At 44.7% G+C, this 288358-nt stretch overlaps 1 protein-coding gene across 4 annotated transcripts; it reads right to left on the bottom strand.

The window, feature by feature from the left end:
• Positions 1–64962: 64962 nt before the first annotated feature.
• On the bottom strand, positions 64963–177987 carry LOC147725389 (uncharacterized). 4 transcript variants are annotated; one of them, XR_015309821.1, is made up of 4 exons: positions 105558–105699; positions 100988–101093; positions 68957–69044; positions 65967–66736 (listed from the first exon to the last, which is right to left on the bottom strand). XR_015309821.1 is itself a non-coding variant. In XM_086964518.1 (4 exons), exons 1-4 carry the CDS (start codon positions 177961–177963, stop codon positions 66734–66736), a joined length of 309 nt encoding a protein of 102 aa, XP_086820644.1. In that variant the 5' UTR covers positions 177964–177987; the 3' UTR covers positions 65967–66733. The 4 variants fall into 4 exon arrangements, 2 of the variants coding, with proteins under 2 accessions (XP_086820644.1, XP_086820643.1); XM_086964518.1 differs by lacking the exon at positions 105558–105699 and adding an exon at positions 177852–177987; XM_086964517.1 differs by lacking the exon at positions 105558–105699 and adding an exon at positions 177837–177964.
• Positions 177988–288358: the final 110371 nt, after the last annotated feature.

The following is a 288358-nucleotide window of genomic DNA, read 5'->3' as shown; positions in this document are numbered from 1 at the left end:
TCAAGCCAAAAAGCACCTCTGAGGGAGAGCTACCTTGGAAACTCCAGCACGCAGAACTACTAGCATTGTGCATTCTGTGTGGTGGTGAACAGATCTAACTAAGGCTCTCCCTACTACTGAAACAGAACTTGCACTACATCCAGATGGAGCCGTCATTTGTGATCCGCTAAGCATCTTCGGCTGGGTTTGTCCGCCCTGGCATTCAGAGAGCCGGCCAGGTTTTGAACCACCAGGGAAGTGCCCTGACCTTTCAGCAATGTCCAAAGACACAGGGCCTCTTGACAAAGGGTCCACAACCCCACCCCACCCTGTTTGCTGACGTACCACATGGCAGTGGTGTTGTCCATGAACACCTGCACTAGCCTTGCCTTGATGGAGGGTAGAAAGGCGTTTAATGCCAACTGGATCACCCGGTACTCCAGAAGAATGATGCGGAGTCAGGGTTCTGCTAGAGACCAGAGTCCTCTGATCTCCAACTCCCTCAGATGGCCACCCCATCCCAGGAGTGACACATCTGTCACCACTTTCACATCTGGATAGGGTACAGAGGGGTCTACCTTTGACCAATTGCAGTTTGTTAACCAATACTACAGATCTTTTGCAGTTCCCTCCGAGATCTGGACCACATCGAAGAGAATTCCCTGATGCTGCACCCACTGGAAAGTCACGTCTCTCAGAAGACCTGCATATGCCAGCGGGTGTGTGTCACGAGCAGGATGCAGGATGCAGGAGGCCTCAGAGTTAGACTTACCAATAGAGGCTGAAAATTCAAGAATTACAGATTGAATATCCTAGACTTGCATTTCGGGAGGATAGGCCAGAAACCTCTCCATGTCCAGAACAGCTCCAATGATAGGGAGTGTGTGAGAGGGAGTCAGGTGTGCTGTCGGCACATTGATAGTGAACTTCAGCAAATGCACAAGGTCCACCCTGTTCTGGAGGTGGGAGATAGCAACCTGGTTTGAGCCCGCCTTAAGCAGCCAGTCATCATGATAGGGAAAGACTGGAACCCCTTATCTCCGTCATAAGCTAAAACCACTGCCATCACCTTGGCAACACACCAAAGAGGTCACAACTGGTGTGAGTCTTGATAGCCATTTGTAGAACAGCCATACAGAATTTCTGCGCATCATACTGTTCATTGAGAGAAAACTGAACAGCACCTCTACACAGGTATCAACTAAATCTTTAAGGGCGCTTGTAGAGGGGGATATGTGGTTGACATCCACAATTTGTTGATGAAGATTTGGTATGGTCTTACACAGAGGTTGCTTTACATGCTGCTGTGTTAGTTCTTTGACTGAACTGACAGTGAGTAGAAAAGTAGATTAACAATCACTATTGCCATTGCAGTTATTGTTATTTTGATTTTTAAACTGATGTCCTGTAATTTCTGTGTTTCTTTTTTAGGTTATTCCAAATCATCATATTTGCAGTTTGGTGTAATTTTTCTTTTGAAAGACAGCTTAGGTTTTATAATCAATCAAATCAAATACAACTTTATTCGAGCTTGATTGCACAAGTCATAAAAGTACAAATTCATTTATAATATTACAACACCTAATATAACCAAATATACAGAATTAAAAATGTGGGATTCAATCACGCAGGATTTAACGAACTTATGATTCGTAATAACCCATTTTATAAACCCAATTAAAAATATTAAAATATTATGAATAATATGAATCTCTTAAAATTAGAAACTGTATTATAATGGTGAGTCACCTCTATCATTATTTCTATTTGTTAGCCTGCTACCCTCGGTCTTCCTTCTTCTAATACATGACCATAAAAATGATGCTAGGGAGAAACATACAAACGGGTCACACAAGGTCTTTAAAAAGTACATGGCCACCCTGCATTGTTTAAATATGTGGTACCTCATAATTGGGTAAAGAAATGTTTTCCTTTCTGCTATATAAAACTTGCAGAATAATGTTAAATGGAGGTCTGACTGAGAAGAATGATTATTACATGGGCAAAGTGGCAAATCTGAAAATTTGTGTGTTTTTATCCAGGTACCCTAGCATTAAAGGGATCAGATTCATGCGAAACCGTAAAAGAATAAATCTGTGCTGAGAATTATTAATAGCTTGGCAACTTGGATTCACTCCACGACAGACCCCACTTAACAATTTCTCTCGATCCCCGGCGATCACTCACGGATCGACGCCTTTACCACGCCAGACAGGATTCCCTTGCAATTACGAACCTGTCCAACGGAACCGGAGCCTCGGCCTCCACCAATACTGGTTTTGCCTTGCCTCCTCCCAGATTCATTTCTACCCTGCCGATCCACGCTGGATAACTGCGCTGACTCACATCCAACAGATCTCCCCTGGATCGGACCACTCTGTCCACCAGATTCTCTCCTCTCTATCCCCCCCGACTTCGAACGACCAGCACTGTTTCCACCAACCCAGTCCTGATGATGATCCAAAGTTAAGAGAATCGAAATGCCGTCGACCATGCAGCGCAAACAAAAGCGCGACGATACAATATGGTTCATCTAGAACAAATTAGACCACAACTCAATTGAAACCATATTGTTGCCTTTATTCGCTGTATATATTCTCACACCAGTCACCTTGCGCCGTCCATGCTCTGCACATTGTCACTTGCGTCATCACTGTGTACCTCACTTACACCCTATAAGCACTAAGTACAATTTGGGTTGTCTTTTTTATTTATTTATTTATTTATTTTTACTTACAGTGCTGCTACAACTGTTAATTTGTTTGTGTTTTTTCCGGATAAACATGATGCCTTGTGCACATTCATAACTATGTATAAGTCTCATTTTCCCTCTCTGATAATGTTTTCTACATGACAATTGTATTTGCCTTGAAATTATACCAGTTGGGATATCATATGTTTACTATAGAGAATTATTAATAGACATAAGGTAATAGAAACCTTCCTCCACTCTGGGTGGAACTAAATCATAAGCAATAGAAGAACTTTGAATACAGTTTTTTTCCCTTCGGGCACCCTTTTCTCTCTGAAAAAATAGCTCAGTTAGCCTAGTCTTTGTAATCTTTTTACAATTTTCAGGATCCTGAAACAATTCCCCTAACCCTAATACAGTCAATTGTGTCTCCATGTAAATTAACCAACCAATCTTCTTATAGTGTTCCAATTTATAGCAATCCTTAAGAATGCACTGAGTCAGATCTACAGTAGGCCTCCATCAGATCGAAAGCCACAATAAAAGTGGTGCCAGTCCAATGCAATCAATCAGATACGGTAACCCCAGTTCCAAATTTAAAATGAAATTGGAAAAAGATTGGGGTAGAGATACCCGATCTTTAAAGAAAATGTCTTCCAGTTGCTCAAGGTATTCAAGGCTTACCATCCCCCAGACTCCCACGTCATAAGTTGTGGCAGCCTTGGATTTTTACGGAATGGATCTTTTTAACTGAATCCAGTGGGCTCCCCTCTATCTTCTTCGCAATGTTTTTGATGCCTTGGAGACTCCTTTACTGCCATAAAGTTAGACCAAGAGTAATTTCAGGTATAAAAAGCAATTGACCACCTCAATTTATTTGACGCCAAATTAAAAGTGGGGTCTTTTTCCCCTCTAGCTGCCCCTGCTACTATTATGAAGGACTTGGTTTCATTTACCTTCAAATCTAGGGAAGCCATGAACGTTGTGTAAGCTGTAATTAAAGATTGCGATGCTATTCCCGTTCTGGCCATTAATACTGCATAATCGGCATACCCCAATATCGGGAGGAGACTATGATCAAATGTAGGCACGTCCCGTGGTGTGGCAGAAAGGGCGGCCTCTACCCCGTTTGTATATATCCAGAGAAAAGAAACGGGGCGAGTACACAACCTTGTTTCACTCCCTTTTCTATCTTGAAGGATCTCGTGCACTTCCCATTCCTGCCATATCGTATGCAAGCGGTAGCATTTGCATACATCTGTTGAATAAATCTTATTATCAGTGGATCAATGCCCATCCCCTTCATCATGGAACACAGCCTCTGGTGTAAAACACAATCAAAGGCAGCGGTCAAATCCATAAAGGCCGTATAGATTTTCCCAGTTTTTGCCTTTGTGTATTTTCCTATGGATTGAGAGAGGTTTAGGCATTGATCCTTGCGGAAACCATATTGGGCTTCATAAAAATGCGGTTATTTTCTGCCCATTCTTTTGATCTAGCTAACAGGAGCTGTCCCATAAGCTTGGCAGTAGTGTCAAGAAGAGAGATTGGGCGGTAATTCATTGGGGACCCCCTACGCCCTTTTTGTAAATTGGCACTATTACCCTCTGTTTCCATGATAAAGGTGGTCCCTCTATCTGGATAGAATTAAAGACATTAGATAATAAAGGGACCCACAGATCGTAATTTTCCTGGAAAAGATCGATTGGTATGCCATCGGGCCCTGGAGCCTTTCCCGAGGCACATGATTCCAGCCCCTTTCTAACCTCTTCTGTAGAGAAAATTAACCCCACCTTAATCTTTCCACCTCCTATCTCAATGACTATCATTGAGCTAGGAGGTGGAAAGATTAAGGTGGGACTGAAACAAAGAATGTTTTCAAAGTGTCCCACCCAAGCATATTCATCTACATGTGAATCCAGGGAGGGATCATTGGAATCTTTAAAATAGGGGGTATTCACTATTTTCCAGAATTCCCTGCTGCTACCTGAGATAGATGCAATGTCAAGGTCCTCACACGCCTGTTCCCTTAGTTCCTTCTCTCTTTTTACTCTTGCTTTCTTATATTCAATACGGAGTGCACAAATCTTTATAGAATCTCCAGGGGATATATATATAAAGCCTTTGCAAGAGCTTTTTTTGCTTGGGAGCAGGCAGAATCAAACAACTAATGGTTGGGATGTTAGACAATGTCTTTGTCCGAGTGAGTGCTTCTTTAAATTTCATCATAAGGGCCGTAAACTGAGCTACCAACAGTGCTGGCGGGGGGTTCTCTTCCAGGCACGATATAATTTCATTTTTGATTTGGGCTAAAATTTCAGGGACCAGGTTTAACTTTTGGGCCTGTGAGCATTTCAAATGGTATCCATCTTTCCTAGCCAGGGACTAGTCGCCCATTTTCTGACATTTAATTTAGACAGGATACTTAATTGAATATAAAGGATGGCGTAATCACTGTGGTACAAAAGGGGGTGGTGATGGACGGAGCATCTGAATCAATCAAACACTCACACCCATTCAAAAGATCTGGGTTTAATCCATCACCGTTCTTTAGCCCACTCTGCCACCCCAGTTTAGACATGGCTATATGCAAATTAGTCTGACCCTGTGCCTCATGGGAACAGTCCAGCCCGAACTGCCAAGCCATGTCTTCCCTGGACCGGAAACAAGGTTCCGAGGACCGGTTTCTGGCATTCTAGCCGTCTTCAGCCCGGCTTGCTTGAATCCAGTGGCAAAGGGAGCAAGGGACTCACGTCTGAGCATACCCTGCCACACTTATGGCGGCTAAAAGCGGTACAAAAGGGGGTGGGGATGGACAGAGCATCTGAATCAATCAAACACTCACACCTAGTCAAAAGATCTGGGTTTAATCCATCACCATTCTTTAGCCCACTCTGCCACCCCAGTTCAGACATCACTGTAACAGGAAAACTGAGTACCCCTATGTGCCACTGTTCCTTTTATTGAAGCCGATGAAGGAACAAAAACTCTTGCTTTCCCCTTCTAAAGGTGCTCCCTGTATCTCCTGCTTTTACGTTATTCATTATTTCCAGGTCCCACTTACATAATAATATATTTAGAGATTCGCTAAACTCATTGTGTTGAAAATGACGTCAAGGGTTACCATGATGGTCTTCCAAACCACATATTATAGTCCCATTATATTTACATAGATGAATATTGAAATCCCCCGCCCACATAAAGTTTACACGACTCCCATTTCTAGTCAAATGAAGATTTTCCAACTCCATTACCAGTATGTCCAAACCTGCCTTCATATTACTCCCAAACTCATTGTTATAATAGATAATAAATAACCAAGTATCCCTTTTTGTATTAGTCAATTGAAAAAGTTAAAAATGGCTGTTGGTAAGTCCAACTGGTCTACTTTAATAGGATGTAGTATTCACGATAAGAGTTAATAGCCCCCCCTTTGCCCTCCCAGATGACGACGGAATTGCTGGAGTATTACAGCTCCGAAACCAGGGACAAAAGACTGGTTCCGTAGCCCATGTCTCCTAAAAAAATATAACCTCCAATGACTGCCACAGGGTTTGCCAATACTGAGGTTATTCCTGCTATATTCCAGGATCCCATGGTGTTTCCCCTTTCCTCTACACTAGTCAGCGCAGGTGCAATACTCCCATCCCTCTCCTGACTGCTTGGATTGGGAATTGCTACAAAGCTAGACCTCTCTATAACTAATGGGTTTGGGGATTTCGCCTGTGGTTTTAACACCAGAAGAGCTGAAGTATATTCACTTCCCGATAATACTAATGGTGGATTTAGTCAATCACACGTCTCCAAGTCTGAGAGAGGTGTAAATCTGTTCTGCAACGTAAGCCCTAAACTAGCATTGAAGCCTTCATTGGCTCTCTGGTTCATATCTGCTGGGTGTCTACTACTCCCATAATCCCTATGTAGATTAACACTTTGGTTATAAAAATGATCCAGTGAAAAGGGGATGACCTGCGAAATCCTTGGGGAAAATCTGTGGAGGTTATCTAAGAGAGAGGGTCCCATATACAGATCATTAAAATTAATAACCACAGTCACCAGTAAAATATTTTCTTGTGCCACCCACCCAGTCCACTCTTCTTGCCATTATGATTTTAGTGAAGAGCTGATAACTCCTCATTTGTGAACCCTTGATATTGGCTGTTAGCCAATGAAGACATTTATCCATCAGATGTCTCGTGGATTCACTCTGATTTTTTCGAAGAGGGGGTACGTTCGCCAAGACCAGTACCAGTGGGCTGCTGCTGGTGGGAGATCAAGAAATTAGTGCGACTGGTTACCTGGAGCTCCTATATAAATCTCAGAAGATCCTCTTACTCTCTTAAGCCCTCTTAAATCCTCTTAGGATGATGGTGCCTATCGCAATAAATCCTTTTCACTCTTCTCTTGAGTGTTCTGAGTAGCCCATTTAGATTGGAATTCCCTATTCGTGGCAATGATAGGGGCAAAATATTATCAGACGGTAGAATTGGCATTGATTTACTTATAGATGGTTCAAAACCTTTATTCAGTTGAGTTGAGTAGTTCCCTCTAGGAAATTCCTGAATAGAGTCTCTTGTAGGAGGGGCTCTAGATAATGATAGGGAGTTCTGTGACTCAAGATCCGCCAGTCTACTTTCAATTTGAGACAGTTTCTTTAAAATAGGATCCATTACTGCTGCCAGCCTTTTGGTTAATTCGGTCCAAAAGGGCTCGTCTGAGGGAACTTGGGATAATGAGGGAGTATCCTCTAGGGGAACTACTGTTATAATGTTTGGTTGTGTCGCCCTAGTTTCTAGTCCTTTTGGTGTAGTAGCCCGAGAACTTTTAGATTGTTTTTACTTCCTGTTTATAGTACCCCTTGTTCTAGTGCACCTGGCCGGTGGTTTAGGAGTAAGCTCCTTTAGGGGCATATTTACGAGGGATTTGTCTATTTCCCTCCTTTGTGTGGCCTTGGTAGGTAAAGAAGGAGGCCTAGACTCCTGTTTGTCTGGTGGAAGATCCGATGATGTTAGCGATATTGGGGATGATTGCGTGGCCTGTAAAAGTTCATTGGGTCTTTCAGGAGTTACCCCAGAGGGAAAAGATGTGGCTCCATTGATAGGCGCCTTTCAGTCAACTCTATTTCATGTGTCAGAACACTTGCTGCTCTAATCAGAAAAGAGTCTAAGGTCGCAGTTACCGCTCCTATATTCTTATCCTCCAAGGCCCTTCTTTTCGACATAATTTAGCCAAAATGAAACAGTACTTCACCGTTATGCTGATGTTAGAGGGGGGGCCCAGCCCCTTCCGGGCTCCGATGGGCTTGGACGGGCCCGCACATGGCCCGGGCTTTGCCCAGGCACGTCCCCGCGCGTGTCCCGTGCCGCGGACCGGCATCTTGCCTTTATAGCATGTCCGCACGCTAGTGCCGCTGGATGACGTGGTCCCCCGTGAGTCCTTGACCAGGCCGCATAACAGGCAAGCAGTGGGGAGCCAGGGAACAGCTTGTAAGACTACAAAACGCCACGGGCCGGCACCTTGCCTCTATTGCGCGTCTGTGCGCTAGTGCCACTGGAAGATGTGGTCCCCCGTGAGTCCGTGAGCAGGTCGTATGACAGGCAAACAGTGGGGAGCCAGGGAACAGCTTGTTAGACTAGGTTTTATAAAAATGGAGTATTCACCAGGATGAGGAGTGTATGTATGTCTTTCACAAACGCTTGCATCCCCTTACACAGCTACTGTCTGCATTAATTCTTGTATCGTCAAAATCAATAGTATATAGTTGTGTTCTGTTTTTTACACAACATAAAGCATCCTATGCCATTCTCTCTGTAGAGCAAAGTTAATTATTGCATAATCTAAGCTGAGTTCTTGTACTCTGTGTATTGTAACTATGTAAGCCAAATAAAGAGGAAATAGAGGAAACTATTCTGTTTGAATATATACATCTTTGATAAATAAGAATCTTGCTACACACTGAGAGAACTTTTTTTGATCTTAAATGTGGTCATATTTGACCACAATAAATTCAATCTCTCCCTTGTTTGCTGAAGCCAGAAATTGCACTAAAATTCCCAAGGCTACATTTAGAAGTCCTTCTTGAACTTGTAAATTGAGAAGTAAAAATAACACACACAGTTTTTACACAGATGTAAATCTTTCTCCGCTCATTTCTTGTTTTTTCCAGAAGCAGCATTTCATTATTTATTTTAGCACGTTCTTGAAGAGAAGGTAGTAAACAAACCATGTTTTGTGACTAGGAAAAAATAGAATCCATTGTTTCAGCAGGTTAATAAAGGTTAGGAAATAAGGCACTTAATTTTGTTCCTGTAGCATAGATTAATCTTTACTTCTTTTGAGAGAATGCAAAGGTGAATGTCTCATAATATCTTGGCATACTCCTTATATTCTGTGTTAGTTCTGTCTATGTAAAATTCAACCAAATGTTGATGTTCTCTATAGTTCCCAAAGAATTCTGAGTTTGCTCCTCCAAATGTTTTTTGAACATCAGTTCACTTTTTACAGGTATACGTTGTAATAAGTCTAAAAACAAACACGTTTCCCTACAAAGAGGTCTTGATTAGATGTTCTGAGGGTTTCTTGCATTTCTAAATGAACAATTGCCAACATTAGGAGGCGAGTACGTTACGACCCGTAAAAGCTCAGACCAAAGTTCAGAGCCTTCAGGGCTGCATCGTAATATGCTTGTCGTATACCTTTCCGACCGCTTCATTTTGAGGGAAGCGTTCGGAAAGGAATCCAACCAGTCATTCCAGCTAGCTTCCGACAGGCTCCTTTCATGTCTTCCTTTTGTTTTAGGTCTCTCCTGTATAATTTGCTTTTTTTGTTGCTTCAGTATGTAATGTTTTGTAGGCATTGTGATAAATGTCACCAAATCTTTTTATAAGACATTAAAGCGTTAAGGTTTTAGTAGTAATGACCTCAATAGAAGATGAACATAAGTAATTTTTCGACCTTATATTTAATTATTTTATCAGTATTATATTATAAAATGTACTTGTTTGATGTTTAAGTATGTAGGTCTCTTTCAAGAAGAAATACAGCTCTATTTCTTGCCAACAGTCTCCAGAGTGGCTTTGGTTGGACCTGTTATTTAGCAGTATCGGACAGTGTTGATAGCCCAGTTAGTGTTACAAACCCATGATATCTAGCTTTACTTGTTCGTGCAATTGCTTATGTACTTTTCTATTGTTTTTCATTGTCATGTGACCAGAAGTATATGTTTAGTAGTATTAGGCTGTATTTATACCCCACTTTCTATTATTGACCAATCACATAATGCTTTATTATTGTTTTTTTGTTTTTTTTAAAAGCAATCTTTATTCATTTTCCAATTACAATCCCCACAACCCCCCCACCTTCCTCCCCTCTTTAGACATGTATAATTTATAATACATAACTGTATCACACACACAAAAAAACAATTGGTCTTGTTCATTATATTTTTACAAAAAGTGCAATAAGTTTGCCCTGTCACCAACTAATTAAAGTGACATGTGCAGTATCTTTCCCTTATAATCAAAAACAGCGAAAATGAGTTCTTATTCGTTTTGTTTAACCCCATGGTATACATTCTTACTACCTTTCTTTACAACCCACACCTTTACACCCAAAGTGGGGTTAAGTGCTCTTCCTACATTATTTCCCTTTTTGGATTTGAATCCAAATAAGTAGGGGGGTCCAGATTTTCAAACATCTTCTCCGGATGTTTCTTCCTTTTCGTTTACTAAAAGCCATTTCTATCTAAATATTGCTAACAGCCTGGTGAGCCATTGATGAAACGTTAGTGCATTGGGGTCTAACCAAGCGGAATCAATACACTTTCTTAAAACTGCCATAGCAATAAAAATCAGTTCATGTCCTGTTCTGATTAGATTAGTTTCAACGTTACATCATCAGTCAATATTATTTCAGTTCCAAACACTTCAGCTGCATTTATAAGAGTGTAAACCTCCCCAATAGAACTTACTTTATCTTTTCCCATCAATAATCTTTATTTCGTACTGTTGCAAGAAACACATCTACAGGGCACACGCTGCGCCTTTTTGGCGAGAGGGCAATACAGAGTAGTGGCACATGCAGGATTCACGTCTGGGTCAAGGGGAGTTGCAGTCATGATTGAAAAATGTCCACCTATGCAGATACCACAGACCTGGATAGACCCGCAGGGAACATATGTAGGGGTACGGGGACATTGGAAGAGAAAGGAATACACGTTCATATCAGTATACGCCCCACCCAAACTACAGCCAGCCACGCTCAGGGGGATTTCAGACATACTCCTTAACACGTCTGACACACTCCAAGTCCTGGGAGGGGACTTCAATGACGTAATGGACATGAGGGCGGACAGGACGGGAGACAGGCACAGGCCGACTGGTCCGACTTTGCTGGCCGCCACTATGGGAACAGTAGGCCTGGTGGATACTTGGAGGTGGCTACACCCAGAAGGTAAGGAATACTCCTTTTTTTTCGGGGGCGCATAAAGTGTACTACCGCCATGACTATATCTTTATGGCCAGGCAGACATTGTGCATTACAGACGTGGCAGAATACCAGGCTCGAGGTATCTCGGACCACTCTCCCCTGTTGCTGAAGGTGGGAGGAAAGAAAGTAAACCGACCTGCGGTACTGAGGTTGACGGCTTGGGACCTCAAAAACGCAGACATACTAAGAGGCCTGCGGGCTGACCTGAAGGTCTATGTTGCAGAAAATGAGGGGACGGTGAACTCAAGGGTGACGTTCTGGGAGGCGCTAAAAGTGGTAATGCCAGACAGGGCACATAATCGGTTGGCGAAAGATAAGAAAAAAGTACAAGCAGAGGTATTAGCCTTATTGGCCCAGATTCTGGCATTAGAGCGGGAGCACCTGACCACTAGAGATTTCGGTATTCATCGCCAACTGTCTGACATACGGGTCCGGTATAAACATTTAGTAACGAATGAGGCGAAAGCACAAGCTTCGGCGACCCTACACCGGCTCTACGATGTGGGGGACAAGTCCGGGAGGCTCATGGCATGGCTGAGCAAGAAGGAGACAGATGCACGGTGGGTGGAGAGGGTGAGAGATGGTGGTGGACGCTGGGCCCAAATGGATGACCAGATAGCTATCGCCTTTGCAGACTACTATGGGGTCTTCTATGGGGCAAGGGCGCTGGGGACGAAGGAAGACGCACTGCAATACATGGCGCATATATATCTCCCGGCCCTAGATGACACAGATAGGCAGGACTTGGAGGCGGATATAACAGTGGAGGAACTTAGAGTGGCTCTGACCAAACTCAGGGCAGGTAAGGCGTCCGACCCTAATGGCTTCCCGGCGGAATTTTCCAGAAAATGGCAGTTCATTTGACCCGACCTTTACAGGGCCTGTTTGTGGATGCTGAGTCGGAGGGAACATTCCCATTAGACCTCCGTCAGGCTAAGATAATCCCTATCTTTAAAGAAGGCAAGCCGCCAGATGACTGCTCATCCTATCGTCCCATTTCCCTCCTCAATGTGGAGGCAAGGCTCTACGCAACAATACTGGCCTTCCGCCTTCGGCGGGGGATTACAAGACTGGTTCATTTGGACCAGACGGGTTTCCTCCCTGAGAGGGCAACTAGATATAACCTAAGGAGGGCCCATAATTGGCTAATGGAGGTATGCAACAGGGAGGATCAGCATTGGTTCCTCTCTCTTGATGCCGAGAAGGCATTTAATGCGGTTCACTGGCCCTTCCTGGAGGGGGTACTAGACCGCTTCGGTTTTGGATCCAAATTTAGAAAGATGGTAGGCCAGTTATATACCGATCCCAGGGCGAGAGTCCGGGTCAATGGCAAGTTCTCAAAGGACTTTCCTATATGGCGCGGTACCAGACAGGGTTGCCCCTGTCCCCACTACTGTTCGCCCTCTCAGAACCGGAGACTACTATACCTACACTGTACACCGAATTAGAGCGATATGGGTCTCATGCGGGCTACCAAATCAACTGGCATAAGTCCATCCTGTATGATCCCCACCAACAGGAAGGGGGACCCGTGCTTCCGGAATGCCTGAAAAAGACAACGGAGGGGTTTACCTATCTCAGGGTGTTCCTTACAATTGATAGGATGCTCTCCTTTGAAAGGAACATTCGTCGCATTTTACAAAATTTTACTGATGATGCAGCACAATGGTAATTGCTTCCCCGAACACTCCTCGGTCGGGCGGCAATGTTTAAAATGATTACGCTGCCCAGGTTCTTATATGCATTCCAGAATGAATACTTTCCCTTACAGGGCGGGGTGTTCAAGGGTATTCATGCGGAACTTAGAACCTTCCTATGTATGGGGAAGCACCCTAGAGTGGCGCTCTCGACTATGTAAAGGCACCAATATAATGGGTGGATCTCCCTACCCGATCTAGAGGCCTATTACTGGGCAAAGCACCTGGTAGCCATCAATGAATGGATGGATGCACGCCCCGGCCAACCACCCCACCTTTGCATTAGAAAGACATACTATGGATACGCACACATACTTGCCTTATCTATACGGAGGTAAGGGTAGGACTAGACTGCTGCCTGCAACAAGGCTTACCGTAGGAATATGGATGAGGGGGACGAGAGCGATAGAGTGGGAACGTAAACAAAAACAAAAACAAAAACAAAACAAACCCCACTGTGGAAATGTGCCTGGTTGCAAGAACTTAATAAACTGAATGAATTTCGAGGTTGGGATGATATAGGCTTGTCGACTGTGGGAAAATTGGAAAGCTACAGTCGTTTCCCTCACTGCGCAAGGAATATGGACTCCATCACTCACAATACTTTAAATACATGCAATTCTTACACACATGGAGGGCAGAGGGGGCATTGATAGAGATTCTCCCAGAGTATGCTCCCCTGGAGGGCCGCCTCCTGCAGGAAAGGATAGTCGGCAAGGCAGTGTTGCTTACATATAAAACAATAATGAATAATAGGCCGGATAGACGGGGGAACTTGAGGACTCAGTGGGAGCAAGAAGTGGGTGAGATGAATGAAGTAGACTGGGGCACGGTCCTGATGCATCCCAGGGAGGTAGCGGTTACATCTCGCCTAAGGTTGATCAAATTTAATGTCCTTCATAGGACCTACTTTGATAGAGCATGTCTGCACAAGATTGGGAGAATAACTGACCCGGGCTGTCTGGGGTGTGGCACTGCTATAGGAGATTTCTATCATACTCTATGGTCATGCCCGAATATTCAACTCTTCTGGGATGTCGTCCTGAAAGAGCTGGGGGAGGTGCTAGAGACCACCATACCATTAGATCCCAAACTGACTCTATTGGGAATGACGAACGATGTGGATCTGGCTAGACCTCTGCTGATCTTCCTGGTACTGGCCTTAGTGGTGGCCAAGAGAGATGTGGCTCGAAAGTGGGGGGCACAAGACACACCACAAATAGAAGAGTGTAGGAAGGGGATGGACCTCTACATGGCTGTCGAGAGAGTTACGTATAAGGCGAGGGGGTGCCCCAAGAAATTTGGCAGGGTTTGGGGGAAGTGGAGGAGCTGCCATGGGCTAGATGGAGGATTATGAGGCAGATCTGTGGACGGGTTTGGGCTGAAGACTTAACTGAAACGTTAGACTCTATGGATTGTAAAGTTGATCTGAAGACAGGAAAAGTGGATAAGGGGGCGGGGGATGGGTGTGTGGCTCGACGTTAACATGCTTGATGTTTGTTATCATGATACAAAATGCTAATAAAAAGGTTTAAAAAAATAATAATCTTTATTTCGATTGTAAAAAACCCATAAAAGATTACATACAATATAAAAACAATCATACAAAGTTCATTTAGATCATAACCCGCCCAATCAGACGCAACTTTAAATATTAATCGAAGTCCCAATAAAGATTTTCCTAAGAATTAAAACAATAAATACAACTTTAAATGATAAAATACATAAAACACCCTTCACCAATACCATTTTACCATAATTTCACAGTATTATCAGTACTTAAAAACACAGTTTATAAGGGATATTAGTTCCTACTTAAAATACATTTAAGAACTTTCAACAATATGTACAAGGATCCATACCAGTCAACTAGAGGCATACATCTTGGGTTGTCACTATTGCTTACTTGACATAGGCTTGATTTAAGAAATAACTAGAACTTCAAGCCCCTTCTTCTTCTTAATAAATCTACACAAAAAAGGAATCTACTTACACTAAACACAATAGGTTGTGCAACATCTGTTTGCAATATTCTTTCTGGCTCGTTACAAGATCTGGATCCCAGGAGCTGACAAATGGGTTTAATCCATTTTCTCCTAGCATAAATTCAAGCGGGGCAGAAGAATAGCACGTGTACTTCGTTCTCTTTGGCACCTGTGTTGCATATTTCACAACAACCATTATTTTCCTTTTCTGTGCTATGCACCCATTTGGTAGAATTTGCATTAATTTGCAAAATACCGTAGCGAAATTTTAAATAGAGAGATTTAGAAAGTTCTGGTTGGATTTCGTCCATAAAAGACTCAAATTTACTATTTGGCATTATATTTAGGTACCTTAAAGAGAAGGTGCCCAATTTAGAGTTGTGTGACGAGGAGTCTTGAACAAAGCTACAAAATGTTTGTTTGAGCAATTTTTTTGATCCCAAAGTCAGACCTTCTGGGTCCCAGAAGTGTCTCAAACCCTATTTAGTAAACCAATCCTGTATATGATTTAACCATGCCAACCTTGTACTATTTCTAATTTTAAAAATTTCCTGTAGGCCTTCTCTATAATGGACAAGCTCGTCTTTTGACCACAGGCGGACCCTAAATAATAATGGCCATAAAGCTGCATGCTCATCAGTGCGGTGAATGTGCAAATCCATTACTACTAGTAGTATAGGTGTACGCTTAGGGATGCTTAGTAGCTTCCTGAGAAAAAGATTCTCTTGAACTGCAAAAGTGTTCTTTACTGCCTAGCCCCATAATTCAGCCCCATAGAGGCAAGCAGATTGCACCTTATATTTATATAACTCCAGTCCTGGAGAAACAGCTTTCGATTGGCTACTCTTATGCTTCCTTATTATTGGGACTGAGTTTTGAATTAAAATTGTTTTACTTTTGTCCAGCTGTGGTTTCCATTCTAATTTAGTATCTAGAGTGATACCTAAATAATTAAAATTAGGCACATATTCTATCCTTTCATTGTTGACAGTTACATTTTTTCTAAAAGATTTGTGAGGATTAACTGCCATATATTTATTTTTAGAAGAATTAATCTCCAGGCCCTTAGTATGACAGTATATTTCAAAAGTATTGAGTAGATTTTGCAGACCTTTAGAAGTCTGAGATATCAGGATTGTATCATCAGAAAAACAGGAGTGCAGGTGCAAGTGCCCCCCCCCAACTTGGGAGGATCATGTTTGCAGCCCAAGAGGAATTCAGGGATGTCGTTCACATACAACGAGAACAATGTGGGGGCAAGCACACACCCTTGTCATACACCCCTGTTTACTTGTATACGGCCTGTAAGTTCGCCATTTGGCCCCCATCTAACCCTGGCAGAGTTACTCTTGTGCAGACGTATAATCTGCACCAGGATTTCCCCCGGGACACCCAGATCCCTTAAAGATTTCCAAAGGAGATTTCTGAGGATGAGGTCAAAAGCTGCCTTTAGGTCTACAAAAGCAATGTACAGGTGCGCTTTTTTATTTATACTATACTTCCAAATAATACAAAGAAATCTAAAAACCTGGTCGATTGTGCTAATTTTTTCCCTAAAACCTGCCTGGTACTTGGTTAGGATACTATTTTCCCCAATCCAGGTATTCAGTTTATTTAAAATTTGTCGGGCAAAAACCTTTTGTAGGACATCGATTAATCTGATTGGTCTGTAATGCGCCGGGTTCTGGCGGTCCCCCTTTTTAAAAATGGTTACAATCTCTGTACCCCACCATGTTTCAGGGATCGGTGCACCCGATGCAATGGCATTACACAGGAGGTTGATATAAGGGGGCCTATATCTCTTTCTCATGTCTCCATCGAGTCTTGCCACTGGTTCAAATTTGCAGTTAAAGTCACCCCCAATAATTATCAGAGCTCTCTGATTAATCGTGGATAAAATGTAATCTAGGTGCTCGATGACATCCGCTTCCTTACTAGCAACACTTGGTCTGCTATATACATTCAAAATGTAAACTTCCCTTTTATTTGATCCTAAGAACTTGACTCCCAATACATCTTGACAGAGGGTGTCAATTTGCTTAAAATCAACCCCTAGGTTAATTTTTGTCCAGATAACAAGGCCTTCAGATGGCCTTCCTCTCGCTGGGGTAGTGGCTGGTACACCATAAGTTTTAAAACCTACTTTATTAGGGCTTTCTACAGCCCACGTTTGCTGAAACAACACAATTTCACTCCAACCAATATACTCCTGCCACATTGGGTCATCTAAGTTTTTTCTAATTCCAGCTATATTCCAAGAGGTTAGCTTTATCTTAGGCATGTAGATCCCAATTTATGCTCACGCTTCATATTTTCCAATCGCTCTGGATACTCAATATTATTACCCATATTACTATCTATATTGCAATTTAGTATGACTTTATCACCCTGATTTTCTATTAAATCTTTCTCATCATACATTTTATTTTGAACTGCTTTATACTCTGGGCCCCCACCACATGACCTACAATCAGTCACAATCTCAACATTGTTAGAATTACCAATCAGGGACTCTACATAGATACAAGAGGACACATCTAGGGTCGTATCATCAATGTCCAAGTAGTTGTCAATCTTGAGAATCTAGGTCTGACAAAGCCTGGAATCTGTTAATTTGACTAAGCAATGGAAGTCCCCCATCTCTGATCACTCCATGTTGCCTATAGAAATATCCTAAAGGCTGAGCACTAATCTCCTTATTAGGGGTCAAGTGATCCCTAGGTTCATTAGTTCTCTCACTTCTAATAAGAACCCTAGCGCCCTTGACTTCGTCTCAGGATGCCACTTGCCCCTTTTGTAAACCATGGGTAGCTAATATATGTGACCCTACTGCTAATACACCCACTTTGTCTCTCCCAATATTCCTAGCCACTAATGTATCCATTGTTTTAGCAGTATTCCCATCTTGGGCAGCAGACAAATGATTTCCCCCCGTTGCCCTTGTATCGTCTCTGTCCTCTCCAGTTGGTGATTGGCTCATAATATTAGTGTTTAAGGTGTTAATTACAGACTCAAGCATGCTAATTTTGCCACACAGCATAGTAAAACATTTTTCAGCCAAATCACAAATACATGTTGGTGCTGATCCTAGTCCAGGGTCATTTATTCCTACAGGCAGATCAGTCATGACTTCCTTTGAGTTGGTGTTAGTCATAGGCTCCATTAACGTAGGTGGAGTCAGCTCAGTTTGCGTGCCTACTGAAGTATATTTAACGGTAGGAGAAGCATCAGTATTTTCCTTGCCTTTTGTTTTTTTTGCCCCAATATCCCTCTTTCTTTTATCTGCCCATGGGTTATTCTTATGAGAATCCGCATATTTTACTGTCTTAGACCTAGTAGCTCTATTCTGAACAACTGGAGAGCTCGATGTCACATCAGAAGCTAGGAGTAAGGGAACAGTGCTTGATAAGGCATTTGCGGCAAGATTAGGTGAAAGCTCCTGGCCCCGATCAGCAATCTCCAGTGCAGATGTGGAGGCGCCAGATATTAGATGTCTCTGCAATGTGGTCAGATCTAATGAAAGGCACCGCCCTGTCAGATGGATTTCGTAGGAAAATAAAGATTCTGCCCTTACTAAAAAGGCATCCAGTGTGCCTGCTACACCCTTTCGTTTTTCCATTACTTAGTGTATAAATGTTCTTTGGAAAGAGAAAAAGACAGTACCTTAATTCTTCTTATAGCCCTGGGAGTTCTTAGCAATGGAAGGGAAGAACTGTACTCCTCAGAGGGGTGGCCCAGCCCAGCCTCTTCCGGCCGCTGACGGTCGCAGACGGGCCCGCCCTTGGCCCACGCTGGGGGAGCCCTCAAGCGTTTTTGAAGCGCCTCCTGGCGCTTACTGGGAAGCAGGAAATGAGCGCCACTAGATGATGCTGAGAGTTGTAGTCCCCGTTGCTCGTTTGTGTAGGAAAGCAGCGTGGCAGCAGGAATGACGTTGCAGCCCCCTCGGGAGAGGTTCAGGCAAAGCAGGCAGCAGGAGTAGCGTTGCAGCCCTCTCTGGACTGATTCAGATAAGGCAGAGTGAATTCCGGCAGTGACAGCAGTGCAATTGCGAGGGACTCTTTCAATAATACCAATTTTCTTGAATTTGGATCGTCCACCTCCCTTGCGTAACAAAAAATCTCTAATCTGGAGGAACTAAAATAATCTTGCCAGTCTAGAGTAAAAAAAATGTCAGTTTTTCAAAAGATTGAAACCCCATGGGGGAAAAGAAGCACCCATCCAATTTATACCTGCTCTTTTCCATTTCGTCATGCATGACTGTCCAAAATTCTCTGGGAGATTATGATTGTTGTATAAAGGCATATGGAAAGATAGTCTACAAATACCAAACACTCTCCTGATGGCACTCCATGCTTTAAACACACTAAAAAGGGGTTTAATCCAGACTTTTTTGTAGTTGATGTCATGCAGTTGCCACCACAGGCAGCCCCTGGTCTCTTTTCCCACCATGAGTTAAAAAATAGATGGTACTTTATCTGTCCGTATATCATCCCTGCTGATCTGTAATAACCCTCGGCTATACATTAATATGGATGCCCAGTAGTATAATTTTAAGTTCGGGAGTGCCATCCCTCCCCTGTCCCTCGGCAAAGTAAGAAATGTATAGGCTTGTAACAGTTGTGAGTAAGCCCAAATAAATCTAGAGAATATCTGCTCTACTGCCGTAAACCATGGTGGTGTAAATTCCAGGCAAATTGCCCTAAAAATATATAAAATCTTTGAAAAAAATGCATTTTAATAACATTACACCTTCCTACAATAGATAGATGTAGATTACTAATGCGTTGGAGATCTTTTTAAGTTGTAGCCATAAGGGGTTCCATATTAGCCTTGACCACACTATATAACCAGGACGATATACAAATACCGAAATATGTGGCCTTTTCTACTACCCGTATGTCAATCGTCTTGGCCTTGTCATTCATGAGTTTTATCCTGGTAAAGTGCATAACCTGAGATTTGTCCAAAACGTCTTGCCTCTTCTTCAATAGCTATTATGGCTGTGTCTAGGGCAGCTGTCACCAGAGCAATTTCGTCTGCATAGGCCAAAGTCTTAGTGGCCCAGTTCTGGGACCATATAGCTGGTATTTGAGCACTGTCTTTCGATCTACGAATAAATGAATTGATGTGAACCGCAAAGAAAAGCGGGGAGAAGGGGCAGTCCTGCCCTGTACCCCGGGAGATTGTGAATTCCTTAGATAATATGCCATTAATCATCATGGCCGCTGTTGGATCAAAGTATAATCTCTTGACTGCCTGGATAAAACCATACCCTATTCCAATCCTAGACATAATAGCCCATAAATATTGGCAGGAGACCCTGTCAAAGGCTTTTTCTGCATCCAGCAAAACCAGGGCTATAGGGTCTCCTGCAACATTGGTGATGTCAAACAGCGTGATAACTCTCTGAATATGATTTAGGGTGGATCTCCTGGGAACAAATCCAAGCTGATGCTCAGAAATAACTTTATGTATAATAAGTGCTAGTCTGTTTGCTAACAGTTTCAAATATATTTTTGGGTCGCCATTGGTTAATGTGATAGGGTGATATGAACCCAGTTGTACTGATGGTTTATTTTTTTTCAAATACAATCGAAATTTTTGCACGTGAATATGATCCCGGGAGGCACCCACCATTGCATATATGCACCATTAAGTCAGTGAGAGTGTTTTTCAGCTGATCTGCATAACAACATAAAATTCAGTTGGAATACAGTGTGTTCCTGTCGCTTTCCCTCTTGCCAGACCCTTAATGGTCACTAAAATTTCCTCCAGGTCGCATGGGCAATCTAAACATTCCTGATCCTCTTCCTCAAATGTACTGTGTGGCTTGAGATCTAGATAACTTTCGGTATCGCTCTTTCCAATCCCCTCATTTGCTGTATATAGATTATGATAAAATCACTCAAAGGCCTCTCTTATATGTTCTGGATTCGTAGTCTGGTCAATTACCGGATCATTTATCTCTCAGATTAAATTTAATGAGGTTTGCTGCCTTGTACGAACCGCCAACTGATGGCCAATTTGTTTATCAAGCTAACAAACCACTTCTTTCTGGGTTATAGCTGTACTTACGGCTTTATCTGTAAATACATTAGTAATTTCTGCCTTTGAAATTGCAGCCTGCCTCTGTACACCGTCTAAATCCTTATTTCCTCTAACAGCCCTCAAAAATTCCTCTTCTGCCGCCCCCAGATTATCCTGCAGTGTCTTCATATATTGCTTAACCCGTTTATTATGATTTAGGGAATACCTTAATGTTTCCCTACTGATTCCAGCCTTCATGGCATCCCATACAATTTCAATTGTAGTGCTCCCTAGATTGTCATCCAGAAACCTTGGTATCCACTGCCTCATATATGCACAATATTCCATGTCTGAAAGTAAGGATCTCTCAAATGTCCAGGACCTGGTATTATTGGTGGCCATGTGTATTTCTAGACTACATATTAATGGATTATGGTCCGATAAGACCCATGGTAGTTTTTCTATTTGACATTTTGATTTTATAGAGTTAGAAATAAACACATAATCTAATCAGGCATGAACCAGATGTGGATTGGTAAAATAGTTATATCCTGAAACAGTTAGATTCACAACCTGCCAGTAGTCAACTAACCCAAGAGTCTGACACATATGTTTTTAACTCCGGAAATACCGTTGTTTTCCTACCCACATGAACCCTCCTCCACATACCAATCACTGGGTAGATTAATATTAAAATCATCACAAACAATAGGTGGGAGGGGCCAATGAGTAAGTTCACTTGCGATAGCTTCCAACATGGCAGGATCATCACAGTTGGACAGTATATGGACTGTGCAGAGTGTTAACCTCTGTCCCACATTATATTGAATTTCAGTAATTGCCCAGTGTAGGAAGGTGGATATCTGACTATGGTTACCCCCAAACTTTTTGCCTGGTGTTTAGCTGGTTTTTGACTTAGTTGGCCTGGGATCCTGCTATTCAGGGCCCCAGGCTGATTGCTCTCTCCTTAAAATGGACTCCATGTACCTTAGGTGCATAACACAATTGGAATTGGTTCACCTTATAGGCCCCTGTAACAGTGTACCATAGGTACCCAGGGCATAGGTGTAGCCAAGGCCTGCCAGGGGCTGCAGCATGTATTGTGCCACCCCTGGCCTGGCCTCCATATTTGACACAACTGGCTGATCACTCAGCTGGGGTAAGTTGGTGTAATCACCTCTTACTTAGGTACAGTATGCCTGTGCCTAACCCTAAACTGGACACATATGTTCCTATCAGCCACTCCTATGGAAGGCCTCATCAATCCTAGAGGCAGAGTGCTTGGAAATATGTGAGATGGTGCTCTAGCATGAGCTGAGCCTGTCTGCAGCTGTCGGGAACCACTCCCTAAGCTGTTCCGGGATATTGCCATACCATATACTCTTAAGTGCATTATAATCCTCGCGGTTAAATGCTATCTTTGGTTTGGCTTTATCAAAACATGTCGAGTAAGGTGTCATACGAATTGGAATACTATCCCCTCGCCAGTTCTGGCGACGGGGATAGCATTCCACCCTTCTAGAGGGACACGACATGTGTGTAGCCTTAACCCCGGTTAAAGTTAAACAGAGCCTCAGCATCACAAAATGGATGCTGCCACCACAGACACATGTCTGACCTCCTGCTGCTGGGAGTCCTTCCAGTGAGGAGGGCCTGGACAAAGGGTTTCCTGCCTGGGGAGGTGCGAGCACCACCCCAGACAGGGTTTTGTGTATTGGGTAGGACAGGGCTGAATAGATTGAGACATGCCTGGGGCACACAAGGTGTCCCTGTGCATAAGCCAGCCCAAACCGGTTCTGGGGCTTTCCAGCCCCAGTCCTGGCGAGGAGCTGGACAAAGGAGAGGGGGTGTAACCACCCCCCTTCCTGGTCCCACCCATAGGGGAGGGACCTAGCAGGAGATCCACCCCTCAGATTGGAATAAGAGAGGGAGCAGTGCCATTGCACAGCAGATCATCCCGAAATCAACTTAAACTAAGAAGAAGACTGGACTTCGACATTCTGCTGCACAGAAGACTGAAGAAGAATCTCCCTTGTGGCCAAGGAGTGACCACCCTGTGAACACAGGTACCAACCAGCAACTCGACGTCTGCTTTGCCGCCGCCTCCCGCCGGAGCCCGAGCCCAGAGCCCGACAAGAACCAGATTCCCAGACCTCTCAGAGCCCGATCCACAGTCCCTGCAAAGAAGGGACCCGTGGAGGCACCGAGTGACGTGGGACCGGACCTCTTGAAAGACACCCGAAAAGCTGACTGCGCAGCTTCTGAGGCATCCTCGACGTTGTGCTTTGGGGATTGAGAACCCCCACCACCGAGCAGCCCTTGCACCGAAGATCAGCCCCCCAGCATCTCCACGATCTGCGTGGGGCCCTTTTGCACTGTGCCACTCGACGCGCCATCCCGGCCACTAGCCACGCGGCCAGCGGCCATCTTGGCGACGAACCCGAAGATTTAAACAGCAGGTCTGGTTGCTCCAGACCTACCCAAGCTCCTGTAAAAAGGAGCACCCGCTCTGACCTTGCTGGTCCGAGTGAACAGCATCTTTCAACTTCTGCGTGGCTTACATTTGCCAAGGCCTGTTTGCTCCGATCAGGTCGCCGACACCGCCAACAGCGAGAAGCCTACGTGGGACAGCTCGTGACCGACTCCTGGACGTCCTCGACCCCGGGTATCCACGTGGCTGCAGAAAGAAGCTACCCGACAACGCCTGTTTGCACCCGACATCACCTGGTTCCACTCTGGTTCCACGGCAGTCACTGGCTAGTGACTTTGAACACTGTCCCCTCTGCTTTCAGGTCTTCAACTCTTCAGATCCACCCTTGGATCCACCGGAACTCTTCTCATCGAGCCGCCTGCAGCCTCTTCAGCTCCAAGCACCATCGACCAGCGTGACGAAACCCGACACATCTTCGACCCTGTGCACCCGCTTCCTGTGGGTGAGGTAACTCAGCTCCGCCGGTGCTCCTGCACTGGTACACATCCCAAGGGCCTGTGTTTTAAGTTTCAGCTCCGTAGGTCACTCGGAAGGTTCCTAACTTTCTAACTTTGTGCTTTTTACGCACCATAGACTTTGTATTGAGAAGTGCGTGCACTTTGAACACTGCACCCGAGTCCCGTGGGCCTTTCCCGACTTAGTTAACTCCAGTCTCGAATAGCTCCAGCGATTCCCAAGGCCCTAGGCCTCTTCACTTTCCTTTAGGTATCTCTTATACCACTTATTTAGTATATGGTTTAGGTGGCCCCTAGGGCTCATCCATATTGTGCAACTTTTGTGTATTTTAAACTGTCTTGTGATTTAACGCTTGTGCTTCTGTGCTCATAAAGAGTCCAGGGGATTTTATAGTTAATAAATCAATATATATTTTCAATATATATCTGTGTGGTGTCCCTTTCATTTGGTATTCAAGGGGGTTGTGTATGGTATAACAGCTGGCTTCACATGCCTTTCAGAGTTTAGCCTAAGACTGCTTTGTCCACGTTACCACTAGGATAACTGGTCTACAAGGTTGAATTACAACCATCATCATAAGGGTTGCTTGGCATGATACAAAGTGATCACTAAGAATTAGTGAGCACTATATATCAGGCCAACTTCTCACATTGGTGGCAGCGGTGGGATCTGAGCTTGCTGTTGTTTTACCATTACAATCTTTGAGATTATCATTTGAAAGATCATACAGGTACCTGCTAGGTACATATAAAACAAGACTAGTATACTTAAGTTCTACTGAACTTAGTTGTTGTAGAGTAAAGGGAGTAGCACACCCTAGCTACAACTACTAGATAGGTTTAGTAGGTAAACACCAGTGTAGGTAGATTGCAACACATCCACCCACACTAGAGCAATGTCGGGAACAGAGGGGTCCAGTGGACTTACTCCTGTTGAGAGTGACCCTCCAAGGGCACCATCCCAATTTGCTATTTTTCCCTTTAAGGAATTAAGACAGCTTTGTGTCTTAAGGGGTCTGAAGACAGGGCCTTCCCCTACTACAGACCACCTAAGAGAGCTCTTGGATCAGTCTGAGGCTCTAAAGACCTCTAAAGCAAACCCCACAGGGAATGCTGAAGGAGGCCATCCTTCAGAGGATGACACTGTAGACACCCCTACCCCTATCATCCTAGTAGATGAGGAAGCCTCCACCAGTGGAGCTCCTCAAGTAGATGTAGAGGAAGAGGAAGAAGAAGAGGAGGAGGAGGTGGAAAGCAGTGAGTCAGATGATGACAGAAATAGTCAGGTGCTGGTCAGTAGGCTGAACCAGGCTAACTTAAGTGTGTTTGGGACTGAGGCAAGGCTGACCTTGCCCAGCCACCCAAATGGACTTAACCAGGGGCATAGGAGGAGGAGGCATCACTCAGGTGAATCCAATACCTCCCATGTCTCTAGAGGCTCTCATGGTCACTCCAGAAAGGAGATGACTAGCCCTCAGAGAAGGGAACATGAGGCCAAGATGAGAGAGGCTGAGCTTAGGATCCAGAGGCAAGAGTTAGAGGTTGCCCTGGCTAAGGAGAAACTTGCTAGAGCAAGACAGCCTAGAGAGAGTGGATTAGGATCCACTGGTGGCAGCAATATCCAGAAGGATAAAGACAGGTCCTTTGATACAAGAAACCTGAGTAAGATTGTGCCCCCCTACAAAGCTGGGGATGATATCCACAAATGGATGACTGCACTTGAGAGAGCCTGCATGGTACAGCAGATCCCTCAGGAGCAGTGGGCAGCAATCTTGTGGCTCTCCTTTGAAGGTAGAGGCAGAGACAGACTCCTCACAGTTAGTGATGAGGATTCTAGAAACTACATGGTCCTGAAGAGTGCTCTGATTGATGGGTTAGGCTTAACCACTGAACAGTACAGGTTAATGTTCAGAGATACCCAGAAGACACAGACTCAGGACTGGTCTGAATTTGTTGAGTGTGCCACTAAGGCTCTGGAGGGCTGGCTGCTGGGAAGTAAGGTTACTGACTATACAGGATTGTATAATTTAATTATGAGAGAGCAAATCTTAAGTAATTGTCAAAATCAGCTTCTACATCAGCACCTGGTTGACTCTGATCTGACCTCCCCACAAGAATTGGGTAGGAGGGCAGACAAATGGGTCAGAACCAGGATCAGGCCTAAGAACCAGGGTGGTGACCAAAAGAAAGAGACTACCAAGCCTCAAGAGAAGGGTGGGGATAAAAGTAAGGAAAAGACTTCCCCAGGGCCCCAAAACTCCAAGAATGGGGGTGGGTCCCAAGACACTTCTACATCCCAGAAAAAGCCTTATTGTCATACCTGTAAACAGGTGGGGCATTACAAAACAGATAGCTGTTGTCCCAAGAATGGCAATAAGGAGAATATACCTCCAGGTAAGGCTCCAACACCTCCTGTCACTGTTAGCAGTGGTCCCCCAGGTGGTGGGAGCACCCCCAAGAATTTGGGTGGGTTTACTTTTGGAGGACAGGTGGACTCTGGCCTATCCAGGTCCCCTAACTCAGATACTCTTGTCTATGAGACTGGCATGGGGTTTGCCAATTTCACAGCTTGCCCAAACACTTTGAGCAAGTATAGACAGGAGCCCCTCATCAATGGCTTGAAAGTAGAGGCCTTCAGAGACACAGGGGCTAGCATCACCATGGTGGCTGAATGTCTAGTCCCCTCAAGGCAACTTTTACCTGATGCCAGATATCAGGTGACAAACATTGATGGCATAGAAACCAATCATCCCATGGCAGTAGTCAATCTTAGCTGGGGAGGTGTCACTGGCCCAAAGAGAGTGGCAGTGTCAGCAAACTTGCCTGTAGATTGCCTACTGGGTAATGATTTGGAAATCTCAGCCTGGGCTGAGGTTGAACAGCAAACCCATTCTAGAATGGTAAATCTCCATGGAAAGGTTAGTGGGGCTGTGATGGCTACAGCCCCAATCCAAGATGTCCTTCCTGAAAAGGTTGGGAGGGCTGAGCAAACCTCAGCTCCATCTTTAGATAACCTCCCTCCTGCAAAGAGTAGCAGGGCTGTACTAGTAACAGCCCATACCCAAACTGAGTCTCCTCCTGAAAAGGTTGGTGGGGCTGTGATGGCCACAGCCCAAACTCAAACTGATACATGGGTAGTGAAGCCTGAAATGATGGATCACTCCACCCAAACAGAGAGCATTGAGGAGGAAGAGAAATCTCCCTCCCACCAGACTTTAGGAAAGGATCAGCCTCCTCAGGGAACTGATCTTACCCCTGATGAAGGAACTGTCCCAGAGGTTGTTAGGCCTGGCCTGACAGAGCCTCTGATGGCAGTGGACCCTTCTCAGGAGGGACCCAGTCTGGAGCAGGTAACCTGCCCCTCTCTACCTTGCCTTACTCAGCCCAGGGCTGCAGAGGACAAGAAGGACAGTGAGACCCAAAGGGCCCCCTGTCAAATAAAGCACCCCCATCAACAGATTAGGGGCACCGAAACTAGTAGCCCTAGTGAGGTGAAAACTTTAAAAACTCCTGAGGGATCCCCCTTAAAAGTAGTTAGGGACCTCCCCCAGATGGATATTGTTGGGCACAGCCAAACCTGGGACCAAAAGGCCCCAAACCTGACCTGTCCCTCCAGTAAGCCAAACAGAGGGACCCAGCCTCCAGCTTTAGGTAGCCAGAGGTTGACCCTGAGAGCACAGTGCAACTCAGTCAGAGAAAGAAAGGCACACATGGTGGAGAGTGATTGGAGGAAGCTGAGCCCTACAGAGGAAACTCACTTCAGTACTCCATCCCAACACCAGCCTTTGACTTTGCAAAGACACACCACAGGTAGAGATTCCCTATGGTGGAGACCCTCAGATACCCTTAGGGTGAGGGATTGCTTAGTGGACCATGAGACAGGGGGTTACCAAGCCAGAGCTGGTACTTCCTTATATGGCCACTTAGGCAATATAGGCTTACCTGGTCAAGGATAGCCTTATCTCCTTTCGTTTGGGGGGGGGTTATGTAGGAAGGTGGATATCTGACTATGGTTACCCCCAAACTTTTTGCCTGGTGTTTAGCTGGTTTTTGACTTAGTTGGCCTGGGATCCTGCTATTCAGGGCCCCAGGCTGATTGCTCTCTCCTTAAAATGGACTCCATGTACCTTAGGTGCATAACACAATTGGAATTGGTTCACCTTATAGGCCCCTGTAACAGTGTACCATAGGTACCCAGGGCATAGGTGTAGCCAAGGCCTGCCAGGGGCTGCAGCATGTATTGTGCCACCCCTGGCCTGGCCTCCATATTTGACACAACTGGCTGATCACTCAGCTGGGGTAAGTTGGTGTAATCACCTCTTACTTAGGTACAGTATGCCTGTGCCTAACCCTAAACTGGACACATATGTTCCTATCAGCCACTCCTATGGAAGGCCTCATCAATCCTAGAGGCAGAGTGCTTGGAAATATGTGAGATGGTGCTCTAGCATGAGCTGAGCCTGTCTGCAGCTGTCGGGAACCACTCCCTAAGCTGTTCCGGGATATTGCCATACCATATACTCTTAAGTGCATTATAATCCTCGCGGTTAAATGCTATCTTTGGTTTGGCTTTATCAAAACATGTCGAGTAAGGTGTCATACGAATTGGAATACTATCCCCTCGCCAGTTCTGGCGACGGGGATAGCATTCCACCCTTCTAGAGGGACACGACATGTGTGTAGCCTTAACCCCGGTTAAAGTTAAACAGAGCCTCAGCATCACAAAATGGATGCTGCCACCACAGACACATGTCTGACCTCCTGCTGCTGGGAGTCCTTCCAGTGAGGAGGGCCTGGACAAAGGGTTTCCTGCCTGGGGAGGTGCGAGCACCACCCCAGACAGGGTTTTGTGTATTGGGTAGGACAGGGCTGAATAGATTGAGACATGCCTGGGGCACACAAGGTGTCCCTGTGCATAAGCCAGCCCAAACCGGTTCTGGGGCTTTCCAGCCCCAGTCCTGGCGAGGAGCTGGACAAAGGAGAGGGGGTGTAACCACCCCCCTTCCTGGTCCCACCCATAGGGGAGGGACCTAGCAGGAGATCCACCCCTCAGATTGGAATAAGAGAGGGAGCAGTGCCATTGCACAGCAGATCATCCCGAAATCAACTTAAACTAAGAAGAAGACTGGACTTCGACATTCTGCTGCACAGAAGACTGAAGAAGAATCTCCCTTGTGGCCAAGGAGTGACCACCCTGTGAACACAGGTACCAACCAGCAACTCGACGTCTGCTTTGCCGCCGCCTCCCGCCGGAGCCCGAGCCCAGAGCCCGACAAGAACCAGATTCCCAGACCTCTCAGAGCCCGATCCACAGTCCCTGCAAAGAAGGGACCCGTGGAGGCACCGAGTGACGTGGGACCGGACCTCTTGAAAGACACCCGAAAAGCTGACTGCGCAGCTTCTGAGGCATCCTCGACGTTGTGCTTTGGGGATTGAGAACCCCCACCACCGAGCAGCCCTTGCACCGAAGATCAGCCCCCCAGCATCTCCACGATCTGCGTGGGGCCCTTTTGCACTGTGCCACTCGACGCGCCATCCCGGCCACTAGCCACGCGGCCAGCGGCCATCTTGGCGACGAACCCGAAGATTTAAACAGCAGGTCTGGTTGCTCCAGACCTACCCAAGCTCCTGTAAAAAGGAGCACCCGCTCTGACCTTGCTGGTCCGAGTGAACAGCATCTTTCAACTTCTGCGTGGCTTACATTTGCCAAGGCCTGTTTGCTCCGATCAGGTCGCCGACACCGCCAACAGCGAGAAGCCTACGTGGGACAGCTCGTGACCGACTCCTGGACGTCCTCGACCCCGGGTATCCACGTGGCTGCAGAAAGAAGCTACCCGACAACGCCTGTTTGCACCCGACATCACCTGGTTCCACTCTGGTTCCACGGCAGTCACTGGCTAGTGACTTTGAACACTGTCCCCTCTGCTTTCAGGTCTTCAACTCTTCAGATCCACCCTTGGATCCACCGGAACTCTTCTCATCGAGCCGCCTGCAGCCTCTTCAGCTCCAAGCACCATCGACCAGCGTGACGAAACCCGACACATCTTCGACCCTGTGCACCCGCTTCCTGTGGGTGAGGTAACTCAGCTCCGCCGGTGCTCCTGCACTGGTACACATCCCAAGGGCCTGTGTTTTAAGTTTCAGCTCCGTAGGTCACTCGGAAGGTTCCTAACTTTCTAACTTTGTGCTTTTTACGCACCATAGACTTTGTATTGAGAAGTGCGTGCACTTTGAACACTGCACCCGAGTCCCGTGGGCCTTTCCCGACTTAGTTAACTCCAGTCTCGAATAGCTCCAGCGATTCCCAAGGCCCTAGGCCTCTTCACTTTCCTTTAGGTATCTCTTATACCACTTATTTAGTATATGGTTTAGGTGGCCCCTAGGGCTCATCCATATTGTGCAACTTTTGTGTATTTTAAACTGTCTTGTGATTTAACGCTTGTGCTTCTGTGCTCATAAAGAGTCCAGGGGATTTTATAGTTAATAAATCAATATATATTTTCAATATATATCTGTGTGGTGTCCCTTTCATTTGGTATTCAAGGGGGTTGTGTATGGTATAACAGCTGGCTTCACATGCCTTTCAGAGTTTAGCCTAAGACTGCTTTGTCCACGTTACCACTAGGATAACTGGTCTACAAGGTTGAATTACAACCATCATCATAAGGGTTGCTTGGCATGATACAAAGTGATCACTAAGAATTAGTGAGCACTATATATCAGGCCAACTTCTCACACCCAGCGACCATATTTATCTGACTTTATCGATTAAACAGCAACCCACCTCCTTTAGCCAAAATCACCACCCCCCAAACCCTGGCCCCCTGTGTCGTAGCACTTATCATTCTAAACTCAAGTGTCTTCAACACATGCATCTGTGAACCCTCTATGTGTGTCTCTTGGAGGCATATAATATTAGCATCCATCGATTGTAGCCCAACCACGACTTTCTGCCTTTTTTTCACATCATTCAAGCCGAATATATTAATAGATACAATTTTCAATACCCCATATGACTTTATACCACATACCTACCACAGATGTCCCATACTCATTAGAAATACACATACTTTGTCCACCAGACAACATTACTCTTTTTGTGAAAGATACTTCACTACTGTTTCTACCCTCCAGAAAATCATGTGACTCTGTCATGACCCTGCTTATCACCTGTCTGAAAGCCCACCCACCCCTCCCTCTACTACCCTCCCTCCTTCCACCAATAACTAGACAGCCAGGCTCAACCATGAGCCTGTGTGAGGACGTCTGAATGCTTCCAACTCACTTCCACACTCCATTCCACTGTAGCATGAGCAAAATAAGGCTTGGCAAAAAAGGAAACTCATTCAAACTGTCTTTTGGAATTGGGCCTGGCTAGATCGTAAACAGCCTGTCGAAGTAAAAAGTTACCAAAATAAATCAATACAGCACAGGGTAATAGTTTTTTTTTTGCCTTGATTGAGTCAGCGGGAATATGTGGGCTCTTTGAACTTCTCTGTCCCAATCCCAAGAGGACAATTCAGGAAAAGAATCCTTTAGCATATTTACTATGAACTTCCTTGTATCATTACCCTCAAGATTCTCAGGTACCCCAAGCAGCCTCAGATTGTTACAATGTTGCACATATTCAGAGTCCTCCAGCTTCCACATGACATCTTTAAGGGCCTTATCCTGAGAGATAGATTGTACCTGCAGGGGTTTGACTGTGTTTTCCAGCACTTCTGTGCGTGACTCAACCATATTCATCCATTCCGCAATGTCCAAGCGGATTTTCCCCACTTTCCACACTGACCCTTGCAGATTCTTAAAAGCTAGCCTTGCCTGTCGATTGGCAGTTTTGATTTCATCTTGAAAGGCCCTTAAAGATTACAAAATCAGAGCTAGTGATGGCCCAGTTGAATTCCCTCTCTTAGTATGATCCAGGTCACCACCACCCACGGCCATTGATTGTTTGCCATCTTCACATGGCATCTCTGGGGATGGCATTAAGGTCACTGAATAATCCCACGCCAGCTCTTCCACCAATTCTTGTTCCTCCGGGGTCTTCCATCAAGTCTTTTTCCCTGATTCCCGTTTAGATTTTTTCTTGGCAGTGGTGAATTTTTCCCCTGGGGTACTGTCGCTTGAGGATGAGCCAGCCTCTTTATCGCTACTGATGGGTAGACTGGTATCCGACACTTCTGACTCTTCTGTCAGAGAGAAGAACTTTTTCCCTGGCGCATCAGGGGATTGATAGCCTAGTTCTTTAACCCCTTTTATATTGGCAGTCCGGGGGATAATGTATTGCTTGTTGTGTCTTTTCTGCCATCATTTAGCACATTATTCCCCAGACCTGGCATATCTGTATCAGCCCCCAGTGCCTTTCCATGCTTCATTGGTGCTCTTCCATCCAGACTGACACACGGCATATGCACTGGTTGTTCTACCGTAGCACTCACAGAGTCACTCATCTCAGGAGTCACATTATCCCCTTCGGGGTCCTCTGCCGGAACACTGGATGTTTCCATCTGAGCTGCCCCCAACATTGAAATATTTATAGCGCTATCACCCTTGTAACTGTAAAAAACTGTAAAAAACTAAAAAAAAACGTCATTGGATCCTGGCCTTCTTAAAAACTTCAGGCCAATCTCTCTGCTCCCGGCCCCTGCAAAAATATTGGAGGCACACCTCAACTTTCACCTCTCCACTTTTCTTGAGACCAGTGAGTATCTTGATAACACAAAGCACGGATTCAGAAAGTACCACAGTACCGAATCCGCACTCACTGTTGTAGCAGACAACATCCGACGCAAAGTGGATAGTGGCCAAACTACGATACTGGTCCTATTAGATCTCACAGCCGCTTTCGATACTCTGTCTCCCGCCATTTTAACATCTTGGCTTAGGGAGGTAGGGGTCACTGGACCGGCTTTGAATCTTCTTAACTCCTTTCTCTATGGTAGAGAACAGAGAGTAAAGCTTGGAAATGTCCTCTCCCCTGCCAAGTCATTGCAATGTGGGGTGCCACAGGGGTTGGCCCTCAGTCCGACCCTGTTTAACATCTATGTGGCCCCCCGTGCTAGACTAGTAAGATCGCAGGGGATGGAGATGGTGTCCTACGCCGACGACACCCAGATCATGGTGTCACTGGCTCATTCCTCTGTCCATACATCTGCCATTAGCTTTAGGTCATGCATGCAGCATGTGGCAGAATGGATGATCATCAATTCCCTAAAGCTAAACGGGGACAAGACGGAGGTCTTGGTCTTTGGGAAAGACCAAGATGTTTGGTCGAGCGAGTGGTGGCCTTCATCTCTTGGCATCTGCCCCACTCCCTCCCAATCAGCCAGAAATCTCAGCGTGGTCTTTGACACCTCACTCTCTATGACGCTCCAAGTAAATAGGACCATGGCCACATGCTGGGGTGTTATCAGGATTCTAAATAGGATCCGTAACTATCTTTCCCTCCAGGCTCGCAAGCAGATTGCAGTCGCCCTTGTCGGCTCCAGGCTCGATTATTGCAACTCCCTGTATGTGGAGTCCAACAAGGGCCTTATCCATCAACTGCAAATCGTGCAGAATGCTGCAGCGCGTTTTGTTCTGGCCCTTCCCTTAGCATCTTCAGCCACGACTGCTAGGAGAGATCTTCATTGACTCCCTGTTCAGCATAGAGTCTCTTTTAAGATTCTATGTCTTACATATAGAGCTCTTGCGGCAGGCACGGAGGATGCACTTGGGTCTCTGCTTACCCGCTATATTCCAACCAGATCTCTTCGATCTGCAGGGCTATTTCAACTGGTAGTGCCCCGTACAAGGCTAGCCAGATGGGGAGCGAGAGCTTTTTCTGTTGCCGCTCCCAAGCTCTGGAATTCTCTTCCAATTGAGGTCAAAACCCTACCCTCAATTGATTTGTTCAAAAAGGCCCTTAAGACGTGGTATTTTACCAAAGCCTACCAATGAGAGAATGCTGGTTTTGATTTGCGAGCTGAATTATTTGATTTAGGCGCCTTGACGCCCTTTGGGCAAAGTTTGCGCATGATAAAACCTATTTCATTAATTCATTCATTCACCCTTGTAACTGTAATTTCCCACTTTTTTCTTTTGATTTTTGGTCTTGGTGTCACCTAATGGAGCAAATATGCTTGAGATAGCAGGTTGTGTTTTCCCGATTTCACAATGCAGCTTAGTCTGCCGAATATGTAGTTTCCCTGGAGTTTTATTTTTCTCCAGGTCCGATTTCCCTTGTTTGTCACCCTTGTTAGCCCACATATGCCCTTTTGTAACATCATTTTTAGGATCTGAGCCATCTTGCTGCAATAAGGCAGCAGCGGTGGTTACTCACTGCTTGCCTTTTTCCTGTGCTGCCATTGTAGCCGGCTCTTCCAGTGCTTCTTCTGGGAACGCATTGCTGTTTCCAAGCAACCGCCATGGAACGTGAGTGGGCTCGGTCCCGGCAACCGCGGTCAGAAGCAGCTGCGCCAAAGCCTCCCAGTGATTTTACCAGCGGATGTATGGTGTGTGCCCGGTCCAGACTGAATTCGTTCGGGCCACTCGAGGACACCGCAAGTCCTGTTTATGCCAGCCACTCCTCCACGCATACCAACAGGCACAACACAGGATGACGCGAGGTAAGCGAGGTAAGGAGGCGCGAGGTAAGCGATGGTCTTTAGTCAGATGCCTTCTTGCTGTCAATGCTTTATTTGTTTACTGTACTTCTTATCTATTGGTTTGGATTGTCATGTTACCATAAGTGGTTGCTTCATATGGCTTTCTACTACATGCAATACTTCAGTGGTGCAGTCTAGTTTATTTTCTGATATTTTTGGGGATTTTCGTAGTATTGTGTTACATTTGTAGACCACAATAAACGTTAACCAATCATTGCTCTACTTCCAAAGTTTCTCAATGTTAAGCACTTTCCCACTGGCCAATCATCTACCCCTGAATATATTTGTTTCTCTGGCTGAGTGTTCCTCATTGTTGTAGGTCAGTGCATGTTGTTGGGCACAGATTCATATTTTAAGCACGAAAGCAAGCTAAGAAAGACATTTGGAACCTAAATTTGGCTTAAAAGGACAAGATATTACTTGGATTGGGGAAACAGGTTTGAGATTGAATCAATTAGTACCTCTACTTTCCATTGTTATTGCAAGTGACCATCTGCACTTTATGATTACCCACTGTGGTGGTAATTCTATTGGCCACTTAACGGAAGTTAGAATAGAGATTAAGATGAAAAAGACATTTTCCAAATAATTGAATATGCTTCCAAACACCCATTTTTTCTTCTCCAATATTTGCCAGTACAAAAATGGAAGTTGTCTCCTTTCAAAGATGCATATTTTGAAAAAAACGCGTAGACACGTTAACAAGACATTGTCAGCATTCCTAGGAGATCTTGGAATGTCAGTCACTTTTGTTTGGAAAAAAAATATTCCAATGCCGCACGGTATCGTCCAGATGGTGTCCATTTTACAACCTATGTAAACCACTTTTTCCTATCAAACCTAAGAAATAGCCTTATCCAACATATTTAAGAGTGGTAACATTATAAAACAACCAAAGAGCCACCCTGTATTAAATATGTGATTCAATTGATTTGTGAAGTATTTGGGGAATTCTGAAAGTACTGCAATACTTCCTGGAAAGTACTGTCGGTGATTTTTTTTTTTAAACGGCATAATTCTGTAAAACTAAATTTCTATACCACTACAGAGTTAGGTATAGTTGCTGATTCTTAGCTACAATGTTCTGTTCAGCATCACTAAACACCAAAAGTGGGCTCTAATCAACATAGCTTACTTTTCATTTCAGAACAGCTTTCATTACCCAATCAAAATGTGTTTTTCATCGCCATGCAGCGTGGTTGTGCTGCTGTATACTGCAACAATAGATATTGCTATGATGTTGTGCCTTATAACTTACAAACTATTGAACCTATTGACTTCAAATACTCAAAGGGAACATCTGAACACCATAATCTATATTCCTGGCAAATTGTATTGAAATTGTTTCAGACATATTTGAGTTACATGCAACATAAAAGTCTATGCAATTTGCAAAGATGGAAAATCCTGTTTTGGGACTGACACTCCATAAAACGAGAGTCACATGCACTTAGGATTTCCAGCAGCTTTAGCACGGTTGATAATAAACGTATCTTGAAATCTCAACCTGATTTTGCGTGACTCACGTTGTACGGAGTGACCGTCATAATTTTAGCTGATATATAAATAAATATATATGAATGTATGTATCTACTCATCTTTTCATGCAGATGGAGAAAATGAATGATGATGCTTGCCCTTCTTCATCAACAGCATTGCTGGACCCAGAGCAAGAGATGACTCAGAAGCATCCAAGCAACCTGGACCACAGGCCGAACTGCCAGGCCAGGTCCTCCCTGGACTGCAAACAAGCATCCTCGGACCGTTTTCGGGGTTTCACACCTATTCAGCCAAGATATCTTGAGGACCTGGCTTTGCAGTTAGGGCTGGACTGTTCCAATGGGGCACAGGGTCACGACTGATTTGAATATGGCTTGGTTAAAACTGGAATGGCATGGTGAGCAAAAAAAACGATGGATTTAGGCCCAGATCTCAGTACTGGGGTGAATGTATGACATTGTTCTGCATTCTGTACATCGACTGTTGTTTTTGCATTTGGCATCCCGAGTGGGACAGGTATGCTCAGAAGTGATGCCCGTGCACTCCATGCCTCTGGAATCAAGCTATCTTGGCTGATGAGGGCTGAAAGCCCGAAACCAGTCCTAGAATGCTTGTTTCCAGTCCAGGGAGGACCTGGCTTTGCAGTTCGGGCTGGACTGTTCCCATGGGGCACAGGGCTAAGACTGATTTGCATATGGCTGGGTTCAAACTGGAACGGAATGGTGAGCAAAAAACGATGTATTTAGGCCCAGTACTCTGTACTGGGGTGAATGTATGACATTGTTCCTCATTCTGTCCATTAACTGTTGTTTTTGCATTTGTCACACCGAGTGGGACGGGTAAGCTCAGACGTGAGTCCCGTGCTCTCCTTGCCACTGGAATCAAGCTATCCTGGCTGATGAGGGCTGAAAGCCCGAAACTGGCCTTATGATGCTTGTTTCCAGTCCAGGGAGGACCTGGCTTTGCAGTTCGGCCTTGACTGTTCCCATGGGTCACAAGGTCAAGGCGAATTTGTATATTGCTGAGTTCAAACTGGAATGGCATGGTGAGCAAAAAAACGATGGATTTAGGCCCAGATCTCTGTACTGGGGTGAATGTATGACATTGTTCTGCATTCTGTCCATCAACTGTTGTTTTTGCATTAATATATTATTCTGGCATCACACTAGAAAAGCTAATTCACAAGTATTATACTAGAGGATTAGTGAGACAAACTAAGAAATAGAAAAACTCATTTTATTAAACCCTCTTTTCTCAAAACAGAAGAACAGAGCCGAGTTTGGACTGAAATGACTGCATCACTTTTAGCCCTTACTGTTTCAAGACCAAGGCAATGACTTTGGTACATCCAGAATACTATGGTAAATGCCACATATCACTGTTTTGGTATTGGAATGGTAAAGAACTTTAGGTTTTTTTTGTAATAGCACACTGACCAGCATGCTAACTACGTAATATTCATTGGGTGCTTATTTGAGTTTTCCCCTGAACGTTCTGCACAAACTGCCACTCAAAATATATTTATGTCATCACTTGTCTTTCTTCCAATGAAAGCACTAGCAGAGACATTTTGTTTTAATTAATTTGATTATTGGCATTTTAAAAGGCAAAAAAAAGAAAAAAAGAGCAGTTCAAGGCATCAAGGCATATTAAAAACATACCTCTTCACACAAGATCAATAATTTCTCCTGTTATCTGTGCAGTCTCATATCTCAGGCTGTTTCCTAATACCTTACCAGAAGCTACGCGCGGAGATACCCCTTCGGGGATGATTCAGGCGCGATACAAATACATAAATAAATCAGCATGCACACATAAAGTGCTGAGTCAAAAGCCAACAGCTATAAATGATACATATCCAGTGGAACATTTTAAAGACTAGACCCCAATAGAGCAAATACTTCATACCCAATTAGGTAATCTTGTGGCAGTGTCCCCCTCCGGAATCCCCCGCTCCTTAGTCGGCTCGGTACACTATACTAGGACTCAGGGCCGGACTGGGAACCAGAACGGGCCCTGGCAAAGTGCTCGGCCGGCCCCCCTCCCCCCCCGCCGGGAGGACGGGGGGCGGGGCGGGGTGCGACCGCGCTCTGTGCCAGGGCCGGTTTTCGGCCGTTTTTTTGCTACAGGGCCGTTTTTGCAGCATAGCTGCAAAAACGGCCCTGTAATATAAAACGGCCCCCAGAGGCCCAAAAACGGCCCCCAACCATGCGGCCCACCGGGGGTTTGCCCGGTGCCTGCAACGACCAGTCCGGGCCTGCTAGGACTCACCCCTTCGTGCCTCCGGTGTACTGTCTAATCAGCAGGTGTGATGGTCAAAGGGCTAAAGGCATATAGTAGGGTATTTATATGTGAACTGTAGGTACATCCTCTCCCGTACCCATGGCAGCAGCCTCCCCATCTGGCGTCTCGTGTGCGGGACCCCGAGTCAGGAAAAAGGACCAAAAGTTCTTCGGTCTGTTGTGTGGGGGTAACAATTCGCTATATAAATCCGTTTGAGTGCTGAAATATAGCATTTCCTTAGTCCATTGTGCTAATGTAGGCGTAGGGCCCGCAGCCAGCAGAGGACCACACATCTTCTGGCAAGGAGAAAGGCCATATCTACCAGTCATCTAAGGTCCTTGGGGAGTGGTTTGGAATAACCTAGGATGGCCAGGAGTGGGTCTGGAGTCAATGTCAAATCAGTGATGCGGTTAACCTCAGCATATACCCTGCCCCAAAAAATCGCAATCCCCGGACAGGCCCATGACACATGAAGAAAATCTGGAACCTTGTCCCACATCTCTCACATTGTGGGCTCTCTCGGAGACCATATCTATGTAGTCGTTCCGGCGTATAGTACTCCCTATTCAGGAATTTGAAATGAACTAGTCTGTGGCACCCGTTGAGCGATATTCGTTTAATACTCGAACAACAGTACAGCCACTTATCATCCGTCTCATCCACCCCAAGGTCTCTCTGCCACTCCATTCGCAGTTTAGCGTATTCTATATCCCTTTCCGAAATGGCTATGCGTACAACCTGGAAACCTTTTTAGCGGGTGACTTAGGTTTAATAATGGTAGTTAGGGCCGTAACCTCTAGGGGTTCTGCCATATCCTCTCCCAATAGATCCTTGAGTGCATGGCGCAGCCTATGAAGCGGAAAACGCGGTATCAGAGAGTACGACACTCCCTCCTCTACCACCTCTCCCCAGGCGTGTGTAGTGCCATTAGCGAATAGGTCCCCCATATTGTGTAGTTTTAGCATTCTCAGCACCGCTGTTACCCCCTTTGTCTCGGCAGGGAGTGAGCCAATAGCACCATTCGAGCAGAGCTAATGGGGCAAACAGCAGGTTGCAAGCTTGGGCTTCCAGCATATGATGCCACGCATGCGTGACCGACTTTAACGAGTCTACTATGCCAGTGCGTCAATCTCGGGGCAAAAACAGAAGCGCCGGTAAGGGTGCAGGGTCAGCAACAATGGTTTTGATTTGAATGTGCGGAACCTCTGCAGGCCTGTGAATCCAATTATAAGCATGGGAGCTTTGCGCCACTCTGTAATAAAGTTCCAAGTCTGGGACGCCCAGCCCACCCATCGTGTATGGTCGAGTGAGTATTTTCCAAGCCACCCGTGGCTGCTTGCCCGCCAATGCAAGTCTAATAATCAGTAAATGCAGTTGTTGGAAAAAAGATTTTGACAAGACCATGGGGATATTAGTGAATAGGAAGAGGAAACGTGGCAATACAATCATTTTCATGAGGGAAACCCTCCCCATCAACGACAGCGGTAGGCCAATCCATCTCTCAATGTCATCTTCTAGTTTGGAGATGGCAACTCCGTAGTTTTCCCTCAGTACCATCTCAGAATCTGTATGTAGTCGTAATCCAAGATAGTGAACCGTGTCCGTGGTCCAAAGCAGTTGGTCCACGCGCACTGTGGCAGGCGTGAGTGGGAACATAGTGGACTTGTGCCAGTTGACATTAATGCCAGAGAGGGAGCCGAACCGCACCACCTCCTGCAAAACTGGGGAGAGTTGACTTCGGGCTCCCGAACATATAGCAGGGTATCATCCGCATATGTGGATACAATTAGGTGATAGTTCGGGAACCGTATACCCGCTGCCCGTGATATTCACGTGGTGCACAAGCCAGTGGCTCAGCCGTTAGAGCATAGAGTATAGGAGACAGGGGGCCAGCCTGTCTCGTGCCTCTGCCAATTTGTATAGGGTCAGTAACCAAAGAACCAATCCGGATACGGGCCATTGGGGCAGAATACAACGTTGCTAGTAGTTGGAGGAAGACCGCCCACTCCCATTTGCCCGAGGACTTGCCTCATGAAAGGCCACTCAACCGAGTTAAAGGCCATTTTCATGTCAAGGAAGACCGCCACCGCAGGATCCTCCAGGCTCAGTACTGAGTTGTCTGGTTGTCTGGTTGTCTGGTTGAAGATGAGTCTCCTGCAGGAGTGCAATGTCGACATTGTGTCTAGTAAGGTAGTGCAGTACTTTCCGGACTTTATGATGATCATTAAGACCACGTACATTCCAAGTCAATAGGACCAGAGAGTCTAGGGCCCCCCCCGGTGGCACCGCCCATGTGTCAGTATCAGGGGACTGAGTCATGATAGTGTGTCAAGAGTATGTATAACTGTACTGTGCCTTGCTCTAGCCGTGACATATTGCCACAATAACCCACAAATCAACATTAAACCTCCCCATCAAGTGTATCCCTCTTGTTTGCATCAACGAAACAAGGTGAATAATGTCCGCAAAGGACCAGGGTCCCGCCAATCCAGAACATAGATACAGCATTGTAAACCACATAAAAAACATATATCTATCATTCAAACCCCCTCCAGGTCCCTCCCACGCCTGCCCATCCTTATGTCTTGTGTCCCATCAGTTCTGCTGTTAGAACCCTTCTCCCCAGTAAGATTATCCACCTTCAACCTGTCAATGATCTTATCTATTTTCTCCATAAAGAAGCGCGCCAGGTTATCACAAAGAGCCTGATTTTGCAAGATCTTGATTTGCACACATTCAGGAGTAGCAATGTCCTTCACTATTCTAAAAATGCTTCTGGTATGATTTTTAGAGTTCAGAATATTATCTGCAAAATACTCTGACTGAAGGTCTACCAGTCTTTTTACAGTTTTTCAAGGGAGCGACCTGATCAAGCCTCGACTTGATCTGATCGCAAAAATCTGCATAAATATCTTCCACTTTCTTCCCATTGTTAAAATCTTCTTCAAAAGAGAAATTTGAAGTCTTTCCTTTAATGAGTCCCTTCCAGTCTCTACTCCTGAAATTCCTTGTCCCACTAGTAGCCAACAGTACCTTCCTAGGATTATATGCCTGAAACTTGACCAGATGATGATCGGACCATCCGACCGGCAAAAGATCTACAGCTCCCAAGGCCTGTTCCTTGGTAAAAACCAAATCCAGTATATTCTCCCTCCCCCATGTGTAGCCTCTGTGATCCATTGGTACAAGTTCAGGCTTTCACAGGAGTGGATGAGATTATTGTATCCTGAGTCCAAAATTCCATTTAGCCATAAATTAAAATCACCCAAAATGAACAAATTAAAATGCTTGGCACTCCTTCATTGTAAAACTGGAAAATCAAAAAAATGATTACAATTATTCTAAAGTATAATATAATATAAAGTAGGGGGCATGGCTTGTACAGCCAGCATGGTGGACATTCAGTAATGGAACTCCGCATGGATCCCATGTAATCCAGCCATAATCCAACTAAATAGTTGCAATTGAGGCCAATTAATGTAATGTAACTATGCCACCCCATCAGTTGCGGTGCTGCTGACGCAAGTGGACTGAGGGGGGAGAGGCCGCCCGGTGTGGGGAGCCCGAAGCAGTGGAGGCCTTCTGTGTGTTGGTGGAGGTTGGCAGCTGCTACCAGTACTTGTGGGGCACCCCCTGGACATCTCATCATTGCCGAACGAGAAGGAGGTGCGCAAAAGAGCCTACCGCCACTTACAGGACTACACCATGTGACCTGGGCCCCATGGTCATGGCGCGGTGGCCCTGTTATGCCCTAACGCCCCCTCCTTCTCTAGAAGCTACAGCTGCAAAGGGGGAAAAATCACCCGAGCCTTAGACTATGTGGTTGTGCCTATCCAGGGCTCTCAATTACTGCTGTGCTGTTGGGGGGGCGGGGTCAGCCCTGCTGCCTGACTAACTAGAGGTCTGGAACAACGTGCACTGAGGAGGTACCCCCAGCCTTTTAGTTACTTCATGTGGCGTGAACTGGCAAGGCACCTGGTGAATGGGCTGGCCTGGAATGAAGTGCGGGGAGAGGCGCTGAGGCTGGGACGATATCTACGCAGCCACATCTTCCCCCGGAGCGCTTGAGATGAAGCCTCTGGGGCGGATTACCTGAACCGCTTCTACTTGCTGCTGGGACTGCACGACTGCCTCACCCTCTCTTGATATAAGAAGGCCTGCCATCATGCTTTTTTGCTAAGATGCAGCGCTACTCCCTCCACTGAGGTGCGTCCGGACTTGGTTAGCAAACTGGCTTTCCTTCTTGCTTTCCTTTTCCCCTACATCATAGGGGATCGGCCTGAGAGACTTTCATGCTATCCTGATGGTCTGTGTTGGGCAGTTGACTTGCTGCCTCCGCCCCCCCCCCCTCAGATGCCGCTACGGACTACCTAGTTCATTGCGAGATCAGCTGCTAGTGCTATAGCGTGATCATGGCAAGCAGGCCGTGTCTCCATTCCATGCGACACCTCACGGATTCACCACACCCCCTCCAGGGGTAAAGATAAAGCGACAAGCCTAGCAACTTCCAAGACTCTCAAGGATCAATTTACCACCGGACCTGCAAATGGCCACCGCGAGGGCACTGAGGGTGGAACAAGTGCCCCGACCACTGGCCTAGCCACGATCCTCCAAGAAATTCAAACCTTGCAGGCTGCTGTTGAAACCAAAACTGGTGAGGTGTGCATGGATGTGGCACTGCTCCACCAGGACCCCAGAAATAGTACTGCCCAGATCACAGAGGATGAGTTGAGCATTTCCGAGGTAGAGGATGAGGTCACATCGCACATCAGAGCTGCACCATTGTGCCGAAGATGCTGACAATGGGTCCCAGTGCAACAATGTGCATGTAATAGGCATCTCTGAAGGAACTGAACCTCTGCAAGTTGCGGACTTTCTGGAGACATGGATTAAGTCCTGGATGCCATCAGAACAACTATCCTCCTGGTTTGCAATCAAGAGAACCCATTGAGCTCTGACTTCAAAACCTCCTTTGGGCGCCTCTCCAAGACCAATGATTGCACAAATCCTAAACTTCAGAGACAGAAATGCGATTCTGACGGAGGACTGCTCCCATCCAGAACTTTGTTGTAGGATACCAAAGTCCTCGTCTTTCCTGATTATAGCTGGGAAGTACAGCAACAGCGCCGTTCATACACCAAGGTCAAACAGAAATTTAGAACGTTGGGTCTCCAATACGTTTTGTTATGTTAATTTAATTTTGTACAGAGCACAGCTACCCAACAAGGGGTTCTCAGCGCCAAGCCTGAAGGAGCAGAAAAGAAGAAGAAAAAAGAAAAGTAAAAAAAGGATCAAGTAAAAAACGGATCATCTCCTTTTTCCTGCCAAGCTCTGTGTGATCCATGCCAATAAATCCTACTTTTGTGAGACTCCAGAATCAGAGAAACGTCCTCTTTGTACTCATGTGGAGGTTTCGTCTAGAGAAGTTGGGAATCTGGGGACACCTGGGCACATGCTGCCACAATGAAGATAATTAACCAATTCCCGCAAGAGACGTTTCCCAACCGCTCCACATCAACCTCCAGATCTACTCTAGTGCAGGAACTCTCTCTCTCCTTGTTGCATCACCCTCTGACCTCCAACAGGGCAATTGGAGACTGCTGGTAAAACTCTCCTGGACAGCCTAGAGGCTGCCAAACATATATGATGCTCTACAACATTCAATATATATGGATGTGGGGAAAAAAATAGGATGCTGCTATACTGGCTAGCCTCCCACCACCAGGTGAATACGATTGTGCCAGAGATTATTGACAAACATGCTGCTTCCCTCCAGTCTATCCCTGAGATCCTGCAGGCATTTGCCTGTTACTACCATCACTTATACACTGCCACCTTCACAAGAGATATGGCTTTTTCTGCTCAGTTCCTCAACGACATTCCTCTCTCTGGCCGAGGCTTGGGCCCTGGATGAACCCTCACATAGTCATTATGAAATTGGAGACATAATAGTCGACTGCGTTTGGTCCTTTATTCAGTTTAATACAATTACATATTAGACTTAAAAAGGTGGCTGGATGTTTTAGGAGAGTGGATAACTGAGCCATTAAAAAATAAGCAACATATTAGTGAACTGTGTTTGATCATATCTCTCTTTCTTTTTTTAGTTTTTTTTTTCTTTTTCACTTTTTAGTATGCTGAGGTAATTGGTCAGCTTCCGTCACATTGGTATTTAAATGATTAATCAAATGTGATTGTGAAATTCTAAGATTGCTACGGATTTATCTAATGAAATTGTTGATTGTCTTTAAAAAGTTGACTTACATAGTAAACTACAAAATGGCCGACATAATAGTCAACCGTCTTTTGGTCCTCTTTTGCTTTCTAAATATGCTGAGGAAACTCATCAACTCTTGGTATGAAGTGGATGCTGGGAGCAAACCTAATGTTTTGGAATTTTTTGAAACTGGAGAGTTCCCTCTCTCTTTTGTGTTGAAATCTATGTGGGTGACGGTTCTATTATGTCCACATGTAATTTACAACTATTTGAAGGTGGTCTTCCTTTACCCTTCCTTTATGGGCTTAATGAGAAACCTCCCAGATAGGGGTGGGGGAGCCCTCCTTTGGTATATAGACCACACATTTGCCTTTGGTACATTAGGGGTAAACTTTGCTACTCAGGCACTGAATATTGAGTATTAATAACTGGCCGATATGTAAGGATGAAAATGTCGATATGACTGCATTTAGGGTACACTATCCTCATGTTGTTAAGACAACTGGTGTCAATGACACTGAGATATTCCGAATCAAGTTGAGGATATCTATGGCACAATGATGTGGTTTAACTTATTGTCCAGCGGTATATCTTTCCAAGTAAAGTTGAGTGAAGTGTGTTTTAAAAAAGATGTTTTTTTCGCCTTTTTTGTCTAGAATACTCAATAACAAATGTGATCCTACGCATTTGTTCTCAGATATTATATACAAACTTATGGGAAATATTGAACATGGAAACACATATGGTGTCTCTAGTCTTGACTGAGGACACATATATCTCTGGTAAGCCATGAATGTACTGTGATAATGTGATGATATGGAGGTAAAATTCAATACTTACCTTGTATGACATTACTTAGTATACTGTTGCTCTCTTTTTTTTAGAAAGGACTTGAATATCTGAATATCGTGGACTATTTGCACTTTATTACATTGCAAATAATGCTCTGCGTAAGGAGAAAAGTTTCTTATTTTTTGGTAAGTGATTTTCTTACCTTATTGTGTTTATGGGGTACTATATATAACGATACAAGACCACCAAGATGAGAATGTTATCTAGACGTATTTTACAATATAAATGAGAATAATAGGTAAATTAATAGGTAAATAATGAGGCTTGGAATTAGACTATCCCACTTTTGAGCATCGATTCTCTTTAAGTTTATTTAATTTGAATTGAGATCCGAATTTATGGTGCTTGTCCATAATATTTTTATGAAAAGTTTTGTATAGTTCTCTTCTTTTTCTGTCTCGATAAACTAATTTGTACTTAAGTAAAGTGTTATACATTGTGTTTAATTATATCCTTAGTGTTATTGTGAATATTCATTGTTGTAAAGTGTTTTGTAGAATATCCTGTTGTTTAAAGTAATATGTAAAAGTTGGCATATGCATGTAGTCTAGATGTTTTGTAAGATTTTGTTTTGTATGTTTTCGTAACAGCCCTAAAGAAGTTCCCATGTTGGGAAGAAACACGTTTGCTGTGGCTTCATGTGCTGAAAAAATTTAAAGATTTATTTATTTATTTATTACGTAACTTGTATCGCGCATACTAAACCCGAAGGTGTCAAGGCGCCTATCAACAGATCAAAAGTTTGCAGAGCGCCACTAAGGGTATGCACGTGTGAAAAGGTGAGTCTTTAGAGCCGATCTAAAAGCTTGTAGGGTGGGGCGGGACCTTACTTCCAAAGGGAGAGCGTTCCACAATTTAGGGGCCAAGTTAGAAAAGGCCTTGCCTCCCCATCTTGTTTTTCTGACACGAGGTACAGAAAGAAGAAGTTTCTGAGTGGAACGGAGATTCCTACCAGGGTTATATTGGGATAGGATCGATCCAATGCCTGTGGAGCTAGATTTAGCTAAGGCTTTATAAACCATACACATGGATTTAAAAAGGATCCGATCCTCAACAGGGAGCCAGTGTAGCTGCTTTCGCGCTTCAGTGGCAGAAGCACGTTTAGGTAGGTCAAGCACGAATCTCGCTGCCGCATTCTGGACCACCTGCAAGCGCTGTAGCTGACTCTTGTTCAGTCCTGCATACAGCGCATTGCAATAGTCCAGTCGCGAGCCCAGAAGTGCGAAAGCAAGTTGCCTTCTTGCCTGGGGTGACAGATAGTGCCTAATTTTCCTTAGGATGTGGATAATCCCCCAGCAGGTCGATACAGTCCTGTTGACCTGTTGGCACATGCTAAGGGTGGGGTCCATCATGACTCCCAGATTTTTTGCTGAGGAGGTAGGCTCGGGACATAGGCCCAGCGAGTTCGGCCACCACTCAGCAGACCAGATTTGTTCTTTTCCTCCGAAAACCATCACCTCCGTCTTCTCCCCGTTCAGTTTTAGTGAATTATGGATCATCCACTGTCCGACTGCCTCCATACAGGATCTAAAATTGGCGGCAGTCGACGTAACTGACTGGGAGAGAGAGACTAGGATCTGGGTGTCGTCCGCATAGGAAACTACCTCCATCCCAAAAGATCTAATAAGTCTGGCAAGGGGGGTCACATAGATATTAAAAAGGGTAGGGCTAAGCGCTGACCCTTGGGGGACCCAATAAAAGAAAGAATATATAAGAAAATGTGATGCTCTGTTTTGGGTGGATACTTGTCCACTGTTGAATTGTTTGGAGTTTTTGCTATTCATTGACCTTGGGGCTATTGTCATTTGTTTGGGGGGTGTCTTTCAATGACAAGTTGGTCATTCTCCTATAACTCGTAAATCCTGGATGAACGCTTCTCGGTTGAAAAAAGTAGGAGTAGTTTTATTGGTGGTGGTAACTGGCAAGACCCTTGGCCTTGACGGATTCCCCACGGAACATTATCTGGCACTTCACGATATGTTGACCCCACAACTCATGGCCTTCTATGATGTGGGAAAAGTTAGGTGTCTTCCTGGAGAAAAAGATACTGCCACGATGGTGGTGATCCCCAAAACACAACCTTCATTGACTTCCTGTGCTGACTATCGCCTGCTTGCCCTAATCAATGGAGAAGTTAAGATCTTTGCGGCCATACTGGCTATCCAGTTCAAGCAGGTCCAATCCACTTTGAAACATCTTGATCAGTGTGCTTTTCATGCCAACTCATAGCAGTCAACACTGCCTTTGGCGGCTTCACGTGGTACTGGCCCACCACCATTGTCTATCTCCAGATTTGCCTTTGCTTCTTACAGACTTCGAAAAGGTGTTTGACACTGTGGACTGGGTCTACCTCCAGTTGGTGCCGGCTTTTGGCACGAGTTCAAATTAATAGAGTTCTCTCCCAGGCTTTACCCATTAGCCGAGGGACCAGACACATTTTTTAGCTGCTGCTTTTGCACTCCATCCTGACCTTGTCTGGTCTCTTAACATAGAGCCCCTGATGTGGAAAGCTCCATCCGAGATTAATAAGTGGCAGTCTCTCCCACTATATGTAATGGGACGCATCGCCCTATATCAAATAATGATACTGCCTCGTTTTCTTTACATCTTTCAAAACTTTCTGCTCCTCATACCACATAGAGGGTTCTGGACCCTAGATAGGGCTGAAATCTCCTTTCTCTGGCTCAGTGCTAGGGCTTGCATTTCATTTGCGCATTGCCAATGAGGCCCCTACAATGGGAGGCTGGGAATGGCCAATCTCCACCCGTATCATCTAGCTTCACACCTCCCGGTTTTCCATGATGGTCGGACCCCACATATAATCTAGAGCTGAGCCTTATGGGGTTCCCCCACTCTTATCCATGCTTAGAGGTTCTCCCATCCCCCACTCCATGCCCTCAATAACCAAATTGGCCCTGTAGTCTTGGAGTCTTGGAGGGCAGTTCTACAGCCCAACCGTTGGGATAACAAATTCATACAACTGACACCTCTCTGGCAGTGTACTTGGTTGAATGAGGTGGCCACCTTACAAAGCTTTGGGCACTGCAACTTAATTGGGATCTCCCAGCTTGGAGATGTCTGGTTGGGGACACACATGAGATCATACCAGGAACTTCAAGTCATGTACACCTTGTCTCACACACAATTTTATAAATATCTTCAATTGTGACATGCACTTCCACCACATAAGCCTCACTCCCCGAATTCAGCCCACTGGAATTCAAGGTTTTGATGGGTGATTTGGGCAAAGGTGGGATATCGAAGATTTACCGAACCTTGATAAATAATACACCAGGTAACCCACATCACCTCAACACCCGATGGGAGACATGGTCGGGACATCTTGAGGATGATGATTGGTGTGATGCACTGATGGCACCAATGATGATCACGACATCTTCCAAGCTACGCCTGGTCCAAACATACTACCGGTACTTGGCCTATCTCTCACCTGCTCGGATTCATTGATCTAGATTACTTCCTGAGATCAGGCTATTAACCATAGTTCGTACATTCCGGCCTGCAGTGGTGGAAGGGTTAACCAAGTTACTTTGATGGGAGTTCCCCCTTTCTCCCCTAATACTTCTACTTGGTGTCCTTGAGGGCTCCCGGGGTACAAGGGCTGACTGAGCTTTCTTAGGAACGGCTGTTATGGTCGCTAAATGAGGAATTGCTACCCGATGGAGGTTTCCTTCTCCTTCCACTCTTTCACAATGGCACCGGGGGGTCAATTGTTGTGCGCTGCAGTAGAGACCTGTCTCCGAGGCTGGGCCTGCCCCCTTAAATTCAGCCTAATTTGGGGGAAGACGGCTGGAATGCCAGAAACCGGTCCTCGGAAGCTTGTTTCCAGTCCAGGGAAGACATGGCTTGGCAGTTCGGGCTGGACTGTTCCCATGAGGCACACGGTCAGACTGATTTGCATATAGCCATGTCTGAACTGGGGTGGCAGAGTGGGCTAAAGAACGGTGATGGATTAAACCCAGATCTTTTGACTGGGTGTGAGTGTTTGATTAATTCAGATGCTCCGTCCATCACCACCCCCTTTTGTGCCGTTTTTGCCCGCCATAAGTGTGGCAGGGTATGCTCAGACGTGAGTCCCTTGCTCACTTTGCCACTGGATTCAAGCAAGCCGGGCTGAAGACGGCTGGAATTCCAGAAACCGGTCTGCGGAAGCTTGTTTCTGGTCCAGGGAAGACATGGCCTGGTAGTTCGGGCTGGACTGTTCCCATGAGGAACAGGGTCAGACTGATTTGCATATAGCCATGTCTGAACGAACTGGGGTGGCAGAGTGGGCTAAAGAACGGTGATGGATTAAACCCTGATCTTTTGACTGGGTGTGAGTGTTTGATTGATTCAGATGCTCCGTCCATCACCACCCCCTTTTGTACCGCTTTTGGCTAGCATAAGTGTGGCAGGGTATGCTCAGACGTGAGTCCCTTGCTCACTTTGCCACTGGATTCAAGCAAGCCGGGCTGAAGACGGCTGGAATGCCAGAAACCGGTCCTCGGAAGCTTGTTTCCGGTCCAGGGAAGACATGGCTTGGCAGTTCGGGCTGGACCGTTCCCATGAGGCACAGGGTCAGACTGATTTGCATATAACCATGTCTGAACTGGGGTGGCAGAGTGGGCTAAAGAACGGTGATGGATTAAACCCAGATCTTTTGACTGGGTGTGAGTGTTTGATTGATTCAGATGCTCCGTCCATCACCACCCCCTTTTGTACCATAATTTGGGGGAAGTAGTTGAGTCAATAAATCAATGGTAATGTTGGCGAGGGATGCCATGAGTGTTGCTGTTTTGTAACGATGTACTATCTCAATTGAGTATCAATGCATTGCATTTGCATAAGTGATTGTCTTCTAAAAAGAAAATTGAGTTTTATTGTTCTTCTGTGCACAAAATCAATAAAATATGTTTATCAAAAACAAATGTAAAGTAATTTAAAATATGTATAGGCTAATCTGTTTTAGTATTAAACCTATGTTTACTGATAAAATCCCACCAAAAGGAAAATAGCCCTCACCAGTGTAAACATATAAACAATGAAAAAACACCTGCACAATTACAAACTAAATGGTATTCAAAGAAAGGAAAAGGAGAGTGAAAGAATCATTTTCATTTCTTCCTGAAGGGGCCAATACAATGTAACATTGTTATACAAGGTAGCAGCAAAAAAGACTGGACTAATATTATTCTGCTTGAGCTTTGCTGTTTGGGGATGTCACTAAAATATTGTTTGTTCTTCCTTTTGCTTTTTTCAGTTTTTTGGTCTTTGGTCTGAAGATACAGAGTTTAGAAGCATGGCCCTCAAAACAGGCATGTTCCCTGAAGACTGGAAACGTTCTGAAGTCAAACCCCTCCTCAAGAAGCCATCCGCAGACCCAACAGACCTCAAGAACTACAGGCCCATCTCTTTCCTCTCCTTCACCGCCAAAGTCCTCAAGAAAATCATCAACTCCCAGCCAACACACTTCATAGAAACTAACAACATCCTCGACTCATCTCAATCGAGATTCTGTAGCAACCACAGCACCGAGACCGCCACTGATGACAACCGCACCCTCCTCGATCAAGGCCACACTGCGGCTTTTATTCTGTTAGACCTCCAAGTAGCGCCAACACCGTCTCCCACTGCACACTAGCCACCAGACGCCACGACGCTGGCATACAGGGAAGTGCCACAGACTGGATTCGCTCTTTCGTCTCAGGCAGAACATAAAGAATAAGACTCCTGCCCTTCCTATCCAAACACACAGAGATCCGATGCAGAGTACCTCCCTCAGCCCCATGCAATTCAACATCTACATGGCCCCCCTTGCAGCCACCGTCAGAAAATACGGACTCAGCTTAGTGTCCTATGCCGACGACACCCAGCACATCCCCTCCCTCACCAAGGAACTCAATATCACCAGGAACAGTTACCAGTAAGGAATGAAGGACATCGCATCCTGGATGAGAAGCAGCTGCCTGAAGCTCAACTAGGAGAAAATGGAAGTCCTCATTCTTGGATACACCCCCGCCATGTGGGATGACACCTGGTGACCCGACGCCCTCGAAAACCCTCCCACTTCTATGTACCATGCCTGCAACCTCTGCATCAAACTCCACTCCTCACTCACCATGAACCAACAGATCAACGATGTGTCCTCCACATGGTTCAACACGCTCCGCATAAACCGCAAGACCTTCAAATGGCTCCCTCCTCCCTCGACTCCAGGAAGGCTGTCACTCACGCACTCATCACCAGCAGGCTGAACTACGGAAACGCTCTCTATGCCGGAATCAACAAAATCACTCCTTTGCAAACTCCAGACCATCCAGAATGCTGCAGCCAGACTCCTGAATGAATGAATGAATGAAAAATAACGTATATTGCGCAACTAAAACCCGAAGGCATCAAGGCGCCTATCAAAAAAGTTCAAAAGAGGGCAAAACGTAACTACAGGTAGGCTTTGGCAAATAGCTGAGTCTTCAGGGCCTTTCTAAAGGACTGCATAGTAGGAAGGGACTTAATTTCCACAGGTAAAGCGTTCCACATTTTCGGTGCTAAGCTAGAGAAAGCTCTGCCACCCCATTTAGCTCTGCTGACGCGGGGTACTGATAGCAGTGACTTTTTAGTGGAACGCAGATTTCTGGAGGGGATATAAGGAACCAAAAGGTCTCTTATCCCACCTGACCTATTTCTTGCTAAGGCCCCATAGTTCAGACACATTATTTTAAAGGAAATCCTGTCCTCAATCGGGAGCCAGTGTAGAGATTTCCTTGTAGAAGTGGCTGACGCACGTTTGGGTAGGTCTAACACAAACTTGGCCGCCGCATTCTGGACCATTTGTAGTCGCTGAAGCAACCCCTTGTTGAGTCCTGCATACAGCGCATTACAGTAATCAAGTCGGAAGCCTATAAGTGCAACCACGACTTGCTTTCTAGCCTGCTGAGATAGATAATGCTTAATCTTCCTCAAGATGTAGATTAAGCCCCAGCAGGTGGAGACTGTTCTATTCAATTCAATTAAATTCAATTATCTTTATTCGGTTTCCATTATTACAAAAAAACATAAAAGTTCATAAAAATAGATCAATTACATTTCCATATAAAAACATAATGAATACACTATAAAAAGTTCATGACTTTGAACTTCGAATATTTAAAATACAAATTTTTTACTTTTCCAAAATGTATATGCTTTTTAAAAGAATTTTATCCCCTTGTCATAAATTGGTGCGATGTCTGACACAAAATCTAAAAAAGTGAACTATGGACCTTGTTATAAGTTCATTGTCCAGAAACTGTAGGGCCAAATAGGCCGGTCGACACTGACGCAACTTCAAAGCCTTTAAAATTGGTAGTATCCAACGCCTGCGTGGTATAACATACAATTTACAGAAAAAAAGAACGTGAATGGTTGATTGTAAAGAAATAAAATCACAGGGGCAGGGGGGAAGTTTTACAGACCAGTCATTTTGGGATGGAAAAGTAATCATACGATGGAATATGTTAAACCTAAAACGGGTCAACAGAAATGTAGCATAATAATTTAAATCAAGCTGTAGATATGGTTGGATAGTAGGGGCAACTTGTACGAGTAGACAATGCTGCACAGTTGTTTCCCTTTTTTCAATTAACAAGCGCTTTTGGGACAGGTACAACAAGCATGCGTTTTTTAAGTCTGTTTTTGAAAGTTCTGCTGCTGATGGAGGATCTTCAAAAAATCTTGATAGACCAATGTCGGTGAGGAAAGTTTTAACATAGGCTAGCCATCTTATCTTTCCCATGTTGTCTAGTTTCATACAATCTTGAACGATTGTTCTCGTGAGATGGCATTGTTCTGTTACCCATATCCTTCTCCACAGCATAACTGGTTGGATTTTAATTATATCCGTGATATAGTCCAGTCCAAGTTCAAGATGCCAGCCATATGTTGTGGTGCCTTTTGGGACTGCCAGCAGAAACCTTAAAAAAGAGTTTTCAATTTTTTGAAGCTGTTCTATGTTGGCCATGCCCCAGACCCCGGCGCCGTAGGTTGTGATGCTGAGACACTTTGCATTATAAATTTTGATCAGCACTGCCGGTGGTCTCTTTCCTAGGCGAAGTGAAAAGGCCTTCAATCCGCCAACGGCCCTTGAGAACGCCAGTGTGCGAGAATTCACAGCTTGTCTCCATTTAAAAGCCTTATCTATTAGGATCCCTAGGTATAGATAAGTTTCTGTTCTTTCAATTGGTAAATTGTCCACATAGATTTTCATAGGTTTTTTATGCTTTATGCCCGCGTGCATCACGTAGGTCTTTTTTATATTCGCTTTGAGGTTCAGGCTGGTCATGAACAAACAGTACTTGTTCAGTACCCTTTGGAGCTGGACTGCGGTTCTAGATAGAATTACCGCGTCGTCGGTGTATAATAGGGCTGGTATCTGCCGACGACCGGTGTTCTATTCACCTGCTGACGCATACTGAGGGTAGGGTCGATCAGGACTCCCAGATTTTTAGCTAAGGCAGCAGGTACCGGGCATGCTCCCAATGATGCGGGCCACCAATTCGCTGACCAAATGTCCTCCTTTCCTCCAAACACCAGGATCTCCGTCTTCTCACCATTTAATTTCAGTGAATTGCAGATCATCCATTGAGCGACTGCCTCCATACCATGACCACATCACCCAGCACCTACGTAACCTCTACTGGCTCCCCATCGAAGAAAGAGTTACCTTCAAGCAGCTCACACGCACCTACAAAGCCCTCACAACACCAGACCCCAATACCTAAACAAAAGAATCTCCTTCAACGCCCCCAAGAGAAACCTCCACTCCGCCAACATAGCCCTTGCCGAAATCCCCTGCATCCACAGAGCCAGAACAAGGGCAGATCATTCTCCTACATCGCTGCCAGGACCAGGATCAAACTCCCCCTCAGCACAGGACGGAGCCCTACACTGCAAGCCTTCAGAGTCTGAAAACACCAAGAGTTCAGCATAATTGGTGTAGATGTGAAACATCTCCTTTAGAGTAAGCTGGGCAACACTGTTAGTGACTTTGGCACTGCAACATGTTCCATGTTAGAGTGCTTGCCACTTGGTAAGCAAAGAAATGTTGAGGAGCAATTCAGGAAATGTTATATTACAATGTATGAGAAATGGCTGGCAAGGGTGCATAGAAATGTCCCTTCACCAATCATTGCATTTGAAGCCAATGAAGCCTCATTGTGGTACTCTGCACAAATTCTAAATCCCTTCCGTAAAGGCAAATTTTCTCTTGACTTTCAAAGGTGCTGCTACCTTTTTGACCACTTCAATAACTCCGAGGGCATATGCGCCCAGTGTAACGCAGTTGCAGAACCTGTACCGATATTCACAATCTCCAGGTGCACCAGTATTGGCATGGAAAGCAATGTCGGCCACAGTTAGAAAATTGTGTACTGACTGTTTTGGCGTTGCCCGTTACAAGTGTCAATGTTGAGAGGCCCTTTTCCCAGATAAAAGTTTACATGGTAAGGAAAGAGTGAGTGCCTATGACCAAAGACCCACTGAAGAGGTATTGTATGGTGTACTACAATAAGTTTGATTTATAAAAATTGTATTTGGACCTCATTAACACTGTACGTACACTGCCAATATACCATGCAATATCAGTGGAGAAAGCAATAATAAAAGCAAACATTTACATAAAAACCAGACAAACACTGTTTGTGTTGTTTTTAATTGTACAAAAATGTGTAACCACTGATAACCATAGTTTTTTTAGGTATTGAAATCACTTGAAAAAAACTGGAAAAAAACACCAACATTTATGAGAAGTAGAAACTGAAAACAGGTAAGCCTGAATATGTAATATTAACCGAGAATTCATGAATTATTACAGCAGATCAACTCACCAAAATAAATGTGCATCACATAATAATTAACTAAAATATATCCATTCATAAATAATTATTTTCAAACAATAACTGAAAAACAATCTAACCCTCATTAATATTTTTATTTAATATGGAGTAGCATTTGTTAAAATTTGTGTTGAATCAATTAAAATCATTTTTTAACTAAAGTACGTTTATTATTAAATTAATTTTAAAATAGTGAAATAATTAATATTTAAATAATTAATACATTAAATGTGGAAAATATGTAATTTATTTACCATTAGTTCCTACACTGTGCGATTTTCTTTACCTCCAGCCATTGATTGTAATATATTACAGTACCTGTGATTGGTGTTTTTGGTGTTTCACTTACCCTAAGCTTGGATTGGAGTAAATGTGTGACTGTATTAATACTTTTAGAAGTGCAGTTTGCCAAAAGTAACACTCTTTTGCGGGTGTGTGTTTGTATTAGCTTGTTGAAATGAAGTAACTTGCACCAGTAAAGTTGAATCCAAAAGTATTTATTCAGGATACAGTGAAACAAATCAGCCACCACACGTGCCTCTGCTCCAACCATTCTCCTTCACAACTATCCCAACCTACAATACTACTTATGTACTACTTTATTTACTACAGAAAGCAGTTTGGGACTAGGGCCAGCAATGATTACAAAAAACTGACTGAAACTGCTGATGTTTTGTAAACAAGAGACTGCAACTACTTCCTTAACTCCCCTTAGCAAATCTCAGAGAACGCCACCCTTCACCTTTACAACTGTGATTGGTCTTCTCAGTCATCCAAGCAAGGACGCTTGTACACTTCCTCTGAAGACTATATCCAATGGCTGGATAGTCAGCCCCAAAGAGCTTACATCCACTGTGTCACTCAGCATCAGCCACCCAATTGCCCCACACGATGTCTTTCACTCGTAATGTCGCTAAGCATCAGCATTACCGTCAACAAATCTTGGAATATCTGGCTTACCTGGTGATATATGTGACAGTAATAAAACCCTCATAGAGCTCTGACCTTTTTTTGTCACACACTCAGACATTGTACCAAATGTCCTGAACTAAAGCAAGGCAACGGCGCCCTATATGTCACTGCTGTGTGGCTAAGAGTCAGAAATATTTCTGGTAGTCCCCCAGCTACACAGCCTTTACACATTTGTCAATCTAGCCACCCACCCACTTCTTTCATCTGGTCCCCAGCTACAAGTAAGCTTGCCCATGAAATAAAGATATCCTCACCAGCAGAAAATTCATTCTCGAAAAAGTCTTCCTTCATTCTGAATAACATGTTTGGGCCAAAAAGTCCTTTGTTATTTTCTAAGATTGTCATCCCCAAAGACAAGTGAAGCTCCTCAAAACCTTCATCAGTGCCACCACGTTGAACATTTGCTTTGTTAACCAAATAATATTCTCTTCCCATCTTGCCCAAATAAGTGGATAATTTATTTTCCAGCATCCATCCCCACCCCAATATGAATCACCGCTTCTTTTAAAATTACTCCCTTTTAAAATCTGCTATGGCCACCCTACATCGGTGCCACTGACTTACCAGTCAATAATTGTGTGCCTTTTGCAATTCAACCTTGAATTTACTGCCCTAGCACAAAGTCCACAGTTACATTTGTGGTGATGGCAATCCTTCATTTTCGAAACCTGATCGGAATAATATGTATTTACCAACATCCTCCCAAGAGAACTACCAATGAAGCAGTACTATATTCGAAATGAAATATTTGCAATTCATGCTTGCAACACAGGCCAACTTCTGACAGGCACTTAAGTCACCAGACTTTGTCATGGTCACTCTAGCAGAGGTGTCACTCTCTACCCATCCTTTTCCTATATGCCTCTTCATTTCAGAGCCATAGTTCACTTCCGAATTTACAACAACCTTTTTACTGATCTCCATGCTTTTCATAAAAACATGCAACCACACCCAGAAACAGTGTCCACTTCGGAATTTTCGTCAGACATGTCAGGCGCCTCCTCAACCACATTGCTTCATCCCTATGTCCCTATTTTTATATTATTTCAATGCCCCATCAGTGTGCTCCTATAAGGGTGCTTAGCTACTTTAATCAGATCTTGCACCCTCTCACCATATTCCCTTACCTTGCTGTTGAATCTTTACTCCATATCCACAATTTTTGACAGCACTCTGGCGCTGCAAAATCAATGCATCTTGCTATGCCACATAACTTCCTGCTCATCTCTTATTCCGTCTCTTGTTCCTTATCTTTCACTAATCGTCCCCATTAATTACTCTTCTTTTTCTTGGGAAGCAAGGGTCCATCTATAGACATTCATGCGCCCTCCTCAAAGCACAGGCTGTGGTTAGCCTTCACAAGTCACTATTCTTGGGCCTTTGCTGTGCTATGGGGGCTTACTTTCCATTTCTACCTCACCTAATACAAACGGCGACTGCCTAGTTGTAATGTCTACCTTCATTCTACATAATGCTTCGCCTAGCTGGAGAAATAATCAACGGCCACTGCTCACAGCCTTCTGTTTTTCCTCCTTCTAGCCCTTCTTACCTAGTCATCCCATCTATCAAGCACCCTTGCCTGTGGCACTCAAAGGTATTCATCAGCACATTTCCTCTGGCCCACTCTACTTTCTTGTTTCTTACTATCACATTCCACACTGTAAGTCACCATCACTCTTGCTCCTACTTTCTGGTTCGGCAGCAAGACTTCAGATAATCATCTGCTTATATTGTAATTTTTGTTGTTCTTGAGTTGTGAAATCCACATTTTCAGGTGGATACTTTCCACATTTCCTGAAATACCACACGCTATTGTTTCCTTTGCTGGATAACTTTACTTTCTTGTTGTTCACTCTCCAGCCTGTGTGCAATGTAAACCAAGTCTTTTTGCTTCTGCAGTAAGCCATCAAACTCTTACAGCCCACCAGGTGTGCTTTGCTTTCGCTCAGTGGTTCAGCCTTCTGTGCCAGAACAAATCACACTGAACTTTGATTACTTCATCCTCACTGTTGCATTACTGCCCTTCCACTTTATTTTCTTTCCCTTTCTAACATTGCATTTCAAGATGTGACAAGCTCTGCCTCTTTCTGTTCTGTTCCTATCTGCAAAAATCTGTCCTAACTCGCTCACTCTGTAAGTACTCTGCTCTCAGTTTAAGATAACTACAACCTTTCCACTTGCCCTAACATTCTGCAAAGCCTCTCAACCCAGAGGTCCTACTATCCGAGGTCAGGCATACATTGACAACCTCGTCTTTGTCATACTCTCCACAGGAGCAATTATGTTCACCATATTGATATGGTCATATCTAGTCTTGTATTTGTCCTGATTTGATTTCCATTTACAAGAGGAAGTTTATTCTTGCCTTGCAAAGACTGTGATTTAATTTACTGTAAGGGCTCCTGCCCTTTAAGGAAAAGAAATAAGATGTGTATCCCATGCTGCAGAGCTAATCTCTTACATTTCAGAATCATTTCAGCATATCAGGAATTGTTCTGGCATCTGGCCACTAGCCATTGACCACTGGCACCTTCAAAACTAAACAGCTCTCGTTATTAGCCAAGAAACTATGCCACTCTTCATCACAACTGTCACTGTCATGCATGGTAGGTTCTCTTCTAACACATTCATCCACAATTGAAAGATGCAACAAGCAGTCTGCCACACAATTCTTAGAACCTGGAATGTATGATACACTAACATTGTATTCCAACAACCCTTTGATCTATTTTTTTTTAACTCTAAGAGATATATTCTCACTATTAGTGCAAGTGCAAACTCATGACATAGGACTGTGGTCAGATCTGATCTCAAACGATATACCCCAGAAGAAAAAATTGAAGTGAAGTAAACAGAGTATCGTTCTTCAGCTCTCCTCAATGGATGGCATGCAACCGCTATCACTCTTGCATATCCATCAACAACTTGGGTTAAAACCATTACTAAACCATTAGGACTTGCATCTGTTGACAATACAGTTTTCCAGCATGCATAAAAATGCCAGAGTGTTGGTGATGCTCCAATACTGTACTTCAATGATCCAAAGGCTGAATCACACTCACCGTCTTCTCAAATTTCACCCCATTATTGAAGAGAGACCATATGGGTTGAGATAAACCGGAAAAGTTGGCAATGAAATTAAGGAAAAAAGGGCACATGTTCTTTGTTTTCCTGAGCAGGTGCATCAATAATTCTTTTGGCTAAATATATTTTGGGACTCATTCTTTCACCTGAGATGATATGCTCAACATAAATAACAGATGCTATGAAAAACTTGCACTTTTCCTTCTTGAGAGTGAGCCCTGATTCTTTAGTCTTTTCAAAGTATTACCATGTTCATCTCTATCCTTCCCAAATACCAGGATGTCAACTTGGAAAAACAAAATCGAACCCTTGGAAAAATCACCACCACCTACTTCATTACCCTCTGTAAGCAATGTGTGACATAGGATGTTAGGTCCTTGGATTCAGTGTGAAGTAGAATCTTGTGACAGGATGAGGACAGATCCATTACACTGAGCAGCTTAGCATCATTAATCATTGCCAGATTCTCTGACATGTTGGGCAAGGGTTGTCGATCCATCAAACATGTTTATTTAACCCTCTTATATCAACACACCTTCTTATTTTCTCCCCTCCATCCTTTGGCACCAAAACTATCAGGGACAGCCACTCAGAGGACTAGATTTCCTCAAATACACATCAGTTCAACAACTTCTTAAGTTCTTTTTGTGAGTGGATTGAGCAGCATGTTAGGAACCTTCCCCTCCTTATACATACAGGTTACTCAGGTTTGGCTATGTATACCTTGCCCACTGTCTCACTGTCATGAAACTAGATTTTCATTATAGAATAACCCAGAACATCTATTTTGATGCCACCATAGCCAACAGGGTTTATGCCTGAATGAGTTAATTCAATAATGTATTTACCAAACACATCACTCCAATTCTTGTCATCAATCATTGCATAAGGTGATCCGGAATTAGCTTAAGTCATCTACTTTGATCTCACACTTCAACATCTTTAATGATACACAACAACAACAGGCATCCTCTGTGATGCTCAAAACCATCTTCCTATCATCATCCATGCAACTTACACTCTGCATTTTCACCATTGTGACACACCCCTACAGTGACCTTTTTTTCCACATTTTTAAACGTCCTAAATTTGGCAAACCACCCTGGGCTATTTGAGGGATGAACTTCACTCCCACACCTATAACATCTAAGACACTGTCCCTGAAGAACACTCTTATCATCCTCATCAGTACGTTTGCTATTGTCAATATGCTTTTCAGATGCTTTGACTTCATTTACCAATTCACCCATCCCACCAACACAGAGTTAATGCATTTATGAACAAGAATACTAATTTCTTGTTCATTAATGCATTAACTCTGTGGAAACACGTTATATACTTGTGTTAAACTATATTGCTACGTGTGCTAAGAAGTGATTTTGGTTCTAGAAGGCTGTGGCCTATTTTAAGGAGAGAGGTGGTTCTCCTTACCTTATAGCACCGTCAAATACAGGGTTCTGGTTAATAATGTGTGTTAATTTTCTATGTGGCGCCGTTTACCTTAAACTAGTACCACTGTCCAGTTTATTTGACATGTTCTATGTAAGGTAACTACACTTGTAACTGCCTTTTTTTACGTAATATAGAGCAATTTTTGGTGTTTAGTGGGGTGCCTAGAGCTTTTGGTCCCGGTGTCACTGCACTTGTTGCACCATTAAAATCATGACCCTTTTGTCTGCGAGGTAACTGAACTTGTGACTGCCTGTTTAGTTTTACATTTTTGCAATAATCTGGGGTTAGTGGGGTCCCTAGAGCTTTTGGCCCGTTGTCACTGCACCTGCTGCACTATTCAAATCATGTCCCTTTGTACCATTCAAATCAAGTACCTTTTACCTAAAAGATAACTGCACTTGTGGCTGCCTGTTTAGTAGTAAAATATAGCAAAGCAGGGCTTGAAAAATCCACTCTCCCACTAACTTTGGGGAGCCATATTTAATCAGGATGAGCTATTTTTAGGGCCTACTCGTATGTTCTGGCGAGTTGACAAAAGTTGTGCGCAATAAAGATGCCTTAAAATCTTGTTATCTTGTCACATTTGCTGGGCTTTCAGAGGTCAAAGATAGTTTGTCTTCCAAAATTCACTTTTCTTTCAGTGATTGGAGTTAGAGGATTTTGTAAAGTGAACTGTGTGGCAATTAGGCTGTGCAAAGCATGTGAAATGAACAGCTGTAAGCTTTCAGGCTTTTTTTCTAACACAACACTGAAATAGCTAATAAGTGAACTGTTCAAACGTTTCACATATATTTCACTTGTTATTAAGACACATTTTTGTAATTCTGTGGTGATTTTTTTTTATAGGATCAAAACAAATCAGAACAATAAGAAACTCAATTTCCAAACCTTGTTTATGCGCTATATAGTTTCATGAGTAAAACTACATCAGTGGGAATGTCTTGTGGCCATTTCAATGGAATTTTTCTATCTGTAAGCAACAGTGCACTACCACACCATGCTTTGGTAATATATTTATGAAAAGTGAGTTTTTAAAAATGAACTGGGAAATATTCGGCTCCTGCCCAGATGACAATGCTATTAGTGAACTAAGAGCCAAGCCAAAGATCATGTGTACTATATATGTGGGCTTGATTCTTATTATACAAGGAGCAAACGTTCTGTCTAGTAAATAAAAGAAAATGTAATGCAGAAATAGTGAACTTGCATATTTGAAGGTGTTCTCTTATTTGATAATGAAGAAAAAAGGTGGCTTCATAAGACTAAATATTTGCTTAGAATCACACAGCTTGAGACCAGTTCACGGGTCAAGTACATTACAGTTAGGTCGAGTAGAATATTCAAGTTACTAGAACTGGAGGTCTAGTAATTTTTTAGCCCTGCATAGCTCTTGTAAATTAACTTCATTTTTAATATGCAATGTTTATTAGGTTTAGAATTTGATCATAATGACTGAATAGTTTAAGTTGGAAAAAATCAATCCGATAATGTCTACAAAGGGCAAAGAAAAGTACTGAGCCCTAGGAATAGGAAATGCCACAAAATGTATTCCAGCATACTGTTAGAAGCTGTCTGCCTTTTCCGTGGGAAGAGATCATATCTTGACAGTGAATGGGGCTTAAACAGTGTGAACAGCTTTAGTAGAAGTATCGTAAATGTGTGCAGCCTGGGGAAGTGAACTAAAACAAGTTCCACACAAAAGTGAATGAACACAGTAATTGGTTATGGGAACTGATAAGAGCCCCTTAAAGATTTCACAAGCACAGGGCAATCGCTGTGCAGGCCAAACCTAATTTCTCTATAGTAAATTATGGGTAAAAGGTCAGTATTTTAACATTCGCCTTTTATTAAATTAAATTCACAGCTGTACTGTCCATCGGCCGAATCGTTACTTAGGGTAATAAAAGCTAAGCTTATACCAACGGTTACTTATGGCCTCATAGCATTTCCATCAAAACGTTTCCTTCTAATGAATAAACTTCAGTGCACAGCTAATAGGCGGATTATTATTAGCTTACCACAATACACAGCTCAAGCACAGATACGCCTAGAATCCAGTCCTTTAAAACAAGATTTGGGATTGTGTGTCATCCTTCATTAAATATTACCATCAGGTCATGAATACACAACCAGACACACTTAAGAGGGTTATGAATGGTCAAACTATAGGCCTTCAGCCATGAAGGGTATAAATCTTATTTCAGATTCAAGCATTTGCATCACTTCATATGCGTTCCTGAAAACAACATGTTACTAAAAATAACACTTAAAAAGAAGTGTACCCTGTATAGAGAGAAAGACCGGATACAGTAACATCTGAAAAACACACTGCAGACACTGCAGAACCCAAATCATGTGTTCATGATTTATGGTTCTGCCAATTCATGAGCACAGCGCAGACTGGAAAAGAACACAAACGGACGGTGAAGACCGCAGGTTTTGCATTTATGAAAAGAAACAATAGCACATATGCTTTGCTGCCAGGGGCGGATCCTCCGTGAGAGCAGAGGTGCATTGCCCCTTTAAAAAATATGCGCCCAACCCCTAGAGATGAAAAATAAAATGGTAATTTATTACCATAATATTTTTCATCCGCCTGTCCCGAACCGAGAGTCAGGACAGGGAGGGCTTACTGAGAGCAGCATCAGGGAGGAGGATGGGCTGCCGGGAACTTAATTTCAAAGTTCATGCGCACTTTGAAATCTCTTACCCAGCTGTCTTAATAAAGATCAAGTGCAGGCCTTCAGTGCCCTCAGGAACACCAACCGCAGCCCCTCCCTCCAATCCTGTTGCTGCATTCATGCAGTATGAGAGCAGCACCAGGATTGGTTAAGGTACTTCGCAGGGGCCCCCGCTGTACAACGGACTGCAGGAATAAGACTACAGGAGGAAGACGTGCAGTAAGGAGGAGGAAATGTAGCAGGTAAGAGGATTTTATTTTTTACCCACCACCCATTTGCCCCCTCACCACTCCCCATAGATGCCAGCCGCTACTGTTTGCTGCTGCCCAGTATTTTAGCCAGTTCGTTGTGCCCTACTTAGGCCAATGTTTGAAAAAATGCAATAACCACCTGCAGAAGTGCATTAGCATTTTTACTACGAACAATACCACAGAACTTGCACAATTTGTCAAATTAATAACTATTGTAAATAACAAAATGAAGGCTGAATTGCCACACACAGGTACCATATGATGGAAATTTAACATTTTTACAATTAGTTATTGGTCGGTTTAATCATTTCAAAATATTGTTTTAGAATATTGGTAATATTATGTTATCATAATTAATGAAATACTGTAATTGTTTCCGATTGAAATGTTTATTTTTTATAGAACTGTATTTACTTACTGTAACACTTTTTAAATAACTGAATCAATAAATTATTCATTAATTCACTAATAAGGGACTAAATTGAAGAAGAGGCCTGAAATGTTTGAATTTACTATTGGTCTGCATTGTTGTACACATGCTCATATTATATTAATATACATGCTTGACACTTCGGGATTTAGCTCATCTTATTTTTGCAAATTGGATACACAGAGCTCTAAAGAACGCTAACTCGAAAAAGCAAGCCTTTTCCAGTGCACTGTGCTGTAAATGACGATTTCTGCACGGGTTCCAAGTTACCATCTCTTTCCAAGCACATTTATGTTGGCTCTTTGTTTTACTACATGGAGTTTCCAAAGCAACGCAGCAGGAACACATCCACTTTGCACAGGTCAAATTAGAAGGTTGCCTTTCCAAGTGAGGGCCAATGGCAGCTTTTATCATGCTAAAACCCGATCCCTCATCACTGGGAAGTACAAAGAGACAGCAGTGGTGGCAGTGCCTGGGTGGCCCTCTTTAGGACTGAAGGATGTGTAGTGAATAGCTAACAGAGATGCAAAAAGGCACACCTCGTTAATCTTGGATTACATTTTAGATGCAGTTTCTTCAGAGTTGTCAAACGGCGCCTTTGCAAGATCTTCACAATGAACCCCCTTGCAAGGCCTATTAGCAACGAACTTGCTAAGTAATATTTGTAAAGGAGTTCAACTATAACCTCTTGCCCTAGTGCCATTTTCAAAAAAGCCAGAACTGACTAAAAGTATCAGAAATAAAAAGGCAACACCGAGCACTACTTTTTTTTATTGAAACATAAAAACGTGTGTGCAACTAAGCATGGGCGAATTTTGCGAATCTCGCGTTCGCGAATTTTGCGGATTTGCGAACTCGCAATCCGCAAAATCCGCGAATTCTCGCGAATTTGCGGATTTTTTTTTTTTGTTTGCGCGGGTTTCTACCAGTTCGCGAGGGTTTTGTACACTTTCGCAAATTGCGAACTTACCTGTCGGGTCGCAAGTTTCGCGAACTTGTTGTTTCTACGTGTCCAGCCTGTTTGGGACACTCTTCTTCATCACTGCCACTCTCTGTCACCACTGCCACTCTCTGACTACTCATGCCACCCTCTGGCCCACCCATGCCACCCTCTGTTTCATCACCACACCCTCTGGTTGTCCAGTGTACATTATTTTCGGCAAAGCAAAGCACACCTTCCCTGCCTCAAGTGACCTGAATTAATTTGGGGCTGATTAATGTGTCACAGAATATTTTTTTAGCTGGCACCTGCTTCCTTAGTGCGCCCTGATTAGTGATCTTTTGCACTTGCTAAGTGCTTTCATTGTTGCAAAATTAGTTACAACACCTGCCCTGAACCAACTGACAATAATGAATTAGGGGCTGATTAATGGATTTTAACTTCCAGCCTGGCTCCTGCTTGTCTCCCTTAGCTGTAATTCAGGACCTTTGTGGCATATGTGTAACTATTCTGAGGTTCAGAGCAGGGTCACATAATAGTTGCAACTGGCAACTGAACTCTGGAGGGGCCCCTCAGGAAGCACTACAGGAAATGGCTACTAATGATGAGCCTGAACTTTTGAACCTGGTAAGTAGTTTCAGTTTTGCTAAGATCGTATTTCTGCAATTTAGCACTTATTCGCGGGGCGCGAAGTTGTACTGGGAAGCCGCGAACTCACGCGAACAGTGCGAGCAAAATCCGCTGCTCGCGGATTTGCGGATTTTGCGGGAGATTCGCGAATCTCGCGGATTGCGAATTTCCCCAAAATCCGCAAAATCCGCGAGCGAAACGGATTTTCCGCCCATGCTTATGTGCAACTCAAATACTTTATACATGTAAGGTTCGATCAATGTCGACCTCAAGGAGCGGTCCTGGTCTCGGTCTTCTGAGCGATTATTGCATGTAAATCCAATTCATTGCGGAAGAATTCAAAAGTCAAGGGCAAAGAAAGGAGTTTATTTATTTTCCACAAAATGTATATTACATTCGGCAAAAGGTACCTTCCATTCACGAGCTACTCAAGAATGCAATCAAGTGGGTTAATGCTGATGTTGATGGAAATCCTATGCTAAATATGGGAATTATTCTGGTCTGTTGGACTTGGCCCTTTCTACGGGGTCCTACCCAAACTCTTTGCCCTCGCGCTCCTGTTATCTGAACCCGTTTTTTGCTGACTTTAGGACTCTGCACACATTACCACTGCTAATCTCTGCTAAAGTGCTCCTGCTTTCTCCTTTAAATATGGTGAAATTGGCTTATATACAATTGGAATTCTCCGGAGTAGGGATGCACACCATTTTCTTACAATCGCTCTTCAAACTTGTACAAGTACGTCCACTGTTAGCTTGCCGTTTGGCTTGGTGCCATGCCCTCACGGCACCTGGGTAAATAACATTCTCAAAATAGGGGTGTGTTATCGCCAATGCCAAACGCACAACTGGAGTTGCCTGTTGTAGGCAGTTGTCCAACTACACAAAGTAAATCCATATATTTCGGTGTAATCCAGTTTATGCACTCTTTGGTTAAATTTTTCCAAACATTTACTCTCCACACGTGGAGTGTATTTGCCAATTTTCAAGATTTCAAATGTCAAGGCTGGACCATCCGAACCTCTTGCACAGAACACGAGTGAAGCAATTTCGTCAAGGACAGTGTAGTTTATTACCTAATGCATTTCGGCCCTCTGGTGCCCTTCATCAGGGGTCACTGCAATAACAAATGAAATGACTAGTATTACCATTTACAACATCAAACATAATCAAACAAATACATTAATATACAATTGAGTTTCAAAACTCCATGCCATTAGACAAACTTTTCATGTTTCTTACATAGCCACTGTTATTCATAATACTGGTGGGATTTAATATCTGTCCCGGTATGTTACTTCTCCCATGTCCTGCTATTTGACCTGACTATCTCCAACTCCTAAACTTGCGTGCTCACTCGACCTTGTACTCTGTGGCTTACCCCGGCTCCATTGCGAATCGTCAACTCCCAGACACACCCACTTGTTTCTGCACTTACTTCCTCCATCTCACTCGTTATTTCACTCAGCGCTGTTAACCTACTCCTACCCCACATTGACATCAGGCGTATTTAAGCTGGTCCAAGCTCCCGCAGTGTGGGAGCCCTTGATTGCTTGTTTGTGGGGGCATCGCGCACCTCACCCGGACTTCACAGCCCACAACGCCCAGCTGGCAGGAGCCGCTCTTGTCATCAGGCGCATTTAAGCAGGTCCAGGCTCCCGCAGCCCGGGAGCCCTTGATTGCTTGTTTGTCCAAATGCCACCCACCCCCTGTTACATTCATTCCCCCTTGTCAGGTTTAGAGGAGGAGGGTGGGATTTCTTGTAATCCCAGTCCTGTTGTGCTAGTAAACAATACTCTCCCACAGGACCATTTGTGTGTAGGACTTCATACAGTGAACCCTATGGTGGATGTTGCTGATTTAATCTCTGTCCCCCAACCGCCCCCTGGTTCCTTCCTGAACCCTCCCCCTTCAGTGGAAAGTGGGTGCTTAGGTGCCGATGAAGGCCAAATAGACAATGTATGCCTGAAAATCTTAAATTGGTATGTATCAGGTGTAGACTTAAAGATCGCATCGGAGGGATGGCGAACTTTCATTTTGTCCTATGACATAGTTTTCAGGCAAGAAACTTGGGAGTGCAAGGATATTGTATTTGATGGGTTCATGTGTTTTAGCCTACCTGCCACTCCATCTATCGCAGGTAGAGCTAAAGGGGGTCTGAAGGCCTGGTTTAAAGTGGAAATTACTGGCCTGATAGTTCAGTTATTTCAGGAACAGGAGGAGGCACAGGCTTTTTGTCTTTCTTGGAATGACTCTTCTAAGCTGTACTTGGCAAATTTCTATAACAATAATTTTACATCTAAAGGTGACTTCCAAGGCTTTTTTGTGCTGATTGACATGCTTGTGGAGAGAGAGGCTCGTGCGGATCGCCCCTTTAACTTGTTGGTAGCGGGGGATTTTAACGCAAAATTGGGGCTTCCTACACCCCTTTCCTCAACCACCTTTGATCCAATTTCCCATGAGCTAGACCACAATGAGATGGATGTTAGGTGACAGGTTCTATTTTCCCATTTGCTAGAACGGGTATGGTCAATATGGCTTCCAAATTGACTGACCAGCATATCCCCACCTTAATAGGACGAGGTGCAGAAAGCACCATGGATTACATATTTGTCACCTGGAGCATGCTTTCCCTTATTAAGGAATGTGAGGTTTTTATCCAGCCATATAGCAATCACAGTAGTGTGGTTCCTATATCCCTGATAGGCTCTGCACATTGGAATAATATACACTATAGTTTTGACATAGGACTGAGGTCAGTATGTCTCTATCAAGTATATTAAACTTAATTACTTGTGTGTGCCAGCTAACTCGGAGGTCACTAGAACTTCTCGAATTAACAAGAAGGGATAACTTTCTGACAACAGCTTAAACATGACAACCTTGTTTCCCCTAGAATCGGAACAATCTCAGAATCGTGGAAACAATAGATAACAGTTTCACTCAGTCAATCGTGCATGCTTTGTTTCTACAGAGTTGCACAGAAATAGAGAGACAGGTGTTTCAATAAAAGGGTTAATTGAACAGTCTTATTTCTCATGCAAGAGGTAAGAACTGCTACAATCGTAAGACAGAATATGAAGTGTAATACGTACAGCGTTAGCAGTAAGATAAAATAATACTACAATAACATGGTCTGTAGCTATGACATACATGAAAATACATACATAAATAACACAGGCTAAAATACTCAACTGGTGCTTCTAAAATAATGCTACCCCAGTGTAGCTAACCTAAGTGTAGTACGAGGGAAGAAGTAGGTGCTGTTTAGCTATAGTCTAGTTTAGTTTTGCCAAGAGTTGCCAAAAGTTTCTCTAAGTTCTAGTCTGCTCCATACCTTAGAATGAGAGAGGTTGGAATCTCTTTTCCAGGTCTCGATCTCTAACACCCCGCAAGAGGAGTCTGAAACACTGGAGCTGGATTCTCTGTGAGGAGGAGGACAACATGTGGTCAGTGCGTCAGTTGGGGACTTCACTTCCTTCCCAACTTGCTGTGGCGAGCCGCGTCATGCAAGTAGGTAGCCGAACTGCACCGTGGTTTGCCATGGCAAGTGAAGGTATATTTTTACCTTGAAGGTGTTTAGGAATGCCAGTATTGACGTACAAGTCGTGCATAAGAACGTCATGAATGAACCCCTAAGGAATAGATGTTCATGCATAATAAGTGAGTTCTTGGAAAAATCAATATCCAGGCAAGGGGAAGTCCTAAAGGCTTAAGAGTCTAGTTTTCCAAGAACTCGTGACAAAGATGAACGGATGTAGTTGACCATGCCTGTATTTGGTTAGCATGAGCAATGTCTAAATAAGGGCTGGATTTCTATGCCTAAATAAGGGCAATGTGGATTGTACCTATATAGGGGCATGGAGGATAAGTTACTTACCTGTAATCCTAGTTCTCTTCCAGGGGTATTCTCATCAAAGTTATAAGCACTGAATATTCCCGCCCATGTGCGGGACCCTGGAAACAATATAAAAATATATATGTAAAAAACACATATATCTCGTTCCAAATATATGTAAATACATATATCATTTGCCTCATACCAATGCAGCTCCAAACCAAGGCTAGACAATGTAAACACTTGTATATGTACAGCAATCAGAAAGGAAACAAAAACACATTAGGTCAAATAGTCCTTTAACTTTGTGTTTTAATGAGTAAAAACACCCATAAATTCTGCAAATTGCTCATAAAAGACATTGTCAGCCATAAGCTACATTGAAAAGTGAATAACACAGAAAACTGAAAGTATTTTCAGTTAAAACTGGCACGTGCCTTTAAGGGAGCCATGACCCCAGGCTTCCCATCATGCCTCAGAGGTGACAGTTGGGTCAGTTGTACATTGCATAACCCTGAAGTTAGGGCTAAATTACAAGTCAGAAACGTGCATCTCTCAATTACCTGGGGAGGAGGGCGGGTGTGCTTATGACTTTGATAAGGATACCCCTGGAAGAAAACTAGGATTACAGGTAAGTAACTTATCCTTCTCTTCCACGGGATCCTCATCAATAGTCATAAGCACTGAATAGAATAGCAAGCCCATCAACCACCTGCAGGTAAATGAGAAGTACATGATCAGCTGTTAAACAGATTCCTCAAGGAGGACTGGCCTAACTGGGTATCTGCTCTCGTGTCAGAATCAAGACAGTAATGTCTGGTAAATGTATGGACGAACCTCCAGGTCGCCGCCTTACAAATCTCAGACATGGGCACATTAGTGAGGAAAGCCACAGTCACAGCTTTCCCTCAAGTGGAATGCGCTCTGGGAGAAACCCCCAAGGGCTTCTGCGTAAGCTGGTAAGCAAGTTTAATACATGAAACGATCCATCTTGAGATAGAACGCTTCGAGGCAGCATGACCTGTCCTGATCAATCCATAGTTAACAAAGAGATGATCAGAGTGACGAATAACCTTAGACCTATCTAGATAGAACTTTAAAACTCTTTTCAGGTCTAAAGAATGCAGAGCCCTCTCAGCTGGTGTAGAGGGATTGGGAAAGAAAGTGGGCAGAGAAATGGTCTGATTTACATGAAAATCTGACACCACTTTAGGCAAGAAAGATGGATGTGTCGTAGCATCACTCTATTCAAATGGAACACCGTATAGGGTTCAGAGGAACAGAGAGCTTGAATCTCACTCACTCTGCGAGCCGACGTGATTGCTACCAAAAAAGCTGCTTTCCACGAAAGTTGTTGTAAAGTAGCTTTATGAATGGGTTCAAAAGGTGGACCCATTAGCTTTGATAGCACCAGGTTCAACTCCCAGGGAGGAGAAGGAGGACGTACTGGAGGGTATACTTTCTTTAACCCTTGCAGGGAGTCTTTGACAGATGGTAACTGGAAAAAAGAGGTTTGAGAAGGTGACCGCCTATAGGCTGTTATAGCAGCTAGGTGCACCTTGATGGAATTAAACTTTAAACCTGCTTTAGCCAGATATAACAGGTAAGGAAGCACTGCTTCTTCCAGACATTGAACAGGATTATGATCATTCTGTAAACACCACATATAAAATTGCTTCCACTTGCATGCATAAGAATGTCTTGTGGAGGGCCGCCTTGCCTCTTTTAGGATGAACATGCAGTCCTCTGGCAGCCCTAGATGCCCGTACTGTATGACCTCAGGAGCCATGCTGCCAAGCTCAGTGACGGAAGGTTGGGGTGGTATATCCTCCCGTTCATCTTGGACAATAGGTCCGGCCTGCATGGTAAGGATCATCGTTGTGCACGAGTGTGTTAACTTGCTCACCACCTTCCGGATCAGCGGAAGTGGTGGAAAGGCATACACACATTCCCCTGACCAGTTGATCAAAAGAGCATTCCCTCTCGTCCCTGGCCGGTAGAACCTGGAGGCGAAGTCTTGGCATTTTATGTTTTGGTCGCCCACGAACAGGTCTATGGTGGGACGACCCCAGGATTGGAAAATTTCTTCTACCACTGCATCGTGTAGCACCCAATCCTCCTTGTCGTTGAAATGACGGCTTAGAACGTCCGCCCTCACATTCTGCTCTCCTGGGAGTTGGACTGCTGTGATGGACAACTTGGGAGCCAGAAGCCAATGCCAAATCCGTTGTGCTTCCAGCGACAGAGTTCGTGAGCGCATTACCCCCTGCTTGTTCAAATAGTACATTGTGGTGGTGTTGTCCGTCTGTACTAGAACTGAAACTTTGTGAATCGAGGGAAGGAACGCCTTGAGAGCTAGGTGGACTGCTCTCAACTCCAGCATGGTGATGTGGTAGGTACTTTATTTGTGCGACCACAGCCCTTGCACCTGCAGTTGACCCATGTGTGCTCCCCAACCTAGAAGGGAAGCATCCGTGATCAGAGTCTGCACAGGAGGAGGTTGATGGAACAGAACTCCCACCTGCATATTTTGTCTTTTGGTCCACCATGGAATGGAAGCTCGAGCTGCGTCTGAGAGAATGATGTGATCGTCCCAGCGAGCTGATTGCTGGTCCCACTTGTGCTCCAGATCCTGCTGAAGAGGAGGCATTTGAAGTCTGGCATTCGGGACCAGGAAGATGCATGATGCCATCGACCCTAGCAGGGAGGCAATCCGGCGCACTTTCTGAGCCTTGTTGCGAAGCACCAGCTGACATTTCTGGGTTATCGAAAACTGTCTCTCCTCCGAAGGAAACCCTTTTCCTACTTCGGAGTCTAGCAGAGCTCCTAGGAAGTGAATCTTCTGGGGGGGTTGAGAGACTGATTTTCCGAAGTTGACATGTAGCCCTAGTCGCTGGCAGAGCTGTATGCAAGTCTGGAACTGACTTCTTACGCTGTCTGGGGAGGGACCTTTCAACAGCCAATCGTCGAGGTATGGGTATACGAAGACCCCTCTGCATCGTAGAGCGGCTGCTACCACTGCAACACACTTTGTGAACACCCGGGGAGCCGACTTCAACCCAAATGGCAGGACTTTGAACTGATAGAGGGAGGTCCCCACCCGGAACCGAAGTAATCTCCTGTGGCTGGGGTGTTTTGGAACATGGAAGTAGGCATCTTGGAGGTCCAGCGAGCACATCCAATCTCCTCCCCTGAGATGTGGATATATTTGGTGAAGCGCCAACATGCAAAATTTTTCCTTTTTGATGCACAAATTGAGAGTTCACAAGTCCAGAATAGGTCTGAATTCTGCCTTTTGCCCCTTTTTTCTGACCAGAAAATATCAGGAGTATACCCCTTTTCCCCTTTGAGACACTGGCACTCTCTCGATGGCTGACTTCTCGAGAATAGTGGCCACTTCTTTTTGCAGAAGGTGTAACTGATGATTCGATGTTGCCATCGGGGGAACAGGTGGAGGCTGATGACTGAAACGAAGAAAGTATTCATTCCGAAGTGTAGATAACACCCATCTGTCGTTTGTGATGTTTTGCCACTCTTCCAAATGACCCGCAAGGCTTCCCCCCACTGGAGTGGTCTACGGCGCTGGGGGAAGGAAAGACTCAATGCTTGGACTGAGCTTTGCCGGTGTTGTTGCCCTGGCATTGATTCCCTCCTCCTCTGGAATTGCGCTTTCCTCTATACTGGGTCTTTTGCTGACCCTGCTGGTCTTGACTCTTCTGCCAGTTAGGGGTTTGAACCCGCTGTTTCGAAGAGCCCTTGTTGTAGGAGCGGTATTTCTTTTTGAATTTTTTCTTTTCGAGACCCACCGCCTTGAGAGTATCCAGCTCTGTTTTCATGCGCTGCATCTCTTCATCCGTGCTCGCTCCAAACAGTGAAGTCCCAGAAAACGGCAAGTTCAGGATACGTGCTTGGGCTTCTGGTTTTAAAGCCATTAGGCGCAACCAGGATGATCTCCTTGCCGATATTCCGTGGGCATATCCATGAGCCGACAGGGTCGCCCCATCCGCTGCATCACCTATAATTTGGTTGGAGACCTGACTGCCCTCCAGAAGGATTTCTTCAAAGTCCTTACGGTCTTCCTGAGGGAGTTTGTCCACAAAACGCTGTAGAGAATCCCACAGGGACCTATCGTAACGTCCCAAAAGGGCCTCTGCGTTAGAAACCTTAAGAAAAGACGCCGAAGTACTGCAGACTCGTCTCCCCCACGAATCTTGCGTCTTGATGTCTTTGTCCCGAGGTACAGTAGCAGAAGAGGAAACCACACTGGATTTCCTCGCTGCTGAGATGATTACTGAGTCCGGGGCAGGAACAGCTTGAAGAAACAGAGGGTCCTCTTCTGGAGATTTATATTTCTTTAGGATCCTCGCTGGATCCACTTTGACCGTTGCTGGAGTGAGGAATACCTCCATCACTGGATCTATAATGCCAGGCACTAACGGCAAAAGGGGTTTAGGTGCTGACCTGTGATGCAGCTTTTCAAAAATCACTGAGGTCTTGACCAGCGGAGTTGTTAAGGGAACTCCCAGTTTTATAGCCCCTCTACCCAGTATATCCTGAAAGGAAGATATCCTCGATCGAAGATACCCTTGATGGAGGGGAATCCGTCAGAGTGGGCGTGTTCTCTCCTCCTGCTCCTAGATCTGGATCTACGCCTGGAGGCACGAACTCTATAGCGTGATCTTTCCCTATGGCGAACCGGAGAGCGTGCTCTTCCTTTGGACCTCACCAGAGAGCGAGACCGTTATCTAAGCGTGCAGGTGCTACATCCTTTGGCCCCTGTGGAGGAGGTGAAGGGGAGCGCCTTGATTCTTCACCGCCCGACATGTAAATGATCACATCCGGGCCAGAAGATGATCTTGATGAGGAAGACAGACTCAAAGGAGAAGCAGTGCGACTGTGAGAACCACGATGCTCTGGAGTTCTCTTCCTCTTGGCAGCGTGACCGATGCTCTCTGGAGAGCCCTGGTCCCCTTCCGCAGCTGAAGCTGTTCTTGAGGACCTCTGAGATGTAGGCCCATGACTCGAAGTAGGAGCCGGCCGGCTCGATGTCTCGGTGTGTTGCGCCACCACTGGCTGATGAATCAGAAGAGATTGCGCTGGAGTCCCATGTCTCGACGTCGAACGCCGAGGGGGTGACGTCTATGACTGGACGTCGACGGAGGATGCTGGGTCGCTGAATGCCCTCGACTGGAATGCCTCGACGTCGAGCGTCGAAGGATAGACGCCGACGGAGGATGCCTCGACGTCGACCGTCGATGATGAGAACGCGACGGAGGGTGCCTCGACGTCGACCGTCGATGATGAGACGCGACGGAGGATGCCTCGACGTCGATCGCTGATGACCTGGCGACAACGGAGGGTGCCTCGACCTCGAGCGTTGATGATGGGACGCCGACGGAGAATGCCTCGACGTTGAACGCCGGTGACTAGGCGTCGACAGAGGCTTCGGTGTCGAAGACTGGACCTGAGGCTTCAACGACGGAGGTCTCGACCTCGATCTTCTTTGCTCCAACGTCGACCTCTCCCTCGATGCTGCACGTCGCCCGGCTGACGGCAGCGGAGTTACCTTGACTCTCGACGCTGAAGTCTTCACCGTCGAGGGGAGTTGACTCGTCGTCCTTGTCGGTGGAACCTTCGACGCCGATCCCGATGCCGAAGGAGAGCAAACCGGGACATCTCTCAACGTCGACCGCGCCCTCCGCTTTTTCTGTCTCTTTAGAGACCTAGCTCTCTCAGAAAGCCCATGAATCCTGATTTTTCTCTGTCCTTAAGAGTTCTACTTGACAAGGACAGTTTTCTGGAGAATGAGAGTCAGGAAGACAGAGGATACCCACAGGATGTGTATCAGTCTTAGTCTTCTTCTTCACACAGGAAGAGCAGGGATCAAAAAGCTAAGTCATTTTTGACCAAAAATTAACCTTTTTTGAACCCAAAAAAGGCAGCACTAGCTCGCTAAGGCTAAAAGCCGTCGAGTGAAGACAAAAATTGAAGGAAAACACTAAGTATTTTTGACAGAAAGTCAAAAAAAGGTGGGAGCTGTTTAACCAGGGTCCTGACTGAAAGAGACGGAAAGAACAACTGACCTAACTGTCACCCCTGAGGCATGATGGGAAGCCTGGGGTCATGGCTGCCTTAAAGGTACAGTGCCAATTTTAACTGAAAATACTTTCAGTTTTCTGTGTTATTCACTTTTCAATGCAGCTTATGGCTGACAATGTCTTTTATGAGCAATTTGCAGAATTTATCGGTGTTTTTACTCATTGAAACACAAAGTTCAAGGACTATTTGACCTAATGTGTTTTTGTTTCCTTTCTAATTGCTGTACATATACAAGTGTTTACATTGTCTAGCCTTGGGTTTGGAGCTGCATTGGTGTGAGAAAATTGATATCTTTATTTACATATATTTGGAACAAGATATATGTGTTTTATACATATATATTTTTATATTGTTTCCGGGGTCCCGCACATGGGCGGGAATATTCAGTGCTTATGACTTTGATGAGGATCCCCTGGAAGAGAATTGGGAAATCTATATACGGTATCTAAATCGACACACAACATCACAATCCCATCTCTGCAAGTATAGTGTTACCACATAGGGGTCAGAAACCTAAGCAGCTGGGATTCATGGCGTAGGCTGGGAAGGCGTTCAGTGAACATGAACAGCATAAAGTCCCAGGTAATACCAATTAGTTCTGCCCTGGTGCATAGTTGCAATTTCCTACCATGAGCGCCATCCTGTATCCTACGTAGTTTTGCTATTTTATTAGACAAAGTCAAACATTTATTCGTTAGACCCATTATCCAGCCTTGCCAGCGGGCTCATTCCTGGTTTGATAATGCCTGTAGAGAAGCTAACAATACCTTACGGAGGGCTTTAAAGCAAAATAACACACAAGATGATGGACGGAATGTTGCACAATGGCACTGCGCCACTGGAGTCAAGCTATCCTGGCTGAAGATGGCTGATAGCCAGAAACCTGTCCTAGGATGCTTGATTCCGGTCCAGGGAAGACATGGCTTGGCAGTTCGGTCTGGACTGTTCCCATGAGGCACAGGGTCAAGACTGATTTGCATATGGCCATGTCTACACTGGGGTGGCTTCGTGAGCAAATTAAAGATGAATTAAACCCAGATCTGTGACTGGGGTGAATGTTTTGCCAATGTGCAACAGTTTGTCCCTCACCTTGTGTGTTTTGCTGTTCACCCTATGTGGGTAGGATATGCCCAGACGTGGGTCCCGTGCTCACTGCACTACTGGAGTCAAGCTATCCTGGCTGAAGAAGGCTGATAGCCAGAAACCGGTCCTAGGATGCTTGATTTCGGTCCAGGGAAGACTTGGCTTGGCAGTTTGGTCTGGACTGTTCCCATGAGGCACAGGGTCAAGACTGATTTGCATATGGCCATGTCTGAACTGGGGTAGATTGGTGAGCAAAATAACGATGGATTGAACCCAGATCTGTGACTGGGGGTGAATGTTTTGCCAATGTGCAACATTCCGACCTTCACCTTGTGTGTTTTGCTGTTCACCCTATGTGGGAAGGGTATGCCCAGACGTGAGTCCAGTGCTCACTGTGCCATTGGAGTCAAGCTATACTGCCTGAAGACGGCTGATAGCCAGAAACCGGTCCTAGGATACTTGATTCCGGTCCAGGGAAGATATGGCTTGGCAGTTGGGTCTGGACTGTTCCCATGAGGAACAGGGTCAAGACTGATTTGCATATGGCCATGTCTGTACTGGGGTGGCTTGGTGAGCAAAATAACGATGGATTAAACCCAGATCTGTGACTGGGGGTGAATGTTTTGCCAATGTGCAACATTCCGTCCATCACCTTGTATGTTTTGCTTTAAAGCAAAATCCCAGAGATCAGACAGCGATTAGGGAAAGTAAGAAGCTGTACAAGCCTGCTATAAAATATTAACGTCAGCCTTGAAGTGGGATTCTATAGTGAGAGCCTGTCATTCCAAAGATCCCCAAGCCTTCTTGAAAGCTGTACGGTCAGTTTTATCTTCCACCTTACCAGCTGATAAAGTAATCGTCCATATATCCCCCAAGACATGGGTGTCGCACTATGCTAGTTTTTACTCTGCTGATATGTGCTGCAGAGGCCTCAGTACAGCTGAATTTAACATGTAAAAACCTTGGTATTAATGAAGGAGAAGTTCGGAAAGCAATTGACAATAGTAAAGGTAAGACTGCGGCGGGCCCAGTTGATATCCAATTAGATTTATTTAAGGAAGACCCAGTATTCTGGTCCCCTGTACTCACCACAGTTTTTAATTCAGTCTGTAGCGAAGGAGTGCCAAAGTCTTGCCGTTCATCTGTTATAGTGCCTGTTTTAAAAAAAGGTAACGTGCACAATCCTAAATGTTACTGACTGATATCCCTTCTGGATTCTTCTGTTGAAATAATTGGGAGATTTGTGCTAGACCGCCTATTGGACTGGATCAACGTCAACCACATCTTGGCCACCAGTCAGTATGGTTTCCGGCAGGGGCTAGGCACAATCGAACAGTGCCTTAATGTTTACCTCATCTTGGCTAAATATAAACACGAGAAGGGGCGCCTCTACACTCCTGGCATTTATGTATCTGACCAGCGCGTTCAACTTTGTCTCACTCTCTAAGCTGTGGGACATTTTAGTAAAGGTGGGAGTCGACGTGGGTTTGGTCTCTTTTCTGAGTCTTCTCCACCATGATCTTTCCTCTTGAGTGAGGTATGGTAATGCTGGAGAATGCTCAAAGTTATTTAGCATTAAGCGCGGAGAGCGCCATGGTTGCGTCCTTGCCCCAATCCTATTACTCCTTTATACCAATGAATTGGAGAACACTTTAGTCACAGCTGGGGCTGTTGTCCCGCAAGTTGAGAAAAAGGCTGTGCCAGCGCTACTCTATGCGGACTACGCAGTCCATCTGGCAAGGACTTCAAACAGCCTTCAATAATTGATTGCCAGTTTTATGATCTGGGGCGGGAGCCAAATAATCAAAACACTTTTGTAATGATTTGTGGCCCTAAAAATACCAAATCCTGTAGCCTGAACATAGAGGGCAAAAAGTTGGATAAGGTTAGTTCCTTCCCGTATCTGGGCCTGGAATTCGATGAAGGTTGTACGTACCTGCATAAAAAACAGAATTACACAATGTACGCATGCAGTTGGTACTTCTTTTTCCCTTGCTACATCCATAGGTAAAAAGCCCATAGCCCCAATTTTAGAGATCTATAATCGTAAATGTATACTGATTTTAACATACAGCATTGGCATCTGGGGATGCAGAGACGTACTTGCTATGCAATCAGAGGAGAATAGATTTGGTCGTAGAGTTCTTCCTCGACGCACTTCTCCTTCCACTTGGAGTTAGGTCTTGTTTATGTTCAAGATACAATAAACAAGGTACCTCTAGCCACGTGATGTTCCATCTGGACAAATGAAGAAGATGATCTCAATCGGGCAAGTATCAGAGACTGTCTAAGTTGCACCTGAGGGCTCTCTATCACCTGGCTCCAATATATCAAAACCTGCCTCCTGGAACTTGGTTACACCTCATTGTTTGAGCACCCAGATTCAATTGTAAAGGGATTGTCAGTGTTTTGGACAGCTTCCGTAAGCACAAAGAATTGTCCAGGGAATTACTTGAAGTATCTAAACCTTCCGTTAGGGATTATCGCCTTATACAAGGACCTCCTTCCATTGCCCCATATCTTTTATATGTAAATAATGTCCATGAAAGAAATTTGTTAACAATATTTAGGCTGGGGTCATTCCGCTGGTTGATATGCTTCTCCCTGGGCCAGTATTCTTATGAATCTATTACTACTTGCCCTAGTGATGAACATTCGTGCCAAACCATTTTACATTGTGTATTTTTCTGTCAATGTTGTCGTCCATTTACTAGGACATTTTTAATAAACCTTGTGTGCAGGCACAAATTGTAAAGCAGCGCTGTATTTCCTCCAGCAACTCAATGAACGTGATGTTTTTTTTGCTGTCACAAGTTTTCTGAAGTGCACTTTAGCAAAGAGAAGGAGTATGTTGTTTTAATATCGATGCACTTTATTAATTCCTGTATATATTGTATTTGTATCGCTCCTAAAAACGTTTATTTCTGCTGCTAACTTGTTTATACGAATGTGTTAGAAATGGGATCCCTGTCTGGCCAGGGCTTGCGCCAAAGTCAGTCAGAGACCACCACTCCTAAGTCAGGGCAAGGGAGTTACACGTCAAGATAACCCCAGCTCACCCTCTAGGTAACGTGGCGCGAGCAGCAAGGCTAAACTTGGAGGCGATATGAGTTAAGTATTTGCGCACGCACCCCAGCAACAACACCCAAGGCCCACCACAAAGGAAACTCCACACAAGGTTATGTAAAAATAGCCTTTGTATTACACCAAAACACATTAGATAAAAACACACACTTTACAATGTGCCAGGAGCACGGGCAGAATTTACAGGGGATATTTACAAGACAGGGCCACCTGGACCACTGTCAGGAATCAGCACTTTTAGAAGTAACACTTTTTAGAAATAGCACTTAGAATGTAAAATTACATTAGCACAAAATAGCACACAACCAGTAATCACTGGTAACCAGGACCTCACTGGCACCACCTGTACTAGGGAGAAAACAACCACCTAAGTATCACTATACCTGTAGGGGTGTAAGAACAGAACACATGATGCAATGCATAACATTCATTCAGAGGTGTAAGGAGGAAAACACATGATGCATCAACAATACATTCAGAGGTGCAGAAAATGAACAATTGCGCCAAACTCACGTAAGTCACCACCTGTGACTGTCCCTGGGCCCTCTGGCCTTGTTGGGGCTAGGACGCCCTGTGTCCAATGTCAGGGGGGGCCTAAACGGAGCAGTTGCCCACAAAGTGCTGGGTAACTGGTGCAGGGAAAGTTAGGGCAACGTTGGAGCCTCTCTGGCTCAAGAACCACCACTGTGGCACTGATGAGCCTCTCTGGGCTCTAAAACAACGAACTGGCACCCTAAGCCTCTCGGGGCTCGCAAAGCAGCTGTGGGCGCAAGAACCTCTCTGGGCTCTGAAATGAAGGTGGCACTCCCGGAGCCTCTCTGGGCTCCAAACAACTGGGGCGCCTGAGCCCCTCGTGGGCTCTGAAACCAATAAGGAGGGGCAAGGTGGGAGCGGCCCGCTGACTGCTGGGGCCACTCTACCCCCGGAAACAACTGGTGCCCCCTTGAGCCTCGCTGGGCTCTACACAAACAGGGCGGTGGAGTCCCTCTCAGGGGGACTCGAGGAATAAATATGCCACAGAGCCTTCCAGGCTCAAACACAAAATGCGGCCGTTTTTGGAGCCTCTCAGGCTCTTGGGAAATGCCCCGGACGTCGTGCTCCTGAGAGGTGGGGGGGGCGGACACCGGCAATGTGTCCCGACGTCCCCCTCTCCCCTTTGCAAGCACCCTCACTCACCGGATCTCCTGCAGCGGGCGGCGGCCTCACGAGAGCTCCCGCTCCTCGGGGCCCTCTGCAGACTTCTCCCCCCTCTCTCCAGGTTCTCCCTCGCTTTGGGAGCCGGGGGGGGAACAAGGAAAGACGCCGGCTTCTGCCCTCACCGGAGCTCGGGGTGGCCTCCCGTCCGCTTCCGGTTGCTTCTCTGTCCTGCTCCCGGCCTGCCTGACTTCCGGGTCGCGGCTGCGGGGGCGGGACGTCCGTCGCGCCGCACAAAGATTGGCTGGCCGCCCAACCACTTCCGGGTCGTTGCGGGCAGCGCGGCGGCCCGTCCAGGCACTTTAGGTGGGGTCTCAATTCACGGAGGGGTAGGCTCCCTCGAGTGAAACCACAACTGGCAAATGTCTTAAGATGAGGGCGGCAATGAGCGGGGTGGCACCCGCGCCGCTTGGCACCGACCTCCTTGCCGCGAAAACGCCGGGTGGGCACCGGCTCTCACCAACAAAGCGCTCCCAAGCGCTATATGGATAATAAAGCACTCTCTCAGCGCTAAATGCAAATAAAGCGCTCCCTCAGCGCTACAAGTGAAATCAAGCGCTTCCAGGCGCTATGAGCAAAGGAAAAGCGCTCTCAAGCGCTAGAGGGCACTCAGTTCAGCAACAAAGTCCCTGTGGGCAGGCAGGGGGGCAAAGCTGGGCCCAGAGCCAGCACACTGGGTCTCCAGGCAGGGAGACACTCCAAGTGGCGGTCCTCTGGCCCAGCAACAGCAGCAACAGCCCCCTCAGGATCCTGGAAGAGAACAACTTCTGTGGGGACACAGCCCCATTTTTATACACCTAAATCCTTTGTCTGTAGGTGCAGGGTGGGGGGAAACCAGTCGCAGCTGGTTTGGGAGTACCGTTGATGGCCCAACCACCCCTTTCTTTCACTGGCAGGGCAAGGGTCATCAGTCACACCACTAAGGGGGGCGTGGCTTAGGCGCCGATGAAGCAGGCGGCGTGAGCCGATAGCTCCGCGCCCGATCCCCTGATTAATCCTGCAAAACGGAGTCGCAGTTGGCCTGGGACCGAGGGATCAGTGTCGGAACGAAGGCGGCACAGTTCGCGACCAACATCCTGGCTGGAGGAGGTCGAGCACCGGAGTTATCCTGGTTGAATCGGAGCCGGGACAGTCCGAGACGGAGCACCCAAAATGGCGACGGTCCCTTCCTGGTGACCTTGTGAGGAGCGGACCGGCTTTGAGATCTGCGGCCACCTGAGAGGAGGTGAAGCTGAGGAGGGTCGGCGGCTGCCCGGCGCGGAGTTCTGTGCCCTACAGAGGGTCGCTGTGGGGGACAACCGGTGCCGCCTGGTGGCTGGGGAGATCGGACCTGCGCACCAAGATGGCGGACACCGGGCTGACGATTGAGGAGCAGCAGTGATCCCTGGTTGGAGATCGGAGCTCGTTGGAGGCTCGGGCAGGTTCTGGCTGGCGGCGGCCACTGCCCACGGACAGACCGGAGCCGAGCTGCACTGGCCGCTATTGCGGCGAAGGGCGGACTGTGCCTGCTTCTGGTGGCCCGGGAGTGGACACGTCCCATCACGAACGAGTGTGGGCGACCCCCCGGTGATAGCGTGCACTGAGGAGCTGAGAGGGGCCGCTGGATGTGAGGGGTGCCCCTGGTGCGACTGCGGATTACCCGGAGCTCATCCGGGTTGGACATAGCCGCTACTGGACGATTGGGCTTGCCTGACGGAGCCCGCTCGCGCAGGAGGAGACGGAGAGCCCCGGAAGCATGTCGAGGAACTGAGCGGTGCCCACCCGCGCGTCTGGTAAGACTGACCGGCCGGAGGGCGGGCCGCAGTGCGGGACGTCCTGGACGAGAGCCCTCCTGATAGCTCCTGATAGCTGGGGACTGGAAGTGAGGCCTGGGGCGAGGAGCGCAGGAGTGACACCTTCACGCTGCACGGAGCCTAGGACGGACACAGGCTGCCCGACACTCGCCTCCGAGTACAAGCGGTGTTCAAGCCTACCTTCACTGCGCGGCTGTTGAGTGGTATATCGTTGGGGCAGCGAGTATATCTGGTGCTCTGTGGTGTGGAGGACTGAGAGGCCCTGGAAGCGGGCGGTGCTGCCCAAGGCAATCAGGGGATACTGGACCGTGGAGAGGACAACGGGGCCTTGGAAGGTGAGGCGACATTAGTGGGGTGCCCGGCCTGATCGGGGAGACCCTGGGCAAAGAGCTGCCAGCTGATGGTGGGGAGGGCCCCCGGAAGGGTGTGAGGTGCGGGACCTGGACTGGCTGAGGCGGAGGGGGCCTCCCTTTGGAGCCTCGATTATCGGCTGAGATAGAGTGTGGAGACTTTGGGGCCCAACAGGCGCAGGTGCTTGGGGACCCGGGGCGGACCGGTGGACCAGGACCCAAGTGCGTGCAGGATACTGTTGGTCAAGTGGGTGCCCGTGCGTATGCCTGGCATGCGGGGGGGCCTGGGACTGTAGTGCACGCAGGAGGCTGCTTGGATTATCCTGGGTTCAGCGGAGGTGTTTGTGGAGGACCCAACTGCGCAGCTACAGGCGAGCACGGCCGAACTATAGCGGAGCCCTGCAGACCTCTGAAGCGGAGAGTCACTCCCAAAGGCGCTAACCAGCGGGACGGTGAGGAGTGCGGCCGGAGCGATGAAACCTGGAACGGCGGAGGGAAGCGTGGCACCCGAGACTGTCGTTTCAAAAGGTGCAGAGGCGATGGAGGGCTCAGAAGTGGAAATAAGACTGGGCAAGCGCCTAGATCAGATTCTGGATGCCATTACTGCAACCAAAGACTCCCTCCATAATGATATTGCACAGGTTGCGACGGGGTTGGGCCTCCTGAAGGCAGATCACTCGAAGCTGGTGGACAGGGTGAAGGACGCTGAATCGACGGTGCAAGAACTGAAACCGGCGGTAGTCATGGTGGAACGGAAGCTGGAAGGAGCGCTGCAAAGACTGTCAGCTCTTGAGAAAAGGGCAGAGGATGCAGAAAGTAGGAACAGACGCAATAATGTGCGTGTGGTCGGCCTGCCAGAAAAAATTGAAGGGGCGGACATGATCGCATACCTGGAGAACTGGCTGCGGACACAGGTGGCCCCGGAGGGCCTCTCCCCCTTCTTCACGCTGGAGAGGGCACACAGGGTCCCGGCCAGGCCGCCGACACTGGGGGGTCCTCCTAGGCCGGTGGTGGCTCGCTTACTCCACTATAAGGACAGGGATCTGCTGATCCAGAATGCGCGAACGTTGGGCCCATTTAAAGTGGAGAACAGTTCGGTGACTATCTTCCCAGATTATACCCAAGAGATCCAGAGGGCTAGGGCTTCTTTTCTAGCGATCAAGAAGGAACTCAGGAACGAGGGGATCCAATATTCTTTACTGTTCCCAGCCAAATTGCGGATTATCCTAGATGGCATGACTCAGTTTTTTACGACGCCCGACGAGGCCTGGACCTGGCTGGAGACCTATAGAGCGGGTACTGACCGCAGGCATAAATCTGAGACTGACCGGCCGAAGCCGACTAGGGTGCGGCAATCTCAACGGCTCCGGAAACGGCATAAGACCCAGCAGGCCCAGCTGCTTGCGCAGTTGGCGGCGGATAGACAAGGGGCCCTGGAGGCGACGGCGACCATCACGGGATCGAGAAAGGAGTTGCTAACGGAAGGTTCTGCATCTGAGGACGACAAGAGACAGTCGGGGGCTGAGATTTCGGATGTTGATAGCAACTTGGGGCCGGAGGTGACTCCCCGATCGGCGGACGATTTGTGACTTGGTCGGCCCCCAGAAGGCGAGGCGGGGCAAGACCGCCTATGGCAGGCAACAGACGTCATGGTATCCTTCCAGTGCACAGTACACGGCCCCAGGCCAATGGGGAGGGGATCATGGGGCGGAGGGAAGGGGCGAAGGCTGCCGCTTGTCGGGTCATAACCACCCTCCTATTGCCCCTAAGGCAACCTGCAGTGGCTACTGCAGGGTAGAATTGTTCATTTGATGTGGGAGGTTTGGATGGGGGCAATTGCGCTGTTGCTGGTTCCTGTCCTGGGGGTCGGGGGGTTGGGGGTTTTGAGGGGTGTTTGGAGGGGGGGCATTTTTGTTGCTGGTGTGTGCTGCAGAGCTGGGGTTGAAACACGGAGATTGAAGGGTAGTAATGGGGACGGTGCCTGAGCTGAAGTGCGTCACGTGGAATGTGCGGGGCCTACACACTATGTCCAGACGTCATAAAGTGCATGCATACCTGGTACGCCGGGGAGTCCACATTGCGATGCTCCAAGAGACTCATCTCACTAAGCTGGAATGCGCGGCGCTCCAGAGGCGATGGAGGGGGCAAGCGTTTGGCACAGCGTACTCAGCCTTTGCAAGGGGGGTATTGATTTGGGTACGGGCGGGGGTTCCCTTCCAGGTGACGAGCCAGATGATTGACCCGGAGGGCAGATATGTGGGGGTGGCGGGGAGACTCTATGGTAGGGAAGTGGCGTTCTGCAGTATCTACACCCCGAACACTGATCAATCCCGCTTTTTTGACTCCATTTCGGGCCTACTGGCTCAATATCTGGCAGGGCAGGTCGTATTGGAAGGTGATTTCAATTCTGTCACTGATGTCACCCTGGACAGGTCACACCCCCCACTGGTCACATCCCCGGTGCGCAGAATGGCGAAGCATAGGAGCGAATGGCAGGCTGAATGGGGGCTGATTGATGTGTGGCGGGGACACCACCCTAGGGACAGGGATTACTCCTTCTTTTCGGCTCTTCACGAGTTACATGTCAGGATTGATACGATCCTCTGCGACCACACCACTGCCTCGTTAGTAAAGCACACTGAGTACCTGGCTAGGACGATTTCTGACCACAACCCCCAGCTGCTCTCTCTCCAATGGCAGAGGGTGAGGACGGTGATTCCCAATTGGCGACTGAACCCGGATGCATTGGAAGATCAGGTCTTCAAATCTACGGTCCGTGAGGGGGCAGAATCCTACTTTGAGATCAATAGGGGCACGGCCTCTACTCGGGGGTTGGAATGGGATGCATTCAAGGTGGTCATGAGAGGCCTCTGTATTGGGAAGCATTCTGGAGAAAGGAAGGTGGTGCTGGAAGAGGTCAGGAAAGCGGAGGATGCATTGAGGGAGGTGGAGAAGCAGAGACCAGAGAGGGGAGCATTGCAGGCACGACTACTGGAGGCTAAAGAATTAGTGGCCTCGGTGACCGAGAGGCTCAGATGTTATGACTATAAGCAATACATAGCAAGGGTCCACGCAGAGGGCGACAAGGTGGGCACGCTACTGGCGAGGCTAGCAAACCCAGAGCCACGGGGATGTGCAATACTGAGCGTGCGGTTGGAGTCGGGGGACACTGTCCACTCCCAGGGGGCGATACTCTCTCGTTTTACTGAATATTATGGGACCCTGTACCAGAGCCGATTGGAGTTGGAGGGTGCCGAGCTATCCGATTACCTAGCAGAGGTCACTTGTCCACTGCTTGAGGATGAGGAGGCTAAGACCCTGGGCGATGTGATCAAGCTAGCGGAGGTTAGGGGGGCTATCAAGCACATGGCGCGGAGGAAGACTCCGGGGGTAGATGGCCTCCCGGTTGAATTCTATGCCCAATTTGTGGACATCCTGGCACCACAGTTATTGGAGGTCTACAATGAGGCGCTGAAACTGGGCCGGCTACCTGGCTCGATGAGGGAAGCGCTGGTTGTGCCTCTGTTGAAACCGGGTAAGGATGGTACGGACGTGACCTCTTATAGGCCACTGTCTATGCTGACGGTTGATTATAAAATCTTGAGCCGTATCCTGGCCACCCGACTGCAGCCGCACATGACATCCTTGGTGCACGGCGACCAGGCTGGTTTCATCCCCACTCGGAACACCTCGGCTAATATCCGCCGGCTTGTACGAGTACTGGGTAGTGAGATGGATCCGGGCGACGAGCCTGCGGTACTATCAGTGGATATAGAAAAAGCGTTCGACAGTCTGGAATGGGGCTACTTGGACGAGGTGCTGGGGAGGTTTGGTCTCGGGACGGGGTTCCGGCGCTGGACGAGGGTGTTGTACTCATCGGCCACTGCCAGGGTGCGACTGGGTTCGGTGATCTCCTCTGCGTACCCGGTCCAAAGAGGCACACGGCAGGGATGCTCGCTGTCGCCCCTATTGTTTGCCCTAGCAATAGAGCCATTAGCGATTCGAGCGCGGTCGGGGCTGATACAGGAAGGGATCGTGTGTCGAGGTGAACGACATCATATCTCGCTTTACGTGGACGATCTCTTGCTGTTCCTGGAGGACGCGGAGGGGGCACTGAATAGAGCAGTAGATGCGCTTACGGGGTTTGGAGTCCTATCAGGTCTTAGAGTGAATTGGCGTAAAAGTTGCCTTTTCCCGGTGAGAGCGGGGACGCCGCAACCGCAGTTGCCGGCGGAAGTGATCTGGGAAGACTCCTGTTTCACCTATCTGGGAGTTAGGATCTATCATACGGCTGAGGGGTTGCTGGAAGGGAACTTGAGTCGATGCATGAGAGCCCTGCGGGGCTCGATGGCGTTCTGGGCCACGCTTCCGCTGGCGGCAGTGGGGAGAGTGGCACTGCTTAAAATGGTGGCACTGCCTCGACTATTGTATTATTTCAGGACTCTGCCTATCTGGGTCCCACCTCGGTTCTTCAAGGACCTGCGGACCCTCACCACTGGCTTCATTTGGGGGACTGGGAGAAGGCGAGTAGCGCTGGACACTTTGCAGAGGCCGAAACTCGACGGAGGGATGGCTGTCCCTGATTTCGAACTTTATTATCTGGCGGCACAGCTACAATTCCTTACGCAACAAGTTGCGAGGGAATTTCGGGGTCCTGATCAACACAGAGGCATGGGGGTCCCGAGACATGTCCTCTCTTATATTATAATGGACCAGCGGCTGGACGTTCGGGATCTGACGCTAGAGGAGAAAACGTTGAGGTTATGCTGGAACAGAAGTCGGAAACGGGCGGGGGTGGTACACCCATATGCCCCGGAGATACCCCTGGGCATGTTAACGGCACTACCGCATGGAGGGGATTGGACCCCCCTTTCGGACTGGGAAGAGTTAGGACTCCAGGTGATAGGCGACTTGTACGCTGAAGGGGAACTACTGCCTTTCCAGGTGGTGCAGGACCAGTTCGGGGTGCCAGCGGGGCATTTCCTCTTACACATGGCTGTTACGGCAGCGATTAGGAGGCACTGGGGCGAAGGGCAGGGAGAACCAGCAACCGCACTGGCTTGCCAGTATGTTGTGATGGCTGCGGGGACGGTCAAGGCGATCACGTGTCTCCAGTCGCGCATGCTCCGGGAAGGACATCGAACCTTCCTGCTCTGAAGCAGAAATGGGAGGAAAGTATAGGAAAGCCAATACCGGATGCAACATGGGGCCATCTCCTGCAGAGAGCAGGGAAGGGCTGCAGGAATGCGCGCTTTCAGCAGGTGCATTTCTTTGTGGTCCACAGGGCCTATCTCACTCCGGGTAGGATACGGAGGCATTTCAAAGTGGAAGGGGCGGCTTGCCCCAGGTGTCATCTTCTGGGGGCAGAACTGGATCATATGTTCTGGGATTGTCCGAAATTGGGGTCGTACTGGATAGATGTGGGTGAGCTCCTGAACGAAGTGACAGAGAGACAGGTGACCTTTGATAAAGCCGCCTGCCTACTGCTATGGTTTCCCCACACGAGGAAGACAAAGGTTACCAATAAGTTTATTGACCTGGGGCTCATACTAGCTCAGAGAGAACTGACATGGCGCTGGAAATCAGTTGAGGGCCCCTCTAGTAGACGGTGGGTGGTGGAACTGAGTAAATGGGCCAAGACTGAGAGTATGATCCGGCTCAGACAGGCAACGCGCACGGCGGATGAGAGGGAACTGGAAGTGGCGTGAGCGTGGGAATGTCTGGTGCAAGCGTTGGAGGACTACAGGTCACAGGAGGAGACTGAGGAAGAGTGAAGCGGCAGGTGCATTCCGAGATGGCGCACAGGTGCCTGAGTGTTGTTCCCTTAGCTCCTGCACCAAGATTTACTATTCCGGCAGTAGGCACACACCAGCGGGGGGTTTAGGTTTTGTATTTTTTTTTTTTAGAGATTGGGTGGGAGAGGGTGGGCACGGGGGGGGGGCTCCTAGGGAATTTAGAAGAGGATCATGGGGCGTGCTGACCATGAGCTGCAGTTAGGCAGGCTGACTCCACCCTGTTTCTTAGGAGGGGGGGAGGGGGCTACCCTGCATCGTTATACCTTGGGGCTTCACCAGAGGGGGCGTTTTCGGTTTGGGGTTGGGGGGGGGGGGGCGAATAGTTATTGGAAAAGCAGCGACATATGATGGGCCAGTCATGAGGGACATTGAATGGATGTGCGTATAATTGTTTTGTCACTCAGCGCCTCCCAGGTCGAAAACTTTTGCCGCCCAGCCTCCGGGATGTGGGCTGAATGGCTGGGTGATGCAGGCGGGACGATAGAGGGGTGGGCGGAGTGTGCAAACTGACTGGGAAATACGTAAGCTGTGTAACTTTGATGCTGCAACAAAAATAAAATTTAAAAAAAATAAATAAATAAATAAATCAGTCACACCACTAAGGAGGGGCAAGGTGGGAGCGGCCCGCTGACTGCTGGGGCCACTCTACCCCCGGAAACAACTGGTGCCCCCTTGAGCCTCGCTGGGCTCTACACAAACAGGGCGGTGGAGTCCCTCTCAGGGGGACTCGAGGAATAAATATGCCCCAGAGCCTTCCAGGCTCAAACACAAAATGCGGCCGTTTTTGGAGCCTCTCAGGCTCTTGGGAAATGCCCCGGACGTCGTGCTCCTGAGAGGGGGGGGGCGGACACCGGCAATGTGTCCCGACGTCCCCCTCTCCCCTTTGCAAGCCCCCTCACTCACCGGATCTCCTGCGGCGGGCGGCGGCCTCACGAGAGCTCCCGCTCCTCGGGGCCCTCTGCAGACTTCTCCCCCCTCTCTCCAGGTTCTCCCTCGCTTTGGGAGCCGGGGGGGGGACAAGGAAAGACGCCGGCTTCTGCCCTCACCGGAGCGCGGGGTGGCCTCCCGTCCGCTTCCGGTTGCTTCTCTGTCCTGCCCCCGGCCGGCCTGACTTCCGGGTCGCGGCTGCGGGGGCGGGACGTCCGTCGTGCCGCACAAAGATTGGCTGGCCACCCAACCACTTCCGGGTCGTCGCGGGCAGCGCGGCGGCCCGTCCAGGCACTTTAGGTGGGGTCTCAATTCACGGAGGGGTAGGCTCCCTCGAGTGAAACCACAACTGGCAAATACCTTAAGATGAGGGCGGCAATGAGCGGGGTGGCACCCGCGCCGCTTGGCACCGACCTCCTTGCCGCGAAAACGCCGGGTGGGCACCGGCTCTCACCAACAAAGCGCTCCTAAGCGCTATATGGATAATAAAGCGCTCTCTCAGCGCTAAATGCAAATAAAGCGCTCCCTCAGCGCTACAAGTGAAATCAAGCGCTTCCAGGCCCTATGAGCAAAGGAAAAGCGCTCTCAAGCGCTAGAGGGCACTCAGTTCAGCAACAAAGTCCCTATGGGCAGGCAGGGGGGCAAAGCTGGGCCCAGAGCCAGCACACTGGGTCTCCAGGCAGGGAGCCACTCCAAGTGGCGGTCCTCTGGCCCAGCAACAGCAGCAACAGCCCCCTCAGGATCCTGGAAGAGAACAACTTCTGTGGGGACACAGCCCCATTTTTATACACCTAAATCCTTTGTCTGTAGGTGCAGGGTGGGGGGAAACCAGTCGCAGCTGGTTTGGGAGTACCCTTGATGGCCCAACCACCCCTTTCTTTCACTGGCAGGGCTAGGGTCATCAGTCACACCACAGGGGGCGGAGCCAGCATTGTGTGGGGAAAACCCAGCCCATCCAGGACACAGGTACACTCCTCCCCAGCCATCAGCATGCTAATCTCACACTCACCACCGGGCAGACCCACCCAGCCTTCCTGGAGCCAGGCTCACCAGCCTGCTCCAGCCAATCACACGCCAGGCATATTTTACACTAATATGCCAACTCCTGGAAATGGCATTTCTACATATGACACACTCATGCAACACACACCATTGCGAAGCATTCACTCTCACGAGTTTGCACATATCAGATTCGAACCTGTACACCCCACGCATCAGGAACTACCAGGGACACATACATTCCCCATGCATTCCTATGGGAGGGCAGGCCTATCTCATCACATGCACTCAGAGTGCGCACTCACTTTCCACTGGGACACAGTGAAAGTGTGCAGAACCCAAAAAATCACCATCACCAGGTCACCATTGCAAGCAAAAAGTCTAGGGGTGAACCTGCCATAAGGGCCAAGTCCAACAGAATGATTTTAACATTTCATGTTATTGGATAATAGTTGCTGCTATTCATTAAGTTTCAGTCTATATGCACGTCACCTTAGCTACGGTGAAATTACTACTTTTGTCTGTGGCCGTACTTCTTTTAAGTGGAAAATGCATTTGTAACTTTCTGTGATGTGTTTTATCTTAATGATGTTTGTTATTATGTGTATCTTTTTTGACCTATCTTTGGAAGGTCGAACAAAGTAAGAATTGAATTGACATGCTCACTCCCACTTTTTGCCCATTGGTACGGATGTTCTTGACTGGATGTGCACTGGATCCCTGCCAAACAGGCCCCAGTTCCAGTGCTCTTTCCGTAAAAACTGTATAGGTGTTCAATTGTAACCCAATTGGCAAGCACTTTAACACCCTTGTAAGTCCCTGGTAAATGGAACCCATGGTACCCACGGCACAGGTACTAAAGAGGGTCTCAATAGGCTGCGGTATGCATTATGCCACACAGAGACCCCCACAAACACTGCATGTAGACTGCCACTGCAAAAGGTGTGAAAGGGTGCAAACCCTTATGAAAACATAACATTGCACACTCCCTGTGCGCAATGCCCCAATACATCGCATGCCTTAGCCCTAGGGAGGGTGCATTATAATACATGTAATGGCATATCTGCATGAGCAGGTACGCCCCTGTGATGCCTAATACCATTACTAGAGCCTTGCAAGTGATCAGGCAGTCATGTGAAAGGAATGTATTGGTCACTGGTCATTATGAGTTACCCAGCTACATAATGGCTGCACTGAAAACAATGGTGTTTGGTATCAAACTCCTCTTCTCAGCAAATCTATACTGATGCCAGTATCAGATTTATTGTCACATGCACAAACAAAGCCTTCTCTGGAAAAGGGTGTTCACATTTCCTCCAGCAGGATGGCTAGTGAATTAGCATATCAATGCCAGAGACTCCAAAGCCTCTACCACCTCTGATATACGAACATGGAGCTTCCCCCATGTCACACCCTGCCCTGGGTCGATTTGGCACCATAGCAGGTGGGACATTAGTTAGAACAGGAGTCTTCAAACCGGGGGGTGGACCCCTCTAGGGGGGCTTTAATTGATACTGGGGGGTGTGCCCAGTTCTGGGGAAAAGTAGCATTATGCTTTGTTTTAAGCTTAAAACGAATGATCAATATTAAGCTACTCTGTAATGGGCCATTACAAACATATTTTGTTATTTATATCTGGATGGAGTTTGTGTCAAAAGGGAAGCGACTCCAAATATCCTTCAAACCACCTCACCCCCATTTTGGATAATCACACTGTGGAAACTTTTACAGGTTACTAAGGCCTATCTAACCAGAATGATTAAAATGAGTCTAGACGTATTGAAACATTGGACATTTAACAGAATAATTATAAAATATTCTGGGGGGCCCAATGTTTTTTTTTATACTGGGAGGGCGTGGCATTAAACGTTTGAATACCACTGAGTTAGTCAGAAGGCCTGTTACATTTTTAGGCTAGGCACACCCCGATGGTGGGCCACTTGAAGTGGAAAGTCAACGAAAGGTTTCATCATCTTGGATTTGATGAAACTAAAAGCTCTAGGTCAGGAATATGCCCACTCTCCACAGGAAGTGGTCATATAGAGGGTGTAGCCACCCAGGGGTAAGTCACCCATCGGCTATTACCATACACTCTCTAATACATCCAAACACTCTGTATTTAGGGGTTCCCCTGATGCTAGGAACTTAGATTTGTCTACCTAGGAACTGAAGAAAGACTAAGTAGAGCCGATATTGCAAGAACTGTGGACCTGTTCCGAAACTAGCACCCAATCGTGCCTGTCTGTGCTGTCCCGACAGTTGCAAATACCCGACTCGCCCAGAAGCTGTGCATCCTCTACGGTCTGGGAGGACAGTCCAGCACTTCAAAATCCTCCCAGCATGTACTTTGGGGTGGAGGAGCCACTCCCCTTCAGCTGTTGGCACTGATCGCATTGTCCAGTCCTCTCTTTTGCTGACCACAGGGTCCACCGAGGGAGCAGCTCACCATGGTTCTAGGAGTTCAGTCCCATTTCTCTTGGGAGTTTTGAGACGCTTGACCCACCAAGAGCCTCTCAGCACCAATGGTACTGGAGCATTTACCAAAACCAAGGCTTGTTGAGTGCCCAGCACCAACCCTACTGATGCCAAAGCTGACCTGTCAATGTGGAACTTCAGGATCAGTGAGGCCTGCACCAAGAGTGGCCCTGCTGTCCTGTTTTCTTCCAGCTTACCCAAGTAAAGTGAGGGCCTCCAACGCAAGCGACCCGCCGAACGAAGCAGCTCTGCACCCAAGCCCCAAAGCCTGAGTTCATATCAACCGGTTGTGTCCCCTTGCCTCAGAGACCCTCTAGAGGTGAGCCCCCCTTTGGGTTATGCCCCCCAAGTCCCCACCTACAGCCTTTCTATTACAGGTACCCTTCCATTGACTTTAACTAGTACCGTTCGAGGCTACCAATGCGACAAACACCTCTGCACCTAGACACACTAGGGCTGGTAAAACCAAACTGGTGGTGGATTCTTGGACCTTGGCCCCTAAGCACCTTAAGTCCCAAATAGGCATCGTTCAGAAACGCTTGCAAGTATATGTATGCAGTGTATGTTTCTACCATAGGATAACATTACCGCCTTCGAGGTTCATATTGCAAAATACATTATTTTGCTATATTTTTACTTTACTGTAAAAATCCTACCTCAGAAAATACTTACCAGATTCCGATCTTGGTGATTATATATTATATAAAAATATCTATTTTATTTTTCAAAATTGGTCTCAGATTTCTTCTTGAGTGTGTGTCTCATTTATTGACTCTTTGTGTACAACAAATGCTTAACACTAACCTCTGATAAACATAAGCTGCTTGATAGCACTACCACAAATAGAGCACTTGGGATTATTAATTTAAGTCCTGTGAACCAATAAAGATCATATGTACTTTTTGAATAGTGTGTACTTACATTGGCCATACCACATAAAAAGCCAGCTTCCTACACGATGTCTGTTCCTGGGTCACGTGACTGGGTGTAGTTGGCAGGTGGTGTCATGATTACAAGCCTAGCTAGGTTTTATAAGCAACTAAGAGGTGCACAACACTTTTGCAACACCTGACATTATTAGAAAAAACCCACCTCTATCCCGTGCACCAGCACTGCCTAAAGTATTGAATGTGTATTAAGAAACATTGTATGCAACGTGTATATTAGAAAGCTTTGGTATTGACTAATGTCTGTAATCCTTGTGCTCAAATGTTGATGCTCGTTGCCTAGGGGAAGAAGAACAATTGTTGCTTACCTGTAAACGGTGGTTCTCCAGTATTGGTGTCTTTCATAGATTCACATGCTTGAATATTCCCCCTCGTCGAAGTGGGAGCCCCACGGTAAATAAACTAGCAATAAAACCAATCATATATGTATATAAAAACATAATTACATACATTCTAAAACCATAAATACTCATAAGTACCAAGGTTAGCATTAACACATAGGAATACATTAATAGAAAATGCACTTTCGTAGCATATCCATGTCATTATGCTAGTCCAAACTATAGCCAATCAGGCACAAGCAATGCTCTGGAACCTTCCCCTCAGTGGCTCAGGCCCTCAGATTTTTGTAGCACAAGAGTGACAAAAGAGTCTAGGAGGAGAAGCGAGCCTCTGAGGGGAGGTGGGTGGGTCGCATGTGAATCTATTAAAGACACCAATACTGGAGAACCACCGTTTACAGGTAAGTAACAATTGTTCTTCTCCAGTATTGGGATGTCTTTCATAGATTCACATGCTTGAATAGAATAGTGAGCAGTAATAGCTGGCCACAAGACAAAATAGCAGTACATTAGCATAAACATGCAATGAAAATGATATAATGCTGCCAGACAGATAATAGTAAAAACCATACAGGCGGAGGGAAAGAAAGAGGCTCACCTTATTTCAAAAGATTGCGAAGCACCGCTTGGCCCACTGCGGTATCAGCTTCGTTGATCGTCTCAAGACAGTAGTGCTTTGTGAAAGTATGCCTGCTGGACCACATGGCTGCTCCACATATTTGATGAATCGACACACCAGCAAACAGGCCCGTAGAGGATGACATCACCCTGGTGGAATGAGCTCTCACTGTAGATTGAATAGGCTTGCCGGCCTTCTAATGACAGAATGAGATTGCTGAGGAAATCCAAAGTGCAATAGTTGGCTTGGTATTAGAACACCCTTTGCGCATGCGCCCGTAAGCAACGAACAGTTGATCAGACCTACGAAAGGGCGCTGTCCTGTCGATGTAGAATATAAGGCATCTCTTAAAGTCTAATAAAAGCAAACGTTGCTCCGCCAGAGATTGGGGATTAGCAAAGAAAGACCTTAAGAACACTGGTTCATTGAGGTGAAAATCAGTTGGCACCTTAGGCATGAATGGCGGGTTGGTGCGAAGCACAACACAGTCCGATTTGAACTGAAGGAAAGGAGGCTGAATGGTAAAGGCGTGGATATCACTCACGCGATGCGAGGAGGTCAAGGCGAGAAGTAGGGCAACCTTCCAGGTCAAAAATTTTAAATCTGCTTTGTGGATGGGCTCAAATGGCGCCTTCATCAATTGTGCCAAAACAACATTGAGACGCCAGCCCCTTGAAAAACTGCCAAATGACTCTGGAAGAGTAGAGAGAGGTAGACCCATCCTGCCCAAAATTAGATATTGCCACTAGGAAGACCTTCAAAGTGGAGTGGGAAAGTCCTGATTGAGCCAACTGCAGAAAGCTGAGCAGAAGAAGAGCGCACAGGATGGATGTTGGCAGATGCACACCAGTGACGGAACCTTTTCCACTTTAGCTTGTAAGTCTTTACTGTGGAAGGAGCTCTCGCATTGGCAAGAACGTCTCTACATGCTGGCGAAATGTTCAAATGGGCAAATTCAAGGTGCTCAGGTTCCAGGCCGATAATTTGAGAGAGAAAGGGTCTGGATGGCAGATCTGACCCGTGTCCATTGTGAGGAGATCCGCTCGAGGACGAAAGAGGATTGGTTCGCACTGTGAGAGAAGCAGCAGTTCCGAGAGCCACGCTTGTCAAGGCCATCTGGGAGCGATCAGGAGAATGTGGCACAGCTGTCTCCGCATTTTACACAACACTCAAGGAACCAGCGGGATCGGCGGAAAAGCGTAGGCGAATAGATTGTACCAGTCCATCAAAAGGGCATTCCCGCACGACCCTTGATGGGGAAGCCAACTTGCATAAGACGGGTATTTCCGGTTCACAGGGCTCGCAAAAAATCCATGTTCGGGCGACCCCACAGCCAAAAGATGAAGTCCAGAGTCGGCTGATGCAACTCCCACTCGTGGGTCGAGGACGCAGACCTGCTGAGGGAATCCGCTAGGATGTTGGAGATGCCTGGTAGGTGAACCGCTGTCAGGGTAATTTGGTGGCGGAGTGCCCAGTCCCAGAAGCTCCGTGCCAGCTGAGAGAGGAGCGGTGACTTGGTGGCGCCTTGTTTGTTTACATAGTGCATACTGGTGGTATTGTTGGTTTGAATGAGCACTGATTCTCCTTGAAGCAGAAGACAGAAAGACTTGACCGCAAGGAAAATGGCCATTAGTTCCAGTCTGTTGATGGGCCAGGAACGTTGGGACAGGGTCCACTTGCCCTTTATGGATAGCCACTGAAGATGTGCGCCCCAACCTTCCAGGGAGGCATCCGCGGTAAGGACGAGCTCTGGAGCAATGTTAAGGCAAAGACGTACTGGCAGTGATGTGGGACGGTGGAGCCCACCAGTGGAGAGCGGACCTCATCCGAGCAGTCACCAGGACCAAAACTTTGAAAGAGCCGGTGACCAGACGCCACTGCTTGTCCAGTTCCTCCTGAATTGGGCAACTCTTGAGCCTGCAATTTGGGATCAGGGAGATGCATGAGGACGCCATCCCGAGAAAAGATTTCAATACACGAACTGAAACGGACCCTTTTGAACGGAGGAGAGCCACTAGGCGTAGAATCCACAGCTGACGTTCGTGAGACACGAATGCCTTCGCCAGCGAAGTATTCAGAGTGGCGCCTAGAAAGGTCCTGCAGAGAGCTGGATCAAACGGAGACTTCTCAGTGTTGATGGACAGGCCGAGGGAGTAGAAAAGAGTCTGACAGAATTGAGTGTCCAGAGACACCTGATGACGAGATTGCGAATTGATGAGACAGTTGTCCAGGTAGGGAAAGATTTGAACGCCTTTCAAACGTAGATGTGCCCCCACTGGGGCCAGGACTTTCGTGAAGACGCGAGGGGCATAGCGACGGCCGAAAGGCAGAACCTTGAACTGAAAATCTCTGCGTCCTACCCGGAAGCGCAAGTACTTCCGGTGTCTTGGAAGTATCGGCACATGGAATTAGGCATCCTGGAGATCGATGGTGGTCTGGAAGTCGCCCTCCGAGAGAAGGCAGAGAATTTCCGCGAGCGTGAGCATGTGGAAGGATTGGCACTTCAGGTACTTGTTTAGGGCACTTAAGTCGAGGATTGGACGCCATTCGCCGGGCTTCTTGAGGACTAGGAAAAAACTGGAATAGAATCCAATCCCCTTCTGAGACTTGGGAACCACTTTGATGGCCCCTTTCTGAATCATGAGTCGAATTTGTTGAAAGAGCTCCTTGAGGTGAGCCGGAGGTGGACCAGTTGGAGGAGTGTTTGGAGGAAACTTGACAAACTCCAAAGCATGGCCTTTTGACACACTGTCCAGCACCCAACGGTCCGAAGTGATTGAAGACCAATCGGAAAAGAAAAGGGAGATTCGACCCCCAACTTTGAGCGGGGAAGGCAAGTCATTGCATCTTAGAAGCGGAGCCTCTGTAGGGAGACTTTCCTCTGTACTACTTGGTAGACTGTTGCCGATAGGTCTGCTGTGACTGGGAGGAATATCTCTGATTTCCTTGACCGTAGGAGCGGTACTGGTTGGATCCGCCGCAAAAAGAAGAGGAGGTGCCACGTCCGCGTGCACCACGAAAAGGCTGTTTGCAAAACTGCAAAGTGCCTAGGACACGAGTCACGTGGGTGTTCTTTTCAATGGTTTGAAGAGCGTTGTCCACATGCTGGCCAAAGAGCGATTTGCCGTCATAGGGCATGTCGAGGATTTTCACCTGAACCTCCTGGCGAAAAGAGGTGGAACGAAGCCAGCCCGGATGACGTAAAACAGCTGCCCCCGCAAGCTGGCAAAAACCAGTGCACGCAATGTCCGCAGAGCAGTCGATAATCTCTGATAACGCTCTCTCTCCCTCCTGAAGAATCTTTAGAGCATTTGCTCTAGAGGGCTCAGGAATGAGGTCAATAAAAGAAGACATATCTGACCACATCTGGCGGTCATAGCGACCGAGAATGGCCACAGAATTTGCAGCCCTCACGGTGGTAGAAACCACAGTGGAAGATTTTTAACCAATGGCATCAAGACGACGTCCTTCACGGTCAGGAGGTGCGGTAATAGGAGAAGATGGATTCCTGGAATGGCGCTGTGCGGCCTGAGTGATCACGGAATTGGGTTTAGGCTGTGCCACCAGGCAAGCTGGAGAACCCTGGGCTCGCCCTATATTTCTTCTCCAAACGAGGAAGAAGCGCCGGAATAGAATTTGGCGTCTGCATCAGTTTAACACCCTCATTCCAGATAAAGTCAATTATGGGCACTACAAAGACCTGTTTAAGAGTTTGACTCTTGAAATCCTAAAAAGAACAGTCCTCATCCTTCAGAACCATAGGGAGTTTAAAGCGCATCACCGCTCGTTCCATAAGTAGGTGAAAACCAGCTATATCAACAAGGGGGCATCCCCTGGACCCTAAGGGGGCGCCGCCGGTATCTGGATCTGATAATCGTCCCAATCCGCCATGGTCCCATCATCATCATCAACTTCGCCGTTTTCCCGATCTGGGCGAACGTCATCATCCTCATAACCAGTTGCATGGATCTGCATAGATGGTGCAGATGTTGCCAATGGCGCAGATGGCCCTAGCAGTGCAGTAGAGGAAGGAGTCTCTGTAGTTGCAGGCACCGTAGGCTGAGGAGATCCATGGTGAGACGGTGGAAATCGTCTAATATTGTCCTCCAACATGTATTGGAGATTAGAAATGAGGTAGGGTGGTATTTGTGCTGTGGGAACCTGCATAGAAAGTTCCTCCTCACCGAAGTAATGATCTCCCTGATCGTCCTCATAGTCCTGACATTTTATGACCAGCTCCGAAGGGCTTTGAGCTGCCCGAAATCTATCATCTTCCTTCTCAACCGAACCAGAGTCAGGCTCCGAACCTGTGGCAAAAAGAGTAGATGGAGGCTGAGAGTGACGTGGAATCAGAAGTTGATCCAAAGACACGTCGGCGTTGGAGCAGAGGGTCCACAGCAGGAGTCCCAGAACCGGATGATGAAATTGGCACCAAAGGCAATGATGTGAAAGTAGACATCGACGACAGTAACTCCATCAACGGGACAACCTTCACAGAAGGCGTCGACGAAGATTTTGACGTCGACGAGACTCCCTTTTTTGACGTCCACGAGGAGATCAGAATCGTCGACGAGACAGATTTGAAGCTCACACACACCATTATCGACACTGATGACGTCGATGCAGCCGCCGTCGACGACCCGCTGGCACAAGTCATCGTTACTGTCGTCGTCAGAGAGCTAGAGATGTCAGATCTCATCGTCACACAGACCGTCGACGCTCCCGTCGACGATTTAGCACGTTTTTTAGCGGAAACATGCGCAGAAGGAGCCGTGGACGCCTGAGAGTTAGATCTCAAGGGCGTAGGCATAGCAGGAAGAGGTGGAACCCTTCTGGATTTGAAGCTTCCTCTTCTTTAGGAATGGAGATGGCAGGTCCTGCACACTGCTACGCTCAGAAGTGGCTCTACAGGAGGAGATGCCCTTCCCTGTCCTTAAGGGTCTTGGTTGAGAAAGTCTTGCAAATTTTACATTTGCCTACCTCATGCTCTGGATAGAGGCAGTTAATGCACTTCTTGTGAGGGTCCTCTGAGAAGAGCCGCAATTTCCCGCAAGAAGCACATGGTCGAAACAGAGACTTCTTACTTGAAGACATCCAAAAAACTGTAGAAATCCACAAAGAAATGGAAAAAAAACTGAGCAGATCTCAGGGAGATGCCCTTCACACGACGTGCAGTAGAAAATCTGAGGGCCTGAGCCTCTGAGGAGAAGGTTCTAGAGGGGTGCTTGTGCCAGATTGGCTGTAGTTTGGACTAGCATAATGACATGGATATGCTATGAAAGTGCTTTTTTCTTTTAATGTATTTCTATGTGTTAATGCTAATATTGGTACTTATGAGTATTTATGGTTTTAGAATGTATGTAATTATGATTTTATATATATATATGATTGGTTTTATTGCTATTTTATTTACCGTGGAGCTCCGACTTCGACGACGGGGAATATTCAAGCATGTGAATCTATGAAAGACACCCCAATACTGGAGAATAGTGTTGATGGAATCACGTTATCGGCATTCTGCTTAGTTACATTTTTGAACTTGAGCTAGTTAAGAGCCTGCCGGTGATTCATGGACAAAGTTGCGCAGCTCTGCGTATTTAACAAAGCTCAGCACCGTGTATTTAACAAAGAGTTACGGAGCCAGCGTTTAGGAACATTCAAGTCTGAGTCCGTTTACAGTTGCGGTGCACTCCCGTTGAACGTGAGCACACCTGAGCACACGTAACTGCCGTTTTGGGTGTGGCTCGCTATGAAAGCCACACCTGAATTTCTGGAAAACGCTTTGCCTACAGAACGTGAACTGAAGGAGAATCCTGTTCCCTACCTGACAAATCGAAGAAGTGGCAATCTGGACTTAAAGGGGAAGAAACAATCAGATTTCATTGCAGATGACAACGTGTCTTCAACTTCAGTTTTCTGCACGGCTGGACCTGAAAAGAAAAGAAAAAAAAACTAGATAAGTAACAATCTTTACTGGTGCCCATCACAAGAAAGAGCAGTCTGGATTTACATAAAAAGACATTTGTTTGGACAGTACACTTTTATTTTTTGAGACTTTTGAAATAGTGAAGGTTTTAGCATTTTGTGAGAAAACAAAGTGATTAATTTTTTAATGTATATTTAGGCCTAAGATATTTGAGGCTTTAAGAATTAATCAGAGGTCACAGTAATGTGAAGATTTGTGTTTATGTTTTAACAACCAGTAGGAGAATATCAACGTTTATTCAAGAAAGAAAACCAGTAAGTGTGAAAAGTGAGAAAAGATAAACAATTCCAGAATTTCAGTGAAGGGTGATATTAACAGAAATATTTTATTTTCAGTTTTTTGATATCGCCCTGCTAACTGGTGTATCTATCCAAGAACAACGTATCCACAAGGCTTGCTTGTTCCACTTCTCAACCCATCTGGACATCCCAACGAGACATACTGAGACGTTATGCGAAATCACTACTGCTTGCAGGTAGGCTTTGTTATATCTTGAATTAAGCAATAAAGAGAACCTAATTAGTGCAAGTACTGTAGAGAGATTTAATCGGAAGTTAGATTACTGGGAATTCCCTTGTTGCCTCGCAGGTCGACAGCAAGATCTACATCAACTTCCAGAATCCAGCCCTCCTCCCTATTTTCTATCTTATAGCTTGTTTGAATATATAAGTTACAGGTTATAGAATAGTTATTTGGGAAGTTGGGCCCTTATGTCTCTGCGAAACAGCAATCATGCAATTTTAAAGAAGATAAGGTAAGAGACTACGTCATTGTATAAATCTGACAGGTGAGTTTATTTATTCCTTCAGGACAGCCACAAAATAGAGGGACTAGGAGTGCCTTGATGGGCCATCAACTGGTAATACGAGGAGGGCGGAGCTGGGCACAGCCCACCTGCAACTGAATAGGCTGTTCCCTGCGTTCATATAAAGGGCTTGTCACCACCGCATTATTCATTCAGCCAGCTTGGAGCCAGGGCAGGACTTCAAACAGAATTCCTTAGAAACTTCTCCTACTTCAAAGTGGGCACCATGTATCAACATTGAACCCTCAGACCCACCTCTTCAGTACATGACTTGTGGATACTAAAGAAAAGGGACTGCTGTGCTGCTTTGTTGTCTTGCTTGCTGAGAAGGAAGAGTGGACCTACACCCTTCTTCCAAGGCTGAAGTGACTTCAAGGGTCAATTGTCCTCCTGTTTTGAAGTACCTTACATAACTACCTCCAGAGACCCCCTGCAACTGCCCAGCTGACCAACTGCCTGAAACTGCTTGAGCCCTTCTATCCTCTGCTAGAGTGAGTTCCTGACCTCCAAGTGGTGCCCCTCAGTTCCTGGAACCATGGTTTTGCCTCAGTTGAGCTCCTTTCCAAAGAAAAGGAGAATCCCTCAAGTTTTGGTCTCTTCCGGAATGAGAATGGGCCCTTTCATGCCAAGAACTTGCCACCCGCCAACGAGAAGCTCCGGGGACCCGGGCCCTTAGTGTCACAGCAACCTCCAGTGATGCTCGGTAACATGAGCTCTGCACTTTGCGCTACAACATCAACAGCTTGCGGTGACTGCCAGTGTGAAGCTCCAGCAACGAACATCCACTATGCCCGACAGGATCTTCGCACTACACCGACGCCCATCCGGGACTCCTGGTTTGCTCTTCACGCTTCATCGATGACCATCCAAGCCGTTCTACCTGCCCCACGTGGCCCCTTCTACCGCGAACAGAACTCTTCTTGCTGGACTTTGAGGGTAACACTTTCAGCTGGACTAACCTGATCCCTGTATTCGGCCCACGCTCCATCTTGGTCACCTTGAACTTGTGACTTCCACCCAGTCTCAAACGACCAGCTAACCATGAATGGTGACTTGTGATTTTAGACGCTTTATTTACCTGAATTCTTTCAAATTGATTCTCCAGTACTATTGTGGATGTTTGCTTTGGTGTTAAATAATGTAATAAATATTCCTCTATGTTTGTTAATCGATGTAGGATTTTTCTTGCTTTGTGTTTCGACTTTATAACTGTTTTAAGTGCTGCATGAATATGTTACACATAGCCCCTAAGACAAGCCTGACTGCTTTGTGTCTACCTACAAAGAGGGCTAAGCACAGGTTAATTTGGGGTTTGCTGGTGACTTCACCCTGACCGAAATTGTAATGGCTGCTTGTGTAGGGTTTCACCTCCCCCTCGCCAGTAAGCCATGATGGATCATAGAATGTAACGGGAAGGAAGGATGTCCCAAAGGGTGTAGGTCAATACAAGACTTGACACTTTAAATGTAATACTTTCAAGAGATCCTGCCTCACTGAATGCAAAGTTCCACTAATAGCATAAATATAGAGGTTGTCCGTTAATTTTGGATGTACTTTACTATAAACTGATCCAAGGACAATATACATATGGCCTAGAAGATAAAGCTTGGTGAATAGCTAACCAACGAAGGCTTCTTTGCCAACGGCTGCCAGTCGCAATTGAACCGCCCAATTACCAACTGTGCACTTGTAATACAGTATTATGTGAAGCTGAGCTATCTTTTTATGGTTTTTACTTAAGTGTGGGTGTTTATCACAAGGGTATCTTGTCGCTAACACCATGCTAAACAATAAACTGTGGGGCAAAACAATAATTATTAGGATTATAGAGTAAAGTCAAATGTAATGTCTATGTTTTTGACACTGGCCACAGACAAAGGTTTGTCTCAGAGGTACAGAAGCCAGAACAGAGGTTCTCAGAAAGAAGAGGCTTAGTAAGGTAAAAGTATCTGTATATTCCCAGTTCAGGTTTTTTCTGTTTTCCCTCTTCAGTTTTAGCTACTTAAGATCATTGTAAGTCACTACATGAACTGGAACTGCCTTTTGTGGCATCTTGCGCGATAAGTCTTTAGTGTCTCTAGGAGTGCATGCAAGATGTAGTGCTGCTACATGCAAGCCTACTTAGTTTTACTTACAACTCCAGTTAATTTACTTTCAACAGTGCCCTGTTTGCATTCCACACCTACAAGCTTTTAACTAGTCGCGCTACACAAAGCTCTGCGAAAGGGTAAAAAATCTCCGCAAGCATTGCTTTTTCCGCCCATTCGCAAGGCTTTTTTCCTGTTCGCAAACGCTGTTTATGTGCTCAGGGAGAAATATCTTGCAGACACGCATTTTGAAACCGCGAAAAAGCAAAAAATTCTGCAAAGCCGTGGATCATGGAATTTTTGGCGATTTACAGCCCAGGAATACTTTTAATTTGAAGCTTCCCATTACATTCCCAGTGTTAACTATCACCTAACCTAAAAAGAGGAACAATGTTAATTGTAGATCTCTGGTATTTGCTCATAAGTTCATCCGGCTTTATTCACTTCAAAGAAAGTTTGTAGCCAACCTAGAATTAGCGCAATTATATTCAAAATATGATATAAATATAAATATTAATATAATATGAAAAATATAATGATATGATAAAATATTGACAAAATAAACTATTTCTCTAAGGCATTTATGTTTGTAAACAGAAAAAAACAAAAATGCATCCTATAACCACTGTAAATCTTCACTTGCTACTTTGTGGCAAGGATGCAGAAAAGATGAAGAACTGGTGTGTCCACTATTTTGCACTGTTTGCACTTATATACCATATTTTTGTAATTGCTGTGTAGTGGCCTCTATGCAATGCGATAAAGTAGCAAATGGTGCAAGAAATGGATACTAATTGTGCAGAGAATTTACGGGTCATGCCACCACCCCTTTTCCGGGCATATTTCAGGCTATTTTTTTATAATCAAATCTGTTTTTATTGTTTTAAGATTGCACTCGATAACAGGCATTTCGTACAGGAGTTCGCTTTCATGTAGAACATGTTAATCAATACATGGGCATGTGGCCACATTATTTTAACGTACATTCAAACTTCCCTGCATTGAAAACAAGGAATGCTCACTCAAGAGCTAGCTGTATTGCATTCTGCCAGTTCTGATACAGTCTTTAAATTGCAGTATTAAAGCAGAGTGTCAACCTCCCGGTTACTCTTGTGGTCCAATCCTGAACATTCAGCTTGATCAATGAAACAGATGTTTAACTTACGAAGCAAAGGAACAATAACTATGGCAGCCCATTTTGCGTGGCCACATTTTTGCCATCATTTTGTGTATCTCATCTTATGCATGGCTGGTGGTTATTGTGGAGTATAAGCTTTTCATGCAAGTTTTTGTTGCTTTGTCACATTTTTTAAATTTATTTTTATTAGCTCAATAATGAGTGCTATCAAATATTGTGAAGATATGATTCCATCTGTGTAGTATTTTCTACTCCATTTTGATGTCACTGTTGTATACTAAGGGGAGTGCTGAAGTTGTAAACAATTCTACTCAAAATTAATGATAGCAGCAGTCAGCGAATGTAGAAGAGGATGTGTCTGACATGCAGATCTTTTACCTTGATGGTGTGAGCAGTAGGTGGTGTGGCGTTGCGGCCAGGGCGACTGATGCTGGAATCTGGGGCTCACGGTTCGATCCCCGGCACGGGCGGCAGGTCAGCCCAGCACCATGTGACTCTGGGAATAGCTTGCTTAATCTTCCCGACAGCCCCCAGATGCCTTTGGGTAGCTGTTTGCGCTTTACAAATATTGGATTAATGTTTTACATTCAGCTGCTGAAGTCCAGACTTATTAACCTATGCATGTGTCCTTGCCATTTTCTCACTACATTTTATTTAACATGAACAAAATTAAATATATGTTTTGCATAATAGAATTAAAGCAACAAAATTCGGAATAACACAGTTATTTCACCACTGTATTGAAATTGCATTTATATTGCATAGTAATAAAAAAAATCCTAGTCAACATTACAGAAAGTTTCAATTCTATTAACTCCTTCGCTGCTAGGCATTTCCCCCCCCCCCCACCCCGTGCTAAGCCTTTTTTGGGCTTTTTGGGGTAGTGCGCGCTTAGACCCCTGTAACATTTTGACCACATAAGGTATCCACACCAAATTTGTGTCCTTTTCTTCCAACATCATGGGGATTCCAAAGGTAACCAGGGTTTGTGGATTCCCCTGGAGGGGTCAAAGAAATTAGCTAAAATACAGCAACATTTTTTTTAATGGGCTGCAAATGAAAGAAGCTGGGTTTTTCCCTGCAAATGTAATCAAAAAAGCGTTTGTGAGGCTGAAATCACAATTTTCCAAGCTTTTAGGGAATGACAGACTTTTATCAGAATACCAACATTTTTAACACAGTTTTGGCATTTTCCGGGGACATAACCTATTTTTGCTACTTTTTGTGCTTTCAACCTCCTTCCAGTTAATGGTAAAAATGAGTGTGAAAGCAATAATGGATCCTAGAAAGCTATACATTTCAGAAAGGTAGACAACATTCTGAATTCAGCAAGGGGTCATTTGTGTAGATCCATCAGGTTTCTTTACAGAAACTAACAGTTAAATATTGGAAAAATTAAAAATTAGTTGAAAAAAACAACCTTTTGTGTCAACGTTTTCACCTGTAACTTTTTGTAATTATGACAGCTCTTTGAAAGCAATATACTGTTACATCCGCTGAACTTTCCTGGTTGTGGGAATATATAGGACTTGTAGGTTCACCAAGAACCAGACGAACCCAGAGTCAAAAACTGAGTAGCAATTTGCAATGGCTTTTTGTTATGTACCGGGTATATAGCAATTATTGTGTGAAAATATAGACATGGAAAAATCGGTATGAAAGACACCTATGTATTTCTGGAATGGGAAAAAATTATAGAGTTTAGAAAAAGTACATATTTGCACATTTTCAAAACTGGGAATACTCATACTAGCATGAGAATTATTGGTCATTTTTCAAAATGACTTCTTTTTTACACAATGTCTTTCATTTGGAAGGCAGAAATGCATCAAAAATCAATAGATAATAACAGTTGCTTTACAAATCTAAATTACCCTGAGTCTCCCGATAAACATGGTACCTCACTTGTGTGGGTAGGCATAGTGCCCACGACCGGAAATGGCTCAAAACCCAACATGAACACACCACATTTTCACAAGGAAAATTTACCCTTTTTTTGCGAAGTGTCTAGCTGTCGTTTTTTTAACCCTAGCTCTGCCGGCACCTAGGGAAACCTAGCAAACCTATACATTTCTGAAAAGTAGACACCCAAGGGAATCCAGGATGAGGTGACTTGACTGCCTCCCACCAGGTTCTGTTACACAGACTCCCTTGCAAAGCTAGAAAATTGTCCAAATAAAACTCCCTTTTCCTACATTTCTGTGGTGGAAAGTTCTGGAATTTGCGTGGATCCACAAATTTCTACACACCATGTGTTCCCCAAAGTCTTCAGAGAAAAATGGTACCTCACTTGTGGGGGTCAGCCTAGTGCCCACAGCAGGAAATGGCGCAAAACGCAACGTTGTCACACCTCGATTTCACAGTGAAAAATGACCCTTTTTGGGCAAAGTGCCTAGCTGTAGTTCTTTAACCCTAGCTCTGCCAGGACCTAGGGAAACCAAACAAACCTATACATTTTTCAAAACTAGATACCAAGGGAAATAATGGATGGGGTGACTCGACTACCTCCTACCAGGTTCTGTTACCCAGAATCCCTTGCAAACCTAAACAATTATAAAAAAAACACTTTTTCCCCACGTTTCTGTGGTGGAAAGTACTGGAATCTGCGTGGATACACAACTTTCCACCCACCCCGAGTTCCATAAAGTCTTACAATAAAAATGGTACCTCACTTGTGTGGGTCGGCTTAGTGCCTGCGACAGGAAACAGCGCAAAACGAAACGTGGTCACACCTCAATTTCGCTGTGAAAAACGACCCTTTTTTGGCCAAGTGCCTAGCTGTATTTTTTTTTTAACCCTAGCTCTGCCGGCACCTAGAAAAACCTAGTAAACCTATATAGTTTTTCAAAACTAGACACCCAGAGAAATCCAGAGTGGGGTGACTTGACTGCCTCCCACCAGATTCTGTTACCCAGAATCCCTTGCAAACCTACAATATTGTTTAAAAAACCAGATTTCCCCCACATTTATGTGGTGGAAAGTTCTGGAGTCTGCGTGGATCCACAATTTTCTATGAGGAAAATGGTACCCCACTTGTGTGGGTCGGCCTAGTGACTGCGACAGGAAATGACACAAAAGGCAACGTGGTCACACCTCAATTTCGCAGTGAAAAATGACCCTTTTTGGCAAAGTGCCTAGCTGTAGTTTTTTAACCCTAGCTCTGCCGGCACCTAGGGAAACCTAGCAAACCTATATATTTTTAAAAAGTAGACACCCAGGGGAAACAAGAATGGGGTGACTTCACTGCCTCCCACCAGGTTCTGTTACCCAGAATCCCTTGTGAACCTAAAGAATTGTCCAACAAAACACATTTTCCCCAAATTTCTGTGGTGGAAAGTTCTGGAATCTGCATGGATCTACAAATTTCCACCCACCCCTCATTCCCCAAAGTCTTCAGAGAAAAATGGTACCTCACTTGTGTGGGTCGGCCTAGTGCCTGTGACAGGAAACAGCGCAAAACGCAACGTGGTCATACCTCAATTTCTCAGTGAAAAATGGCCCTTTTTTGGCAAAGTGCCTAGCTGCCGTTTTTTAACCCTAGTTCTGCCGGAACCTAGGGAAACCTAGCAAACCTATATATTTTTAAAAACTAGACACCCAGGGGAATACAGGATGGGGTGACTTGACTGCCTCCCGCCAGGTTCTGTTTCCCAGAATCATTTGCAAACGTTAAAAATGGTTTTAAAAAAAACACATTTTCCCCACATTTCTGTGGCGAAAAGTTCTGGAATCTGTGTCGATCCACAAATTTCCACACAGCCCGAATGCCCCAAAGTGTCAAGAAAAACTGTACCTCACTTGTGTGGGTCGGCCTAGTGCCCGCGACAGGAAATGGTGCAAAACGCAACATGGTCATACCTCAATTCTGCAGTGCAAAATGACCCTTTTTTGGCAAAGTGCCTAGCTGTAGTTTGTGAACCCTAGCTCTGCCGGCACCTAGGGAAACTTACCAAACACACACATTTCTGGAAAGTAGACACCCCGGGTCTTCCAAGAAGGTTTGGCTTGCGTGGATCCCCCAACGTTTCCTTACCCAGAAACCCTTGCAAACCTCAAATTTAGCTGACATTTTTTTTCACACATTTCTATGTGGGAAAGTGTGGCCTCACCGGGCTCACACAAATTTCCTACCACCCAGCGTACCCCCAGGTCTCCCGATAAAAATGGTGCCGCACTTGTTTGGGAGGCCCAAGTACCCGCGACAGGCAAGGGCCCAAAAAATAGTGAGGCAGCCTCAAAATTGCCTATCTCAAAACCACCTAGTGGGGGCGTGGCCAAGCAAGCCACGATGGCGGTCGCGCTCTGCTGAGGCACCGCAGCCGGGCAGGGACAGCACCATCTCAATGGTCCAAGCGGAAAATTGTCATATCTGGCGCATCTGAGGGTGCTTTAATAGACCCGCAAATTGCAGCACCTGCTGAGATTGCCGTGCGGATCCTGCCCCGGGCCCAAAGACAAAATGGTGGCCACCCTCAACTACACCTGACTCAACTGCAGCAACGTACCGGACACAGCGATCTCCCTCACAGGGAGAACCTGGCTACCACCCCGAACCCAGGCAGGACGAGACAGCGACATCCCATCCACCGTCGCCAACCAACACGGACCCCCCGTGTTGCGGAGAGGACCGGGAGCAGCCGGCGACCATATGCAGAGCCTCCACCTCCGAGACATCACCAAGGGGTCGGACACACCTAGCGACCTCGGGGACAGACCTCACAGAATACAGTGGACGGATTCCGGGGCTTGAGTCAAGGAGCCCCCCCTTCACAGCACTTCTCCTGGGGCTCTATTCACACCGAAAGCTGGCTGAATCTAAGATGGCGCCTGCGGGCTGAAAACGCTCACAACCATGAACCGGACTTCCCCAGGTGCTCGGCACGCAGTGTTACAGAAGGTGAGTGACAAGGGATCCCGCCCTCAGTTGACCCTGCACCACCACCACCTCGCTCACCGCGATGATCGGGGCCATTGCCATTGCCATTGCCCGACCCTAATATGATGGCCTTCATGGCAGCTTAGGCACAGCAACCAGGCCACCACCAAGCCGCCACTGCACCCATGAACTCGGCGAGTGGGCACTTCGGTAGCCCCCGCCTCAGGCAATAATTACTGGGCCGCCGCCGTGTTTAGGAGCCAGTGCTCGTCGCCGATGCCGGGGGGCTTCTGGGACTAGCGCTATGATAATTGTTGGCCCCCACATGGGGGGCGGGCGGCGGAATCAGCAGGGATCGACTGCCACATAAGACTCCTACCGCACGTACGCCTGGCGGTACAACAGAACAGGTCCCACTGGGGCGCAGGTGACCTACGGGCACACTACACCCCCTACATCAAACGGTCCACAACTGAGGCGATCGGACCGCAGGGGAACACTGACCCGATCCCACCCCCATTGCTAACAACGCAGGGCAAGGAGGATATTACCCCAACTGACAAAATGGGGAAGCCCAGGGCCACACAACAGACGACGGTCCCAGAAACTGCGCCTGAGAATCAGCCTCGCTAACACACTAACAAAAACGTCCACGACCCACCCAGAGCCAACCATCTCGGACAAACTGGACCAGGTACTGGCGGCTATCGAACTTTCCAGAGCCTCTATGGAGGAACGACTAGGCACCCTCACCACGAATATCAACCTTATCCGAGATGACCATCGGAAACTGGCCCACAAGGTGAAGGAAGGGGAGAAGTCCCTTGCCAACCTACAGCCCGCCATTAGCGCACAGCAGAAAACACTCCGATCAGTCCTGGGATGCCTGACTACTGTGGAGGAACGCATGGACGATTTAGAAGGGCGCTCCTGACGCTGTAATATTTGCATGCTGGGTCTTCCGGAGGGAGTTGAGGGGGCGCACCCTATCAAATATATGGAAGCCTGGGTCAAGTCCTTCTCTCCATCCAAGGACTGAACAGCTTTCTTAACAGAGCGAGCCCACCGGGTACCAGCCAGCAAACCACCGCCCGGAACCGCACCTCACCCGATGCTTGCAAACTTTCTACACTTTCAGGACTGCGATGCGGTACTGCGGGCCACCAGACGCACAGGCCCCCTACAAGTGGAAAACAAACACGTCATGATCTTCCCTGACTACACCAAGGCGGTGCAGAAACAAAGAACGTCCTTCCTAGAGGTGAAGCGCCGACTACGGGAAAATAGCATACAATATTCCTTGCTATTTCCGGCCCGTCTGAAGGTCATCAATGCAGGCACCACACACTTCTTCTCCACCGCCGGGGACGCGTGCAAATGGGCAGACCACCACTGCGCACAGGACCCCGCAGAGAATGCATCGCGAAGGTGCACTCAAAGAGCACCACGCAACAAGAGGCGCACCACGCAACCAACGCAAACACATGTGTGACAGGGGCGGATAGAGACCACAGAGCGCCACATGGTCGACTCCCCGGACTTGGAGCAAATCATACAGGAACTACACAAAGCCCTCCAGGCTGTAACTGCTCTGGGGTCCCCCACCGAGGAGGACATCAAGGGGGTCCCCCACCTCTTCTCTTCAGGAGGCGAAGATGACAGCAATGAGGCCCATTCCACAGCCGACTCTCTCACCTTACCCCAGGTCACTCCACAAACTGCTGGCACCCTGCACTGATAGAAATGAAAGGCCAGAAGTATCCGGCTTAGATGGGCAAATGTGAGCCGGCACGCCTAAACGAAACTTGCCTGCATTCTGCGTCACAATATGCATGGCGCACTACAATTGCAAATGACAAACATTGATCCTTCCAACGCCCCAGCGGAACCCCGCCTCGCAGGCACGAGCTACTACCCCCACGCATTGACTGTTCACTCTCTGGTTCCATGAGAGTTAGTTTGGACGTATCGGCCCTGCCGAAACGCCCCAGGTATTGGGATAGTTTACCCACCCAGCTATATGTTCTATTCACCCGGTTTCCTTCTACCCTTCACCCCGCGGGGACGCATGCACCAGGGAAACCAGCACATCTAGGTGGGTGACATTATCGGCCTTGTTTGAGGACCGTAGGGCTGAGACGCTACTGGCACCCAAGACTTCATTACTCATCGTCACATTACAGGGCACAGGTAGTGTTCATCAGGCTTCCCAATGCAGTGTGTAGACGTTAGTATCCTAACCCTAAACACACATGGTCTCCATACACCATGCAAGAGGTACGCAACTTATGCAGACATCAAATGCCAACAAGCGCAAATTGCATTCCTGCAGGAGACACACCTCACAGCGCCAGAGATCAACAAACTGTGGACCTGATGGCGTGGAACCATATGTGCCTCATCATACTCAGCATTCGCACGGGGCGCACTGATTTGGGTCCGCCCGGGTACCCCATTTCAGGAACTACGGAGAGTAGTGGACAAAGAGGTTTAGGTACACCCTGTAGGAGGGAATACTGGATGGACAGCCCATTCTGTTGGGCAGCATACATTGACGAAATATAAAATTGGTACTATATAATGTGGTCTTAATGTATCCAATAGATAAATGCTATTCTGACAGAAACCCCTTGTAAATACACTCGACCCATGTATATCCAAAACGTGGGCCTGGACTGAACTAACGTTATCTTGGTTTCGTTTCTCAGGGCCTCTTTCATTAGTAAGGAAACCACGTGACATACTGCTGAGGGGAGAGTCTGAAGGGTCGGCCCGGGCTATGAACAGAGCATTGATTCTAACTTAGGAAACTCAAGGTCACATCTGTCTTTCTTCTAGGATGAGCACATTCTTGCAGGCGCCATGCCTGTACTCCCGTGCACCAGAACGTAAGGGAGGCACCTTTACTGACCTACCCCAGAATAGCTTGAGCTGAGTTTCGAATCAATCTATTGTGCCTTATATGGGTCTTCCTGTTGGTTTCTCAATTACTGGTACTTTTCCATGTACAGGGTTTCAATGAGGTATGCCGAAAGTATATATGCACTGTTTTGAATGTGATCCAGCAGTCTCCTCTGCACACTCTTGGTAGTTGTGACGAGAGGGAGGCTCCCCTATATAGGACACTTTTGCAAAATAAACGCTTGAACCTTCTCCATTGCCGGCTGACTTATTCTTGGTAAATAAGGTATATTGGCTATTAGTGAGTATAGCTCTATGGTATATTTTTAGGGTACTTCAGTTGGCGACTCCGCCGGGACTCCGCGATAGGGTTGTCCCCTCCTGTAAACAGGGGAAGAGGGACAGGGAGGGGTTCTGGTCAAGGGGGTGGACTGAAAAAGGATCCTAATTGAGAAACCAGTTTGTGGTAGAAAAGGAAAATTTCACTCTTCGACCCAGTGACCTTCCCAGCTGCTAAATAACCCTTCGCCGGATCCTTCGGGCTTAACCTGGGAACAGCTGACCGTGTTGGTCTATAAAAGACATTGGCGGTGGAGAACGCTCAATCAGACCTGAGTGCACTAGGTGAGTGAATTGTATTGTATGGAACGAGCACTTTTGAGAAGTGACTCAGAAGATCAGTTAACTGCGTATGGAATATAGTGGTTAGTGAACCACAGGGAATCTGGGGGTTGGACGTGGCAGAGGTGTGACTGCACAGGCAGATGCCCCACAGACTTGTTTGGTGATTAGTTGGGACAACATCGGATGCCTTCGTGTTGCACGGTGGGTGCTCACTCGGCCGAATCCTCTTCGGAAAAGCCCCCAGGAGCAACTGGGTAAGCGCGGGGTCTGGGGTTGCGCCCATAACGCCCGGCCCAACCAGCACAGGACTGGGGGATAGTCTGTAAGAGGGTTCATGGTGTGCCTGTCTGATGATCCCAGGGCAGTCTCTGGACTGTCTCTTTTGTGAATTTTTTTGGTGGTCTGGAATCCAGGGTGATCGATTCCCCGAACAGGAGTCGATGGGCTCTGTTCGAGTATGAGACATGTTGTATGGAATTGTAAAGTCATGACCGGAGTACTTTTATCGATCGAAATTTATGCACTTTAAGTATAGTATGTACATTGATTCGTTGTGGGTTGAAAAGTGAAAGAGTATGTGGTGAGTAGACGTGTCTATGAGTGTAACTGCAGCTGGAATGGGATGATTTGTTGAAAACATAAAGATGTCTTGTTTTAGTAAATTATGTTTTGGGTGCTGCCGTCGGAAAAGTGGACGGCTGGAAGAAAGACAGCCCGCTCCTCCGGAAGGTAGTCCTAGTTTTGACATGTACGTTAAACATGGTATTTCTCCCATTTTGCTTAATACACTGTGGAACAAATGTACTAAAGATAATGCAAAATTACAATGGCCTTTAACAGGGTCTTTTGATGAAAGGAAAATTAATTACTTACAGAACAAATTATTTTTGAGAAGGAGCCGTCAGACTATGTTTGACTCCTTAACCTTATGGTTAAAGGAGGCGAAGCGACGGCGAATACGAGAAGAGAAATTGGGAAAGATTAAAGCAGGACAGACTGTAAGCCAAAAGGCCGTGGCATATGAGGAAGAAAAAGTAGAGAAGAATATCGAGCAATTAGATAGGCAGTTCCGATTACAGACAGATAAAAGTTATGTGACCCGAACCAAAGCAGAAGATGAAATAGAGGAACTATTAGAGGCTCGCCCTCCACCGCCATATGCCCCCCAAGGTTTGAACCCAGCGGTCCCAGTGGACAAGACAGGAAGGATGGGAGCAGCGGTCGCTACCGCTCCAGTAGCTGTGCACCCTCCTGCTCCTTTGTCTGCCCCTCCTAACCTCCCTCCTACTACCTCAGATTTAATTACTTTGTTACCTGGGACAGGGGCTGCCTCCCCATTGCCCCCAGTATTTTTAACACCCCCGGTTAGAGGAATGACGGTCACACCTAAGGGGATGACCGATGCCTTTTCAGATGTCACGCCACAACGCCCTATGGGAGGGATGGAAGGTCGACGAGTTTTTACTCAATCATCCTTAGGAGATGAAGAAAGGCGGGCTGTAGTGATTCAGGCGTCCCAATGGATGCGGAATCCAATTTATACTCTAGAGGATATCTGTGGTACTATGAAAGATTTTGAACCAGTTACACAACAACTAGCATTAGAACATATGGCAATAAGATTGATTTCTTTATGGGAACAATGTTTTCATGAGAGGGTAGCCCCTCAGATATTATGCGACATCAAAGATCGAGCTTTTAAATTCAAATTACAGGTCAAAGAGGTGTTTCAGAATGTTGAAACTTTGATACACTATCGGGACCGCATGAATAGGAAATGCGCAGATTTAGGGACACAGTATCCTCTGAGAGAAGTGCATCCTCTTTTCCACCCGAGGTTCCCGAAGTATTGGACTGAGGAGGCCAAGTCACTAGAGCACGTGTGGAGGCACACTTTCAAGAACAATGGATTTATACCCCTTGGAAGCAGAGTGAAGTTCTTACCTTAAAATCTCAGCATCCTGACCCTCAAAAGAATCCTACGGCTTATTATAAAGAGCTCACTGAAGCCGTGAATTCGACCGTTATGACTTTAGCTGACATCGAGATATTTTTCAGTCTTCTGGTCCCAGTAGATATATGGAGACAAGTGCATGATTCAGATCATGCCGCCGAACTTGGAGGGACCTGGGATCAAATTAAGGCATGGGACAAAGCTCGGAAGCCTGGCAACAAGCCTAAAGACAAGATTTTAGCTATACCCACTTGAATTATTACATATATGCAAACCCTTATTCCTCTACGAAAGGTGGAATGGGATAAGTTAACAGCCTGCAACCAAAAGAAGGATGAAAGTGTATCTGACTTCTTTACCCGGTTTGAGAAAGTATTTATCGACTTCAGTGGGCAGGATTTGTCCACAGAAGGTGGCATATGGCTATTTGTAAATAGATTTGTCACTAATTTGTTACCAGAAATAAAAACACGTTTGCAGGCTGCTGAAAGTACTTGGACCACTTCAACACCCTCAGTTATTCTTAGCATGGCTCAGTATTATGAACATCAAGAAAACGAGAGTAAGGATAAATCGGATAAAAAGGTTAAGGAGTTGAAAACTCGGGTGCTGCTGCAACAAGTCAGTAGAGGGCAAAACGGTAGAAGGGGAGGAGGGGGCTCCTTCCCAAGGGGGGCAATGATGAGAGGAGGAGGAGGTAAGGGACCCCCTATAAGAATTGATCAGTGTTCAAATTGCAGACAGGAGGGACACTGGTGAGCCCAGTGTCCATTTTTATTTGGACGGGTGGTTTTAATAGAGGACGAGCAAGAGGAGGTACCGATCGAAGTAGCATGAGACGTGGTGACAGGTCCAGCGATGAGTTAGGAAAGAACTATTTTGATGATTTTCAAGGAAGGCAGTACTAGAATGAGGATTATTGGGAAGACAGCTATGGTGGAAACAATTATGCATGAGACAGCCACGGACAGAGCAGGGGCCATATATCAGTACCAATCGTGGTAAGCCCCGTTTCAAAAACCACTTCCCTTTACTATTGGATATGTTACTGTGGATTCACCATTCTTGCTTACTTCAAGTTGCGGCGCAAATTTGCTAGGATTGGATATATTGAAAAAGTTGCATGCTCGTATTTATTGTTCTCCTGATGGTGTGTATCTAACATTGCAGCCTCCCATTGAACGTATATCTCAATGTTTAGTCAAAAATGCACCTCTCCCTCCTGAGATTGCAGATATACCTCCCACTCTTTGGGCAAAAGGGGACACGGATGTCAGATTGTTGAAAATACCCCCTGTATCTATAACCCTTAAACCAAATGCGCATCTACCTCGTATTCCCCAATATCGAATTTCGCCTGAAGGTGAACAGGCTTTATTACATGTCATTTGTGATTTAATTAAGAAAGGAGTGGTAGAAGAACAGCAGCAAATATGTGCAATAGCCCCATTTTACCGATTTTGAAGAAAGCCCCTTTAGATGGTGACCCTGATTATAAAGATACTTATTGTTTTGTAATTGACCTTAGAAAGGTTAATAAAATAGTTATTCCTCAATATCCTGTGGTTCCGGACATCACTGCCATCTTCACTATGATTCCCCCTACCGCACAGTATTTTTCAGTGATCGATTTAAAAAACGCTTTCTTAAGTATCCCCATACATCCAGACAGCCGTCATATTTTCGGATTCTCATTATCTGGCCGAAGTTTTAGATTTTGTCGTACACCTCAAGGCTATACTGAAAGTCCTAGCATTTATAGCCAGGCTCTAAAATCAGTATTGGATGAATTGGTCCTCCCTCCAGGTAATGTTCTTGTCCAATATGTGGATGATATTCTGGTGGCATCTGATACAGCAGATGGTTGTAAGGAAGCCACTGTTAAACTGTTGCACCACTTGGCTGCCAATGGTAATAAAGTGTCCTTGTCCAAATTTCAGTATTGTCGACAGGAAGTGACTTATCTTGGTCATTTACTGTCGAAAGCGGGGAGACGATTAACTCCTGAACGAATAACTGTTATTACTAACATGTCTGTGCCTCGTACTCAACGTGATGTTCGTGCTTTTCTGGGCATAACCACTTACTGTCGCCAATGGATTCCTAATTTTTCCATTATGGCTAAACCCTTGTTGCATTTGATTACCAAAGATGTGCATGAACCCTTGCCCTGGACGGATGAATGTCAAGATGCTTTGAATTCTTTAAAAACTGCTCTTTGCTCTGCGCCCGTTCTGGGTACTCGGACTACCGAAAGCCTTTTGTACTTTATGTGCATGAAGTGGACGATTGTTCTCTTTCAGTGTTAACCCAGGGTTTTGGCGGAAAACAACGACCCTGGGTGTATTTTTTGGCAGTATTGGATAATGTTGCCAGAGCCCTTCCCAGCTGTTTAAGGGCTACTGCTGCTTTGGCGGTGGCCATTCGACTGTCGAAGGGGATTGTTTTGAATACTGATCTTACAGTGATGGTACCGCACGCTGTGGACATATTATTGAATCGAACAAAAACTCAGCACCTCACGAGTGCACGATTGACTGGTTATGAACTAACTTTATTTGCACCCCACATTAAAATTAAACGATGTGCAACTCTGAATCCAGCCAAGTTACTACCCCTCCCTTCGAGTGACCAAAAGGACAATGTCCATGATTGTATATTTCAGACTGAAGAAGAAACGAAGGGACGTGTAGACCTCACTGACTCCCCTTTATCTGACCCACAAGGGGAGTTGTATGTGGATGGCTCTTGTTTCAAGTTACCAGATGGCATGACAACAGCTGCTTATGCTATAACTACCCTTAGAACAGTAGTAGAGACCGCTTGGGTTTCTCAGCAATCAGCGCAAGCAGCTGAACTAATAGCATTATTAAGAGCATGTGAACAGAGTGAAGGCTTAAGAGTAAACATTTTTACCGACAGCCAATACGCCTTTGGCGTGGCCCATAGTTTCGGGCGGCTGTGGAGGGAACGAGGATTTCTTACCTCCCATGGTCAAAGAATACAACATGACCCGTTGATTGAAAGATTGTTATATGCTTTAACTTTATCAGAAAAGGTAGCTATCATTAAATGTAGTGCCCATAAGAAAATCATCGATACTACAGGAGAGGGAAATACCTTTGCCGATCAAGTAGCGAAGGAAACAGCACAAATTAAAACGTCCACAATGTTCCCCAGTGTAGCAACCCGATGGGTGGCGGAGACCACAGTATTTAATAATTCTATTGAAAGTGTTAGAGAATTGCAGAAAGAAGCTACGCCTGATGAATTATTAAAATGGGAACAGGAAAAAGGGCGGTTAGTTAAGAATGATTGCTGGATTGATTTGACTGACAGACCGAGATGGCTACTGCCTAATGCCCTGGTGTACGCGGTAGTAGTGATGGCCCATGTCACTGCCCACATTGGAGCAAAAGGTATTTATTGGACCCAGTGTGGAATAACTCGAATATCCCCAAGACTGCTGCCCATGTGGTCAAATACTGCATGGTCTGTTTACAGCATAATCCTGGAGGAAGGGAGACAGTTCTTAGTGGAAATTTTGCGCCCCCTTCTTTGCCTTTTGAAGTGCTACAGATGGATTATATTCAATTTGACAGAGTAAACAATCTCAAGCATGTGTTGGTGGTGGTTTGTGCGTTTAGTAAATGGGTTGAAGCATACCCCACCAAAAAGAATACTGCCCTAGCTACTGCAAAAGCCCTATTAAGGAATTTCTGCCCCGGTTTGGTTTGCCCCGAATTATATGGACAGACAATGGGGTACATTTTAATGCAGAACTTGTTAAATATATTTGTAAGGGATTGCAAATCAAACAGAAATTTCATGCAGCACGACATCCACAATCTGCAGGATTGGTTGACAAACACAATGGCATATTGAAATTGAAGATGGCAAAGATACAGGAGAGTACGGGTTTGAGTTGGCCTGATGCGTTGCCCCTAGAATTAATGTCAATACGAGTAACCCCCCATTCTCGGGCTGGGCTGTCACCTTATGAGGTTGTTTTTGGTCGACCAGCCAATGTGTGGGGTGTTCCAAGGCCTAGATCCTTCTGTGATCTTGATTAGCCTATGATGACAGATTATCTGTACGCTTTAACTAAAAACCTGCGTTCTATTCATCATCAGGTGTCAGCAGTACTTCAGCAGCTGCCGGAGGGTCCCGGACATCGCCTGGAATCAGGACAGTGGGTCCTCGTACGAAATTATCAACGGAAATCGAGTCTGGAACCCAGGTGGTGTCGTCCCTATCAGATCCTTTTGTCCACTCGAACAGCAGTAAAAGTGGACGGGAAAAAGCACTGGATACATGTGTCGCATGTAAAGAAGCTACCCTTACCGCTTCCTTCTGATCAGCAGAACCGAGACGGAGTTCTAACACAAGAGGGAGAACGAAGGGTGAGGTTTGTGCCTTTTAGAAACGGGGTCCCTGGCTGGCCAAGGCTCGCACCCAAGTCAGTCAGAAATCACCATTCCCAAGTCAGGGCAAGGGAGTTACACACCAAGATAACCCCTGCTCACCCTCTAGGTAACGTGACGCGAGCAGCAAGGCTAATCTCGGAGGCGATGTGTAAAGCGTTTGCGCGCGCACCCAGCAACAACACCCAAGGCCCACCACAAAGGAAACTCCACACAAGGTGATATAAAAAATAGCCTTTGTAATATAGCAAAACACATTAGATAAAAACACACACTTTACAATGTGCCAACAGGCACGGGCAGAATTTACAGGGGATGATGTACAGGACAGGGCCACATGGACCACTGTCAGGGGTATGCACTTTTAGAACTAGCACTTGTTGTAATTATAACTTTGTAGGAATAATAATACTTGTAGGTATAACACTTAGCACATAGAACCTATAATAACTGTAGCATCAAAATAGTACATGTAGCACACAACCAAAAATTACTGTACCTCCTACGCAACCCTAACCACCTTAGGAAAATTACGCAGGGACATAGGACCTTACTAGCAGGACCTATAGAAGGAAAAACAATCACCTAAGCATCAAACACATAGCAAAGTGAAGGTAGCAAAACACAAGAAGCATAAAAACATTCAGAGGTGTAAGGAGAACAAATGCGCAGGAATCACATTGGCAAGTAAATCATAAAGTGCGCAAGGTGCCCATAGGCACAACACTAGAACTGTTCCTCAGGCCAACTGGCCTCGCAAGGGCTCAAATGCCCTTAGTCCAAAATGTCAGGGCAGGCTGCGCAGGCAGCCAAGAACACAAGCCTAAATGTGGCACCTGCCCACTAAGTGCTGGGCAGCTGAAAATACTGATGGGGCCAACGTTGGAGCCTCGTGGGCTCAAGAACAACAATGGGGCCAAGCACAGCGTGGGAGCCTCAGGGCTCTAACCAACTAACTGGTGTCCTCCCAAGAGCCTTAATGTGGGCTGTGAGCCTCTCTCAGGGCTCAAGACTAAGCATGGGCGGATTTTGCGGATCCACGATCCGCGGATTTTGCGGATTTGCGGATCGTGGATCCGCAAAATCCGTGAATTTTGCGGATTTGCGGATCCGCGGATTTGGGGCGGGGCTTCCATGCGAGTGCACATGCCTCTTGTGTGTTTGAAAGGTCTGAGAAAGATCAGTTCAGCCGATGAAGAGAAAGAAGCCCCTGGTCACAAGAACAGCACGGGTATTGTGCTCGTGAAAGTCAAGGATGCAAAGGCCTCTATCCAGCATCACAGCTGATTTTCCACGGTAGAGTTGGGAAGAAGGCACACCTGTCCAGCCTCGACGACGCTCACGATTGTTTTTGGGCTAATGAATGAGTCACTGAATTTGAGCATCAACTAGTTCGAGCGACCATGTGTGTGTTACTATGCAATCGCCCCGAAGGGCGCAGGGGTCCCTTGAGTGAGCTGTCCATCATAGTGGGTGAATGGCGGGAAGACGGTGCAAACCGCGAGTGTGTGGGCGGGGCCAAACGGGCAGGGCTTCCATGCGAGTTCACACATGTTTCTTGTGTGTATAAAAGGTCAGAGAAAGATCAGTTCAGCAGATGAAGAGAAAGAAGCTCCTGGTCACAGGAACAGCACGGGTATTGCGCTCGTGAAAGTCAAGGATGCAAAAGCCTCTATCCAGCATCACAGCTTTTTTTCCACGGTAGATTTGGGAAGAAGGCACACCTGCCTCGACGACGCTCACGATTGTTTTTGGGCTCACAGGAAGGGCTTGCTGTAAATATTTTACGATGGCGCCGGCAAGCTGCCAGCGCCATCCTAAAATACTTACTAAATTAGCTTCAACAGGAAGCTCTAATAGATAAAATAAAGCAGGTGCGAGCACCTGCTTTATTTTATCTATTAGAGCTTCCTGTTGAAGCTAACTTAGTAACTATTTTAGGATGGCGCTGGCAGCTTGCCGGCGCCATCGTAAAATAGTTACAAGTTGACAGGCCAGCCAGGCTTCAACTTTTGCCCCCGGAATCCGCCGCTCGCGGATTTGTGAATTCGCGGTAAATTCGCGGGAGTTCGCGGATCGCGAATTTACCGAAAATTCGCAAAATCCGCGAGCGGAACGGATTTTGCGCTCACACTTACTCAAGACCAACAATGCCACGGGGTTGGAGCTGAAAAGTAACTGGGCCCTCTGAGCCTCGCTGGCCCTTAATAAACAAAAATGCCCCTTAGAGCCTCGCAGGCTTGAAACTACCAAGGGACGTGCTGAGCCTCTCGGGGCTCTCCCACCAGCAATGCCCCGGGGTTGGTGGAGCGGCCCGCTATCAACCGGGGCCGCTCTGCTTTCAGTTAGGAGGCCCCCGCCCTCTGGCAATCACCGGCTGGATGCGGGACCCTCCTCGGCACATGGAGGCCCCGCGGCTGGTCAGGCGGGCGGCTCCTCGCTCGTGGGCGGCAGGGCTCTCCTTCTTGCAATGGAGCCCCGCCTGCACCTTCCGCCGCCTCTCTTCTTGCTGCCCGGCTGAGTGGCGGGACTTCCGGTCGGGCCGCGCTGTGATTGGCTGGCCGGCCAACCACTTCCGGGTCTTCGCAGGCAGCGCGGCGGCCCGGCGGGGGACAAAGCAGCAGATGCCGGGTGGGCACCAGCTTTCCTAAAGTAATGCCAAGTCGAGGTGGGCACTCGTAGATTAAAGTAAACAACACAGCAAAAGGGGCAATAAGCAGCGTGGGCAGCCGCGCCGAAAATCGGCAATTCACAATCGGGTCAAACGCCGGGTGGGCACCAGCTTAAGCACATGAAGCGCTCCCAGTGCTAGGGAAAAGAGAAAGCGCTTCCAGGCGCTTGTAACGGGAACAGAGCGCTCCCAGCCCTAGAGGGCAATAAAACAGCGCTCCCAAGCGCTATAAGGAGCAACGTCCAGCAAAGTTCTTTTTAGGCAGGCAGGGGGGCAAGGCTGGGCCCAGAGCCAGCTCACTGGGCCTCCAGGCAGGGAGGCAATCCAAGTGGCGGTCCTCCTGGCGCCCAGCAACAGCAGCGGGCCCCCCTCAGATAGGATCCTGGAAGAGAACAGTTTGTGTGGGGACACAGCCCCATTTTTATACCGGTCAATTCTTTGTTCTGGCACAAGGTGAGGGGGCAAACCAGTCGCAGCTGGTTGGTGAGCACTCTTGATGTGCTCAGCCCCTCACTCTATTCACAGGCAGGGCTAGGGTCATTAGACGCACCACAGGGGGCGGAGCCAGCATTGTGCGGGGAAGGCCCAGCCCTATTCAGGACCCAGGTGCACCCTTCCCTCACATGACTCATGCTAATCTCAACACTCACCACCGGAGCCAGGCCCACCAGCCAATCACACGCCAGCACACTCACTGCACACAAACCAATGTCTAGAAGTGGCACTTCCACACTAGACACATCACGCCGCATACATCATTGCGCAGCATTCAATCTCACGAGTTCGCACATACCAAACTTGAGCCTGCACTCCCCACACATCAGGAATTAACATAGACACACACATTCCCCAGGCATTCCTATGGGAGGGCAGGCTAGCCTCACTACACGCATGCACTTTACCCTGGGACACAGGAAAAAAGTGCGCAGAGACCAAAAATCACTAACACAGATCACATATTAAAAGCAAAAAGATTAGGGGTGAACCTGCCAGAAGGGCCAAGTCCAACAGTGCCTTTCTCGGATGCCATTGAAATCGGGCAAGAGGAAGGATTGTTGATGCCGCAAAGAGACAAATCGGCCCCAGTTTCTGAAACTTGTGATAAGGCTGATCCCCCTGAGGTTTCTGAAAAACGTGTTACGCCAAATGTCCCTGCTGCTGTCTTGTTCCATGACCAGGAGCAACCTGGCCATCTTCGATACAATTTATGGCCCCGAAAATCATGCGATACCCCAGTTTCGGATTGTAGGAGACAGGGAAAGACTTGAATTGTAGGGTTGAAGATAAGCTTTTCTGGGATATTGAACGAGACACTGGACTGAACCCGTTGAGAGCTTGGAACCGACGCATTGTTCTGTTCAGAAAGAAAGACTGTGCAATCTAAAGGGCCTAAATTGCAACGGTGAAATTACAGTGAAGATGGTTTCCGTGGATGGATAGCAAGAGCCTGCCTGTGAGGCTCTAAACGGACACAGGGAGAAGAAACCCTCTGGCAGTCGGCTTGCACTTTTTTCCCCCGAGTTTAGTTTGGACTTTTAGTTAGGATGTATCCGTTTGCCCGATTTGCCCTTGATGATGAAAGACCCCTTGCTCCCAGACCATTTCTCGAAAATGTTCCTATGTTTTTCGGTTGGGCTACCAGAGTGAAGGTAGCCTTTGTAATAACCATTGCAGTAATTATGGTAATATTAATGAGCGTGTTTATGTATTTGGAATTCCAATACCCTATGCATAATGTTTTAGGTACCACCACAGCCCCACCTGAGCATTTCTTTTATACCATGCCTCCTCACAAAGAGCGTCATCGAGAAACCTATGTTAAAAATGCATTCATGAAAATGTTGCATGTGTCTCATAGCACTACAAATAAGACAAACTACTGGGTATGTGGCCTTCTGCCATCTGTAATGCATCGCCATGATTTGTTTATTTCTTTGCCATTATCACAATTAGCAAGCTGTAAAGCCTGGTTTCAGTTACTATCTCTCCTGTATTTGCATTACGTAGCTGATCCCAAAAGATACACTGAAAAGGACTATGAAGCTGTTTTAAAGTATATAGAACAACACTAGGGATTTGATGCCCAGGGGAACCAAGGGGAGGGATCTTTAGATCCGGATGCCTGTATGAGTATGTACACCACTTACGAAAATGCTACTTGGTTAAAGGAAGAAATGTTAGATTTTGAACAATTTAATTCCACGCAATATTTTCAGCATTTCCAGGATCGAAATGTGACTGATAAGGGGATACTTAAAGCCTCGTTGTCACGGCAGCAGCTGAACTTCCCTGTGCCTCCTTTAACTGCTCGCGGAACCCGCTTCGCGGGTCCCGCTTCGTGTGGGGTCTGAATTACAGCATCTTTGGTGACGCCCAGTGAGGAGTGACAAACGCTACACCCGTGGTGGTGTTTGTGGGTGTGGACATTGCAGGGCTGCGAGCAAGCGTGGGCGCAGGACTACCAGTCCCAGGAGCGCCCACCTGCCGCATATTGTTACCACCTGGGCCGCTCTCCCTGCAGGCTCCTCCCCACCTGAGAGAACAGAAAAGCCTGCGTACCTGGATCTTCGCTGGGATACTTAGTGCCTCGTTGTCACGGCAGCAGCTGAACTTCCTTGTGCCTCCTTTAACTACTCGCGGGTCCCGCTTCGTGTGGGGTCTGAATTACAGCATCTTTGGTGACGCCCGGTGAGGAGTGACAAACGCTACGCCCGTGGTGGTGTTTGTGGGCGTGGACATTGCAGGGCTGCGAGCAAGCGTGGGCGCAGGACTACCAGTCCCAGGAACGCCCGCCTGCTGCATTTTGTTACCACCTGGGCTGCTCTCCCTGCAGGCTCCTCCCCACCTGAGAGAACAGAAAAGCCTGCATACCTGGATCTTCGCTGGGATACTTAGTGCCGCGTTGTCACGGCAGCAGCTGAACTTCCCTGTGCCTCCTTTAACTGCTTGCGAAACCCGCTTCGCGGGTCCCGCTTCGTGTGGGGTCTGAATTACAGCATCTTTGGTGACGCCCGGTGAGGAGTGACAAACGCTACGCCCGTGGTGGTGTTTGTGGGCGTGGACATTGCAGGGCTGCGAGCAAGCGTGGGCGCAGGACTACCAGTCCCAGGAGCGCCCGCCTGCCGCATATTGCTACCACCTGGGCCGCTCTCCCTGCAGGCTCCTCCCCACCTGAAGTAACAGAAAAGCCTGCGTACCTGGATCTTCGCTGGGATACTTAGTGCCTCGTTTTCATGGCAGCAGCTGAACTTCCCTGTGTCTCCTTTAACTGCTCGCGGAACCCGCTTCGCGGGTCCCGCTTTGTGTGGGGTCTGAATTACAGCATCTTTGGTGACGCCCAGTGAGGAGTGACAAACGCTATGCCCGTGGTGGTGTTTGTGGGCGTGGACATTGCAGGGCTGCGAGCAAGCGTGGGCGCAGGACTACCAGTCCCAGGAGCGCCCGCCTGCCACATATTGTTACCACCTGGGCCACTCTCCCTGCAGGCTCCTCCCTCCCCCACACTGAACTAATAAACACAGTAGACTAGTCCCGCTGCACGGGAGCGACCGGGAGAAGCCCGGGACAAGGGCGGGACCGTCTGTGGCCATCAGGGGCTGTAGGAGGCTGGGCTGGGCCACCCCCCTTATATTTGGCTAGTGGAATAGGGCTACTATTCCTTAACATTGTACATAGCCCTCTTTTTGCTTTATATTGCTGTGAGTCAAGTTACACAGGATTCGCTTTGTTTAATTGGGTTATTGCTATTTGCTAACTTAGACATCACAAGGGTTTTCTATTGAATACGTTTTCTAAATATTCTTTTATATCCATGATGTCCTCTTCTGTTTCGGATCCTTTACCTAACACTATAGGGGTATCTATTTTTGGTTCTCTGGATAAATATTTTGCTAGAGTCAAAAGCGAGGTAGATAGAGAGATCACGCTGGCAGAGAGGCGGGCCGAGCGTCGTTTCTCTATTGAACTCCTCAAAAGACAACCACTTTCTGTTCCACAAAAGGCTGACACATGTTTCTTATCAGACTCAGTTATACATAAAGAATCTGATGCTGATCTATTCAGCACAGATAACATACCACTAATATTTCAAGATACACAATCAGCTTCAGATGACATTATGGTTATTCCTGATTCCAATATCACCGAGTCAATTCAAATATCTAATTCCTTAATTGACCTAAGTACACCTTTACCAAGCGAAGTAGCACCACTTCACAATATAGATGTACCTTCCCCTGTGTTTACACCCTTAGGAACGGACTTACAACTGGTCAATGTACCTGATAAAAAGACTAAAAAACATTCCACTAACGATACCAACAGCGTTTCTCGCTCCCCGCCAAGAAAGAGGAGAAGAAAGGGTGGGCCCAGAAAGGGGGAAAGACTTCTCCCCATGGCTACCAGTAACATGTACTCCCCACACAAGATCATTAAAAAAGGTGGGAAGGAAGATCCAATAGGGCATCCTACTGTTAACTCGAAATTTGCCCCCAACTATATAGGGCCCTTAGAGGATATTGAACGCCTCTTAAAAGCCTTAATACTTCCGTTAACTGAAAGAGTCAAAAGGCTAGGGGAGAAGTTGGATCAGATTCTGTGAAACCAAAGTTCCACAGACTATCAACTACCCAATAACCAAAGTAAAACGCATTCTATAGCTAAACAGCACACTAATAATCCACCTAGGCAACAAACTGCCATATCTATACCCAACAAAATGTCAGTTGCAACAAAACCAAATGACTTAGTGGGTACCAATACTGCTACAATTATTAAAAAAACAAACACAGAAAAACTCCACGCAGGTATATCAAAAAAAGGTTACGTAAAAAACGATCCCCCTAGCAAGGCTACTAACACAACAAGAACCAAAACTAGCAACGTAGCAGATTTGCCCCCAGAATCATCAAATTACGTTATTATTCTTACAGGCGTCCCGGCTATTCCAGATGGTAACACAGAACATAACTCTAGTTTAAAAAATAAAGTCATCCACTGGCTGCGCAAGAATAGACCGCTCCCTATGCATCTCAATGGAGACATAGTTTCAGTGAGACGATGCAAGTGGGTGGGTTTACGACCCAAGGACATCGAAGGGGACGTGATCATAGTTAATTTGAAAGAACACAGACTGGTCACATATATTAGTGACTGGTTCCCTGGGAGATGTGAGGGAGGCATATCAACGCGGAATCGGAGTTACTTCTATCCAGAAGCTCTGATGAAGCCATTAAATAATCGATCAATGCGGTCCACAAACTATCCTCCTATGAAGCGTGGACCTGACGTACCACTTAGGTCAAGTACAATCCGGAACCCGGCTGGCCATAGTTATTATAATGAGAATGACACTCCTTCTTTCCAATATATGCCCACAAATTATCCTCCAATGATGCGTAGACCTGATGTACTACATAGACCAAATTTAATCCCGAACCCGGCTGTTCATAGATACCACAGCCAGAATGATAACCTCTTTTTCCAACCCATGTACCCAAATATATACCGATCATCGTTTGATAACAACAATTTTCATACCAACAACCCCAGGGAATACTGGAACATACCACTATCTAATCTTTTTCATCCCTTCTCTGGCATGGATGATAATGAATGACTTAATGTACCATGGCTGGAAGAGAAATCCTTTTGCGTTCACACGTCTAACAGCCCATTTATAACACAGGCTAGTAATTCTGATCTAGGGAAGGTTAACACAGACATCACGAGTACGGTAATGATTAAGGAATTTACCCAAAATGTGAGAAGTGAAGGTAACAGTAATGATCTTTGTCGAGCTGAACCTGTCAGTATTCTGGAAGAGCTCAGGGTGACTGATAAGTGCTATGAAACCCTTATGGGCAAGGAAACCTTGGGGGAGGTTTTCTCCGAAATCACTACAGATAGTGGGCTATGTACCAGCCAGGGATTAGTTGAAAGCTCCGGGAAAAAATGGTCCATCACATTCTGGAGCATAGCCGGCCTCAGAGCAAAAATGGAAAACCCAGATTGGAAGCTCTTTACTGAAAATTGCGATGTAATTTATCTTCAAGAGACATGGTCTGAGTGTGAATATAATTTGAGTGGTTTTAAAACTGTTTCCATCCCTGCTGTAGGTTCAGTACATGGTCGAGCAAAAGGGGGTCTATGTATGTATATCTCAAACCGTCTAATTTTCAAAAACCTCCAGTTATATTTTCATACCAGCTTCTTTCATATTGTTGGTGTGCACTTTAACAGCTCTGTTTCCATATTAATAGTTAACTTTTATAATAATATTCCTCTCGTCGATATATTGACAGTACTTAAAACTCTGAACAATAAGCTAAATGGTATTATTAACAGTACTAATAGATTGTTCACTGTAATATGGGGTGGGGGCTTTAACTGTTCTTTATATGATAGATCTGGAACAGGAAATTGCGGACTATCCACGGAAAGGGATACTAATACATCTCATTTTGAGCACTCAACTTTGGGAAACGCTTTAAATGAGATTTTCTTTTTCTATGATTTAGGGTTCGCAAATGAATTATGCCATAATAAGACTGTATTCACCCCAACCTTTAATGGTAGAGGATTGATGTCAACTATTGATTTTATCCTTATTTCATCATGCTATCGGGAATGTATTTTCAATTATAATGTTCTAAATGTTCCCCTAAGTCTGTGGTTCCCAAACTGTGCGCCGCGGCGCCCCGGTGCGCCGTAATGAGGTGCCAGGGGCGCCGCGCACACTATCTGTAATTTTGGCCATTACAGGGAGCAGCGCTGCTCCCCTGTGAGAGGCCTCACCCCTGCTGCTGGAGGCGCCTCGCACTCCTCCAGGAGCACGAGCAGCCCCACCCGCCCATTATCATTCAGTATGCCGCTGATTGCCACTTACTGAATGACAATGGGGCAGTCTGGGGGTGTGACACCATGTGGCGGCCTCCTCCTGCCTCAGAGTACAGAAGGGCATTCTGTACGATAAAAAGTAAAATGCCCACGCTGCAACGTTAGAAAACACTTTATTGAAAGAAGCCTGTAATTTAAGTTTAAAAGAACACTGTCCTGTCATTTTAGAACTGAAGTATTTTCAATATTGTATTCAACAAAGCCATGGTTGCTCCTTTTTTTTTTAAGGAACTAGCAACCATTGACAAAGCCAATAGTCCTGGCTTGTTGGGGTGTAATGATACTTGCTGTATTATATATCTGGATGCAATGACAGAGACAACATAATACCAGTGAGGCAGAACACTATGCTAAGCGCATATTTTTAGCCTAGGTGTTTTAAGCTGCGCTCTTAATTACGTCAAACACCCCCCCCAGTTTTTTTACACCGCTTTAAGCCCTGGAAACAACACCATGTTACAGTAACCTCACATCCTGGCACTGTGCATCATGCATGACTTCTACGTTTTCAGTCCGCCTATGTGCAGGGGCATAGTGAACTCTCCACCAGCCCACCCCTTGCTTTAGTTCATTCTTGATGGGACTCTTCTGCCTGCCACTCTGCAAACAAAGGCTCAGCTCATAATGTGAAAAGGTGGGTGAGTAAATAAGTGAAGGAATGTCTGAATGGCTGGATGGATTACTGAAAGGATGAATGCATGAATGAAAGGGGGAATGGATAGATAATGAAAGAAAGGATGGACGGATGAGTGAATGAATGGTAGTATGGATGAGAGAAAATGTAAATAGATGGATATATGGTGGAAGGGTAGATCTATGGGTGGAAGGGTAGATGGATGGGTAAAAGTGTGGATGGGTGTGTGAAAGGATGGATGGATGAGTGAAAGGGCAGCTGATGGGCGAGTGAATTGGTGGATGGGTGTGTGAAAGGATGGATGGGTGGATGAATGAAAGGGTAGATGATGGGCAAGTGAATGGGTGGATGGATGAATTGATAAGTGAAATGGTGAATGGATGGATGAGTGAAAGGGTGGATGTAAGGATTGATGAGTTAGTGAAAGGGGGTAGATGGACAAAAGGATGGATAGATGAGTGAAGTGAAAGGGTGGATGGATGAGAGAACGGATGGCTGGATGAGTGAACGGATGGTTGGATGAGTGAAAGAATGGATGAGTAATAGGATCAATGGATGGATTCATGAATGGATGAGTAAATGGGTAGGTAGATGGATGGACAAGTGAAAGGGGGATGGAGAGAGAAAGGGAGGATGAATGACTGAAAGGGTGAATGGGTGGAAGGATAAATGACTGGGTGAATGGATGAGTAAGTGCATGGGTGGATGGATGAGTAAGTGAATGGATGGCTGGGTGGAAGAGTGGATGCATGGATGATTGTACAGATGGATGGGGTGAAAGGGTGGGTAGATGAATAATGGATGGATGAGTGAAAGGGTGGATGGAGGGATGGATGAGTGAGTGAAATGATGGACAGAAGGATATATGGTGGATAGGTGTGCAAATGGTTGAATATGTTTGGATATAGATGGGCACACAGATGGAAGGATAGACCTTTTTAGTGTAAAAATAAGGCTGGGGATACTGATTACGACAGACCAAACTCAATGTTCCATTTTCTCAGAGCGGGTCTCAGTAACAAAAGGTACTGAAAGCAGCAGCTGGCATAAATAAGGGTTTGGGACCAGGTACTCTGTTGAAGAAAAAAACGATGGATTGGGATGCAGCCAGTGGATGAGATTAATAATTCAAGCATTCCAACCAATATAATACCTTCATTGCGTCCCAAATACTTTAAGGAAGATAACAGGAGGTACACACCACCCACCCACCCACTGGTAAAAAAATGGTGGGGAGCCACGGCCAACTGCCGATTAGGTCAGGGGAGCCAGAGGTCAAAAAAGTTTGGGAACCACTGCCCTAAGTGATCATTTCCCGATAAGGATAGAACTATTGGATACAGATCTAATAATCCACAAAAGAGCTGAGGTTTTTTCTGTTGATGTAGGCATAAATAGGCAAAACGGTTATGCCCTTAAATGGACTAAGGTGGTTCCCGAGGTTTTCTTAAGTAAACTTGTCAAAGACTGCAGCACAAACTTTGATGTCTGCTTGAACTCGGAAACTGAGGACGCACTAATCATAACCAATTTCAAAGAGATTATTGCTAGTATAAAAAAGGGTTTATGGGTTAATGTTAAGGCTAATAAGAATTTAACGAAAACTCGAGGCTGGTTCTCACCGGCCTGTAGTAAGGCCCTTAAACAACTAAAACTGGCCCTGCAATCGCGAGAGAAAAACCAACTTCTGATAAGGACCTTACGTAAGGAGTATAAAACTGCACTTAAAACTCAAAAGCAGTTGCTAAGAGACAAAGCATTAGCAGCCATTATGGAGGCCTCTGAACTTAAGGACATGACAGCTTTTTGGAAAGCAGTCAATGATCCTTTTTTTAAAGATAATTCAATGGCCCGTATGGAGATAGCTATAAATGAAGACGACTGGGTTAATCATTTTGAAACCCTTTATAATCCAGTAGCAGCTACCACCGATCAAATAAGAGCTCCAACGGCCAGGAAAAAGTATATAGAAGGGCCCCATCTTAATTTTCTGTTGGACGAGGTAATTAAGGGTATTAAGTCCAGCCTTGGGGGCAAGGCAGCAGGTCCCGATGGTGTACCAGTAGACATTTTTAAGAAGAACATCTGTCTCTGAGCCCCGCTACTTACCAGAACTTTCAATGCTGCCAGTTCTAAAGGACTACTTGATACGTGGTACCAATCGATCATAATCCAAATTTTTAAAAAGGAGACAGATCTAAATGTGCTTGCTACCGGCCAATATCTTTGCTCGGCTCTACCATCAAAATTATTGGGAGAGTCATTCTAGATAGATTCCAGAAATGGGCAGAGGAACACCATATCATAAGCGATCTTCAATATGGGTTTCGAGAAGGTGTTGGCACTATTGAGCAAGTACTTAATCTATCAATTTTGATAGAGAAATACACACCGGCCAAGGGAGGTAGACTTTTTACTTTTTACTTTTTCTAACTTTTTTAGATCTCACCTCAGCATTTGATTTTGTAAATCATAGTAAACTTTGGACTATTCTAACCACTCTGGGAGTAGAAGCAAACATTATTAACGTTTTAAGAGAATTGTATAACGGGGCGTGTGCAATGGTCAGGTTTGGCCGGGATGGTGAATGTATAAGGGAATTTAGAGTTGGAAGGGGCGTGAGGCAGGGGTGTGTCCTTCCCCCATTTTTATTTTCTATCTACATTAACAATTTAGAGGACACACTTCTGCAGGAATGTAATGATATGCCTAACGCCTCAGCCCGCCGGCTACCTGCACTTATCTACGCAGATGATACTGTGCTTATGGCAAGAACCCCTGAAGCCATGCAGGCCATGATTACGTCTTTTAGTGCTTTTATGGATAAACTTGAATTACAAATAAATTGCACTAAGACCTTTGTGATGAACTGTGGTGGTAATGTCCACAAAAGGAAAAAAACTATGTTCATTGGATCAACCCCTTTACAGCACACCCCGACTTTCCCATACTTGGGGATTCTCTTTGAGCATACTGGGAATTGGAATAGTGCAATACAGGCTAGGAATTTACTATTTGCCAAAGCCATAATGGCCCTTAAGACCTTTAGCAAAAAGATGGGTAAAAAGCCAGTTAAAGAGCTTTTATATATTTATAAGACTAGCTGTGTCTTGGTGGCACTTTATGGGGCAGGTATATGGGGTAACTTAAATGTTAGTAGTTCACAAGTAACTGAAAACGTTTTTTTACGATACCTATTGGCACTCCCAACGAGCATGTCCAACTACAATTGCCAAGCAGAATTGGGCCTTTTTTTCTTGGAGGACTTAATCAGAATCCAACTGATACTCTTATGGCATCGGGTGTGGACTAATGAGAGATGTCATCTTAATAGACTCATACTGGGAGATGCTTTAAAGTTGGATGGGGCAAAAAGGATAAAATGGTTATGTTATATTAAAATTGTATGTAACAACATTAAGCACCCGGAGTACTTCAATGAGCCAGAATCTATGTTTAACATTTCTAGGAAGACACTGAAATATTTGTGCTTAAACTTCCTTGTGAACCAAAGACTAATAAGTGAAATGGCCAAAAAGACTGTGATCTCCCATCAATTGATCACCAAAGAAAGGACCATCCAGCCCTATCTAAACTTACAAATGAAAGAGCATGAAAGGTTTTTATTAACCAGATTCAGATTTGGAATTTTGTTTAGATTACTGAGCTTCCCAGCAACGAATGACTGGTCTAAGGTTCTGGATAAATGCCCCTGTGACAATGTCTCTAATCAATCGGACATACACATCCTATTCTTTTGTAGATTTTATGTGACACCCAGAAAAAGATGGATAATGCCAATTCTAAAATATTTGAATCAGAGACAGTGCCGCCCTGCATTTTTTGCTATACAGACATTGGAAGATATCTTCTCCGTTTGTTCCGTTGTGGCATTTCTTAAAAGCGTATTTTATTTGCGTAAGTCAATGATAATTTGATTTTGGCCTGTGTACATAAAATTGTATAATGAATACGCTACCTTGGCAACACTATAAAACATCATATTTAGAATACTTTCCTACCAATGAATGCATGTCAACACTGCTGCCCTTTTGCACTCCTCTTCCTATTTCAATACTTGCACCTGTCTTTGAGTTTTCAGTAAACTAATAACATCACTCAAACAGAAATCATTTTGTTCTGTTGTCTTCCCCCGTCAATCACTCATCCTGCACTTTTCGGTTATTTGCCTGCACTTAACAACACTATCGCTTGGGGTCATGTATTTCAATTAGTACCTTCCATTGAAATATACAATTTGTATCTTTACAGCCTTGAGAAAGCCCTGGCGCAAATCGCCACAGAGGGCGAAACACGTGTCGGCTGTCAATACTCGAATTTGCACCAATAAAATGTTGTCATTTCTAAAACTGGAGCGACCATATCATTTGAGTGGCATCTTGAATTCATGATTATAGGATTCAACCTTAAAATAATATGTATACAAAAATGGAAAACATACTCTCTTCCTCCTAATAACTGATCAGACTGATACTGCTTCTCAACAGTTTATGGATATAGCAAAGAGTCTCTTTCCAATATGGGAGCCTATTGTCACTAGTAGAGATGTTAGACGTCTCTCTAGAGTAGTGGAAAATGTAGTTCAAACCACTGCTGGGATTTTAACTAACCTCACTGTAGAGCTTCAGGCCACGAGGCTTGTATCACTTCAAAATCGGATGGTGATTGACGTCATCCTAGCTGATCGGGGAGGATCATGTAACGTGATCGGCAGCTCCTGCTGTGTATATATTCCAGATTCTGATCCCACTATACACTTAGCTATTCAGAAGTTACATCGCTTAGCTGCGGAAGTCCATGCTGATACTGGTACTTGGTCTTTAACCGGGTGGTTCTGGGATCTCCTCTCCACTTGGGGCTGGAAAATTTTCATGATTCTGGCTGGGGCACTGGGAGTAGTTTTTGTCTGTTGCCTGTGCCTTCATTGTGGACCGGCATGCTGCTCCTATTGTGCCGCCAAACTTACTTCCTCATTGACCATTACACAACAGACAAAAAATGAGAAGCAGTTAGTGCAAAAAGAGGTGGCCGACCTCATGCAGATAGATGAGGGTGTGTTCTTAGATTAGGAGACCAGCATGTATATATTGGCTACATCACGCCAAAAGGGCGGTCTGAAGAAATATAAAATCGGTACTATATAATGTTGTCTTAATGTATCCAATATATAAATGCTATTCTGACAGAAACCCCTTGTAAATACACTCGACCCATGTATATCCAAAAACGTGGGCCTGAACTGAACGAACGTCATCTTGGTTTCATTTCTCAGGGGCCTCTTTCGTTAGTAAGGTAACCACGTGACATACTGCTGAGGGGAGAGTCTGAAGGGTCGGCCCGGGCTATGAACAGAGCATTGATTCTAACTTAAAAACTCAAGGTCACATCTGTCTTTTTTTTCTAGGATGAGCACATTCTTGCAGGCACCATGCCTGTACGCCCGTGCACCAGAACATAAGGGAGGTACCTTTACTGACCTACCTCGGAATAGCTTGAGCTGAGTTTCGAATCAATCTATTGTGCCTTATATGGGTCTTCCTGTTGGTTTCTCAATTACTGGTACTTTTCCATGTACAGGGTTTCAATGAGGTATGCCGAAAGTATATATGCACTGTTTTGAATGTGATCCAGCAGTCTCCTCTGCACACTCTTGGTAGTTGTGACGAGAGGGAGGCTCCCCTATATAGGACACTTTTGCAAAATAAACGCTTGAACCTTCTCCATTGCCGGCTGACTTATTCTTGGTAAATAAGGTATATTGGCTATTAGTGAGTATAGCTCTATGGTATATTTTTAGGGTACTTCAGTTGGCGACTCCGCCGGGACTCCGCGATAGGGTTGTCCCCTCCTGTAAACAGGGGAAGAGGGACAGGGAGGGGTTCTGGTCAAGGGGGTGGACTGAAAAAGGATCCTAATTGAGAAACCAGTTTGTGGTAGAAAAGGAAAATTTCACTCTTCGACCCAGTGACCTTCCCAGCTGCTAAATAACCCTTCGCCGGATCCTTCGGGCTTAACCTGGGAACAGCTGACCGTGTTGGTCTATAAAAGACATTGGCGGTGGAGAACGCTCAATCAGACCTGAGTGCACTAGGTGAGTGAATTGTATTGTATGGAACGAGCACTTTTGAGAAGTGACTCAGAAGATCAGTTAACTGCGTATGGAATATAGTGGTTAGTGAACCACAGGGAATCTGGGGGTTGGACGTGGCAGAGGTGTGACTGCACAGGCAGATGCCCCACAGACTTGTTTGGTGATTAGTTGGGACAACATCGGATGCCTTCGTGTTGCACGGTGGGTGCTCACTCGGCCGAATCCTCTTCGGAAAAGCCCCCAGGAGCAACTGGGTAAGCGCGGGGTCTGGGGTTGCGCCCATAACGCCCGGCCCAACCAGCACAGGACTGGGGGATAGTCTGTAAGAGGGTTCATGGTGTGCCTGTCTGATGATCCCAGGGCAGTCTCTGGACTGTCTCTTTTGTGAATTTTTTTGGTGGTCTGGAATCCAGGGTGATCGATTCCCCGAACAGGAGTCGATGGGCTCTGTTCGAGTATGAGACATGTTGTATGGAATTGTAAAGTCATGACCGGAGTACTTTTATCGATCGAAATTTATGCACTTTAAGTATAGTATGTACATTGATTCGTTGTGGGTTGAAAAGTGAAAGAGTATGTGGTGAGTAGACGTGTCTATGAGTGTAACTGCAGCTGGAATGGGATGATTTGTTGAAAACATAAAGATGTCTTGTTTTAGTAAATTATGTTTTGGGTGCTGCCGTCGGAAAAGTGGACGGCTGGAAGAAAGACAGCCCGCTCCTCCGGAAGGTAGTCCTAGTTTTGACATGTACGTTAAACATGGTATTTCTCCCATTTTGCTTAATACACTGTGGAACAAATGTACTAAAGATAATGCAAAATTACAATGGCCTTTAACAGGGTCTTTTGATGAAAGGAAAATTAATTACTTACAGAACAAATTATTTTTGAGAAGGAGCCGTCAGACTATGTTTGACTCCTTAACCTTATGGTTAAAGGAGGCGAAGCGACGGCGAATACGAGAAGAGAAATTGGGAAAGATTAAAGCAGGACAGACTGTAAGCCAAAAGGCCGTGGCATATGAGAAAGAAAAAGTAGAGAAGAATATCGAGCAATTAGATAGGCAGTTCCGATTACAGACAGATAAAAGTTATGTGACCCGAACCAAAGCAGAAGATGAAATAGAGGAACTATTAGAGGCTCGCCCTCCACCGCCATATGCCCCCCAAGGTTTGAACCCAGCGGTCCCAGTGGACAAGACAGGAAGGATGGGAGCAGCGGTCGCTACCGCTCCAGTAGCTGTGCACCCTCCTGCTCCTTTGTCTGCCCCTCCTAACCTCCCTCCTACTACCTCAGATTTAATTACTTTGTTACCTGGGACAGGGGCTGCCTCCCCATTGCCCCCAGTATTTTTAACACCCCCGGTTAGAGGAATGACGGTCACACCTAAGGGGATGACCGATGCCTTTTCAGATGTCACGCCACAACGCCCTATGGGAGGGATGGAAGGTCGACGAGTTTTTACTCAATCATCCTTAGGAGATGAAGAAAGGCGGGCTGTAGTGATTCAGGCGTCCCAATGGATGCGGAATCCAATTTATACTCTAGAGGATATCTGTGGTACTATGAAAGATTTTGAACCAGTTACACAACAACTAGCATTAGAACATATGGCAATAAGATTGATTTCTTTATGGGAACAATGTTTTCATGAGAGGGTAGCCCCTCAGATATTATGCGACATCAAAGATCGAGCTTTTAAATTCAAATTACAGGTCAAAGAGGTGTTTCAGAATGTTGAAACTTTGATACACTATCGGGACCGCATGAATAGGAAATGCGCAGATTTAGGGACACAGTATCCTCTGAGAGAAGTGCATCCTCTTTTCCACCCGAGGTTCCCGAAGTATTGGACTGAGGAGGCCAAGTCACTAGAGCACGTGTGGAGGCACACTTTCAAGAACAATGGATTTATACCCCTTGGAAGCAGAGTGAAGTTCTTACCTTAAAATCTCAGCATCCTGACCCTCAAAAGAATCCTACGGCTTATTATAAAGAGCTCACTGAAGCCGTGAATTCGACCGTTATGACTTTAGCTGACATCGAGATATTTTTCAGTCTTCTGGTCCCAGTAGATATATGGAGACAAGTGCATGATTCAGATCATGCCGCCGAACTTGGAGGGACCTGGGATCAAATTAAGGCATGGGACAAAGCTCGGAAGCCTGGCAACAAGCCTAAAGACAAGATTTTAGCTATACCCACTTGAATTATTACATATATGCAAACCCTTATTCCTCTACGAAAGGTGGAATGGGATAAGTTAACAGCCTGCAACCAAAAGAAGGATGAAAGTGTATCTGACTTCTTTACCCGGTTTGAGAAAGTATTTATCGACTTCAGTGGGCAGGATTTGTCCACAGAAGGTGGCATATGGCTATTTGTAAATAGATTTGTCACTAATTTGTTACCAGAAATAAAAACACGTTTGCAGGCTGCTGAAAGTACTTGGACCACTTCAACACCCTCAGTTATTCTTAGCATGGCTCAGTATTATGAACATCAAGAAAACGAGAGTAAGGATAAATCGGATAAAAAGGTTAAGGAGTTGAAAACTCGGGTGCTGCTGCAACAAGTCAGTAGAGGGCAAAACGGTAGAAGGGGAGGAGGGGGCTCCTTCCCAAGGGGGGCAATGATGAGAGGAGGAGGAGGTAAGGGACCCCCTATAAGAATTGATCAGTGTTCAAATTGCAGACAGGAGGGACACTGGTGAGCCCAGTGTCCATTTTTATTTGGACGGGTGGTTTTAATAGAGGACGAGCAAGAGGAGGTACCGATCGAAGTAGCATGAGACGTGGTGACAGGTCCAGCGATGAGTTAGGAAAGAACTATTTTGATGATTTTCAAGGAAGGCAGTACTAGAATGAGGATTATTGGGAAGACAGCTATGGTGGAAACAATTATGCATGAGACAGCCACGGACAGAGCAGGGGCCATATATCAGTACCAATCGTGGTAAGCCCCGTTTCAAAAACCACTTCCCTTTACTATTGGATATGTTACTGTGGATTCACCATTCTTGCTTACTTCAAGTTGCGGCGCAAATTTGCTAGGATTGGATATATTGAAAAAGTTGCATGCTCGTATTTATTGTTCTCCTGATGGTGTGTATCTAACATTGCAGCCTCCCATTGAACGTATATCTCAATGTTTAGTCAAAAATGCACCTCTCCCTCCTGAGATTGCAGATATACCTCCCACTCTTTGGGCAAAAGGGGACACGGATGTCAGATTGTTGAAAATACCCCCTGTATCTATAACCCTTAAACCAAATGCGCATCTACCTCGTATTCCCCAATATCGAATTTCGCCTGAAGGTGAACAGGCTTTATTACATGTCATTTGTGATTTAATTAAGAAAGGAGTGGTAGAAGAACAGCAGCAAATATGTGCAATAGCCCCATTTTACCGATTTTGAAGAAAGCCCCTTTAGATGGTGACCCTGATTATAAAGATACTTATTGTTTTGTAATTGACCTTAGAAAGGTTAATAAAATAGTTATTCCTCAATATCCTGTGGTTCCGGACATCACTGCCATCTTCACTATGATTCCCCCTACCGCACAGTATTTTTCAGTGATCGATTTAAAAAACGCTTTCTTAAGTATCCCCATACATCCAGACAGCCGTCATATTTTCGGATTCTCATTATCTGGCCGAAGTTTTAGATTTTGTCGTACACCTCAAGGCTATACTGAAAGTCCTAGCATTTATAGCCAGGCTCTAAAATCAGTATTGGATGAATTGGTCCTCCCTCCAGGTAATGTTCTTGTCCAATATGTGGATGATATTCTGGTGGCATCTGATACAGCAGATGGTTGTAAGGAAGCCACTGTTAAACTGTTGCACCACTTGGCTGCCAATGGTAATAAAGTGTCCTTGTCCAAATTTCAGTATTGTCGACAGGAAGTGACTTATCTTGGTCATTTACTGTCGAAAGCGGGGAGACGATTAACTCCTGAACGAATAACTGTTATTACTAACATGTCTGTGCCTCGTACTCAACGTGATGTTCGTGCTTTTCTGGGCATAACCACTTACTGTCGCCAATGGATTCCTAATTTTTCCATTATGGCTAAACCCTTGTTGCATTTGATTACCAAAGATGTGCATGAACCCTTGCCCTGGACGGATGAATGTCAAGATGCTTTGAATTCTTTAAAAACTGCTCTTTGCTCTGCGCCCGTTCTGGGTACTCGGACTACCGAAAGCCTTTTGTACTTTATGTGCATGAAGTGGACGATTGTTCTCTTTCAGTGTTAACCCAGGGTTTTGGCGGAAAACAACGACCCTGGGTGTATTTTTTGGCAGTATTGGATAATGTTGCCAGAGCCCTTCCCAGCTGTTTAAGGGCTACTGCTGCTTTGGCGGTGGCCATTCGACTGTCGAAGGGGATTGTTTTGAATACTGATCTTACAGTGATGGTACCGCACGCTGTGGACATATTATTGAATCGAACAAAAACTCAGCACCTCACGAGTGCACGATTGACTGGTTATGAACTAACTTTATTTGCACCCCACATTAAAATTAAACGATGTGCAACTCTGAATCCAGCCAAGTTACTACCCCTCCCTTCGAGTGACCAAAAGGACGATGTCCATGATTGTATATTTCAGACTGAAGAAGAAACGAAGGGACGTGTAGACCTCACTGACTCCCCTTTATCTGACCCACAAGGGGAGTTGTATGTGGATGGCTCTTGTTTCAAGTTACCAGATGGCATGACAACAGCTGCTTATGCTATAACTACCCTTAGAACAGTAGTAGAGACCGCTTGGGTTTCTCAGCAATCAGCGCAAGCAGCTGAACTAATAGCATTATTAAGAGCATGTGAACAGAGTGAAGGCTTAAGAGTAAACATTTTTACCGACAGCCAATACGCCTTTGGCGTGGCCCATAGTTTCGGGCGGCTGTGGAGGGAACGAGGATTTCTTACCTCCCATGGTCAAAGAATACAACATGACCCGTTGATTGAAAGATTGTTATATGCTTTAACTTTATCAGAAAAGGTAGCTATCATTAAATGTAGTGCCCATAAGAAAATCATCGATACTACAGGAGAGGGAAATACCTTTGCCGATCAAGTAGCGAAGGAAACAGCACAAATTAAAACGTCCACAATGTTCCCCAGTGTAGCAACCCGATGGGTGGCGGAGACCACAGTATTTAATAATTCTATTGAAAGTGTTAGAGAATTGCAGAAAGAAGCTACGCCTGATGAATTATTAAAATGGGAACAGGAAAAAGGGCGGTTAGTTAAGAATGATTGCTGGATTGATTTGACTGACAGACCGAGATGGCTACTGCCTAATGCCCTGGTGTACGCGGTAGTAGTGATGGCCCATGTCACTGCCCACATTGGAGCAAAAGGTATTTATTGGACCCAGTGTGGAATAACTCGAATATCCCCAAGACTGCTGCCCATGTGGTCAAATACTGCATGGTCTGTTTACAGCATAATCCTGGAGGAAGGGAGACAGTTCTTAGTGGAAATTTTGCGCCCCCTTCTTTGCCTTTTGAAGTGCTACAGATGGATTATATTCAATTTGACAGAGTAAACAATCTCAAGCATGTGTTGGTGGTGGTTTGTGCGTTTAGTAAATGGGTTGAAGCATACCCCACCAAAAAGAATACTGCCCTAGCTACTGCAAAAGCCCTATTAAGGAATTTCTGCCCCGGTTTGGTTTGCCCCGAATTATATGGACAGACAATGGGGTACATTTTAATGCAGAACTTGTTAAATATATTTGTAAGGGATTGCAAATCAAACAGAAATTTCATGCAGCACGACATCCACAATCTGCAGGATTGGTTGACAAACACAATGGCATATTGAAATTGAAGATGGCAAAGATACAGGAGAGTACGGGTTTGAGTTGGCCTGATGCGTTGCCCCTAGAATTAATGTCAATACGAGTAACCCCCCATTCTCGGGCTGGGCTGTCACCTTATGAGGTTGTTTTTGGTCGACCAGCCAATGTGTGGGGTGTTCCAAGGCCTAGATCCTTCTGTGATCTTGATTAGCCTATGATGACAGATTATCTGTACGCTTTAACTAAAAACCTGCGTTCTATTCATCATCAGGTGTCAGCAGTACTTCAGCAGCTGCCGGAGGGTCCCGGACATCGCCTGGAATCAGGACAGTGGGTCCTCGTACGAAATTATCAACGGAAATCGAGTCTGGAACCCAGGTGGTGTCGTCCCTATCAGATCCTTTTGTCCACTCGAACAGCAGTAAAAGTGGACGGGAAAAAGCACTGGATACATGTGTCGCATGTAAAGAAGCTACCCTTACCGCTTCCTTCTGATCAGCAGAACCGAGACGGAGTTCTAACACAAGAGGGAGAACGAAGGGTGAGGTTTGTGCCTTTTAGAAACGGGGTCCCTGGCTGGCCAAGGCTCGCACCCAAGTCAGTCAGAAATCACCATTCCCAAGTCAGGGCAAGGGAGTTACACACCAAGATAACCCCTGCTCACCCTCTAGGTAACGTGACGCGAGCAGCAAGGCTAATCTCGGAGGCGATGTGTAAAGCGTTTGCGCGCGCACCCAGCAACAACACCCAAGGCCCACCACAAAGGAAACTCCACACAAGGTGATATAAAAAATAGCCTTTGTAATATAGCAAAACACATTAGATAAAAACACACACTTTACAATGTGCCAACAGGCACGGGCAGAATTTACAGGGGATGATGTACAGGACAGGGCCACATGGACCACTGTCAGGGGTATGCACTTTTAGAACTAGCACTTGTTGTAATTATAACTTTGTAGGAATAATAATACTTGTAGGTATAACACTTAGCACATAGAACCTATAATAACTGTAGCATCAAAATAGTACATGTAGCACACAACCAGAAATTACTGTACCTCCTACGCAACCCTAACCACCTTAGGAAAATTACGCAGGGACATAGGACCTTACTAGCAGGACCTATAGAAGGAAAAACAATCACCTAAGCATCAAACACATAGCAAAGTGAAGGTAGCAAAACACAAGAAGCATAAAAACATTCAGAGGTGTAAGGAGAACAAATGCGCAGGAATCACATTGGCAAGTAAATCATAAAGTGCGCAAGGTGCCCATAGGCACAACACTAGAACTGTTCCTCAGGCCAACTGGCCTCGCAAGGGCTCAAATGCCCTTAGTCCAAAATGTCAGGGCAGGCTGCGCAGGCAGCCAAGAACACAAGCCTAAATGTGGCACCTGCCCACTAAGTGCTGGGCAGCTGAAAATACTGATGGGGCCAACGTTGGAGCCTCGTGGGCTCAAGAACAACAATGGGGCCAAGCACAGCGTGGGAGCCTCAGGGCTCTAACCAACTAACTGGTGTCCTCCCAAGAGCCTTAATGTGGGCTGTGAGCCTCTCTCAGGGCTCAAGACTAAGCATGGGCGGATTTTGCGGATCCACGATCCGCGGATTTTGCGGATTTGCGGATCGTGGATCCGCAAAATCCGTGAATTTTGCGGATTTGCGGATCCGCGGATTTGGGGCGGGGCTTCCATGCGAGTGCACATGCCTCTTGTGTGTTTGAAAGGTCTGAGAAAGATCAGTTCAGCCGATGAAGAGAAAGAAGCCCCTGGTCACAAGAACAGCACGGGTATTGTGCTCGTGAAAGTCAAGGATGCAAAGGCCTCTATCCAGCATCACAGCTGATTTTCCACGGTAGAGTTGGGAAGAAGGCACACCTGTCCAGCCTCGACGACGCTCACGATTGTTTTTGGGCTAATGAATGAGTCACTGAATTTGAGCATCAACTAGTTCGAGCGACCATGTGTGTGTTACTATGCAATCGCCCCGAAGGGCGCAGGGGTCCCTTGAGTGAGCTGTCCATCATAGTGGGTGAATGGCGGGAAGACGGTGCAAACCGCGAGTGTGTGGGCGGGGCCAAACGGGCAGGGCTTCCATGCGAGTTCACACATGTTTCTTGTGTGTATAAAAGGTCAGAGAAAGATCAGTTCAGCAGATGAAGAGAAAGAAGCTCCTGGTCACAGGAACAGCACGGGTATTGCGCTCGTGAAAGTCAAGGATGCAAAAGCCTCTATCCAGCATCACAGCTTTTTTTCCACGGTAGATTTGGGAAGAAGGCACACCTGCCTCGACGACGCTCACGATTGTTTTTGGGCTCACAGGAAGGGCTTGTTGTAAATATTTTACGATGGCGCCGGCAAGCTGCCAGCGCCATCCTAAAATACTTACTAAATTAGCTTCAACAGGAAGCTCTAATAGATAAAATAAAGCAGGTGCGAGCACCTGCTTTATTTTATCTATTAGAGCTTCCTGTTGAAGCTAACTTAGTAACTATTTTAGGATGGCGCTGGCAGCTTGCCGGCGCCATCGTAAAATAGTTACAAGTTGACAGGCCAGCCAGGCTTCAACTTTTGCCCCCGGAATCCGCCGCTCGCGGATTTGTGAATTCGCGGTAAATTCGCGGGAGTTCGCGGATCGCGAATTTACCGAAAATTCGCAAAATCCGCGAGCGGAACGGATTTTGCGCTCACACTTACTCAAGACCAACAATGCCACGGGGTTGGAGCTGAAAAGTAACTGGGCCCTCTGAGCCTCGCTGGCCCTTAATAAACAAAAATGCCCCTTAGAGCCTCGCAGGCTTGAAACTACCAAGGGACGTGCTGAGCCTCTCGGGGCTCTCCCACCAGCAATGCCCCGGGGTTGGTGGAGCGGCCCGCTATCAACCGGGGCCGCTCTGCTTTCAGTTAGGAGGCCCCCGCCCTCTGGCAATCACCGGCTGGATGCGGGACCCTCCTCGGCACATGGAGGCCCCGCGGCTGGTCAGGCGGGCGGCTCCTCGCTCGTGGGCGGCAGGGCTCTCCTTCTTGCAATGGAGCCCCGCCTGCACCTTCCGCCGCCTCTCTTCTTGCTGCCCGGCTGAGTGGCGGGACTTCCGGTCGGGCCGCGCTGTGATTGGCTGGCCGGCCAACCACTTCCGGGTCTTCGCAGGCAGCGCGGCGGCCCGGCGGGGGACAAAGCAGCAGATGCCGGGTGGGCACCAGCTTTCCTAAAGTAATGCCAAGTCGAGGTGGGCACTCGTAGATTAAAGTAAACAACACAGCAAAAGGGGCAATAAGCAGCGTGGGCAGCCGCGCCGAAAATCGGCAATTCACAATCGGGTCAAACGCCGGGTGGGCACCAGCTTAAGCACATGAAGCGCTCCCAGTGCTAGGGAAAAGAGAAAGCGCTTCCAGGCGCTTGTAACGGGAACAGAGCGCTCCCAGCCCTAGAGGGCAATAAAACAGCGCTCCCAAGCGCTATAAGGAGCAACGTCCAGCAAAGTTCTTTTTAGGCAGGCAGGGGGGCAAGGCTGGGCCCAGAGCCAGCTCACTGGGCCTCCAGGCAGGGAGGCAATCCAAGTGGCGGTCCTCCTGGCGCCCAGCAACAGCAGCGGGCCCCCCTCAGATAGGATCCTGGAAGAGAACAGTTTGTGTGGGGACACAGCCCCATTTTTATACCGGTCAATTCTTTGTTCTGGCACAAGGTGAGGGGGCAAACCAGTCGCAGCTGGTTGGTGAGCACTCTTGATGTGCTCAGCCCCTCACTCTATTCACAGGCAGGGCTAGGGTCATTAGACGCACCACAGGGGGCGGAGCCAGCATTGTGCGGGGAAGGCCCAGCCCTATTCAGGACCCAGGTGCACCCTTCCCTCACATGACTCATGCTAATCTCAACACTCACCACCGGAGCCAGGCCCACCAGCCAATCACACGCCAGCACACTCACTGCACACAAACCAATGTCTAGAAGTGGCACTTCCACACTAGACACATCACGCCGCATACATCATTGCGCAGCATTCAATCTCACGAGTTCGCACATACCAAACTTGAGCCTGCACTCCCCACACATCAGGAATTAACATAGACACACACATTCCCCAGGCATTCCTATGGGAGGGCAGGCTAGCCTCACTACACGCATGCACTTTACCCTGGGACACAGGAAAAAAGTGCGCAGAGACCAAAAATCACTAACACAGATCACATATTAAAAGCAAAAAGATTAGGGGTGAACCTGCCAGAAGGGCCAAGTCCAACAGTGCCTTTCTCGGATGCCATTGAAATCGGGCAAGAGGAAGGATTGTTGATGCCGCAAAGAGACAAATCGGCCCCAGTTTCTGAAACTTGTGATAAGGCTGATCCCCCTGAGGTTTCTGAAAAACGTGTTACGCCAAATGTCCCTGCTGCTGTCTTGTTCCATGACCAGGAGCAACCTGGCCATCTTCGATACAATTTATGGCCCCGAAAATCATGCGATACCCCAGTTTCGGATTGTAGGAGACAGGGAAAGACTTGAATTGTAGGGTTGAAGATAAGCTTTTCTGGGATATTGAACGAGACACTGGACTGAACCCGTTGAGAGCTTGGAACCGACGCATTGTTCTGTTCAGAAAGAAAGACTGTGCAATCTAAAGGGCCTAAATTGCAACGGTGAAATTACAGTGAAGATGGTTTCCGTGGATGGATAGCAAGAGCCTGCCTGTGAGGCTCTAAACGGACACAGGGAGAAGAAACCCTCTGGCAGTCGGCTTGCACTTTTTTCCCCCGAGTTTAGTTTGGACTTTTAGTTAGGATGTATCCGTTTGCCCGATTTGCCCTTGATGATGAAAGACCCCTTGCTCCCAGACCATTTCTCGAAAATGTTCCTATGTTTTTCGGTTGGGCTACCAGAGTGAAGGTAGCCTTTGTAATAACCATTGCAGTAATTATGGTAATATTAATGAGCGTGTTTATGTATTTGGAATTCCAATACCCTATGCATAATGTTTTAGGTACCACCACAGCCCCACCTGAGCATTTCTTTTATACCATGCCTCCTCACAAAGAGCGTCATCGAGAAACCTATGTTAAAAATGCATTCATGAAAATGTTGCATGTGTCTCATAGCACTACAAATAAGACAAACTACTGGGTATGTGGCCTTCTGCCATCTGTAATGCATCGCCATGATTTGTTTATTTCTTTGCCATTATCACAATTAGCAAGCTGTAAAGCCTGGTTTCAGTTACTATCTCTCCTGTATTTGCATTACGTAGCTGATCCCAAAAGATACACTGAAAAGGACTATGAAGCTGTTTTAAAGTATATAGAACAACACTAGGGATTTGATGCCCAGGGGAACCAAGGGGAGGGATCTTTAGATCCGGATGCCTGTATGAGTATGTACACCACTTACGAAAATGCTACTTGGTTAAAGGAAGAAATGTTAGATTTTGAACAATTTAATTCCACGCAATATTTTCAGCATTTCCAGGATCGAAATGTGACTGATAAGGGGATACTTAAAGCCTCGTTGTCACGGCAGCAGCTGAACTTCCCTGTGCCTCCTTTAACTGCTCGCGGAACCCGCTTCGCGGGTCCCGCTTCGTGTGGGGTCTGAATTACAGCATCTTTGGTGACGCCCAGTGAGGAGTGACAAACGCTACACCCGTGGTGGTGTTTGTGGGTGTGGACATTGCAGGGCTGCGAGCAAGCGTGGGCGCAGGACTACCAGTCCCAGGAGCGCCCACCTGCCGCATATTGTTACCACCTGGGCCGCTCTCCCTGCAGGCTCCTCCCCACCTGAGAGAACAGAAAAGCCTGCGTACCTGGATCTTCGCTGGGATACTTAGTGCCTCGTTGTCACGGCAGCAGCTGAACTTCCTTGTGCCTCCTTTAACTACTCGCGGGTCCCGCTTCGTGTGGGGTCTGAATTACAGCATCTTTGGTGACGCCCGGTGAGGAGTGACAAACGCTACGCCCGTGGTGGTGTTTGTGGGCGTGGACATTGCAGGGCTGCGAGCAAGCGTGGGCGCAGGACTACCAGTCCCAGGAACGCCCGCCTGCTGCATTTTGTTACCACCTGGGCTGCTCTCCCTGCAGGCTCCTCCCCACCTGAGAGAACAGAAAAGCCTGCATACCTGGATCTTCGCTGGGATACTTAGTGCCGCGTTGTCACGGCAGCAGCTGAACTTCCCTGTGCCTCCTTTAACTGCTTGCGAAACCCGCTTCGCGGGTCCCGCTTCGTGTGGGGTCTGAATTACAGCATCTTTGGTGACGCCCGGTGAGGAGTGACAAACGCTACGCCCGTGGTGGTGTTTGTGGGCGTGGACATTGCAGGGCTGCGAGCAAGCGTGGGCGCAGGACTACCAGTCCCAGGAGCGCCCGCCTGCCGCATATTGCTACCACCTGGGCCGCTCTCCCTGCAGGCTCCTCCCCACCTGAAGTAACAGAAAAGCCTGCGTACCTGGATCTTCGCTGGGATACTTAGTGCCTCGTTTTCATGGCAGCAGCTGAACTTCCCTGTGTCTCCTTTAACTGCTCGCGGAACCCGCTTCGCGGGTCCCGCTTTGTGTGGGGTCTGAATTACAGCATCTTTGGTGACGCCCAGTGAGGAGTGACAAACGCTATGCCCGTGGTGGTGTTTGTGGGCGTGGACATTGCAGGGCTGCGAGCAAGCGTGGGCGCAGGACTACCAGTCCCAGGAGCGCCCGCCTGCCACATATTGTTACCACCTGGGCCACTCTCCCTGCAGGCTCCTCCCTCCCCCACACTGAACTAATAAACACAGTAGACTAGTCCCGCTGCACGGGAGCGACCGGGAGAAGCCCGGGACAAGGGCGGGACCGTCTGTGGCCATCAGGGGCTGTAGGAGGCTGGGCTGGGCCACCCCCCTTATATTTGGCTAGTGGAATAGGGCTACTATTCCTTAACATTGTACATAGCCCTCTTTTTGCTTTATATTGCTGTGAGTCAAGTTACACAGGATTCGCTTTGTTTAATTGGGTTATTGCTATTTGCTAACTTAGACATCACAAGGGTTTTCTATTGAATACGTTTTCTAAATATTCTTTTATATCCATGATGTCCTCTTCTGTTTCGGATCCTTTACCTAACACTATAGGGGTATCTATTTTTGGTTCTCTGGATAAATATTTTGCTAGAGTCAAAAGCGAGGTAGATAGAGAGATCACGCTGGCAGAGAGGCGGGCCGAGCGTCGTTTCTCTATTGAACTCCTCAAAAGACAACCACTTTCTGTTCCACAAAAGGCTGACACATGTTTCTTATCAGACTCAGTTATACATAAAGAATCTGATGCTGATCTATTCAGCACAGATAACATACCACTAATATTTCAAGATACACAATCAGCTTCAGATGACATTATGGTTATTCCTGATTCCAATATCACCGAGTCAATTCAAATATCTAATTCCTTAATTGACCTAAGTACACCTTTACCAAGCGAAGTAGCACCACTTCACAATATAGATGTACCTTCCCCTGTGTTTACACCCTTAGGAACGGACTTACAACTGGTCAATGTACCTGATAAAAAGACTAAAAAACATTCCACTAACGATACCAACAGCGTTTCTCGCTCCCCGCCAAGAAAGAGGAGAAGAAAGGGTGGGCCCAGAAAGGGGGAAAGACTTCTCCCCATGGCTACCAGTAACATGTACTCCCCACACAAGATCATTAAAAAAGGTGGGAAGGAAGATCCAATAGGGCATCCTACTGTTAACTCGAAATTTGCCCCCAACTATATAGGGCCCTTAGAGGATATTGAACGCCTCTTAAAAGCCTTAATACTTCCGTTAACTGAAAGAGTCAAAAGGCTAGGGGAGAAGTTGGATCAGATTCTGTGAAACCAAAGTTCCACAGACTATCAACTACCCAATAACCAAAGTAAAACGCATTCTATAGCTAAACAGCACACTAATAATCCACCTAGGCAACAAACTGCCATATCTATACCCAACAAAATGTCAGTTGCAACAAAACCAAATGACTTAGTGGGTACCAATACTGCTACAATTATTAAAAAAACAAACACAGAAAAACTCCACGCAGGTATATCAAAAAAAGGTTACGTAAAAAACGATCCCCCTAGCAAGGCTACTAACACAACAAGAACCAAAACTAGCAACGTAGCAGATTTGCCCCCAGAATCATCAAATTACGTTATTATTCTTACAGGCGTCCCGGCTATTCCAGATGGTAACACAGAACATAACTCTAGTTTAAAAAATAAAGTCATCCACTGGCTGCGCAAGAATAGACCGCTCCCTATGCATCTCAATGGAGACATAGTTTCAGTGAGACGATGCAAGTGGGTGGGTTTACGACCCAAGGACATCGAAGGGGACGTGATCATAGTTAATTTGAAAGAACACAGACTGGTCACATATATTAGTGACTGGTTCCCTGGGAGATGTGAGGGAGGCATATCAACGCGGAATCGGAGTTACTTCTATCCAGAAGCTCTGATGAAGCCATTAAATAATCGATCAATGCGGTCCACAAACTATCCTCCTATGAAGCGTGGACCTGACGTACCACTTAGGTCAAGTACAATCCGGAACCCGGCTGGCCATAGTTATTATAATGAGAATGACACTCCTTCTTTCCAATATATGCCCACAAATTATCCTCCAATGATGCGTAGACCTGATGTACTACATAGACCAAATTTAATCCCGAACCCGGCTGTTCATAGATACCACAGCCAGAATGATAACCTCTTTTTCCAACCCATGTACCCAAATATATACCGATCATCGTTTGATAACAACAATTTTCATACCAACAACCCCAGGGAATACTGGAACATACCACTATCTAATCTTTTTCATCCCTTCTCTGGCATGGATGATAATGAATGACTTAATGTACCATGGCTGGAAGAGAAATCCTTTTGCGTTCACACGTCTAACAGCCCATTTATAACACAGGCTAGTAATTCTGATCTAGGGAAGGTTAACACAGACATCACGAGTACGGTAATGATTAAGGAATTTACCCAAAATGTGAGAAGTGAAGGTAACAGTAATGATCTTTGTCGAGCTGAACCTGTCAGTATTCTGGAAGAGCTCAGGGTGACTGATAAGTGCTATGAAACCCTTATGGGCAAGGAAACCTTGGGGGAGGTTTTCTCCGAAATCACTACAGATAGTGGGCTATGTACCAGCCAGGGATTAGTTGAAAGCTCCGGGAAAAAATGGTCCATCACATTCTGGAGCATAGCCGGCCTCAGAGCAAAAATGGAAAACCCAGATTGGAAGCTCTTTACTGAAAATTGCGATGTAATTTATCTTCAAGAGACATGGTCTGAGTGTGAATATAATTTGAGTGGTTTTAAAACTGTTTCCATCCCTGCTGTAGGTTCAGTACATGGTCGAGCAAAAGGGGGTCTATGTATGTATATCTCAAACCGTCTAATTTTCAAAAACCTCCAGTTATATTTTCATACCAGCTTCTTTCATATTGTTGGTGTGCACTTTAACAGCTCTGTTTCCATATTAATAGTTAACTTTTATAATAATATTCCTCTCGTCGATATATTGACAGTACTTAAAACTCTGAACAATAAGCTAAATGGTATTATTAACAGTACTAATAGATTGTTCACTGTAATATGGGGTGGGGGCTTTAACTGTTCTTTATATGATAGATCTGGAACAGGAAATTGCGGACTATCCACGGAAAGGGATACTAATACATCTCATTTTGAGCACTCAACTTTGGGAAACGCTTTAAATGAGATTTTCTTTTTCTATGATTTAGGGTTCGCAAATGAATTATGCCATAATAAGACTGTATTCACCCCAACCTTTAATGGTAGAGGATTGATGTCAACTATTGATTTTATCCTTATTTCATCATGCTATCGGGAATGTATTTTCAATTATAATGTTCTAAATGTTCCCCTAAGTCTGTGGTTCCCAAACTGTGCGCCGCGGCGCCCCGGTGCGCCGTAATGAGGTGCCAGGGGCGCCGCGCACACTATCTGTAATTTTGGCCATTACAGGGAGCAGCGCTGCTCCCCTGTGAGAGGCCTCACCCCTGCTGCTGGAGGCGCCTCGCACTCCTCCAGGAGCACGAGCAGCCCCACCCGCCCATTATCATTCAGTATGCCGCTGATTGCCACTTACTGAATGACAATGGGGCAGTCTGGGGGTGTGACACCATGTGGCGGCCTCCTCCTGCCTCAGAGTACAGAAGGGCATTCTGTACGATAAAAAGTAAAATGCCCACGCTGCAACGTTAGAAAACACTTTATTGAAAGAAGCCTGTAATTTAAGTTTAAAAGAACACTGTCCTGTCATTTTAGAACTGAAGTATTTTCAATATTGTATTCAACAAAGCCATGGTTGCTCCTTTTTTTTTTAAGGAACTAGCAACCATTGACAAAGCCAATAGTCCTGGCTTGTTGGGGTGTAATGATACTTGCTGTATTATATATCTGGATGCAATGACAGAGACAACATAATACCAGTGAGGCAGAACACTATGCTAAGCGCATATTTTTAGCCTAGGTGTTTTAAGCTGCGCTCTTAATTACGTCAAACACCCCCCCCAGTTTTTTTACACCGCTTTAAGCCCTGGAAACAACACCATGTTACAGTAACCTCACATCCTGGCACTGTGCATCATGCATGACTTCTACGTTTTCAGTCCGCCTATGTGCAGGGGCATAGTGAACTCTCCACCAGCCCACCCCTTGCTTTAGTTCATTCTTGATGGGACTCTTCTGCCTGCCACTCTGCAAACAAAGGCTCAGCTCATAATGTGAAAAGGTGGGTGAGTAAATAAGTGAAGGAATGTCTGAATGGCTGGATGGATTACTGAAAGGATGAATGCATGAATGAAAGGGGGAATGGATAGATAATGAAAGAAAGGATGGACGGATGAGTGAATGAATGGTAGTATGGATGAGAGAAAATGTAAATAGATGGATATATGGTGGAAGGGTAGATCTATGGGTGGAAGGGTAGATGGATGGGTAAAAGTGTGGATGGGTGTGTGAAAGGATGGATGGATGAGTGAAAGGGCAGCTGATGGGCGAGTGAATTGGTGGATGGGTGTGTGAAAGGATGGATGGGTGGATGAATGAAAGGGTAGATGATGGGCAAGTGAATGGGTGGATGGATGAATTGATAAGTGAAATGGTGAATGGATGGATGAGTGAAAGGGTGGATGTAAGGATTGATGAGTTAGTGAAAGGGGGTAGATGGACAAAAGGATGGATAGATGAGTGAAGTGAAAGGGTGGATGGATGAGAGAACGGATGGCTGGATGAGTGAACGGATGGTTGGATGAGTGAAAGAATGGATGAGTAATAGGATCAATGGATGGATTCATGAATGGATGAGTAAATGGGTAGGTAGATGGATGGACAAGTGAAAGGGGGATGGAGAGAGAAAGGGAGGATGAATGACTGAAAGGGTGAATGGGTGGAAGGATAAATGACTGGGTGAATGGATGAGTAAGTGCATGGGTGGATGGATGAGTAAGTGAATGGATGGCTGGGTGGAAGAGTGGATGCATGGATGATTGTACAGATGGATGGGGTGAAAGGGTGGGTAGATGAATAATGGATGGATGAGTGAAAGGGTGGATGGAGGGATGGATGAGTGAGTGAAATGATGGACAGAAGGATATATGGTGGATAGGTGTGCAAATGGTTGAATATGTTTGGATATAGATGGGCACACAGATGGAAGGATAGACCTTTTTAGTGTAAAAATAAGGCTGGGGATACTGATTACGACAGACCAAACTCAATGTTCCATTTTCTCAGAGCGGGTCTCAGTAACAAAAGGTACTGAAAGCAGCAGCTGGCATAAATAAGGGTTTGGGACCAGGTACTCTGTTGAAGAAAAAAACGATGGATTGGGATGCAGCCAGTGGATGAGATTAATAATTCAAGCATTCCAACCAATATAATACCTTCATTGCGTCCCAAATACTTTAAGGAAGATAACAGGAGGTACACACCACCCACCCACCCACTGGTAAAAAAATGGTGGGGAGCCACGGCCAACTGCCGATTAGGTCAGGGGAGCCAGAGGTCAAAAAAGTTTGGGAACCACTGCCCTAAGTGATCATTTCCCGATAAGGATAGAACTATTGGATACAGATCTAATAATCCACAAAAGAGCTGAGGTTTTTTCTGTTGATGTAGGCATAAATAGGCAAAACGGTTATGCCCTTAAATGGACTAAGGTGGTTCCCGAGGTTTTCTTAAGTAAACTTGTCAAAGACTGCAGCACAAACTTTGATGTCTGCTTGAACTCGGAAACTGAGGACGCACTAATCATAACCAATTTCAAAGAGATTATTGCTAGTATAAAAAAGGGTTTATGGGTTAATGTTAAGGCTAATAAGAATTTAACGAAAACTCGAGGCTGGTTCTCACCGGCCTGTAGTAAGGCCCTTAAACAACTAAAACTGGCCCTGCAATCGCGAGAGAAAAACCAACTTCTGATAAGGACCTTACGTAAGGAGTATAAAACTGCACTTAAAACTCAAAAGCAGTTGCTAAGAGACAAAGCATTAGCAGCCATTATGGAGGCCTCTGAACTTAAGGACATGACAGCTTTTTGGAAAGCAGTCAATGATCCTTTTTTTAAAGATAATTCAATGGCCCGTATGGAGATAGCTATAAATGAAGACGACTGGGTTAATCATTTTGAAACCCTTTATAATCCAGTAGCAGCTACCACCGATCAAATAAGAGCTCCAACGGCCAGGAAAAAGTATATAGAAGGGCCCCATCTTAATTTTCTGTTGGACGAGGTAATTAAGGGTATTAAGTCCAGCCTTGGGGGCAAGGCAGCAGGTCCCGATGGTGTACCAGTAGACATTTTTAAGAAGAACATCTGTCTCTGAGCCCCGCTACTTACCAGAACTTTCAATGCTGCCAGTTCTAAAGGACTACTTGATACGTGGTACCAATCGATCATAATCCAAATTTTTAAAAAGGAGACAGATCTAAATGTGCTTGCTACCGGCCAATATCTTTGCTCGGCTCTACCATCAAAATTATTGGGAGAGTCATTCTAGATAGATTCCAGAAATGGGCAGAGGAACACCATATCATAAGCGATCTTCAATATGGGTTTCGAGAAGGTGTTGGCACTATTGAGCAAGTACTTAATCTATCAATTTTGATAGAGAAATACACACCGGCCAAGGGAGGTAGACTTTTTACTTTTTACTTTTTCTAACTTTTTTAGATCTCACCTCAGCATTTGATTTTGTAAATCATAGTAAACTTTGGACTATTCTAACCACTCTGGGAGTAGAAGCAAACATTATTAACGTTTTAAGAGAATTGTATAACGGGGCGTGTGCAATGGTCAGGTTTGGCCGGGATGGTGAATGTATAAGGGAATTTAGAGTTGGAAGGGGCGTGAGGCAGGGGTGTGTCCTTCCCCCATTTTTATTTTCTATCTACATTAACAATTTAGAGGACACACTTCTGCAGGAATGTAATGATATGCCTAACGCCTCAGCCCGCCGGCTACCTGCACTTATCTACGCAGATGATACTGTGCTTATGGCAAGAACCCCTGAAGCCATGCAGGCCATGATTACGTCTTTTAGTGCTTTTATGGATAAACTTGAATTACAAATAAATTGCACTAAGACCTTTGTGATGAACTGTGGTGGTAATGTCCACAAAAGGAAAAAAACTATGTTCATTGGATCAACCCCTTTACAGCACACCCCGACTTTCCCATACTTGGGGATTCTCTTTGAGCATACTGGGAATTGGAATAGTGCAATACAGGCTAGGAATTTACTATTTGCCAAAGCCATAATGGCCCTTAAGACCTTTAGCAAAAAGATGGGTAAAAAGCCAGTTAAAGAGCTTTTATATATTTATAAGACTAGCTGTGTCTTGGTGGCACTTTATGGGGCAGGTATATGGGGTAACTTAAATGTTAGTAGTTCACAAGTAACTGAAAACGTTTTTTTACGATACCTATTGGCACTCCCAACGAGCATGTCCAACTACAATTGCCAAGCAGAATTGGGCCTTTTTTTCTTGGAGGACTTAATCAGAATCCAACTGATACTCTTATGGCATCGGGTGTGGACTAATGAGAGATGTCATCTTAATAGACTCATACTGGGAGATGCTTTAAAGTTGGATGGGGCAAAAAGGATAAAATGGTTATGTTATATTAAAATTGTATGTAACAACATTAAGCACCCGGAGTACTTCAATGAGCCAGAATCTATGTTTAACATTTCTAGGAAGACACTGAAATATTTGTGCTTAAACTTCCTTGTGAACCAAAGACTAATAAGTGAAATGGCCAAAAAGACTGTGATCTCCCATCAATTGATCACCAAAGAAAGGACCATCCAGCCCTATCTAAACTTACAAATGAAAGAGCATGAAAGGTTTTTATTAACCAGATTCAGATTTGGAATTTTGTTTAGATTACTGAGCTTCCCAGCAACGAATGACTGGTCTAAGGTTCTGGATAAATGCCCCTGTGACAATGTCTCTAATCAATCGGACATACACATCCTATTCTTTTGTAGATTTTATGTGACACCCAGAAAAAGATGGATAATGCCAATTCTAAAATATTTGAATCAGAGACAGTGCCGCCCTGCATTTTTTGCTATACAGACATTGGAAGATATCTTCTCCGTTTGTTCCGTTGTGGCATTTCTTAAAAGCGTATTTTATTTGCGTAAGTCAATGATAATTTGATTTTGGCCTGTGTACATAAAATTGTATAATGAATACGCTACCTTGGCAACACTATAAAACATCATATTTAGAATACTTTCCTACCAATGAATGCATGTCAACACTGCTGCCCTTTTGCACTCCTCTTCCTATTTCAATACTTGCACCTGTCTTTGAGTTTTCAGTAAACTAATAACATCACTCAAACAGAAATCATTTTGTTCTGTTGTCTTCCCCCGTCAATCACTCATCCTGCACTTTTCGGTTATTTGCCTGCACTTAACAACACTATCGCTTGGGGTCATGTATTTCAATTAGTACCTTCCATTGAAATATACAATTTGTATCTTTACAGCCTTGAGAAAGCCCTGGCGCAAATCGCCACAGAGGGCGAAACACGTGTCGGCTGTCAATACTCGAATTTGCACCAATAAAATGTTGTCATTTCTAAAACTGGAGCGACCATATCATTTGAGTGGCATCTTGAATTCATGATTATAGGATTCAACCTTAAAATAATATGTATACAAAAATGGAAAACATACTCTCTTCCTCCTAATAACTGATCAGACTGATACTGCTTCTCAGCAGTTTATGGATATAGCAAAGAGTCTCTTTCCAATATGGGAGCCTATTGTCACTAGTAGAGATGTTAGACGTCTCTCTAGAGTAGTGGAAAATGTAGTTCAAACCACTGCTGGGATTTTAACTAACCTCACTGTAGAGCTTCAGGCCACGAGGCTTGTATCACTTCAAAATCGGATGGTGATTGACGTCATCCTAGCTGATCGGGGAGGATCATGTAACGTGATCGGCAGCTCCTGCTGTGTATATATTCCAGATTCTGATCCCACTATACACTTAGCTATTCAGAAGTTACATCGCTTAGCTGCGGAAGTCCATGCTGATACTGGTACTTGGTCTTTAACCGGGTGGTTCTGGGATCTCCTCTCCACTTGGGGCTGGAAAATTTTCATGATTCTGGCTGGGGCACTGGGAGTAGTTTTTGTCTGTTGCCTGTGCCTTCATTGTGGACCGGCATGCTGCTCCTATTGTGCCGCCAAACTTACTTCCTCATTGACCATTACACAACAGACAAAAAATGAGAAGCAGTTAGTGCAAAAAGAGGTGGCCGACCTCATGCAGATAGATGAGGGTGTGTTCTTAGATTAGGAGACCAGCATGTATATATTGGCTACATCACGCCAAAAGGGCGGTCTGAAGAAATATAAAATCGGTACTATATAATGTTGTCTTAATGTATCCAATATATAAATGCTATTCTGACAGAAACCCCTTGTAAATACACTCGACCCATGTATATCCAAAAACGTGGGCCTGAACTGAACGAACGTCATCTTGGTTTCATTTCTCAGGGGCCTCTTTCGTTAGTAAGGTAACCACGTGACATACTGCTGAGGGGAGAGTCTGAAGGGTCGGCCCGGGCTATGAACAGAGCATTGATTCTAACTTAAAAACTCAAGGTCACATCTGTCTTTTTTTTCTAGGATGAGCACATTCTTGCAGGCACCATGCCTGTACGCCCGTGCACCAGAACATAAGGGAGGTACCTTTACTGACCTACCTCGGAATAGCTTGAGCTGAGTTTCGAATCAATCTATTGTGCCTTATATGGGTCTTCCTGTTGGTTTCTCAATTACTGGTACTTTTCCATGTACGGGATTTCAATGAGGTATGCCGAAAGTATATATGCACTGTTTTGAATGTGATCCAGCAGTCTCCTCTGCACACTCTTGGTAGTTGTGATGAGAGGGAGGCTCCCCTATATAGGGCGCTTTTGCTAAATAAACGCTTGAACCTTCTCCATTGCCGGCTGACTTATTCTTTTTAAATAAGGTATATGGGCTATTAGTAAGTATAGCTCTATGGTATATTTTTATGGTACTTCAATATGCACCGAATATTGAACAAGACAGGTTCTGGGATTCCCTTACAGGCATTTTGGCCCAATTTGCATCTCTCCCATGGATTTTAGGGGGCGACTACAACTGCGTGCTCAACATTGCACTTGACAGCTCACACCCGCCACCATCACACTCTCCTGCCCTTAAACAGACGAAACGCTTCCACCGCTGGGTCATTCACTGGGCATTAGTAGACGCGTGGAGAGCGCACCACCCTCTAGCGAGACTCTACTCATTTCACTCCATCCCCCAAAACTTGCGGATCCGCTTAGATAGGTTCTTATGCACCCCGTCACTGATTCCCAAAGTCCAACACACGGATTACTTAGGCTGTGTAATCTCAGACCACGATGCACACATATTGCGCATACAATGGACGCCCCCTCACCCCCCGGTGCCCACGTGGCACCTCCCACAGGACTGTCTGACAGATGAGGTATTCAAGCACGACCATGAACAAAGCATATAAGACTATTTTATTCACAATACGGGGTCCGCCACCTCCAGACTAGTGGAATGGGATGCATTTAAAATAGTGGCTCGGGGAGCATGCATCAAACAAATAGTGGGGGTGCAGCGCACACTGGAACAAACACTCATCGATACTGAACGGAACCTAGCAGCACTCATGAAACAAGAAGATGCTAATGTCGCAACGGTAGCCCGGGTAGCGGAGGTCAAAGCGCAATACTCTACTGCCCTAGCAGACTTGCGTACATATAACTTTAGAGCCTAAGCTGCTCGGATGCACAAGGAAAGGGATAAAACGGGCACGCTTCTAGCGTGGCTAGCAAAACAGGACACGGACACAAAACCCATTACTGAGATAATAAATCCCTCGGGTGACCTAGTGCGCTCCCAAATGGACATTTTAAATGCTTTCCAGCAACACTACACCGCGATTTATCACACCCCGACACATCTTAGACAGGAGGCGATAAGCCACTTTCTAGTCCCGCTGCCAATACCACACATCACGGAAGCAGACAAAACCACACTGGATGCCAAAATATCGGCGGCAGACGTCTCATGTGCGATCCGTGCGTTGGCCCGGAACAAGGCCCTGGGACTGAATGGTCTACCCCTTGAATACTACAGTACCTTCTCTACCCTATTGGTCCCTCGTCTGACGGAAACGTTCGCAAATGCATTCAAGAGGAGGGAGCTGCCGAGCTCTCTTCGCGAATCAGTCATAGTGACGTTTCTCAAACCACACCACACACAACAATTGTCTTCCTATCGCCCCATCACACTCCTCTCTGCCGACTGTAAAATATTGGGGAAGATTCTGGCAGATAGATATGAACAAATTCTATGACCCTTGGTCCATCCGGATCAGTGCGGGTTCGTCCCCGGCAGGAACACGTCCCAAAACATACGGCGGATGTTCCATGTTCAAGATCAGGTGGGAGACTTGTACCCTCACGCGGTCAGTATAATTCTTGATCTGGAAAAGGCCTTTGATACTTTCACGTGGCCTTACCTCTTTGCTGTCCTGCGACAGGCAGGAATAGGTCCAACTCTTCTGCAGTACACGTGGCTCCTTTACACCAACCTCACATCTCGTGTCAGACTAGGCCTATACGTCTCGTCCCCATTCTGGGTAGAGAGGGGTACTAGGCAGGGCTGCCCCCTGTCACCCCTGATATTCGCCCTGGCAGTGGAGCCCCTGGCAATACATTTGCACCGGGAGGGGACCACATGGGGCATTCCCATAGCGGACACTGTCCACTGCGTTTCCCTGTACGCGGATGACCTCCTCCTGTACATCCGAGATATTACTGCGGACCTTACGCCCATATGGACAGCCTTGACGGAGTTCGCGGAGGCGTCCGGACTCAAGGTAAGCTGGGATAAATCCATTACACCCGTCCCTTGAGCCACAGGAGATACAAGTGAGTGCGCAGAGTCTGCCTTGGAGTATGAGCGCTCCCCGTTATCTCGGTGTCCGCCTGTACCACTCCCCCACTGACATTTATGTCAGTTTTAGCCGACATCAGATCGTCGGTGGGCTTCTGGAGCAGCATCCCATTGGCCCCGATCGGTCGAGTAGCCATAGCCAAGATGATCATTGTTCCCCGGCTATTATACTACTTCACGGATTTACCAGTTATTCCACCCAGGACTTTCTTTTGTGAACTAGATGCGCTCCTCCGCACACATATATGGGGGGCTAGCCGACACCAGATAGCTCTCACCAAACTGCAGTTACCCACCACGCAGGGGGGTCTGGGTGCCCCGGCGTTCGAGTCGTATTTCCTGGTGGCACAACTCCATTGGCTATCGTACTGGACAGCGGGTCGGCATACTGGGGAAACATACACGGCGCAGGGCCCGGTCCCCATTCCCAAACTTCGTCGTCTGTTGCTTCCGGGTACCAAACCTCGACGGACATATCCACTGCAAGTGTCGGTGGCCCGCCGGTGCATGCAAAAAATTCACTGCATAACGGCGGAGACCCCATGTTACTCCCCTCGGCTGCCACTGGTCGGCTGGCCCAAGCAGGGAACTTATTTCACACTCACCGCGCTCCTTGCATGGACAGAATGCGAGATAACCGAGGCAGAAGCATTATTCATGGAAGGGCAGCTTCGCCCCTACGAGCAGCTCATGGAGGAAAATGACCTCCCGCCGGGACAGTGTTTAACAAACCGACAGCTCATAGACTATTATAGCCCACACTGTGATCTTACAGCTGGTGAGCCGTCAACACACCCGGTCATCCATACCATCCTATATATGGGTATCGGCCAACACCTGGTTACTTGGCTGTATAAGTCCATAAGAGAACTCGCAAACAGACCACTTCATAATCTGCAAGCCACCTGGGAAGACGAATTTGGGCGACAGCTACACGACAGGGAATGGATTAGAGCGCTGGAATTCCCTAAGAAGGTGTCCAGGAATGCGCATTTTAAAAACATACAGTTCTATATCTTGCATAGAGCATAGAGCGTATCAAACACCTGCGCGGCAACAGCGGTTCTACCCAGACACTCAGTTCCTCTGCCCCAGCTGTCACTCACCAGACGCGCAATTGCAACATATGTTTTGGAGCTGCCCCACTCTACGACAGTACTGATCTACCATTCTGGACACAATCAAAAGCACCCACAGGACTTACAGAGTTACACACGTGGGAAGCAGTAGCTCTCGGAGTATTCTGAAGGCCGAAAACACACAAAGTGCAAGTCTGCTTCGTGGCTCTATCCTTGCTCCTAGCCAAAAGGAACATCACTATGAACGGGCGAGCCGCATCGGGTGGCATGGGTGGGAGCGGTGCAGAAATGGGCAAAAGCGGAGAAGGAAACCCTGAGGGAGGAGGAAGCAAAGGGACTGCAAAAACCCCCCATATCATTGGAGTGGGCCACGCTATCCCACCAGTTTAAACAAGCACACACGTGCACGGCCACCAACACCTCTCAACGAGACCCTACGGTCCCGGCAGCGCAGATCTCGCAATAGGGCACATATACCGCAATCCCCGCGCCCCAAACCCTCATGCGTTGTGTGGGCACACTCCCGCGCGTTGCGTTCTCTACTGCACCTAGTGACGTCGTTCATCTGATAGCCCCTACAACAATACAAGACCACAAACAATACAAGACCACACTAACAGAATGTAGCTGACACGACCCAGACATCCTCCATGATCCTCATTCCCTGACCCCCACCCCCGCAATGCATCTCCAATTTATCCCTCACAGTTCCCTTTGAAATTGCATTCCAGTAAAGACAAGTGGACTACAACCCCTGGTGTCCCTGCCGTATGCAGGCGGCATGTCCGGTGGTTGAACAACAACATCACTGTTGCCTAATTGAGCATATCATAATGTAATGTGTGTTTATTGGAAAAATGTTAATAAAAAATATTATTAAAAAAACAAAATCTCAAAACCACCTGGTTTTGCAAGGGTGGTCACCTGGGTTTTTGGCCCCGTGTTTGGCGACAATCTAGAGAAACCTACCAAGGCTACACATTTCTAAACACTAGACACCTGGGGGCTTCCAAGGAGGTATGGCTTGCATGGATCCCCCAATGTTTCCTTACCAAGAATACCTTGCAAACCTCAATTTTAGCTGAAAAATCTGTTTTTTCACACATTTTTGTGTGGGAAAGTGTGGCATCACCGTACTCACACAAATTTCATACCACCCAGCGTACCCCCAGGTCTCCTGATAAAAATGGCTTGGCCAAAGCAACAAAAAAATCCCTGGCGCTAGTGGGCATTCCTGCTGCACGATCGCACAATCGTGCAGCAGGAATGCACAAAAGAGGCATCGAGGGAAAGGAAAACCCGATGCCTCTTTCGTTCAAATCCCCCCTCCACAGCCCCGAAACTTACCTGTTTGTTCTCCGACACACTGGAAGCAAATGGCTTCTTGCGTGTCGGGGAACAAAGGGAAACCTCCAATGTTGTCAGAGTGCCTCGCGCGCTGACGTCATTGATGATGTGGAGGGAGGGGTGGGGGAAGCTGGGGAAGGTCTTACCCTGCCTACCCAGTAATAAACTTGTAGATCGACCGCCCACGGGGGGGGAGCGCCAGCGCTTCCCCCGTGGGTGGGTGTCATGACGAGCTGGGCTCGTCATGAGCACACAGCGACTGTGTGCCATGACGAGCCTAGCTTGTCATGAGCATACAAGGGGTTAATGACTTGTAGGTGAGGATTATGCTTACGCTTTCTTGACTTTATTTATAGCAGCCATATTAAAAGTACCAATAAAAACCACATTTCCTAGTAACCACCAAGAAAGTGGTAAAAACAAACAGGCAACATAGTCCATCAGGGTCCACAACCAATCAGGCATCAGGGTCCTCCTCATAGTCCCTTGTCTCTGTCCTTCAACTACTCTTTCGTTGCGAGAGTCACGCCAGGAACCTTTTTCTATGAATCTTGCTTCACAGATCCAAGCCTGGAACGCAAGATCTGAAATTAGCACAAGAACAAAGAACCCAAGAAGCAAAGTAGCCACCAAAGTATGCATAAAGACTGACATCATCAAATACTACAATGCAAACCAAAGGCAGAAACGTATTACTTACTCGTCACGGGGTGGGTCTCCTAGATCAGGTATCCACAGGAGAGATAAGCCTTGCCTTCGAGTCCTTAATAGAATTGAAACTTTCCATTAAGTTAGCTAGGAAATGTTTTGTTCTTTGACAGGACTTTAGGCTCAGATTTGGATAGTTTAAGGTTTACTTATAATTTATTGAGCCATCTCCAGAATAGACTTAAAAAAACCTTTGAAAGGTAGAGTCTGAGGACCAATCAGCCGCGTTCAAAATTTACTCTAGTCGGGCACCTAAACTGAAAGCCTTGGAAGCCATAGCCCTCATAGTAAAGTGGGCACCAAAAATTGTGAGATCAATACCAGCCTCCTGCATGACCCACGGAACCCATTGTGCTATAGTGGGAGCTAAACCCACTTTATGGGGCTTCCTGAGAGCAATCAGGAGCTGTCCCTCCCCAGGAGGCCTGAAATCAGTAAACATCCCCGCATAGGCCGTTAGGCATTGCACTGCACATAGCTTTGGCAAATCAGGAAATGCAGAGTATTCTATGACCCTAGTGTTGCTCTTCATATACCTACTAATTGTAACAGAAAACCCAGTAGGAGAGAATGCTGTTCCCGTGATATTTAGGCTCTAACATCAGAAACTCTTATGCAGGATACCAAACAGAGAAGCATTCCAACTTAGCCGAAATCCGCAAAAGGAACCTATTAGGTTGCCAAGATAGGAAGAGGTTGAGCACCTTATTAATATCCCAAAGTGCCATATACCTTGGCTTCGAAGGGAGCATTAACCCCTTAAGTGCTGCTGACGGCCAACGGTCGTCAGCAGCGCTACCTCCCCAGTGCTGCGCACGACCATTGGACGTCCATTCAGCACTGGTTCCAATGGACAGCGCAGCACTGGGGAGGGATGTTTACACGCAGCTAAGGTGTTAACCTGACATCCCAAAGCAAGCTGCAAACAAAAGGGTGCTCCCCCACAGGGGAACCGTGCACAGGGAGATGCCCCGCCAATATTGCTGGACAGAAAGTATTGATTGAGTGATTGACCAAACCTTGCTGGGCCAGACTGGCCGAAAAAATCAGGATCTGAACTACCTCGACACCCATGGGATCACATCACAGTTGCACACACCAACACCACCACTGCGCCCAAAGTGTTCTGTAACCCTTGACTATGCTGTCAGATGGACAAGAAGTCTTCAGTCTGAGATGAAAGGCATGAGATTGACCATCTACCCTTGTAATCTGCCATGCCATCAGGTGAAGGGAGCTGTCCAGTACCATCTGATGCGTATTCCGATCTGGATTGAGAAGAAACTCTGGAAACAGGGGGAGCATTGTTGGACTTGAAGCGGCCCAAGCGGTCCAAGGACTCACCTGCTGCCCTGAAAGACGCTGTCCTGCCGGAGTAGCTCCTGGGCGCCACACGCTGTAGTCTCCACGCCGTTTCCAGGACCATCTTGCGGCCAGAGACTATAGCTCCCAGAAAGCTTAGCGGGGACTTCCGGTTTTCGCCATGATCGCGCCCGGAGGCGCTATAAAAGTTCAGACGCTCCCTCCGCGTCGCGGGACACGCGCCAGACTAGCCGGGTGAAGCCCGGGCAAAGGGCGGGCCCTCTGTGGCCCTCAGAGGCCTGAGGAGACTGGACTGGGCCAGGGGCTCTACAACTTTTAATCTTGACTTCTACTGTGTACCACCTACGGGAGACTTTATTTCTTTATTTTTGTGTATTTCTTGTGAGTGAGTGAGTAGTGGTCCTTAGACGACCTTACATACTGCTTAATAACCAAATATAAGATGTCTAAAACTAAAAATGGTAACCCTGCCACTGGCCTCGGCACCATTGAGAATTATTTGGTGAAGAAAGTAAGCCAGATTAATAACGAACGGCGTGCATCTTTAGGGAAGGGGACTCTGATACAGGATTTGCATGAGTTGTCTCCGCAAGGGGTGACCACAGAGGCTGAGGCTGAGGCAAATACGAATGGAGTCGTTAGAGTAGATCCGCCAACGTCAACGCCCACTACGGTGAGTGTTGAGGTACATTCAGACCAACACGCCCAGTCAAGCGAAGAATCAGGAGAAGCTCGGCCTGTCATAAGGCCGATGCGAACTTGTAGGAAAGTACAGCAAAAAACGGGGGGAAACACAGTACAAAAAGAAGGGATCTGGATGGGAAAGAAACTAATGGCCCTGTTATAAACCTCTTTGTGTTCACCGGAAACAATGAAAGTGGTCTTAATATAAATGTTGAGCAGTTCGCATCTCTTATTAAAAACCTAGAGGTAACATTAGAAGCAAAAATAGAGGAGATGATCAAACCGCTGACTACTCAGATAGACACCCTGGTTACGGAAGTGGCTAGGCTTGGCGGCCTGCTGTCTACACACCTGGCTGCAACCACCAATGTAAGGGCTAAGGCTGGGGGAGGAGGGCAGGAGGCGACGAGTGCCAAAGGTCATCAGAACACTCGTAATATTGTTGTAGCAGCTACTACTGTGAATGAGGTACTAAGTACTAACAGTAAATATGTTCCCCCTTGACCTCAAAAATTGTAACGGTATACATCCAGCACTTTAATTCTAATATTTTAGTACATGAGGGCAAACAACAAGAAAAGTTTTTTTTATAACTTTATCATTTTATTATTTTTTTCTTTTTAGTTGTATTTCGCAGATGGACGTGCAATTGACCTTGCGTATCAATTGCACGTCCATCTGCGATCCCTCAGACGCAGAATCTAAGAATGAATGTAGCATGTATGATGAATAAGGGATGTTTGCATTTGTGAGAGTGTGGATTGTTTTGTGTATTGTTTTCCCTGCATAAAATAGTTTTTTTACTGATGAGATCACAAAATGATGTATTTTATACTATGTGTCTTTTTGATAAAATATATGAACTGATGTGATAAATTGATAAATGAAAAATTATTTTTGTACTAAGAAATACAACTAAAAAGAAAAAAATAATAAAATGATAAAGTTATAAAAAAAACTTTTCTTGTTGTTTGCCCTCATGTACTAAAATATTAGAATTAAAGTGCTGGATGTATACCGTTACAATTTTTGAGGTCAAGGGGGAACATATTTACTGTTAGTGCTTCGCTTTTCCCCTCTTTTCCCTGACCATTGAAGTAATACTAGAGGGGGTCCCACTCTTATGCTAATGAGGTACTAAGTACACCAGTCGTTCCGGTAGTACCTGCCTTGTTGACACAACCCAATTCAGCTCCAAGGAGCGGACTAGAGCCAAAGCCCCCTAGGAGTATTCGATATTTGAACTTACCACCTGACTGTGCACCGTTTGTGGCGGTATTGACTAATGTTCCACCTTGTGGTACCCATCCTGCCTCACCCTATGATGAATCTCACGCCTCACTGAAAAACAAGGCATTCGCCTGGCTTAACAAAAACTGTGGTTTTCCTATTTCTTACTCAGATCAGATAATGGCAGTAAGGAGGGTGAACTGGGTAGGCCCTTACAAAAAACTGGGAAGTGGGGATTGCATTGTAGTAAATTTTAAACATCCCCAACATGTGGCAACTGTCCTTTTAAGAGCATCTTCATTAATATATAATGAGAACAGTATATGTGTGCGCCCTTTGGGGTACTTTTACGCCCACTTGTGTAAACCCCCCCCAACAAAGGTTAACTAGGCGGGTGTTTGAACCCCAGACCCCGGTCATGGACACACAATTTTTATATAATATTGTTAATCCATGCGGGCTCGGAAACACGGCTGAAACACACAACAGGATTACTAGTGCTGGTCGCTACCATCATGGGTTCAACGTCAACACACAGAATAGGTATGATGCTCTGTCTGGCCTTGAGATGTGTGATTGACGTGAGGTACCTGTGGCTCAGGGCACTGCTGCTTCAGGCGAACCTGTACCCACTGAGAACTCACAGGACATAGTACCTGGATGTTTGGTTCTTTCGTGGAATATTGCGGGTTTGGCTGCAAAAATGGCTGACGAAAACTGGGTTAACTATATTAAGCAATTCAAGGTCATCTGCTTACAAGAAACTTGGTCGGTAGAGTGTGATTTCTTCTTGGAAGGGTATAAGGCCTTTTATGTGCCAGCTACACCATCAACAAGAGGCAGACCAAAGGGGGGGCTTGTGATTTTTGTTTCTATTTTAGTCCCTTGTAAAATTCGTATAATTGAATCACAATATTCAGGAGTGATGGGTTTAGTTTTAAATGGAGAAAACTGTCTGGCTGGTTTGGTGAATTTTTATAATGAGATCAACGTCAGTGCAGCTTCTAATCAAATATCTGTACTGAATGCTTTTATTACCACTTCTATGAAGGATTTTAGTCATAACCTCATGATCATGGGTGATTTTAATGTGCATCCGTGTGGTGATCCCTTGAAGAAATGTTTAACAGATTTGCGCTGTGAGCACTTGGGTGGTTTACATATCGAACATACAGTGGATGGGGAACTTTGTAATGACCTAATGAACAACGTGGACCTCTCACTGGCTATGACACTCAGGGACCCGTTAAAATGCTTTAATATTCCTACTTTTAAAGGGCATGGAAGGGTCACTTTTATTGATCATATGTTAGTCTCACTGACGATGCAGACTTATCTGGATTCGTTCAGTATAGAGCATAATAAATTCAGCTACCATAACCATTTAACAATTCATCTGAAGGGACCTTGGGTCAACAAGGAAAAACATAACTTTAGCTCTGGTAGGCTGTGTACAACAGATGGGAGGCGGCGACTTAAATGGTCAATGGTTACCCCAGACTTACTATACAAAAATATTGTGGATAAATGTACTGGGGACATTAAGAACTGTACACATGAGGGGGGAGATCCCAGACAAGTCCTTGTTGCATATCAAAACCTGTCGGAAAAGGTGTCAGAACTGATGATGGTTCCCGCGAAGAACTTGGTGAAAGGGGGACCTAGGTGGTTTAATCACAATTGTTCCAAAGCAGCACGTAACCTAAGGTTAGCTCTGTCAGTTAATCCAAGAAATCGGGAGGATGTAAAACTGCGCCGGAAAGAATATAAGTCTGTTATCGCATCTCATAAGGAGTTTTTAAGAAAAGAGGCTTGGGACGAGATACTTGACCCCTCCACCTTAAAATGTAGCTCTAAATTCTGGGCGCTAGTTAAAAGACCATTTTTGGCTGAAGACCCGGGTGACGGTCTAGATTCCTGTATAACTAAGGAGGAGTGGGAATTTCATTTTAAACAACTGTACCATTCAGGGGACCCAGCAATAGTTGATGTATCACCTTATGACAGGGGTGGCATCATTAAATTTGATATAAGTGAGGTAATGGAGGCCATAGAAGGACTCACAGCTAGGAAGGCACCAGGACCTGACGGAATCCCTCCGGATCTGTATAAATCTGATCCAAGTTTTTGGGCACCTATTTTGGTAGCTGTTTTTAATGCAGCAGCTATAGTGGGCTGTTCTTTATCCTGTCAACAATTGTCCCTGTGTTTAAGAAAGGAGACAAGGGCAGCCCCCTATGTTATCGTCCAATCTCATTAATAGATTCCATGGTCAAGATCATGGGGAGAATCCTACTGCAGCGAATGTCAAGTTGGACGTCGGACAACAATATTATGTCCATCTCCCAGTATGGCTTCTGTAGAGGCCGTTCCACCATAACCCAGTGCCTTAATCTTTTCCTTATACTGAGTAAATATACTGTTGTGCAGAAGGGAACTGTCCACCTTGCCTTCATGGATCTGTCATCGGCCTTCGATTGTGTTAACAGGGGAAGGCTGTGGCAGATCATGAGGGAGAAAGGTGTGGACATAGGGATAGTTGATTTTTTGATGGACATGCACAGTAACACCAGTGCAAATGTAAGGTACTCAGCAAACGGGGACACCACTGGCAATTTTAACATTAAAAAGGGAGTGCGCCAGGGCTGCATTCTGGCCCCATTTCTTTTTAATTTTTACATTAATGATTTAGATGCTGCCTTACAGGAGGAACAATCAGACTGCCCTAGAGTTGGCAGGCGGGGTATTCCAGTTCTTTTATACGCAGATGATGCGGTTTTAATTTCTAGAACGGAAAAGGGTTTTCAGGCGCTTTTGGATGCTTTTAATATATTTATGACTAACAGAGACCTATTGGTCAACAATTCCAAATCATATATTATGCATGTTGGCCGACAACCGAAAAAGAATTTTATTTTTGAACTAGATGATGTTTTGATCCCCATTACACAAACGTTTTCTTATCTTGGAGTCGTATTTGACACAAAGCTCAGCTGGGGTCCTCACCTGGCCAGAAAGAAAGGGGAAATGACATGGGTAAATGCCTCTATCTTTAATTTTGCAACAAAATTGGGGAAGAAGCCAAATACTGCAATGATGAAACTTTATAATGCTAAATCAATAGCTACCGCTGTATATGGCAGCGAGTTATTGGGCTATGTAAATGGAGAACAGTTACAGGTCACCAAAACCAATTTTCTAAAACGCCTTCTCTGTGTTCCAGCCAGTACATCTAACCTGGCGGTACATGAAGAACTGGGGACACAGTACCTATGTGATATATTTGCTATAAGACCGCTGATATGTTGGGTAAAATTGTGGTTAAACCAAGATATACCGCTTACCCACCTGATTGTGCAAGACCTTGTGTCTCAGGACAATTCAATGTGCGTGCGCTGGTTAAAATACCTGAAATCTTGCTTTTCAAGGCTTGGATGTTTGAACTTGTTTGAAAACCCTTGCGGGATTGTAAAGGGGGATGTGGCAGCACTTAAGCGGGCTTTTCATACGGACAGGATCGCCCAAAGAGAAGGGGAGGAGCTTAAGAAACCTAATATTAGGAAATATGTTATGCTAAAAACCTGTGACACTATGGAACCATATTTAACATGCACCTTCACTTCTCATGAAAAATTTCTGTTGACGAGGTTTAGGTTTAATATTTTTCATCATCTTTTAATTAGACCAAAGTCGCATATTTTTAATAAAACTGTTGCTCCCTGTGGCTGCGACGGGAAGTCTCCACAGGATATGCTGCATTTTATATTTTTATGCAGGTTTTATGAATACCCGCGCAGACGTTACCTTGTTGCTCTTTTAAAAAAACTAAATTTTAATCAAATTAGACCAGCACTTATGTATTTAGAGCTTTTGCACAGTGACAGTGTTCTTCATGTAATAGAATTTTAAAAATTAACTGTCAAACTAAGAAATTGCCTGGATCTGTGATTTTATACCTCTTAAGGAAGATGCGCTTATTTATTGAAAGATCTTTTATCATGTCGTAAACCCAGTATTATCTTCACTTCACTGCTGATCTTGTCTATTTGCTCATTAATGAAATACGTATAATATGTCTTTTTTTATGTGATTATGATTTTTAAAGATGAAATTTTAATGTGTTTATGTGTACTTTTATGGTGTGAAACAAAACCGAAATAAAGTCTCTATTTAATTTAATTGAATTGAATTAGAAAAATCCCTAGAAATTCCAAAAGAACTGGAGACCATATTTGCGACTTCCAAATCGGTGCGATCAGGACAACCTCTGCATGTTACCATGTGATCTGGGCTGAAGCTCTCATGATCATCGCAAACGAGGGACACTGCTTTGTCCGCTCTTTCCCCCAGTCATGCAGCAACGCATCTGTGAGTGCTGCCAGAAGGTCTGGCCTCCAACTGAAGAACGGGGCAACTGATTTTCCGACCTAGAGGCAAACAAGTCCACTGAAAAAGGTCCCCACAGAGCATTAAGCACGGCAAAAACCTCCAGATGTAGCTTCCACCGGCTGGAATCCCAAAAGTGAGGAGACTGCCAGCCTGACACCTGGTTCTCCCAACCGGGAAGATACAGTGCCATCAATGAAATCAGATGATCGAGACAGAATTGCAAGGAAAATTTAACGCTAGGTGGGGCAAAAACTTTTTAACAGGTGCCACCCAGGTGATTAACGTACCAGACAGCTGATAAGTTTTCCATTTTTAGTAAAACACAGGACTGGATCTCGTCCCTGGTCCAACACTGGACCACAAAAGATCTCACTAGCAGGTTAGTGAAGACGTTGTTGGAGACATAGCAGGGGTGAGGGTGTAACTGTAGATTTTAATATGCAAGGCAAAGGGGTATCCTTTAGATGAGGCCTATCCCAGCCATGTATACTTCTTCATCACAATTTCATTTTGGCTGCTGGGTGGAGAGAGTGCTGAAGTTTCACAACTCTTTGTGGCTTTGTCTGGGAGCTCCATGCAGCAAGTACCCTTCTGTGAGAGGCATCATTTCACTAAGGCTGTCTAGCAAGGACACTTGAAAGGAGAACCAACCTAAACTGTTTCTGCAGCATATAGCTTTTAGAAACATTTCTCACCAGGAATTAAGAAAATAAACAACTGTATTTTCAATTTGGGAGAATTAATTTTAACAGATTTATTGTGTAGGTAATACCAAAAACTATTACAAAGCATGACTGTATAACCATTGCACAGATCGCAAACAAATAAAATGATAAAAGAAAACAGTAACTGTAAAAATGACAAAGTGCGTCCCCCGGCATTGGTTTACCATTTACCATTCAGAGGGTATTCTAATCCTGCCTTCCAAGCCACCCTGGTTGTTTACGCTGACTTGGAATGGTCCGGCCTTTCGTTCTCACTGTGGTGACACGCTTGTGGTAGATCCAACATAGGACTTGAGGGCCAGTGTTGAGTCCCAGCTGGTGACGGCGTAGGGCCCGGAGGCCTGGAGGTCCACGCTCCGCAAGTGACACTTTCCCCCAGCCCAACTTCACAATCTGTGGGAGACCCGTTGGTCCAGGCCAGCCTCTATTAAGCCAGAGTGCACAGTCCTTTCAAATGGCAGTATCCTCCTTGTGCACAACAGATTCCTCTGGCAGTGTACACCACGCAGTCCTAGATGTCTGGTCCATTGCCCCCACAAGTGTATCTCTACCCTCCTGAAGCATGTCACAAGTAGTTATACTATAGTGTGCCTTTGAAGTTGCGGTGGTTCAGAGGGTTCTCCTTTGAACCACAGATGTCTCCCCTAAATGTTAGTCCTGTCTGGCATGAGGTCATGAAATGCAGATCTAAATGTTTAGTGGGACGATGATCTGGCTTCCGAGAGGCCAAATGTCAAAACTTCCTCGCCCAATCTATCCAGTCAAGTCTTCAAACAGCAGAGATCAGTTATTCCAGTTGTATGCCAAATGTTTATGGCTATCTCTGGGGAATGCACAGAAGTGCTCACCCATCCTCCAGTATGGACTGGAGTCAAAGTAAAAGGCACACAAAAGAGTTTAGCGCGGAGAAATTCCCACATTCTAGAAGTGGCATTTCTAAGCTATTAATGACAAATGAACCTTTACCACAAGGGCGGATTTGTCATTGTGAATCCAATGGTAGTAAACAACATGAGGCTCCTCCACTGTCAGTGGCAGCCGGTACGGGGCAGGCTGGCAGGGAGGGGGGTGGGTGGTTGGGAGGTTTAGAAATAAATAATAATTCACTTACTTGATCGCTGCCTCCATCCCTCCCAAGTCGTCCCTCTGCTCCTGCCAGAAGAAGAAAGCGCCCAGTCTCTCCTGAGCCAATAACAATACTGCAATGCAGCGTTGTGATTGGTCTGAGCACTGCAGCTCGACGCTCAGACAAGGAATGGGAGCATTGGCATGTTCTCCACCCAGGCTGTAATGCAGCCAGGGTGGAGTACATGCAAAGTGTGCATAAATGTTTGGCCGGCTGTCTTGGCCATCATGCGCACTTTAGAGTACTGCAACCACTCCCCCTCCCTCGTCACAGGAGCCCAGCCACGCCCTGCCCATACCTGGCGAATACTAAAAATAAAGTAATAACTTATGTTATAATTTTCTTTCTTCTTTTACACTGCTCCACAAGCAGAGGAGCGACGCTCCTCCGCCTTAGCGGAAGAGCCGCCACTGTCCACTGTAAGCCACCACTGCAGCTTAAAGTAATCTCAGCCATTCTCTCATGTTAAACTTTGGGGAAAGCAAACCTCATAGGTAGTGAAAACACACATGGGGTTCTTTACTACCTGGGCAGTGAACACACATGTGTAACTGTCCTGCCTTTCACCCATCACTTGCTCCACCTTCCCCTTCTCCCCCAGGGTGCACTCTACGGGTGCTCTTGTGTTAGTGAAAGGCACCCTCAACATTGACCAATGATTTATAAAGGCCAACCTGAGAGTAAGTGCAAATGCGCACACCCGGGCTTGCAATGGCAGGCTTGAAACATGTTTTGAAACACCATAAGGCTACTCACTGCTGTAAGCTAAAATTGTAGTTTAAATGGTATTCATCAATTCCCCCATGTTGACCCATGGAAAGAACAGACCTCCTAGGTAAAGAAATCCCACATGGGGATTTTCCACTACCTGGGCAGGGAACACACGTGTACACCTGCCCTGCCTTTCCCGCTACCACTTGCCCCATCCTTCAGGGCTTACCCTAGTGGTGTTCTAGTGATAGTAATCAGCCTACTCAGCATTGGCTGATGGTTTAGAAATGCCAACCTGCGAATGATTGCAACTGTACACACACAGGCCTGCAAAGGCAGGCCTGAGACCTTTCTGAAAGGCTATTCATGTGGGTGGCACAATCAGTGCAGCGGCCACCTAGTAGCCTGTGCGGTACCTGCCCTGGGTACGTGGTATACCTCTTTAGAGTGTACTCACAGGTACAGCACCTAAACTAATCAGGTAAGCACCACTTCCTAGCATGGGTAGGAAGGGCATGCGTGCTTTCACACTGCATTACAGTTGGAAAGTGCCCAGAGTCCAAAGGCCACAAAAAGAGAATCCGCAAAAACCAGGAGGAAAAAATCTAAAGGTTTTACAGAAATTCCCTAAAAAGGGCCATGTCCAACAGTGAATGTACAGCTGATTTACAGAATTGTTTCTGGAACGCATATTGCGTGGATAGTTAGTACGGCATGGAGGAATTAAGCATAAAGAACTAGAGAAAGCTGTGTGAAAGGTTAACTGAAAAATGAGGCATTTCTTTGTGGACAAGAGAATTAGAGTGGTTCAACACAGAGAGATTGTACAAGAGGAAATCCACTTGTTTAGACATGATGGCGTACACCAGTTCTTTTTATGTGAATATCACCTTTTAGTTGTATCGGAATTCCTGGCTAGGACGCTGGTTGTCCGTTTATGATGTTATGATTTTAATGGTTTTGAGAAAAAGTGGGAAGCTGCTGTTATTGCTACAGCAGCCTTTCTTAAATAAGCAATTAAGTTATTTGTTATTGAAATTAAGGTGGGATTCTAGAGGTTGTTAAAGCAGCAGCCTTTTTTTCTGGGGCATGCAGCCTTTTTGTTCTGATTTTTTGGAAGTGACATGAAAACACCTATCTAGGGTTTTCCTTGGTGGCAGAAAAAGACAACCTGATGCACTAAGTGGACAGCGTGGGCCACCCCAGGACAGAAGGGTGATGTTAGAAAGGGAGGGAGATAGTGCAGGGTGTAACATATGAAGGGAAACATGGGATTGGTTAACGAAGAAGAGAGTGGGGAATGACGGCGACAGGTTGATGTTTAAAAGGACAGTGGTCGGTGAATATGCAGAATGGTGTTGGATGAAGTGATTGTTGATTGGTTGATTTTGACAAGGTGGGAGACTTACAGATGGGTAATAATTTTACACTTGTATTAATTAGCAGGTTAAGAACTGATGTGTATTGTAATGTCCCAGAAGCTAGCTTCATACCTGTCCTTATAAAGCCTTCTTTTTCTCTCAAAATGAGTCCGGAGTACTGGCACTTTTTTATTTTGAGAGGGCACTTCTCAAGAGAGGTGTACTACTTTTAATTGAAGAGTACCAGTAGTTCTCAGAAACAAGCAGGTACTCAGATACACAGTACCTGCACTTCTATTTTTCCATTTTTAGCGCTGACCTTACCTTAAAAAGGGTTGGACTGGCCATTTGGGCAATCTGACAGATCCGGACGTACTGACTGGAAAGTAGTAATGAAGGAGAGTTCTCCCAGTTAATTTAGGGTCCAGAGGGGGGAGACAAAAAGTGAACTATGCATAAAGGGTACCTCTAGAGAGACCTATATTGCTTTTTACCAAAGGAATATATCCTACGAACTTTTACATGCGAAGGATGCTAAAGACAGAAGCCAAAACATCAAAATTTTACTAGAAAATATTTTTATTTATCTTTTTATATATTAGGTTTTTAGTTTGAACTATTATTTTATAAAGGTTTATGCATCTATACATTTTGTTTTGTCACATAAATTCATAAACAATCATTATATTTTTTGTGCAATTGAGTAAAATGCAGTTTTAAGACAGAATATTGCCCCTAACAAAATAGCATATTACTAACATTCATACACTCTCACATACCAGTCATACCTGTACAATGGTTTAAAAATACATGACATCATATCAACAAAACTAAACAAAATGGAACAATAACCCGAAGGTATAATTGGTGGTTCACTGATTGTTAGATCACCTTCCTCAGGGCCAGAGACATTTAAACAAAAAACAACGAACTAACATATATACTAAATCTATATAAAGGTTAAAAATGGCAGGGGTAGTGCAATATTTTTCATTTTTTCTATTTTCTATCTAACAACACTATCACCGAAACGTACGTAGGCCGTACATCCATAAAAGATCTGGAAAAAGAATCAAAGATTGGTCAACAACACACAGATCAATGATTAATTGGTGAAATTTTTAAATCCATGTTCCATCAGTGAACCACCAATTATACCTTCGGGTTATTGTTCCATTTTGTTTAGTTTTGTTGATATGATGTCATGTATTTTTAAACCATTATACAGGTATGACTGGTATGTGAGAGTGTATGAATGTTAGTAATATGCTATTTTGTTACGGGCAATATTCTGTCTTAAAACTGCACTTTACTTAATTGCACAAAAAATATAATGATTGTTTATGAATTTATGTGACAAAACAAAATGTATAGATGCACAAACCTTTATAAAATAATAGTTCAAAGTAAAAACCTAATATATAAAAAGATAAATAAAAATATTTTCTAGTAAAATTTTGATGTTTTGGCTTCTGTCTTTAGCATCCTTCACATGTAAAAGTTTGTAGGATATATTCCTTTGGTAAAAAGCAATATAGGTCTCTCTAGAGGTACCCTTTATGCATAGTTCACGTACTGACTGGAAAGGTCAGTGTAAGGTCTTGATGTTTGTCTGATTGTAGGCTTGTTTTACAGTCTGGCTGGACAGTTTTAACTGTTGATTTAGCTGATATTACCCACATACATTGTAGCAAGCACAAACGCTTGCTGGCTCCTATATGCAAAATACCTATAAGTTTGTCTTTACAAGAACAAAACTGACTCGATTTTTCAACATATGTCACTTTGTTTTCAACCATCTGATTCGCTACTGAGTAAATGGGGAACTTTTATTGTAGTTCCCAGGCCTATTTTCTGTCCCAGGCAGGCCTATTATGACTGCTGATATATCGGCTGATGTCGCTATTTTTGTAGACTTGCTAATTTTACCCTTCACCCATTTTCGAAATATATTTTCTTCTCAAACAGGCACTAACTATTACTGTCCACCACAAATACATATGAATACTGATCAATGAAATCTAATGCCTGCCACATAACGCACTGCGAGTTGAATATGTAGGCATGCACCTACTTTACAACCTAAGGCGCTAACCTCAACAGTTCTCCAAAAATGATACGTATTGTTCCAGTACGTCCTCTTATGCCTAAAGTGTGGTACTGGTGTTTCCCTTGGTAGCGACGCGCTGGATAGCTCTGTGTGTTCCCATAATCTAGCACAGAATACGCCGCGAGGGGCCGAGAAACTTCCGTTTGCTCGGCCGCTGATTGGCTAGAGGAAAGTGAGGCGATGTCAGGCGTTCCCGCTCTCAGCCTGTCTAGACGCGCAGGGCGGGGTCGTCGTTGTTCGGATACGAGGAACTCGGAAGGTGAGTCACCTCCACGATTATCCCCGCTCAAGCTGGAGACTCCACGTGTGGGAGGAATGTGAGCGACCTGCGTCGCCTGGCATGGCCACCGCCCCCTGGAGCCTGGCCAACTGGTTAAATCTGGAACAAGGTGCACACACGATTAACGGGCCCCCCTTCTCACTGAATACCTTTTGGAAGAATACCTGCACGAAAGGTGACGGCTTTCCCATCGAGTGATTCATGCTTCGTCTGTTGGGTGCGGTTGGAGACGGTCGGTGAAAGGCTGCTGCTGTGTGTACGGTTGACATGCCTCATCCAGTGCAAATACCTTCAGTCCCACGCACAGTAAGAGTAGGGCGGGCCACACCTGATCATGCTAGAAACGTCATCACGGTGGCATTTTTATTAGTGGAGGCCAGGGGTGTGCTTTTCATTCATACTTTTTTTGACAGTGAAAAGCAGTGATAGTAACGAATTTCTAGCAGTTGATCCCTATGTGGATCAAAAGCGGTAAAAGCAGCCTCCCAGGAAACCCTGGATTCTGTTAACGCAAGGGTAAACTAGAAGAGTTAGTAAGAGCTTTCACAAGTCAGGAGGCACCCCTCAGCTCTGTCACACACGGTTCTGGTTGTTGAGCTTCGAAAAATTAAGTTTGTGTATTTTTGTACCATTTAAGCCAAATATTTGGGAAGATAGAAGGAAGATTTAGACACTTGCACTATATTTCAACATCCCCTAACTTAAGGAGTACAGACCAGTGGCCTATACGGCAGAGGACTCTTTCTGTAGGCAAACACTTGGAAAGATAAAAGGGTGCATGTGTTACCTACAATCAATATATGTTCTATTTAATATAGTCACCATCAGACAGTTAAGGAAATGGTGATGGTTATATTCCCTTCTTTATAGAAAATATAATCTCAGCTTGTAAAATAAATAGATTTGGGTAGTTATAGTCGACCCTCTGCAAGTTTGCAAGTTTAATAATAATAATAATAATAATAATACGGTATTTTGTATAGCGCGAACAGCTACCTCACGAGGAGGTGTCCCGGCGCTGTCAGAACAAGATGTTATGACCGCGGGAAGCTAGAGAGGGTGGCATCTAACGTGGTTGGGCAAACAGCCAGGTTTTCAGCAAATGTTTGAAGCAGACTTCAGATGGGGCCTGTTGAAGAGCAGGGGGCAGTGAGTTCCATAGTGTCGCCACATTGGCCGAGAAGGTTCGTCCGCCCAGCCGGGCTCTTTTTGCTCTAGGGACTGCAAATCGGACATGGTTGTTGGATCTGAAGGGAGCGGGATTGAGTGTATTTTTGTAGTCGAGCTTTCAGGTAATTTGGGCAGTTACCGTATATAGATCTGAAGGCCAGAGTAAGTGCTTAAAATTTTATTCTGCTTGCAACTGGTAACCTATGAAGGGAGAGGAGGTACGGAGAGACTGAGTGCTTGAAGGGAATCCTCATTAGAGGTCTCGCAGCCGCATTTTGGACCAGTTGCAGTTGCTGTATAATTTACTTTGGTAGGCCCAGATACAGACCGTTAGCGTAATCCAGCCTGGATGTAACTGTGGCATGGATTACAGTTTTTCGGCAGCTAACTGGTAGAAGTCGAAGGATCTTACGTAGATTTCTCAACTTACTCATACAGCATCCAGCAACTTTTTTTTTTTTTTTTTTTTAGAATAGAATATCTTTATTCGATTGTTTACATGTAACAATCATAAAAGAGCATTTCATACAAGTTAATCCATACAATGATAAAAATAGGGAGAGTAGTATTACAGCAAGACATTCACAGGCGTATACACAATAATATGGTTAAAAAGAATAAAATACATTAAAAGTGAGAGTGCAATCAGCAGCTGAGTTAGTTACCCTTCCATGCTTTTTCTATATTTAACTGCGAGTTTTAAGAAACTACATACAAACATGGTACATTCGCTGTTTAGCATTTGAAGGTGACACAGTGCAGGTCTGTATTGTGCAAAATTCAGGTGCTTAAGTAAAGGCTTTAAAAACAGGTTTCGGGGGAGTGTATAAAACTGACAGAAAAATAAAAAGTGTGCCAGATCTTGCGGAGACTTGTTGTCGCAGCCGCAAGCTGGCAACACTTGTCCTCTGTGCGCTCCACTTGGTACAGCTAATAAAAAATGGAACATGTCAAATCGGAACCTTTTTAATAAAAAACGGTCATAACCAGACATGGGCCAGGACAGGTAGGGTTCCATATATAAACAGGTTTTGGTTAAGGCATACTGTCTCACACTGCTTTTCTTGTATTCATTTTCCTCCCGTGTCATGCACCTAGACAGCATAAAAGTGTTCCTTACAAAGGTTACATCAGTTTTTGTTATTGTTTCGGGGGATAAAAATAAATCTGGTCGGCCTAATTCAAAAAGCCACGTTCTTACGTATTTTAACCATGGGATCTTAAGTCTACCATCCCACTGTAGTGCCTCTTGAAGAATGTTTCTGGTGAGAGGTATGGCTGTGTTAAGCCAGCTATTCAGCCAGCATAACAAGGGGTTCACTGCCAGCTTATCACTTAGATGTGGAATGCCAAGTTCCTCATGTACCGGAAAGTTGGCCGTCCCCCTGGGTAACCTTAGGACCTTTTTTAAGAAGTTATTCTCGGTAACTTCAAGGGCACCTAGTGATTCTGATCCCCAAATTTCACTTCCATAACGTGCAATAGCGGTGCTTTTGGCTTGATATAACTTCAAGACAGCAGCCACCGGACTATTGCCCATTTTTCTAGTGAAGTCCAGTATTGCTGCGTTGGCCCGCACTACCTCGCCCTTTTTCTTTTGTATTGCTGGTGCCCAAGTTAGTTTGTGGTCAAAAAGAACACCAAGGTACGAGAAGGTCTTTGTAGTGGGTATTCTATCTCCATTTACAGAGTGAGGATATACTTTTTTTGGAGATGCGCCTGTCGTCATTGTAAAGGATTTTGAGTTATTGATGCTCAGGCCACGGGAGTTCATGAAGTCATTAAAAGAATCTAGCAAGATTTGGAGACCAAGCGCCGTTCTAGATATTAACACGGCGTCGTCCGCATATAATAGGACCGGTATGCCCTTCTTGCCAATGTAAGGAAAGTCTGTACCAGTTTTTAGTAGGTGCTCCTCCAACTCATTAATATAAAGATTAAAAAGAAAAGGGGCAAGGATGCATCCTTGTCTGACACCTCGGGTTATTCTAAAATCTCTGGTTACCTTTAAGTCATGGGTGTAACGGACGTTTGCTCTTGTGTCCGAGTGGAGGTCAACAAGAAGGTTGACCAGGTTTTGTTCCACCCCCATTTTTAACAGCACCTCCCATAGCCTGATTCTGTCTACGCAGTCAAACGCGGACGATAAATCCATAAAGGCCATATGGATCGTCCCTTTTCTTGCTAGGGTATATTTACTGTTTATTAGATATAGGTTCAGACATTGGGTTATCGTGGAGTGGCCTGGTCTGAACCCATATTGTATTGGAGACAGTATGTTATTATCATTGGCCCAGGCTGTTAATCTGTTTAGGATAATACCCCCCACCACCTTTGTGACTGAGTTAATCAGGGATATGGGTCTATAACATGTAACACTACCACGATCACCCTTCTTAAAAACAGGGACTATGGTGGAGGACCCCCAGGCTTTTGGGCAACCAGCCGGAATACCTGCATTTACAACTGCGGTAATGACTGGTGCCCATAAAGAAATGTTTGATTTAAATAGGTCGGGTGGTATACCATCGGGGCCAGGTGCTTTGTTACAGGTTAATCCTTGTATCCCCTTTTCTACCTCCCCCACTGTGAAACACAATACATTTTCGTCAGAAAATTTAAAAACAAAGTCTGCTTGCAAATTATCACTTTTAAAAATTGTGCTGTAATGTAACATCCACTCTTCCTCAGGTATATTGGTCCCGACAATAGAGTTTAAGGGGACATCAAACAAAGGTTTGTTTACAATGCTCCAGAACTTGGAGCTATTACCCAGAATTGCAGGATCACATAGTTTCTCCCAGACGCCGGCTTTTACTTCTTTTTTCCGGGCTGCCAGGACTGACTTGTAGTTAGATCGCAGTGACTTAATAAGAACAGGGTCTCTTGGGGTAGCCTTGAGTGCTTTTTTTAAGTCTCGACCGGCCTTTGAGCAGGCTTGATCGAACCACCCTGGTTGATGTTCATGACGTCCCTTTATTGGAACTGACAACAATTGGCCAATTTTCTCAACAACAGCAGCAAAGGCAATCAGAGTCGCTTCGGGCAAAGTAGATGGAGAAACACAAAGATCTAGGTCATTACCACAGCTAGTGGTAATTGAATCATACAAGGAATCGCTGTTGACCTTTGACCACTTCAGGCGACGGTTTCCGTTGATGGGATTTAAAACACCGTGATCAGGTCGTGGCTTCCTCTGATCAAAAAGGTCACCTCCAATCCTGATCGACAAAGGGTTATGGTCGCTGAAAATGCTTGTTAGAATTTCAAAATCTGTGGCTAAATCAACTAGATCTCTTGAAAGGAATATGTGGTCTATGTAGGAGCCTTTACCGTGGCCTTTGAACGTGGGGACGTTGAACTGGTGTGAGTCCTCCAGTGTGGCCATTGCGCCGGTTAGATCCCTTCCATCTATTAAGTTATTGATACTGGTGCCTCGGGGCGAGTGATCAAAATGAAAGCCAGACCTCCTGTTGCAGCCTAAGAGGCCAATAGGTGTCGTTTCAGGGTTGCCACAGGGATAAGCATTAAAGTCTCCAGCAATAATGATGTTTCGAGGTAGACTATCCGCTTTTGTTTCTAAAAGGTTTTGTAGTTTGAGAATGTTACACTCCTTGTTTGATGACACGGCATTATACAAATTGATAAGTGTCAGTGCCTTTTTACCATTGCTGAGCACTAAGATTTGAATATGTTTGTTGTCCGATGCTCTGATTGTAACCTGGCAGCTGAGTGCAAGGCTTATGTAGGTTGCCAGGCCCCCTTTGGATCTTCCGCTATTTGATGGGGTTGCTGGTAAGAAAAAACTTTGAAAGCCCTCAATGTGTGCATTTGCGTCTGCTAACCAGGTTTCTTGGAAGCATAGAATGGTATAATTTTTTACATAGGCTAACCACACAGGATCATTAACCTTAACGGCTAAGCCGGCTGTGTTCCAGGATAAAAGATGTATGGAGCGTTGTTCAGTGAGGCCCAAGCCTGCTATCAGGGCCTGATCTGCGGGAGGAGAGATTGCTTGAACCCCATGGTCCGTTGTTAAGTGTTCTTGCGATACATTACTAACAGTTAGAGGGTTTTTTACACCACTGTGCACTATGCATTGAGTTAAATTAGTTAAACTTGGGTGGCTGCGCCCACTCGCGTTCGATGTGTTTTCTTTAAGTTGTACTAAAGGAGCTGCCCTAGTTGCTTCACTGGCCTCCGAAGAGGAAACACTTATGCACTCTGGACGCATGCTTGATACTCTGTAAAGGGGAGCTACCTTAGTTGTGGGCTCAACAGGGATAGGGTAGGAGGATGGAGATACGATTTGTCAATCGATCTCATCTAAATAGTCGATATTATAAAAAGCATCATACCTGTTAGAAATAGGTACCCCATATTGTGTGTCTAAGTATTGGGGATGTGAGAAGAGCTGCTGCTGTGGACGGGTAAAAGGCTCGCTTCTCTCCTGATATCTACCAGGATGGTTGTTAGGTCTGCTCTGCCATGATTGTTCATGCCTATAGTCAATGTGATTTGTTCGAGTATATGGACCAATAGGCAGTGTATAGGCCCCTGATTGATTATCAACCATCGGCTCAAGCAGCCCCTCCTGTCCGTAGGTTGACTGCACTTGAGTACGACGATGACCATGGTTATTTGGATAAAAGTAACTTAAAGCCATGGTACGGATCAGGCTACTTGTCACACCGCTTTTCCAGCTGCTTATAAAGCTGGCAGCACGACTATCCCTAAAGGTTACCACTATACAGTCACCCTCGGTCGATTTAAATCTGTTTCCCACCCAGTCTACTCTTCTTACCTGTGCAATATGACCATTGATATGTTTAGGGATCGGTCTATGAGTTGTGAGCCAATGGCTCACCTTATTTTTTAGGTCCCCATGTGTTTCTACCCTATCCCCCGTTAATTTAGGTACCCCAATCATTACAATAGTGTGCGGGCTACATTCAGGCGGGAGGTTAACATGAGGTGGACTCTTTACTACCATCGATTTTGTCGTGGTAGCACCTATTTGTTTTGAGGATGTGCCCTGTTTGGGGGTTTTGGTTGGTCTCGTTTGTTCTACCTGGGTAGTTACTATTTTGATTGGGGAACTTTCAGCGGCCCATTCACAATCTTCTGTCTCTGCATCTTGTAAGGTTTGAGAGCTGCTTGGTATGGCTGCCACTGGGTGGGATATAATGGTACCACTATCTTGCATTGTCGCTGGGGTGGTTAGAGGAGTCTTTGGCTGGTTTTGCTTACTAGCAAGGGTAGGGTTAGCTATGGCTTTTTTTACCCTGGGATTTTTATTGCTAATCAGAGTAAGGGAGTTACTGGCTGGTGTGAAGGTAGAAATTGATTATGATACCTTCAATGTTTTTAGCAAGGTGGATGTTGCGTCATTTTGGGCCCTTTCAAACTTCCCTAAGGCATTCTCAATGTTGAGGACTCTCTCACTAATAGGTAACAGAAGGGACTTAATCAAACTTTCGAGATCACTCAGAAGTGATTTTGTATTTATCATTGTGTGATCAGCCCTGGTTATGGTGTGTATAGACGTGTTTGTGGGTACTGTCATCTCAACAACAAATACAGACATTCACAATTTGTCATTCAACAAGACCATCGAAACGCGTCGACGCATACTCGTGCACAATTAAACAACCAAACTCGCCCCAAGAACAACAAGAACAAGTCGAGTCTGGGTTTGAGTTAAATGCGGAAATTAATGTGCAATATTAAATGACAAATTGTGAATGTCTGAATTTGTTTCTTTTCTCTCCCCCCACTTTTTATATCTATATTAATTTGAGCAGGTCTTCCCTTGAAAAATTGCTTGATTAATGTTGTTTACATATGTTTCATGCATGATTTTTAATATAAATATGTGGTGATGCTTTTATGAGTTATGTGTAGAGTTTTTCTAAACTCTATTTTTATGAAATGTTTGTTTATGTGGCCCTGAACTGATAATTGTTTTAATAAAAAATCATATAGTTTTATACAAAGAAAGTTGTTATGTTTATGACTGTATTTCTACTTGCTTGTGTCCAAGACTAGTATTTGGGCTTTAGTTCTCATTTAACTCAGCCAAGGGAAAACGTGATCATACTATTGTCTTAAAATCACAAAATACACAGATCAAATTTTAAAAAACAGCGCAGCAACCCTCCCGGCTTCCGCCTCAAGAGGTCTGTTGTTCAGGGATCGCGCTAACGAATCAGCGCGCTTTATGTGCCGGTGGAGAGGGGGGCATGGCCTGGTGTTGGTGGGCGTGTCCTCAGTGTCCCGGGAATGGCGGCAACACTAACAAATATCCCGCGGCTGCCTTTAAACTGCAGCGCGGTGAATGCCCAGGGGAAGGTGCAAGTTATTGTCTTAAAATCACAAAATACACAGATCAAATTTTAAAAAACAGCGCAGCAACCCTCCCGGCTTCCGCCTCAAGAGGTCTGTTGTTCAGGGATCGCGCTAGTTCAACCCTACTCTTTAGTTGTTGCAGATTGTGAAGATATCACTTGTAAAGCACAGCTGGTAAATTGCTAGTACAGAACAATTATTATCACTCATTCCCATCCAAATGCGGTTTCTTTGTGGGGATATTAAATATTCTATCATTGGCGACAGTGGAAAGTTCTCCATACTTCAAAAGTTAAATGCACACACCTGAACCCAAACATACGACATACATTGAGGTATCGTTATTGAAATAACAATATATTCCCAAACCAAGACATATAAGCACACTCATACTCTCGTTAATGGAATGGAACTGGTGTGACTCTTCAAGGGGAGCCCTGCCACCAGGATAAAGCAGAACACTAAGAAGGACATGGCCTAGCTAGATATTGTGGTGCCCTTTTAAGGGAAACCGAGAGAAAAAAACAGGATGTTGTGTATTCTTCATCCCCTTTTGTCTCTGGGTGAGAAGTGAAGTCTGAGTGAAGAGGCAGTCACATGAGTGAGAGTGGAAGGTTTTTGTTGATTAGTAAGGTGTTGCATAGGGCGATGGTGCGACCAATCTCGTACAGTAAGTACCGGGATGCGGTAGAATTGAGAATATAATGTTATTCTTAATTAATTTGGATTGAGTTGGAGGAAGTTTAATTCCTGCCCAGCCTGTTCCCATAATACCAAGTTTAATGCACACTCCTGCTTGTGCCTGACTCAATATTAAGACTTTGTCGAAAATTATATACTCTACCTATTTGTTCTGTTTATTTTTGATAGGTCAATCTTGGTGAAAATTGGGCATGCTGATAGTACATATACTCTGTTGAGAGGCTGCTCAGTAAATGATGTACACTTATGTAAGTGAACACCTAGCACTGATCCAGGCAACCGTTATGGTGATTTTAGTGGTCTTAGACAACACTAGAAAGCTCTCGAGGCTGTGGAGAGCAGCCTTCAGGCTTAGCTTGTTTTACCTGACCATAATCTTATAGGTATAGATTAGATGAAAAAGAACCACACAAGGTATTTATAAAAATGTGTATTTATTATAAGACACTGACTAACATGTACAGATATCTCCTACCCGGATATAGAAACCCGTAAGCAGCACAGTGGTCCCCTGGGGATGACCAAACCATATACTAAAATGGTAGTATGCGAACCACGACGAGTCAAGACAATACTCAGAGGACGTAAAAGTGCCGGAGACCCAAGGAGCCACCCAAGGTGAGTATCTAGGAGCCCCATGGAGGTCGTGTGTAGTGTAGGAACACAACTGTGTTCTCCGTATAAATCAACTTGTAAGTTGATTACACGCAGTTGCAATTTTAAAGAAAAAGGACACTTCCAAGTGAACCTTGAAGAAACTTGTGGAAGACAAGAGGTTGGAGAGCCACCCTACCAGTGGATACCTTAGGAACTAGGATATCTGCACCAGGGAAGCTGGGTGCATAGGTGTGACGTGGCATCGGAAATTACCGTTGAACCCAGTGGAGGACTTCAGAAAGATGCTGCTACTGGGGAAGGTGAAGGTGTCCGGTGAAACCCAAAGGTGGATTCAAGAAGTGAAGAACCTGCAAGCAGTGGGAACAGAGGCTATGCCACTCAGGAGTGACCAGGAGGAACGAAAGACTAATGCACACCGATGTAGGGTGCTGCAGGAGAGCTGACGGTGGCCTTTAAACTGCTGCTGTGTGGACCAGGCGATGCTGTGGAAGACCAGGAGCCGTAGACAAGCTGTCCCATTTCAGATGTCGAGAATTATGGGGTCGGTGTCCAGCGGGAGCACCAACAAGCCTTGGCAACTGCAACCAACAGGGAAGTTGAAGAAGGTGCATTGTCTGGACCAGCAAAGACCAGGAGACTCACCTCAAGCAGGGGAGTCGGGGCAGACCCTGAGTAATCAGGGGAGCCCATAGAATTAAAATGTGACCCTCAACAGGATCCACAGGCCGAAGGCAGTGGATTCACAAGAGGACTTCGAGCAGCTTATCAAAGAATCAGGCCCACAGTGCAAGCAATACGGTGTGGTCAAAGATTCTGGTCACTGGTGATGCTTGAGGTAGGGGCTACTTGGAGCCCGAAGATCTTGATGGAAAGAAGCCAACAAGCCTTTGCAAGGGCAAGTGGACACAGTGCACAGGGGTTCGGTTCCTGCAGCTCCGATGAAGGATACTGGCCTCAAACTTGGTGAGAGGATAAGGCAGGCCTCAAGGGATGTGAAGAACCACCACCTGTGTTGCTGAGCCTTTCGGAGTCCGTAGGAGCCCAGGATCAGCAGACCGGTCAACTTAGTTGTGGTGCCTGCAGATGCAGGGAAGTGACTCCTTCACTTCAAGGGAGATTCCTTCAGGTGTCTTGGATGCCCACATACCTTGGGAGTGTTCCTTTATGGAGCACAGGCATGGATGTTTGAGCAGACAAGCAGGGCGAAGAGATCAAGAGCAACAGGAGTCTTTCTGGTTGCAGCCTTGATGCCCAGAGTGAAGCCCAGAGTGTCAAACGGTCGAAGTTGAAGTGGTGCCTGAATTGAATTGTGTCCCACGACGAATCTAGGGACCCAACCTGAGGTAAGCCCTTAAGTACTGTAAGAAAAGAGTTGGGAAGATTCATGGTTCCCTCCCAGGTGAGGGGTTGGACAGTGGGGAGGATACTCCCATGTCTTTTGTCCAATTTCGAACGGGACCCAACGGCTCCCTGAGTTGGTTTGAACTGGACTATGCAAGTAGGGCACCAAATGTGCCCCTCAAGCAGACTGAGTGGCGCTGGCAAGCGGTCCCACCCAGCTCCAATACACTAAACCCTGTCGGTGAGGTGACACCTCCCAGTCACAAGATACCTATTGTTCTGCCTTCCCCTGCTCGAGCTTGGCTCAGCAGCATAAGGGCAGAATCGTGTCTCTGTTTGGCAGCCATGTTGTGCTGTCTGGGTCTATAAGATTGGTACCGGGAGCACTGAGAACCTAACGGAGGGCCTTTAAAGTGTTTGGAATCATATCTCCCACACTGTTTACTTTGTGGGCTATTATTCCAACATGTTTGATACCAAACAGGTTCATTACAGCCAGTTTCGAGATGGTCATTGCGTAGTAACGCAGTGCCCCCCTATGTGTTATATGGCTGTCTCACTTAACCCAGGACATTGAGCTCCGAAGGCTGTAGGGGTGTCTTACTCATGCAGGGACACCCTCACACTGAGAACCGAGCTCCCTTCCTTCAGGATTGGAAAAGCCTGCTGTAGGGATGACTCATAGGTTTTAAGTGCAGTGACCCTAGATATAGGGAAACACATCTTTCGTAAGTGGTGCTTTCTCTAGCTAACACAAGCTGCAATAGCTGGTCTGTAGTTACAAATTGAGTGGTCTCCCATTGGTGGCATAGTACATGCTTCATTCCATGGGGGATCCATGGTATACCTAGGCCCTGTGTACCTTAGTACTGTATACTAGTGGCTGATAAGTGTACACCACTGTCCAATCTGTGATGTACCTAGGTGCTTACCATAATAATTTAGGGGAGAACGCAGAGAGACTGGGGTCCTGATTAGCAGGATCCCAGTCAGACTAGTCAGAAACCATCACAGCACCAGGCAAAAAGTGGGGGTAACCATGCAGAAGGATCCTGACTTCCTTCACTCTACCACCTCGAAATTATGAATGACCTGAGTTGCTGAGATGCTGAGGCGCTCCGAGAGTAATAGGGCACAAATTCCGCTCTTAGTATATATTGAGCCTTGCTCAGTCAGTATTGACCAGGTCTGAATTGTGCGCTGACAAGGGTGCACAGTATGAAGTCTATGTATTATGTATGCTGAAGAGTGAGAAAGTTAAAGTTGCATAATTTATTTGCAAAAAATCATTGTCTCTGTACAAAACAAACAGATGGAGACCCTTTTGGAGTTCCCTAGAATTTGTAGCCTTTTCCTACCATTATCTTTTAATCAGTATATTAAGAATTTTTTTGTGATAATCAATTTAGATAATCACATGTTTGGTGCTTATGGGAATGGCTGTTCTATATCATTAACATGGTTGATGCGCTTTTGTACGGTCTACTTTAAAAAAAAGAAAATGCTCTTTCTAGAACAATTTTTGAAGTACTTTGCCGTTATTACACACGCTATATTACTTTGTTAACAGGATAGTAATGATTTTTAAAGAATGCCAAATATTTTACTTTGGTTTTTAACTTTTTTTTTTTCCATGACGAATTATAGCTCCTCCACATAAAAACTTAAAAATATTAGATATTTAACTGGCACTCTGGAAACAGGAAACTTTCATAAGAAAATATTGATTTCACTAGTTGGACAATATGAATGCAGAATAAACTCAGCATCTAACCCAAGACAGCATGTTTTTAAACATATGGATAATCATGATAAAAAGAGTGCCCAGGGTTCTGTCACCCTTCCTCTGACCTCACTCTAGCAGCCTTTTGGCATGCAGCCTGGCATGCTATTTAAAGAACATTTGTTTTCTTCTCTTCCTCACCCAGAGAAAGAAAGTCGAGGCAAGGATGCCCACTGTCCCCGGCATTATTCCTGTTAGCCCTGGAACCACTGTTGGCTATGATCAGAAACAACCAACACATAACTGGCGTCCGAGTCAGAGACCACACAGTAAAATTAGCAGCCTATGACGATGATATATTGATCACCAGGAAAAACCCGACCACCTCAATAGCGGCGCTAATGAACATGATAGAAGAATATGCCCTAGTTTCGGGATACAAACTGAATAGAGAGAAATCCGAATGCAAACCCATGAACTGTCACACTACCAGTGCGGTCCTGGGGACATCAGGGCTAACCTGGCAAAAGAAACCCCTCAAGTATCTCGGCCTCCAGTTTGGCAGAGACCTAAGGTCAACCCTAGACCACAATGAGGAAGCGACCCTAAAGAAAATAAAAAATAAACTAGAGTCCTGGTCTCCTAAATTCATCAGTTGGTGGGGCAGGGTGGAGACCACCAAAATGATGATAGCGCCCATGATGAACTACCTGCTAAGCATGCTACCACTTACACTAACCGATGACTACCACAAGAAGCTGGATACGATTATTAACAAGTTCTTGTGGAAGGGGAAGAAACCCAGGATCAGCCTACAAAAACTGAGACTGAGGAAAGAACTAGGGGGACTAAACGTTACAGACTTTAAGGCTTTCCAAACACCATGCTTAGCGAAACAGGGAATATTCTGGCTTGTTCCGGCCCAGGAATACGAACCAGTTTGGCTTGAGCTGGAGAGAGACATCCTGGGAGGCGCCGAACCAGTAGCCATACTCACAGCCAACAAGCACCCCGAGGCAACAAACGCAGTGCTCAAAAACACCAAGGTAGCACTCCTGAAAGTGGATAAGAAACTGGAACACAGCATCAGGGGATCTAGCTGGGAGTCAATCTGGTTCAACTCAAAAATGGCATACAGAGGTAGGACACTCGCAAATAAGGAGTGGTATGGTAGAGGGATCACAACACCCGCTCAGCTGGGGAAGGAAGGTACACCACTCACATTTGAAACACTGAAAGAGGTACACAATCTACCCAGCATTGAATTCTATGAATTCCTGAAGATCAGAACAGCCATCACTATAGCGAACCTCAACAAAGGGAAACCCTCCATCATAGAGTACATGCACAACCTAAACAAGATAGGACACCAAACAGCCCACCTATACAAACTCATAAGTCCACAAACATCCACACTGAACACCAGAACGATGGCGTTCTGGGAATCACTGCACAACAGACAGCTTAGCGAGGATGAGAAAGCTAGGCTATGGGTCTTGGCCTCCAAGAATAAAGTCTTCCCTCAACTAGCGCAAACAAAGTTTTGGCTACTGCACAGAATGTTCTGGACGCCTGCCCGGCTGGCTACAGTAGGCGCTGTAGAGAATGATACCTGTTGGAACTGCCATAAAGCAAAGGGTGACCTAGCCCATCTCATCTACGAGTGCCCCAAAGTCAAGCTCATTTGGGCCAAAGTTAACAACTTCATTAACACAGTAGTAGGGGGTACCATAAGACAGGGTCTAGATGGAATAGCCACTGCATTCATGGCTCCAGGCCTAGAATGCAGGGACAACAGAGAACTGATAGACCTTCTACTCACAGCAGCGGTTAAAACAATCCTAGCAAACTGGAAATGCACAAGCAAAGCCACCTTTAAGAGATGGATAAACTGGGTGACCTTTCTGAGAGGCGCAGACAACATCACAGCAATATACTCAACCAACCACACAGCTAGAAGTGAGATGTGGGGCGCCCTGGACAAACATTTAGAATTGGACAAACCCCCCTAGACTGACAACAGGCTGCACACCACTGTAACTTTATGCCAAGGTCAGCAGTGATTTGCCCCCCCCCCCTTTTGTTTTTCTTCTCTTCTCCTCTTCGCTCTTGGGGCCTACAGAAACGACGCTTACCAGCATCGGCAACAAAATGAAACGCCACCTGTCATCCACGAGAACCCAGCAACTCATCTGTATGTGCCCCCGCATCACTACTGTACTGTATTTGTATTATATCTGTAAACTTTTCGATAATAAATCTTGAAATAAAAAAATAGGGTGTTAATCCTTGTTAGAAATTGGGTCTCTAGTTGGCAGAGGTAAGCACCCCATCAAAGTAGGAACCGCAATACTAGTCAAGGTAAGTCAGATACCATAAATTAACCCTCTTTTTGCATTTGTCACCCCGAGTGGGATTGGTATGCTCTGACGTGAGTCCCATGGTCTCCACACCACTGGAGTCAAGCTATCCTGGCTGAAGACGGCTGATAGCCAGAAACCGTTCCTAGGATGCTTGATTCCGGTCCAGGAAAGACATGGCTTGACGGTTCGGGCTGGACGGTTCCCATGAGGCACAGGGTCAAGGCTGATTTGCATATGGCCATGTCTGAACTGGGGTGGTGTGGAGTGCAAAAAAACAATGGATTTAGGCCCAGATCTCTGTACTGGGGTGAATGTATGACATTGTTCTCCATTCTGTCCATCGACTATTGTTTTTGCATTTTTCACCTGAGTGGGATGGGTATGCTCAGACGTGAGTCCCATGCTCTCCACACCACTGGAGTCAAGCTATCCTGGCTGAAGACGGCTGATAGCCAGAAACCGGTCCTAGGATGCTTGATTCCGGTCCAGGAAAGGCATGGCTTGGCGGTTCGGGCTGGACTGTTTCCATGAGGCACAGGGTCAAGGCTGATTTGCATATGGCCATGTCTGAACTGGGGTGGTGTGGAGTGCAAAAAATGATGGATTTAGGCCCAGATCTCTGTACTGGGGTGAATGTATGACATTGTTCTGTATTCTGTCCATCAAATGTTGTTTAGACTTAACTTAAGAGTCAATGTATAAAGTATTTGTGCAATATGTCAAACTGTAACACAGTAAAAACTCCACAAAAAGACTCCACAACAGTTTAGAATAAATAAATGATGATTTTATAAATAAATCATGACCAAAACAACAACAATCCTAGTTGAGATATGAATGTTTAAGGATTAAATAAAAAAATAGTATTTAGAAGCAAATGGCGCTCAAAGAGTTAATTGGTCGTGCTGGACCAGGTCAAAGTCAAGAGTTCAGGACGCCCGTGAAGGAGCGCAGGCCGGCTACAGAACCCATGCAGGACCTGCTGAGCAAAAGCACCTTAATCCATGTCACAGCACGAGATGTGTCGATAAGCCCCACGCAGTTTGGATGTTGCAATGGATTTCTCCATGTACCTGCAACGATGCGTAGGGCAAGTTTAGCAAAGGGACAGTTCTGAGTGTGGCGTTTTTCAATGTGATGCACTGGATTAATCAACGCTGGAGGGGCTATGCACCGATCTTCTTCACGTAGTGGCAGCGATGTGTTGATTCTGGATGTGATGTGGCGGTTGCGAATGCGAAGCACAGATTCTGCTCCTGCACCAGTGACGATGTGTTGGTTCTGCTTCCCGCAGATGGGAGATACTTTGGTTCAACTGGAGCAAGCACTGTGGTGCACTTCAACTGGACCTGGCACAGAGGCAGGTGGTGAGACTTTCATATCACTGAGTCTCAAGCAACAGGAGGCAAGACAACAAGCCCTTGCAGGGTCCGAGAGCAGCAGGGCAGCAGTCCGTCAGGCCTTCCCTCTCCCCGCCTGTCTAGACACGCAGAGCGAGGTCCGAGTTGTTCGGGTACGAGGGACTCTGAAGGTGAGCCACCTCCCCGAGTGTTCCTCGCACAGTCTGGGGGCTCCACGTGTGGAAAAATGTGAGCAACCTGCATCGACTGGTAGGGCCAACACCCCCTGGAGTGTGGCAAGCTAGGTTAAATCTGAAAACAAAGTGCACAACCAGACCATCACAGTAACAGTCCTGTAGCAGCACATCAGTTATTCTGACAGAGGTTCTTTACAGGTCCATAAGTGTCTGATTTGGTGGGTTCAGAGACCCAGTACTTCTACCCAGTTAAGCCTTTGAAGTGGGATGACTTCAAAGAGGGGTTATTGAAGTGTAAAGAGGTTCTATCTTTATAGCCCGGGTGCCAGGCTCACTGCAGGGTGTAATCATTCCTTGCATGGGTTCAATACACTGCCCATTTAGGTGTGTCAGCTCCTCCCTCCCATCCTGCCCAGGATAGGCCATCAGTATGCAGATCGGCACTCAAGACACATCTAGCCTTTCTTTGTGTGTGCCTATCTAGAGGGAATGCACAGTCACGCTGTCACCCACCCTAGATGTGTATTGGAGACAGACTGCAGGCAGACAGAGCTTTAAGAGCAGAGAAATGCCGACATTCTAAAAGTGAAACCGAACTGAATGTGCCAATGCTGACAAACCTTCAACACATAAAATTTGAACCTTCATGAATTCCTGCAACCACGATTTATTCACTTTATATTCTAGTGCCTATCAATCATTTTAGCATCACAAAATCATAAACAGTTGGCCAACACATATAGCACGCATTACATCAAGTCCATCAATGATGGCAACCTACAATACATAGTTACTACATATACATTTGCATAAATGAAACAATTCATATTTTGTATAAACAGAAAACAAAACATGTAGCCTGCTTCTGGCTTTTATCATCCACCAGGAGTACTACACGTTGTTTCATTCAATTTGCTCCTGCCTTTTGGGCCTTAACCAGAGGCACTCGCCGAAGCTTGTACGCAGCCTGGCTATTGACAGGGACCCGTCTTTTCAACCGTTTATTTCTACTCCCTATGTGCCAGTAATCTCACTCTCCTGCACATTGTGGTGTTAAACACTGTGGACTCGTGTCAACCCAATATTATTTTGAGGGTTCTCCTCAGGACTCAGAACAATCGGATACTCTAAAAGATAACACATATGGGAAAAGTTTTAGTGTTATTGAGTATTTATATATGTGGGGTTTACACAATTGACTGTTTCTGTTACTGTTTATCCCAATACAGGCTCCTGGACCCATAGCCATATAACTCAATTTTCCTTAACCCCTTCGCTGCTAGGCCTTTTCCCCTCCTGTGCTAAGCCTTTTTTTTGCTATTTGGGGTAGTGCGTGCTTTGGTCCCTGTAACTTTTTGACCACATAAGGTAGCCATGCCAATTTTGTGTCCTTTTCTTTCAACATCATAGGGATTCTGAAGGTACCCATGGTTTCTGGATTCCCTTGTCGGGTCCCAGAAATTAGCCTAAATACAGTAAAATCTTTGTTTTTTTTAGAAAAATTGAAAAAACGGGCTACAAATGAAAGCGTCTGGGTTTTTCCCTGCAAATGTTATCAAAAAAGGGTTTGTGGGCCTGAAATCATCATTTTCTCAGCTTTTAGGGAATGACAGTCTTTTGTCAGAGAACCAACATTGTTTACACAGTTTTGGCCTTTTTCTGGGACATAGCCTATTTTTGCTATTTTTAGTGCTTTCAACCTCCTTCCAGTTAATGGTAAAAATGAGTATGAAAGCAATAATGGATCCTGGAAAGCTATACATTTTAGAAACGTAGACACAATTCTGAATTTAGAAAGGGGTCATTTGTGTAGATCCATCAGGGTTTCTTTATAGAAACTAACAGTTAAATATTGGAAAAATTTAAAATTAGTTGAAAAAAACAGCCTTTTGTGTCAACGTTTTCACCTGTATCTTCTCGTAATTATGACATCTCTTTGAAAGCAATATACCGTTACATCCGCTGGAACTTCCTGGTTGTGGGGATATATAGGACTTGTAGGTTAACCAAGAACCAGACTAACCCAGAGTCAAAAACTGGGTAGCAATTTGCAATGGTTTTTTATTATGTACCGGGCATATAGCAATTATTGTGCGAAAATGTATACATGGAAAAATTGGTATGAAAGACACCTATGTATTTCTGAAATGGGTACAAATTATAGAGTTTAGGAACAGCACATACATATTTGCTAATTTTCAAAATACTCATACAAGCATGAGAATTATTGGTCATTTTTTAAAATGACTTCTTTTTTACACAATGTCTTTCATTTGGACGGCAGAAATGCATCAAAACTTAATAGGTAATAACAGTTGCTTTACAAATCTGAATTACCCTAAGTCTCCCGAAAAAGATTGTACCTCACTTGTGTGGGTACGCATAGTATCCACGACCGGAAACGGCTCAAAAGCCCAACGTGAACACACCACATTTTCACAATGAAAATGTACCCTTTTTTTGCGAAGTGTGTAGCTGTTGTTTTTTAACCATAGCTCTGCCGGCACCTAGGGAAACCTAGCAAACCTATTCATTTTTGAAAAGTAGACATCAAGGGGAATCCAGGATGCGGTGACTTGACAGCCTCCCACCAGGTTCTGTTACCCAGAAACCCTTGCAAACCTAAACAATTGACAAAAAACACATTTTCCCCTTATTTCTGTGGTGGAAAGTTCTGGAATCTGTGTGGATCTACAAATTTCTGCCCACCCTGCGTTTCCCATAGTCTTCTGAAAGAAATGGCACCCTACTTGTGTGGATTGGCCTAGTGCCTGCGACAGGAAACGGCACAAAACGCAACGTGGTTACACCTCAATTTCGCAGTGAAAAATGACCCTTTTTTTGCAAAGTGCCAAGCTGTAGTTTTTGAACCCTAGCTCTGCCGGCACCTAGGGAAACATAGCAAACCTATACATTATTGAAAACGAGACACCCAGAGGAATCCAGGATGGCATGACCTGACTGCCTCCCACTAGGTTCTGTTACCCAGAATACCTTGCAAACCTAAAATATTGTCCCCAAAAACACATTTTTTGTACATTTCTGTGGTGGAAAGTACTGGAATCTGCAAATTTACTTCCACCCTGTGTTTCCCAATGTCTTTGGAGAAAAATGGTACCTCATTTGTGTGGGCGGCCTAGTACCTGCGACAGGAAATGGCGCAAAACGCAACGTGGTCCCACCTCAATTTTCCAGTGAAAAATGACTCTTTTTTTTGGCAAAATGCCTAGCTGTAGTTTTTGAACACTAGCTCTGCCGGCACCTAGAGAAACCTTGCAAACCTATACATTTTTGAAAAGTAGACACCCTGGGAAATCCAGGATGGGGTGACTTGACTGCCTCCCACCCAGTTCTGTTACCCAGAAACCCTTGCAAACCTAAAAAATGTACAAAAAAACACATTTTCCCCACATTTCTGTGGTGGAAAGTTATGAAATCTGCGTGTATCCACAAATTTCCTTCCACCCCGCGTTCCCCAAAGTCTTTCAAGAAAAATGGTACCCCACTTGTGTGGGTCGGCCTAGTGCCCGTGACAGGAAACGGTGCAAAACGCAAAATGGTCATACCTCAATTTCACAGTGAAAAATGACCCTTTTCTGGCAAAGTGCCTAGCTGTAGTTTGTGAGCCCTAGCTCTGCTTGCACCTAGGGAAAGCTACCAAAGCCAGACATTTCTGAAAAGCAGATACCCTGGGGCTTCCAAGGAGGTATGGTTTGCTTGGATCCCCTGACGTTTTCTTACCCAGAATCCCTTGCAAACCTCAATTTTAGCTGAAAAAAACAATTTTTTGCAAATTTTCGTGTTTTAAAGTGTGGCATCCCCGGGCTCACACAAATTTCCTACAACATAGTACGGTGACATCAAAATTGCCTCTCTCAAAACCACCTGCTTTTGCAACGGGGGGTCACCTGGTTTTTTTTTTGTAAAAGTTGTTTTTATTGCATTTGAAAAAGGAACCAAATTGAGGAAAAGACAGGAGAAAAAAAACAGGCGGCAACATTGCAGTAGTACACACATTAGCCCAGCAATTACGCCTGACGTACCCAGGAAGAGCTTCGGGTTACAGTTAATCGCACCAAGCGGAGTCCAGTAAGATAGTGATAGCTAAGGGTTTCAACTGCCAGACGATCCTCAATGTCTCTGCTGAGTCTTCCATGAGAAGGGGCCATCCCATTACACTAATTCCCTCGGGATGTTCCCGGGTAGGCCAGTGCCCCCCTCCAGCAAGCTATGCCGCAACAAAGACAAAACCCCCTAACCGTGTTCCCTTCCCCCCTCCCCGACGTCCCTCCCCCCCCCTAGGTGGTGGCACCAACTAACATTCTCTTTCTGCCTCACACATTCACATAATTTGTGTAATTAGACCTGGAAAAGGTGGAGTGCTCGCAGGGCCGATGGACAAACAGCAGATCGTAAACCATTCGATAAGAATCTGACTAACGGTCCCCACCGGAACATAAAGTTCTTAAAGTTGCCCAAGAAGATGTCCGCCATTCTCTCCATGCTCATCAATTTCCATAGTTTTGCGTGTCATAGCGACATAGCCGGGCCGTTGGTCTTTTCCAAGCCGCAGCTAGTGTAAGCTTGGCCTCCCCCAGGCACAGTCACATAATCTGTTTGTCTGCTTTCGTCTGATGTTCCAGTAGCGGATCCCGGAGACCCAAGATGACAAAAGACAGGGAGTCCAGGATCGGGTATCCCAACATGTCTTTAATGAGAGATAGAATTTCGGTCCAAAAAGGTCGGATGATTGGACAGTCCCACCAGATGTGGCGAAAATCTCCCAGTAAGCCACAGCCCCTCCAGCAGCGATCCGAGGTCGCCGGGAATATGCGATGGAGTTTCGAGGGGTAAAGGTACCAATCAAACATAGTTTTAAAATGGGCATCGCGGAGATCCGCTGAGTGATTGTGGGTCCTAATGTCTCGCCAGAGACCCTTCCATTCACCTTCTGCTATGTCCCTACCCAGGTCTAACTCCATTGGTATGGGGAGGTCCTGAAAGAGGTATAGAAATTTAGGAAGGAGGACCATCTTGATGGCATGGATCCTGCCCAGCCAAGTAATGTATTTCGGCTTCCACGATCCAGTTTCCCCCTCACCGCTGAGAACATGGGTGGAAAGTTCGCTGCGAACAGGGAGCCAATAGAAGGTGTTAATCGGACCCCCAAATAAAGGAGGGAGGCCGGCGCCCATGCCAACGGCGTAAGCGGTCGCAAGCGTTCCAGCTCGGCCGGCGGGAGCGTTAAGTTCAGAATGTATGACTTGTCAAAATTTACTTTGAACCCAGCCACCTCTTCATAAGCGGACAGCAGAGTTCGAATGTGTGGCAGAGATTGCGCCGGGTCCCCCACAGAGAGTAGCACATCGTCTGCAAAAAGGGAGATTTTATGTTGCTGCTCCTGCTCGCGTAGCGCGATGACCAGAGGTTCGATGCTTAATGCAAAGAGCAGAGGTGAAAGAGGGCAGCCCTGTCTCGTACCCCTGGTGTGAGCGAAGCCGGCGGAACGGTGCCCATTAATCATCACCCTGGAGCAGGGAGTGCTATAGTTCGCGCGAATCATGGTGATGAATTGCTGTGAGAATCCAAAGGCCTCCAAAGTACGGAACAAGAAGTTCCAGTCCACCCGGTCAAAGGCCTTTTCCGCATCTAGCCCCACCAGCACTGCTGGGAGACGGAACCTCGAGGCCTTCTCAATGAGGTGAATCACCCTCCACAAGTTGACGTGTGTTTGTCGCCCCTTGATAAACCCCCACTGATCTGGGTGAATAATGGCCGGCATCAAATCCCGGAGTCTACGTGCCAGGATAGCGGAGTATAACTTAGCATCTATGTTGAGTAGAGCTATCGGGCGGTAGGACGAGCAGTGGGACAGGTCCTTCCCCGGTTTAGGAATTACGGAAATTATAGCCTCGGAAATGGAACCCGTGTGCGACCCGAGATTGCCATTTTGTTGAAGAGGGGTACCAAAAAGTCGCAGAGCTCCGTAGCAAAGGATTTGTAGAATAACGCTGTGTAACCATCCGGACCGGGAGCTTTGTGGAGCTTAAGGTCTCTGATAGCCTCCAACACCTCCTCTCTAGAGATGGGGGCCGCAAGCAGTTCGTTCCATTCTTTCGAGACTCGCGGAATGGGGAGGGCAGCCAGAAAGCGGTCTTGAGCTATTTGGTCTAGGGAATCACCCATATACAGTGTCTCATAGAACCGGCGAAAGAGGCGTGCCTTATCCGCATCGTTGTGGCAGAGCGACCCCGAGGAGTCCAGAATGCCACCTATATACGCCCTCTTTCGTTTATCACGCAGTTGGCGAGCCAGGTGTCTGCCTATTTTATTCCCCTGAGAGTAGGAGATGCGCCGAAGCCGAAGCAGGGTAAATTCCGCACGGTTGGCATAGTGGGCCTTTAGCTTACCCCGCACTGCAGTCAGTGGTCGTAGTGTGAGCCTAGACGGGTTGACCTTGTGGGCCTGCTCTAAGATAGCCAATTCCGCCTCCAATTCCTCCCTTTCCTTCCGCCTCAATTTATTGAGGTTAGCATTAAGGTGAAGGCATGTGCCCCGTATGGAGGCCTTACACGCATCCCAGGTATTAAAGAGGGAGGTGTCCGATGCCGGATTGAGAGTCCAGAACTCCCTCATTGCTCTGCGCAGCGCCTTGCAGGAGACGTCATCCCGGACAAGAGCCGGTGGGAAATACCATTTCCTCATTCCATCCCCCCCGGAGGGCCAGTGTAACCCCAGTACCAGCAGGCTATGGTCCGATACAGACAAAGGGAAAATGCTAGAGTCCCGGATATCCCCCTGAAGTGCCTGGCTCACAAAAATATGGTCAAGCCTGGAGTAGGAGTGATGAACATGGGAGAAGAACGTGTAGTCGCGCGATTGGGGGTGCAGAAATCTCCAGCAATCAACCAAGCCAAGTTCACTTATCATACTCTGATTCTCAGTGGAAAACACCCCAGCACCCGCCCTCTGCGCCCGTGAGCTGTCTAGATCTCTGTCCCAAATCATATTGAAATCCCCCATAAGCACAATGAGGCCTTCAGCAAACTCCCCCGCCTTGTCAAGCAGGTCACGGAGAAAGGCATTCTGCCCCGCGTTGGGGACATACACCACCACAAATGTACAAGCCACTCCATCAAGCACTCCCTTGACCATAAGCCACCTCCCTTCCTTGTCCCCGCTAACCCCCAAAGGTTGGAAATGTAGAGACGCTCGAAAGAGAAGCGCCACTCCCCTCTGTTTGGTGGATGCAGAGGACCTATAGATTAGCGGGAAATGCCTATGGCGCAGCCGGAGTTCGTCTTTACGCGCCAGGTGGGTCTCCTGGAGTCCCACAATATCCAAATGATGATCAGTAATATATTTCCATACTTTTTGGCGCTTCTGAGGGGAGTTAAGACCCTTGACGTTCCATGTCCCAATACTAATTGGTATAACGGTAAGTTAGAATTCGCCCCATCCCATTCAATGCTAGTGCCATCCCCCTTCTCCAGCACCTAGGAAACACACCCACCTGGGTCAGTGACACCCTCTCCACCGGGTCCCCACCGAACTCTGGACCCCTGTCAGCATCCAATAACTCAAGGTCAGTAACAGATTCCACCCAGCCAACAATCTCCCCCAGAGGCCGAACAATCAAAAGCTCCAGGAGCACACAAGCAGCGTGAGAAAAGCATACCGTACATTCATACAAGGCGCCACCACCACCCAGCCCACCCACCCCCCTCCCACCAGGCCCCCCATAACACCCCCAGTGCCCCCCCCCAAGCCAAGCCCCAACTCAAAAACAAACAAATATACTTAGCAGTCTCAACGGATCGTCCCAGATCAGTGCAGCGCACAGAATAGTCACCGGGAAGGGGGTGGGAGATTCCATGTGGGACTCCCAAGGTCTCGGTCCGGGGTGTCTTCTCACAAAGTACCACCATACCCACGGAACCTGAGCGCACAAGCCCCTCCGGCGCCCCAGACTAGCAGCTCACAATTCAGGCCGCTCCGGAGCTCTGCTGTGAATTCGTCAACGTCGCTGAAGCAACGGAAGCTACCGCATCTCCCCTCTCCTGTAGGAGGATCGATGTCGTCTCCTCGTCGAGGGGCTGCTCGCTCTTGAGGCCGGTAAATTACAAAAAAGGTGATGCCAAGGTATTTACTACAAAAAAGTTAATTCTGAGAACAAAAACGGCCAATTATTTATCTCTTCACAACCTAAGTTTTTTTTTTATATATATCTCTCATTTGTTAAGACGTTCATCCAATGGTTATTACCAAAATACAAATACAAATAAATAAAGACAAAAACATACAACAAAACAGTAATATAGTTTGTGAATTATTTTAAAGATCCTTTTTCTTTTTTACATTCTAAATATAAATCAGTCAACCAAACAATATTTAATCTTGTAAGCATTGACGTGTGAAATTCCAAAAAACAAAGTTAGTAATCTAAATCCAGGAGGTCCAAATGTCTTATTGTTGTGGACCCTTGATCCAAAGTTTATTTAAGAAGCCCGATGGTTTATTTACAAGGAAAACATGGCATTGTCTTTTCTTCGGCCTTATTTCCTTTTTCTGACACCAAATTAACAAGAAGCAAAGGAAGCCCAATTGATTTTTTGGCTTCAACAATCAATGATGCTCCTGGGAAATCTATCCATTCAGTTTCCAAATCAAAATCAGGTGCCGAAATTAATAATAACTGTCGACGCGTTTCGGCCTTTCAATTATTTTAAGGCCTCATCAGGACAAAGGGCAACAAAATATATTTAAATAATCCGAATGTTATTATCCAAATAACAGAAAGCATAGGGATAAGGCCGTCCAATGTGGGATAAATGGTTCCCACGTATCACACAAGTCAGGACGAACTTCCTATATATGGCACACCAGTACTTGCCCAGATTTCATAAGAGCCCGTGATTGAATCACCGGCAACCGCAGGGTATCAGACCCCAACTCCTATCTACGAGGCGAGCCAGAGTCTCCTGTTTCTCAGCGTGTAAACCAGCTACCGGAAGGGAAAACTATTGGGCTAATTAACTTCCCGGGCAGGTTCCGCTCTTGAGGCCGGGGCTTCATCCTCGATGCCGAGGAGCTCCTTTGCCACCTGCAAGGAGCGGATCTGCGCCAGCTTGTTCTGCCACCGGAAAACTATGCGGAAGGAGTGGCCCCAGAAGTAAGGAATGCTGTGATTCCGTAGAAACGCTGTTACTAGCCTAAACTCTCGCCGTTTCTGAAGGGTCGTTGCCGCCAGGTCCTGATAGAGCTGCGGGCGATGTTCCCGGAATTGCAGATTAGGAACGTCTCGCGCTTTCCTGAGGATTCTCTCCTTTAGCAGAAAATCGTGGACACAAACGAGGATATCCGGGGGCGGCCCTCCTCCACTCCGAGGTAGACCAACTCTATGGACACAGTCCATCCGAATCTCATGTACGTCTTCCTCGCCCAGGATCTGAAGGAATAGCTCTTGCACATAGCCCCGTAGATCCCCTGCTTCGCCATCCCACGGTACCGATCGTATACGAATGTTATTCCTTCGAGAACGGTTCTCTAAGTCCTCCGCATGGGATTGCAAGTCCAGGTTCTGCTCAGTGAGCCTCAGCACGTCCTGCTGCAGTTGGTGGACGTCATTCGCCATGCTGAGGTCGTGATCCTCCAGCGTGGCCACTCGCTCCCCAATGCCATCCACTTCTCGCCTCACCTCCCGAAGGTCAGACGTCAATTGCGCTCGGAGGTCCGAGATATCCTCCTTGATGGATTTAAAGAGGTCAGTCATAAAAGCTTTGGTGACTGGAGCCTCATCGTCAGACCTTTTGGTGAGAGGAGCTCGGGCCAGGGGACGCCGGTTGCTGGGTGCTCTTCGGCTGGCTGTCCTTACCGTTCTTCCCCTTGCACAAGACTGTAGACATTGCGGCCCCCTTCGCTTTCCTGGGAGACACCACGAACGGTGCCCTCCCACACTAGGGCAGAATCTAGTCGATGCCACTAACTCGTTCCCTTGTCGTGTGCCCAAAGCTCCAGCTTGAGCTGTTGTCCCCAAACGCCTCAGTGCGTCAGGCAGCCCCGGTCCAGCAGGGGAAGCCCTCGTAGCTCCAGCTCCCACTCCAATGCCAGGGAGGTTGTTGCAGTACCAGCAAGCAGTCTCAGGGGAGTCGAAAGTCCAGGGGGCCCGACCCCTCTCTGTGGTCACACCACCAGCGGGGCCCTCCGACCAGCCTGGTCTCGCTCTAGGGATGCCCTCTCAGAACCACTCTTCAGAATCACTCCTCAGGCCGGACCCGCTCTCCCCCGTGTTCCAGCAAAAGACTCAGTCCCCGAGTTGTAGGGGGGGAGACCAAACTTGTGCCAAATGTCCGCCCCCACGGCCCCCACTGCTCTCTCAATGCCTGCACCCACAGTTTTTGTGTACCTGCTGCCCACGCCGGCTCCCCACTGCAGCGTCGCCTGTCTCTGAGGGGCCAAGCGCTCACAGCGTCCTGCGCCACCGCCCCGGCCCCCAGCCACCAGGCCAGGCCAACCAGACACACGTGGACCCAAGCAGAAGGCCTCGGTTGTAGTCGCTTCGTGTCCGCCTCTGCTCGCTCCCGTGGGGGCCGACCGCACTCCCCTCAGGGCCGTTACAGCTGCTGTCCACAGGTCGGGTCACTGGGCGCGGGCCTCGGCTGCAGCGCAGACCGCCTCCCGGACTAGGCCTCAAACCACGGCCTCGATTGCTCCGGCGGCCGCACTGCAGCTTCAAGTGCTCTGGAAGATAGGCTCCGCCTCCTCCCCGGGTCCCGGGTCACAGCGTCGATCGGGCTTCTTCTCACCGCCGCTAGACCCCCGCAGCACCTTATTACAGTGTCTCGGTGCTCTCGCCAGCTACTTTCTGCCGGACACCTCCAAGAGTCTCCTCGCTGTCTCCCCGTGCCGCAGCTCGTAGCGTCGCTCAGGCCTCGGGCACCACCGCCGGCTCCGGTCCCGCGAATGCGAGCTCCGGGATCGCTGGAAACCGCTCCTCTGCCGGCCACCTCAGGAAAAAAGCTCCAGAGCAGCCAAAAGCCCCAGGAGGACGCCCGGGGCAAACGCTGTACAAAGCTTTGTAGGTCCCGGAGCCGGAGGGGACTAAAGCACGTCCTACTCCGTCGCCATCTTGGCCACGCCCCGTCACCTGGGTTTTTGATCCCGTGCTCGACGGCCATCTAGGGAAACCCACCAAAGCCACACATTTCTGAAAAGTAGACACCCGGGGCTTCCAAGGAGGTATGGCTTGCGTGGATCCCCCAACGTTCCATTACCCAGAATTCCTTGCAAACCTCAATTTTAGCTGAAAAAATCTTTTTTTTCACACATTTGTGTGTGGGAAATTGTGGCATCCCCGTGCTCACGTAAATTTCCTACCACCCAGAGTTCCCCCAGGTCTCCCAATAAAAATGGTGCCTCTCTTGTGTGGGAGGCGCAAGTTCCCGCGACAGGCAATGGCCCAAAACATAGTGAGACAACTTCAAAATTGCCTATGTCAAAACCACCTGCTTTTCCAAGGGGGTCACCTGGGTTTTTGGCCCCGTGCTCGACGGCTATCTAGGGAAACCCACCAAACCCACACATTTCTGAAAAGTGGACACCCAGGGGCTTCAAAGGAGGTATGGCTTGCGTGGATCCCTCAGAGTTCCATTACCCAGAAGTCCTTGCAAACCTCAATTTTAGCTAAAAGAAAATTAGTTTTTTCTAAGCATGGGCGAATTTTGCAAATCTCGCGTTTGCGAAGTTTGCGGATTTGCGAACTCGCAATCCGCAAAATCCGCGAATTCTCGCGAATTTGCAGATTTTTTTTTTTTTGTGTTCGCGTGGGTTTCTGCCAGTTCGCGAGGGTTTTGTACAATTTCGCAAACGCGAACTTACCTGTCGGGTCGCAAGTTTTGCGAACTTGTTTCTACGTGTCCAGCCTGTTTGGGACACTCTTCTTCATCACTGCCACTCTCTGTCACCACTGCCACTCTCTGACTACTCATGCCACCCTCTGGCCCACCCATGCCACCCTCTGTTTCATCACAGCACCCTCTGGTTGTCCAGTGTACATTATTGTGGCAAAGCAAAGCGCACCTTCCCTGCCTCAAGTGACCTGAATTAATTTGGGGCTGATTAATGTGTCACAGAATATTTCTTTAGCTGGCACCTGCTTCCTTAGTGCTTCCTGATTAGTGATCTTTTGCACTTGCTAAGTACTTTCATTGTTGCAAAATTAGTTACAACACCTGCCCTGCCCCAACTGACAATAATGAATTAGGGACTGATTAATGTGTCACTGGATTTGAACTTCCAGCCTGGCTCCTGCTTGTCTGCCTTAGCTGTAATTCAGGACCTTTGTGTAACTATTCTGAGGGTCAGAGCAGGGTCACATAATAGTTGCAAGTAGGCAACTGAACTCTGGAGGGGCCCCTCAGGAAGCACTACAGGAAATGGCTACTAATGATGAGCTTGAACTTTTGAACCTGGTAAGTAGTTTCAGTTTTGCTAAGATCGTATTTCTGCAATTTAGCGCTTATTCGCGGGGCGCGAAGTTGAACTGGGAAGCCGCGAACTCACGCGAACAGTGCGAGCAAGCCATAAAATCCGCTGCTCGCGGATTTGCGGATTTTGCGGGAAATTTGCGAATCTCGCGGATTGCGAATTTACCGAAAATCTGCAAAATCCGCGAGCGTAACGGATTTTCCGCCCATGCTTAGTTTTTTCACACATTTTTGTGTGAGAAAGTGTTGCATCACCGGGCTCACACAAATATCCTACCACCCAGCGTTCCCCCAGGTCTCTCGTTAAAAATGGTGCCTCACTTTTGTGGGAGGCCCAAGTACCCGTGACAGGCAAGGGCCCAAAACATTTTGAGGCAACATCGACATTGGCTATCAAAAAACCGGCTACACCATGTTTGGATCAACCCAGAGTCCAGCACTTCCAGTAGGAAGCCTAGCAGCCTAGATGCCTCTTGCACCATCGGCACATCAGTATCCTCCTCTAAAACAGGCACTTCGTCTGCACTGAGAGAACCTTCATCATCCGATGATTCCATGTGGAGAGAAAACTCACTGCCAGAATCTTCCCCTCCCTCCTCTCCCTCAGACACACTGTCAGTCTCATAATCCGGCTCAGAGGAAGATTCAAGAAGCATACCAACCACCTGCTGAGCAGTCATTCTACCGCTAGCCATAATGATTACTAATAAAGGTAACTTGTCAAACAAGTCAACAACAACAAACACTTTGTAAAATAAGTAATAAACAAAGTGCACCTTTATCAAAAATACCTATACACTCCAAAACGATACCACTCACTTGCCAGAAGAAGCTAAACTCACCACCAAATACAGACACAGTATGGATCAACAATATTCCACTAAAAAAGAAAGAGAAAAGAAAATTACACATAAGACAATGCAAAACATCACAAAGATTTTCATGCTCAAAACACTAACTAAATGCCACTATGACACCACTTATAAAAAAATTAATTAATACATTACTATATTACTAATTTGGAGTACATACAACAAAAATCTTACCTAAAAAATGCAACTACACAAAACTGCAGAACAACCACTGTACAAACCGTAAACAGGAATGAAAAGCTTTAAACTAGATTTAAGAGGAGAAAAAACATTACAATCACATATGCAAATAATGCATCAGTCCACCTGCCAAGCTAAGGGGTAGGTGGGCCTAACAGTATAAATTCAATATTCACCCCCGTAAAAGGGGAGCAATCCTTGCCCTTGAGGCCAGTCCCCAAAATAAAAATTAAAAAAACTCTGGTGTCTAGTGATGGAAACTCTTTCCTTTCCCTGATGCCTCTTTTCTTGAAGTACCCCCCTCCCCAGCCCTAAAACTCACATCTTTCTCTTCCGACGCGCAGGAAGCAAATGGCTTTCCTGCGTGTCGGGAAAGAAAGGGAACCTCCAATGACGTCAGTGCACCTTGCGCGCTGACGTCATTGATGATGCAGAGTGGGAACGGGGGGAGGCAGGGGATGGTCTTCCCCTGTCTTCTCCGTAACAAATTTGTAGATTGCGTGCCACGGGGGAACGCCAGCGCTTCCCCCGTGAGTGGTCTCATGAGCACAGCGCGACTGTATGCCATAACGAGCTCAGCTCGTCATGAGCATACAACGGGTTAATGTAAATTCCTTAGAAGGAAATCTACAAAACAAATATAGGAGTAAATTACTAAATACCCACAATGAGGAGCTCCCTCCGATTAGAAAATCTTCAGAAAACACAGCTTGCCTGTGACAAGCTGAATACACTCACCTATTCCGAATAGATGAAAAACACCTTCCACCAGCAGCTCCACTGTAAAAACATGATTCCTTTCAGTGTCAGAATCTTTCAAATGTACCTTATTTGCATTTGCTCCTATGCGATGTATCATCCAATTTCGCTGTGATTTAATTATGAATCTCTTAGGAAATAATAGTTTTTCCTGGCATCTCTACTTCTTAGCGTCAATTTGTATTGTCAAATCTATAAGTGAAGCTGAAGTGGTAGGCTGGATCACTTCCGGCGAAAAAAACCTCCATTAGTTCCTTGCACAGGCCTTTATAGAATGCTGTGATGGCTGATTCATCAGTCAAAGCCGCTTCGGCCACCAACTGCTGCTATTGACATGTAAGTAACAAAATATTGTGATCCCTGTCGAAGTGTCAGTGGATAGCTCTGCGTGTTTGCACCCAAAAATAGCAGTCAGTTGTACAAACATTGTGAAGTTAGAAAGGCCGGGGCTGTGAATAAGTATCAAAGGCATTGCCCTGGCTAAAAATGAGTAAATGTGACCATAATTTGATTGGTGCCAAATTGTTGCTGTTGGGCTGTTGTTTACACCGGGTATCCTAGCAACTTCAATACGGAGGCGAACTCCGTCACCTCGGCCATTTGTAAAAGATCCTCTGAGATATGGAAAAGATCTTTGGTGATATACACACCTCTGGTATATCACTTGACAGCAATTCTTCTGGATTATTCACACAAGTGTGTATCTACAACTATTTAAAAGTTAATTTCTTCTTTTATTCATTACTTTTGCACATTCAGTATGGCTTCTCCTCAAATTTATGTTGTGCTACCATCTATTTTCTTGGTGCAATTAGGATCTCCTAGCATTCCCTGGGAAGATTGGATTCTCATGATTGAAAATTATCTTGATGCTCGTGATGGTCAAGAGTTTTCAGCAAAAAGGAAGAAAGCACTTACTCAGCACATTAGGTAAAGAAGGTTGTGTTTTTTGCTACCTACCTGAAGCTCTACCGGCTAACGGTCAACCTATGCCTGGTACAAAGAAGGCATTTGCAGACTGGAAGCTAGGTGTGCGAAAGAGGAGAACTTGGTTATGAATAGGTACAAATTTTATACCTAACATCAGAAACAAGGAGAATCAATAGACAAATTTATAGCAAGACTTAGGGAACTGTCCATCAAATGTTAATTTGGAACGATGACCGACAAATTAATAATAGATTAACTTATTGTTCAATGCAACAATAAGAAAATTCAGGAAAGACCTTGGACGGGAAAAAATCCCTCCCTTAAAACCGCAATTGATTTAGCTAAAGTTGTAGAACAATCTGAAGGGTGCATGAAGGAAATAGAGAAGCAAAATAAGAGCTATGATGTTTCCGACGTGTCCGTTCACATCTGTCAAGACAATGACCACATTGAGGATGATTTGAGTGTGGTGGCTGCCATTAAAGACTAGGGGAAGTTTATCTAAAGAACTTTCACCTCTAACACTCCCCGTCCCAATACTCGTAATAGATGTGGCAGTATTGCACACTCCTTCGATTCAAAATTTTGTTTTGCAGCTAAACAAGAATGTTTGAAGTGTGGTTGAATGGTTTATTACGCTAGAGTTTGTAAGAGTAAATTTTGTCTCAGAATTGCCTATGTACAGGGTGATGAAGAGGTGGAAATCTCTAGCGTAAACAATTCTCATGTGAGGGTGATGAAGAGGTGGAAATCTCTAGCGTAAACCATTCTCATGTGAATGCTCCTCACGTTAGTGTAAACAATTCTCATGTGAATGCTGTTTGTGTGAACAACTCTCATGTGAACAAGATATTAGTGGTTGGTAGTGACGATGTGTCTAATGGCGGTGACAAAAGAAAGAATAGACCCAAAGCTATATTTACTGTTGATGATTGGGAGGTGTTTCTGATGGTTGATACTGGGTTCAAATATATTATTATTCCTAAGAGGTTGTTTGTGGGACTGTGGGTTGACAAAGTACTATTTCCAAAAGATATTGTTCCAGGTGATTATCAAGGTGAATTTATTGATATATTCGTGTTCTTCCTGGCATGCATCAAATTTTCCGGCAGAGAAATCCATGGTAAAGTATATGTAGCAGAGGAAGGTCCACCCATCCTAGGGAGGGTGCACCAATACGATTTGAGGATCATTGTCAATCCCAGAGTACCTACGCAAGTAATGGTTGTTGACAATGAGAGTGTGGAAGAGATTCTTGAAGGGGCAAGAGATGTTTTTAGAGAGAAGCTCGGTCAACTCAAACATTATGTGCATTGCATTGTTTAAAAAATAAAAAAATCTATACCAATACAACATAAAGTCAGGCATGTTCCTATTGTAGTAAGGTCTGAAGTCAAGTGTCTTATCAAAGTAATGCTTGATGCAGGTGTGATTGAACCTGTGGATGTGTCTCCATGGATTTCTCCAGTTGTAATTATGAAGGAGGGTGATGGCAAGTTGAGATTTTGTGTGGACTTAAGAGCCTTGAATCAGTGTGATGGTGCTGATACGTTTCCACTTCCTAATATCACTGAGTTAGTGTCTACAATTAACGGTGCCAAGTTATTTTCAAAACTTGATCTGGGGAGCGCTTATCACCAGATTAATCTGCATAATGACTCTAAATATCTTACAGCGTTCATTACCCCTGAGGGCACCTATCAATTCATGTGGTTTCCATTTGGATTAACGGCAGGTGCTAGTGTTTTCCAGCATATGGTTACTGACCTTTTTAAAGGACTCAACAACACAATTTATTTTCAGGATGACATTCTAGTGTATGGGAAATCTGTGGAGGAGCATAACATAATCCTTAAATTAGTTTTGGAAAAACTGTCTAATGTAGGTCTCAAGCTTCACAAAGAAAAGTGTGCATTTCTTGTTGATCAAACTGAATATCTAGGATACACTATCAGTGCTTCTGGTGTCAAACCCCAAACATTTTTTGTAGTGCTATCGATTTGGCCCCTCCTTCCTTAGACAAAGAACGATTGAGGTCAGTTATGGGCTTAATTAAATATTATGCTTGTAGGAGAGTAGGAACTGCTTCTTATAGTTACCACCCACTTTTTGCTGATATATCCCTGTTTTTCGACATACACTGACTGAGATTCTGCTATCCGGGACCCCAGTCTAGCTGCTTTCTCCTCTAAATTGATTGCATGTACTTTAGGTACACTCCAGATTGGATTCTGGGGTACCCTTATCAGTCCCTAGTATATGGTACACCATGTACCCAGGGAATAGGTATCCCAGAGGCCTCCCAGGGGTTGCAGCATGTATTATGCCACCCCTGAGAGACCATTCAAACTGCCACCACAGGTCTGCTACTGCAGCCTGTGTAAGGTGGTGCATGCACCCCTTACTTAGATATGGGTTACCTATATCTATTCTAAATCACTGTGCATATAAACCTATCAGTCACCCTTATGGCAGGCCTTCTCACATCCCGAAGGGAGGGTGCTGGGTTTTTGTGTGAGAGGGTGCCCCTGCATGAGCAGAGCCCTTCCGCAGCCTTCGGAATCTATTCTCCGGGGTTGTCTGTGATGCAGCCAAACCATATATACTTAAGTGCATTATAACCTCGCGGTAAATGCTAACTTTAAAACAGCTGCTTAGAAACATGTTGTGTTTGGAATCATACCTCCCATCCAATAACTGGTGGGGGAGGTATGATTCCACCCTTCTAGAGGGACTTATGTGAAACACCGGTATACAGGGTACCAGCTATCTCAATCTGGGCATCACAAAATGGATGCTGCCAGCCACAGACACGAGTCTGCCCTCCTGCTGCTGAGCTGAGCACGTGCAAAAACCACAGTTGATGGACAGAATGCAGAACAATGTCATACATTCACCCCAGTACAGAGATCTGGGCCTAAATCCATCGTTTTTTTTGCACTCCACACCACCCCAGTTCAGACATGGCCATATGCAAATCAGTCTGACCCTGTGCCTCATGGGAACAGTCCAGCCCGAACTGCCAAGCCATGCCTTCCATGGACCGGAAACAAGCTTCCGAGGACCGGTTTCTTGCATTCCAGCCGTCTTCAGCCCGGCTTGTTTGAATCCAGTGGTGTGGAGAGCATGGGACTCACGTCTGAACATACCCATCCCACTCGGGGTGACAAATGCAAAAACCACAGTTGATGGACAGAATGCAGAACAATGTCATACATTCACCCCAGTACAGAGATCTGGGACTAAATCCATCATTTTTTTGCACTCCACACCACCCCAGTTCAGACATGGCCATATGCAAATCAGTCTGACCCTGTGCCTCATGGGAACAGCCAAGCCATGCCTTCCCTGGACCGGAAACAAGCTTCCGAGCTGAGCAGGAGCAGGGAAAGGCCTGACAATAGGTTTCCTGTCACAGGGAGGATTTAGTGTATTGGGGCTGTGTGGGTGCACCATGAAAGTGCCTGAAAGTCTGCACTGGGGCCACATTTGGTGTCACTGTGGATAGTCCAGTTCAAACCGGTTGCAGGAGCCATTTGCTCCTGCTCTGGCATGAAACTGGACAAAGGGCATGGGTGTAGCCAACCCTCTGTCCTGACCCTCCTATAGGTGGGTCCCAAGAGTTTATCCAACCCCTTCCTTTGGTATAAAGTAGGAACCCTGACTGTAGGACTTTAGATTTTCCCTGGACTAAACCAAGTACAAGCAGAAACCAAGTACTTCAACAATCTACACTTCGTTGGACGACAGAAGAATCTCCCTTAGAGTATAGGAGTTACTCACCTGCTGAAGCAGGCACCTTAACGCTTCTGACCAGTTTGCATCTCCTGAGCTCCTGAGCACTCTGAAGATTTCTGCAACAAAGGAGGCGGGTTTCTCGAGCATCTCTGATGTCCATCTGCTCTCTCAGCAATTGGGAGACCAGTATCCCTCGCGGGGACCGTGCAACCCGAACCCCTGTGCACCGTGTACTTTTGCAGCAGCATATGCTTTTTGGCGATCCCTGAGGCTGTGCTTTTAGCTATGTATAGTCCTGACCCCGAGCAGTATTTCCACCAAAGATTTCTGGCCTCCACTCCAAGAGTACTCCATGAACCTGTTCTTCATGATTCAGCCCGAGGTCCCTTCGCGATCCCTGGCCCGTTGGCCTGTGGGTCCCTGTGAAGGTAACTTTGATTTCTGTTGGGCTTTCTTGGTTGCTCCAGATGCACCCTGACTCCCCATAGCTTGGAGAGTCTCCAGGACCTTGCTGGTCTTCACTGTAACGTGTTTCCTCGGCCCATGTGGGTTGCATTTGCCAAGGCTTGTTAGTGTTTAATCCGGACACTGACCCCTCAGCACTCGACATTCTTCGTGGGACAGCTCACCTCCAGACTTTGGTCATCGTCAACGTCTCCTGGTCCCTTTGGCTGAAGAGTCAAACATCCTTTCTTCTCACCTTTAAGTGACCCAGACTCTGTCGCTTCTGCTTTCACGTTCTTCTCACCTCGGATCCAGGCTTGGATTCCACCGGACACTTTTCATCTTCCCGGCAGCAGCACTTCCTTGAGTTACGCTATTGAAAATGACGAAGGTTTCCGACCCCACTTGACCCCTATGCACCCGGCTCCCCTGGGTTAGGTAACACGGGTACTTTGGTACTCACAAGGGTGCAGGCCTTAGAACCTTCTCTGTTCCAAAGGCTTTACTTGAAGTCCTCTCCGAAGTGCCCATAAACTGTAATTTTCCAACCGCAACTTTCCCATAGAGTTGTATGGAACTCGCATCTGTGTTCACACACTGCACTCGTCCTTCGTGGGCTCCCTTTGTCACTTCTTTGGGTTCCAGCATTTCTACGTGCTCTAGGCGCTGTGTCTTGTGAAGTCGTTGTTATACCATTTTTTATTTGCATATGGTTTGGTCTCCGCCCTGGAGCCCACTATGTATTATGCTATTTACTGTTGTTCTATTGATTAAGTATTGTGTGCCTCGTGCTCTAAACTTTTAAAACAGTTAGTAGAGAGTGTTTAGTAATAAATACATATATTTTATATATCTCTTGTGTGGTTCTCCTTTTATTTGGTTATTCAGGAAGTTCTGATCTGCTAATGCTAGCTGATTTACATTCCTTCGAGACTCAGCCTGAAGGCTGCTCTCCACAGCTACTACTAGGATAGCTTTCTATAAAGGTTGTATTTAACCTAATCATCGATAACGGTTGTTTTCACTGGTACAAGGTGCCCACTTTAAATAGTGGACAGCTTAAACCAGGCCAACTTCTCACATTGGTGTGCATCGGTTGGGATTCAAGCTTGCTATTGTTTTACCAGATAGATCTCATTGAGTAATTAAGTGAAAACCACTAAAGGTATTAGGGTACATATAATACATCAAGATCGAATAAGTAAGTTCTACTAAAATTGGAGTTGGGTAAGCCAAGGGTCTAGCACACCCTTTCTCCAACTCAAGATAGTTTAGTTCCCACCAGGTTAGGTAGGTGCCTACACCACATAACACTAGTATGTCCTCTAGAGGAGAAGCCAGTGGCTCTCTGCCAACTAGGTATGACCAGCACTTATTCCAGGAATTGAGAAATATGTGGGCATCTAGGAAGCTGAGGACAGGGAGAGGTCCTAGCACTCAACACCTCATTGAAATATTAGTTCTAGATGATCTCAGAAAGACTCCAGCGTCTGATGAGGTAGGTAGAGGGGCTGGGACGGTGGATGAGGATAGAGCAGGAAATGAACACTTCTTTTACCTGGAATCAAACACTGGCCAGGAAGATCAAGATGATTCTACCCTGGAAAATTCAATTTTTCCTTTAGGTTGAGGAGAAGGCCCCAGTGGCCCTCTCTTTTCTCTCCCAGGAAGGGTACAAAGTTACCTAGAAATCCAGATCTCCCCCCAGGGAATCTAATCATTCAGGTTTTTCTGTAGGGACCTCTGCTTCTCATAGAAGAGAATCCTCCTATGATAAGAAGTGCCAATTACTTGAGTATGAAAGAGTTAAACTCTGGCTCAAGAAGGAACAATAGGTCTTAGACTGGAAATCCCTAGAACTCCAAAGATGTTTTCAGAAGATTGGGACTAGAGTCCCATGGTGGCAGCAACAGTGTCCCTAGGCCTAGACAATACACGCATGCTCATAGGAACCTGAACAATATAGTCCCTCCATATCAAAGTAGGGATGACATCTACAAATGGATAACTGCATTAGAGAGGGCCTGTAAATGTGATCCATCCCTTAACTAGCGCCGAGACGCCCACGGGTATTCGCCGCGCTCTACAAATGTCAATAAATAAATAAATAAAATAAAGTACAAAGGGTCCCTCAAGAGCAGTGGGCAGCTATCTTGAGGTTCTCCTTTGCTAACAAAGGTAGAGATAAGGTCCTCACTGTAAGAGAAGAGGATGCTGACAATTTCTCAGTCTTGAAAAGTGCTCTCATAGATGGGTTTGGCTTAACCACTGAACAGTATAGGATTAAGTTCAGAGACACCCTAAAGGCACATCCCCAGGACTGGGGTGACTTTGTAGATTGTCCTACTAAGGCTCTGGAAGGCTGATTACTTGGCAGTAAAGTGTGTGATTTTAAAGGATTGTACAATTTAATTATGAGGGAGCAGATCCTTAATAATTGTCAAAATCAGGTGTTGCAACAGTACCAGGTGGACTCTGATCTGACCTCTCCCCAAACATTGGGAAAGAAGGCAGACACATGGGTCAGAACCTGGGTGAAGCAGAAAGCTCAGAACTCAGTGGTGACTCTAAGAAGCAAGATTCTAAAACCACAGATAAGGGTGGGGAGAAAGGTAAAGACAAGAAGTCTTCACAAGGGCCCCAAAAGTCTTAATCTGGGGCAGAGTCACAATCAAAAATGGGTAAAGGTGAAAATAAACCTTGGTGTTATATCTGTAAACAGAAAACCCATTGGACAAATGATGCTGATTGTCCAAGGGCCAAGGAATCTACTCCAGCCACCACTGCCCCTAAGGCAACTGTTCCCCTTAGTTCACTTCAAAGTGGTGGTATGCAGAATAAGGGTGTAGTAGGGTTAACCCTGGGATCTGAGATGGATTCTGGCCTAGTCAGAACTCCAACTCAGGCTGTGTTGGTCTGTGATGGGGGCATGGGTATTGCATCCCTATTTGTCAGCCCCAGTAATCTGGGCAAATACAGTCATCAGTCTTTGATCAATGGTAAGGAGTCAATGGCATACAGGGACACAGGTTCAAGTGTCACCATGGTGAAAAAAGATCCTGCCCTGAACAGATCATACTTGGTGAGATGTCCAAGTGACCAATGCAAGCAATGTCAGGACAGACCATTCCTTGGCAGTTGTGAATTTCACCTGGGGAGGGGTAACTGGCTCTAAGAAGGTTGTGGTAAGTGCAGACCTTCCTGTTGAATGCTTATTGGGCAATGATTTGGAAACTTCAGCTTAGGCTAAAGAGGAACTCAGGACACATACATAAATACTGGGCATCCCTGCAGAAGTGTTTGCCATGACTAGTTCACAGGCAAAAATGTCTTCCACTGAACAGGTTTTGGATCCTGGAATAATGGACCAGGTGCCTTGAAGAGAAGGAGCAGTAGGGGTATGACAGTGTCTTCCCCCCGCCTCAGAATTCAGATCAGTCTCTTGATGGAGGTGATCTTAGTCCTGAAGAAGGAACTGTCTCAGAGAAACTTGAGCCTGATCAGGTTGAGTTCTTGGAGAAGGGGGCCCTTCTAGGGCAGATCTGAGCCAGGAGCAGCTAGGGCTGCTGGGAGTGCCAGTGGGCCCCACAGGATCTACTGGGATGATGGACTCTTATACTCAGAGGGTAGAGACCTCAAACCTCGTGCTACCAGGAGGTTGGTTATACCTCTGAAGTTTAAGGGCTTCCTATTGACACTGGTGCATGATATCCGATTAGCAGGACACTTAGACCACAACAAGACCTGGGACAGACGTGTTCCTCACTTTCATTGGCCACATATATCAGAGGACACACAGAAGTTTTTGTGTTCCTGTATTCATTGTCCAGACAGTGGTAAGGCAGGTGGTACTACAAAGGCCCCCCTGATACCACTACCTGTGGTGGGGTTCCCTTTGAGAAGATTGGGATTTACATTGTTGGTACCATGGATCCTCAAACTGCATCTGGTCACAGATTCATACTAGTGGTGGTGGACCATGCCACTAGGTATCCAGAAGCCTTTCCACTTAGGACTTACACAGCTCCTGTTGTGGCTAGAGCCCTTCTGGGAATATATTCCAGAGTGGGTTTTCCTAAGGAGTTAGTATCAGACATAGGTACACACTTTATATCTGGTTACTTGACTGCTATGTGGAAGAAGGGTGGAGTAAATTACACATTTACCACCCCTCATCACCCACAATGCAATGGGTTAGTTGAGAGATTCAACAAAACCCTCAAGGGCATGATTAAAGGTCTCCCTGAAAAGCTCAGGCGTAGATGTGACATACCTTTGCCCTGCCTTCTCTTTGCCTACAGAGAGGTTCTTCAGAAGGGGGCTGGTTACAGCCCTTTTGAACTTCTATTTGGACATCCAGTTAGGGGTCATTTATGTCTAGTGAAGGAGGGATGGGAGTTACCTCTCAAACCCCTTAAACAGGATATTGTGGACTATGTACTTGGTCTCCGCTCCAGGATGGCGGAGTACATGAAGAAGGCATCCAAAAACTTTGAGGCTAGCAATGAATTGCAAAAGGCCTGGCATGACCAAAAGACTGTGTTGACTCTTTATAAGCCAGGACAGAAAGTATGGGTGTTGGAGCCTGTGGCCCCAGCAGCCCTCCAAGACAAGTGGAGTGCCCTCATACAATCATTGAGCAGAAGGGAGAGGTTACCTACCTGGTGGACCTTGGAACTCCCAGGAGCCCCCATGGGATGCTCCATGTGAACAGGCTCAAACCATATGTTGACAGGGCAAACATGGGTTTTCTCATGGCTACTGGTGAGGGACAGGAGGAGGAGAGTGATCCACTCCCTGACCTGCCCTCCCAGAACCCTGATGATGGTTTAATTGATGGTGTAGCCTTGGCAGGCAGCCTCACTGACCAGCAACAAACTGATTGTAGGCAATTCCTAAATCAGTGCAGACATATGTTTTCACTGACCCCAGTCAGACTTCCTGGTGCACTCATGAAGTGGACACAGCTGCCTGTTAAAAATAAGATTTCCAGGCAACCTGACCGTGTCCAAGACTGCATCAGGATTAAAGTCCAACATTCTTTTGGAATTGGGAGTAATTGAGCTCTCAAATAGCCCTTGGGCTAGCCCAGTAGTCTTGGTACAACTACCAAATCCTCACACCCAGAGTGATAAGAGAGAGATGAGGTTATGTGTTGACTACAGGGGATTCAATGCAGTCACTAGGACTGATGCCCATCCAATACCCAGGGCAGATGAACTTAAAGATACTTTGGCCTCAACCCAGTTTCTGAGTACATTTGACCTGACAGCTGGCTACTGGCAAATCAGATTAGCTGAGTATTCAAAACTAAATACAGCATTCTCAACCCCTAGTGGGCACTACCAATTTGTGGTGATGCCCTTTGGCTTAAAGAATGCACCTGCCACTTTTCAAAGGTTGGTGTACAAAGCCCTTATAGGCCTAGAAGCCTACAGTACAGGTTATCTAGATAATATTGCGATCTTTAGCTCCACCTGGGAGGATCACCTGGTCCACCTGAGAAATTTTGTGGAGGCCCTGCAAAAAGCAGGCCTCACTATCAAGGCCACCAAGTGCCAGATAGGGCAGAGTAAGTTGTTTACCTAGGCCACCTTGTGGGTGGAGGTCAGGTTCAACCGTTGGAGAGCAAAATCCAGACCATCAAGGACTGGGTTGCTCCCACTACCCAGACTCAGGTCAGAGCTTTCTTGGGCCTGACTGGGTACTACAGGAGGTTTGTCAAAGGATATGGATCCATAGTGACCCATTTGAATGACTTAGCTTCTAAGAAATTTCCTAAGAAAGTTCAGTGGACAGTTATCTGTCAAAAGGCATTTGATGACCTGAAGCAAGTCATGTGCACTGCTCCCATTTTGCAAATTCCTGACTATTCCAAACATTTCATTGTTCAAACGGCTGCATCTGAGTTGGGGTAGGGGCTGTGTTATCACAACTGAATGAAGAGGGTCAGGATCAGCCAGTAGCTTTTATTAGTATAAGGCTGACCCCGAGAGAGAAACGCTGGTTAATTATTGAGAGGGAAGCTTTGCTGTGGTTTGGGCCTTGAAGAAGCTGAGGCCATACTTGTTTGGCATTCACTTTATTGTTCAAACAGACCATAAGCCCTTCTTATGGCTAAAACAGATGAAGGGTGAAAACCCCAAACTTTTGAGGTGGTCCATTACCCTACAGGGGATGGACTGTACAGTGCAACATAGACCTGGGAGTAACCATGCCAATGGAGATGGACTCGCAAGATATTTCCACTTAGAACATGAATACTCAACTGGTCAAGGTTAGTTTAATATCCCTACGTTGGGGGGGGGGGGGTGTAGGAGAGTAGGATCTGCTTCTTATAGTTACCCCAACGTTTTGCTGATGTATCATTGTTTTCGACTTAGACTGACTGGTATCCTGCTATCCAGGACCCCAGTCTAGCTGCTTTCTCCTCTAAATTGATTGCATGTACTTTAGGTATACTCCAGATTGCATACTGGGGTACCCTTATCAGTCCCTAGTATATGGTACACCATGTACCCAGGGCATAGGTACCCCAGAGGCCTCCCAGGGGTTGCAGCATGTATTATGCCACCCCTGAGGGACCATTCAAACTGACACTACAGATCTGCTACTGCAGCCTGTGTAAGGTGGTGTATACACCCCTTACTTAGATATAGGTTCACTATATCTATCCTAAATCACTGCACATATAAACCTATCAGTCACCCCTATGACAGGCCTTATCAATCCTGAACTTTACAAAGAAAGGGGTTTAAACCCATGCAGTCGCGGGGACCTGGGCACAATGTGATACATATAAAGGGGGTCCCCGTAGAAGAGAAAGGTGTATTGTAAATTACATACACAACAATTTATTTAGAAATCAATAAAGAAAAATTTTTAGTAAACAAATTTCCGATTGGCATGTGTTATTTAATGACCAATGGTTTGTGAATATCACGTTCAATACAGAACTTATGTAAATTAAGGGCCCCAAAGGGGGGGAGAGAAAAGGGAAAGGGAAGGTAGTGCTCGGGGAAGTGTAAAAAGGTTATGACACAGTTATAAAGAGGTAACAATACAAATTGGCACAGATTATCAAAGGATAATCAACATACACATGTCCCAAATCAGGACTAGAAATTAAAAAACACATATAAATATTGCATTTCAACGGTCACATCTGATTGTTAGAAAATTAAGGGGTGTGCCGGAATGACAAATTACGGAAGAACAGTCGACGTTTCGACCCCTGTCTATAGGCCAAATGGAGTCCTTTTACGGGGTCTTCATCAGGACGTCAGATTAGGGAAGGGAGATGGGGCCATTCTCTATAAAAAAAATTTTAACAAGTATTTAGCTACAATTTATAGGGAGGATGAAGAACATCACCCTGTCTACAAGTTAAACAACGTAAAAGTAAAGTAAATTAAATCTGATTTACCATGGTTGAAGACCCAAAAGGGTTCAATACATAGGCGAAAGAACCACGCTGAACGTCGTGGTCGATCTGATAGGGTAGACAAATAAATAGGAGAAACACCAATCTGTAAGAGATGGAAAAATCTTACTCATTGGTATCTGCACTTAACATAGCAGAGGACACTTAACCTAAGAGTACATCTTATCACTTATCCCAAAGTACAGTACAACATTGAGAATACCCAGTTGGCTATGGAGGACTAAACAAAGCTACACGGAGAAAACAGAGATTTAGAATAATACCTAGGTCACTATGATTGGGACCTACTGTCTGCCTGTAATTAATTAAGAAAATATATCTAACCCAATGCGTGGATGATTACAAATGACCATCATGCATTTTAGATAGCAGGTGAAAGAGTACTCACAATAAGAAGTGCGTGGTTTGCCGTTGTAAAATCGGCTAAGGCTGTGAGTAGTGTGGTCTCAAAGTTAAAATCCAATCCAGAAGAAATGTATTATTCCATTTCGACCTGGTAGAAGAGGGGATGTTTTAGAGGTCTACACATAGATTTCGATATAATTGGCAAAAATAACTTGGGAGGAAAAATCTTACTTGCACAGAATGGCGCATGCAACCAACGTTCTGAAATCAGCTGGGGCTGTAGATGGTAAGGCCTTAAAGTGGCAATCAAATCCGGAAAAGGTATAATCTTTCAACCTGGTGAAAGAGGAAGTTATTGTATATTTGCCAAACACGGATTTCTACAAGTGCAACAGACCAAGTGGGACGAGAGGGTCTTACTTGCTCAAATGGTTCCGCTCGCAAATTCGAGACGGCAGGACAGCAAAACGGCGCCTGTCCGTGAAGTCTGTGAGGTCAAATGTAGCGTGGAGCAACTTCGGAGCGTTTTAGGCACACGTAATCCACTGGAATACGGCTGGTGATTTATCTGTGGCAAAAATGAGACTTGTTTACTATCAAGGCAAGGGTCCTGCGTGAATGGGGTAAAGGATGCAAGTCAAAAGCCGCTTGGGACGTACTTGCATAATGCAGCAGCCGCTCACAACCCGAACGCGAAATCCGCAGTCTGAGCTCCGCGGAGTTTAGGGCGGAGCTACACTCCGTATCGATAGAGCTCGAAGAGTTACTATCGGGAGCCTCTAAGTTAAAACAACATCGGTATGTGGTTCGGACAGCTCAAGTTAGGATTTCGAAAGGACGTTTCTGAAATGCTTTTATGTAGTGTCAGTGGCAAATATAATTGAAAGATGACACCAACATCACCTAAAAAATAATAATAAATACACGCAGTGGTGCAGCTCTCATTACAGGAGGCTGAAAATCATTTACTGCATTAAAGCAACATTTAAAAAAATGCACAAAAACAATTCCATGCGACTCTTATCACAGAAGGTCGTGAATGGAAAAGACATATTCTGAATTGGTGACAAAATTCATAAGAGCAGTTTAAAGAAACCAAACCGTTTTGGCATTATGCAACCTTGACCTAATCACTGAATTAGAATAAGTCAGCATTGAAACATATTATCATCTTTTAACATGAGAGTGTCATAGTTCAGGATTGAGACACTACAACAGGGTGTTTCAACTAGCCAAGTGCTGCTAATTGGGCTAAGCTGCTGTCTTGTTCGTTCAAACCATTTTGAATGGAGTCCAGAAGGGACATCCACTTGGACTCTCGTGTGTTAAGTACTACTGGCAGGTTACCACCTCTTCTACCCAACGTTACTTTCTCAATGACAAACCAACGTAGGTCTGTTACAGTGTGACCAGCTGTTCCCCAATGTTCAACAAGGGGCGCCCCTGCCACTTTGCACCTCAATCTGCTGGAGTGTGAGGAAATGCGAGCTTTGATCTTCTGCTGAGTTTGCCCTACATATAATTGATTGCAGGGGCACCGAATGATGTAAATTACTCCGGAAGTGTTGCAATTTGTGTAGTGTTTTAAATGGTAGGTCCTGCCCCCATGTGCAAATGATTTAGTCTGGATGGTAGTGTCGCACGCGGTGCAGGCACCACATCTGTAGTGTCCGATAACAGGGGGTAAATTCCAGAGAGTTGTCAGAGTGGGTTGGCTTGCAGACTCTAAAAAGGAATGGACCACCATGTCCCTAATGTTTTTTGCTCTCTTAAATGAGTGTAGGGGTAATTCCGTCTGGGCGATCACATCTGCGACCAAAGGCCAGTTTTGATTGATGATTTTTTTGAAATCATTACTGCGTGTAAAAAGGTTGTGACGCAGATTATTCGATCAGCCGATGTACGAGGCATTGTCTCAGGATTAAGAAGGGAATCTCATGGGTTGTACCAGGCTCGTTTCCTGGCTCGTCTAACCATCCGTGTTGGATACCCTCGTGAGACTAAACGTTCACTCAAGATTTTGGATTCTCTCAAATAGTTGGCTCTTGTGGAACAGTTCCTCCTAATTCGGAGGAATTGCCCAACCGGTAGATTGTCCTTAAGGCCTCTAGGATGGTGGCTCTGATATTGCAATAATGAGTTGCGTTCCGTAGGCTTACGAAACAGCGTTGTGTGTAAGAGTCCCTCTTCCTCGTAGATGGAGATATCTAAAAAGGGTATGGTGTTATTGCTGGAATCCATCGTAAACTGGATGTTAGGATTACGGGAGTTGAGCCAAACATGGAATTCTTTGAGTTGGTCTGGATTGCCTTCCCAGATACAGAGGACGTCGTCGATGTATCTGACCCATAATGATAGATTGGTCTTATAGGGATTTGAAGTTGAAAAAATATGCTCCTGTTCAAAGGAGTCCATGTATATTATAGCCAGATTTGGGGCAAAAGTAGCACCCATCGCTACTCCCTTGGTCTGCAAATAGAATCCTTCTTGGAAGATGAAAAAATTGTGCATCATCGCCAACTCCAGTAGTTCAATGATGAAATCTGAAGGGACCTGGACTGGTGCAGGTCTCTTTTCCAAAGCCTGTTTCATTATTTCCAAAGCGTGTTGTTGTGGAATGCTAGTATAAAGCGATACTATATCGCATGTGACTAGCAAAGCCTGTGCTGGATTGAAAGGTCTTTCATCAATAAGGTTAATGACCTGAGTTGTATCTCGTAGGTAGGTTCTGGTAGTCAAGGCAATGGGCTTGAGGAAGAAGTCCACGTATTGGCAGAGAGGCTCTAAAAGTGATCCGCATCCGGACACTATGGGGCGTCCAGGGGGAGTCTGGAGGTTCTTGTGCACCTTTGGCAAGGTATAGATGGTAGCCAATCTCTGGAATTTTTGATTTAGGAAATCGAATTCTTGTTTGTTCAGAAAGCCAGCATCTAGACCTTTCTGTGTGACTCTCGAGATTGTGGTGGCCAGTTCACGTGAGGGGTCGCTAGGTAGAAGACGATAACTGATCCCATCTGATAGTTGTCTCAGGATTTCTGCTTTATAGTCTGAGAGGTCCTGCACAACAATTGCACCGCCTTTGTCCGCGTGTTTAATAACTATGTTTTGGTTATTACGTAGAGTTTTCAAGGCCGTCCTCTCCGTTTTGCCTAAGTTGAGCTTAGTGAATTTTGGTTGTTGGAGTGATTGGTCTATCGATGAAGACACAATATCCTCAAAGGCGAGAATTCGAGGGTTCATTGCATATGTGGGCGGAAAAAAGGTTGAAGGTACTCTAAGTCCAGTGGCTGAGCCTTGCTGTCTAGATGTTTGGTTGCGGAAGTAGTAACGGAGTCTGATCTTCCTGAAAAAGCTATAGAGTTCTGTTTTCAGAAGAAACTTGTTAACTGAGGCAGTTGGAATATATGAAAGTCCTCGGCCGAGGACCTTGAGCTCTTCCTCATGTAAATTATATGTAGAGATATTGATTACTGGGCTGATGGGAGATGCTACGTTACTTGATGTGATAGGTTCGGGTACAGTTTGTCCATTTACCATCTGTATGTGTTCCGGCGGGTAGAGATCTCCCCGTGTGGTTCCTGGCGGAAAGTCACCTGCTTCTGTTGCTTGCCTCGGCCGCCATCCCACGCTGTCTGATTCTGATGTTGGCCTCGTGGCTGGCCCCTGGCCCAGTTGTTGCCGCGTCCCCGTGGGGGGCGCCATTGACCCCGGCCTCCGTCTAAAAAACGGGGTTGAAATTGTGGTGGATACTGTTGATAGCCTTGGTCTTGTGGAGGGTAGGGGGGATGTGAATATGAGGTACTTGGACCTGCTTCGGCTTCACTTCCAGAGCTGTAAGAGGAGTCGGAAAAGGTAGTGAAATTCCGTCTACCTCTATAGCCTCCTCTTCCGCGGTATTATTCTAAATCTCTGTTTTCTCCGTGTAGCTTTGTTTAGTCCTCCATAGCCAACTGGGTATTCTCAATGTTGTACTGTACTTTGGGATAAGTGATAAGATGTACTCTTAGGTTAAGTGTCCTCTGCTATGTTAAGTGCAGATACCAATGAGTAAGATTTTTCCATCTCTTACAGATTGGTGTTTCTCCTATTTATTTGTCTACCCTATCAGATCGACCACGACGTTCAGCGTGGTTCTTTCGCCTATGTATTGAACCCTTTTGGGTTTTCAACCATGGTAAATCAGATTTAATTTACTTTACTTTTACGTTGTTTAACTTGTAGACAGGGTGATGTTCTTCATCCTCCCTATAAATTGTAGCTAAATACTTGTTAAAATTTTTTTTATAGAGAATGGCCCCATCTCCCTTCCCTAATCTGACGTCCTGATGAAGACCCCGTAAAAGGACTCCATTTGGCCTATAGACAGGGGTCGAAACGTCGACTGTTCTTCCGTAATTTGTCATTCCGGCACACCCCTTAATTTTCTAACAATCAGATGTGACCGTTGAAATGCAATATTTATATGTGTTTTTTAATTTCTAGTCCTGATTTGGGACATGTGTATGTTGATTATCCTTTGATAATCTGTGCCAATTTGTATTGTTACCTCTTTATAACTGTGTCATAACCTTTTTACACTTCCCCGAGCACTACCTTCCCTTTCCCTTTTCTCTCCCCCCCTTTGGGGCCCTTAATTTACATAAGTTCTGTATTGAACGTGATATTCACAAACCATTGGTCATTAAATAACACATGCCAATCGGAAATTTGTTTACTAAAAATGTTTCTTTATTGATTTCTAAATAAATTGTTGTATATGTAATTTGCATTATCAATCCTGAAGGCAGGGTGCTGAGTATTATGTGAGAGGGTGCCCATGCTTGAACAGAGCCCCTTTGCAACCTTCGGAACATATGTTCCGGGGTTATTTGTGATGCAGCTAACCATATATATTTAAGTGCATTATAACCTTGCAGTAAATGCTAACTTTAAAACAGCTGTTTGAAATATGTTGTGTTTGGTGTCAAACACCTTGGAATCACACCTCGATTCCACCCTCCTAAAGGGACATATGCTACACACCGGTATACCCGGTACCAGCTTTCACAACCGGGGCATCACAAAATGGATGCTGCCAGCCACAGACACGCATCTGCCCTCCTGCTGCTGAGCTGAGCTCGAGCCGGGGAGTCTGGACAATAGGGTTCCTGTCACGGGGAGGTGTGACCACGTCGCAGACAGGATTTAGTGTATTGGAGCTAGGTGGGTGCACTCTGAGAGTGTTTGAAGTCTGTACTGGGGGCACATTTGGTGTCTAGGTGCATAGTCCAGTTGAAACCGTTTGCAGGAGCCATACTGAGCAAAGTACATGGGTGTAACCACCCCTCCTTCCTGACCCTCCCATAGGTGGGTCCCCAGAGTTTGTCCCACCCCTTCCTTGGGTATAAAGTAGGAACCCTGACTACAGGACTTTAGATTTTGCCTGCACTATACTCTGCAAGCAGAAACCTTCAACAATCTACACTACCCTGGATGACTGAAGAATCTCCCTTGGAGTAACGAAGTTACTTCCCTGCACTGCAGGCACTTCTACCACATCTTACCGGTTTGCATCTCCCGAGCTCCTGAGGACTCCGAAGATTTCACCACCATGTACTTTTGCAGCAGCATATGCTTTTTGGAAATCCCCGAGGCTGTGCTTTGGGCTACGTGTAGCCCTGACTCCGGGCAGTAATGGCACTGACGATTTCTGGCCTACACTCCACGAGTGTTCTGTGGGCTGATATTTTGTTAATCAGCTCGAGGTCCCTTTGCGATCCCCGGTCGGTTGGCCTGTGGGTCCCGGTGAAGGTAACTTTGATTTCTCTTGGGCTTACCTGGTTGCTCCAGACGTGCCCTGACTTCCCATAGCTTGGAGAGTCTCCTGGACCTTGCTGGCCCACACCAGGCCTGCTTTCCTCTGCCCGCGTGTGTTGCATTTGTCAAGGCTTGTTGGTCTTCAATCCGGACACTGACCCCTCATCATTCAACATCCTTCGTGGGACAGCTCATCTCCAGACTTTGGGCATTGTCGACATCTCCTGGTCCCCGAGGCTGCAGGGTCAAGCTCCCCGTCATCTTACCTGAGGCACCCGACATCGGTGGGCATTCGTCTACCGAGCCCCTGGTCACCCTAAAGTGACCAAGACTCTGTTCCCTCTGCTTTCAGGTTCTTCTAACCTCAGATCCAGGCTTGGATTTGACCTGACTATTTTCATCTTTATGGCAGCAGCGCTTCTTTGAGTCACACCATTGAAAACAACGAAGGTTTCCGACATCAGTTAACACCTATGCACCCGGATCACCTGGGATAGGTAACACAAGTACTCCGGTACTCACAAGGGTGCTGGCCTTAGAACCTTCTATGTTCCAAAGGGTTTGCTTGAACTCCTCTCAGAAGTGTCCCTAATCTTTAATTTTCCAACCACGACTTTCCCATAGAGTTGTACAGAGCTCGCGTCTGGGTTCTCATACTGCACTCATCCTCCGTGGGTCCCCTGTGTCACTACTTTGGGTAGCGATTCTACATGCTCTAGGCACTGTGTCTAGTTAAGTTGTGGTTGTTATACCACTTTCTTAGTATATGGTTTGGTCTCCCCCTGGAGACCACTGTGTATTGTGCTATTTACTGTTGTTCTAGTGATTTAATATTGTGTGCTTTGTGCTCTAACCTCATAAAGAGGTTAGTAGAGAGTGTTTAGTAATAAATACATATATTTTATATATCTCTTGTGTGGTTCTCCTTTTATTTGGTTATTCAGGAGGTTCTAATATGTTAAAACAAGCTGCTTTACATTCCTTCGAGACTTAGCCTGAAGGCTGCTCTCCAAAGCTACCACTAGGAAAGCTTTCTTTAAAGGTTGTCTTTGACCTTATCATCAATAAGGGTCGTTTGAACTGTTGGAAGGTGCCCACTTTAATTAGTGGACAGCATATACCAGGCCAACTTCTCACATTGGTGTGCAGCGGGTGGGATTCAAGCTTGCTACTGTTTTACCACATAATCTCATTGGATAATTAACTGAAAACCACTAAAGGTATTTAGGTACATATAAATCAAGACTAGAATACATAAGTTCTACTAAATTTGGAGTTGGGTAGTCAAGGGTCTATCACACCCTTTTTCCAACTCAAGAGGGTTTAGTCCGACTAGGTTAGGTAGGTATCTATACCACATAACACTAGTATGTCCTCTAAAGAAGAATCCAGTGGCTCTCTACCTACTAGGTATGACCTGATCTCATTCTAAGAATTCAGAAACTTGTGTGCATCCTGGAAGTGGAGGACAGGGAGAGGACTCAGCACTCAAAGCCTGATAGAAATCTTAATGCTAGTTGATCTCATAAAGACTTCCGTGTCTGATGATTTAAGTAGAGGGGCTAGGGCAGTGGATGAGGACAGAGCAGGAAGTGTTCTGTACTCAGCCACTGGCCAGGATGAACAAGATGATTCTAACCTGGAAAACCCAACTTTGCCTTTGGGTGGAGAAGAAGGCCCCAGGGGCCCTCTCTTTACTCCCCTAGGAAGGGTGCAAAGTGTACCTAGAAGATCTCCCTCGAGGGAATCTTATTGTAAAGATGAGTCCAAGAAATATTATAATTGTAGTCTTTATTGAAGAGTAAGTACAGGAACCTCCAGCTCATCCACAGCCTGCTTCACAGCTCAGTTTCATCTCTCAAGAGATAACATTCTAAGCTGCTAGGCAACCATTAACATTCTACATTAGTCATCTCTACACACCTTCCCCCTTATATATCCCACAACAAAAACTTGAAGGAAACTATTATACAGAACAGAAAAATGAGTGAAAATCAATTTAACTACAAGGAGAAAAACACTTAGATACATTTCCCAAACTCCAAGTAGTCCCATCACACAGAATCACCACATTCTTCTTCACTTCCTTCACCTGAACAGGTTTAGAGAACTTGCTATCACCCTTGACAATAAAACCTCCACGTCTCACTACAACCCAATCACCAGATTTTATGTTAGGAAATTTGACACCTTTTAAGTGATCATAATGTTTGGCAGCAATGATTTGTTTGTTAAGCACTTGATCTCCAACCTCATCACGATTCACCAATACACATTCCCTGTCTTTCAACCAGCCTGGTACTTCTTTCAAACCTGGTTCCCTTCCTTTAAGAGAAATGAAAGGTGACACTCCAGTCATGGAATGTGGTGTTACCCTATAAGACCACATCAGCTTCTTCAATTCTTCAGACCAGGACAAACCATTGCACAAAGAAAGTTGTATATTGTCCAAGATCAGGCGATTAATCCTCTCAACTAAGCCATTGGCTTGTGGCCTAAATAAAGCAACTCTCTCATGTTTAATCCCTTTCCCACACAGGAACTCCACCATTTTCCTAGAAATTAATTGCGGACCATTGTCTGACACCAAGACCTTTGGAATCCCCTCATTCAAGAAGACTTTCTCAAGAAACTTAATTACTTTTTCAGTTGTAATACTCTCAGATGTCTCAACCACAAACCACTTGGAGTGATAATCCACCAAAACCATTAAGAATTTGCAATTTGTTCCCAACTTGGAAATAGGACCAATGAAATCTAAAGCCAACCTTTCCCAAGGACGCTCAGGAAACTTCACAGAAGAAATAGGAGGTTGACGTAAAACTTTGGTCTTGTCATTAGCAGCACAAGCATAACAATCTTTGACAACTGCTTCAACCTCATTATCTAAACTAGGCCACCAGAATGACTGACGTACACGTCGCTTAGTCATATTTCTCCCCAAATGACCTTCGTGTGCCATGATGAGAATTTTAGATCTAAGATTCTTCGGTGGTACTAATTTGTCTCTCCTCCACAGTTTCCCTTCTCTTACACTTAACTCTTCTGCAACATTAATGTAACCTTTAAACCGTAAATCATTGCACAATTGCGCATCCCATCCATTAGAAATAGAAAACATAACTCTTTCCAATACTTCATCTTCCAACATTGCAGCATCCCATTGCTCCAACCCAAAAGCTTGTTCTTCAGTATATCTCACTTCCTCAACATCAGCTTCAGACTCAATATCACTCACAACAACAGGTATTTTCGACAAGCAATCCGCTACTATATTCTTCAATCCCTTCATGTATTCCACTTCAAAATTGTACTCTAAAACTGATAAAATCCACCTTGATATCCTCGGAGTAACACTCCCTTCTAAACCTTTGCCCCCCTTAAACAAATGAACTAAAGGTTTGTGATCAGTACGAAGTCTAAATGGTAAACCCCATACAAAGTATTTGAAATGTTTAATCCCCCAACAACATCCCAAGGCCTCTTTTTCTATCACTGAATATGACCTCTCAGCACCCTGTAGTCTTCTAGATGCAAACCCAATAATTCTTTCCTCTCCATTACATACTTGCGTTAAAACTGCACCAATACCTATAGCGCTCGCATCAGTGGTGATAAAAGTTTTTGCTCTAACATCAAAGTGTCCAAGGCTGGGTGCAGACAATATTCCATCTTTAACATCCTGAAATGCTTTTCCACAAGCATCACTCCATACAAATTCAACACCACTTTTCATTAATATCCGCAATGGTTCCACAATATTAGTAAAGTTTCTCACAAACTTGGAGCAATACTCCGCTAAACCGAGAAAACTCCTCAACTGATCTTTAGTAGAAGGAACAGGAGCATCTCTAATGGCAGAGACAATACTTTTCTTTGGTCTGATTCCTTCCTTGGAAATTTCGTGGCCAAGGTAATTAACTACATCCTTCCTTAACTGACATTTCTCCTTCTGAATAGTCAACCCATGTTCTCTCATTCTACACAAGACACTTTCCATCACTTGATCATGATGATCAAAATCTTTGCCGACAATTAACACATCATCTTGGAAGCAAAGTACATCATTTATACCATGAAGAACTTTTCCCATGACCCTTTGGAACACCGCTGAGGCCGAAGCTAGTCCAAATGGCATCCTACGGTAACGAAAAGCACCCAGCGGTGTTACAAATGATGTCAAATGTCTAGATTCTTCATTGAGATCAATCTGGTGATATGCTGACGACATATCAATGACGCTAAAAACACACCCCCCGCCCATTGCCGTCAACATCTCTGAAATGTTTGGTAGAGGTTGGCGATCAACCCAAATGTTTTTGTTTAGTTCGCGAAGATCAATACATGAACAAATCTTCTTTCCCCCATCCTTGGACGCGACGACAATGGGCGCAAGCCACTCAGAACCCTCAATAGGCTCAATTATCCCCAAATTCAGTAACCTATCAAGTTCAACTTGTAAAGGACCTTTCATGAGATGGGGAACAGATCTAACTTTGTGAACTACGGGAGTAGCATTACTTTTGAGAAAAATTTTATGAGAAAAATTTCTCAACTTTCCCTATTCATCACAAAAGACATCAGAGTACTTTCCCATAATTAAGGAATCATAACCCTCACTATTTACTAAGCATATAGACTGAACTGGAACAGTGGCATTAGGATTTAAAACTATACCTAAATCTCTCTGGTGACGCCATCCCAATAAATTTGAACCTTGTTCAGTTAGGTACACTCTACCATAGAGTTTCTTGTTATCAAATTCAATTACCATCCATTTTAAACCCAAAATGTCAATGCTCTTTCCCCCATAGCCTACAGCTCTGATATCTGATGGATCCCAGTTATTTATATTAGCAGATACTCCCCATGACTTAATGTACATTTCCTTTGACATCAAGGTATATAAACTTCCAGAATCAATTAACATGTTTACCCCCACAGTATCAAACTTGATAACATAATGAGGTTTATCTAGCTTGTCCGTGCTCTCCCTAGGAATACCTGACAAATCAATATTGTTAATTTCAACACCAACATTAAGTTGAAAACCCTTGACATTATCAATAGAGGGGATAAATTCACAAACATCTTCACAAGAATCATCAATTTGATGAACAGAAGGAATTTTAGTTCTACAAACCTTAGCAAGATGGCCTCTCATACCACATGTCCTACATATTGCGTTCCTGGCCATACACTTCACACTGGAAGCAATATGACCGGGTGCACCACAACGGTAACATTTGATAGGTCGCACATTAATAAAGCCACTGTTTTGGCGAAATTCCCTATTCTTATCAAAAACTTTAGTACTGGGTTTATCATGAATTTTAGCCAAAGGTTTGGTTATTTTGGTTTCATCAATATTTGCATGAATTTCAGAATCTTTAGAACTAGAAACTTTCAATGCACCCTCCTTATTTACAATAGCATTTGTACATTTATCCATTTCTTTAATCCAAATGTCACTATGCTCCAACCCCTTTGCTATTTGAATAGCTTCTTCTAGTCCAGAATCTTTAATCAATAACTTTTCACGTACTCTCTTATTATTAGTACATCTAACTATCTGATCACGAATAAGTGAGTCTGTTAAAGTGCCAAATTGACAAGTCAGTGACAACCCTCTTAATGCACCAACATATGACGCTATATCTTCGTCAACTTTTTGTACCCTACAGAAAAACTTGTATCTTTCAATAACTAAATTTACTTTTGTGGTAAACCTTATTTCAAGCATTTGTAAACTCATTTCATAAACATTTGTAGCTTGTCCATCTCCACTACCAAGGGAAACTTCTGGAAGATTTTCATATAATCTACGACCTTCCACCCCCAAATTGTGTAGTAAAATAGCTTGCCTACGCACTGGACCATATTTATCAGCACCAGTGGCAAGAATGTAGGTAAAAAAACAACTTTTTCCATTCCTTCCAAGGAATTATTGGTTCTCCAGGAGTTGGCAAAAAGGCAGGTGGAGTGGACAAAGCTTGATCAGACATTTTAAACAAATTGCACCTGTAAAGGAAGGAAAGGTTAGTTTAAAATAAAGAAACTAACATAACAAATTAAAATAAAAACCTTCAATTCTTGACAAAGTTAAGTCCAGAGTCACCAGATTATAAAGATCGAAATCTTCGTTTTCTTTGTTTTCTTCGTTCTGTGCAGATTTCCTTTTTAAAAGCAATTTCTTCGTTTTCTGCAGATTTCCTCTTTAAAAGCAGTAAGTGAAAGTTTTCCTTTTATCACGACGATGTCTCATTTAGCTCCCTCAGATCAGAATCCAGGAAATGAACTTGCAAACACAAAGAACTTGGCGTCGCGCTTTGTCAGATATCGTATCAATCCTTCAGAATTGCCATTTACATCAGAAAACGGAGATTATAGCACACGAAGGTATAAAGCATTAGAGAAGTGCACGAAGAACCATTCTCAGCGCTGTCACCATTCTCAGCGCTGTCACAGCTTGTAAATATAGGCAGTAATTCACACGAACTTCCAGATGTTATTTTAAAAATCTCCAATAAATTAAAATAGTCAATCTGAATGCAAATTAGTTCGAAGTTGAGTTCAGAATTCAATCAGTTGAGTGCAGAATTTAATCAATTACTCACAAATCGGTGGATGATGTATTTAAATTGTTCCAAAATCCAAGGGTGGAGGTACCCAGCATCTGCCCCTTGCGTAGAAAGGTTTCCCTCGTCGCCAATGTAAAGATGAGTCCAAGAAATATTATAATTGTAGTCTTTATTGAAGAGTAAGTACAGGAACCTCCAGCTCATCCATAGCCTGCTTCACAGCTCAGTTTCATCTCTCAAGAGATAACATTCTAAGCTGCTAGGCAACCATTAACATTCTACATTAGTCATCTCTACACTTATCATTCAGATAATTCTGTAGGGACCACTGCTTCTCATAAAAGAAAATTCTCTTATGATAAGAAGTGCCTACTGCTTGAGTTTGAGAGATCTAAGCTCAGAATCAAGAGAGAGCAATTGGCCTTAGACAGGAAGTACCTAGAGCTCCAGAGAGCTTCCAGAAGGTTGGGGCTAGAGTCCCATGGTAGCAGCAACAGTGTCCCTAGACCTAGAGAGTATACTCATTATCATAGGAACGTGAATAAGATAGTCCCTCCCTGTCAGAGTGGGGATGACATCCACAAATGGATAACTAAGCTAGAGAGGGCCTGTAAAGTACAGGGGGATCCTCAAGAGTAGTGGGCAGCTATCTTGTGGCTCTCCTTTGCAGACAAAGGTAGTGACAAGCTCCTCGCTGTAAAAGAAGAGGCTGCAGAAAATTACAAAGTCTTGAAAAGTGCTCTCATTGATAGGTTTGGCTTAACCACCAACAATACAGGATTAAGTTCAGGGACACCTAGAAAGCACAGACTCGGGACTGGGTTGACTTTGTAGATTGTGCTACTAAGGATCTGGAAGGCTGGTTACTTGGCAGTAAAGTGTGTGATTTTGAAGGATTTTACAATTTAAATATGAGGGAGCAGATCCTTAATAATTGTCGAAACCAGTTGTTGCTTCAGGACCTGGTGGATTCTGATCTGACCTCTCTCCCATAATTGGGAAAGAAGGCAGACAAATGGGTCAGAACCAGGGTGAAGCAGAAAGCTCAGAACCGAGGTGATGACTCTAAGAAGCAGGATTCTAAAACTACAGATAAGGGTGGGGAGAAAGGTAAAGACCAGAAGTCTTCACAAGGGCCCCAAAAGTCTTCATCTGATGGGGAGTCACAATAAAGGCAAGAAGAAACCTTGGTGTTATATCTGTAAACAGAAGACACATTGGACACATGATTGTACCAAGTCCAAGGAATCTACTTCAGCCACCACTGCCCCTAAGGCAACTGTTCCCCCTAGTTCAGTCCAAAGTGGTGGTACTCAGAATAAGGGTGCGGCAGGGTTAACCCAGGGATTTGAGATGGATTGTGGCCTAGTCAGAATTTAAACTCAGGCTGTGTTAGTCTGCGATGTAGGCATGGATATTGCCTCCTTATTTGTCAGTCCCATTAATCTGGGCAAATACAGACAACAGCCTTTGATTAATGGCAAGGAGACCATGGCATTTAGGGACACCGGTTCAAGGGTCACCATGGTCAAGTCAAAGAACTTTATTTGATTGCTTTTTCACACAATCATAAAAACACATAAAAACTATTATTTCATTGCACATGATAAAAGTGAGAAGAATATTATATGCAGTACATTATAAAAACTAAATATTAATAATATTAATATGCTAAAGCATTCGTTATGACCTCAATACTTAAAATACAATATATTTCCTGTGGCTGAGTACTTTTTTTTAAGAACATTCATATCCTCCCGACTCTATGTACTTCGTCCAAAAGCTGCAACACGAGATAAGATGGGTGGCACTGTCTCATCCCCAACTCCTTTAAAATTGATACAATCCAAGCATTCCTTAATGTACAATAAAATCTATAGAATAGAAGGACGTGTAATGTAGATTGTTCAGAAAGTGTGTCACAAGGACACAATTCCAATACTCAAGTCCAATCGTTCATTTTAGGAAAGCTCACAAGCCTGTGGAAGACCCCACACCTAAATCTAGTTAATAAAAACCTATCATAGCCACCAGGTACAACTGTTAAATTAGGTTGTATACTAAAAGTGGTTAAAATCAACTGATTATGCTGGACACTAGGCTTCGAAATCTCTGTTGACATTCTTATGGAGTCCAAGAGCAAAAGACCCTCTTTTTTTAAATCCTCTCTGGTAATCGACTGCATGGTGTTTGGATCATTAAAATATTCTGAGTGACCCAGGTCGGACATAACATTTTTTGACAAACCTCACCCAGGGAATCATTAGAGCTCCTTCCAGTTTCATACTGTCTGCTAAAATATCCTGGTTTAACTTTGTCTCAGTTTTTGTCCAAACCCTGTGCCATAGGAGAATAGGCTCCATTTTTATTAGATCAGAAATATATGGTAAGCCCAACCCAGTGTGGCAGACATAAGAAGATAGACTGCTCGGGACAGCTAAAATGTATCTTAAGAAAGCATTTTCCACAGTTTACCGCGGATGCGTGTCAGCAAAACCCAACACCCCTGCTCTGTACATGGCGGTGGAGATACATTTCGCTTTGTATATCTGTTTGAGCTCCACTGGCGGTCTTCTGCCTAACTTTCTTGGGAAATTAGCAAGTGCCATTGTTGATCTCGAAAATGCTACATTTTTTTGCCAATATAGCCTGTGTCAATGAATCATTACGGTCAAAAAGTATCCCAAGATATGCAAAGTTTTTTTGTGTGCCCTATTTTCTGGCCTCCAAAAACATATCCCTACACCTTTGACTCCCACAGCCACACCTCATTATAAATGTCTTTGAGATGTTTACCCTGAGATGCAAGCGACCCATAAACTTTGTAAAACTATCCAAGACCCTCTTTAAGCTTACTTGGGTGCGGGACATTAGAACCGCGTCATCTGCGTAAAGGAGGGTTGGTATTGGGCGTCCGGCTATTTGTGGGAAGTCTTGATTGTCCTTGAGCAGCGCCTCACACAAGCCATTAATATAAAGATTAAAAAGAAAGGGGGCTAGACTCATCCTTGCCTGACCCCCCTCCTAATTGGAAATGGGGCCGTGCAGTCCCTGCACAGAACGAATTGAACTTGCGCCTTTACATCACTGTATAGAAGTCTAAGGAAGTGGAAAAGTTGTATATCTACCCCTGTCGTCTCAAGCATCTCCCACAGCTCTCCATGTCTCACGGAATTGAAAGCTGCAGTAAGATCCACAAATGCTAAAAACAGTTTACCTTTCTTCACCCTCATATACTTCCTGACTAAAATAGCTACATTTAATCTCTGCTCAACTGTCCTTAAACCCTCACAAAAGCCACATTGGATGTCAGACGAGACATTATTATCCCCTGCCCAATCTTGTAAACGTTCCAAAATTATGCGGCCAGCCACTTTGGTCAAGGAATCTAGGGGCATATGTATGAACTGAATTTTTTGTCGCAAACGCTGAGAATCCCAAATAACAGTGTTTGCGATTAAAAATTTGCAATTTGAGATGTATGAGAAACAATCGCATCGCAAAGTAAGAAATCTCAAAAATAGCGATTTCTTATGATGCGAAAAAATTTAATCTGGGAATATCCTTGGGATTTCCTAATTTGCTATTTTCTCAGTTAGCGAAAATCGCAAAAAGGAATTAGCAATTTAAGAATTCGCAAGGAAATGTAACAAAAAATCACAATTTGCGATTTGGTCAAATTCGCAAATTAAGAAATCGCAATTACCATCAAGTGCATGCAGGTGGTAACCAGGTGCAAGGTACTTAAAGCAGCCCACAATATAACTCAACCTTCCACAACGGCAGCACTATATGTGATAGCAAGGAGGCTGCGTATTTGGGCTCTTGCACAGAGGAGAATGAGATAGGAACGTATCTTCAGGCTGCACATCACTCTGTTCCAGCAGACTGAAGAGGACATCCATGACAAGTACAGGCTGCACCCACAGACCATCTTGGACCTGATTGAGGAGCTGAAACCCTATTTGGAACACGCAGGACAACAATTCCCACCCATGTGCAGGTCCTATGCTCACTGCACCTCCTGGCCTCAGGGAGTTTTCAAGGAGTCATAGCAGAGGTTGGCTGGGTGTCACAGAGTGCCCTGTCACGCTTTTTCCATGGCTTTCTAGATGCACTGCTACAGAGGCTATCGCATCATATATACTTCCCCAGCACCCAACAGGCATTACAGAAAACCAAACTTGACTATTACCAGATTGCACGTTTCCCCCACGTCATTGGCTGCATTGATGGGACCCATGTGGCCATCACACCCCCAGGAGCAACTAAATATGTACAGATTGTGTGCAATGCTAAGTATATCATCAATGACATTGTACCAGAATACCCTGGCAGTACATACAACTCTTTGATCTTTAGACATAGCGGGATACACAGATGTCTGAGTGCTGGAGAGTTTGGAGAGGGATACCTGCTAGGTAAATGCATGGCACACATCTATCCATCCACTACATCTCCTGAGGAGGGGGTACTTTGACTTACCTGACCCCGTACCTGGATTCAGCCAATGCAAGGGAGAGGAGATAGAACAGGCCACACAGATCTTATCTACCCACTGCGTCATAGAGCGTACATTTGGAATCCTAGAGAGCCGATTCAGGTGCCTGTATAAAAGTGGAGGAGCACTGCAATACAGCCCTGAGACAAGCTGTAAAATTGTGGCAAGCTGCGCAATGCTCCATAACATAGCTATGAGGAAAGGCACCACAATTGATGTGACCGGCACAGACACATCGGATGATGATTGCCCACCTCCCCCTGGCAGGGCAGCAGCAGGAGTTGGGGCAGCTGCTGGGCGTCAGAGATGGACTGAGATCACACAAAACTACTTCTAGGTAAGAAATGATGATAATGAGCCAAAATGATGTTTGAAATCTGTGATGTGTTTATTCACACTTCACAAACATTAACTGTTGCTGTACCCAGCACATGTTATGCACACAGTGCAGGTACTTTCCAAGAAAGTGTACAATCTGTATTGCTGGGTTGCATCACCCATTGCCACAAATGTGTCACTGTGCCGTTCACCTCCTCTGGTGACGGATTGGTGCTGGTCGGTCCACAGGCTGAGTGCCCTCCATTGGGTGCCTAGGTACTGCACCCTGTTGGCCACTGCACCATCTTGCTTCAGTCAATGTAGGTCTGTTGCTACTCCTACTTGAGGTCTCTTCACTCTCCCAGAGACCATGAGTGCGGTGCCACCTGAGTTGGCGGTTTGCATTTGCTCCACTTCACTGATGGCCTGTTACAGCCCTCTTGCAATTTCCTTGAAGCAGTGTGACATTTCCACCTGCATGGTAATGCTGCGACGGGTCAAGTTGCTGGTGGTGGTGCACATGCGGTTCACCGCCTTTGTGTAGTTGTGAAGCTGTGCGTTGGTACGTTGGGCTTCCCAGTCCCTGGCGTCTTGGTTTTGATTCAGTGTGTCACAGAGGTCACGTATGTCACCGGCCATGGCCATGATGCCATCCTCCATTTATTTATTTATTTATTTATTGGTTTGTGTAGCGCTGGAATCAACTCTCAGTGGAGTATCTCTGCGCTTTGACACCTGTAGAACACCAAGAAATAAATAGGGGTGGAAGCTAAATTTCATTTTTAAACAGCTTTGTTTTCAATTGTTTCCGAAATTTTAGATGATCTGTGCATTGTTTGAGTGACAGAGGGAGTTTATTCCAGAGAGTAGGTCCTGCTATGGAAAGTGCCTTGCTCCCGTGTCTGGCTTTCTTAGCCCGTGGTACCTGCAAAAGAAGATCATTACTGGACCTAAGAGATCGAGTGGGGGTGTAAGGGACACATTTCTTTTTCAAATAAGCAGGTCCTTGGCCATTTAGGCACTTGTGAATCAGGCAGCATGTTTTAAATTTCGTTCTCTGCCGGACAGAAAGCCAGTGTAATTGGTCAAGAAGGGGTTTGGAGGCAGTTCTAGGAGGGGCATTAAGAACCAAGCGGGCCGCAGTATTCTGGATGACTTGTAGTTTATCCAATACCCCATCATTGGCAGCAAGCAGTAGACCATTATAGTAATCAATCCTGCTTAAAACAAGTGCCTGGACTAGAGTTCTCCTCACCGAATCAGGCAGAAGAGGAAAAACGTTGGGCAGTAGGCTGATGGTGTGAAAGCATATACCTGAGATATAATTAACATGTTGCTTGAGTGTCAGATCTTGATCCAGACGGACCCCTAAGTTCTTTACAATCGACTTGGGTTCGGGAACAACACCCAAGTCGCTGGGCCACCAGTCTGGGGACCAAAGCAATTTAGCTTCCCCAAACAACATAACCTCAGTTTTACTGACATTGCATTGAAGGCAGTTGGCCGACATCCATTGTGCCACTGCCTTCATACCAGCTGAGAAAGAGCTCTTCACTTCAGCGGAGATAGTTTTGAACGGGAAGAGGAGCTGCGTGTCATATGCTGATGACACGGGGATAAAACCGTACTTACGCATCACTCTTGCCAGGGGTGCCACATAGATGTTAAAAAGAGTAGGGCTCAAACAAGAGCCCTGTGGCACCCCTTTGGAAATCTCTACCTCCGCTGACCGGTATGCACCCATGGTGACACTCTGGGTGCGGTCGGATAGGAAGCTCTTTAGCCAGGCAAGGGCTTTATTTTTGATCCCGGCGTTCGACAACCGTTCTGTCAAGATGGAATGTGGCACGGTGTCGAACGCCGCTGATAGATCTAACAAAACTAGGATCACTGAAAAGCCCCTGTCTTGGTACATGTGTAAGTCGTCGGTCACAGATACCAAAGTGGATTCCGTACTATGCCTTGGCCTAAACCCAGACTGGGAATAGTCAAGAACATCAGCCAATTCGATATATCTGGATAGATGGAAATTAGCATGCTTTTCAGATATTTTCCCAAGAAAAGGTAGCAGTGAGATTGGCCTTAGATTAGTCAATTCCGTCCAAGGAATGGCAGTGTTCTTCCTAATGGGTCTGACAAGGGCTCGTTTCCAATCTTTGGGGACATGGCTAGAACTGAGAGAAAGATTCACAAGTTGCTCAAAAACAGGGCAAAGCTGCCCTGTCAGAGCAGGTATAATCCTGGCTGGAATAATGTCCTCCGGGCTCCCACTTTTAATACTGGTCGTCAATGTCAAAATTTCCTCCCCAGAAATGGGGGGGAAATATTCCAAAGAATATATATCCTGTTTCCACTCTGTGTCAGCCTGAGAGAATGCTGTTATTGAGGAAACCTTATCATTACCAGCACTAATTATTTTTTCATAGATTTTATCAATTTTCGTGGTGAAAAAATAGGATATCTCATCACACAATTGCTGGGATGCTATTTCTACAGATTCGCAAGCTGTGGGCTTAACAAAATATTGCAGAATCTGGTAGAGAACTCTGGGGGAGTTTCCGGCCTCGGCAATTTGTGCTGTTATGTGTGTCTTTCGTGCTGTCCGAATTGCCTTATGGTAGATAGAAAGTGAATCCCAGTATCTTTTTTTATCTTCTACCAAGTGGGTGGTTCTCCATCTCTTCTCTAACTTCCTCGCAGAAAGTTTCAGGGTCCTTAAGTGATCAGAAAACCACACTTCCTGTTTAGCGGCTGGTCGGGGTTTAAAATGTCTCAAAGGGGCTATTTTATCAATGGCTATTTTAGTTGCCTTACTGAATTTAATTAATTCTGTGTCAATATTTTCACTAGGAAGAATAGTGGGCACAATAAACTTCTCTTCAAAAGAGCTCTCTGTGACTTTATGCCATTGTCTACGGACAGCGGGTAGTGAAATCTGCTGCGACTTGACAGGCTCAGGAAATGGAGTATAAAATTCCAGGACAAAATGGTCGGTCCAGCTAACCTGCTCCGCAGGCAGACAGGAGACCAATGAAGAATTAGATAAAATCAAATCCAGCGTATGGCCAGCTATGTGGGTGGGTCCGAAGTTTCGTTTGCTTAGACCCAATAGTGACAGATCTGTCAACAAGGCTTGCGCTTCGCTGCAGTCGGACTTCTCACTGTGAACATTAAAGTCCCCTATTAATACAAAGTTACTGTCACTGTTGACATAGGGAGCTAGCAACTCAATCAGAAGGTTCGAAAAGCCTGTACAGGAGCCAGGAGGGCGATAAACTAAGGCACCTATCTGACAGTCTTTAGATGAGTATGTTATTTTAAAGACTAAAAGTTCGATTTCAGTGGTCGTCAGTTCCTCTAAGATTTTAACGGAAATGTCTTGTTTATATATAATGGCGATTCCTCCGCCCATTTTATTAGGACGGTCTAGCCTAGTCATTTTATAGTTGTTAGGAACTCCCAGCGCAATAGCAGGAGTAGAATATGGTTTTAACCAGGTTTCAGTAAAATAGCACAGGTCAGGTTGTTTAGAGGAAATCAAATCCCAGACCTGGGCTGAGTGTTTAGAGAGCGACCTGATATTGCAGAGGATATTTTTCCTTCCGACTCGGATAATAGGGTCATTAGAGACATGAATGGCAGTGTTGTTTTGTAGCATGTGACATCTAACATTATCTATACTAGGGACCTTTAGGATAGTGTCAAACTGGGAGCGGCAGTGTAGACATGAAAAAGGACCTTCAACCTGTGGGCAAACACTGCCACGGCAGTCCGGTGTTGTTAGAGATCTAAGGTGTAACAGTACCTGAAATGTATAGGTGACTCTCATGCCTTCATTGCCAGGCATATCTGCAGATGTAAATTCCCCTGGCCCCTAGCCCCGTCCTGTCGCGGACGGGCGCAGACGGGCTTCTCTCTGGCTTGTCTCAGGCGCATTCTCTGGCGCTACCCTGCGCGCGATCGCTGCGCGCTCAGGGCGACGAGAGGGCTAAGTAGCCCCTCCTAACAGTAGGCTAGAGCGCTAACCACTCCGCAAATGTGGAAAGCGGAAGTGGTGTAGTCCCGGTGAAACGCGACCTAGTGTTCCCCCAACAATAATGTAAAGATAGCAGCAAGCTGGGTGTACAAACGAGCTGGTATTACTGTGTTTGTGTGCAGCAGGTAAATACTAAATTAAAATTAACAAATACAATTTTCAAACAATTACGATCTTTTTAAAATGCTCAATTCTATGTTTAAAATGATACTCGGAGCGCTGGCAGGCGTCAAGTGGCTCGGTCGACACTGCCACTGTCTCCATGTAGTGCTGATTCCTGTTGAGGGTGCTAAGCTGTCTATTGATGGAGCGCAAATATTTCTGTTGCAGGCACTGTACTTGAAGCATGTTTTCCAGACCTGCAAATACTGTATGCTCCTCATCTGTGGCAGTGCTGCTCCTGGGCCTTGACCTTCGTGTTTCTATTGTTGCCACACTGATTTATGGAGTTTCCTGTCGATGGATGTGTGACACACCCTGCCTTGCCTCTCTGTGCTCACTCGCCTCCCATGTGGCATCTAAGTCATCCTCCAAGGGAGGCAGTGGGGGCACATGTGTGCGCTTCCTACGTATTATGGTTGTGTGCTCTGACTCTTCACTGGAGTCCCCATCATCAGACTGGTCCAAAGGAATTTTCAAGTCCTCTCCCTCTGCACTGTCATCAAGTGCCCTGGATTGTGCTGTGGAGGTAAAGGGGAACACATGAGTTTCTGTCATTGTCTGCATTTTGCACTCAATAAAGTTTCTAAAGTTTGGGTTGACTAACTTCTGATACTGTCTTATTCCCTTATCACTAACCCACATTTTGCAAATGATTTCCTATGTGTCTTGGACACACTATCCTACATCCTACTACAACTATCATGATGCATTGCTGGGTGTGCTGTAAGAAGTGGACCGGAGTGACATGTGTTGTTTCTATTTTGCGCATTCTAGACAGTGTGCATGGGATGGGGATATGTGCAAATATATTTGCCATGCATCTTACCTTAGCTGCTGGATGCAGAGTCGGAGCTGTCAATGTCAGCTGTGGTACTGAAAATTCTGGACCTGTGTTATAAACATCGTCGTATCATGACGATTTTGGTATCAGCAGGCCAAGAATGATTAGAATACTATGCACAAGCATTTTCGTCATATTCGGGTGACAAAATCACCCCGAAATCAGAGTTTCCGTCCTGAACCCTCGGGTTCCATTTTGTGAACGGCAGCCATTTTGTGATTGCCCTCACATAGGCAAAATGACTAAGGCTAAAATGCGAGCTCGAAGGACACGTACACCTTTGCTGACTCCTCTGTGACCTGGGCAAGCTGATTCCACTGCCTGAAGCCAAACCTGTTCGGCCAGTTCCTTTCCCAGTGGCCGAGTGAGATTAGTATCAAAGCACAACATATCACAAACCTTTCATCGCACACAAATCATGCCTAATCTTACACACACCTGTCCCTGTTTCCTTCTTTATGACTTGCTTTACGAGGAGGAGGTGCCCGTTTTTATTGGGGGTCCGTCGATATCTGATGAAATAATGGGCTTCGCCGGGTAATTGATTGTGGGCTGGACAAACTAAAATATGGGCTTGTCATCATGACTCTGCTTTTTCTTTGTAGTGAAAATATGTGAATGGTCAACTGTAAAATAAGGAATGTTTGCCTAAAGCATAATATTTTGTATAAAAAGAGAGGGCTGGCTTTGTAAGATTGAGCAGTCTCCTGAGAATATACACCGTGTTGTACTTCTAGGATACCTGTTACTGGCTGCAGCCAATCAATACGATCTTTGACTTCACCAAGAAGACTCTGTGTTTCTGTAGTCTGAAACAGGAAGAACTCGAAGTCTTTGGGAGTGTTCCCTGGCACCGCTGGGTTCTTAAAATCCCAGTACTTCACAGCCACGCCACTGACGCTCTCAGGCAGGAGAGAAGACTTCACAAGCTCCTAATGGGGTGTTGGCTCTGCTGCTCTGGACGTTCCTCACCCGGTCTTGTTTGACGCCTTTAGTCTGGCTGCCACCCTCTCCTTCGAACTTTGCCGCATATCGTACCACCTCTTGCGCAGTTCTTCAACAGTGCGATGAGTCACACCCACAGCATTGACTTTCTCTTGTATTTCCAGCCAAATTTTTCTTTTCCTTGCTTCAGGGACTTTCAATGCCTTTTTCCCGAAGAGGAGCTCATGGCTGCAAACCATCTCCTCTATCAGCACCTTCTGCTCCTTGTCAGAGAATGTATGCTTTCTCTTCCTCTTTTCACCCTCCTTGCCCTCATGTGGCCTCTGGGACTCTATTGGGGTTCTTTCTCTGCTGTGATGCCTCCTCACACTCTCCAAACTGCCTCTAACTGTGGCTCAGGCAAACAGGTGCAGCAAATCACTCCCACTTCCTGGTTGTGATGTCATCAAGCTGCACCTGTATTGCAGATTCCCGATTTAGCGATTTCTTAATTTGCGAATTTCGCAATTAAGGAATCGCAAATCAAGTTTCTGAGAATTTTTTGCGATGTTTAAGAAATCGCTAAACACTAACCCTGGCGCTGAAGAAGGCAGCAATTGCCGAAATGCATTCGCCATGTTTCAATGTGCTTTAGATTAAAGATCGCTCCAAGCGCTTCCCTGGTGTGGCCTCTTTCTTTCTGTTGGGAGAAGTTTATGGATATATATATATATATATATATATATATATATATATATATATATATATTACCTACTGGCGGTCGCCAGTAGGTAGTTATAGTTAGGATTTTTTTCAATGTTAAATCTCAAAATTCTATTTGGATTAACTTTGGCGCCGGTTGACGAATCTGCCTCAAAATTTCCTCAAAATGGCCTCGCGGCGTTCCGGTCCTTCCCTGAAAGTTTGGGGGGGATTCGTCAAGCGGGGGCCGAGATAAAAGGGGGGTCCCAAAACGCGTTTTCCCCATGTTAATTTCCATAGGGCGGTCGATTTCACTTTTAGCCCGAACGGCTGAATGGATTTCCACCAAACTTGGCAAAATTGTAGGGACTGGTAGCCCGATGTGCCTTTGCTATGTCTCAAGATATGTGCTCCAGTGGATTTTGAGTAATTAAGGTTCAAAAAAATATATATATCTATAGCCGCGCTCCGGTACGCGCACCGGTACGCGCACCGGGTGCTTACCGCGACTTGCGCGCAGAAAGCTGATTGGCTCTGGGGTGTCTGTAAACATTCTAAACAGTCCGGAGCGGCCGCCATCTTGTGTCTCGGTAGGATTGAGACACGAGAGGTGGCCAAAACAAAGAGGGAAATGACCATAAGGGGGCAGAGTAGACCCCCCTTGACCCCCTAGGTTTGATGTGGGGGCCATAAAAGGGCCCCGCGGAGCAAAAAAAAAATAAAAAAAATTTTGATTTTCGCGGGGTGAGCGCCCGGTAAGCGCACCGGTACGCGCACCGGTAAGCGTACCGGGGAGCTTACCATGGGGAAAAAGAATGACAGTTTTAAAAGTAGCTGTTTAAAAAAAAAATGTTTTGTTGTTTTTTTTATACATACACATACATATATATAAATGCATATGCATATATATATATGCATATATGTGTATATGTGTGCGTGTAGAGAGAGGTAGAGGTGTAGAGGTAGAGAGGTAGAGAGGTAGCGGTAGAGAGGTAGAGATTAGTAGAGAGAGAAGAAGAGAGAGGTAGAGAGGTAGAGAGTAGAGAGTGAGTAATAGAGAGTAGAGAGTGAGTAGTAGAGAGCAGTAGAGAGAGTAGCAGAGAGTGAGTAGTAGAGAGTAGTAGAGTGAATAGTAGAGTGAGTAGTAGAGAGTAGTAAAAGTAATTTACAATCGTTCGGAATATCGGTGTTTGGGCAGATATGATCCAGGGACCCCCAGTATGCAAGGGGAATTAGTCCCCCCTCTACAAACGCGCCAGTGGCCTGCATTGCAGAGAGGTGTAACAAGGGTGTGGCCTCATTACACTTCTCTGCAATGCAGCTCCCTCGCGCATACTGGAGGCTCCTGGTGGACCAGTTGACCCCAGGGACCCCCAGTATGCAAGGGGAATTAGTTCCCCCTCTGCAAACGCGGCAGTGGGCTGCGGTGCAGAGAGGTGTAACAAGGGGCATAGTCTCATTACACCTCTGCAATGCAGCCCCTGGCGCATACTGGAGGTTCCAGGTGGGCTAATTGGCCCCCAGGGGCCCCCAGTATGCAAGGGGAATTAGTTCCCCCTCTTCAAACATGCACGGGGGCTGCGTTGCAGAGAGGTGTAAAAAGGGTTGTGGCTTCATTACACCTCTCTGCAATGCAGTCCCCTGGCTCATACTGGAGATTCCTGGTGGGCTTTCAGGTCTTATATAGTTAGGAATTAGCATAAAAAAACCTTTGAAATTCACTGAAAAAACCATAGGTTTCACACCAGTTATAGTTAGGAATTAGCATTTAAAAAACCTTTGAAATTCACTGAAAAAACCATAGGTTTCACACCAGTTATAGTTAGGAATTAGCATTTAAAAAACCTATTAAATTCACTGACAAAACCATAGATTTCACACCATTTATAGTTAGCTGGAAATTTTACTGACATAAAACCATTGAAATTCCCACGTTATAGTTAGTTGGACTCACTATAACTTGCGCGCCTGTAATGCACTGCTGATGACGTCACATATTACATCACTCATGACATGGTCAGTGACATCACTCATGACATCACTGATGACACCATCCTTGTGACAGAGTGACAGACCTAATTTCAGTGTAATGTAACGCTTGAAACACATATTCAAAAATAGAAACAAACATTTTCAAAAAAATGGAGATACCCAAACCAGTAACAACAACCAATTCAGTAATTCCACCATCTATATACACATCCACTCATTCACCAACAGTTCTATATAGTCACTCATATATATACTCACTCATCATATGTAGTGATACACCTATACATCCTGTTACACATCAGCAGTCATCCAAAAGTTACTCACACACATACTCACACATGCAAATAAACTATTGAACATCCATTTATTTGCATATACATTTATACACACACTACCACCTTACTTCTAAGGAAACTTACCCATACTTACTCTCTTAAACAATCACTTATAGAAACACATACTTATTTAAACAGGAACTCCTACAATCTCTCACTATATATACTATACTCACTTATATACATCAATACTCACATATACTAGATTAAAACATATGTCGTTACTAATGAAGACACTAGTGAGACAGTCATTCACTCACTAACACACACATATACACACTCATCCACCCATACAGTCCTGCACATATGCTGTCTTCAAAACACATACAAACAGTGAGTCAGTCACCAACCCCTGCAGCCACTTATACACAAAGAGAAACACTGATACAAACATTTAAATATTTAAACAATACTCGCTAATATATGTATTCACTAAGATACACGTAATAAGCCAGTTACCCAACCAATTTTTTTTTAAAAAAACATCCATTTACACACTTATTTAAACATTTATTCTTCCATCGACCTTTACAAATACATATATAAAACAAATTTATTTTTCAGAAAGACACACATTCACTGGATGGTGTCATCAGTGATGTCATGAGTGATGTCACTGACCATGTCATGAGTGATGTAATATGTGACGTCATCAGCAGTGCATTACAGGCGCGCAAGTTATAGTGAGTCCAACTAACTATAACGTGGGAATTTCAATGGTTTTATGTCAGTAAAATTTCCAGCTATCTATAAATGGTGTGAAATCTATGGTTTTGTCAGTGAATTTAATAGGTTTTTTAAATGCTAATTCCTAACTATAACTGGTGTGAAACCTATGGTTTTTTCAGTGAATATATATATATATATATATATATATATATAATATTACCTACTGGCGGTCGCCAGTAGGTATATATAGTTAGGATTTTTTCTCTATGGGATTTTTGAAAATTCTATGTCTAATAACTTTGGCGTTTGTGGACGGAATTGGCTGAAATTTTCAGGAAAACGGAACATTTTGTTTCTGAGCAGCCCCTGACAATTTGGGGGGGTTTCATCAAGGGGGGGCCAAGAAAAAAGGGGGGTCCCAAAACGCGTTTTTCCCATGTTAATTTCCATAGGGCGGTTGGCCTCACTTCGAGCTCGAACGGCTGAATGGATTTGCACGAAACTTGGCAAAATTGTAGGGACTGTTAGCCCGATGTGCCTTTGCTAGGTCTCAATATATGTGCTCCAGTGGATTTTGAGTAATTTAGGTTCAAAAAAAGATATATATCTGGGCGGAGCCTAACCACACATCTGATCTGATTGACTGTCAGCACTTCATCCAAGAAGTGTTGGCAGCCATCTTGGGACCAATATACATGATAGCACCTCATTAAAAAGCATTGTAGTTAATAGAGGGTTTTAGGACTTTAGTTACATTATAAATCATTTGTTGATGGTACCATACTCGTTTTAGGAATTGTGGTGGGTTCTAAGGTGATTTTACCATGTGAAAAAACCTACTGCTGTGATATCATGAATATTGTTTGAAAGAAAACTAATATCTCCTGATTTCCCCACAGTGGTTTGGAAGGGGATCTATAAGCTAAACTGAAAGCATATTTTCTGTAAATTCACATTATCTTTCTCAGTCATGTGAAAGTGAAGTCTGACATTCTCAGTAAAACCTGTACATCCAACAAGGACAGAGACTGTCAGTTGATTCCTTTGTGCTCTACTGCAGCCTCCTAAAGTGTTCTAAAGAACAACTAGAGCGCTAACAGTCCTACGTATTACAAAGGTATAGCACACCTGGAGCCATCGTGATGGGAATAAAGTGGTAACTCTTAAAACATTTAATTTAAAAAGGAACAAAATGAGGGGGTATATTATGCAATAGAAGGTATTATTAGTGCTGCAGAAAGAAAAATTAGGGCACATTTTGAGTGACTTTTCAAATCCTCTTCTATTTCATTAAAAAATTCTGACATGCAGTCTCCCAAAATGGCCACCAGAGACAAAAGAGCCCAAATGTAGCCCAAATATCACCCAGATGTAGCCCAAGTATAGCCCAATGACAGAATGTCCCAGAGTGTTCTAAAGAACAACTAGAGCGCTAACAGTCCTACTTATTACAAAGGTATGGCACACCTGAAGCCATCTTGATTGGAATAAAGTGGTAACTCTTAAAACATTTAATTTAAAAAGGAACAAAATGAGGGGGTATATTTTGCCATATGAATTATGATTAGTGCTGCAGAAAGAAAAATTAGGGCACATTTTGAGTGACTTTCAAACCCTCTTCAATTTCATTAAAAAATTCTGACATACAGTCTCCCAAGATGGCCACCAGAGACAAAAGAGCCTAAATGTAGCCCAAATATCACCCAGATGTACCCCAAGTATAGCCCAATGACAGAATGTCCCAGAGTGTTCTAAAGAACAACTAGAGCGCTAACAGTCTTACTTATGACAAAAGTATGGCACACCAGAAGCCATCTTGATTGGAATGAAGTGGTAAGTCTGAAAACACTCAATTTAAAAAGGAACAACATGAGGGGGTTAATTTTGCCATAGAAAGTATGATTAGTGCTTCAGAAAGAAAAATTAGGGATCATTTTGAGTGACTTCTCAAATCCTCTTCTATTTCATTAAAAAAATTCTGACATGCAGACTGAAACATGCACTTTGAATACCAGCAGCAGACGTCCCTGGTGAGCAGTAGCTTTACTACAGTGATCTAATGTGCAACTAGAGTGCTAACATTCAGAATTTATGGCAAATGTGTGACACATCTGAATGCCTTCTTGATGGAACCAAAGTAAACAAGCATTGAAAATGCAATAGATCTCGCCCTCGTTTAAGTTAAAGCCATTCTGTTTGTAATGAGGTGGCTTTTTAGCTTTGCTTTTATTAGTTTTTTTCAACTTTCATGTAAATAACATGCATCTGTATGCATATAAGTATATGTATGCATGCACTTATGTTTGTATTTATATAGATATACAGATGATATATGTTTATATATGTATGTATATATATATATTCACTGAAAAAACCATAGGTTATAGACCATATATAGTTAGGAATTAGCATTTACAAAACCTTGAAAATTCACTGAAAAAACCATAGGTTATAGACCATATATAGTTAGGAATTCGCATTTTCAAAACCTTATTTTACTCACACAAAACCATTGAAATTCCATATATAGTTAGTTGCACTAACTATATATCGCGCACCCGCAATCCACTGCTGATGATGTCACATATTACATCATTCATGACATGGTCAGTGACATCACTGATGACATCTCAAATGACATCACTGATGACATCACTGATGACAACATCCAGTGACTGTATGTTTCTGTAAAGTTAAAATATGTCTTACATATTGAAGAATGAGTGGATGTATAAGTGTCTGGATGAAGGATTTAGTAGGTGCATGACTGACTGTATGAGTGAGTGATTAAATGTGTCTCACTGAGTGCATGGGTTAGTGACTAAACTGTCTTAATTTGTGCATCATTATGTCTGTTGTTCTGTAAACTGTTGCATGTGTTGATAAGTAGCTATATGAGTAACTATATGGGTTATTGATTGGTTGCCCAAGTATTTGTATGGGAGACTGAGTGTGTGTGTGGGTGGCTGGGAGGTGTATGACTCTGTGCATAGATGTGTGAGCAGTTGATTCACTAGATGTATGGTTTCAAAAGTGCATGTGGAAACAGCTGTATGGGCGGTTGACTGTGTGCATGAGTGTATTGGTGAGTGAATGGATATCTCAGTGCTACATGTCAAAGTAAGTACATATGCAAAACACAGTACATGTGAGAGTTGACATATATAAATAACTGTGCATAAGAGCCAGTGAATGTGTGAGTGGCTGTATGGATCATTGTGAACTTGTATCAGGGATTGTATAAGAGAGTAAATATGTGTTAGTATATGTTTGAATAAGTAAAGTTTGTATAACTGTATAGTTGAGGAAATGGAGGTGTGATTGATTCTTTGCATGACTGACTAGGTGTGTGAGTAACTCCATGGATGAGTGACAGTCTGTGAGTGTCTGTTTACACTGATTGTATCTAAGGTTATATTAGAGTCTGAAGAGGTTCATCGTATTATCACATGAAGGATATCATCAGTGATGTGATCAGTAATGTCAAATGAGATGTCATCAGTGATGTCATCAGTGATGTAATTTGAGATGTCATCAGTGATGTCATTTGAGATGTCATCAGTGATGTCACTGACCAGGTCATGAATGATGTAATATGTGACATCATCAGCAGTGGATTGCGGGTGCGCGATATATAGTTAGTGCAACTAACTATATATGGAATTTCAATGGTTTTGTGTGAGTAAAATAAGGTTTTGTAAATGCGAATTCCTAACTATATATGGTCTATAACCTATGGTTTTTTCAGTGAATATATATATATATATATATATATATATATATATATATATATATATATATATATATATGTAGGTAGTTATAGTTAGGACCTAGTTTCCATAGGTAATCCACAAAATTCTATTTGAAATAACTTTGGCGTCAGTGGACAAATCTTCCTGAATTTCTCCAAGACAATGGCCTGCTCAGTTCCACTCCATCCCGAAAAAGTTTGGGGGGGATTCATCAAGCAGGGGCCGAGAAAAAAGGGGGGTCCCAAATCATGTTTTCCCCGTGCAATTTTCCATAGGGACCTTTAGCCAGGGCTACAGCCCGAACGACTGAAAGGAATTACACGAAATTTGGCAGAGAGGTAGAGTATGGTTCACAGATTGTGCTTTTTGTTAAATGGTGTAAATGTGTTCAGTAGTTTCTGAGAAAATTGCAAGCAAAATCATAGCGATATCTAGAGACGGAGTTCAGCACGCGTATTGAAATCCGTTCAATTACGAGCACGAGCTGCATGCTGATTGGCTGTGAACTGTCTGTCAACACTCAAAACCAGGAAGTGTTGGTGGCCATCTTGTTTCTCGCTAGAACAGAGTCAAAAGAAAACAGTAAAACAAAGTTAAGAAATAAGGGAAGGGGGTAGGCTAGAAACATTCTGACCCTCTAGGTTTGCTCAGGGGTCGTACATGGATGTTTAGGCTCTATTTTTTTTTTTTTTAAAGATAAATTGTGTTTATTACGCTGCATGGTGATTGGCTGTCAATACTCCAAACCAGGAAGTGTTGGCAGTCATCTTGTTTCTCGGAAGAGGAGAGTCACAAGAAAACAGTAAAACAAAGTTGAGAAATAAGGAAAGGGGGCAGGGTAGAAACATTTTGACCCTATAGTCTTGGTCAGGGGGTGGTATATGGATCTTTCGGCTCAATTTTAATTTTTTTTAAAATAAAAAATGGCGGAGTAGTTGTGCAGTACTTGTACGCGATGGAGAAGGTGAAAAAAAACTAGAAGTCCGTTTTATTCATTAGGTCCCGGGGGGGCAAATAACGGGGGCAATGTTTTTGCATAATGGGGGCTTGTAAGGTGCCCTGAGCACTGGGGTACCGCGCTGATTTGGTTTTATTTTGAAGTATGCGGGGAGGGGCGGTTACAGTCCTACTCCCTGCAGTCTCGGGGAGCGGCACCTCTCGGGTCTTTTTAAAAAAATATATGTTTTGAGCTCTCTCTCTCTCCCTGTACACGTCGCGGGGAACGCCACATTTCTGGGGCAGTAATATGTAAAATGACGTTCCAGCTCCGGGTACCTGTATTGTCTTGAGTTTTTTATTAATGTTGGGAGGGTGGCTTGATAATACGTTCTTGTAAATTCCCATAGAAGGCTATGTTCTGGTGTTAACATGGGATTCTATGGGAAATAACAAGGCCATATTATAAACCTTATCATTGCCGCTTTAGCAGCAGTTTCCTGTTGATAAAAGCGGCGCTAATGTATCGCCTCTTATTGATAATATGCTCCTTCATTTTTATGATAGTATGTAAAACTTTCCTTTTTTTGTGTAGCAGTTGTACTCTCTATGCATGCGCAGCCTCGTTTCGAAGCCGTTTTTTTCTTTTTTTTAAGTTCAAGAAACAAACCTTTTTTATTTCAGGTAATAAATTGCCGCTTTGTTTTCCGGGTCGTGTGTGTCATCCGCTGGTGTACTTTTGTAATATATTAATTATCGTATTTTATCTACATTTATTTGGAGCGTAATGTTATGGCGCCAAACATTGATGAGGTACTCCGTCCACCGCCATTTTTGTAGTTTTTCACTGTTGTTTTTATTATATCTGTTACTTTTATTTTATCGTCCTCCTATATTCTTTGTGATCGACGAGATTTTCGAGGCACAGACACCACGTGTTTGTCCTTAAACTCTGATGTTATCAGACTTGGTCACACGTATACCTAAAATCTAATTTGAAGGACGTAAGTCTCAGCCATTCAAACGCGTGTTCGTCAACACAAAGACATTATTAAGATTCTCGCCGCTTTTATCGGCAAGAAAACTGCTGATAAATCGGCGATAAAGGGCTTGATAATAGGCCCTTGTGAATTCTCATAACAGTCCAAGTTAACACCAGAACCTGGGCTGCTATGGGAATTTCCAAGGCCCTATTATCAAGCCCATTATCGTCGCTTTATCGGCATTTTTCCTGCCGATAAAAGCGGCGATAATGTATCGCCTTTTGTTGATAATATGCGGTATGAAATTCATTTTATTAATTTAATTGTTTACTTGCCTGCAATCATCGAGATTCCGCTGTTTATATCCCCCCACCATGTCCCTCCCCCACCCCACCTGCCTACCTCACCACAACTCCCTCCACGGGCCGCGGCTGAGTCAGTTACTTGTACTTACCTTAAGCATAATAAATAATAAAAAAAATTATATATTAGGAAATTATCACCTGTGGAAGATACAAAAAAACGCAGTTACAATATATATTTTACAACACAAAAAAATTGTAAAACATTTCATTTGACTTTCTTGCTGTTCTCAGAATATATTAAATTTCACTACAAACAGTGAGTTCAATAGTACTCATCACATAACAGCAGGCAAAAAAAAGACAATCAAAAAGAATTTCTAAAAAATCCAGTCAACATTCTCAATAACAATATAAAAAATAGAAATAAAACCTATCTTAAATGTTTTTTTCTAAGAGCAATTTCTTACGTAAATATAACATATCTCAAACAATCATAAAATAACAATACATTATGATTAATTTTCTTACACTGTAAATAATGTTACTTACAAATACATGGTGACAAAATACACAGCAAAAAGTCCTTAATGGTTTCGCACACTTTTCCTTACGGCCAAATAGTATGCATCAAGTGCTTTGTTTGGAAGTTGTTCAATGGTAATCCTGAACGTCCGCCTCCCAGCCTTCTGATCCAAAACCACCAACATCATCTACGTGTACCCCAGGACTCATCCATCAGTCCGACGCTGTTCAACATCTACATGGTCACCCTCACACAAGTAGTCTACCATCACAACTTCAATAACATCTCCTACACAAAGAACACCCAGCTCATCCTCTTCCTCAGCAAGAAGCCACATACCACCAAAAGCAACCTCCACGACAGAATGAAGGACGTCACCAACTTCATAAAGAGCAGCACTGTAAACACAAACTGGCACAAGATGAAGGTACTCGTCCTCAGACACACCCCACCAGCCTCAAACAACTCCTGCTACCTGACTACACTGTGAACAGTAGCAACACCTACCAACCATGTCCACAACACAGGATTCAACCTCAAATCCTCCCTCTCAATGTGTAACCAAGTCTACACCGTCTCCTCGTACTGCTATAACACCCTCCACATGCTCTGCAACATTTACAAGTAGATGCTAACAAAAAGAAGAAGAAGAGTGACACAGGCCCTCATCAGCAGGAGACTACACTGTGGTAAAACACTCTACACATGCATTGTAGCCAAACACCTACAAAAAATCCAAAAGACCTCCACCTGAGTGATCATCAATGTCCCTGGCTGCACCCACATCACCCACCACCTGATACACCTACACTGCCTCAATATCAACAAAAGGATCACCTTCAAGCTCCTCAGCCTCACTTACAAAATACTCTTCAACACCAGACTAATCTACCTTAACAGCACTAATCCTAAAGGGCAAATTTTGATCTTAAGATTTTGTCTTTAAAAATATTAGGTAAGAATTTGGACACTCTTTTGGCAAACGTTGCTTAAAAACCAATTGAGTATCATTACACTGTATCCCACTTTTCAGACATTTTAAATTAACAATGTAATATCCAGATGTGGTAGAAGGTCCATCATGAAAAATAATAGCAACAGTTATAAAAGTTCTTACTGATATTGAACATTGACCAGATACAAAAATTTTAATTAAAGTTTTCAATTTTGTTCAATCGGTTCTACAACGTTGCAGCATTAAAATAACATACTGTCCATATATTTGTCTAAGTAATGTTGATGACATTTCTGATTTACATTGGCTACATTGCATGTTTTGACTTGCTCCTCTAATTAGATTGTTAAAAGACACTGATTGACAGTCAGGTAAAGTCAAATATATGACTCTCTCAGTGTGTATTTCAGTGCTACAAGCAATTTTGACAGTCAGGTTGCCATTTATAAGAAAGGCCAAAAATGTTTTCAATATCTATACCTTCATCTTCCAGTACACCAAGCATAAACATAAAAAAATCCTGACAATCTTGCTGAATATTCAGCATAAATTGACCAGAACCAGAACATATGTCCAAAAGATTTTGAATATCAGAAACACTTTGTATTTTACTTTTATCACAACTACATTTGTCATAAACAGAATTCAACAATGAACAGAATCTTTTGTCCCGATTTTTTACAATTTGCTGTTGAAAACTTTAAAAAACAAAAACAACATTAACCACTACATTAGCATAGCAGTTGACACCAGAACTATGTTCAAACCGATAACCAACATTCTCTTCAATACTGTCCTTTTTCTTTTTGCTTGCAAGTGGAACTTCATCTTGGTTTTTTTCTTTCTGTATAGTTTCACAACAGATATCCTCAAATCTTATTTTTCTACCTACCACACGCTTTTCAATCACTGGATATTGACCTAAATTGGGTGCATATTCTCTTCTTAACCTATTATACTCTTTCACACAGTTTGCATCGCCAGAAACCTTTGTCTCATCAAAATCAATCAAGTACAAACCAGATAAAGTTCTGACTCGAGACAAAGCAACATATGCCATACCTTCTTTAAACATGGTACTTCCAATATTTACTAATGCACAATCTACACTTAAACCTTGAGATTTATGAATGGTCACCGCATATGCCAAACAAACAGGAAACTGTTTTCTGCAGACATACAAATCTTTTACAAGCAAAAAACGAGCTGCACAATGACTAACTAGTTGTACTTCAGCAATTTCATTCAATTTGATTTTCAAAAATTCAATCCCACCTCTATTTACATAATTAACAAAATCAACAATTTTACCCATTGCTCTATTTACTAAACCTTTTTGCACATTCAAATTACGTCGCAAAGTTACTCTTCAATGTACACTTGCATACAAATTCTTTTCTAAACCAACAGTTTTACTTATCGATTTCTCTAAAGAATCCAATTTCCTCTTCAAGTTTTCACTCAAAATAATACTGATTCCTTCATGTTCTATTTTATCAATTGCTTCCAATTTTATAATTTCTTCATTTTCCAACTTTACCATTTCTTCATTGAATATAGAACATTCACGCAGTGTTGGCATTAAGCAGATTACAGATTTGTTTTCTGCAATTCTCATGTATATTTTCTCTGGGAAAATATTTGCATTTGGAAACAAATTGGAAAGTAATCGTGTCTGTAAAGCTTGTTTGACATGTTCGGTTAATTTTCCAATTCTTATATCTTGAAGAATTGTTCCATATTCAACATAATTTGCTTGTCGCATATTTGTAGTAAGTTCCTTATACTGAAAATATGACCAAATGTTTACATTGCCAATACTCCCCAAAGACTTTCTAGTATCTTCATGTACCAGTGTTTTAAACACTGGCTGTCCTTTTACAGGAGTAAGTTGTAAAAGATCTCCAAAAACTATGACGTGTTTTCCTCCGAATAATACGTCATACTCTGTTTTAAGAATTTGCTGCATTCTTAAATGCACAAAGGTAAGCATTAAGTTTGAGACCATGCTTACCTCATCAATAATGAGAAGCTTAATTTTCCTCAACACTCTTGAAACTTCACAAGAAGCTTCCCCAGATAGCTTGTGGTATTGTAATTTGCTGTCATGCTCTACTGGTAGCATTAATAAACGATGTAAAGTAATTCCTTTAATATTGTGAGCTGCTAATCCAGTTGGAGCAGTGACAACACAAGACAAATGCGACTCAGTTCTTTTCTGTAGAAAACATGTGATTAATTTAATTAAAAAACGTTTTCCTGTTCCAGCTTGTTTGACTGTCTTGAGAACTGTCTCTAGCAATCTCAGCTGCATTTGTAGCTTCTTGCTCAATTTCGTCATTCAACATTTTGACATAATTAGCAAAAACAGGACATTCTATGGTGTCTTTAGTTGCATGGAAGGAATCTTCATAGCTCTCAAAATCTCCAAGTAATTGCAATTCTGAACGCCATGGTTTGAAAAGTTGCAAAAGAGCTAAATAGTGAAATTCCCTTTTGTCAGGTGTTTCGCAACTCAGATTACGGTGATTAATCAAATGTTCTTTTGTTTGTTTCACCAGACATCCTTCAGTACCAATAACGGCATATATACCATTATGAATGTTTTCGGTAATATTCCGTTTAAAAATATAGTTTTGCAGCACTTCATAGAGACAAATGTTCTCAAGATGATGACTTCTATTTGGATAATATGTATCCAACATATTTGTTTTCACAATATCAGTACTTTCTGACTCTTTTTCAGCTAAATATTCAATTTCTTGTACAGATTTAAGAACTCGGTTTCGTGTTGCAGCAAGACCTAAACTCACCCAAATGATTCTTCTACATTTAGAGTACAGACTTGCAAATGATAAGCGATCGGAGCATTCATACGCTCCAATTTCTCGATGAGATAACATCTTCAAACTGTAACAGTAAAATTTCTTACTTAGACTCTTCTCATGGGAAATCTCTTCCCACATTTCCTTCAATTCCGTCTTTTCTGACTTTGTTATGTACGATGTCACATATTGAGCAACAGCAATGGAATTGTCTGCAACATATTGAATATCCATATTAGCATTCCACATAGACAAAATGACTGAGTTATAGTCATTTATGTATTTTGACTCTTCATTTCTTCTTAAGTTGTAGGTATTTTTTGGAGACTTTCTTGTGATATTATGACACAAAGATGACATAAAACTGTTCACTCTTCCTTTCGATATTACAGGTCGAGGAAATGCAAAACGGCATTTGCTGTAGCATTTGTCCTTAGATTTGTACTTTCGACAACAGTATTTCCCACAACGATGGCTTTGGAATCGTAAGACTTGTTGTCTTAAGTTGTTATCTTGTGTACTTTTGGGTATATCACATGTAGCGTATTCTTCAATAAAAGACAACACAGTATCATCTGAGTCTGTTCCAAATTTGGGAGCATCTTTGATCCATAATAGCATATATATGTGAGGAGCACCTCTTGCTTGATACTCCTTTCTCCAAAAGAAATCCAGAACCTCTCCAAGAGGAGGATTTTTTTATTGGTGATAAAAGACATCATAGCTTGGAATCTATGATTGAAATTCCTGCATACATTAACAGGATCCAAAGAGCACAATTCTCCAGGTGTCTTGTATTCGATATTTGGTATATTTGGATTTGCCTCTTGTAGAAATTGAAGTAAATCATCCCCATCACAGCTTAGAGTAAAGAACCATGTAGGACTTCCTAAGTTCCTTAGCATACATTTAAGTTCTCCATGACGACGGTACCAGTACTCATTAGTACCACGCTGACATGCCATCAGATTAATCAGGTGAGTATCAAAAACATTATGTTTCTGTTGTACTTTATCCTTTGCCGAAACATTTTGCAGATGTACACCTGTTTTTAATATGTGGTTTACTGCATAAGAAAGTCCAGACAAATCACTCTCATATAAAAGATGTAAGAAATATGGAATACATTGTCGAAATCTTGCATCTTCTGCATATAATCTTGATGTCCGGTATTCAGATGCAGGAATCTGCACAGGTCGTTCATCATAACGTCCTCCTTTTCCTGTAGGAAACAACTGAGGGAAACAACAAGCTTCTAAGCTTTTTTCCCATACACTAATGGGACTTCCTTTTGCTTCTTTCAATTGAAATAACTGTACAACATTCCCCATCATTTCTTTGGAATGCAATGAATGAACACTGTAATGTTCGTAGATTTCTTCAGTTCTGGACACATCCACTTTTTCGATTTGTCCAGATGGAAAGTCACTATCTTCTTGTACAGTTATTTCTTCTTCTCCCATATACACATTTTTGTAATATTGATTATTTTTTACCAGATACAACGTTGCCTTTTTCACTTTCCTAACATCCACTAATTCTTGCCAGATTTTCTTACTCTTAGTAGGAACGCCATTAACAAAAATAACTAAAGGTTCATCCTCTACATTTTCTACACCAATAGTTTCAATATTTTTCTTTAAATCTAGAGGCAAATATACAACTCTTCCCTTTAATCCTCTCTGTAAATCAGAAGATTTTCCTGTCTTAAGCTCCATACGAATGATAGCCTGAAATGGATGCACACATTGAATAAGAATAGACTCATAGGTATTTAAATCCATCAGTTCCGAAGGAATATTTACCAACTCAAGATCATTATGCACCGCTCTAGCAAGCATTTTGTTCCCATCTAATTTGTTACAACAATATTTACAAATACGCTGATCAGAACCCAAATCAAAACAATTCTCTACCAACAAATACGTTGCAAAATCCCTCCAGTCATTATTATTTTCCTTTTCACTTTTTAAATACAGAGCAACAGTCCTGGTCTGATTTTTATAATGAATTTGTCGACAACAGATACAAGGATAATTTGACCTTTCACCTGAAATCACCTTAAACTGTATAATTTCCTGCTCATAATTTTCTACACTGGACTGTCCTACATTCTCTTCCACATTTTCTTCTATTAATCTCTCACTTTCTCCACTGTCTTCCTGAGGACCAACGTAACTAATCTCAATTTCATCACAAACATTTGTTACATCGGATACAGATCCACGCAAAAGAACACTGTTCAACTGTTTTAATACTAGTGCTGGACTTTTTGCGTAATACAATGTTCTGACTAATTTCCTCATCTGAGTATGATGAACTGCTAACATCCTGAAATGATGGAAAACACTTCGACATACTGTTTTAGAAAGACAAGGCAGAGAATGACCTTGCAAACCAGTATTTTCTCTCACTCTGCAAGGGTCTAGTCCTTGTAACATCTTAATCTTTTGTTTAACACTTTTCTTGGTATAATTACGTAGGAAATTGCGTAAAAAATCAATAGATTATTGCCGCACACTACAAATACTACTACAATTCCAAGTGTACACTGGAGCTTTAGGACGTCTCCCTAAAACTGCACCAGCTAACACCTCTTCTGCATTTTTAGGAACAATTTTCTCTTTCTCAATAGGACAACCATTTCTAACTTCATAAGCAAGACCAGTAGTGTCAACTGCATGCAACAAATCATTAATCTGAAGATAACTTTCTTCATTAAAAAAAGTCTCAGAACTTGAACAATGTTTTTATTCACCCAAAAAAACTCACAAAAATTATTTCTGTTAATTAGTTTTCTCCACCTACTTTTGCCCTTCATTAAATGGATTGGTTTATCTAGTGATCCATTTATATTGATTACTAAAATAAACAGTTTTCTTTTCAATTCCAAAGCTTTTTCAACTACATTTACTATAGCATTCTTCTTCTTATAAAATACTGTTTTTTCTTAGATACCTTAATTTATTTCATTAAATTTGATACTAATCTATTATAAAACATTTTTTCCTAATTTCTATGAATTGATTTTTTCCTCCTTGTACTATACACAGTTTTGTCTGCACTTGATTTTCCATTATTGTTTTCTTTATTAGTAGGTTTTTTTTTCGTTGCTGATACACTAAAGACATTTTTCTGTTTCTGAACGCTACTCTTAGTGTTTAATATTTTTCTCAAAAAAGTGCTCCTGCTCTTACCAGGACTTTCTTTCTGTTTGCTAAGACATCTCTCTTCATATAAATCTTCTTGGTGAGTTCTCTTCAAATACACACTTTTCTTTCGTTGCTTCCTCTTTTGGTACTTCGTTGGCATGATGCAGTATTTTTAGTATTGATAAACACAACCTATTATAAAAAAATATATATAACATTACAAAAAAAATATATCAAATATTCTATTATATTACTTACAAGAACAGAGGGAGGAGTATGAGGACAAACCTCGGACTATAAAAATAAAAGGAGTTACAACAAAAGAACAAGGAGTATGAAACAAGCAAAATTTAATAAAAAATGAGAGTATAAATAGACAGTACAATATAACGGAATAAAGAAACAGCCGCGGTCTGTGGGCGGAGTTGTGATGGGGCAAGCAGGCGGGGCGGAGGAGGGGCAGGGTGAGGAGTGATAAACAACGGAATCTGGGGGCATATTACCAAGAAGTAGTGATATTTATCGCTAAATAGGGTTAGTGACGATTGTTTTATCGCTGCCTATCGCTGGATATGTTAGCGGAGAAAACATGCTATTAGCAACGTTTTTCTCCATTGTGCTAAAATATCCAGCGATAGCGGCGAAATGCGTGAATATCACTGAGAATACAGCGATATTCATGCATTAGAGATGAAATGGTCTTAGCCATGTTATCCACCTCCCATTGGATAACATGGCTAAGAACTGGTCTGGGCAGGTGTTAGTATTTGGAGATATTCACGGTTAGCACGAATATTTCCACCGCTACGCCTGCCTTGTTAATAGGCGATACCGACGTTAGCGACTGCTTTCAGTCGGTAACTGGTTAGGTACGCCCACTTTGCACGTCATTAGCGATAAACATCGCTGACATGCAAAGCGGGCCCCAAACTGCTCGCTATCGCCTAAATGCTGTCGCTAACATCAGTTAGCGGCAGGCTGCTAATAGGGCGATAGAATTATCGCCGCTTAGCGGACGAAAACGGACGCTAAATCGGCAATAATTGCCTATCGCCCCCCTTGGTAATATGCTCCCTGGATCATTGCAGGTAAGTAAAGAATTAAATGAAGAAAACATATTATCAACAAAAGGCGATAGATTATCGTTGTTTTTATCAGCAGGAAAATGACGATAAAGCGACGATAATGAGATTTATAATAATATGCCCGTGAGAATTCCCATACCAGCCCAGGTTAACACAGGAACTTGGGCTTCTACAGCAATTTACAAGAACCTATTATCAAGCTCATTTTCGTCGTTTTATCAGCAGTTTCATGCACATAAAATGTCGATAATTTTAACACTGGTCCTTAATAATATGTCTTTCAGTGCCATATTATCAGTAAAGGGCGATACATTATCGCCACTTTTACCGGCAGGAAACTGCCACTAAAGCGGCGATAATGGTCTCGATAATATATCCTTGGGGATTCCCATAGAAGCCCAGGTTAACACCATAACCTGAGCTTCTATGGGAATTCACAAGGATGTATTATCGAGAGTATTATGACCGCTTTGCCGGCAGTTTCCTGTCGATAAAAGCGGCGATAATGTATTGTCCTTTATTGATAATATGGCCCATAATCCCGTAATGTACAGAGAGGCACAAAATTATATTAAAGAAAAAAACATAACAGCATGCATTATAGCAAAACACATTTACTACTATAAAACGTTTAACAACTGACGAATATAGGAGCATATTATCAAGACAGGCGATAACATTATCAACACTTTATCGGCAGTTTGCTACTGATAAAGTGCTGATAATTGTATCGCTGAGTCTTGATAATATACCCCATAATTCGTTAATGTACAAAGATACACTGCACACCCGCACTCCCATACAATTTTTCAACTCACCTTTCAAATTGAATTCTAGATTAACAGGAATACCATTCACACAGTGGATATTCTTCTACAAAATCTCTAGAGTTCAGTGTTTGCAGCACAACCGTCAAATTGAACATTTTCCCTCTCATTTTACGCATACAAACATTTAAATAACTAATTAAAATCCTGTACACATTAATTCAAAAGAAAACAAACATTTCTATTGGTTTAACATTCCAAACCTTTCCAACTAATAGAACTTTCAACCCTTTCCCCATTCCAAAATCTGCCAGTTACCATGGAAACACTTCAGGGAACACCTAACTCAGCACACAGGTGAAAAGTTCATCATACATTGTTGCAAATTGAAACATTAAAGTGAAGTAATGAGGTGCACACCTAATTTGTCTGATTTTTTTAGAATCCTTAATCAAGTTTGAAACTTCAACTGTTTAGGGTGCTGCATTACAGTCAAACGTTGGCTAACGCTGAAAATATAAAAAAAGAGAGAGCAGAAGAAGTCTGCACGTAATGCGCACTGTACCCGAGGAAAGAAATACTTTCCACAATATTCACAAAAATTCTAAAGAGAACTTTTTTTTAATCAAAAAAGTATTTGCATTTATTGATGCAATAAATTTCATAAATCATATAATACTATCATATTGTAATGAGTAATTCAAAATCATACATTATTTACTGTAATACATTCTCATTATTTTGAATAGTTGTTAACTCTTCCTATGCTGTAATGAATCACAGTCATATAGAATAATTGAAATCATCGGCCTATTTACAGAAATCAATAAATTATGAGTAACGAAATTCCTTCTTTATGTAGATACTAGTCTTCATTGCTTGCAGTCCAATGCCCAATGCATTTCGGGAAGACGGTTCCCTTCATCAGGGGCAATATCCTGGAACGAGCACTGCTGGAGTACTTTTTCTTGAAAAAAGGTAGTAAATTCCCAATGCTGCAGACCTGAATTATAATTTTTGAAGGTTTTGAAGACGAAAGCTTTGATGCAGATTTTGTTGAAGTTTTAAATTATGTTGAAATTTTAGAACGCATTAAATCAGAACCTGCTGACAAGGAAATTGATCTGAATGACATATCTGATGAAGTTGCATTAAAATGTCTGTTAAATTATGAGATGTTACAAGAATAAATTTATTGTTGAAAAATAATAAAGGTTTGAGCACTATCTACTAATGTATTTATTGTACTAAAAGTGAAGCAGTTATAGATTCAGTTATATATTCGTTAAATGTTTGTATTGATTTAAAATATGCAAAGTATGTTTGAGGGTATCGATTTCTTTAAAATCCGTATGGAGTATACATGCTGTCTTGTATGCAGGTGCAAACTTGTGTTTTATGCCTTCAATTCCCCAGTCTATATCCTTAGACTTCCACCAAACACCCTGTCACTGCTATTTTAGTATTGTAGTGAGCCACTCAGCAGTATGTTCTTTTTGATTGTACGGTAGTGAAACTGAAGCTGTAATAAATTTAGTGAGGAACTTTCTTTGCAGAAGTGTAATGATCCAGTCAGTATTTAGATAGTCATGGATTAAAATAGGACTTAGTGCATAGGCCTCCATGGACTGTGGATGCACTGTTCTTTGCACCAACAAACTTATGTTTTATACGTTAAATTCCTCAATGTGTATCCTAATACTTCCAGCAAACATTCTTACACTACTGTTTCAATATTGTTGTGAGCCATTCAGCAGTATGTGTTTATCTGTATACTGTGGTACAACTGAGGCTGTTATAAATTCAATCATGTTCTTTCCTTTCAGTCTTGTAATCATCCACTCACTATCTAAGTACTCATGCATTAAAATAGGCCTTATGCCATAGACTGTTTCAAAATCCTTATAGACGATGTATGCAGTCTTCTATGTACTTGCAAATTTGTGTTTTATACGTTCAATTTACTAGTTTGTAACGTCACATTTCCAGCAAACACTCTGTCACTTTTGTTTTAGTTTTGTAGTGACTCATTCATTGGTATGTAGTAATCCTATCACTACATTAAAACACTAATGGGCACATATAACTGGCAAATCCCCAGGAATATGTCAGTTATTGTGCTCCGTGACACCATCACCATGGATGCGCCGTATTTACAATGTGGTGTACCATGAGATAAAAATGGCACATATATGTAATATATCTGTGCTGTAAAGGTGGTGCATTGTTTGAGTTATGTTGGAAGTGCAATGTATCTCCAGCAATGGTCTGGGTGCCCTATGCTCAGACTGCTGTGGTAATCCTTACACCTGCTTCAAGGTAGTGCAGGGTTTTGACACAGCATGAGCCCAAAAGTAACAAAGTGAAATCTTGTAGATTGTAGTCAGCCACTTTTAGGAGGTGTTTCTGCGCAGGAACGCCCCCCGCCCCCCATGTAGGAATGTGTCCTTCTGGTACAGGGATTTACAATGTGACGTACGTCCCAGATACATCACAGTCTAAATAGCACATATTGTGGTGCATCTTTTGCACCACTGCTTCATCAGAAAAGTGATGCAATGGTGGTGTAAAAGAGGCACAAGGGTGTTGTAAATCTGCCTCTAACAAACACTTACAAGTTCACAGAGGCAGTTTTACTAGCACTGCATTCTTTTTGAATTTACTTTTGTTATTATTTTAGATAAAAAATATGAAATGTAACTTTAAAAATAAAATAAATATAAGTATTTTTATTTAAAATGTAGGAAATTACTATAAAAAGAAAGAAATATAATAATTAGTATATTTCAAAGTTATCATTTACAAAACCTTAGAAATTCACTGAAAAAACCATAGGTTTCACCCATGTTATATTTAGCTGGACATTTCTCTCATACAAAACCATTGAAATTCCACCGTTATAGTTAGTTCAGCTAACTATAACTCACGCGCCTGCAATGCCACTGCTGATGACGTCAGATATTACATCACTCATCACATGGTCAGTGACATCACTGATGACATCACTGATGACATCATGCACTGAATGTGTGTCTTTCTGAGGTCTGCCACTCTTTCACATGGACGATTTCATCAGTGATGTCATCAATGATGTCATTTGAGATATCAGTGATGTCATCAGTAATGTCATTTGAGATGTCATCAGTGATGTCACTGACCACGTGATGAGTGATGTAATATATGACGTCATCAGCAGTGCATTGCGAGCGCGCGAGTTATAGTTCGCTGAACTAACTATAACGGTGGAATTTCTATGGTTTTGTGTGAGAGAAATGTCCAGCTAACTATAACATGGGTGAAACCTATGGTTTTTTCAGTGAATTTCTAAGGTTTTTGAAATGCTAATTCCTAACTATAACGTGTGTGAAACCTATGGTTTTTTCAGTGAATATATATCTATATATATTCCGCGAAAAGCACATAGGTTTCAGGGAAATTATAGTTAGAAATTCACATTTAAAAATCTTTGAAATTCACTTAAAAAAACAGGGGTTTCAGGAAAGTTATAGTTAGAAATTTGCATTTTAAAAACCTTAGAAATTCACCAAAAAAAACACTGGGTTCAGGGACGTTATAGTTAGTAGGGCATTGACTATATTAGCACCCATACTGAAAGCAGTATTCTACGAGGCGCTGGAGGAGGGTAGTCTACCTGCAACAATGAGAGAAGCTCAGATAATGTCACTATTAAAACCCGGCAAGTCCCCAGTCTATTGTGACTCGTACCGGCCTCTGTCGCTCCTTAACAGTGACACAAAAATGCTGGCAAAAGTATTGGCGACGAGGCTAAATCTTCTCCTAGAACGCTTGGTACTGCCTGACCAAGCAGGCTTTGTGCCGAACCGAGCAACAGCCCATAATCTACGGACTCTCCTGGCTGTACTGCAGGATATTGACCCGAATAGCGCAGCGGTGGCTGTCCAAAGCGTTCGATCCGTAGAATGGGACTATGTGATGGGGACGTTGACCTATATGGGTATGCCGGAATCCTTTGTCAACTGCATTAAATTGCAATATACGCAACCGTGTGCCAGGGTTCTTCTTAAAGGCTCACGATCTGAGGCCTTTTGGATTACCAAAGGGACGAGGCAGGGGTGCCAGCTCTCCCAGTACTCTTTGCCTTAGCGATAGAGCCACTGGCTGTGAAACTGAGGCAGCATCATAATCACAGAGCCCTCATATACCCGTCTAGGCAGTTACTAGTGTCACTCCATGCCGACGACATCACGTTGTACATACATAAACCACAAGACAATCTTAACCCGGTTCTACGGCAGATTGCGAAGTTCAGGGCTATAGCTGGGGTGCAAGTAAATTGGAACAAATCTGCAGTCTTCCCTCTAACAGACCGAACTCTGCCTCATCCATTGGATTACCTCTTAATATGGGAGACAGAGGACTTTAAATATCTAGGCATTTATGTCACTAAAGTTAAAGACACACTAATGGGGACGAATTACGGTCTGGCCATGGACCGGGTAACGGATAACATCTCCAAATGGATTAAACTGTCCCTCTCGATGGTGGGGAGGATATATTTGATTAAGATGAATATACTGCCGAAATTTCTATATTTATTTATAAATATCCCTTATCATCCGGGTGCCTTCTTTTTTATTACGCTTAAAACGCAATTGGTACGCCTCATATGGGGGATAAGCAAGCACGTTTGAAATTGGCCAAGCTCATGTTGCCATATCACGTGGGTGGATTTGACGTCCCTAATTTTGAACAGTATTACTATAGCGCGCAGGGACACTTCGCGGTGTACTGGTTCCATCCGCCCCCTCATATCCCCCATCTGGCGGTGGAGGATGGGTATATGGCCCCGGTCCCGCCGGCGGGTTATGTGTTTACACCATCCAAGGACTGGGATAGGGACCCATCCACGGTCCACTGCACAGTTAAGGTGTGGAACTGGTTGATGCGTGCTGAGGGGATGCAACTGATGCACTCCCCAAGGGTGTCCTTGCAACACTGTCCATTGCTGCCAGTCACGACTGAAAAGATATGTCAAAACTTGCTATACAGATTGCAGTACAGGACCTGGGGAGATTTGTATACTGGGGGAGAATTCCGTACGAAGGACCAGTTTTTGGGGGGAACGCGAACACTCATTCATGGATGTGTTCCTCTACACTAGACTTAGACAGAGTGTCAGGGCTACAACACCGGAATTCCCAAAAGAACCAGAAACATTCATGTCGCTTCATTTACTGATGCATACAAATGCTCCCACACATGTTATTTCTCTGTTATATAAACGGGAGAGTAGTACTCCCCCCCCTCACCCGGTGAGGGCCAGACGGGAGTGGGATGAGGACCTTGACAGCCCTCAAACTGATGACCAGTGAGAGGCGGCATGCCTCCAAACGGACACGATTTCCAGCAACAGCAGGCTACGGTTACTGCACTATAAGTTTTTACACCGACTTTACCATACCCCAGCGATCACATCCTCGAGTTATAGTTAGCACAACTAACTAACGGAGGAATTTCTATGGTTTTGTACGAGTGAAATGTCCAGCTAACTATAACACTCATGAAACCTATGGTTTTTTCAGTGAATTTCAAAGGTTTTTAAAAATACTAATTTCTAACTATAACATCTATGAAACCTATGGTTTTTTCAGTGAATTTCAAAGGTTTTGTAAATGCTAATTTTTAAGTGCAATAGTAGTCATACCTATTTTTTTGTACTGACTGTCTAGTTTTTTAACTGTTTATAAATATTTCATTTATTAAACAACATTGTATATTTTTTCAGAAAATTGCAAAAAACAATTAAAAAGAAATTTAAAACTGAAATATTTTTCATTATTTCGTTTTTTTTTGTATTTTTATATATTTATATAATTTTCTTTTTAAAATTATTTTGGGGAGTCGCGCACCCAAAGCGTACCTACCGCAGCGGGTCCGCATATTCTAGCTGTCATTTTTGAAATGTCGTGAAGGATCCGCGTATGGTGAGCAACGAGTGCGTGTTTTTTTTTTAGTTACGTCATATACGGACAATGTTACGTGGTGTGCGTGACCGGTATGCGACCGGTCCGCAACTCCTGCTCCCGCACATTCGTGACACATGCGTATAACGGTACGCGATGCTTGCGCGGTGGCGGGCCCCATGTAATGTCATATACGTGCTGGGGCGTGCTGGGTGCGTGACTCTCGCAAAAAAATGTAGGTTCGAAAATTATATGTACATGTCTTTAATGTACATATTAGGGCAAAAGATTATCTAAGCTATTCATAAAAATAATATATTTCTACTTGTAATAAACTTATAATATACTTATATTAATTTTAAATATATTTTCGCGAAGTCGCGTCGGGTGCGCGCTACGGTGCGCAGATCCCATGTGACCTAAAAAAAAAAGATTTGATTGGTTCATAACATTTTCCACTGTAACTATTGAAGGACCCCACCCATTTAAATTATTCTGTTTGGAGCAGGTGATGAGAGACATCTCTTCTTCTTCCAGAGCTGGTTTTGGAAGTTTTTGGGTGTTTTAAAAATATTGCATTGGACAAATGCCATCTGATTCGCAAGCTCCTCATCATTCTTCAGATGAAGATATCTTGGAGGAAGATCCACCCAAGCAGAGGTATAAATCAGTGGTATGGAAATGTTTCACCTTTCCTGCCGGAGAAAAAAGGTCAACGCAAGAAAAATCACATGCTTGCTGTGTGACAGGGTCCTGTTGCGAGGCAGTGACAAGAAATACTCCTGTGGAACAGCGAGTATGTATAAACATCTCGTACCCTTCCCCTGAAGAATATGGCACGAGAAGAAATGAGGTGTGCAGCAAAAAATGCACCACCAGGCATTGCTAGCACCTCCGGATTGTCCACTTCAGCACCACCAGTAGACATTCGCCCAGAATTTGCTTTTCTGCAGAAGCACTACAGTAAGTGCAAAACCATCAACTGTTATGGTGAACAGTCAGTGGACGCTATTTGTGCAGCTCAATGGAACCACAAATGCACATTTTTTTTGTTTGTTTTTGGAATGATGTTGAATTCCAAAACCTTACTGTTTACTTTGTTCCTTTTTAGTTAAATTTTTATAAAACACCAAATAAAGTACAAAATTGTTAAAAAAAGTAAAAAAAAAATAGAAAACAAAAAAACAGAAGAAAAAAAGTTCAGAACTACCTTATCTGGTTTAAAACAAGAGCTATAATTGCATGGTAATGTATGAAAGTTTAGTTGAATGTATGTGTAGAGCATGATTAACTGAAAGAATGCATTAGTACTATATGGTGAATTTATAGGGGCAGATCAATGAGGAAGTGCTGCAGTGTGACACTGTAAGCCCTTTAGCTGCACCGCTCTGCAGCACTTCTGAAGCACGGGGATGTGACATATTTACATGTATAGGTCGCAATTCTGTGCTCCCTCTGCACTAGCACACAAACTGCAGTCATGCACTCACGCAGGCACCCTTGCACCATGGTGCAAGGATATCTGTGTCGTGGGGAGGAAGGGACTACTTCCTGCACAAAAACAATCACTAAAGGCATTTTCCTCCTTCAATGTGTGCTGTGGAATTCAGCATGCAGAAAGAGGAAAAAACGAGAAGTGAAAACATTTCTCCATGTTGTGCCTCGCTACACCACCTCTAGGGTGGCGCACCATTCACACATACCTAGAGATTTACACTTTCTCGTAAATCTTGAGATGTGCTATGCCATGGGTCTTGTGTGGGAACAGACACAGCAACACCCATGGAACGCCCCTTCAACGCAAAGTGCTGCGTATGAATCGGTCGTATTTCAAGGAAAGGACAAGCCACGCAGGGTGGCTTTTTCTCTCCTTGTAAATATGGAGGAGTCCCCAGCGCCATGACTACATTATAAAAAGTGACGTACTGGTGGCGAAGGGGGCTTGTAAATCTGCCCCATAAGTACTTAGGTATTGGTAGAGTGATACAATAAGAACATAATGCTGGATGGGTCATTGACGAACTGCATGAGACTGACAGGAGGTATCCTAGGCTGCATCAGTACTACTTCAGTTTTTAGTGGAGTGTACAAAGTATGTATCTGCCTAGAGGTTTGTAGGGATTGTGCACAGAATATTGTACATGTACTTGTGTTGGTGCCTAGGTCATTCTATAAGAACATCACTAGTAACTAGAATGATGACAGTGCTACAAACAGAGTGCTCAGTTAATTTATAAGTTCTTAGGTATTGTCTCAATGCCTGGCCATTCTGCAAGTGCATAGACAGTGACTGGGATCCTAGAGTGCTAGTAGTTGACAGCAGGATACGTTTATAAGCGCCTATATTTCAGCACAGTGATTAGATAAGGATATGCTTCTGACAGGCTGATTGTAGGAGTGTACACAGACTCACAGTGTGATTTCAGACAAGCATTACTATTACCTAGACGTTTGCAGGACTGACTAAGTAGTCTGAAAGGGGTTAAGGGACTGCATACATTTTGCACATTTGACTGTACCACTGCTTGTCTCAATGCCGGAGTCATTCTGCAAGTGCATAGATAGTGACTGAGTTCCTAGAGTGCTAGTAGTTAACAGCAGGGTAAGTTTATAAGCGCTTATGTTTCAGCAGAGTGACTAGATAAGGACATGCTTCTGTCAGGATGATTGTAGGAGTGGACACTGACTCAGTGTGATTCCAGACAAGCATGACTATTACCTGAACTTTTGCAGGTCTGACTAAGTAGTCTGCAAGGGGTTAAGGGACTGCATACATTTTGCACATGACTGTACTGCACAGGACTGTACCGGACTGTACCACTGCTTGTCTCAATGCCTGAGTCATTCTGCAAGTGCATAGATAGTGACTGAGTTCCTAGAGTGCTAGTAGTTAACAGCAGGGTAAATTTATAAGCGCTTATGTTTCAGCAGAGTGATTAGATAAGGACATGCTTCTGTCAGGATGATTGTAGGATTGGACACAGACTCAGTGTGACTCCAGACAAGCATGACTATTACCTGAACTTTTGCAGGACTGACTAAGTAGTCTGCAAGGGGTTAAAGGACTGCATACATTTTGCACATTTGACTGTACCACTGCTTGTCTCAGTGCCTGAGTCATTCTGCAAGTGCATAGATAGTGACTGAGTTCCTAGAGTGCTACTAGTTCCCAGCATGGTAAGTTTATAAGCGCTTATGTTTCAGCAGAGGGATTAGATAAGGACATACTTCTGTCAGGATGATTGTAGGAGTGGGCACAGACTCACAGTGTTATTCTAGACAAGTATGACTATTACCTGGACTTTTTCAGGACTGACTCTGCAAGGGGTTAAGGGACCGCATATATTGTGCACATTTTACTGTACCACTGCTTGTCTCAATGCCTGAGTTATTCTGCAAGTGCATAGACAGTGACTGGGTTCCAAGAGTGCTAGTAGTTGACAGCAGGACACGTTTATAAGAACTTATGTTTCAGCAGAGCTGTTGTAGAGCCAGAGAACCAGTTCAGCAGAGCTGTTGTAGAGCCAGAGAACCAGGTCAGCAGAGCTGCTGTAGAGACTAAGAACTAGGTCAGCAGAGCTGCTCTAGAGCCAGAGAACCAGGTCCACAGAGCTGTAGAGCCAGAGAACTAAGTAAGCAGAGATGCTTTAGAGCCATAGAACCAGGTCATCAAATCTGCTTTAGAGCCAGAGAACCAGGTCAGCAGAGCTGCTCTAGAGCCAGAGAACCAAGTAAGCAGAGTTGCTTTAGAGCCATAGAACCAGGTCAGCAGAGCTGCTTTAGATCCAGAGAACCAGGTCAGCAGAGCTGCTCTAGAGCCTAAGAACAAGGTAAGCAGAGCTGCTCTAGAGCCAGAAAACCAGGTCAGCAGAGCTGCTGTAGAGCCAGAGAAACCAGGTCAGTAGAGATGCTTTAAAGGGAGAGAACCAGGTCAGCAGAGCTGCTCTAGAGAGAGAGATAACCAGGTCAGCAGAGCTGCTCTAGAGCCAGAGTACCATGTCAGCAGAACAGCTTTAGAGCCATAGAACCGGGTCAGCAGAGCTGCTTTAGACCCAGAGAACCAGGTCAGCAGACCTGTTGTAGACCCAGAGAACCAGATCAGCAGATCTGCTCCAGAGCCAGGGAACCAGGTCAGCAGACCTGCTGTATAGCCAGAGAACCAGGTCAGCAGAACTGTAGTAGAGCCAGTGAACCAGATCAGCAGAGCTGCTCTATAGCCTAAGAACTAGGTCAGCAGAGCTGCTCTAGAGCCAGAGAACCAGGCCAGCAGACCTGCTGTAGAGCCAGAGAAACCAGGTCAGCAGAGCTGCTTAGAGCCACAGAACCAGGTCAGCAGAGCTGCTTTAGCTGACATTGGCTGACTGACACTGACTGGCTGATTAGCACTGACTGACACTGACTGACTGACTGACACTAACTGACCGATGGACTACTCTCTACTACTCTACTACTCACTCTCTAATACTTACTCTCTACTATTCTACTACTCACTCTCTATTACTCACTCTCTACTACTCTCTACTACTCTACTGCTCACTCTCTACTACTCATTATCTACTACTTACTATCTACTGCTATCTATCTACTACTCACTTGCTACTACTCTCTACTAACTCTACTATGCTCTACTACTCACTCTACTACTCTCTATTATACACTATCTACTACTCCACTACTCACTCTCTATTACTATCTTCTACACTCTCTCTAATACTCACTCTACTACTCACTCTACTACTCTATAATAACTCTACTACTCTCTCTACTACTCACTCTACTTTTCACTCTCTACTACTCACTCTCTACTAATCACTCTCCACTACTCACTCTCTACTACTATACTACTCTCTCTACTACTCACTCTCTATTACTCACTCTCTACTACTCCACTACTCTCTACTACTTTCTCTACTACTCACTCTACTACTCTCTCCTATTCACTCTACTACTCTCTACCACTCACTCTCTATCACTCACTCTCTACTACTTTCTACTACTCTCTCTCTACCACTCTCTCTCTACTACTCTCTCCTACTCCCTCTCTACTACTGCCTCTCTATTACTTGCTCTCTACTACCTTTTACTACTCACTCTCTACTACTCGCACTCTAATAGTCTCTACTACTCACTCTACTACTCTACTACCCTCTACTACTCTCTCTACTACTCACTCTCTACTACACACTCTCTACTACTCTACTACTCACTCTCTACTACTCACTCTCTACTACTCACTCTACTACTCACGCTCTACTACTCTTTACTACTCACTCTACTACTCACGCTCTACTACTCCACTACTCTCTACTACTCACTCTCTACTACTTACTCTCTACTACTCTACTACTCTCTACTATTCACTCTCTACTACTCTCTACCACACACTCTACTACTCCACTACTCACTCTTTATTTTTTCTACTACTCACTCTACTACTCTCTACTAACTCTCTACTACTCTCTCTACGACTCACTCTACTATTCACTATCTACTACTCACTCTCTACTACTCTCTCTCCACTACTCACTCTCTACTACTCTACTACTCTCTCTACTACTCACTCTCTACTACTTACTCTCTACTACTCTACTACTCTCTACTACCTTCTCTACTACTCACTCTCTACTACTCTCTCCTACTCACTCTACAACTCTCTACCACTCACTCTTTACTACTCACTCTCTACTACTCACTCTTTACTACTCACTATACTACTCTCTACTACTCTCTCTCTACCACTCTCGCTCTACTACTCTCTACTACTCACTCTCTACTACTCACTCTCTACTACTCGCTCTCTACTACTTTTTACTGCTCACTCTCAACTATTTGCTCTCTAATACTCTCTACTACTCGCTCTACTACTCACTCTACTACTCTACTACCCTCTACTACTCTCTCTACTACTCACTCTCTACTACACACTCTCTACTACCCTACTACTCACTCTACTTCTCATGGTCTACTACTCTCTACTACTCACTCTACTACTCACTCTCTACTGCTCCATTACTCTCTACTACTCACTCTCTACTACTTACTCTCTACTACTCTACTACTCTCTACTACTCTCTCTCTACTACTCACTCTCTACTACTCACTCTCTACTGCTATCTACTACTTATTCTCTACTACTCTCTACTACTCACTCTACTACTCTCTCTCTAGTACTCACTCTCTACTACTCTCTCCCTCTACTACTCCTCACTCTACTACTCACTCCCTACTACTCACTCTCTACTACTCTACTACTCTCTACTACTCACCCTCTACTTCTCCCTCTCTGCTACTCACTCTCTACCACTCACTCTCTACTACTCACTCTGTACTGCTCTCTACTACTCATGCTACTACTCACTCTCTACTACTATCTACTACTTATTCTCTACTACTCTCTACTACTCACTCTACTACTCTCTCTACTACTCACTCTCTACTACTCTCTCTACTACTTTACTACTCCTCACTACTACTCACTCTACTACTCACTCTACTACTCACTCTCTACTACTCATCTCTACTACTCTTTCTCTACTACTCACTCTCTACTACTCTCTCTCTGCTACTCACTCTCTTCTACTCACTCTCTACTACTCACTCTGTTCTGTACTGCTCTCTACTACTAACTCTACTACTCACTCCCTACTACTATCTCTACTACTCACTCTCTACTACTCCCTACTACTCACTCTCTACTACTCACTCTCTAGTACTCACTCTACTACTCTCTACCACTCACTCTCTGCCACTTTCTCTACTACTCTCTACTACTCACTCTCTACTCTCTATTACTCACTCTCTACTCTCTATCTCCCTACCTCTTTATCTCTACCGCTCTACCTCTACCTCTCTACCTCGACCTCTCTACCTCTACACCTCTACACCTCTAGCCTCTCTACCTCTAGCCTTTCGACCACTCTCTACATGCACACATATGCACATATAGATATGCATATATATGCATTTATATATATTTGTATCCACACAGGTTCTCACGAACAACGCCGTAGTCTTGATATCACCGCAGCGCCGCCAAAGAACAGGAGACCCAGTATTTCCGTGAGTAAAAGTTAATTTATTCTGCAACAAACTGACAGCATAACGTTTCGGCCTCCCAGAGGCCTTGGTCACATGGCACCCCAGAGGGGGATGGCAGAAATTTAAAGTGCTAGTGCAATTGGTAAAACCAATCATAATGGGTGTGTGAACCACAGCGCAATAAAAATAGTAAACATACTACACATTGTAATAACATTTAAAATGAGAATGCGCTGTGAAAACAAGAACACGAGTATTGGGATAAATCCCAATGAGCATGGTATTGCAATTAATTACATTTTGTGTAAAAAACAAACTAGCATAATGCCAATTATGTCAAATACGCTGGTGACAATGGGTTAAAACATGATTACTGGATAAATCCATTTAGAATATGAGAGAACCCATTACAAAATCACCATCTAAGTATAGCTGTTAAGAGTCCTGTTTTTATAAACAGTTCCAATATGATTCATAGGTGTTCTGTTACATCTAGACATATACTCATATACATACATCTAATAAAATAACATTCGAATTAGAAGTACCCATCGTCTAAAAAATCCAATCTTCTGTGTATAAGAAAAATGAATAAACATCAATATCACCCGAATGGTGAGCTAACCAGCGTAATGTGCATAAACCACACTCATGTGTGTTCAAACAATCACACACCAACTAAATAAATGTGAAAAAGAATAATAAAGTGCTGGGTGTAGTGTGAACTAAACAAAACATTTTTTTAGTTACATAAATTTCAGATGTTAATCAGGCTGAACCACGCCTGTCATCTTAACACAAGCAGTGGCAGGATAAACAAACTTATATGAACTCTGAAGCACAAGTCAAAAGAACAAGTACAATGGCAAGCTGGAATTACATTGATAATGCCACATTGTGCACCTGTTAATAGGTCTGTCCTATGATGTTATAGAGAAACACCACATAGTGGATCTGTTGCAGGAAAATAGGTTATTTAAAGACAGGTGTAAAAGTCTTCCGAAGCATTAAGCCCGTTAGGTGCCTTACTATCCAACATTAAGATATATCTTGTTTCCAATCTTCTAAGTGCAGCATCTCTGTCCCCACCCCTCCTCATGGGTGCTACTGAGTCAATGACATAGTACTTAAGTAATGCACTGTTGCTATTGTGTTGTTCCCTGAAGTGCCTGGCCACTGGGTATGTTGGGTAATTGGTGTTAATAGCCCTTAGATGTTGAAGGACCCTTTTATGTACCTGCAGCTTGGAGCTACCCACATATGACAAGCCACATGGGCACTGCAAAATCGCTCTTGCAGGTAAGTTTTTTGCTGATCTTAAATGGAATATCGGAGAAAGGGGTACAATACTCTGTTTTGTTCACCCCATGTGTGCAGGCTTTACAGGAAGGGCACTTTCTGAACCCTTTACTTCCTGCCAGCCAATCTTTCCTTACTTCAAGTTCAGGGCTAGATTTCACCAGTGTGTCTTGCAAAGAATAAGCCTTCCGGTAAGTGATGGCCGTTTTTTTGGGCATAGTTTTTCCAATGACCGGATCACATTTCACTAGGTCCCAGTATTTGTTGATGATCTTTCTAAGCGCTCCATGTTGGCTGTTAAAAGACCATATCAGTCTGACCGGTTGTTGCACAGATGTTACGGTTGGAATTTGTGATTTTTTGTGAAGTAAGGCCACTGCACGTGGTATTGCATTGGCTTTGCGTATAGCTGCTGCAACTATATTTTCACTGTAGCCGCGAGCCAAAAACCTAAGCCTGCTGGCTTGCTGTGCTATGCCACATTGGACCTCAGTACTACATGCTCTCCTTATCCTGAGCATCTCCCCGTAAGGGATGCTCCGGATTAAATGTGAAGGATGGTGACTAAGAGCATGTAGTACTGTATTGCCTGCTGTGGGCTTCCTGAACAGGGATGTTTCCAAATGTCCATTGCTGACTTCAATTGCAACGTCTAAAAAGGTGGCATGTTGTGTACTAATATCTGAGGTGAAAGCCAAGTTATAATTGTTGGTATTCAACTGTAAAATGAACTGTTCTGCCTGTGCTCGTGTTCCCTTCCAGATCATAAAAGCATCGTTGATGTATCTATACCACCGAACGATGTGATCTCTGCATATGGCAGAGTGTTCACCACAGAGGACCTGCTTCTCCCAGTACCCCATATGAATACAGGCGTAACTGGGAGAAAAACAGGCCCCCATAGCTACACCCCTGACCTGCTGGTAATGTTGTTTATTGAACATGAAATAGTTGTTGTTCAGGCAGAAATTGATCATGGACAGTAACATTTTATTATGCTCAACCAGTTCAATCGGACGTTGACCCAAGTAATGTGATACAGCCCTCAAACCATCCGCATGAATGATGCTTGTGTATAAAGCTGTTACATCAAGCGTAATTAACAAGCAATCAGGATCCCATTGTAATTCACCGAGTTTCCTCAGAAAGTCACTAGAATCTTGGATGTAAGAGGGTAGTCCACATACAAAGTCCTGTAAAAATGAATCCACATAGATATTTGTTTTTTTCCAAAAGCCCCCCGCATGCAGAGATGATGGGCCTGCCAGGGGGTTTGTTGGGATTTTTGTGGACCTTTGGGATCAAATAAAGGACAGGCATAATGGGATGGTCATTCTTGAGATACTTTAATTCATCCATGCTAATGAGGCCAGATGATCTCCACCCCATCAACATTGAATAAAAGGTAGTATGGGATTTCTTAATTGCTGACAAGTCACAATGTCTATAACACGAGACATCATTCAGCTGTGATAACGCTTCTTCCAAATAAAGATCTCTTGCCCATAAAACAATATTGCCTCCCTTGTCCGATTGGCGTACAATAACATTTCCACATTTCTGTATTTTCGCCACCAAATCCTTGTATTTTCGGTTGCAATTGTTTTTGTACTTGTTGCTTTTCAATGTTTGTGCATATAGTGCCTTGATATCTTTAACTGCTGCTTCTTGAAAAATGTCAATGTTGTCATGCAACATCTGAGGTGTTTATGTTGACTTTGGTTTGAATTTAGTTAGGCCACCCGTAGTTACAGTTGGAGGGGTGCCCAGGCTTTGTGACAGAGATTGTTTTAGTCGCAACCCCTCTAAGTCTTGTAGTAATGGTAAATCATTGGCTGTAAGGGCTGGACTATTAGGATCTCTCTTGTCAATTCTCACTTCTGTATTTCGTGATTTGTTATTCACAAAATGTCTCCTTAATTTGAGCTTTCGCGTGAACCTGAATAAATCAATGCGTGTGTCCGCATAATTGAAGTTTCTTGGGGGGCAAAAGGATAGCCCCATGGAAAGCGTCTTTAATTCCGAAGGCGAAAGTTTCATTGGGGTGAGATTGATGACAGAGAAATTTGTCGCACCTGGCACCCCTATTGCTGTTTCTTTTTGCTCCACTGTCTTTTGTAGGTTTTGCGTTTGGGTATAGCGCCTTGCGTTTGCTTTGAGGCGCTCTCTTCATTTTGTGTTAGAAATGTTTTGTATATATATATATATATATATATATATATATATATATATATATATATATATATATATATATATATATATATATATATATATATATATATATATATATCCAGCAACAGTAGTCCTCCACAATGCCACCACCAGGAAAGCAGGGACACGAAAGACTACGCAAATCCAAACGCGTTATCGACAAAGATTCACCAAATCTGATGCGTTTCGGGCGTCCGCCCTTGCTCACAGATCGTCAGGTAATTGGCCAAACACCATTTAAATACATTTTTTTGCACGTTTCTTTTTCCTCAATGCATTTTTTTCAAACAGCTACACCATGTGATAGGTAAAAAGCAAGGACATTCTACAAGCTATAGATGTATATAGTCTGTTTTCCAAACATTTGTAAACAAGTCAAAAGTCTCATCAATGTGTAGAATACATTGATTACAAATAACATATCTAAAGTTAAAATTGAGTCCATATTTTTTATAACCCACTAACAATGGATCATAAAATATTTACATCCTGCTAAAAAATCTATAAATAGGAATAAGTTGTAATAAAAGCATAAATACTATGGCCGACAGACATACTGGTCATGAAAATACTAATTTCAAATGTGCAAATCATGCTTTATACACAATAGTGCAAATTATGCAAATAAAGTGCAAATTTAGACTGTGCAAACAATGCGAAATAGTATGTGCAAAATTGTATAGAATTAAAATCAACTGCATACTAAAATGTTGATAATAATCCACTGTGCAAAATTGATATCTTAAAATCAAGCAATGATAAAAGCATTGAAAAAATTCATGACAGTATCTTTTGATATTTCTGCAAAAATGCATTAGTGGCCACAGACATAATCACAGCAGTGATGGATATATAGATTCCTAAGTATCAAAGGACTCAAATAGACTGCTAAATGCGATCTTAAAGACCTACACAAAGAATGATATTTGCGATGGAAAAACAACACCAAGTTCAATCTCAGAGTGTCTATGTCCTGTGAAGAAGTGCAAAGGATAAAACCTATTTCCAAAAAATGAAAAAAAGGAGAAACCATGTGCATGTGTAGGTAAAAAGGAGTGATATAAAGGCAAAATTCATAAAATTACAACGGCTGGGGAGGCAGTAAAAAACGGAGCATTTCAACAGAAATCTGAACTGACAAAAGAAAAAAAATAAAGGTCATAGAAATACATGTAAGTCTTCTGTGGTATTCAACCCATTGGGGAACACACTGTCTAATTCCAAAATCAACTGTGATTCTAACCTCCTAAGGATTTTGTCTCTGTCACCACCCCTGCGTGGTTTGATACTGAGGCGATGACATAGTATTCCAGGCACTGCAAGTTGTTATTGTGAATGGCTTTAAAATGCCTGGCCACAGGGTATGTGGCATCGTTGTTAACGATTGCCCGTAAATGCTGAAGGATCCTGGCATGCACCTGTAGCTTAGTGCTCCCCACATATCTGAGGCCACAGGTGCATGTCAGGACGCAGACAGCAAAATCAGTCTTACAGTTAAATGAGCCCTTAATGTTAGTCATAACTGGACTGAATGGTGTTGAATACTGAGTGGTATTTTTCCCAAATTTACAAGCCCTACAGGTAGAGCAACGTTTGAATCCCGGCCGGGATTTCAACCATTCTTCCTTTTTCTCGAGCTCAGGGAATTCATGACTGATTTGAGATCTAAGGGAGGGTCCCCTCCGATAGGTGATGGTGGGGCTACCAGGAAGCCTGGGTGCCAGGACTAAATCAGTTTTTAAAACAGGCCATCTTTGTGTCATAATGGATTTAATTTGCCTGGCCTGTTTACTGTAGCTGGTGATCAGTCTGGGGGCTGTGTCCTCCATACTTGTTTCATCTTCTGGCGAACTATTGTGAGCAGAAGATAACAATGACTCACGAGTTCTAGCATTGGTTTTTTGGATTGCTGTTTTTAAGATGGATTCTTTGTATCCCCTTCGCCTGAACCTGTCCAAAGCTTCCTTAGTACAGATAGCCAGATCAAAATCAGTACTGCAGATTCCCTTTAATCTGAGCAACTCCCCAAAAGGAATATTGTCTATTACATGTCGTGGATGTCCACTGCTGGCATGTAAGATGTTATTGCCAGCAGTGCTTTTTTTATGGAGCTACATATATAAACATATATAATCAGGATATCTATATAAATAAAAATATAAATGCATGCACACATATACATATATGCATACATATGCATGTTATGTACATGAAAGTTTGAAAAACACTAATAAAAGCAAAGCTAAAAAGCCACCTAATTACAAACAGAATTGCTTTAACTTAAACGAGGGTGAGACCTATTGCATTTTCAATGCATGTTTACTTTGGTTCCATCAAGAAGGCATTCAGATGTGTCACACATTTGCCATAAATTCTGAATGTTAGCACTCGAGTTGCTCATTAGATCACTGTAATAAAGCTGTTTCTGCAGTTGGGTAGTGAGGTTTTTATTGCGCATAGTCTGATGGATAAATATTTTTTATATAATTAGATATCAAGAAGTTGCTACAAGGAAACCCAAAACAGCCACCACCCCGTGCTGTTGATTCACAATTGCTGGCAATTGCTAAAGATCAAGGTTTTTATTGGTATCCCTGAGCATTCACGGTATATTTATTATTGTATCTTAATAAAGTTTTCAATCACGTATTCAAAAAAGAAATGTTCAATGGAATCCAATTTCTCTCCGTAGTTTTTAATTTCGTATTCTTCAATTTCCCAACGAAGACTTGTTCATAGCACACGCCTTAAACTCGCCCCGAGTGCACAAGCTGGAGGATTTGGATTTCAGGCAGCACAGGGAATTGCAGCCAGGAGAGTCGACAGATTTTTTAGAATTGGATTGCTTTTATTATTGACGTCGGAAATGAGATAAATGTACCAAATTGATAAAAATAGATATGAATACAACAGGATTTGAAGTTTTGAGAAGTATAAAGGAGTACATTATAAGCTGTTTCGAGCCCTGATGAAGTCTTTTTGAAAAATGTTCCATTGACGAAACACGCGTGTTGGCTGTTTTTGAACTGTGGTATTGGTTGTACTATGTGAACTTGGACCTGTGCTTTAAACAAGTCTTCATTGGGAAATTGAAGAATACGAAAATAAAAACTACAGACAGAAATTGGATTCTATTGAACACTTCCTTTTTGAATACGTGATTGAAAACTTTATTAAGATACAATAATATATACTGTGAATGCTCAGGGATACCGATAAAAACCTTGACTGTAGTAAAGCTTCTGCTCAGCAGGGAAGTCTGCTGCTGGTATTCAAAGTGCATGTTTCAGTCTGCATGTTAGAATTTTTAATGAAATAAAAGAGGATTTGAGAAGTCAAAATGTGCCCTAATTTTTCTTTCTGCAGCACTAATCATAATTTATATTGCAAAATAAAGCCCCTCATTTTGTTCCTTTGCAAATAAATGTTTTAGGTGTTACCACTTTATTCCAATCAAGATGGCTTCAGGTGTTCCATACTTTTGTCATAAGTAAGACTGTTAGTGCTGTAGTTGTTCTTTAGAACACTCTGGGACATGCTGTCATTGTGCTATACTTGGGCTACATCTGGGTGATAGTTGTGCTACATTTGGGCTCTTTTGTCTCTGGTGGCCATCTTGGGAACTTATTTGTTATGAAGTTTCCTGATTTCCTCATTTACTACAGTCTCCTCAGTAGGAAATACTTTAAGGTTTTTTACTTTAGTTCCATCAAGAAGGCATTCAGATATGTGACACATTTGCCATAAATTCTGAATGTTAGCACCCTAGTTGCTCATTAGATCACTGTAGTAAAGCTACTGCTCACCAAGGAAGTCTGCTGCTGGTATTCAAAGTGCATGTTTCAGTCTGCATGTTAGAATTTTTTAATGAAATAGAAGAGGATTTAAGAAGTCAAAATGTGCCTTAATTTTTCTTTCTGCAGCACTAATCATTATTTCTATGGCAAGATGAAGCGCCTCATTTCGTTCCTTTGCAAATTAAATGTTTTAAGTGTTACCATTTTATTCCAATCAAGATGGCTTCAGGTGTTCCATACTTTTCTCATAAGTAAGACTGTTAGCGCTCTAGTTGTTCTTTAGAACAGGTCAACGCAAGTAAAGTCACATGTTTGCTGTGTGACAGGGTCCTGTTGCGAGGCAGTGACAAGAAATACTCCGGTGGAACAGCGAGTATGTATAAACATCTAGTACCATTCCCCCGGAGAATCTGGCACGAGAAGAAGTGAGGTGTGCACCAGGCATTGCTAGCACCTCCGGATCGTCCACTTCAGCACCACCAGTAGACATTCGCCCAGAATTTGCTTTTCTACAGCAGCACTGCACTAAGTGCAAAACCATCAACTGTTATGGTGAACAGTCAGTGGACGCTATTTGTGCAGCTCAATGGAACCACAAATGCAATTTTTTTGTTTGTTTTTGGAATGATGTTGAATTCCAAAAGCTTACTGTTTACTTAGTTCCTTTCTAGATACATTTTTATAAAACACCAAAAAAGTACAAAATTGTTACAAAAGGACAAAAAAAAATAGAAAACAAAAAACTGAAGAAAAAAAAGTTCAGAACTACCTTATCTGGTTTAAAACAAGAACTATAATTGCATGGTAATGTATGAAAGTTTGGTTGAATGTATGTGTAGAGCATAAGTAACTGAAAGAATGCATTAGTACTATATGGTGAATTTATAGGGGCAGATCAATGAGGAAGTGCTGCAGTGTGACACTGTAAGCCCTTTAGCTGCACCGCTCTGCAGCACTTCTGAAGCACAGGGATGTGACATATTTACATGTATAGGTCGCAATTCTGTGCTCCGTCTGCACTAGCACACAAACTGCAGTCATGCACTCACGCAGGCACGCTTGCACCATGGTGCAAGGATATCTGTGTCGTGGGGAGGAAGGGACTACTTCCTGCACAAAAACAATCACTAAAGGCATTTTCCTCCTTCAATGTGTGCTGTGGAATTCAGCATGCAGAAAGAGGAAAAAACGAGAAGTGAAAACATTTCTCCATGTTGTGCCTCGCTACACCACCTCTAGGGTGGCGCACCATTCACACATACCTACAGATTTACACTTTCTCGTAAATCTTGAGATGTGCTATGCCATGGGTGTTGTGTGGCAACAGACACAGCAACACCCATGGAACACCCCTTCAACGCAAAGTGCTGCGTATGAATGGGTCGTATTATTAAGGAAAGGACAAGCCACGCAGGGTGGCTTTTACTCTCCTTGTAAATGTGGAGGAGTCCCCAGCGCCATCACTACGATACAAAAAGTGACGTACAGGTGGTGCAGGGGGCTTGTAAATCTGCCCCATAAGTACTTAGGTATTGGTAGAGTGATACAATAAGAACATAATGCTGGATGGGTCATTGACGAACTGCATGAGACTGACAGGAGGTATCCTAGGCTGCATGAGTACTACTTCAGTATTTAGTGGAGTGTACAAAGTATGTATCTGCTTAGAGGTTTGTAGGGATTGTGCACAGAATATTGTACATGTACTTGTGTTGGTGCCTAGGTCATTCTATAAGAACATCACTAGTAACTAGAATGATGACAGTGTTACAAACAGAGTGCTCAGTTAATTTATAAGTTCTTAGGTATTGTCTCAATGCCGGAGTCATTCTGCAAGTGCATAGACAGTGACTGGGTTCCTAGAGTGCTAGTAGATGACAGCAGGATATGTTTATAGGCGCCTATGTTTCAGCAGAGTGATTAGATAAGGATATGCTTCTGACAGGATGATTGTAGGAGTGGACACAGACTCACAGTGTGATTTCAGACAAGCATTACTATTACCTGGACTTTTGCATGACTGACTAAGTAGTCTGAAAGGGGTTAAGGGACTGCATACATTTTGCACATTTGACTGTACCACTGCTTGTCTCAATGCCGGAGTCATTCTGCAAGTGCATAGATAGTGACTGAGTACCTAGAGTGCTAGTAGTTAACAGCAGGGTAAATTTATAAGCGCTTATGTTTCAGCAGAGTGATTAGATAAGGACATGCTTCTGTCAGGATGATTGTAGGAGTGGACACAGACTCAGTGTGACTCCAGACAAGCATGACTATTACCTGAACTTTTGCAGGACTGACTCAGTAGTCTGCAAGGGGTTAAGGGACCGCATACATTGTGCACATTTGACTGTACCACTGCTTGTCTCAATGCCTGAGTTATTCTTCAAGTGCATAGACAGTGACTGGGTTCCAAGAGTGCTAGTAGTTGACAGCAGGATACGTTTATAAGCACTTATGTTTCAGCAGAGCTGCCTTAGAGCCAGAGAACCAGGTCAGCAGAGCTGTTGTAGAGCCAGAGAACCAGGTCAGCAGAGCTGCTCTAGAGACTAAGAACTAGGTCAGCAGAGCTGCTCTAGAGCTAGAGAACCAGGTCCACAGAGCAGTAGAGCCAGAGAACCAAGTAAGCAGAGATGCTTTAGAGCCATAGAACCAGGTCATCAAAGCTGCTTTAGAGCCAGAGAACCAGGTCAGCAGAGCTGCTCTAGAGCCAGAGAACCAAGTAAGCAGAGTTGCTTTAGAGCCATAGAACCAGGTCAGCAGAGCGGCTTTAGATCTAGAGAACCAGGTCAGCAGAGCTGCTCTAGAGCCTAAGAACAAGGTAAGCAGAGATGCTCTAGAGCCAGAGAACCAGGTCAGCAGCGCTGCTGTAGAGCCGGAGAAACCAGGTCAGTAGAGATGCTTTAAAGGGAGAGAACCAGGTCAGCAGAGCTGCTCTAGAGAGAGAGAACCAGGTCAGCAGAGCTGCTCTAGAGCCAGAGAACCATGTCAGCAGAACTGCTTTAGAGCCATAGAACCGGGTCAGCAGAGCTGCTTTAGAGCCAGAGAACCAGGTCAGCAGACCTGTTGTAGAGCCAGAGAACCAGATTAGCCGATCTGCTCTAGAGCCAGAGAACCAGGTCAGCAGACCTGCTGTATAGCCAGAGAACCAGGTCAGCAGACCTGTTGTAGTGCCAGAGAACCAGATCAGCAGAGCTGCTCTATAGCCTAAGAACTAGGTCAGCAGAGCTGCTCTAGAGCCAGAGAACCAGGCCAGCAGACCTGCTGTAGAGCCAGAGAAACCAGGTCAGCAGAGCTGCTTTAGAGCCACAGAACCAGGTCAGCAGAGATGCTTTAGCTGACATTGGCTGACTGACACTGACTAACTGATTAGCACTGACTGACACTGACTGACTGACTGACACTGACTGACTGATGGACTACTCTCTACTACTCACTCTCTACTGCTCTCTACTACTCTCTCTACTACTCACGCTCTAATACTTACTCTCTACTATTCTACTACTCACTCTCTATTACTCACTGTCTACTACTCACTACTACTCTACTACTCACTCTCTACTACTAATTCTCTACTACTCTCTACTACTTACTCTCTACTACTTACTCTCTACTACTATCTCTCTGCTACTCACTTGCTACTACTCTCTACTACTCACACTCTACTACTCTCTACTAACTCTACTATGCTCTACTACTCACTCTACTACTCTCTATTATACACTATCTACTACTCCACTACTTACTCTCTAGTACTTTCTTCTACACTCTCTCTACTACTCACTATACTACTCTATAATACCTCTACTACTCTCTCTACTACTCACTCTACTATTCACTCTCTACTACTCACTCTCTACTAATCACTCTCTACTACCCACTCTCTACTACTCTACTACTCTCTCTATTACTAACTCTCTATTACTCACTCTCTACTTCTTTACTGCTCTCTACTACTTTCTCTACTACTCACTCTACTACTCTCCTATTCACTCTACTACTCTCTACCACTCACTCTCTACTACTCGCTCTCTAATACTCTCTACTACTCACTCTACTACTCTACTACCCTCTACTACTCTCTCTACTACTCACTCTCTACTACACACTCTCTACTACACACTCTCTACTACTCTACTACTCACTCTCTACTACACACTCTCTACTACTCACTCTACTATTCACACTCTACTACTCTCTACTACTCACTCTACTACTCACTCTCTACTACTCCACTACTCTCTACTACTTACTCGCTACTACTCTACTACTCTCTACTGTTCACTCTCTACTGCTCTCTACTACTACTCTCTACTAACTCTACTACGCTCTACTACTCACTCTACCACACACTCTACTACTCCACTACTCACTCTCTATTACTTTCTTCTACTACTCACTCTACTACTCTCTACTAACTCTCTACTACTCTCTCTACGACTCACTCTACTATTCACTCTCTACTACTCACTCTCTACTACTCTACTACTCACTCTCTACTACTTACTCTCTACTACTCTCTACTACCTTCTCTACTACTCACTCTCTACTACTCTCTCCTACTCACTCTACTACTCTCTACCACTCACTCTTTACTACTCACTCTCTACTACTCTCTGCTACTCACTCTTTACTACTCCCTATACTACTCTCTACTACTCACTCTCTACCACTCTCTCTCTACTACTCTCTACTACTCACTTTCTACTACTCACTCTCTACTACTCGCTCTCTACTACTTTTTACTGCTCACTCTCAACTACTCGCTCTCTAATACTCTCTAATACTCGCTCTACTACTCACTCTACTACTCTACTACCCTCTACTACTCTCTCTACTACTCACGCTCTACTACTCTCTACTACTCACTCTACTACTCACTCTCTACTGCTCCACTACTCTCTACTACTCACTCTCTACTACTTACTCTCTACTACTCTACTACTCTCTACTACTCTCTCTCTACTACTCGCTCTCTACTACACACTCTCTACTACTCTACTACTCACTCTACTTCTCACGCTCTACTACTCTCTACTACTCACTCTACTACTCACTCTCTACTGCTCCACTACTCTCTACTACTCACTCTCTACTACTTACTCTCTACTACTCTACTACTCTCTACTACTCTCTCTCTACTACTCACTCTCTACTACTCACTCTCTACTACTATCTACTACTTATTCTCTACCACTCTCAACTACTCAGTCTACTACTCTCTCTACTACTCACTCTCTAC

This window comes from Lissotriton vulgaris, chromosome 3_2 (genome assembly GCF_964263255.1).
Source record: "Lissotriton vulgaris chromosome 3_2, aLisVul1.2, whole genome shotgun sequence".
Lineage (NCBI taxonomy): Eukaryota > Metazoa > Chordata > Amphibia > Caudata > Salamandridae > Lissotriton > Lissotriton vulgaris.
Note: the sequence above shows the minus strand (reverse complement) of the source record. Positions and strands in the feature narration are given on the sequence as shown.

What these genes read in the sequence shown, in the direction of transcription:
- LOC147725389 (XM_086964517.1), bottom strand. Translation starts at nt 177,963, where the DNA reads ATGAGGCATGTCAACCGTACACACAGCAGCAGCCTTTCACCGACCGTC. An exon ending in TGCAGGTATTCTTCCAAAAG is followed by an intron (nt 101,094 to 177,836) that starts GTATTCAGTGAG and finishes TTTTCTTTTCAG; the next exon opens with GTCCAGCCGTGCAGAAAACT. An exon ending in CCACTTCTTCGATTTGTCAG is followed by an intron (nt 69,045 to 100,987) that starts GTAGGGAACAGG and finishes TCCTCCTCACAG; the next exon opens with AGAATCCAGCTCCAGTGTTT.